The sequence below is a fragment of the Paroedura picta genome, chromosome 2 (assembly GCF_049243985.1).
Source record: "Paroedura picta isolate Pp20150507F chromosome 2, Ppicta_v3.0, whole genome shotgun sequence".
Classification (NCBI taxonomy): Eukaryota; Metazoa; Chordata; class Lepidosauria; order Squamata; family Gekkonidae; genus Paroedura; species Paroedura picta.
The window spans coordinates 184,687,642-184,966,085 of NC_135370.1; the positions used below are offsets into that span (position 1 = coordinate 184,687,642).

A 278,444-nucleotide genomic window follows, 5' to 3' on the forward strand; every position below is an offset into this window, starting at 1 on the left:
GGCTTTTTTTGAGAGAGAGAGCCAGCTTAGCCTCATGGTTAAGAGCGGTGGACTCTAATCTGGTGAGCGGTGCTTGATTCCCCGCTCCCCCTCCACATGCACCTACCTGGAGGACCACCGGTCAGTCACAGTTCTCTTATAGTTGCTCTTGCAGAACAGTTCTCTCAGAGCCCACTCAGACTGACATACCTCACAGGATGCCCATTGGGGGAAGAGGAAAGGAAGGTGGTTGTAAACTGCTTTGAGACTCCTTCGGGTAGAGAATAATGGGGTAAAAAAAGCAACTCTGTGGTCCTCTGTGGTCTCTTCTAGTTCTGTGTCATTCTGATTCCTTCTTCTAATCTGGGGAGACAGGTTGGATGCCCCCCCTCCTCCTCCTCCACTTGCAGCCAGCTGAGTGACCCTGGGCTCATCACAGTCCTGTTGGAGCTGTTCTCACAGAGGGGTCCTGCCAGAACTCTCTCAGCCTCCCCTCCCTCACAGGGTGCCTGTTGTGGGGAGAGGAAAGGGAAGGCGATGGGAAACCGCTTTGAGACTCCTTTGGGTAGAGAAATTGGGGTAAAAACTCAGCTCTTTGTCTTTGGTACTGAGGCCAGAGAATGTCTTGACGATGTATGCCTGGAAAATAACAGCCCCCTCTTTTTGTGTGTGTAAAAATAGAAATACCCATTTCTTATTGCTACATCTCCATTCTTCCTTTCTTCCATGCAATCCAGGGGTCTTTTACACACGGTGTATGTGTTGCTGTGGGGAGGGTCAACAGATGGCCTGTATGGCCCCTTCCAACTCTATGATTCTATGACTTCTAAAGTGCATTATCCAATATGTGCAGAATGGGCCCCAGGAAGTGATAGTGCTGTCGGGAAGGGGGATGGGCGAGAGGATCCAACAGGGAATTCCCAATCCTCTCCCTGCAGCTCAGTATGTTGTGGAGACCTCTGGGAGAGCCACTGGTTGCCTAAGGAACCAGTGGTGGCCAGGATCCCGCCTAAGGCAACTCAGTCCATGCCAAGGCTGGATGAGCCAATTTTTTTGTCTGGTGACTGCAGACTAGACATTCCCAAAAGAAAATGCGGGTGAGAGATCAGTGCTCAGCAAATTGGGTTTATTTGTCCTGTCTCTATCGTCCGCCTTTCTTACCGATTAAATGGAAGTAAGTCAATAACAGCCCATCTAATCAACACAGTGACTCGAGGGAACCTCCATGTTCCAAGGCAGTCAGCCTCGCAATCCTTTGCTCTATCCAGCCATCGATCTAATTATCTTCTACCTGCAATCTGATGATCATAGAATCATAGAATCGTAGAGTTGGAAGGGGCCATACAGGCCATCTAGTCCAACCCCCTGCTCAACGCAGGATTAGCCCTAAGCATCCTAAAGCATCCAAGAAAAGTGTGCATCCAACCTTTGCTTGAAGACTGCCAGTGAGGGGGAGCTCACCACCTCCTTAGGCAGCCTATTCCACTGCTGAACTACTCTGACTGTGAAAAACTTTTTCATGATATCTAGCCTATATCGTTGTACTTGAAGTTTAAACCCATTACTGCGTGTCCTCTCCTCTGCAGCCAGCAGAAACAGCATCCTGCCCTCCTCCAAGTGACAACCTTTCAAATACTTCAAGAGGGCTATCATGTCCCCTCTCAGCCTCCTTTTCTCCAGGCTGAACATTCCCAAGTCCCTCAACCTATCTTCATAGGGCTTGGTCCCTTGGCCCCATGATGATGTTAGCCGTTCAGTTGAGTCTTGGCAATCCTGTGGCTCAGTTGCTGCCATAGTTTACGATTTCTACTTGGGTTGGGCCTTAGTGTCCTGCATAGGTAACATATTAAATTAAATTAAAAGAGCCAACTGCACAGTTAACATTTCTCTTCCTGCATTTTATGGATGCTGCTTTTTAAAATTTCTGCCTGACCACGTCTGGTCAGTGGAGGCTTCAACATGAATGCCCACTTGGATTTTAAGGAGGCTACATTTCTAAGCCTGGGGTTTTTAACTTGAATAAATATCACTGTTCAATTTTAGATTATGTTCCACCCTGCAGAGGCTTGAGCACATTTGCCTTATTTTTACCCTTTGTTTGGGAGGTTCCTTTCGTTGCTTTCTCCGTTGAGTTGGATCGCAGGATACGGCCAGAGTAAGTGAGCAGAAGGTTCAGAGCCATTCGACGTTTTATTTCCCTACTGCAATCAACACCCCGATCAATTAATTTTTGCAGTCACCCCCCTAGGAATAAAAAAGAGTCATTTAGGAAATGGAAGGAAGGCCTTATTGCCAAGGATGAGTATAAACTAATAACTAATAATTGTAGGGGGAGAAATGCTAAACATAACAAAAAAGGCTTCTTTAGTTATATTTCAAGTAAGAAGAAGAATAGGGACACCATTGGACCACTGCGAGGACAAGAAAGTGAAATTATAGCAGATGATGAAGAGAGGGCTGAACTGCTTAACTCCTAATTCTCCTCGGTCTTCTCTTGTGAGGAAAATAGTGATCCATGAGGCAAAATGTAACATAACACGGGGGACGGGAATGGTGGCCTAGGATCACTGTTGGAGTAGTCCACAAACACCTAGTTTCTTTAAATGAAACAAAGTCTTCTGGGCCAGATGAACTGCCTCCAAGGGTACTAAAAGAACTTGCAGATGTCATCTCTGAACCTCTGTCCATTATTGTTGACACTTCTTGGAGAAGAGGTGAGGTGCCAGACGATCGGAGGTGGGCAAATGTTGTCCCCATCTTCAAGAAAGGGAAAAAGGAGGATCCGGATAATTATCAACCCGTCAGCTTGACATCTGTAGCTGGCAAAATTTTGGAACAAATAATCAAACAGTCGGTCCTTGAGCAGCTGGAACTGAGAGCTGTGATTTCCGAGACTCAGCACGGGTTTTGCAAGAACAAGTCATGTCAGACAAACCTTACCTCTTTTTTTGAGAAAGTGACTACCTTGCTGGATCAGGGGAATGGCGTGGACATAGTTTATCTGGATTTCAGTAAAGCTTTTGATAAGGTTCCACATGATATTCTTGTTGACAAGTTGGTAAAATGCGTTATGGATCCTAATTCTGTCAGGTGGATCAATAACTGGTTGACAAATCGTACCCAGAGGGTACTTGTTAATGGTTCAGCATCTTCTTGGAAAAGAGTGACAAGTGGAGTTCCCAAGGATCTGTCCTGGGGCCTGTGTTATTCAACATATTTATAAATGATTTGGATGAGGGAGTAGAGGGGATACTTATTAAAATTGCAGATGATACTAAACTGGGAGGGGGTAGAAAACACAACTGAAGACAGCAACAGAATACAGGATGATCTTGATAGGCTCGAGAAGTAGGCTAAACTGAATAAAATGAAGTTCAATAGGAACAAATATAAAGTTCTGCATTTAGTTAGGAAAAACCAAATACACCAATATAGGATGGGGGAGACTTGTCTTGGCAGTAGCATGTGCGAAAAGGATCTAGGAGTCTTAGTAGACCATACATTGAACATGAGTCAGCAGTGTGACTCGGTGGCTAAAAAGGCAAATGGGATTTTGGGCTGTATCAAACAGATTATCGTGTCCAGATCACGGGAGGTGATGGTACCGCTTTACTCTGCTCTGGTTGGGCCTCATTTGGAGTATTGTGTTCAGTTTTGGTCACCCCAATTGAAGAGGGATGTTGACAAACATCCAGAGGAGGGCAACAAATTTCCATCTTTGGAAATTTTTAAACACAAGCTGGATAGTCATCTGACGGAGAGGCTGATTCTGTGAAGACTCAAGGGGGTGGCAGGTTACAGTGGATGAGCGAGAGGGTTGTGAGTGTCCTGCCTAGTGCAGGGGGTTGGACTAGATGACCCATGAGGTCCCTTCCCACTCTATGATTCTATGATTCTAATTTGTGATCCAAGAAAAAGGAATTCTTGAGTGCATTCGATTTCTTCACCATCAGTTTTTATTGTGACATATCTGGGTTAAGGGAATGCTGCGAATACCCTGGACAGCCAAAGTTAACAACAAGATCATTTTAGAGAGGAGCAAACCAACTATGTCATTAGAAGGGAAGATATTATGGCTAAAGCTCACTTACTTTGGACACATCAAGCGATCAAACTCGGAGAAATTATTAATGCTCGACATGGTCAGCAGCAAAAGGAAACGTGGTCACCAAAGGATCCGCTGGCTCCACACGATCAAAGCCGATCCAGGGATGACTATGAACCAACTAAAAGCAGCAGTCAGAGACAGGGGCACATGGCAAAGACTTTCCTACAGAATTGCCAAGGGTCGGACACGACTGAACAGATAACATCATCATCATCTGTTTTCGCCATTGAGTTTTCTCCTATAGAATCCTAGAATCATAGAGTTGGAAGGGGCCATACAGGCCATCTAGTCCAACCCCCTGCTCAACGCAGGATAAGCCCTAAGCATCCTAAAGCATCCAAGAGAAGTGTGTATCCAACCTTTGCTTGAAGACTTCCAGTGAGGGGGAGCTCACCACCTCCTTAGGCAGCCTATTCCACTGCTGAACTACTCTGACTGTGAAAAACTTTTTCCTGATATCTAGCCTATATCGTTGTACTTGAAGTTTAAACCCATTACTGCGTGTCCTCTCCTCTGCAGCCAGCAGAAACAGCATCCTGCCCTCCTCCAAGTGACAACCTTTCAAATACTTAAAGAGGGCTATCATGTCCCCTCTCAACCTCCTTTTCTCCAGGCTGAACATTCCCAAGTCCCTCAACCTATCTTCATAGGGCTTGGTCCCTTGGCCCCAGATCATCTTCGTCGCTCTCCTCTGTACCCTTTCAATTTTATCAACGTCCTTCTTGAAGTGAGGCCTCCAGAACTGCACACAATACTCCAGGTGTGGTCTGACCAGTGCCGTATACAATGGGACTATGACATCTTGTGATTTTGATGTGATGGCTCTGTTGATACAGCCCAAAATGGCATTTGCCTTTTTTACCGCTGCATCACACTGCCTGCTCATGTTCAGTTTACAATCCACAAGTACCCCAAGGTCTCGTTCACACACAGTGCTACCTAGAAGCGTATCCCCCATCCAGTAGGCATGCTTTTCATTTTTCTGACCCAGATGCAGAACTTTACACTTATCTTTATTAAATTGCATCTTGTTCTCATTTGCCCATTTTTCCATTGTGTTCAGATCCCGTTGAACTCTGTCTCTATCTTCCGGAGTATTTGCCAGTCCTCCTGAGCATGCCAGTCCCAAGCCCAGGTAAATGGGGAGGGTTCTGGGAACACCTGGCCACCTACCTTGCAAAGCTTTTGCCAAGAAAATTTATGGAACAGCTCTCAAACTCCCAACGTCTCATCTACCACCTACCGTGTACCTTCTGTCATCTTCCTTCTTCTGTCTTCTTCCTTCTACTTTCTACCATCTTCCTTCCGCCTTCGGTCTTCCTTCCAGCTTTCAATTAATAATTAAGAACAACACAGATTAAAGCTAAAAGGTATCAAAAACAAAATTGTCAAACAAGAAAACTGGGATCATACTGAATTTCGATGCTCTGCCAAGCAAACTTTAGTTCACAGATTGGCCTGTGCAATTTGCTTGGTCGTGTCACTTTATTCATAAACTCCAGGAAGATCACACAAACTATAGCCCCGATCTGGATCGCCCAGGCAAGCCGGATCCCATTAGATCTGGGAAGCTAAGCAGGGTCGGACCAGGCTAGTATTTGATGGGAGACCTCCAAGGATTTGGGTGGCAATCCCTCTGGAGGCAAGCAATGGCCCCTGCCTGACTGCCAGGCACTCCTAGGGTCTCCTGTCCACACTACACACACACCATACAATACACAAATAATAAATCATCAGTTTATAATAACACAATCGGCAATCGAACTTCCAGGGACACCTTAAAGACCAACGTGGCACTGTCATGTGCATGCACACTTGCAAAAAACACCCCCAGTAAACAATGCCCTAGGACTCAGGCTGCAAAAATTAAAACAATACAAAAAGTATGAAAGTATCAGACATGAGATATCCTAAACAAGGTAGAAAATTGAATTACAAAAGTAAAATACTTTTATTTGCAGACCAAGATGTATGAGGAGAGGTTGGGGGAGCTTGGTCTGTTTAGCCTGGAGAGGAGACGACTGAGAGGGGATCTGATAGCCAACTTCAAGTATTTAAAAGGTTGCCATATAAAGGATGGAGCAGAGTTTTTCTCTCTTGCCCCAGAGGGACAGACCAGAGCAAATGGGATGAAATTAATTCAAAAGAAATTCCGTCTAAACCTCTGGGAAAAGTTCCTGACAGTTAGAGCGGTTCCTCAGTGGAACAGGCTTCCTCGGGAGGTGGTGGGTTCTCCATCTTTGGAGGTTTTTAAACAGAGCCTGGAGAGCCATCTGACGGAGAGGCTGATTCTGCGACGGTTCAAGGGGGTGGCAGGTGACAGTGGATGAGCGATTGGGATGTGAGTGTCCTGCATAGTGCAGGGGGCTGGACTAGAGGACCCAGGAGGTCCCTTCCAACTCTGTGATTCTGATTCTAGACAATACAGTAAGAGCAGAACACAATGTGCCGTAAACATTGGAATAGACCACTATTTCTTTTATAAATAAGCCTCTTTGTGAATCCCGGTACTATAACGCAACCCTTTCCCCCTCTATACAAATGCCTTCCTGACCGATTCTGTCTGTCACAAACCGTAGGCTGACCAGAAGAGACCCCTTCGCAGAGAACTGCTCCCTACACATGTGGTGCAAGAAATGGAGTTAAGAGACGGAGGCAAAAGAAACGGGATGAAACGCAGTCCTTCTGTCCCTCTGCTAAACATACCCCATCTGTTGTTAAACACAGGGCAGGCACCTTTTCTTGAAGAGGTCCTCGTGGCATTATCAGCCCACCCTCAGCCACATGTCCAAGACGACTGCTTGCCTCTCCTCCAAGAGCGAGCTCCTTCCTTGATGGTCAGCAGGCGAAAGACCCCTTCCTCCTCTGGTCAGTGTCAGGATTGATAGAATCCTTGTCATAAATTAGCTTGAGTTCTTCCATGACAGTTTTATTGCTTGGTGCCTGGTAGTTTCAGGCCCTGTAATCAGGCTTACTGAAATATATGTTATTGTAACTCTTATCACCGGTTGAGGCCTCTCGGCTGGGCCCAGCTTTATTATCATCCAGCCAAGGTCATAAGAATGTATCACTGTTTTTAATTGCATGACTCTCTTCTCTCCTTCTCCCCTCCCTTGGGAACTTTCAAGTTTTGGGCGGGAGAATTGTATGGATAAGAAGAAGCAAATAAGAAGAAGCCAGTTTGGTGTAGTGGTTAGGAGTGCGGACTTCTAATCTGGCATGCCGGGTTCAATTCTGCGCTCCCCCACATGCAGCCAGCTGGGTGACCTTGGGCTCGCCACGGCACTGATGAAGCTGTTCTGACCGGGCAGTGATATCAGGGCTCTCTCAGCCTCACCCACCCCACAGGGTGTCTGTTGTGGGGAGAGGAAGGCGACTGTAAGCCGCTTTGAGCCTCCTTCGGGTAGGGAAAAGCGGCATATAAGAACCAACTCTTCTTCTTCTTCTTCTTCAAATCTGTACCCAGGTCAGATTTGACTTCGCCAGTCTTGAGTTTGTAGTACTTCTCAATAAAAGCTTTCTTTAATTAAGAAGCTAGTTGTGAGTTCTTTCAACGCTTGACAGTCAGCCTCCTTTCTGTCCCGTCCCCCTGGAAGCCCCTCTCCTAGGATTTCTGGGAAGAAGAAACTCTGCCCCTCCCCATTCCAGGTACCTTCTTCCTGGCCAGGCCAATGAACACTTGAAAGAGGAGGCAACCTGGCGATTCTCACAGCAGACTTTCACGCCTCCTATCCCCAAAAGCCTGTCTCAGGAAGGGGACGGAAGCAGATGAATATGATGTATATTTATGGGTAATTTTTCCAGTCAAGATTATTTACTAGCTCTGTGGGAGTTTGGATCTGTGCCTCGTTCACAAAAGGTAACCGATTACAGCAAACACTCTGTAAAAAAACTTTACAACTCTATTTTTCTGGAGGGAATTCGGGCCAAGTGAAGTCCAAAAATCCCAACCCTTGGGAATCCTCAATACTGTACGTGCTATTTTTGTGCTGGAGGGGGGCATGTCTTGGGCACCAAGCACTCCTCCGTGCCATGCCTTGGAGGAAAAGAAGAAAGCCAATTTCCTTGAGAGAGCCAGTTTGGTGTAGTGGTTCGGAGTGCGGACTTCTAATCTGGCATGCCGGGTTTGATTCTGCGCTCCCCCACATGCAGCCAGCTGGGTGACCTTGGGCTCGCCACGGCACTGATAAAACTGTTCTGACCGGGCAGTGATATCAGGGCTCTCTCAGCCTCACCCACCCCACAGGGTGTCTGTTGTGGGGAGAGGAAAGGGAAGGCGATTGGAAGCCACTTTGAGCCTCATTTGGGTAGGGAAAAGCGGCATCTAAGATCCAACTCTTCTTCTTCTTCAGTAATCTCAGGGCTCTCTCAGCCTCACCCACCCCACAGGGTGTCTGTTGTGGGGAGAGGAAAGGGAAGGGAACTGTAAGCCACTTTGAGCCTCCTTTGGGTAAAGAAAAGCGGCATATAAGAACCAGCTCTTCTTCTTCTTCAGTAATCTCAGGGCTCTCTCAGCCTCCCCTCCCTCACAGGGTGTCTGTTGTGGGGAGAGGAAAGGGAAAGCATCGGAAGCCGCTTTGAGCCTCCTTTGGGTAGGGAAAAGCGGCATATAAGAACCAACTCTTCTTCTTCTTCTTGACTGACAGAGATCACGCCAGTCATAGGAAGAAGATGTCAGAAGGCCACAGAGACCAGCGTGGGAGCAGGAGACAAAGCGAGCTAAGAGCAGGTGACAGACTTTGGACTTTGAGCATGGAAGAAACTCTGTCAGCTGTCAGCCTTCCCTGGAACTGCCTGCAATTTCCATTATGGTGTTTGCTCTGCAGGAAATCATCCATTCTTCAAATGAAGCTAGATGGACACCTCCTGATTTTGCTCTTTCCTTCCTTCCTTCCTTCCTTCCTCTCAGTTCGCCTCCTCTGTGAGTGGCCGGTGGCATCTCCTTGACAACTGGGTGACGGGCCAAAGGTCCCGACAGCTGAGCAGGGTGGGGGGGGCATCCTATAGCTCTGGCTCCTCCGTGGGAAAGGCCGACCTTGAGCCGCTCCTGGAGAAAAGGAATTAGCGTATGGAAGTAGCCGAGTGGAAAGCTGAAGCTCTCATTTTCTAAAGATGTTCAAGGTAAGATGCCCTGGGGACAATCTTTGCCAGCTTCCGAGGGTTGATTAACTGTCTCAATTTAACTGTGATTAATGGGTCTCGAGGCCCCCGGGGCCCACGTCTCTCCTGCACGCTGCAGTCTTGGAACGGCCTGAGTAGACTGGACTCCTTCTCTAGAAGCCGTGCAGGTGGGTGACGACGACTGAGTACCACAAAGACGTGCATTTGTGCCGTTGTCTTCCCCATAACAAGCTATGGGTGCGAAAGCTGGACCCTGAAGAAGGAGGACAGGAGGAGAATAGAGGCTTTCGAATTCTGGTGTTGGAGACGGATGCTGCATATACCACGGACAGCCAAAGTTACCAACAAGATAATTTTAGAGAGGAGCAAACCAACTCTGTCATTAGAATAGAATTAGAATGAGAGCCAGTTTGGTGTAGTGGTTAGGAGTGCAGACTTCTAATCTGGCATGCCGGGTTCGATTCTGCGCTCCCTCACATGCAACCAGCTGGGTGATCTTGGGCTCGCCACAGCACTGATAAAAGTGTTCTGACCGAGCAGGAATATCAGGGCTCTCTCAGCCTCACCCACCCCACAGGGTGTCTGTTGTGGGGAGAGGAATGGGAAGGTGACTGTAAGCCGCTTTGAGACTCCTTCGGGTAGGGAAAAGTGGCATATAAGAACCAACTCTTCTTCTTCTTCTTCTTCTTCTAGAAGGGAAGATATTATGCCTAAAGCTCACTTACTTTGGGTACATCATGCGATCAAACTCACTAGAAAAACCATTAATGCTTGGCATGCTTGGCCAATGGCAAAAGGAAAAGCCGATCCAGGGATGACCATGAACCAACTGAAAGAAGCAGTCAGAGACAGGGGCGCATGGAGAAGACTTTCCTGTAGAATCGCCAAGGGTTGGACACGACTGAATGGATAAAAACAACATCATCATTATCATGCAAGATGCTTCTCTGAGTGGGAACCCAAGGAGAGGGGGAGACCACAACCCCCCCCCACCCCCCACACCCCCCCCCACCACCACCACAGTGGAGACTCCCCAAGGCCCTCTGGATTTCTGGTGCCAGAGATGCGGAAATTACAACCTCAAGTCTTTGGAGGGAGCATTTAGGAGGCCTTAGGATATGGAGCATCTTGCATGATACTGGTCACTCTGGTCACTCTGACCGATGATCTCAGGGGGAAAACTGGATCCAGGGGGGTCAGCACTGCTGTTAGTGACAACAGTGTTGGGCTTTTGGCCCGCTGCCCAGCCGACATGGGGGTCCGAGGCACGGCCCTACAGTGACTGCAGTCTTTTCTCCATGGCAACACGAACCATCCTGTTTCGAATTTTAGATCTTCTTCAGTGCGAGTCCCAACAGGCATACAGGAGCCAGAAACATTTTTTAAATGGCCCCCAGACATCTCATCGCTCTGGCTCAGGGAACACGGAAAAGGATGCTGGGAGCTGTTTGCATGTTTCTGCTGCTGTGTAATACTCAGGAGAGTAAAGAATATCTACTTTTGGTTGGGGCGAGTGAAGTAGTAACGTCTCCCGGGCCTTCCCTGCTGAAAAGATGCCCCCAAACCAGACTCTGACTCTGCAAGAACACAAGACTGATGCTGTGGAAGGTGCTACTCTGCTCTGATATGGGTGCTATTTTTAAGTTTTCAAATAGTTTTTAAATGAACGTACCAAACCATTTGACCTATCAGTTCTGTTGAGCCGGATCGATGGATAGAGCAGGATATAAATCAAATAAAACAATAGAAGTGCACTACTTTGAAATCACCTTTAGGATGCTTAGGGCTGATCCTGTGTTGAGCAGGGGGTTGGACTAGATGGCCTGTATGGCCCCTTCCAACTCTATGATTCTATGATTCATCTTTATTGAACTTGACAAGAGCACAGCCTATTAGTTTCTCTATTAAGCCTGCTATTTCCTAGAATCATAGAGTTGGAAGGGACCTCCTGGGTCGTCTAGTCCAACCCCCTGCACTATGCAGGACACTCACAACCCTCTTGCTCACCCACTGTCACCTGCCACCCCCTTGAACCTTCACAGAATCAGCCGTCGTATGGCTCTCCAGCCTCTGTTTAAAAATTTCCAAAGATGGAGAACCCGCCACCTTCCGAGGAAGCCTGTTCCACTGAGAAACCACTCTGACTGTCAGGAACTTCTTCCGGAGGTTGAGATGGAATTTCTTTTGCATTAATTTCATCCCATTGGTTCTGGTCTGTCCCTCTGGGGCAAGAGAAAACAACTCTGCTCCATCCTCTGTATGAGAGCCAGTTTGGTTTAGAATCATAGAATCATAGAATCACAGAGTTGGAAGGGGCCATACAGGCCATCTAGTCCAACCCCCTGCTCAACGCAGGATTAGCCCTAAGCATCCTAAAGCATCCAAGAAAAGTGTGTATCCAACCTTTGCTTGAAGACTTCCAGTGAGGGGGCGCTCACCACCTCCTTAGGCAGCCTATTCCACTGCTGAACTACTCTGACTTTGAAAAACTTTTTCCTGATCTCTAGCCTATATCGTTGTACTTGAAGTTTAAACCCATTACTGCGTGTCCTCTCCTCTGCAGCCAGCAGAAACAGCATCCTGCCCTCCAAGTGACAACCTTTCAAATACTTAAAGAGGGCTATCATGTCCCCTCTCAACCTCCTTTTCTCCAGGCTGAACATTCCCAAGTCCCTCAACCTATCTTCCTAGGGCTTGGTCCCTTGGCCCCAGATCATCTTCGTCGCTCTCCTCTGTGCCCTTTCAATTTTATCTACGTCCTTCTTGAAGTGAGGCCTCCAGAACTGCACACAGTACTCCAGGTGTGGTTTGACCAGTGCCGTATACAATGGGACTATGACATCTTGTGGTTGTGGTTAGGAGTATAGACTTCTAATCTGGCATGCCGGGTTTGATTCTGTGCTCCCCCACATGCAGCCAGCTGGGTGACCTTGGGCTCGCCACGGCACTGATAAAGCCGTTCTGACTGTGCAGGAATATCAGGGCTCTCTCAGCCTCACCCACCTCACAGGGTGTCTGTTGTGGGGGGAGGAAAGGGAAGGCGACTGGAAGCCGCTTTGAGACTCCTTTGGGTAGAGAAAAGCGGCATCTAAGAACCAACTCTTCGGTACTTTTTGGATTCGGACAGAATCTATTTGGGCAAATCCAGAAAGTACTGTTGTTTTTCCTGAGCACCTGCCTACCCAGTCTTCCCACCCAAGGGAAAGTTGATTCTCTGTCTTTGCTGCCTGGGAAGATTGGGGGGGGGGGCTTTAAAGTGTCCACCAAGCAGCTGATCCAACAGATCAGCTGCTTGATGTTCTTCCCACCCCACCCCCCCAGCCGTTCTAGACTGCAGAGAGTGTCTGGGAAGGGTGCTGGACTGGCTGAATCATGGCCAGTTTAAAATACAGGGATTGACATTTGGGCTCAAATATGTCTGGAGAAATACCTGAATCAGTATTGGTGCTTTCCAGTCTATTCAAATGGAATTGTCCATCCCTATCACCCAAGACAGGCGTGTGATGGCTTCCTTCCAATCGGTCTAGTGGTTAGTTTTTTAATAGAATCCTAGAATCCTAGAGTTGGAAGGGACCTCCTGGGTCATCTAGTCCAACCTCCTGCACCATGCAGGACACTCACAACTAATCTTTCAGAGAGGGGAAAGGCAGGCTCTCTCCAGAAAAGTCTTGGAGTCAGGGCAGTTAAGGAGTGTCAGCCAGAATAAAATAAGCAATCTCCCTGGGTTGAGGGGGGAGGAAGGTTTTCTTAGCAAGCTTGAGGGTAGAACAGGCTCCCTATTATTCTTTCTCGGAGAGAGCTGTTACAATTGCTTACTCTGAGCATTTATGTGCAAAGCTCTATTATGGTTGTTTTGTGTTCAATAAATCTCTTCATCTGTTTATTTGTATTTATATTTGTTTTGTTTCTTTGCCTGGTCCTTATGCTGTTTTTCTAGTGCATAAATCAGGATAGTTGGGCTCTCCAGGTGTCTGTTCAGTGCTACAAGCCATCCCATAATCAGCTGGGCTGCTGGTTCCCAGGAGTTGTTTAGGCTCCCTCCGGGACAAGAAAGAGGCTCTTACTGGTGGCAGCATGAGGAAACGATTGGACAGGGGAAGCAGGAAGGATTGTTCCACTGTGGCAAGTGGTGATCTACACTCCCCCCCCCCTGGTCACCCTGGCCAGCAGCGTAATGATGTCACGGTTGATGTGCTGACCGCCCAAAACTGACACCAGGGCTTCCCCAGAGGGCATCAGGGGTGGTCTGGCATTGGGGCAAAACTCTTCTTGGAGGCCCACGGGAAGTGAATGGCAGCCGTGCGACAGGACGTTCTCTGGCAGGGGCTCATGGGAATTGTAGTCCATGGACATCTGGAGGGCCGCAGTTTGGCTACTACCGGTTTAGATGGTCCATTCTGTTGGGAACCGGGGAACTCGGGGCCAAGCACGGGCCTGGGTGGGGACTGTCGGGAACCAAGCAGTGGAGACCCAGCAGACTCATGCAACAGACCTCACTCTCGGGCTAAAGTCTAAAGAGCCGGTTTGGTGTAGTGGTTAGGAGTGCGGACTTCTAAGCTGGCATGCCCGGTTCGATTCTGTACTCCCCCACATGCAGCCAGCTGGGTGACCTTGGGCTCACCACGGCACTGATAAAACTGTTCTGACCGGGCAGTGATATCAGGGCTCTCTCAGCCTCACCCACCCCACAGGGTGTCTGTTGTGGGGAGAGGAATGGGAAGGCGACTGTAAGCCGCTTTGAGCCTCCTTTGGTTAGGGAAAAGCGGCATCTAAGAACCAACTCTTCTTCTTCTTCTTTATTTGGATAACAGGGATCAGCACATAGTGTAAAGCAGGGGTAGTCAAACTGCGGCCCTCCAGATGTCCATGGACTACAATTCCCAGGAGCCCCTGCCAGCATTCGCTGGCAGGGGCTTCTGGGAATTGTGGTCCATGGACATCTGGAGGGCCGCAGTTTGACTACCCCTGGTGTAAAGTCTTAGACAGGAGTCTTGACAGGGGAGGGATGCCGGGAAGGGGCTTGCCTAGAATAAATACCTTGGCTTGGGGAGGGGGGCCATGGATGTAGCTTTGAGCGGGAAGAGGGATTCCCACGGGAAGAGGCAATATTGCTCCCTGATCCGAAAGGTGCCAAAACAGCCCATCCGGACATCTGGTGTTTAGGCTGTGCTGCCGGGAGGCCAGCCTTGGGTGAGGAGATAAGGGAAGGACGGCAAGGAGGAAATGGGAGGTGGAGTGCCAGGGGGGTGCCACAGCTCAGCGGACGATCCGGGAGCACAAAGAAATAAGGCAACCTCAAAGAAAACGGAAATTGCGGGTCAGGAACTGGGGGTTCATGGCAGGAACTCTGAACTGCAACTGTAACACTGTTGCGTCATATTCTGTGTTGTGATCTTCATGAAGGGTTGATGTTTGACTACCAGTGACTCCACGCCCCTTGCTGACCCCACTATTCAGTCCTGGCAAGGGAGTGGGATGCTGAGCTAAGGAGGTGGTGAGCTCCCCCTCACTGGCAGTCTTCAAGCAAAGGTTGGATACACACTTTTCTTGTATGCTTTAGGATGCTCTGGGCTGATCCTGCGTTGAGCAGGGGGTTGGACTAGATGGCCTTTATGGCCCCTTACAACTCTATGGTTCCATGATTCTATGAATAGGCTGCCTAAGGAGGTGGTGAGCTCCCCCTCACTGGCAGTCTTCAAGCAAAGGTTGGATACACACTTTTCTTGGATGCTTCAGGATGCTTTGGGCTGATCCTGCGTTGAGCAGGGGGTTGGACTAGATGGCCTGTATGGTCCCTTCCAACTCTATGATTCTATGATTCTGTGTACAGCCCTGGCGAGCATCCACGTACGCAAGGCATTCCAACCTTCCATAATACCTCTTTCAGGGATACTGCTCAGCTCCCAGCTAATGTTGAAACAAACGGCAGGCAGCAAATCATAGGATCTCCCCATATTTTCTTCTCTTAATCCACTGTGAGGTACTTCTGTGTAACCCAGAACTTGGCATGACCACGTTGTGAATATTGATTGGTCTTTAGGGAAGTATTTATTTTGTAATGAATTTGAATTACATGTGTTGATCCATTCCCCCCCCCCCCCTTTCTGTCTACAATCTTTCAGATGCTCTGAATGAATACCAAGAAGGCAGTCCCTGAGCACAGACTCCATACAAACCGTTTCACGAAATCCTGCATCCCGGCCATTCATCACCCAGCGAAGGCTAAAACAGTAAAACCTCCCAGTTAAAGCTCTGGGTATTTGATGCAGCGCAGAGTCCGTGATGGATGAAAATCTCCCAGCGTTGATGCCCCAGTTAATAAAAGGTGAGAACGACACCTCTCTCCAAAGATTTGTAGGCAGAGCACCAACGCCCACACAAGAAGAAGAAGAAGAAGAGGAAGAGGAAGAGGAAGAGGAAGAAGAAGAAGAAGAAGAAGAAGAAGAAGAAGAAGAAGAAGAGGAAGAGGAAGAGGAAGAGGAAGAGGAAGAGGAAGAGGAAGAAGAAGAAGAAGAGGAAGAAGAAGAGGAAGAAGAAGAGGAAGAAGAAGAAGAAGAAGAAGAAGAAGAAGAAGAAGAGGAAGAGGAAGAGGAAGAGGAAGAAGAAGAAGAAGAAGAGGAAGAGGAAGAAGAAGAGGAAGAAGAAGAGGAAGAAGAAGAGGAAGAAGAAGAGGAAGAGGAAGAAGAAGAAGAAGAAGAAGAAGAAGAAGAAGAAGAGTTGGTTCTTAGATGCCGCTTTCCTCTATCCTAAGGAGGCTCAGAGCAGCTTACAGTCACCTTCCCTTTCCTCTCCCCACAACAGACACCCTGAGAGGGAGGGGAGGCTGAGAGAGCCCTGATATCACTGAAGAAGAAGAAGAAGAAGAAGAAGAAGAAGAAGAAGAAGAAGAAGAAGAAGAAGAAGAAGAAGAAGAAGAGTTGGTTCTTAGATGCCGCTTTCCTCTATCCTAAGGAGGCTCAGAGCAGCTTACAGTCACCTTCCCTTTCCTCTCCCCACAACAGACACCCTGTGGGGTGGGTGAGGCTGAGAGAGCCCTGAGATTCCTGCTCGGTCAGAACAGCTTTATCAGTGCCTTGGCAAGCCCAAGGACACCCAGCTGGTTGCATGTGGAGGAGTGCAGAATCGAACCTGGCTTGCCAGATTAGAAGTCACTGATGTAGTCCAACACCCAGAATCTCCAGCTTAAAGTATTCAGTGCCACAGAAATATAGAGCTGGAAGGGTTCTCAAGGGTCATCTAGTCCAACCCTCTGCACTATGCGGGAAATTCACAACTACTTCCACCCCCCCCCCATGCCCCAGTGCCCAGAGGAAGAGGAAAATCTCTGGGATTCCTGTACCATTGGCCCTACGAGGTCTGTGGACACCCCCCCCCCGAATAAACACCCCCAGGCAGACTTCCACCCTGGGAAAGACCTCCCAGCAGTGACTGACTTCTGGGCTGCAAGACGACTATCAATGCTGTTCATTAGATGCTGCTAATTGCTTAATCGGGTTTTGTTATTGTTTTATTTGTTGTGTTAATTGCTGTCATTGATAAAGTGTGTATGTACACCGCTCAGAGCTGGCCTTGGGAGGGTAGTCTAGACATTCAACAATTGATGATAATAATAATAATCAATACCTGAAGACTTGAGGAAAAGGCAGATCTGCCCAAGAGAAGCAGAACAGGGGAGTCGATGCTGGGCAGATGAGGGGGTCGGGGAGAGTCTGTGGCCGCCCTCTCTCAGGGCCTGGAGCCGAAGAGCGTCAAAGGAGAGAAGGAAGCAACATCCCGCCCCCTTCCCCCCCCCCCAATCCATCACTGCCACTCAAGGGACCACCAATCCTGGCTCACTGCAGGAGAAATGCCTCAGAAAGCCCCCTGCGTCCTGCATCCTGCCCTGGGATCATGAGCAGAACGTTTCCCTGTGTTGCATCCCCGGATTGAGCTCAATAAATCCATCGCTGAAAGCCAGCATGGCGCAGTGATTAAGAGCGGCAGGAACCTCCAATCTGGAGAACCGGGTTGGGTTTGCCACTTCTCCTCCTCCACATGCAGGCAGCTGGGTGACCTGGGGCTAGTCACAGAGCTGATAGAGCAGGTTCTCTCAGAGCTCCCTCAGACCCACCTGCATCACAGGGGGCGTGTTGTGGGGAGAGGAGGGAATGGTGGTTATCAGCCGCTTGGGATGCCTTCGGGTAGCTAAAAACAGGGTATTGAAAAAACAGTTCTTCTTCTTTTCCTCTGCTATGGGCACAATCAGTTCATCTTGAAGAAGAGTTGGTTCTTAGATGCCACTTTTCCCTACCCGAAGGAGTCTCAAAGCGGCTTCCAGTCGCCTTCCCTTCCTCTCCCCACAACAGACACCCTGTGAGGGAGGGGAGGCTGAGAGAACCCTGAGATTACTGAAGAAGAAGAAGAGTTGGTTCTTAGATGCCACTTTTCTCTACCCGAAGGAGTCTCAAAGCGGCTTCCAGTCGCCTTCCCTTCCTCTCCCCACAACAGACACCCTGTGAGGGAGGGGAGGCTGAGAGAGATTACTGAACAAAAAAAAGAGCTGGTTCTTATATGCCACTTTTCTCTACCCGAAGGAGTCTCAAAGTGGCTTCCAATCGCCTTCCCTTCCTCTCCCCACAACAGACACCCTGCGAGGGAGGGGAGGCTGAGAGAGATTACTGAACAAAAAAAAGAGCTGGTTCTTATATGCCACTTTTCTCTACCCGAAGGAGGCTCAAAGCGGCTTCCAATCGCCTTCCCTTCCTCTCCCCACAACAGACACCCTGCGAGGGAGGGGAGGCTGAGAGAGATTACTGAACAAAAAAAAGAGCTGGTTCTTATATGCCACTTTTCTCTACCCGAAGGAGGCTCAAAGCGGCTTCCATTCGCCTTCCCTTCCTCTCCCCACAACAGATATCCTGTGAGGTGTGTGGAAAGAGCTGAATGAACTCTGGGAGGGACCCAAGATCACTCTCTACACGTCTTAACCACTACACCAAGTTGGCTCCAAATACTTTGAAGGAGAGCTGTTTTTTTTTTGGGTACCCCGCTTTTTACTATCTGAAGGAGACCCCAAGCAGCTTACAACTGTCCTTCGTCTTCCCCAACTGTGAGGTGTGTGGGGCTGAGAGAGCTCTGAGAGAACAGGGACTGGCCCAGGGTCAGCCAGGAGGCTTTATGGGGAGGAGCCGTGGGGAATCAAGCCCAGGGCTCCAGGTTAGAGTCCACCCTCTTAACCACTAGGCCATGCTGATTCTGGAGGTATTCCCTTTCGCCAGGGAATTTTGGCAAGTTGTAGTTCAGAACTCCTGGAGAAAAGGAGTTCTGCTTTCACCCTCCCCAGACCAAGCCACAAAATCTCCAGGGATCTCCCAACCTAAAGGCGGCAACCCTAGTGAACTGATGATGGGGCATCACATACCTGATTTCTTTCTTTCGGAGCACAGCTGCATCTCTTGCCCCTTGGGGGCCAACCAGATTTCCGGGGTCTGTGCTTCCCAGAGCCCAGGGCCCAATACAGAATCCCTCAAGAACTGGGGAGATGCGCATCTCCAGTCCGGAGCAGAAGGAAGCAGAGAGGACATCAAGAGCCCATGGCCGCGTAGCCATGGCAACCCTTCCAAAGGTTACCTGTGGTTCCCTCCCGGCTTCTCCGCTCCTTCTCCGCTCAGCACACGGCCATCCTGCCGATGCCTCCTCTGCAGTCAGAGATGCTAATAAGGCCCGAGAATGAAAATAATTTCATCTCGTCCTACTAAAAGCCTAGAAATTAATTTGTTTTCATTACCCCCCAAAAAATCATTACATTTTACTGCTTGATATTGACTCTGGGCATCCGTCCAGAGGAGCGGGACTGCGAAGGGGGAGACGCAGCGTGCAAATCCCCCACCCCACCCTGAAGTTTCCCACCCCCTCTCCGCCTAATCTCCCTGACAGCATATAATGGGGAGGGGGCTGAGCCCCCGTGGAAAACACTCTGGAGGGTCCAAATAAATACCTCTTGTCCAGCATCCCTTAAGGCAACTGGCAATGACAGTGCAGGCTTAGCAAGAGAAATGTCTTGCCCCACGCCTGTGGCCTGAACCTTTTCCCTGCCAGGGCGGATCTGGGGGGGGGGGCTTTTTCCGCTGTGCCTTGGGACTTCCAGGGGCCGGTCCTTAGTGACGCTGAATCCCAGGGAGGTTCATGTTAGGATCTGCAAGGTCTCTACTGTGCTACATATAACAGCATAACAAAAATATCCTGCGGGGGAATTGGTGGAAATATGGAGTTACTGGATTCAGATTACGAACATCCTGGTGGTGGTCAGATATTCTCGTCTGGACTGGCTCAATTAGAGACTTCCTTGGAGCACCCTTCGGGCCTGCCTCCCCTCTGAAGGTAGTCAGTTAGATTGCTCGGACTCCCTTTTCTCTCTGACTTGCAAAGTTTGTTCTCCACAATAAAACTATATCACTCTTTTAAGCAGCTGGACCAGCATGCTCTTCATAGACTCCTAGAGAGCCAGTTTGGTGTCGTGGTTAGGAGTGCGGACTTCTAATCTGGCATGCCAGGTTTGATTCTGCGCTCCTCCACATGCAACCAGCTGGGTGACCTTGGGCTCGCCACGGCACTGATAAAACTGTTCTGACTGAGCAGGAATATCAGGGATCTCTCAGCCTCGCCCACCCCACAGGGTGTCTGTTGTGGGGAGAGGAAAGGGAAGGCGACTGTAAGCCGCTTTGAGACTCCTTCGGGTAGGGAAAAGCGGCATATAAGAACCAACTCTTCTTCTTCTTCTAGTGGGAAGGGGCCATGCAGGCCATCTAGTCCCACCCCCTCAGTGCAGGATCAGTGCACTCAGTGCAGGATCAGCCCCAAGCATCCAGGAGAAGGATCTGTCCAGCCCCTGCTTGAAGACCACCAGTGAGGCCAGTGAAGACAGCCCCACCTCCTCAAAGCAGCTTCCAGTTGCCTTCCCTTCCTCTCCCCAGAACAGACACCCTGTGGAGTGGGTGAGGCTGAGAGAGCCCTGATATTACTGAAGAAGAAGAGTTGGTTTTTATATGCCACTTTTCTCTAGTCGAATGAGGCTCAAAGGGGCTTACAGTTGCCTTCCCATTCCTCTCCCCACAACAGACACCCTGTGGGGTGGGTGAGGCTGAGAGAGCCCTGAGATTACTGAAGAAGAAGAAGAGTTGGTTCTTATATGCTGCTTTTCCCTACCCGAAGGAGGCTCAAAGCGGCTTACAGTCACCTTCCCTTTCCTCTCCCCACGACAGACACCCTGTGGGGTGGGTGAGGCTGAGAGAGCCCTGATATCACTGCTCGGTCAGAACAGTTTTATCAGTCCTGTGGCGAGCCCAAGGTCACCCAGCTGGTTGCCTATGGGGAAGGAACGGGGAATCAAACTGGCTCGCCAGATTTGAAGTCTGCACTACTAACCAGTGCCCTGGCTCTTGCATGCTTCACACAATGTTAAAAATCATGAGATGGTGCAACTGCAAGAAGACACTCTTAATTCTGTAAAAATAGTAAAGGCGTTTTTGTTCCAGTCTTGTGTGCGTGCTGGCTTCAGTATTCGTTGCTTTTATGCTGTTTCCTACACCAAGGTCTTATGGGGGGGGGGGGCAACCATCACTGTAGCCCACACTAGAGGGACCGGTGGATTCAAGGGGAGGCAGACTGGGAATACGTCCTACAGGCACAAGGCAATGGGGCATGCTTAGGAAGGTCCTGGAAAGGCCGGTGGGGTGGGGGGATGAGCAAGATGGGGGGCAGTATATAAATTAAAGAAATAGTAATCATAATAAATGATAGGTGGGCATCCAGATGAGAAGGAGCGTACTGCCCTCTAGTGGGCACGCTGGGCTCCTGCCTGTGCACAACCACACAACTCCTTGCAAAGGAAATGCGGTTCCCAGGTTGTCCATTAAAGGTGGGGAAACTGCTGGAGATTCTGGGGGTGGACCCTGGGGAGGGGAAGGTCTGCCACGGAGCATTTGTTGTTGTTGTTAGTGTCACAAAAACCCATCGCGACCCCATGGACAGTGATCCTCCAGGCCTTCCTGTCCTCTACCATTCCCCGGAGTCCATTTAAGTTTGCACCTACTGCTTCAGTGACTCCATCCAGCCACCTCATTCTCTGTCGTCCCCTTCTTCTTTTGCCCTCGATCGCTCCCAGCATTAGGCTCTTCTCCAGGGAGTCCTTCCTTCTCATGAGGTGGCCAAAGTATTTCAGTTTCAGCCGCTGAGCATAAAGCCGTAAAAGCCACCCTACAAAGCGGCTGAGGGAGCTGATCTCTGCACGGGTTAAATCCACGGCAGCCCCAGGCCTATCCGGGAGATTGCTGATGATGTCCTTGTTCCACTGGGAGAGCCCCAGGCCCCACCTGGAGACTGGCCACCCTAAGCAGGACACAAAACGTTGCGTTTGGTTCAGAAAAATAAACTGTACAAGGCCAAGGATGGCCCTGACCAAGATGCCTGCAATCAGGCCAGTCCCTGCAGAGCCCCCATCCACACCCCACCCCGGTCTGGGTCACTTGTGGGGCCCAATCCCCACGGAGAGGCAAATGGCAGGCGCTGCTTTCCCTTGTTCCTCGCGCAGGCAGGGGATGGCCCCAGCACGTGGTGGCTGAGAGAGGACTCCCCACTCCTCCTGCAGCCCGATGGGTGACCTTGAGCCAGTCGCAGTCCTGTTGGAGCCGTTCTCCCTGAGCCCCACCTCCTCCCTCCCAGGTGTGTGCTTCGGTGCCTTGTGGCTGGAGGGCTGCGTGGGTCGGCTGCCTTCCTCCTGGGAGTGCTGGGGGGAGCCTGCCCGGGGGGGGGCTCTAAGGATGATGGCACGGGATGGGTGCCAACCTCCAGGCGGGGGCTGGAGAAACCTCCCTCCATTTCTGGGTTCTTGGATTGCGGAGACCGGGGAGGGAGGGGCGACTCTACAGCGCGGGGGGGGGCTCTGCAGGTCCTGTGGGAGCCCGGAGACTGCAATTCCCATGAGCTACCTGCGGCCTGTTTCGCTCCCGCTGCGCAGGCGCGCCGGTGTCGAGAAGAGGGCGGCGCCGCGCATGCGCCATCCTGCCCCGGCGGCTCTTGCCAGGTTTCAACATGGTGAGGTATGCGAGGGGGGAAAAGGAGGGGACGTATGCCCCGCCTCTTCCGGCCCTGTCGCTCCCGCCGGCCAATCAGCGGCGCCGCGCGGGAGGTTCGAACTCCGCGACCGTTGGTGAGGCGACTGAGGGGGCGCCGGGCGGCTGCCCTGCCAGGTAGGCCAGGCGGGGGGGTGGGTGGGGGAGACGCTGCCCCTCACACAACAGCCCTGCTGGGCCGGTCGGGTCCCCAAAAACCGCCATTGAACCCCCCCCCCCGCCGTGAGGGACTCTGAACAGGAGACTGCCTGGGGGGGGAGGGGCCATTATTAGTTATTTATTATTATCATTTTCATCATTATTATAATTATTAGGATTCCCCGCGGCTGGGGGCGGGCCTTGGTCGGGGCCCAGGAAGCCGCGGGCAGGCAGGCGAGTCTGGCCCCTCACAGGCCGGATAGAGCTGCGCCCAACGAGCAGATCTCTCCGAGCTCCCTCGGCCCCGCCTGCCTCCCGGGAGCCCAATCGTGGGGGAGGGGAGGGGGTGGGGGAGGCTCCCCGGGGCGCCCAAGAGGAGCGCATGCAGTCCCTGGCCTGGCCTCGGGGCCTTTCGGGGGGGGGGGTCGCGGGGGTCCCTGCAGGCTCGGGGGGGGGGCAGCCGTGCTGGTCTCAAGGAGTCCCCTCAGGCGCCTTTCAGGCCGACCAGGAGGCATTCAGGCTGCATGGGGGGGGGGGGCTGTGACAGACACGGGACTGGAGTCATTCTGAGGCTGACACTGGGTGCTTGCAGGGGACACGGCTCCCCCCCCCCCCCCCCGCAGCAGGAGCAAAGCCCTCCCTCATGCCACAAAACGCCCCCAGCAATGAAGGGCAACAATCTGCCCAGCCTCACTTGGTGGAGCCTAAATGGAGGGACTGGTCCAGAAGACACTCACTTGGCTGCAGTGTGCCAGCTAGACCTCAGGAAACACATGTTCACAGTCAGAGCATTTCAACAATGGGTTGGGCTGCCTCAGGAGGTGGGGAGCTCCCCCTCACTAGCCACCTGGATGGATCCTTCTCCTGGATGCTTTTCCTTATCATTATTATGGAGGCTGGAGGCTGACCCTGCACTGAGCAGGGGGTGGGACTAGATGGCCTGCATGGCCCCTTCCCACTCCTGGATTCTGTAAGTAGTTCAGCAGTGGAAGGGGCTGCCTATGGAGGTGGGGAGCTCCCCCTCACTGGCCGTCTTCAAGCAGCGGCTGGACAGATCCTTCTCCTGGATGCTTGAGGCTGATCCTGCACTGAGCAGGGGGTGGGACTAGATGGCCTGCATGGCCCCTTCCCACTCCTGGATTCTGTAAGTAGTTCAGCAGTGGAAGGGGCTGCCTATGGAGGTGGGGAGCTCCCCCTCACTGGCCGTCTTCAAGCAGCGGCTGGACAGATCCTTCTCCTGGATGCTTGAGGCTGATCCTGCACTGAGCAGGGGGTGGGACTAGATGGCCTGTATGGCCCCTTCCCACTCCAGGATTCTAGGAGTCTAGTTCAGCAGTGGAAGGGGCTGCCTAAGGAGGTGGGGAGCTCCCCCTTCCTGGCCATCTTCAAGCAGCGGGTGGACAGATCCTTCTCCTGGATGCTTGAGGCTGATCCTGCACTGAGCAGGGGGTGGGACTAGATGGCCTGTATGGCCCCTTCCCACTCCAGGATTCTAGGAGTCTAGTTCAGCAGTGGAAGGGGCTGCCTAAGGAGGTGGGGAGCTCCCCCTCACTGGCCGTCTTCAAGCAGTGGCTGGACAGATCCTTCTCCTGGATGCTGGAGGCTGATCCTGCACTGAGCAGGGGGTGGGACTAGATGGCCTGCATGGCCCCTTCCCACTCCAGGATTCTAGGAGTCTAGTTCAGCAGTGGAAGGGGCTGCCTAAGGAGGTGGGGAGCTCCCCCGCACTGGCTGTCTTCAAGCAGCGGCTGGACAGATCCTTCTCCTGGATGCTGGAGGCTGATCCTGCACTGAGCAGGGGGTGGGACTAGATGGCCTGCATGGCCCCTTCCCACTCCAGGATTCTAGGAGTCTAGTTCAGCAGTGGAAGGGGCTGCCTAAGGAGGTGGGGAGCTCCCCCGCACTGGCTGTCTTCAAGCAGCGGCTGGACAGATCCTTCTCCTGGATGCTGGAGGCTGATCCTGCACTGAGCAGGGGGTGGGACTAGATGGCCTGCATGGCCCCTTCCCACTCCAGGATTCTAGGAGTCTAGTTCAGCAGTGGAAGGGGCTGCCTAAGGAGGTGGGGAGCTCCCCCTTCCTGGCCATCTTCAAGCAGCGGCTGGACAGATCCTTCTCCTGGATGCTGGAGGCTGATCCTGCACTGAGCAGGGGGTGGGACTAGATGGCCTGCATGGCCCCTTCCCACGAATTTCTCTGCCGTGTCCATCTTCTGGGGCACAGCCGAGGTTTCCCGGCTCCAGGACAGGGCTCTAGTGAGACATTCTGGCCCTGGGGAATGCAGCTTCTCTGGGGCAGGGAGGGATCAGGACCACAGTGTTCTGGTTCCTCCCATTCTGTGGAGGAGGAAGTTCTCCTTTGTTTTCCAGATGCTTGCTGACACAAGCCCACAAATGCAAGTGAGGAATTTTCTTGTGTGTATCCATGTCGGAATGCTCCTTCTGTCCAGAGAACAGCTCTGGAGTGGGCATTCCGGAACCCCCTCCCAACAGTCCCTGGGCTCTAATTTGTTTTGGTGTTTCCCCACTTAGCTCCTGTGGAGATTCTTGATGGCCCACCTAGTCATTTATGTTGTGCACCCCTGTTTTGTACTGTCCATTACTAGGTACAATTTTAAAAGGAGTATTAAACCAGTCCCATCAATTGATCATATAAATGCTGGGCTTCCCATAAGCTTCGCTGGTGTAGAACTTGTCTTTTACGTTTTGGATATTAATCAACAGACCTTTTTGGAGAGTTATATAAATGAAAGGACAACGTGTTAGGGACCCTTGTAAAAACTGCTGGAATATGCAGAGTGTCTGTGGTGCGTATGATTCAAAGGCATAGGAGCAGTATCCTGCAGGGGGCATGGAGGGAGATAAGTATTTAGCATAGTTAGTTTAGGAACTTGCTGGTATTTTTCAAGTAGTCTCTGCCAGTGCTCTGATTGGCTCGTTTAGGGACTTCCTGTTCCTTTTTGCAACACTTCCTCCCTGCTTGCCTCCAGAACAGAATGAATGAATGAATGCAAAATAACCGGTCAACAGGACTCTCTCTCTTCTTTCTATAGAAAGGTGTTTTTCTTCACAATAGAAAACTATTTTATTCTTTTAAGGAGCCTGGTGCTCTGCTGTCTTCCATATTTCAGCTCTGCCAACAAAAAAAATTAGGCTTCTCATTGCTGCCTTTTAAAAGCTGGAATACAAAGAGACAAAACTGCCTTCCTCTACTTCCAATCTCTTTCTTTTTTAAATTAAAATGTTATTCCTCAAAAGAAGTTGTCCCGTATTTGTTGTTGCAGCCGATGAGTGTCAGTCACGATGATGGCCACGCCTCTCAAGGGGCCAGGGCTCTCGGACGACCTCCTTTCATCCCCGCGAGGAGAAGCGATGCCCCTGAAAGCAGTTTGCCTCAACAGGATCCCGGGGGGCACACCCCTCAAGCAGCTGGCCAAATTCCAAGCCGCTTCAGTCTCTACGGTCCGAGAAGCCGCTCGCTCTGCTCAGACGGGTTTGGGAAAAGAGTCGCAAAGAGGAAACATTTTCCAGTCCACTTTACTGCCTGCTCATGACTGTCATGAGGAGAGGTTCCTGGACATCAGTGAAATCAAGCCGGCTTCTGGAAGTGAGCGGGAGCAGCTCGCTCGTCACCCGAAAGAGGGGGCCACGGCAAAGAAGGCCCTGCTGAAACGTAAAGCGTGCGAGCCCCTGGCCCTCGAGTCCCCAGCAAAATCCTCCCCCAGGGCGGAGGCCAGGGCCAGTCAGCAGACCCAGCGGCTGGGGAGGGAACCGCTGGACACCCAGAGCACCACAGACTTCATCCTTACTCCCGTGAGGCGTCTGCACCTTTTGGAAAGACCGGACACAAGCATCACGGCCGGAGGCCCACAGAAAGAAGCGCTGTTCAAGAAGCCTCTTGGGGAGGCCAGAGGTTGGTTTACCGTTTCCTTGGTGAAAATGTGGCTCCCCTGAGAATCCCTGTGTGGGCTGGGAGCACAAGCTGGGCCCTGCCCCTCTCCTTCTAGGCATTGACGTGGAGCCTGCCATTCATTGATGTTTGGTTCTCAGGGCCTCTGCTGCTGTTGCCTTCTGTTCTTGCCTTTCCCCGTCCCCGTAACTCACCCTGTGCTCTGCCTGTCTTTATAGTCTGCTCGCCACCCCCCTCTCCCAAGCAGCTATGTCTTTTCTGATTTAATTTGGGGGCTTCTAACCTGTCCCTCCCCTCACTGCCTGCAGAGTGGCCAGGCCTGCCTGAGGAGTCAGCCTGCCCTGTGCTGAGCTGATCTTCTCTGCGACACGCAGCACACTTTTAAGCTTTGGCTGACACAGCAGTTGTGGCTGTTCCTCAAAAAAAGTAGTACAGTCTGGTATAATGATCCAGGCTCTTAGCACACTCAGAAGAGTACTTGGTTATGTTCTATGTGGGGCTGCCTGTGAACACTGTTGAGAAATTTCAGCTGGTCCAAAATGCAGCAGCTACGCTACTGTCAGGAGATGAACACAGGGACTATACCAATCCCCTGCTGAAAGACTTGCCAGTCCTTTCCCAGGCAGAGTTAGAAGCCTGGTTCACATTCAGGCCTTAAATGCATCCGGGGTGCTTGAAGAATTGCTTCCACATCCTGTCCAGGCCAACAGATAAGACCCCAGGACCCTCTTCACAAGCTCTCTTTGCCCCCTCCTGCAGAAATAAGGCAAGGGGGTCACTGAGGACCTCACCTATGGATTTGTCTGGCACTCGCCCAACTTGAACAAATGAGAGCTAATCACATGAAACTGCTGTATACTGAGTCAGACCACCTGGTCTCTCAAGGTCAGTCTTGTCTGCTCTGATTGGCAGCACCTCTCCAGGGTCTCAGGCAGAAAGGGGTCTTTCCCTTCCCCTGTTGTATTACAGCAACCTGATGTCTAGACTTTGACAGGTACCCTTGATCATTACATCCCATATACAAAGCTCTTCTCACACTTGTCCATTTTATGGCACTTTCTCCGTGCAATCTGAAAATACACGATGCCGTTAAAATTGCAGCTTGATGCAATAGTGGTAGATGATGTTAGCAGAGGTGAGCAAATAAATCAGTCCTAGGTGTGCAGAGCTGCATTCTGCAGAATTTACTGCAACAAGGTTGTAAAATGTATTACCTAACCGTAGGCCTTCCGAACGGAGAGAGCCCTTTGGGATGGATCACTTACAGGCTAAGTAGGAAGCACACGAGAAACATTCAAGGAGGCCTGAAGAGTGGCCAGCGGACCTGATAGCTGCCCCGAGAGCTGAAAGGGATTTTTCGTAGGAACTCTCCATCCTTGTGCCAGGTCTGATTTCTGCATTGCTAAACTGAGAGGAGGCCTGGTGATGTGAGAGCCATGTGCAGAAGGGGGGGGGGAAGGGGGGTTATAACTCTCATAGCATCGTGAACTGCTAGTTGCTACTAATTAGCTGACCCGGCCTGATGAATGTAAGGAGGTCAGTAAAGGTCAGAAACAGGGTGGTGAAGTCAAAAGCAAGAGATGAAATCTCTGCCTGTCAGAAGTCAAAGGTCATGTAAAATGCTGAAAAAAAAGCAGGCAGCGCTGGGGAAAATTCCAGTCGTGTCACTAGAGGCCTAAAATAATGTCCTCATTTGGGGTTGTGTGATAGTGTGCAAATTTAAATTAGGAATTTTGTGCATTGTAATGATTGCTGAGGTTTGCTTGTTTCTGGATCTGAGCATCTGAAGGAGCTGTCTGTTCAGTTTCACAGCCCGCCGGTTTAGCAACAAACAAAATGAGGAGTTTGGCAGCCAGAGACCCCCTGGTCTTGGAGTCCCCCCACAAGTTCTTCTCACGCATGAAGCAGGTGGCAGGACAGAAGCCCCGGCAACAAGGTACTTCTGGCCAAGTAGGCCATAAACTGGCTGGCTTTAGGTGTGTGTTTCTTCCCAGAATGGCTTCTTCTCGGTTTAAAGATGAAATAAAATGTCTGCTGTATCTTGAAGGGAGCAAACTTTCCCATGCTCCATTTTGCCCTCAGATTGAAGTCATGTTGGAATCTCACAAACGAACCCCCAGTGTGAAGGTGAAACGTTTTAGTGGAGAGATGCTCTGCTCCTCCCAGCCACAAACATCCATCCTCCCTCCTCCCACACATGATGCCAAATTGACAGTCGTTGTACAGTCTGGAATAAAAGCAGGATGCAGCCTTCACTCTGGATAATGCCATCTGGATAATGCCTTCAGCTTGGTGTTTAACATTCATGAAGGCATAAGAGAAGCTATGTTTGAACAGGCCAACGGCACATCCAGTCCCACTCTCTGTGTCATACAGTGACCAAAATCCAGGGGCCATCAGAAGGTCCCCCAGTGGGGTCAGGACTCCAGAAGCCCACCCACTGTGCCCCCCCCCAAGCACCAGGAATACAGAGCATCATTGACTCAGACATACGAATACAAGAGAAGCCCTGTTGGATCAGGCTGATGCCCATTCATTCCAACACTGTGTCACTTAGTGGCCAAAACCCAGGGGCCAGATCTCCAGCAAGTCCAGATCTCCAGAAGCCATCCTTCTGTCGCCCACCAAGCATACAGAGCTTCACCTCCCCAAAACAGAGTGTTCCATGTATAGCTTGTGCTTAAGAGTCTCTGACGGACCTCTGCTCCAGATGTTTATCCAGTCCCCTCTTGCTGCTGTCTCTGCTGGTAGCCACCGCCCCTTCCTGGGCCCGTGAATTCCACGTGTTGATGACTCTTTGGGTGAAGAAATAGTTTTATCTGTTCTAAGTCTGCTGCTCATTAATTTCATGGGGTGCCCAGGAGATCTTGTCCTGTGAGACAGTGGTCCCCAACCCGCGGGTCGCGGGCCGATCCCGGGCCGCGAAGGCCTTGGCACCAGGCCGCAGCTCCCTCTTCCCGCCCCCCCCTGAAGCGAGAAGCTCGCCAGGCCGCAAGCTTCTTGTTTCGGGGGGGGGGGGAAGCTTGCCGAGCCGCAAGCTAATCGGCCGCTTTGGCAGCCGATTTGCTGGCGGCCTGGAGGGGCCGGGAGAGGGAGCCGCGGCCGCCGGCATGGCAGCGGTGCAAACGCGCGTGCGCGGCAGTCCGTGCGTGCGCATTTGCGCTGGGGCTGCCGCGTGTGCGTGGGGCCCCGGGCCACCCTCCCGCCACTCCGGAGCAGCGGTCCGCGGCAACCGGAAGGTTGCGGACCACTGCTGTGAGAGAAAAGGACTTCTTTCTTTACCTTCCCTATCCCAGGCATACTTTGTACCCTTCTTTCATGTCACCCCTCAATCCTCGTTTCTCTAAGCTAAAGAGTCCCAACCTCTTTAGAGAAGGGGCTCCATCCCTTTTCTGCAACTTTTCCAATGCTATAATGTCCTTCTTGAGGTGTGGTGAACAGAGCTGCATGCAGTATTCCCAGTGAGGCTGCACAATAGGTTTCTGCAGGGACGTCATGAGAACCAGCCCCCTTCCTAACAATCCCCAGCGCAGCAGCTGCCTTTGTGGGTTATCTGCCGCAACTCCAAGAGCTCCCCTGTCAGTTGCCACCACTTTGGGCCCCATCAACGTGTACTGATAGTCGAGATCTTTGGCTTCAGTGTGCCCTACTCTGCGTGTACCTATATTGAACCTGACTTGCCACATTGTAGTTGTATTTATCATGTATGGCCATTGGCATCAACAAAGTACAACATTAGCAGCATCTAATAAGGGTAAAAGATGCAATATACAATACAAAATTCAAATTAGAACAAAGATACCAAAGAAATTCTTCTAAATTTCTTGTAATAAAACAGTGTAAGTGAAACCAACAAGAAACTCATGGTGTAATAAGACTGATGTACCTGCTATTTACTTATTTCTAAAACTTTTGCTAGCTTGGTTTGTAGCTTCCTAGCAGCCAGAGCAAAGAACGCTACTCTATTAGATATGGTGTTAACCTTTAAGGCCCTTTGTGGTTTCAGACCCACATATCTGTGGGACCACCTATTGCCTTATGCCCCCTGCAGGGCCTTGTTCCTGGCAGGTACTAATTTGTTGGTTCTTGACCTATGGGAGGTTCGCCTGGCCTCAACCAGGGCCAGGGCCTTTTCGGTCCTGGCCCCATCCTGGTGGACCAAAGTCCCAGAAGAACTGAGGCCCTGAAGGAACTTCGGCAGTTCTGCAGGGCCTGTAAGTTGGAGCTCTTCTGCCAGGTCTTTGGTTGAGGCCAGGACTTGGAAGATCGAGGGGGCCCTCCACACTTAAGAACTCTTGCCCTAAAATGGCTGGCACCCTGGGAGTTCTGCCCCTGAGGCGGTGGGGTGGGGAGAGGGAGGAGCTGAGGCTTGTATTATTATTTAACTTTTTGCCGCCAGAGTATGCTTGGGTTTTTAATACTTTGTCGTGATTTTGTCTTTGTAACCCACTGTGAGATGTTCCTCGAAAGTGGCAGGTAATAAATCTAAATGAATAATAAAGGGATCACCGTCATCACAAATGCTGTCCAACCTAGCCCTTGTGACCCTCACCGTGGTCACCTCCAGACTGGACTACTATAATGCACTCTATGTGGGGCTGCCCTTGAGACTGACCCAGAAACTCCCAGCTGGTCCAGAATGTGGCTGCGTGGGTCTTTATTATGAGGACTCCGTGGAGGGCCCACATGCAACCTCTGCTTGCTCAGCTTCACTGGCTCCAGGTTGGGGACTGAATCAGCTCCCAGGGTTTGGCTCTTGCCTTCAAGGCCCTGAACCGCCTGGGAGGCTTGCATCTCTGGGGCTGCCTTTTCCATTACACCCTCCCCCCCCCCCCAAAGGGCATTAAGGTTCAGCGACCAACATCTGGTTAGAATCCCTGGCCCCAAAGAGATCCAACTGGCCTCAACCAGAGCCTGGGCTTTTTTGGCCCTGGCTCTACCAAAGGAGGCCAGAGCCCTGCAGGAACTATGACAGTCCTGCAGGGCCTGGGGATGCTGCACCTTCCAGTCCTTAGGAATTCATACTGGAGGCATCTTAAACTGCTTAGCATGACCTCTTTTAAAATACAGGATTCCTCATCCCCCATGCCAGAGTGGTGGATCCATCCAACAGAGGCTTAGTTGTCCAAGGTGGGCTTCCGTCTTCTCAAATGGGCCGCACAACTGTCTACTGACTGAGTTCTTCGTGTCCTCCGCAGCACAGTCTCCCTCTCGCCAAGCCAAGCAAAATGGCCCTGCTTCGGTGGCCGGGAAGCAGCTTGCAGTACCATCTGCTTCAGCCGTCAAAGAGCTAAACAGCTGCAACGAAGCGGATCCGAACAACACCTGCAGTCAGGACGATGCTTTTCTCCTGGAAGCCACGGAGCTGGGAAACGACACGATCAATGCTGCTGGTGCCGCAGACTTGACCCACGGTCCAGATGCATGCGTGCCACCTGCTGGGCATGGTCGAGAGGGAAGGGCTTGGCAGGAAGGCAAGCAGAAGCCGGGCCAGAGAGGGGGGCAAGCGTCGGAGGCCGAACCTCAGGGGCCCTCACAGGACTTGCATGATATACTTGCTACTCCGAAGGTCCATATTCCAAGGAAGCCAAAGCTGGCCGGAGCACCTTCCAAGATGCCCTTGGGTGTCCCTCACATGGATACAACTTACAACCATACACCTGAGGAGGTAGGATGGTCTGTCATCGTCTTTACCAGTTTGACTAATACCTGGAAGCCTGGAAGGCCTAGGCAACCTTGTGTCTTATTCAGATTTCAAGCAAGAGGCACATCTCTGGTTGCATCTTGTGGGCTGCGTAAGCACAGACAAGGGCTCTGGCAAAGAGACACCCCCCCCCCCCCAGACCCCTGTTGCCCTCGTGGAGCTGTTGCCCAGGGTCTTGGGGACCCCGTGAACAAACCATCATGGGGCGATTGTGAGGGGGTTCTTTTTAAGAGAGGGGAGGGGAAGATATTGCTCCTCCTTGCCATTCTGCCAGCAGAGATTAGAGAGATACATTTCTGGAAATTTTGAAACTACAGGGGAATAAAAATCAGTGTTGGGGGGGGGCATAGAGGTTTTGGGGGCAATTTAAATACGTGCAATATTTACTTATCAAACCTAAACTTCTTTTACCAATTTAGTAATATAAAGCCCATCATGTATAACAGAGTAAACATTAAATTGTACTATTTGGCATATTTAAGGAAGTTAAATGTTTTCTACAAGGACTAATAAACCCTAGTGCTTGGGAAAGTACTGCTGCCCCTTATTTTAGCATAGTTTGGCATTTATGTGGGAATCTTGGTTGGGTTGTCGAGATCTTATGGCTTGTCCTACGTTTCTGAATGCCAATAATGGTGATGGGCTGTCCTGTTCAACTTTAGCATAGGACCATTGTCTTAATATTTGCCATCAGAGGTAGGTAAAAATAAAAGTAAAAAGAAAGTATTATTTGGACAAGAACTCACATACAATAGGTATGTCTGGAAAAAAGCATCCAGGAGGACCATAAAGACTAACAAAATTTGTGTGTGTGTTTTGGGGGGGGGGGGTAATCAGTCCTGAAGGGGCTCCTGGACTCTGCCTCTTTCCTCCTGCTGCAGGCAGATTCCCAGGGCCTCCCATCTGGATCTCCCTGCAAATGCTGGCAGGGACCCATGGGCATTGTAGTCCATGAACATCTGGAAGACCACAGGTTGACTACCCCTGCTTTAAATATCTCCCCTCGCCTTCTCAGGCAGCAGAGATTGGGGGTAGGGGGTAACGTGCAGGGGGTAACATTCAGACTGCTTCAGATGCGGCTGAATCTGACCCACTGAAGGGCAATTGGGGGGGTTTCAGATTAGGCCCAAATTGATTCCTGCTGTCTCTGAAATGGCCGCATTTTTCTCCCTATGCACTTGTCTAATTCTGTTCAGCCATGCGCACTGCAGATCTTGCAAATTCCAACAGAGAAGAGCCACGAAATGACATGTCAAATATCCACAGCTGACTTCTGAGCCACAGTGCCACTGCTCTAATATGTCAGTGCTTATAAATGCCTCCTGACTCCCCTGCCCATTATGACGCCTGAATATCTGCATCGGATACCTCAGGTGCTCCACATATGAACTCCAAATGTCAGTCCTTAGGAGCTGGGCATGTGATTGCACTCTTCCCCCCCCCCCCCCCCTTCTCTGTGTCCTCTCAGCCAAGTTAGGAATGATGGCCGTTCACCCCTGTCTTGCTTTGCTCACAAAGGTGCCGCAGCGAATCCTTCTCAGTGACTGGAGAATCAAGGTGCTGAACGATACTGCTGTCTTCCTGGAAGGAAAACGAAAGTACGTGTCTGGGCTGAGCACTCACCTTACTGCACCTGTATTTTGCACTCAGGGAACTTCCGGGATGGGTTTGAGTGCTGGAGAGCTTCCCGTCACCCTCCTGGAGACAGACCGTAGCCAGCTCTCCTTGGCCTGGTCCTGACTCCTTCGCTCTTTTTCCTGCCTGCTGAGACGATACTGATGGACCAGGAGCCTCGTTCAGGATGAGTCAACACGAGGCTTTCATTCTCTCTAAAGCACCTTTTTGTCTGCCATCTCCTTCCTTTTAGGGACATGGACAACATCTCCTGGCACAGCAATGCAGTTGTGGAGCGCATAGCACACAACCAAGTGAAGACCTCATCCGGCAACATCTATGTCTTAGAAGGCCGAATAGATGCAGCTGCCATGAAGAGAGAAGGTAGGAGGACGTGGCCATTCGGCCCCAGTGAAGTTGGGTGTTCCTTGGGGAGTAGCGCTTCCCTTTCCCCCTCCGGCAACACTGAGCGGTCTTGACCCCCCGGACTGGACCATCTCCTGTCTCTGCAGCCAGCCAGCTTGGGCAAGGTAGGTATTCAGCAGCATCCAGAAGAGGGCAGCGTTTTGCTTGTGAGGAAGGGCCCCCAGTCTGCATATAGGCAGAAAGAGGCAGTAGCAAGGACAATACCACTCCCAAGGACGTGCAATGGATCGTATTTTAAAGCATGCCCTTGATTTTAAAGAGAAGCTCTCAGCAAATAGAAAACTGGCACAGGAAGAAAAAGATTGGTCCGGAATCCTTTCTGCTGTGCCAGGCTCTTGCTGAGATGGTGGGAACCTTTGGAATACTGAGATGGAGCAGGGGGTGCAGGAGGGAGAGCCAGGCACGACAGGCCTGCTGCAGCTGACCTTCTGTCCCGCAGTGAAGATCCTTGGCAGCTGCTGCCAAAGCAATGTTTTGCAAACAAAGAACAAAGGAAACAACATAAAGAGGAAAAATAAAAACGATTTTCTAACTAACTCTTCTAATGTTTATTTGTGTGCATCTTCCCAAAATTAAATAATGCCAAAAATAGCCATCTCATCCAGTGTTTCTTTATATTTCTATATACGTACATTATCTAAAAATTAAATACTTCCAAAAGGGAGCCGTAATGGGGTCTGGATAAAAAAATTGCCCGTTTTCCTCAGTGGCTATTCCCTAAAATGCAATATGAACAAACACAAGTATACATTTCTTAACTGTCTATAAATAAAACATACACAAATATTTTTGTCTATCCCACCTCTCAGTCCTCTTGATATCAGTCACCTGTTAAACAAATGACAAACCGATGTGCATCCAACTATATTGTTAATCCAGATACACACCTAGTGACTGGCACAATGTCAGAATCTCTTACATTCCACTTTTCCTAAAATCATAGTCTCCTTATAGCTATTGTTGTTATTGTTTTTGTGTTAGTGTTATTGTTGTTACCACCTTACTGTTGCCAGGATGATGTTACCTGTACCATTTGGTTGTTCCAGGATGATGTTACCTGTACCATTTGGTTGTTCCATATAAACCGCCCTGAGCCTTCGGGGAGGGCATTATTATATAAATAAATGCATAAATAAATACTGCACATTGGAGGATCCAAAGCATATAATTAACATTGTCTCCAACCAATTCAGTGGGGATTGGCAGATCCCCACCGCTAATGAGCAGGTGCCCTTGCTGTTGCCTCTTAAAAGGACATTTCATAGGAAACAAGTCGAGTCCCGAGTTGTATTAAGCCCCTTTGGACCTAAAGCGTCCGTCACATGGATGTAGCAGCTCTCCCCCTAACAAGAATTTATTCACAGTCAAAGGCTGATGGGCTCCGTAAATCTGGACCGCAAATCCTCTGGTTGAGGTCCCTCCGACATAAAATGGCCCGTGAGGGGGGTCTCTTTACTCTCCTGCCCCAGGCAGGCTCAGTGTTCCTGGATCCTCCTCACCTTGATGGGACTCAGAGAGATTCCAACGTAAATAAATGGGCATGGACATGTAATCACACACACAACGTTTTTGCTGAACAATTAATGAAAGATTTGACATGAATTTTTTAGCCATGACTAGAGCATAGACCTTCATTAACATTTAGCATCAACTTACAAACTCTTACTCCTTTTGCTCCTTGTTCAAAGTCTTCTCCTTGCTTCCTGTCAGAAGGTGTTAGCAGTTCTTTGATGTTACGTCCCCTTTGCCAAGCTATGACTGGTCTGTTCTCACAACCTCTTATATCCTTTATGAGATGCCAATGTTTATGAATTACACTTCTAATCCTCTTGGCATGATTAGAAAATTCAAACAAGCATGGAATTGCATGCGGGGGGGGGGGGGGCTCTGCTTGTGCTGAAGTTGCTCTTGCAACTTCTGCTGGTGCCCTGTTAATAACCACTTCAGGGTAAGCTCTCTGCTTCAGTGCACTACTTAACTGGCCACCCGCAGAATAAGAATCAGGAACGTGAGCATTGAGACGTTTGAGGTGAAGCAACTGTCCCACGGGTAACTTGTTTCCAAGTGAAGAGGGTGAAAACTCAAAGGGTGTAAAAGAGGATTCCTGTCAGTGTCTTCCCTGCATGGAGAAACCCCCAGCCGGCCGTTATCTGTCAGAGTCATCCATCATGTCCAAAAACGCTGTTTTGTTTTTGCTTTTATGAAGTGTGAATTTAATAGTCGCATGTTGACTATTAATCCATTTCTCAAACTCTCAAACTATCCTGGTCTGAATAAATAAGAAAAATATCCTCTAGGAAACGAGCATAGAAATCCACATATACATGAGACAGGCTCTTTTGAGCAGAGGTAGGCAAACTGTGGCCCTCCAGATGTCCATGGACTACAATTCCCAGGAGCGAATGCTGGCAGGGGCTCCTGGGAATTGTAGTCCATGGACATCTGGAGGGCCGCAGTTTGACTACCCTGCTTTTGAGGGTTGCAAAGCCAAGCTTTTTCCAGATCCCTCATAAACAGGGTTGCAAGCGAGGGGACGATGGCACGGCCCGTGGCAATTCCATGGGTTTGTAAAAATAATTCATCCCATATTCAAAACCGTTGTTCTGCCGCATAATATCCAGTAGACTTAAAAGCTGAGGGTGGGTGTTGAATACTGCGCGAGTCCCAAAGGTTTTTGACCGGTAGCCTAGCTTCATCCTGGGCTATGTTGGTGTGCAGAGCTTGGGCATCCATAGTAATTTAAAAGGATGCCTTTGACACCGTCAAGGATTCAGTCAAATTAATGAAGTGGTAGGTATCCTTGAGAGCATCGGATTTCGGGATATATTTCTGGCAAATGAAAGTCCAAGAATTTTGAAAGAGGTTCAAGGAAAGAACCTTGTTGGGCAATAACTTGGCATCCTTGGGGTGGATAACTCTCCTTATGCATTTTCAGTCGGATGTACCTCTGGCCCCTTTGGGTATTTGTTTTCCAAATATTGGGCTTCAGAATTTTTAAGATAATTCAGTCCCACTCCGTTGTGTGTAACTACATGGATGACTCTCATCATGTCCGCCATCTTTTTATGTGGGACCAGTTTGTTGTTACATAATCAGTTTTATCCAGGGCCACCACAGGGCCACCCTTACCAGCTCGACGGATGACATTGTGGTCCTTCCTTTGTCAGTTAATAAGCTTAATGAGATTTAGGGGGTCCTTCTAGAAGAGCCTCCTGTCTCCTTAATATCCTTCAGCAACATCTTTTCAAAAGTAGTGATTTCCAGCTCCTTGTGAGTAGAGAAACACAATGATTTCACTCTAAAGGAGGTAGACATTTCCAATTCAGGAAATTTGGAGAAAAAGCTTTAAATGCGTAGATAACATAAACAAATCAGTTCGGATTCTAAACATATTACTTCTATGTGCTGGCAAAAACCCCATTCCTAAATTTAAAACTCTTTCTTCAACTTCAGTGAGATTTCTTATGGAAAGATTAAAAGCTGCCTCAGTCTTGTCTGGCGGTTGCCCCTGCGAAAATCTGCTTGGTAGTGGTCAGGTCTTTTTTGTTGTCATGCTGGTCCTGGGGGGGGGGGGTGTAAGGGTTCCTCACCTGTAGAACTAAAAGAATCAGACTCAGAAGCAGAAAGTGTTCAGATTCAACATGACCCTCTTCCTCTTGAATCTGGGGTTCTCCGAGGACAGCCGTGGAGAGACATTATCCCTTTGATAATTGCAGGGGTCGTAATTGAACTTCTAGTTCTTAACCTCTTTGAAGCTTTCCGCAAGCGTTTTTATCTCTTTCTCCATTTCCAATTTTTTTCTCATAATTTTCATTGGAGGAGTCATTAATTTCCTCAGATTTTTTAAATGTCATTAGACAACTGCTTGATAATTAAGAGCATTAGATCAACTGGACCCTCTGTGAGTACTGCTACCCCGCTTCCCTTCCTCTTGAATGCTTCGTTTGCAGCAACAGGGCTTGGGAATTCCCGTGTCTCCCTCTCGCGAGGAATCCTGCCACTTTGAGTGTCCCCATTTAAGTGGGCAGCAGGGAAGGGCATTTTAAGCTTGCCTTTAAAAAGTGGTTGATCCCAGTCAGATCACGAGGGGGGAAATCCTCAAGTGTCCTTCCTGTCTTTACATTGGATAAGACAGCTGTTTTTTTTTGTTTTTTTTTTGGCATTATTTAATTTTTGGAAGATGCACACGAAGAAACATTAGAAGAGTTAATTAGAAATAAATTTTATTTTTGGGGAAGCGGCTTGCTTCTTGTTTCGCCAAAACAATGTTTGTCCAAAACCTGTAGGGCGTTCTTAAGAATCAGAAGGACGCAGGGCAAAAGCCTCCCCCGACTGCAGCTTCTAGCTGAACACGGGTCAGGGGGCAGCAGGCTGGCCATGTCTGTGCTGGACTTTCCTAGCAGTGGATCTTGCGTATTCCAGCGGGAGGAGCGGCTGAAGGCGAGGCCTGCTTCTTTGGATTCTGCCCACTTGCCACGGCCTCATCCGGCTCCCTCGTTCTTCTGCCTGGCAGGGGGACGGGGCTTCAGTCTCTGGCAACGCACTGTCCCTTTTGGGGTGCCGTAGTGCCCCCCCTGGGTTCAGCCTGCTTGGGCACTCTGGGGGTATACTGTGTGTGTGTGTGGAGGGGGGCGATCTCTTCAGGCTCCCCTCCTCGCTTGGCTGAGATCCTCCAGCATCACTTTTCCTCCAGGGTGGAGACGGAGCCCTGTTGCCAGGCAGTTGGAGCAGAAGGTAGAATGCAGAAGTGCACAGAGACGGATGGCTCCGCAGAGTGTGCCTCAGATCCCAAGCGAGTTGGCAGCTGCCAGGTGGGGCCTGCAGATCTGGAATTACAGCTCATCTCCAGCTGATAGGGGTCATTTCCCCTGCTGCTTTGGGGGAAATGGGGGGATGGACTCTGTTCCATTGTTCTCTCTGCAGGAGTTTCACATCCTGGAGCTGCCAACCCCCACTACCCAGAGGGCCAGCCAGCCTCAGCAAAGCCATGCCCTTCTCAGCTGTTTCACGTCCATGCACTTAGAAGGGTGAATTTCTGCTTAGAAGAAGACAAATTGGTTTTTAGACCCTGCTTTTTACTGCCTGGAGGAGTTGCAAAGCGGCTTCCAGTCGCCTTCCCTTTCCTCTCCCCACAACAGACACCCTGTGAGGTGGGTGAGGCTGAGAGAGCCCTGAGATTACTGAAGAAGAAGAAGAGTTGGTTCTTATATGCCGCTTTTTCCCTACCCGAAGGAGGCTCAAAGCGGCTTCCAGTCGCCTTCCCTTTCCTCTCCCCACAACAGACACCCTGTGAGGGAGGGGAGGCTGAGAGAGCCCTGAGATTACTGAAGAAGAAGAAGAGTTGGTTCTTAGATGCCGCTTTTCTCTGCCCAAAGGAGTCTCAAAGCGGCTTCCAGTCGCCTTCCCTTTCCTCTCCCCACAACAGACACCCTGTGAGGGAGGGGAGGCTGAGAGAGCCCTGAGATTACTGAAGGAGAAGAAGAGTTGGTTCTTATATGCCGCTTTTCCCTACCCGAAGGAGGCTCAAAGCGGCTTCCAGTCGCCTTCCCTTTCCTCTCCCCACAACAGACACCCTGTGAGGGAGGGGAGGCTGAGAGAGCCCTGAGATTACTGAAGAAGAGTTGGTTCTTATATGCCGCTTTTCTCTGCCCAAAGGAGTCTCAAAGCGGCTTCCAGTCGCCTTCCCTTTCCTCTCCCCACAACAGACACCCTGTGAGGGAGGGGAGGCTGAGAGAGCCCTGAGATTACTGAAGGAGAAGAAGAGTTGGTTCTTATATGCCGCTTTTCCCTACCCGAAGGAGGCTCAAAGCGGCTTCCAGTCGCCTTCCCTTTCCTCTCCCCACAACAGACACCCTGTGAGGGAGCTGAGGCTGAGAGAGCCCTGAGATTACTGAAGGAGAAGAAGAGTTGGTTCTTATATGCCGCTTTTCCCTACCCGAAGGAGGCTCAAAGCGGCTTCCAGTCGCCTTCCCTTTCCTCTCCCCACAACAGACACCCTGTGAGGGAGGGGAGGCTGAGAGAGCCCTGAGATTACTGAAGAAGAAGAGTTGGTTCTTATATGCCGCTTTTCTCTGCCCAAAGGAGTCTCAAAGCGGCTTCCATTCGCCTTCCCTTTCCTCTCCCCACAACAGACACCCTGTGAGGGAGGGGAGGCTGAGAGAGCCCTGAGATTACTGAAGGAGAAGAAGAAGAGTTGGTTCTTATAGGCCGCTTTTCCCTACCCGAAGGAGGCTCAAAGCGGCTTCCAGTCGCCTTCCCTTTCCTCTCCCCACAACAGACACCCTGTGAGGGAGGGGAGGCTGTGACAGAACTGCTCTGAGAAGAGCTTCTAACAGGACTGTGACTGCCCTAAGGTCCCCCAGCTGGCTGGCTGCGGAGGAGGAGCGGGGAATCAAACCTGGCTCACCAGATTAGAAGCTGCTGCTCTTAACCGCGACACCCGGCTGGCTTAGGACAGCAGTGTAAGAATGCCAATTGCAGTCCCCAAAACGGCCCAGTTGTTCAGTTGCAGCACAATGGGAGCGGGGTTTGCTGCCAATTTCTCAGGCTCTGCCCAGATGAGCGTGCTCTGTCCATGTGATGTGATTTTGTAGAAAACGTAGATTCACCCCGCATTTTGTCCGTTCAAAACGAGGCTGGAAAGTGGGAGTGCACATGCATCACAAAGTGGGAGTGCACATGCATCACATGCTCTTGTACCTCGTTTCCTACAGGAATGCCAGCAAGATTCATCACCAGGTTTGCGTGTGGAATACCAAAGAACTGGGAAGCCTACGTCCACGACCTGCTCCATTCTCTGAAGAGGTAACCGCGGCCATTCCCGGCTCGGGGATCCCAGCAAGAAAGCAGAGATTGGGGAATCACCATTTCTCTCGGGGAGGGGGGCCGGATTTGGTTTCGGGTGTGGCTGCTGAGGGCATCTGTCCCTCAATCCCTGCTGGCGTCAGACCCCCTCCCCTCCCCCATCTTCACCACCTCTCCCAGCGTTGCACTCCGTTCCAGCAGAAGCTGCAATGGAGATCCTGCTGTGGCACCACACAGTCCGGCGTCTCCCTCAACCTCCACGTCCAGCTCCTCCCAAACCACCTCCATCTGCCTCTTTCTGCCCAAATTCTGGCCACTCAGGTGGTGGATCCTAATTCTGTCCAATTCTTTGCTGCCACTGACCTGGGTTCCCCTGCACACTGAATTGGCTCCTCTCCTGCTCAGGCACCCAGCCTGCCTGTAGCCTCCTGGATGCCTGAAGCTGAACAGGGGGTGGACTAGATGGCCTGGATGGCCCCTTCCCACTCTGGGATTCTAGGAGTCTAGTTCAGCAGTGGAAGGGGCTGCCTCAGGAGGTGGTGAGCTCCCCCTCACTGGCAGTCTTCAAGGAGCGGCTGGACAGATCCTTCTCCTGGATGCTTGAGGCTGATCCTGCACTGAGCAGGGGGTGGGACTAGATGGCCTGGATGGCCCCTTCCCACTCTAGGATTCTATGAGTCTAGTTCAGCAGTGGAAGGGGCTGCCTAAGGAGGTGGGGAGCTCCCCCTCACTGGCCGTCTTCAAGCAGTTGCTGGACAGATCCTTCTCCTGGATGCTGGAGGCTGATCCTGCACTGAGCAGGGGGTGGACTAGATGGCCTGCATGGCCCCTTCCCCCTCTAGGATTCTATGAGTCTAGTTCAGCAGGGGAAGGGGCTGCCTCAGGAGGTGGGGAGCTCCCCCTCACTGGCCGTCTTCAAGCAGCGGCTGGACAGATCCTTCTCCTGGATGCTTGAGGCTGATCCTGCACTGAGCAGGAGGTGGGACTAGATGGCCTGCATGGCCCCTTCCCACTCTAGGATTCTAGGAGTCTAGTTCAGCAGTGGAAGGGGCTACCAAAGGAGGTGGGGAGCTCCCCCTCACTGGCCGTCTTCAAGCAGCGGCTGGACAGATCCTTCTCCTGGATGCTGGAGGCTGATCCTGCACTGAGCAGGGGGTGGGACTAGATGGCCTGCATCGCCCCTTCCGTCTCTAGGATCCTATGAGTCTAGTTCAGCAGTGGAAGGGGCTGCCTAAGGAGGTGGGGAGCTCCCCCTCACTGGCCGTCTTCAAGCAGCGGCTGGACAGATCCTTCTCCTGGATGCTTGAGGCTGATCCTGCACTGAGCAGGGGGTGGGACTAGATGGCCTGCATGGCCCCTTCCCACTCTAGGATTCTAGGAGTGTAGTTCAGCAGTGGAAGGGGCTGCCTAAGGAGGTGGGGAGCTCCCCCTCACTGGCCGTCTGCAAGCAGATCCTTCTAACGTGGTTTCCCCAAATTTTCCAGGAAGGCACAGAGTTCTCGGAAAGTGAACAGAACCCGTGAGTCGTATGAAGATCACCGTGAAACGGAAGGGCTGGTCCGGAGAGCAGCAAGAGCGGTCGGGGAGGAGCCCCCTCCAAATCTGAAGCAGAAGCACAGAACCAGAAACAGCACTTATGAAGTTTTGCCGCTCAGCAATGGAAATCCAAGTAGGTCCATTTGTTGTTCCCTCAGCCAGTCCTGGAGGGCCCCATGTGGAGGAATCTCTTGTCTCATACAAGGGCTCTCTGACAGCCAAGGGGAGGGCCTTTGCTTTGTGGCTTGGACTGGAGCCTCGCCTCTGGCTTGCGTGGGGCTCAGGAGGGTCCTGGTTGGGGAGGACCTCTCCCCCCCCCCCCCCCCCCCCGGCCTTTCTCCCGCTACTTGGCTCCTGTCTAAGCTCCCCAAATGCTATTGTTGCAAACCTTTGGCATAGAACTCGGACCCAGCAAGGCCGTGTCAGTCCCCGTGACCCCTGCTGTGCTCACCTCTTGATTCCGTGTCGGGTTTGAGCGCTGAGGAGTGGATTCTGTCCCTTCTTTGGCGTAAGAGGCCGACACCTCTTTTGCTTTTTACCCCTTCCAAGCCGAGATATTTCACTGACCTCCAGTCTCCCTGGACTCCCTCTCCCTGGTTTGCCCGCAATACAAAGGTTGTGGCCCCTGCTTTTAGGCCAACATCCTTTTAAGATAATCAAATGCTTGGCTAGGATTTGAACAAGCAGCTCCCCATGACATGCGCAGGAGGAAGAAACCTTTCTGCTAAAGTCCTGAAGTGTGTTATCTTTCCTGTAGTCGAACTGAGCCCAGCCAGCTTTGGGCCTTTTCCCACTTCCCAGCCCAAAATTGGTCCCTAAGTAGTTCCTGTCTGTTTAAAACCCATCCTGAGATCCGCTTGGTGAGGGGGGGCCCCGGCTGCTGCCGCTCCTCCCTCAGCTCCCACAGGCTTTGTGCTGCGGTTTGTCGCTGGTGTCACTGCTCAGAGGAGGAGGAGGAGGAGGAGGTGGCGAGCGTTGCCTTCTGCTGCAGGGAGCCTTTCGTTTTGCTCTTGAGCAGGTGTGCCGCGGGCGGTGCCCCCTTTGCAGCATGACTCCAACGCCAGTTTCACTCGCAGCGGCCGCCGGGTGAAGCCCCTCCTGCAGTTCTGGTGCGGCGAGAGGATCGTTGTCGACCAGGGGCTCAACGTGACGGTCACCAAAGGCGGCACCAACTACTTGACTCCTGTAAGTGGAGGCGGGGGCCGCTGAGGACTGCCAGATTCCCACCGGGGAAGGCACGGGGGAGCTCTCCTGCCGTGCTGCCGCCTGCTGCAGAGGTTGAGCCTGGAGTCCCTTTTCTGCCGCTTGGAATGCTGGGCAGCCACGGTGAGGGGTGGCCAAGCAGGGAAAACGCTTGGCCGGTCTTCCTGTCCCTGCCTTTGTGTTCCTTTGGACTCGGGTCCTCTTCCGGATCAGCCCTCCCTGCCGGGCCTGGATTTAGTTTCTGCCTGGATGGCAAAATGCCTCCCTTGCTGTTTCAAAAGGACAGTTTTTCCCCTCTGGGCTGGGGAGAGGGGCGTGGTGGGCGATGACCCAGGGAGGGGTGTGTCCCTCATAGCGCTCAGGTGCTTAGACCACAGAGGCAAGGCCTCACAGGTGTGGAAGGGGCAGCTCGGGGTCCTGGCTCTCCCAGCTGCAACCCTGTACTTTCGCCAGGTGGTGGCGGGGGTTGTCCAGAGAGTTCCTCCACCTGGAGTTGGCTCCCAGCCAGAACAGGGGTGGGTGGGCAAGGGCAGGCAAGGCAGAAGCGGGCTGGTTCCGTCACAGCCTGGGCTGTCTGTGCTCCCAGCTGGGTTCCCAGCTCCCGAGTGGGAAACTCCAGAAGATTTGAGGCAGGAGTCTGGGGGGGAGGGACCTCCGAAAGACAGGAGAGCCTGGGATCTGGGAAATCCAGACTGGAATCCCCTCTTGTGCTGTGAGAGCTTGGTGGGTGTCCTTGGGCCTGGCCTGCCTCACAGGGTTGTTGTGAGGATAAAACAGGAAAGAGAATGATGGCAGCTGCTTTGGGGTGAATTGCAGGGCAGGAATAAATAAATATTCCCCCTCAAGGTGGAGAACTGACCTGTGTCCCCTGGAGATCAGCTGTAATTCCTGGAGCAGGAGGCTGGCATCCCTGCTGTGCCCCAAGGCAGTCTCTTGGGGGGGGTCCACCTTTCCTGCAGATGAAGACTGTGGCCATTTTGATTGGGGGGGGGTGTGACGTGCAAGCTGTCTCTGGGTTTCAGGGCAGCACGTCTTCTTTCCAAGCAGTTGGTGGGGTGCTTGGGAGCTGCGTGGCTGCAGTTGGCTTACATTCGTTGCTCTTTCTCCCAAGACAGTGAGCAGCACAAGACCTCAGCACCGGAGAAATGTCCACTGCCCAGAGGAGGATGGAGAGGTCAGCGTGAACACCACTAAGAAAGTGCCTCCACCTCGTCAAGCGAAAGGTACAGAGTCTGCCTTGACGTTATTCCTTCGTGTCTGAGGAAGCCTTTGAGCTCTGGGCTGGAGCCCGACAGAGCAGCCTTGGGGGAGAGAGACGGGGGCTGTCAGGGTCCTGGGGAAGGGCTTCCCTCAGCAGAGGGGGACACTGAGACCCAAGTCCAGCAGCACCTTCTGGACAAAACGGGAGGAGGGGAGCCTGGAACTTGCCCTCTTGGGCAATTCTTAAGAGGAGTTGCTTGTTTGTGGTCTGGGCCAGGGCAGGAGATGCCTGCTTTGTTGCGTGTCGCTTTGTGTGGTCTAATTGCCAATTTGTGAGAGGGGACTGCGGTACGACTGACCTTGGGTCACTCTTGCAGGGTGATGTCATGTGCGCCTGGGCCCAGGACTCTCTTGCGTGGTTTCCCCGGGGAACAGGGGACGTCCCATCTTTTCCTAATTGGGGCGTTCTCCCCTGTGCCTGGGGGTGGGACATTATGGTCTATCGATCAACGATATTGGGACATTGTGGTCTATCTATATTACAACGATATAGGCTAGATATCAGGAAGAAATATTTCACAGTCAGAGTAGTTCAGCAGTGGAATAGGCTGCCTAAGGAGGTGGTGAGCTCCCCCTCACTGGCAGTCTTCAAGCAAAGGTTGGATACACACTTTTCTTGGATGCTTTAGGATGCTTAGGGCTGATCCTGCGTTGAGCAGGGGGCTGGACTAGATGGCCTGCATGGCCCCTTCCAACTCTGTGATTTCTGTGATCAGTGCTGCCTGTCAGTTTAGTTTCCACAAGAACAATCCTGAGCTTCACAGCACTGCCTCAGTTATTTGTTTTTGCTGTTCTTGCCAAATGTGTTCGTTGAGGCAGTTGGGGGGCTCTGACCGCCCAGGGGGATTGTGCAGCTCTCCTCGTGGACCCCTGTGGGAGATGCTGCATCGGGAGACAGCAGCCTCTGCTTGTCTGCAGGCCTCGAACGTGATTCAGGATCTCCCTGCTCTTGTCCTGCTCTCAGGTTGCAGCCTGGCAGTGCAGGCCTAAGCAGAGCCGCATCCTTGAGCTTAGAAGGGAGTCACTGTGCGGCAGGCTGCACTCTGCTTCTTCCAAGGGGCTTTTGGGCACAGTCCGTGGTCTTCCTGTCCTCCGCTTTATCCTCATCACGAGCCCCGATGCCCCGCTACCAGCCACAAGCTTCCTGGCGGGGTGGGACTGGGAGTCCAGGCAGGCCGCAAGCAGATGCCCCCTGACAAGTCAAGCTCACTCTGCGGAACAGAAGCTCAGCTGAACGGGAGGGGGGTCAGCTTCGTTCCACCTTTCTTGCGGTCCCAGTCTGAGATCCTGTCAGTTGATGGACACTCTCTTCTGTTTCTAGGAGGAGCTAGCAAAACCCCCAAAGGCATCCAAAACGAAGCTGGGCTTGGAGGCAAGGAAAAGCCGCGGCGTTCTGTCTCGGACTCTGAGGGAAGCAGCCCGGCGCTTTCCCCAGAGGACATCTGCAGGAAGCAGGTGGTTGTGACCTTGACCCCCCTGGACTGTAAGAAGCTGTCTGCCAAGAGCTGCTGGCCCCAGAGGAGGCGCGCGGAGCCCTCTGTGCCGGAGGAGGGGAGGGACACAAACGAGTGCGGATCAAGCCTGGGCAGGGAGCCGGCCCGTGTCAAGTACGCGCTCCGGTCGCAGGAACAGCCTCGCCAGAACAAGGGCAGCACGGGGCTCTCCTCTGCGCAGGCCAGTGACTCCGGCGAGGACAGCCCCCGGATCACGAGGAAAGCACAGCCCTCTTTCAGGAGGGAGGGGCCCAGCTCCAAGTCGGTGCCCAGCCAAAAGCAGCAAAGGGACGCCGGCCTCTCCTCGCAAAGCAGACCCCCGAGGGCTGGGCCCTCTCACCGGAATGGCGAGCCAGAGAGCCCCTCTCCGCCCGGTCCGGCTCACGGGTCGCCCGGGATCCAGAGGTGGAACAGACCGAGGCTGCGCCAAAAGCGACCCAAGTACATCTTGGAGTCGGAGTCGGAAAGTGAATCTAGCCCGGGAGATGCTGCCCAGAGAGGGGCAAAGTTGGGGACTCCTGGCACGAGGGTCCGCGGAGCGGATCCCGGCAGCACCAGAGCCGTGGCTGCGGCAGGGAGGGCGTCTGCGAAGAGACAGGAGCGGAGGGCGGACAGCAGTGAGGCCTGGGCTGACGGGGAGCTGCAGGCGCTGCACAGGCAAGCAGGGGAGCCCGCTTGGGAGGGCTGTGCCTTGAGGGCCGCAGCAGTGGCTGTGCCTCCCCCCCTCCCCCAAAGCCAGAGCCCCAAATCACCACAAGACGCAGCCCAAGACGTCCCCTCCCACCATCCCGCTTGGCAGAAACTGCCCCCGCCGCTCCTGGCACCTCGCAGCATGCCCTGCGTGTCCTGAGCCACTGCAGAGTTCCGTCCAGGGCCTCGGACAGTGTCAGCGGGATGGCGGGAGAGTCCGACGGCAGCCTTGGAAGCCTCACGCCGCTTTTGTGTCTTGCAGGGCCGTGGCGGCTTTCCCGAAACACACGGGCGGGTTCTGGCTGCGTGTCGCTGAGGCCGTGGGGTCACGCTCTGCCGAGGAATGCCAGCAAAAGTACCTGGCAGAGCAGGAGGGCAGGAGGCCGGGCCCGAAGAAGACCGCCAAGGCGGGGAAGAAGGAAGACAAAGGTAGCGGGCGGGCTCTCTCCTCGTGAGCAGGCGGATCTTGAGCCCTCGGGAGGCCTTTTGGCTTCCTTCATGGGGGGGGGGCAGGGGAGGTGGATTTTGGCTGGGGAATCAGCTTCGACCTTCAGCCTGACACTGGAGAAAGGCGAAGGGTGATAAGAATCATAGCAATAAATTTTAATCCTTCTCCTGCCATGTCACTCGGGATGCTTAATATCAATATTAGCAACAGACAAAGTTGAAATTAAACATTTACAATGTTACTAATACTCTGGCTAAAGTTTCCGAGAGGGGTCTTTGGTGAAGGAAACAGGCTACGGCCATCTCTAGATGTGCCTAAGCACTTTGACCTGTGGGAAAAAACCAATGTAAAATAGGCACTAAGCCTTTCTGCTTTCTCTGCATCTTTCGTTAGAGTTTGTCCATCCGCACCCAACAGCGGGCCTATTGCCTCCTTTACTTTACGTTTGCTCCTCACATAACTGAAAAATCTTTTCTTGTTACAATGGGCTTCCCTGGCCAATTTTAGCTCACTTTCAGCCTTTCTGATGATTGATCTACAGTGCCTAGTAACCTGTAGGTACTCTTCTTTAGAGCTCTGTCCTTCCCTCCATTTCCTGAACATTTTCCTTTTCTTTCTTAGTTCCTCTTGAAGTTCTCTGTTCATCCAAATAGGCTTCTTAGATCTCCTGCAGTGTTTTCGTCTTTCTGGAATAGTCATTGATTGAGCATGCAATAGCTCTTGTTTGAGTAGCGCCCACCCTTCACATGCTCCCTTCCCTTCCAGCATTCTCGTCCATGGTATGACACTCATCATGTCTCTGAGTTTATTAAAGTTTGCCCTACGAAAATCCAACATCCGCGTCTGGCTACAAGCTTCCTTGGCTCCCCATCTCAAAAGGAATTCTATGAGGACATGGTCACTTCCCCCTAGGGTCCCCACCTCCTTCACCTCATCCACCAACTCTTGCCTGTTGGTCAGTATAAAGTCCAGTATGGCTGAACCTCTTGTGGGTTCATCTACCATTTGATAAATGAAATTGTCAGCCAGGCAGGTCAGAAAGTTGCATGACTTTCCCTGCCCTCCTCCAAGTGACCCCCTTTCCCATCCTCCAAGAGAGCCCTCCTGTCCCCTCTCCGCCTCCTCTTCTCCAGGCTGAACATTACCAGGTCCCGCAGCCTTTCCTCCTAGGGCTTGGTCCCCAGGGCAGAGATGTCTGTCTGTCTGTTTTCATGTTGCTGGTTCAGCCAGTGCTAAAAGAGAAGAAGAAATCTTTAAAGAAGGGTTTGGGAGCCTTGGCTGGTGCTGGGCTCCCCGTGCCTTTGGGCCGTGAGTGATGGGGGTGCGCGGGGGGCTCCGCTGACAGCTGTGTCTCTGTCCCGCTTCTTGGCAGAGGGGGCGAGGCAGCTGCTGGCGATCGATGCCAGAGTGGGGACGCTGAAAAGGAAGCAGCAGATGCGGGACTTCCTGGAGCAGATGCCCAAGGACAACCACGAGGACGTCTTCACGGCCAGCCCGTTTCAGAACAGAAACACAAAAGTAAATTCGGAAGCCCACCTTTGCGTGGCCTTGGCTGTCCTTTCTGGCCTGGCACGGAGCTCCCGAGCGGCTCAGAATCTTTGTGTGGGGTTGAAAGCCGACTCCTGAATCTCCGGGGCCAGGTTGTGGTGACCACATCATACAAAAGGGGTGGCGGTGGGGGAGCGCCACGATCTGGTGCCATGACTTTTCTAGCTCTCCCTGGGAACGCCTGAGCACCCGCCAGGATCCGAGCCACCGTTCTCGGGTGGCAGCTCCTGGTGGGCTTGCAGATGTCACGTGGAGGGACGGGCTGGTTGGGCGTGAGGAGCTGAAAAGTGAGGGCCAGGCCAGCCGCTGTGGGCGCTTCTTCCTTGTGGGCTCTCCTGTGCTGGGGCCGTCTTGGGCCCTCAAGGCTTTCTCCAACCGATGCCCTCAACTGCAGCTCCTCCTCTCCTGCCATCGGCCCATTCCCCTGCCTCCCCAGCCCTTCCAGCTGTGTCCCTCCCCACGAGCGGGCTTCCAGTCCTCGGCCTGCTCACGTGGCTCTCTCTTTCCACGGGACAGCCCGTGCTTCTCTCAGCGGCCCAAAGGCAGAACGTGCCAGTGCTCGAAGCCTTCCCCGGTTGGGCGGACGGTTTCGGTGCCCTTCGGGGAGGGAGGAAAGAGCAGGGTCCTGCCAGGACTGAGCAGAGGGTGCTCTGTAGTTGCCGCAGTTCCTGACCATCCAGGAGGAAGACGTCTTCCAGCTGAAGGACACCCACCCGATCACTCCCTCCTCGGCCATCTTCCCTCTGGCGAAGACCCCACAGTGTGAGCACGTCAGCCCTGGCATGCTGCTCTCCCTGGACAGGTGGGCGTGGTCCCCGAGGCCGTTCTGCCCTGAGCGTTCCCTTCTAGTGGCAGGCCCGTGGCCTGCCCTCTCTGAGTGCCCGGCAGCCAAGGGCCCTGCGTGCTTGCAGGGGCCGCACCGAGAGCGCTCTGGCCTTTGGAGTGGGGAGGCTGAGGGGGGGGGGCCTGGCAGCAGTGTGCCTGGGGCAAGAGGGTGGAAGTGGGAAGGAGTGGTGCTCCTGGCACTGGCCTCCCCCAGGCCCTCTCAGCCCCTGCTGGCGGTGCAAGGGGGCGGTGGGGGTGGGCACACAGGTTCCAGCAAGGAGAGGAGGCCCGGCCGGCCCCCTGCCTGCCTCCTTGGGCCAGGAAGCCAGCTGGTTGGCCCTTGCTTCTCTCGGTTCCTGAGCAGGACCTTCTCCCTCCGTGGGGGAGGCAGGCGCCCCCTTCCCCCAGCCAGGCAAGGCCTGAGGCTGTTTTGCCTTCCCAGGAAGGACCAAGACAAGCAAGTGTTCCACCTGCAGAAGAACCTCCGGGGCAAGGAGCACACCTGGAAGAACGTCAAGAGGAAGTCGGTGAGGCCTCCCTTTGGCCATGAAGGGCACCTAGCTGAGGAGAGGCTCCCCCCCCCCCCCCGCGCTGGTCTGGGTCACCAGTGGCCTTCTGGGTGCTGCTGGGAGGTCTGCCAAGTGTGGCTACAGTGCTTTCCCCACATCCCCCTGCTTGGCTTTGGGGTCACTGAAGCCCCCCCCCCCCAATTATCTCAGCATCCTTCCTCCTTGGGGGGATTTCAGCCCCTCCCTGAGAAGCTCCTGGGCGGGAGATTAACTTGTTTTTTCCCCCTGCAGCCTGTGCACAAGTTTAGTACGCCGACCTCGCGAAGAATGACCATCTTTTCCTACGACGAAGGTAAACTCTCACTCCGCATCCTACAGGCCTGGAGCTGGATCGGTGGCTCTCTTGTGCCAAACTGAAGCCACTCGGTGCATCCCCTGCAGCCCCCCTTTCGGCTTGGCCTCCTCCTCCCTGCGGAAGGGACACAAGCTCCTCCCAGGCCCCAAACGTCGCTAGTCTTTTAGAGGCTCCTGGTTTCTGCCTCTTATCAGCTCCTTCCATTCCCAGTGATCAACGAACCCCACCGAGCTCTTCCTGTGCCCTTGTCTGCCAGGGTCCTGCCCACCTTCATTTTTATCCTCTGCCCTGGAACGTCACCTCCAGCCACACTCTGTTGCCTGACCTTGTCTGCAGTGTTCAGTCTACTCTCATTCCCTCCCTGCTTTTGGGGATGAACCCCAGCTGTGGGGGGAAGGGGTAGCCCTCAAAGAGGCCTGAGAACCTGCTCAAAACCCTGCCACGCCCCTGCTGGGAAGGAAAAAAGGCTTGGGGGGGGGTCATTCCCTTCCTCCCCCACCCCACCTCTTCAACATATCAGAATCATAGTTGAAAGGGTCCTCCAGGGTCATCTAGTCCAACCCCTTGCAGAATGCAGGAAATCACAACTCCCTGCCCACCCACAGGGACCCCAATTCCATGCCCAGGTGATCCCCCCCCCCCACCAAAATTCTCCAGAATCCATCCTGGCCTGGAGGAAATTCGCGTGCCATCCCACAGCGGCATTAGCAATTTCCTGGGTATGCAGGAAGGGCCACAAGAGACAAGCCCTGACACACCCCTTCCTGCCCACCCACTCACCACCTGCCTAAGTTTAAAAATCAGCCTCTGCCTACAAATCTCCAAAGGGGGAGAACCCACCACCTCCCGAGGAAGCCTGTTCCACTGAGGAACCGCTCTGTCAGGAACTTCTTCCGGAGGTTTAGACAGAATTTAGAATCATAAAATTGGAAGGGACCTCCTGAGTCATCTAGTCCAGTGGTCCCCAACCTTTTTATCACTGGGGATCAGTTAATGCTTGAAAATTTTACTGAGGCCCGAGGGGTGAGGTAGTCTTTTGCCGAGGGACGTCGCAGCTGCTGCCTGAGCCCCTGATCCACTTGCTTTCCTGCCGGCGCCCCTGACTTTCCACCGTCCACTGGGGGTTGCTGCCAGCAGCAGCTGCGCAGTGCCTCACCGAGGGGGAGCCCCAGCCATGGCGGCTGCTGGAGAGCCCCAAAGGTGAGCCGGCGGCAGAGTGGCAGGGCAGCCCCCAAGACAGCAGCCGGGGAGGAGGACGAGGAGGAGCTGTGGCTCGGTACCCACTGATCTACGGACCGGTACCGGGCCCCGGACCAATCGCTCATTCACTGTCACCTGCTACCCCCTTGAGCCTTCACAGGCTCAGCCTCTCCGTCAGATGGATCTCCAGCCTCTGTTTAAAAATCTCCAGAGATGTTATCAGATCCCCTCTCAGTCTTCTCCTCTCCAGGCTAAACAGACCAAGCTCCCCCAACCTTTCTTCATACATCTCGGTCTCCAAACCCCTCACCATCTTTGTTGCCCTCCTCTGGACACGCTCCATTGCTAACATCCTGGGTTGTATCCCCCACCCCCATGACTGTTGTTCCACCCTGACCAAAGGCCTGCCCGCCTCTCTGGCTCCCCGGCCCTTCGGTTGCAGTCCCCCGGCTTTGTCTCCCTTCTGACTCTCCCTAGAAGCTGCCTGCCACTGGACTCTTGCGGGGGGGGGGGGGCTTCCACGTGGAAGCAGAACCCCTCCCTGGAACCAGCTGCTGCCCCTCCTGGGTATAGGCTAGATATCAGGGGAAAAAATGTTCACAGTCGGTGGAGTTCAGCAGTGGAATAGGCTGCCTAAGGAGGTGGTGAGCTCCCCCTCACTGGCAGTCTTCAAGCAAAGGCTGGATACACACTTTTCTTGGATGCTTTAGGATGCTTAGGGCTAATCCTGCGTTGAGCAGGGGGTGGGACTAGATGGCCTGCATGGCCCCTTCCCACTCTATGATTCTATGATTCTATGACTTGGGAATGTTCAGCCTGGAGAAAAGGAGGTTGAGAGGGGACATGATAGCCCTCTTTAAGTATTTGAAAGGTTGTCACTTGGAGGAGGGCAGGATGCTGTTCCCATTGGCTGCAGAGGAGAGGACACGCAGTAATGGGTTTAAACTTCAAGTACAACGATATAGGCTAGAGATCAGGAAAAAGTTTTTCTCAGTCAGAGTAGTTCAGCAGTGGAATAGGCTGCCTAAGGAGGTGGTGAGCTCCCCCTCACTGGCAGTCTTCAAGCAAAGGTTGGATACACACTTTTCTTGGATGCTTTAGGATGCTTAGGGCTGATCCTGCGTTGAGCAGGGGGTGGGACTAGATGGCCTGCATGGACCCTTCCCACTCTAGGATTCTATGATTCTGTCGTAGGTGCTGCACCCCAGCTGGACGCAAGGCCTCTTTTCCGAGCGGAGAGGAGAGGGCAGTCTGACGAAGAGGACGACGAGGGCCGCGACTTGTATTTTTCCTCATCGCCGTCCTTCAGTACCTGAGGCCCCTGCCCCACGCATCTCCAATCCCCTCCAGGCATCTCTGGGTGTCCCTCCTGCCTGGAATGATCCCGTCGGGAGGGGCCTTTGGCTGCAGCCCCGTTCGGGCTCTTGGGTAAACGGGTATAGTGTACAGTTTTGTCTGTGTATGTCTCTCTCTCTTTGTGTCCCTCCCCTGCCCCATTTATTGTCTCCATTGACCCCCCTGCCCCTCTCCTTGTGGGAGGGTGAGAGAAGCAGCAGGTGGGACGGGCCATGGTTTTTTTAAAGCAAAATAACATTTTTTTTTAAAGCCTACTGTACAATAAACCTCCTGGAGCAGTTTGTAATAGCAAAGGATTTTTTAAAAGAAATCAAGAATGGCTGTATGTTTTTATATTAAATCTGGATTTGCAGCTGTAGTGGCTGGTGTTTGAGAGGGAAGCTGAAGGCCCACCTGTTGCACAGGTCGGAATGTCAGTCTAATCGTGGGGAGACCTGGGTTCGAATCCCCACTCTGCCCAGAGGCCAGCCACACACTCTCTGCCGAAGCCTCCCTAACAGGAGAAGGGCATCAAGCACTCTGAGCCTCCCCTGGGCGGGCAGGTTGCCCTGTCACTTAGTTGTCTTTTTCGTTTATATCCCCAGCTCAGGCGGTGTGCAGCACTGAACCATGACCATGACATGGCTTAAAAGAGTTAATACCATTTCACATCCATGGACAAGCGGCCCCTGGAACCAGCAGGAGCAGCCATTTGATGGTCACGTCCAGCAGAATCCCATCCCTTGGGTCTCTCCAGATGGAGATGATGCTTTCTATAGGGGGCCCCTTGACATTAGATCTCTGGCCCCAACCAGTCCTAAGCCTCCCTGGGCTGAGTGCTTCGGGGGCCCAGCTGCTTTGGTGTCCCTCACCAGTCCCTGAGGCCCACCCCCACCCTGCGCCCTGGGCTGGGCAGGCTCTGTGGAGGGCAACCCGACTGTGCCCAAGGAGCCCCCGAGGAGGTGCTGATCGGACTTCCAAGGTCAAGCGGTGCCTCAGTGGACTGCAGCGCTTGCTGGGAGCTAGAGCCCCGGACTGCCCGGATGGTGGGAACCCTGAACAGTCCCCTCTGCCTCCTGCCTAGAGAAGACAAGCAGCAAGGAGGGCGGCACCCTTTGGGGCCCTGCATGGCATGCACAAGAAAGATCCTGCCTGGCCCTTCTCCCAGTGGGGGGGGGGGGGGGGGAGGCATAGCCAGTGGCTCTTGGCACCTCCCCTCCAATTGTGACTAATGTGGGAGGCAGCTTAGGCTGGGGGCTTCCGGTCCCTCTGCATGCTCCCCTGGCCTGGGCTTCCAAGATTCTGTGCTGACCAGGGACGTTGTGAGCCCCTCCATCTTGGCTTTGTAACAGTGGGATTGTCAAGAGCGCCAGTGTGGTGGTGTGGTGAAGATTCCCCCTCCTCCACCACATGTTGGAGGACGTTGGGGCTCCCCCAGAGCTCTCAGCCCCACCTGCCTCCCAGGGTGTCTGTTGTGGGGAGAGGGAGGGGAGGCAAAAGTGGGGTCTAAAGCCCGACTCTGCTGCCTGCTGCTTTCTTCCCCTGGGCCTCCAGTCCCGTTTTCTCCTCGAAGCAGGCGGGGCTGAGGAGGTGCCTGGCTAAGCCCCCGCCTCTGGCAGCCCAGGGAGTGGGTGGGGGGCTCTGCCTGCCCTGCCTGGGGCGTCTGGCCTCTTTAGGTTTCCGCTGCAGGTACCATAGCGAGGTCCCACTTCTCCCCCAGTCCCCCTGAAAGTGGAGGCCCTGGTTGAAGTCAAGCGGGCTTCTTGGGGCCAGGGATCACTCGCCCGTTGGAGGTGCTGGAGCCCAGAGCTCTTTGAGGGGCACAGACAGAGAGGCGGTCCCTCGGGGACACGGGGCCAGGCCATGTAGGGCCTTGAAGGTGGTCAGTCTGAACCAGTATCCAACCCGGAACCGCTGCAGTTGTTGGATGGGCCAGGCGTCTGCATAGAGCGAGTTGCAGAAGTCCAGTCTGGAAGAGACCGTCGTGTGGATCCCTGTGGCCAGGTGTTCCAGGGCCAAGTAGGGTGCTAGTCACTCGGCTTGGCGGAGGTGGCAGAATGCCAGCTGTGCTACTGATGTGATCTAGACCTCCACTGAAAGGGAGGCATTAAGTTCCTCGTGGAGTGGGCCACTGATAGCCGTAGGCACGCCTCTTCGCTTGGGCCTTTCCTGCCCAGCCACAGAACCTCTGCCTTTGAAGGGATGAGCGTCAAACGTCTCTGCTTGAGCCATTTTGTGACTGCTTCCAGCCAGCTGGCTAATACTTCTGGGGGAGAGTCAGGGCGGCCGTCCATCAGGAGGAAGAGGTGGGTGTCATCTGCATATTGGTGACAGCCCTGCCTGAACTTCTGCACCAGGTGGGCAAGAGGATCCACAAAGGTGTTAACTAGGATTGGAGAGAGGACCCCTCCTTGTGGGACTCCGCAAGTGAGTTGCTGGTGGCTTGATGATCTCTCTTCTATTGCCACTCTCTGTCCGCAACGACGGAGGAAGGAGATATGCCAATGAAGAGTTGTCCCCCCGTATTCCAGCATCGGTGGGGCAGTGAGCTAGGAGCTCATGGACGGCTGTGTTGAACAATGCTGAGATCTAATAGTACCAGCAGCCCGACCCACGTTGGTCCAGCTGGTGATGGAGGTTGTCCGTCAGGGCCATTAGTGGTGTCTCTGCCCCACGGCCAGGCCAGAAACCTGACTGAGATGGGTCTAGGACTGCAGCTACTTCCAGGAATGCCGAAATTTGACCTGTAATAGCCCAGATGCTACCTGTTTCAGTTCCTCAGAAGAGCAAGAGAAGAAATGGGATGATTTCGAAGTGTCCAAGAGGGCGAGCAGCACCCCACAAGGTGGCAGCAGATCCCCTCCCAGCCTCCAGAAAGAGCAGCTTGGCCATACGGAGGGGCAGCAACGCTGACTCAATGGCCAGGGCAGAACTTCCAGCCTGGCCAGCCTTCCCCCTTGGGCTCCTGTGACTCGGCCTCTGCTCTTTGTGACCCAAGTAGCCCAATCTGCCCAGGTTTCGGAGGCTAAGCAGGGTCGCCTGGAAGAGTGGCCTCGCAGGAAGAGCAGGGCTGTGATCCGGGGCCCAGTAATGAATGGCCACGACCTCTGAACGTCTCTTGCCAATCTTGGGATCGGGAGGCTGCAGAACACACGCCAAACGGTCCATCCACAAATCCCCTTTCGCACCATCCTTGCTCGTCTTCTGGACGGTGCCCCTGCAGGACGAGGCAGGCTGCCCGTGGAGGGGGAATGGCTGAGCTTCCGGTCACCCAAGTGGGCCTCCCCTTCTACTCAGAGGCCTGTGCCTGCAGAGAGCCTGCAATGAGTCAGGAAATACGCATTTTGCCCCATCAAATGACAAGGTGGTGGGGGGGCAGGCCATATGGCTCCCCTGAGCATCTGTCTCCCGGGCCCCAAGGCCCTTCTGTCTCAGCCGCTAGGAAGAACAGAGGAGCCCTGCTGGAGCAGACCAGGGAGGGTCTCTGGAGGGTCAACAGCAGGGCAGAGGCGGAGGCCTTCACCTGATAAGCAGGGGAGAAGGGCCCTGCTGGAGCAGACCAGGGAGGGTCCGTCTAGTCCAGCTTCATTCTCAGGAAGTTTGGGGGAAGGGCCCTGGCTCAGCAGCAGAGCCTCTGCTTAGCATGGTGGTGAGTAGCTGACTCTAATACGAGAGTAAGTTTTGACTCCCCGCTCCTCCACGGGCAGCCAGTTGTGTGACCTTGGGCTAGTCACAGTTATGGCAGTTCCTGGAGAAATGCTCTTAGAGCTCCCTCAGCCCCAACTACCTCGCAGGGTGTCTGGCGTGAGAGGAAGGGAAAGGAAAACACCCCTTTGGGACTCCTTCGGGTAGTGAAAGCCCAGCTCTTCTTCAAAACACAGAAGAATAGAATTGGGAAGGGCCATGCTGGCTTCTAGCCCCGCCCCGCTCAATGGAAGATCAGCCTCAGACACGAAGACGGCCAGTGAGGGGGAGCCGCCCACCTCCTCAGGCAGCCCCTCCCACGGCTGAACTGCTCTGACTGAAATGTGCTCAACATGTAGTTTAAAGCCATCACTGCGGGTCCTCTCTCTCCTTTGCTGCCAACAGGAGACCTTCTCTGCCCTCTTCTACTTCCAGAGACTAATCCTGTCTGCTCTCAACCTCCTTTTCTCCAGGCTGAGCATTCCCCAAGTCCTTCCGCCTTACCTCACAGGGCTTGGTCCCCAGGCCCTGGATCATTCTCATCACTCTCCTCTGCCCCCTCTCCATTTTGTCCACGTCCTTTCTGAATGGGGCCTCCAGGACTGACCAATGAAGTCCACAGCATAGGGACTATGGCCTCTTGCGATTTCGATGTTGATGCAGCCCAAGACTGCATTCTCCTTCTTTTCCGCCGCATCACACTGTCTGCTCCTATTGAGCTTCCAGTCCACGAGTCCCCCAAGATCTCCTCCACACACAGGCTACCCAGAAGGGCCCCTCCCCTCCAGTATGCAGATTTCACATTTGTTTAGCCCAGATGTAGAACTCTGCACTTCTCTTTATTGAACTGCATCTTGTTCTCACGTGCCCCCTTTTCCAGATCTCACTTAGATCTTGCTGAACTTTATCTTCTGGCGAGTTCACCACTTCCCCCCAATTTGGGAGAAGACAGTCCTCTTCACACATTGGCCCACCAGTACCTCTGGAGGGCCAACAACTGGAGAACAAGTTCTACCCCAGGCGTAACTTAAAAACCTTTATTATGCATGATCTGATGAACCTCTCTCTTATTTGTCTCTTTTCTAAACCGAAAAGTCCCCGACTCTTCCTGAGGTTTTCCTCGTGGGGAAGGGGCTCCACCACCACCACACCCTGACCCTCTTGGCTGTCCTCCTTTTCCAAGGGAACCAAAGGCAAAGGCTTTCCCCACCCGTGCTGAGGGAACGGCCAGCAGATGACCCTGCGGAGGAGAGCAGGGGCCTGCACAAGGGAGGCATTCCCCACCCCCACCCCCAGAACTTTCTGTCCACGTCTTGCAATAGAGGCAATGCAATCGCCATTAAGTGCCTTTGTTTGGTGCAGCTGCTGGCTGAGACTGGCAGCAGGTCACGTGACCCTCTCAGGCAGCATCTGCTTGTCAAAGCCGTAGTGGATGTAGTGGTAGACCTCCTCAGCCTTCTGCTGGCTCACCCGGGTCCGGGCCGCCAGCTCGTGCGGGGAGCTAGGAAAGGGGGAAGAGAAGCAGCGGTGAGGCTCTGCAACGACATACACAGTCAGAGTCCAAATCACATCCCCCCCCCCTCCAGTCACTGGAGAGAGCCACAGTGAGACCACACTTGTGGTGGGGGAAGAGCTTGTGGGAGGAGTCCTGGCTCACTTCTTCAGGGGCAGCTAGACTGGGAGTGCCCCCGTCCTTCTCCCCGGCAGAAGGGAGGGATTTCAGATGCAGGCAAATGGCAAGAGCAGGTGAGAAAGCACTGGGTGCGAGATGCAGAAGGACATGGAGGCTTCCTTTACAGCAGCCAGTCCAAAAGGACGACCCGTCTGCTCTCCTTGCGTGTCTCTCACCAAGGGGACAACCAAGGCCAGCCTGCGGGGGGGGGGGGGGGAGGCCTGGAATTGGATCCCTGCTCTCACACACTCCCTTCCATGAAAGTCACGGAGCAGGGCAGCCCCCTCCATGCCCTTGCCCCAACGCAAACTCTGCCCCTCTTCTTCTCCACTTGCCCCAGTCGGGAAAGCAGGCAGGGGTTTCTGGGCCTTTCCCCACGAGAGGCTTTCTCCACTGAGGGCCAGGAGAAAGGGGGGGGGGTGATCATTCCAGGGGCCTGCTGGCAGACCTTCCCCGAGCCCCCTCCCCACTGCCTTCTCGGAGGGAAACAAAACTAGTTTGGAACACCCAGAATGCATCAGTGGCAATTGCCACCCACGGAGGTCAGGAGGGTGAGACAATCCCTTAAGAGACATTCAAGACCAGACCACTGGGCTAAGGGGGGGGGGGGTCTGCAGCCTTCCCTCTCTGGCTACAGCCATGGAGGCTTCCGGTTTCCCCCTCCTGCCCAGAGGCCCCTCATATGACCAGGCCTGTAGAAAAGAGCCAGAGTCCAGGAGCACCTTCAAGACTCACAAAAGGTGTGGAAGGGGAGTCACTGCTCACTTCTGCAGCAAACCAAGGATTCGCAAAATCTGGCCGGCCGTTCAGGGGCTGCTGGACCCTGGCTCCTTGCTACGGCTGCAGACAGACTCCCAGGGCCACCCACCTGGATCTACCAGGGACCGTACCTGTTTGCCACTTCCTTCACGGAGCGGAAGCAGTGGCACAAGGCCAGGGCCATCACGTAGCTGACGCAGGGCATGCTCAGGTAGAACTGGAGGGCCTCCTGCCTGGGCCCCTGCACCTCTGTGGGCCCCAGGATGGCCGCCTTCTTGCGCTGCTCCACCAGAGCCAGCTCTCTCAGCAGCTCGGCCGTTTCTTCCTGGCAGGAGCTGAAGAGCACCCGGATCCCCGCCCGGAGGAGTGCTGACAACACGCCGTCGTAGGGCTTGGATCTGTGGAAGCCCTTCGGGGCCTCTCCTGAAAGGGTGATGGGCAAGAATTAGATATTTCCAGGGAGTTGGGGGGGGGGGAGCTCCGAAAATCCAGTGTTCTTGTGTTCACACACCAGCTGCAACACTCTGCTTTGGATTCTGGCCTTGCATGACCTTGCTATGCAGCCCAGCTAGTATCACTTGCTGGTTAGAGATTCAAATGGGTTGGTCTGAAGGAGCACAACAAAATTTGAGTCCAATCAGGCACCTTTAAGACCAACAAAGATTTATTCAACTCATTTTTGTGTACAGGCACTCTTCCTCAGTCAATGGAACAGGGACCATAAGAGTAGTAGAGTTGGTTCTTAGATGTTGCTTTTCTCTACCTGAAGGAGTCTCCAAGCAGCTTCCAATCACCTTCCCTTTCCTCTCCCCACAACAGACACCCTGTGAGGTGGGTGAGGCTGAGAGAGCCCTGAGATTACTGAAGAAGAAGAAGAAGAGTTGGTTCTTAGATGCCGCTTTTCTCTACCCGAAGGAGGCTCAAAGCGGCTTACATTTGCCTTCCCTTTCCTCTCCCCACAACAGACACCCTGTGAGGGAGGGGAGGTTGAGAGAGCCCTAATATTACTGCTTGGTTGGAACAGCTTTATTGTTGTGGTGGGCCTAAGGTCACCCAGCTGGCTGCAAGTAGGGGAGGAGTGGGGAATCAAACCAAGCTCGAGAAGTTTTGTGCACGCGTGGCACAAAAGAGATTGAAAAGGAGGAGCAGGCCGCAGCTGAGAAAGCTGTGACACAGGAGGAATTCCTAGGCGAATGTACTGCTCCTCCACAGCCTGAGGTGGCCGAGGGAGTCCCGGTGCCCCCTGTGCCAATACAGCCACTCCCAGCTGGCTCAGAGGCTGCCGATCCCTGCGGCGTGAGAGCTGCCCCTGCCGAAGATGGGATCGCACAGCCAGCCACTGAGGATTGGTCTGCAGCTCCTCCTGCTCAGGCAACACAGAGTGGTCATAATACGTTCAGCAGCAAGAGTTCTTGAATACAGTGGGGGGGGGGGGGAACCAACAGAAATAAAAGCTCTTTATGGTTAAAAAACAATAAAAAACAAAAACAAAACAAAAAACCCCAAGCTCGCCAGATTAGAAGTCTACATCCTTACCACAGCAAATTAGTAGCAAAGTAGTTAATAGCATCACAACATCCTAAATATGCAGTATGGTAAATCCTTGCTAGAAAAGCAAGTCATTTGGGCCCAATTGTCATTCACAAAAACATTGGGGCAATAAGAATGTAAAGTTAGTGATTAATGGCAGTTTTCCAGTTGTGAAAAGATGTCATTAAAAGTGACTAATTGCCCCAATGCTTTTGTGAATGACAATTAGACCCAATGACTTGCTTTTCTAGCAAGGATTTACCATACTACATATTTAGGATGTTGTGATGCCATTAACCAATTTACTACTAATTTACTTTCTCCTTCTGTCTGTACTCTTAGGATTCCCGTTCCATTGTCTGAGGAAATATGCCTGCACAGGAAAGCTCACACTTTGAATAAACCTTTGTCGGTCTTAAAGATGCTTGCTGGGACTCAAATTCTGCTTGTTAGAGAGGCTCCCACCACTCCAGGCGGTTCTCCCTGTGTTAAGCTCTAGGTGTGAATGGTCATGCTCCCTGCCTCATTGATTCTTCACTGGGTCCTACCCCTCCTATTTTAGTTTTGCCATCGACCTGGGAAGCATTTCTGGGTCCTTGAAGCCAGGATCCCTCGTGCATTCACAACTGTCTTGCCCGCCCAAACCGTATCATGCTGGGTGGGGTTGGTCACTGTGGGCTGGTAAGGGGACCAGTCGTCCTTCTTTTCCCAAATGGAGTCTGGTTATTGGAAGCGACTGGAGATCCTCACACCACCCGTGCTTTCCCCCCTCTACGAGAAGCCTTGAGGGCAAATGAGAGGCTGCCGGGCTGTCGATGCCCCACTCTATAGATCAGGGGTACCCCTGCTATAGATCCTTACCGACCTCTCCTCAGCAGCTGACTGCCTGGCTGCTGTAGCTAACTGGCTGCGGGTGAAGGAACTGAACGTGAAGCCTGCAAGTGCTGTGGCTGGGGAGGCCTGAAGCCCTGCTGGACAGGGGGCTCGAGCTGCACGGACTTATCCCGTGCCATCTTCCTGGAAGCTCCGTGAGCAAGGCAGATGACGATTAATGTAAAGAAGCAGGCCAGCACGCTCCCTTTCCGGGGTCTGCTACACGACAGCAGGCCGAGGCACCCACCTGCCCTGGCTCTCTCCCTCTCGACGATCACGCAGATGCGGTCAAACTTGCTCTTGAGCTGCTGTACCCGCTGGGCCACTCGACTCCGGTGCGCCCCGTTCAGCAGCTCTGCTTGGCTCTGCCTCTCCACCGCCAGCCGGTTGCTAACGACGTAATCGCAGCTGCCCAGAGAGCACACCTGGACCTTGATGCCATGGACGGCCTTCAGGGAGGAAATGACGTCGGGCCCGGAGGAGATCTCTCGACTGTCCGCCAGAATGCAGAGGGGAGCTTGTTCCCCCAGGGCCAGCCGTGAAGAAGACGACAAAGAGGGACAGAGGGCATCCTGGGGCTCTGAAGACCCTCCTGGCTGGAAACATCACGGGAGAGCATCACTCACTATGCTCAGAGCAGGCAGTGCCTACAGCAGGGGTCTCCAACAAGGAACCATGGGGACCACGGCACCCAGCAGGCAGGCAGGGCTGGAAGGGGCTTTTGCCAAACAGGCTTCTGGTTAGCTATGGACATTGAAGGGCATCATGCTAAACAGAGCTTCTGCCAGAGAAGGTGAAGAGTGACTGTGAGAGTTATAGGCACCCTGCCTCCCTGACAGTCTCTAGCAGGACAGATGGGAGCGCAAAGTGAACGTGGCCTTCCAGGGTGCTGCCCCCCACTCCCCGCTTGCTTTTGAGATCCAGCATGGTGAAGCGATTAAAGAATAGCAGACTTTAATCTCAAGGTCTGGATCTGATTCCCCACTCTGCCGCCACTGTGCCAGCAGCTGGCCTGGAGATCTTCAGGAATAACAACAGACACCTGGAGAAAGCAGCCGGAAAGAAGGAAAGGAGAGAGGGAGGAACAAAGGAAGGAAAGAGGAACAAAAGAGTGAAAGGAAGGAAAGAAGGAAGGAAGGGAGAAAGAAAGTGAAGGGGAGGGGGGGAGGGAGGGGGGAAGGAGACTCTTTTGCACCACCCTCGGGAGAGTTGTGGGGTTGCCCCCTCCCAAGATCTCAGGCAGGAGGGGGTAGAGGCTGCACTGTGCGCCTTGGTGCTGGCCCGTGGCCCAAGCCTCTCCCTCCCTCCCAGCCACCCCACTCTAAGGCCTGGCTTCCCTTTGCAGAGTGGGCCAGCAGAGCAGGTGGGCTCTTCATCCTTCTGCAAGGAGAAGGAAGTGGGCAGGGGTGGGGCAGACCCGCCAGAGGCTCTCCATGGCCGCTCCCTACTGGGGGCCTAGACCCAGACGCCCAATCAAGCAGGGCATGAGTCATCCCTCACTCAATTGGAACTTTATCTTGATTTAAGATGCTTTCTAAATGATTTTAAATATGCTTTTCTTTGTGAACTATTTCAACCAGGTCTCTGCAGGGACAGCATATACATTTAGTAAACCAGCAAAGCATCTTGGGAACTCCTTCTCTGAAACATCCCAGGAGGACCCTGATCAGCCTGCTCCGAGGGGGGTTGTGTGGCTAGGGTGGGTTCCACCCTGCTTCGAGACAGAAGGGGGAAGGGTTCCCGCTTTCTTGGTCTCCAGCTCTGCTATTCTGACCTCATCACGGGCACTCAAGAGAGAGGGAAAGGACATACCTTCAGCAGACTTCTCCGGGGTTCAGATCTGCCAGCCCCTTTGCCCTGAGGTTGGAAGTCCAGTTCTTCTGCCAAGGAAGCTTTCAGGTCTAGCAGTACCTGAGCTCTGCTCTCTTGCGGTAACTGAGTCAGACTCTTTGGGCTGGAAATTCTGCGGTGCAGGAAACTCTCTGAAGCCCTTGGCAAGACTAAGCGAGAGCCCGCCTCAGCTGGTAGGTCCAGTGGCAACTCCACCAGGGGCTCGGAACTGGCCCTTCCTTCGTCTTCACTGGAATCGTCCAAAATCTGAATTCGGGAGGGCTTCTTTCGCAGCGTGCCCCGTGGCTTTTCTGCACAAGCCTCTTTCAGTTTTCTCCTGCGCCGGGTACAATATTGCTTTCTCCCGTCTGCAAAACTCTCCTCTTCTAACAGCTCAAAGTTGAGACAAATCTCCTCCCCTTCACTAGAGCTGCTTTTAGGGGGGCTCTCCTCCTCTTCCTCACATTCCCGGACACAGAAACTGTCCGCTATGTAGCTCTCATCCTGCTCTGGAACCTGGAAACAGAGTCAGGCCCAAGCAGTTACTTGCACTCCTCTTAAAATGACAAGCAGGACAATGTAGATCTGCAGGCCGCCCCCCCTGGCTATCCCAAGGGCCCGGGGCCATAGACTTCACTGGCTCTCCTGAACCAGCAGTTCATTACAGCTTTGTTTTATCGCCCCCTCCCAGCATGGGGCCACACTGGAAAAGACACTGCTGTTTTGTTCTTGGGTTCACAGCATCTCATTGGAATTTGGGAAGCTAATGCCTCTCATGCTATTAAGCAAAAGTCTGGTTTAACCTGGAGTTCTGGAACTTAAAAGAAAAAAATGAACAATGTGCATCACAGAAAGCCATCCAGAACTTTACAATGGACGCTTTTGCATTCTCTGGAATAGGAGGTCTATCTGGGGCTCCAAGCAGTGAGCTCCTGGTCTGCTGTGACGAGTCCTAAAGTCGCATCTAAATTGTCCGCTTGTCCTCTGAGAGAAGCACGGAAAGTAAAAACCGCACCTTGGGCCCCGCCAGGCCAATTCTGTGAGAGAAACCTGCCAGCCTTTAAATGGAGCCTCCAAGGAGATGCTGTGGATCAATTTCAACACCCTCTTCCCAGCCGGGTTCAGAAGGGGGATGGAACCCAGCAAATCCAGTGTCCCTCCCTCCTCATTCGGTGCCCTACCTGTGAGAAGATGGTTGCTGGGTCACATTGCTTGGGCACAGCCCTCTTGCTAACGGCTGGGCTGCGCACGGATTTTAGGTAAACGGCCTGCATCTCAGACTCTGGACAGAGAGGAAGAAAACCAGTCAGGTGGAGGGAGTCAGCATGTGCTGGCAGGGGCTCATGGGAATTATAGTTCACAGACATCTGGTGAGCCACAGTTTGGTGACCCCTGCTGCATGGTTTTCAAGGCAAGAGATAAGCAGAGGCCACTGGCTGCTTCTGCGTCCCAATCCGGGGCCCCCTTGGTGGCCTTCCCACCTGAGGCTGGCCCAGCTGAGCTCCTAAGAGCTGACCAAACGGGCCTCTGGTTAGACACCCTGCCCCCCACTGCTGGCTCCCACCCCAGTGCTAACCAGGGACCACCTCGCTGCTGAGGCCTGGCGAAACGGGGCTAGCCTGGGCCTTCCAGGGGATCCGCCAATGACCGGCTCCGGGTTGCACGTTTGGGCCCCCTCGGTGGTCTCCTACTAAGACATTAAGCAGGGCCAACTCGGCTTTCTTACAAAGGAGACTGGGTTTGTCTGGGCCACCCACATCACGCGGCCCTTGACAACACCCAAGTAAAGCCCTGAGAGTTCCTCCGCACCAACCGTTTAAGTCTTGCACAATCTGTGTCTCGTCATTCAGAAACTGATGGATGGAGGAGCTCAGCTCTTCCTGCTCCGAGTCCGTCTCGTCAGAAGAAACCTCCACGGCTCCCTCGTCAGAGAGTTCTGCCTCTTCATCAATGAACTGCTTGACGGCATTCTGCAGAAAGGCAACAAAGTTCCAGCCAGCTCCCGCTGCACTCTAGCAGAACAAGAGGCCTCCCAAGACACCTGCAGAAGTGAGCGGCGGCCCAAACAAGCTCCTCCCCGCCTAAATGATGTGAGTCTTGAAGGGGCTCCTGGACTCTGGCTCTTTCCTCCTGCTGCACCAGTGATCAGCGACTCACAAGAGCCCCTCCCCTGCCACAAATGCCTTTGGGTGCTGCTGGACTCTGGCTCTTTCCTCCTGCTGCACCAGTGATCAGCGACTCACAAGAGCCCCTCCCCTGCCACAAATGCCTTTGGGTGCTGCTGGACTCTGGCTCTTTCCTCCTGCTGCACCAGTGATCAGCGACTCACAAGAGCCCCTCCCCTGCCACAAATGCCTTTGGGTGCTGCTGGACTCTGGCTCTTTCCTCCTGCTGCACCAGTGATCAGCGACTCACAAGAGCCCCTCCCCTGCCACAAATGCCTTTGGGTGCTGCTGGACTCTGGCTCTTTTCTCTTGCTGCAGAAAGACTGCAAAAGTGAGCAGGGACTCACAGACTCTCTCTAGCCCTTTCCTACTGCTTGTCATGAACCCCTGGTTTCCATATTCTCCCCCCCCCCCAATGCTTCCCGGGCTCCCACCTGATTCTGGCATCACCACGGGGCTTGGAGCGCCACTCCTCCCCTTGGCCTCAGTTTGCATTTCAAAGGCTTCCCCTGGCTTCCCCAGCGCCTCGCTATCTCCCTTCTCCGGAGCCCAGAACAACGGATGGGGAAATTGCCTTAACACCATTCCACATCAAAGAACGCTGTGGTCCTACTTTCCTGTGTGAATGCCCAAATCCCCACCTAGGTTGCTTGATTGCCTTGCCCCTTTCCCTTGGCCCAGGTATCTATGTCCTGCCACCCCCTACTACGGCGTCCCTGTCAAAACCTGCTGTCTGTGAGCAGACATAATGTGTGGACTTTACTTCGCTGACTTTCCAAATGAAGACTTTTCACGTAAAGCCCGACAGTGATGTCTATGGAGTGAGTTTGCTGGGTCTCAACTGCTCGGTTCCTGACACTGCTGCAGACAGAAGGGCTGCCAGTCACCGTGGCCTGTGCCTTCCACGGAGCCAGGTGGGGAGGTTTCCTCCAGCAGAAAGGCCACTGAAGTGGCAGAAGGCACCTCAGCCCACAGGAAGGCTGCTGCCTTGGTCAGGGCCTCCTCCAAGGCTCAGGGCCAGTCCCTAAACCAGGGGTAGTCAAACTGCAGCCCTCCAGGTGTCCATGGACTACAATTCCCAGAAGCCCCTGCCAGCGAGTGCTGGCAGGGGCTTCTGGGAATTGTAGTCCATGGACATCTGGAGCACCGCAGTTTGACTACCCCTGCCCTAAACGCTTCCAGACACCCTGTGCGGGGAGGTCTGCCCTCCACTTCCCCATCTGGTGACTCACAGGCTGCTCTCCATTCTCCAGAATCAAACAAGCAGTGGGACATTCTCAGCCAAGGCTCACCTTGATTGTTCTGCTGCCAAAGGGCTTCTGCCTCTTCACACCTCTGCCCGGCTTCCTGCTCTCTGCAACACCAATTCCGTTTCCTTTTGTGGAATGGTCGGGGCTCTCGTCGCTGGACCAGTCCAGCTGGAGGAAAGCACAACGCTGGCATGAGGAAGCCGGCCCAGCAACTCCAAGCATTTAGCTGATGCTGTCTGGAGGGCTGGAAAGAAAGCGCCCTCCTTGGCCCTGGAGCCCCTCGCCGCCATGTTCCCTGCTACAGTCACCTCTAAACTGGATACCTGTAATCACTCTATGTGGGCCCACCACACTCATCCGTGCTCCGGAAACCGCAACTGGTCCAGAATGCAGTGACCAGGGCCTTCACAGGAACACTAGTATAGAGGGTCCCTATGCAGCCTGTGCTCCAGCAGCTGCACTGGCTCCCAGCGGAATTCCAGATACCAGTAAGGCCATATGTGGTCTGGGCCCAGTGTACCTAACTGCCTAGGCCCCCCGAAGAGTGTTACCCTCAGCCAGTTCCAACCAGCTGGCTATTCCTGGCCCCAAGGAATTACGTCTGGCCTCTACCAAGGCCAGGACATTTTCTGTCCTGGCCCTCACTTGGTGGAATGAGAGATCTGGTCCCTGTCAAAGCTAGCACAGTTCCGCAGGGCTTGTAAAACGGCGCTCTTCCACCATGCTTTGGGTTGGAGCCAGTGATCTGGTAACATCTATTGCCCCCCCCCAACCCCCTGATCAGAAATGGCCAATGGGAACATCTGGAATGAGCTGGTGTTAAGGACGGGACAACTGTTAGTTATGGTTTAAATGTTTTCATGATTAGTATAATCTTGAAAGGTTAATGTGATTCATTTTTAGGATAAATTAGATTTTGTATTGTTTATTTAATTATGATGTACAGTGCCCTGAGCTGCCTGGGACTGACATATCTACAGGGCTGACTTTTCCACTCCGGCCCCCAAAGAACAACAAGGTCATCTGACCCAAACCTGCTTAGTTTCTCTGGCCCCAAAGACATGAGGCTGGCTTCGACCAGGGCTAGGGCTTTTTGGCCTGGGCCCAGCTGGTGGAACGCTGTGCTGGAAGAGATCGGGGCCCTGAGGGACTTCAGCCTGTTCCACAGGGCCTGTAAGGCAGAGATGCTCCACCAGGCCTACGGTCGGGGCCCAGAGAGACCAACAAGAAGTGCCGGACTCAATGTTGAAATAGAGGGAAGATAAGCCTCTTCAAAGTTCAAAGGAAATGGGGGATGAGGTATGGATAAAAATGTTTTAATGCTGATAATCCATTGGCCACTGTGTGAGGCAGGAGGCTGGACTGGATGGGTCCTCCCTGGTCCCATCCAGCAGGGCTCTTCTGAGGTTCTTATCAGGGGAGGGCCTCAGCCTCCATGCCTGTTGTTGAGCCTTAAGAGTAAACAGTTGGCCCCTGTCTGAGACAGGACGCTTGACTGGATGGGGTCCTCCCTGGTCTCATTCTGAGGTTCTTATGCTTAAATATAAGCAAAAGCAGGAAACCTTTGTAGGAGGCAGTTGGGTTACTGGATGACCAAGGAATGAAGGGATTGCTCAAGGGAGACGGAAAGAGGAATGTGTGAAGCTGCAGAGAAACTTCATGGACTCTTCTGGAGCACTTTCAGAAGATGAATGAGCATTTGGAGAAGGGTGATCCCAGCAGACATTATATACTTGGGCTTTTGACAAAGGACCTGTCCCAGGACTTCTGCGTAAGCGAACCAGTACAAAAGAAAGAGCATGACCAGATGATAGAAAAATGGCCACATTAGGGAGCCAAACAAGTCTTTTTGCAGATTAAATTATTTCCAAAGGGTAAGGGAAAGTACCTAACCTTTTGGCTAAGCTAAGCAAAACATTTGACAGCAATTCTTTCTTCCCCAGCTACCAAAGCTACTTACTGCACTGAGTGGACGCCTCCGTTTTCTGACAATGTGAACTGGAGATTCAACCTCGGAGCTGGTATTAATCTTAGAGAAAGAAAAAAATAAATAAAAATGTTTATTAAATTCCAGAGATAAGTTTTGTTGAAGGCTTGGTTGCATTTAAATGGGAAGTCAATAACTCACATTTGGCGATATCAAAACATTTCTTTTCCTTTTACTTTTCCCGAGAAAAATCACATCATCTTCACTTCCGCTGCTGGCTCCGCCTGTGGAGGGAAAAACAGGGACATCAGCTGAAAGACATCCAGTTGGACATTTAACAAAGCAGCTCCTTATTGGCATACGAGGCCAGCAAAGCCAACGAAACAGTGAATTGTGTGGCCAAGATATGCATCTATATCTTTAGGATCATGATGAAGAAAGGGTAAGTACGAAGTCTCTTTATTATGTTAACAAATCTTCATCCTGAACAAAATGAATCCGGAGGAGCTAGTCCATGGACAAGAACGCCTCCATTCAGAGGACAGCTGCATGAGCAGGCCGTGGTCCCTCAGGCCGATCACTTAAGCAAGGAAAGCTAAGGCAGCCACTTTGAGCTGGCCTCCTTCTGAGAGCTCCTTTCTACGCTGCTGAGGAAATCTCTGGGAAACAAGGATTGACCGGAACCTGGCTCAGCTTTCAGCAATGTTTAAAGGAGGCATATTTGACCGGACTTCCCGTCAACAGCATCGAATACCCCCTCGGAGCTCTAAAAGTCCCTCCCCTGCTGGCCTCCGCCTGCAGGCAGCAGTGGCGGTTCAGTCCACACTATGCCTCATCCCTAACCCACCAACACGTTACCTGCGGCAGAAATCAGGATGGTGCCCTTTTGGTGTTTGTGCTCCCTGTTTTCTCTCCCTCGTGAAGCCAAACCGTCGATGCTGCAGGCTGAATTTGCCGGGGGGTTTCTAACCATGTTGGCTCTGGCTTGGCTTGGAACTGCTGCCTGGGGGCTTCCCAGCCTGTTCCCAAAGAAGCAACTCAGCTTGGCTCTTCTAGATACTCGGGAGTTCACCGTTTGTCGGCTGTTGGGTGTAGAAAATTCCCCTCTTCCAGAGCCTGGTGACCTGCAAAGTTTGTCTCCTGCAGGCGTCAAAGGAGAAGCCCCTGGAAGGACGTCTGCAGTCATCACTAGACCAGAGTCTCGGTTCGTCGTGGGTCCTTGCGTGGTGACCTTGGCCCTTCCCCAACAGCTTGGACTCCAGGCCAATGGGGAGCCCCTTGCTGATTTGCTCTCTGACAGAGGACCTTCAGTGACGCGACTCCCCTTATCTGACTTTGGGCCTTCTGGCTCCAAATCCTCCCCTTCAGACTCTTGGAAAGAAAATCCAAGATCAAAGTTAACGGAGAACAAATCCTGAGAGACGTCATACAGCAATTCCGGAGGCAGATCTGCTTCCGCTGCAGCGTCAACTGCTTCCAAAGCTTTGTCTTGACGCATCAAGAATGAATTAACAGGATCTCCCAGACCTTCTTTGATACACTCATTGGAAAGCTGCTGCTGCTGCTGCGGAAGGGTTTCCAGATCATCAGCTGGAGCCCCGGCGAGGCTGAACAAGCTCCGTGGCCCAGAGCATTCCCTCTCATCCCCAACCGAAAGACCGCTCCTCTCAGAAGCGAGCTCCCTTCCAAACAGGAGCTCAGTCCCGCCTTCTTCTTCTTCTTCTTTTTCAGGGCTCTTACTGCTGCCTGGCTGTTCACGGGAGGCCTCCCTCCCTCCCCCTGCACCCCTCCGCAAAGAGCTCTCCGACAGATCCCGTTTTGCCTCTGGCGACTTCCATCTTTGACTCCCAAGCTGCACGTCCTCATCAGGATCAAACACGTCATCCCAGATCAGGTCCTCGTTGTTACTCTCAACAGAGTCCTCAAGAACACAGCTACTGAAGGAAGAGGGTTCTGGGGAGCCAGGGAGCTCAGGGGTGCTCTGAGATGTCACGGGTGGCTTTTGGAATCCCGAGGAGGAGGAGGCCACTTTTGCCAGAGAACAGTTGTCCACACGCTCACTGGAAATGCATCCTTGCTTGGAGCCAGGCAGCTGGGCTTCACCTGCTATCTCGAAATCAAGGAGTGTGTTCAAAGATGGAGGGGACTGCGCCAGAAGCCGGGCTGCACTCAGCAGGACATCTCTTCTGCAAGAAGGGTCCTCCCCTGCAGAGGCCACAGGATGCTCAAGTGAATCCTTCTCCAACCCAGGGAGGTAAAACATTGAAGACAAAAGCAGCAAGTTACTGTCTTCTGAGAAGCAGCCAGAGTCAGAGTCTACACTGAGGCCATCCCCTGCCCTGCAGCCTTTCACGGTCCCTCCACAGTCCCTCACAGCAGCACTTTGGCCAAGAGTGCTTGTCCCGCCAGGGCCCTGGCTTCCCTCCGGCCAAACTTGAGGACCTTGAGGGTCTTCATCCAACAGAAGCACAAGATCAGAGCAGCTGCTGCTCTCTTTGCGGTCACCCTCAACACTTGGTGCTTGAGGTGCTTTCGTAGAATTGACTTTGCCGGCGGCTTTGAAAAGAGACAGGCCTTCTGCATCCAGATCCTGCGAGGAGGATGAGGAGGAGGAGAAGCACTCTGCTTTGGATGCTGCTGCCAGGGCTTTTCGGGACACGGAAGCCTTTTTAGCCGCTACGGAATCCAGAATGCTTTTATTCCTCTTCAGGACTGAGGCATCAACATCTTCCCCGTGAAAATAAGGCTGGATTCTCAGTTCATAGCTACAATCCCCCTAGTTCCAAATGGAAAGAAAAACATCAGTTTGTTGACATGGTGGCATTTAAAGGTATTGGCCATCGTGCCCCTCCCAACTGCAGTCGCCGGGCAGTTCTGTTCCTGCTTCACGGCAGGCAGACAAAAGACATAACTTGTCTAGAAACATTCCCTCAGCCCCAGTCCTCTGCGACCCAGAGAAGAACTCCCCAAGCCCGACTCTCATGCATTCTGCAATGAAAACCAAAAGCTGAACCAAGACTTGACAGACAACTGGGGTCCCATCCAACGCTAAGCGCTGTACATCTGACACGGAAGATCCGAGGCCAATGGAATGAGACCAGTTATGAGGTTGGAACAGCTGATTGGAATAGAGACAGTTTTTGCTGTCATTGGTAGGACTGTGGTTATTTGAATGTGAATTGCATGGGATATGTGGGTTTTAACATCGCATGGGGTTTTATGGGGTATATTGCTTATGGGTTTTTGTAAGCTGCCTCAAGTTGACCTTGTCAGGAGAGCCGGGATATGTATCAAATTATAAATAAATAAATAACCAGTTGTGAGGCAAAGCACCCTGATTTCCCCCCAGGGCAGGAGTGGCCAAACTGTAGCTTGTCAGATGTCCTTGGACTGCAGTTACCATGAGCCCCTTCTGGTAGTCCTGCTGGCCCAGGTTCAAAACTGTATCAGGAAAACTCACTGGGTAACCCTTGGTTGGGCCAGTCACACATTTTCAAACTAACCTACCTCACAGGGTTGTTATGAGGATAAGCTGCTTTGGAGGAACAGGCATAATACAAATTAAGTATGCTGGGGGGGCGGAATTCAGTCACTTTTTGTCTGCCAAGTTGGCAGATTGTCTTTTTTTCATGCCTTGACTGGAAAGAATCCACAGTTCTATGTGTTTTTTTATCCAAATTTGAATGAGCAGCGCTTTCCAAAAAGATAAAAATGGGAAGTCTTCTCAGAATAGTAAAAAGATCTAAGAGGCATTTTCCTTCATTGTCTCATTAGACAACTTTGAAGGACCTTTAGGATGCTTTAGGATGCTTTGAAGGACCTTTAGGATGCTTAGGGCTGATCCTGCGTTGAGCAGGGGGTTAGACTAGATCAGTGGTCCCCAACCTTTTTATCACCGGGGACCGGTCAACGCTTGACAATTTTACTGAGGCCCGGGGAAGGATAGTCTTTTGCCGAGGGACATCGCCACCACCAGCTGAGCCCCTGCTCCACTTGCTTTCCTGACAGTGCCCCTGACTTCCCATCTCCCGCTGGGGGGCGCTGCCAGCAGCAGCTGCGCAGTGCCATGCCAAGGGGGAGCCCCAGCCATGGCAGCCGCTGGAAAGCACCAAAGGTGAAACAGTGGCAGAGTGGCAGGGCAGCCCCTGAAGCAGCAGCCAGGGAGGAGGATGAGAAGGAGCCGCGGCCCAGTACCGACTGATCTACGGACCACTACCGGTCTCCGGACCGGGGGTTGGGGACCACTGGACTAGATGGCCTGAATGGCCCCTTCCAACTCTATGATTCTATGACCTCGTCTGTCTGAAAATCTCCCTCCATAAAAGCCCCCTCAAAATTTGCTCAAGAGAAAACCCAGTACATTTCTTCCAGCTGACTTCCCCGAGGTAGGGGCTGCCCTACTTCAGGCTTACCTGGAAGGAAAAGCCTCTTTTCTTCTCAGATTAATGCTGTAAGCTTAAGTAAGTACTGCAAGCCGCATTAACACTTGAGAGTCTGACTGGAGGCTCTCAGGCAACCGGCAGTCATTTTGGCAGTATTAACATTTGAGAGACTCACTGCGTGCTCTCAAGGGCCAGCATTTTGAGAGAGGGAGCATAAAGTTCAGTCTCCCCACACTTTCCAGCCCATGAATAATTCCATCCCACCCACAATCATCTCCTCTAAACTGAAGACTCCTCATCACAGTTGCTTCTCTGCACTTTTTTCCTGCTCTGCGATGCCCTTTTGGAGATGCGGGGACCAGAGCTTGCCAGATTAGGAGCCACGACACCAAGCTGGCTCAACGACCGTCTAGTGATTCCTACTGAAAGGCATGGATACCGGCTGGCTCCAAAGGCCCCGGAAGCAGCTGTTCCCCCAGAGGCCTTCCTTCCCAACCCGCTCTCCCTCCCGAGTGTTCTGGCTCCCTGAGGAGGCTGACCTACCTCTTCATATCTCATCTGCTCTATCATTTCCATAATGCTAACGAAGTTGCAGCAGCGATCCGAGTGATCCACCAAGTGAGTCGGGAAAGGGCGGTTCTGCCAAAGTCTCCATTCTGCCAGAGAGAGCTCATAGGTGCCCGTAGCTGGCAAGTCCTGGCACGCCAAACACAGAGCGACAATCAGTTCTGAGCTGGCAAGAGACAAACAACCTCAAGTTTCAGGTGAGTGGAAAGAAAAAGCCATGCTAAACGTTTCTGAGATGTTTCTGTTTCCACGTGGCAGCACCGGACCGCCAGAGAAAAGGGCTCGGGCATTTTAACTCCCTGCCAGGCAGACAACGGTGGTCTGGGATGCCCACCAGCATTTATCGTGGGGGTCTCAAAGGGTCGGGAATTCTCAGAGCAGTCTTCCCTGTAAGACTACAAAGGTTCAAAATCAACAAGAGCCATTCATTTTTCTGGATCATTTTTGCTGCTGCTCATTTTCAAACTCCTGTTTAAGATGCATTCAGCCATTAACCAGGCTCAGAGGCGTCCCAGGAAGCACTTGGGACTGACACACAGAAAGGAAGGCCATTTCACCCACCACTTGCTCTCGACGGTAGCCCCATAATCTAAACCTCTCCTCCCTGGTCGCGGGACAGACCGGCTTCCTCAAGTCACAATGATTCACCCAAGTTCCACTCACCGCTTTCTCCTGCCCACCTTCTAGTGTTTCAAAGCTGTGTTGAGGCATGACGGGCTGTTTGATTCCATCCTCTGCTCTCACTCGATAGGACTTCTCCCACACGGAAAGCTCTTCCGCTGTGAGATACCAACTTTCGGAGGCTGCAGTTTGCTTTGCACCTGTGAGACGGGGGAAGAAGAGAAGTGAAAATTGGTTTTGGAACATTTTTGTTTTGGATAAAGCATCTGTGTTGCAGTAATAGGGCTCTGAAGAGAAGCCAGCCAGAGGGAAGAGCAATCCCTGCTTCTGGAATGACTGACCCCTGAGCACCTCCATCTTCTGAATCCCAGAGTGAGCATGCCACATCCTCCATGCTGTGGCAGAACTCGAAAGGCTCCCACGTGCCTCCTTTTGTATAGCTTGAGGGAGCCGTTCCCAAAGGGATGCTCCCTACTGGTGACGTCTCCTCAGAGCTTTGGGAGCCTCTCCTACTGTGGGGAAGAGGAGGAGAATCGGGACCAGCTCTTTGCTTTGAAGAACAAAGGCTGTGGCGAGGAAGCAAAGAGGCAGCCAGAAACACTTCAGCAGGCTCCAGACTGGGGATCAGACTGGGCCTTAGAGGAACCAAGCCTGAGGCGTGAATAAAAAAGCAGCACCCAAGAAAATTCACTTTACAGTAGCAAGGATTTGGAACATCCAGGATCCTTAAGGGAGCGGCAGCAGGAGGGGGGCCTGCTGGGTGTGAATACGGATCCCACCAGCTCAGCCTCCTCTTGGTCACCAGGGCCACCAGGGGAAGCTCACAAGCAATGCATGGCATTGACCCCTGGAAACAGCTATCCAGGGGGACCCTGCCTTCAACCCCAAACTGCCTCCAACCCACACCTGAATCCCACTAATCAAGTATCTTTTGTGTTCATAAAAACACTACCTTTTTCTGCCACAAATATACTGCCAGCCAATGTCAATGAGTAAGTTTCCTGGGGAGTGGGGGGCAAAGCACCTTGGTGTCGACACCAAATGTTTGGAATTTAAAAGTTACATAAAGTTTATTTACATTTCTGCTATTTGTATGCATGTTCTATGTTGTAGCTGATGCCCTCTGCCCTGAGCATTTAGGGAAGGATGAGACAGACAGACAGACAGCCACGACCCCCACGGCATCGTACCAGCGCCAGAGTAACCGGGAAGCCACTTGGGCAGGGGGACATCAGCTCTTTCTCCGGCGGGGCTGGGTGGGGAAGCATCTTGCTCGCTCTCTGGCGCTGTGATGAGCATCCTATGCATCTTGGGATGTATGCCTTCCGGGATCATCCGTGGGCTGTGCTGGTACAAGCGGAGCACTTTGTTTTCAGAAATGGCTCTGAGGAGGCTCCTTTTATTGGACTGGCTTTGGTTGTAGGTCTGAAACAGAAAGGCATCTGGGAGTCGCTCAACTGGTCCCGCGCCCACAGTCCTCGTGGATAGAATTAAGGGGGCATCTCACACAGACAAGCAATGGCAGGGTTTTTTGAGAACGACCACGGAGTTTTAATAACTTACTTACCTCCTGGCTCCCTTCACAACAAAAGTGCTTTCTGAGTCAACCCAGCGACTATCTTAATCTTGTCTTCACTGGGCAGGCTCACAGGTGACTGTGCCGAATAAGATTCAGGTGAGTGGCCATGTTGGTCTGAAGCAGCGGCACCTTGAAGACCAACCCAGTTTTATTCTGGGCAGACCCTCCTGTGTAGGTGCCCTTGGACTCAAGCTTTGTCCTGTCCAATAAAGCCCTTGCAGCTCTCATGCACCTTTAGGGCAGGCGGAGCAAACTCGCCAATGTTAATGTTGTCAGAACCAGCCAAGTGCTTTATGTGTTGCATTTCCCTCCCCTGCTTCTCCCGCTGAGATCAGGATTGCCTTCCCTTCCCCCGTGTTATGAGCCCAATGAGGCTCAGAGAGACAGACTGGACTGCAGCCCTCAGCAAGCCCACTCAGCTGCCTTTTGACATCTCAGCTCAGGATTGCCTTCCTCAAGAACGCTAAGTGCGAGACAGGTCAATAGTTATCAGGCTCCTGTGGGTCCAGTGATGGTTTTCTGCCTCCCATTGAGAAGAGATCCCAATGATGAAATAATGGTCTATGTTGTCTTTATTTAAGCTGACCCACTGCTCTGCCAGTCACGGAGCACATCCAAACCTACAGAAACATTATTGGTCTTTGGATGCCTCTTTCAGTTTCTCAGCTCCCCCTCTCCCCCCTAAAAGAACAAGATTTAGGATTTGGAGAATGTGACTGTGAAAGAGGGAAGGATCACATTTACATCCATTCCCATGTCGGCCTCGCTGCTGGGTGTGCTAAATGAGGGGAGAAACCTTGTCTGCTTCCTTGGCTTACTCGTTCTTCCCGTCCTTCCGAAAGGATGACCACGATTCGGCCTTGCCGCTTGCGTCCAGTTCGGCCCATTCGCTGGACAAGGCGGATTGGACTTTTCTGGGCATCAAAGCAGACAATGAGGTCCACTTCTCCAATGTCCAGCCCTTCTTCCCCGATGCAGGTGGAGACCAATGTGTTGTAGCCGCCCACACGGAACTGTTTCACTACCTAAAAGAAAAGAAAAAAGAAAAGGATTGAACCATCTGTCATTTACAGGAATCTCTTGCACTTTGTGTTTGTTCTGTCCATGTGCACCTATTTCCCTGCCTGGGTAGTACCAGCAGGTGCCCACTGACACCTGTCCCAGAGCCCATCAAGTTTTTTAGGAGGTGGAGATTTTTAAAGAGCTGCTTCAGCAGTCACTGCCACCTCAGCGTCATTCTAGAAGATTTGATATTTATTCTTAAATTTAAATGCTGCCGCTCCCAGATCAGCCTGCCTGTGGTGGCTCACATGATATCGCTAAGAACATAAAAACCAATACATAAAGCCCACCTCCCCAACCACCATGCCAGCTTTACCAGCTGCAAAATTGGTGTTGTAGATATGTACATCAGTGGTCCGCAACCTTTTAAGACTGCGGACCGGTGGGGGGAGGGCGATCCGGCAGCCGCGCATACGACGCATGTGCAGCATGTCTGCACATGCGCGTTTACACCATGCGTGGCCGCAAACATGCATGCGCGGCAATTGCACGCAATTGCGGCAGGTCTGCCTGTCTGAACTGTCCCAAGCCTGTCTGCAGAGAGGAGCACTCCATAAATTCAATACATAGTCGTTCTAATAGTAGCGCTGCCATGAAATGGTTGCTGTGTGGCAAGACAGGATGTGAAGGACAAACGCAAAAGGCAGGCATTTTAAACAACGCTTTTAAAGAATTCTAGCCAAGCATCCTCCTATGCTGGAGGCAGCTGTGTACACGGGGATGCTTCCTACACAGAGACAGGTATCTTCCAAGCTCTTCTGAAGCAGACAGTAGCCAAGACCAAAACCCAGCTCAGTATGACGGTTAAGAGCAGCTGATTCTAATCTGTAGGTCCAAGTTTGATTCCCCCACTCCTCCTCCAGTCAGCCTGCTGGGTGGCCTTGGGCCAGTCACAGTTCTCTCTAAGCTCTCTCAGCCCCACAAGCTGCCTGTTGTGGGGAGAGGCAGGGAAAGAGATGGAAAGCTGCTGCTTTGAGACTCCTCGGGGCAGAGAAAAGCTGGGTACAAAAACCAACTCTGTTTTCTTCTTCTTCCATTTGGAGAAGAGAGGCTTTAGGGCAGAAGCACATGGGTGCCAGGAAATCAACTGGCAGGCACCAAGATACCCAGAGGACGCCCACACCCAAACCCACCAATGTGCGTATTAATTTCTGTGGATTTACAGTGCATGTTGGTCTTTATGTATATCAGGAGAGACTAATTTTGACATTTTAGTAATTCAGAAATATTACAGGTCTAAACAGCAGCGGCAGTTTTCGGCCACCAGGGATGATGTGGATAACTGTGTTCAGGGTCAAAATTCAGGTTTCTTTAAACAGACTCGGCCTCATGCACCTGCTAACCCATCCTCATTCGAAATGAGTGACACAGCCTGACAAGCAGCACTCCCTTGGCACTCGGACGCCTTGGAAGGAGAGCTCTCAGCCCTGCCAGGCAGCCTGTCTCCTTACCTCCAGCTGCTCCTTATGCGAAAAGCCTTTTGAGCTCTTCCCTGTGGAGTGACCCACAAAGGTCATGACCCGCACGGCTGGGTGGTGCCGACTCAGCATCTCCGCAATCTCGTGAACGCTGTCCCGGAAAGAGGAGAAGACCATGACTCGGGTATCGGCAGGCTTGCTTTCAGCGGGCCTCTGGTCTATTTAATAGAGGGGGGAAATAAAACAAACGACCGCATGACAAGAGATTCTGAGCACCAGCTGCAAAGCTGCAAAGCCCAATCGCTTCTCTGTAAAAGGCTGCAGGCCTTGTGGTCCACGGGCCACTCACATTATTAGGCCCATTATGGGAATTTTATTAATTGAATTTGTTTCCCACTTCTCCCAGACTAGCTGGCTGGTGGCCGGTTGCAGAATGAAACCCCACAATAAAAGCCACCCTTTCCTGGTCATGCAGGAGGCCTCAGGATGGACAAGAGTTCTGGGGATGGCTGTACACCCCCCCCCCCAAAAAAAAGGAGCCTGGCTCTTAGCTTGAGAGTGCTGCTGGACATACACCTCCGAATGGACAAGCAGACGGCCGCTGTGGCAAGGACCATCTTTTACCAGCTTTGGCTGCTGAGCCCGCTAGAGCCTTTCCTGGGCCAAAAAGTTCTTGTTGCTATGGTGCAGGCCCTGGCAGCATCTAGATTACCCAACTTCAATGTACTTCACATGAGGGTGCCGTTGGTGCAGAACCCTGCAGCCAGAATATCAACCGTATGATTCCATTCTTGTTCCTGATTAATTTGCAGGTCCAATTCAAAATTCTGATATTGTCATTGAAACCCCTCTATGGCTTGGAACCAACATACCATAAGGACTGTTTGCTCCCATATGAACCCCTCCCCCGGTCCTTCAGTCACTTTTAGGGGTCCTGCTTCAGGTGCCCCCATCATTTCAAGGCAGATGGATGACTACACAAGGAAGGTCTTTCAAATCTCAGTCCTTTTAACTGCCTGGGACCTTTAGCATACAAAATAAGCCCATTATTTTAACCCCTACCTTACACAGACCCGCAACTTATACCACCCTGAGCCGGTTTGCTGGATAGGGAGGGAGGGGAGAGTGAGAGTGAGAGTGAGAGTGAGAGTGAGAGTGAGAGTGAGAGAAAGAAAGAAAGAAAGAAAGAAAGAAAGAAAGAAAGAAAGAAAGAAAGAAAGAAAGAAAGAAAGAAAGAAAGAAAGAAAGAAAGAAAGAAAGAAAGAAGAAAGAAAGAAGAAAGAAAGAAAGAAAGAAAGAAAGAAGGAAGGAAGGAAGGAAGGAAGGAAGGAAGGAAGGAAGGAAGGAAGGAAGGAAGGAAGGAAGGAAGGAAAGAAAGAAAGAAAGAAAGAAAGAAAGAAAGAAAGAAAGAAAGAAAGAAAGAAAGAAAGAAAGAAAGAAAGAAAGAAAGAAACCACCACCCCCACCAAATGTACATCTCCAACTAAGCAGGTGAGAAGGGAATCTGAACAGGAAAGTGTGAAAAGGAAGAAGGAAGGAGAATGCAGGACACGTAAACAATTTCCACCACCTTGTGGGTTGGAGAATGTAAAACACTACAAATTAACAATTTCAGACCAAATAATTTTATTCCCATCCAAGGCCTACCTCCATGTTCCTTCCAGGATCTGAAGTGCTCTACAACAACCTCTTCTAATTTTTTTAACTTTGGGTGACTATAGATGAACGGTTTCAATTCTTCCTTTCCTGCAACCCCAAAAGTTCATTAAAAAAAAATCACATTTCTAAGCAAATGCAACGTTAAATATTTTCATTCAGTTCACAATAAGAATATTTAACATCTCAGTCAGAAAACTCAGAAACGATAAAATGGTCCGATATATTTGAGGATTCTTTTTTTTTTAAGAAAAAGAACGTTAAAGGGACACATTTGTTTCAAACTAAATGGTAAATGTGGCACTAAAGACCTGAATGGCCACACACACACACACACACACCTTGTATCTCGTGTTTCGCTCCTCTGGGATGCCCCAGGTTAGCTTGATCTTGCCAGATCTGAGCAGCTAAGCAAGGTCGGAGGGGAGACCCCCACGGAAATCCAGGGCCAGGCAATGGCAACCCCCCTCTGTTCCTCTCTTGCCTGGAAAACCCTGCAGAGCTGTCATAAATTGGCTGTGACTTGATGGCACTTAACCCCACCCCCACCGCCCATGCACAGACAGGGGAAACAAAGGAGACTCCTTAGGAGGTCCCTCTTCAACCTTAGTGTTGTGCAGAGCCAGGTCTATGAGAAGCAACAACTGCATAGTAACTGGCCTGTTGTGCACATGGATCTGCTGGCTGTTCCTTTGGCACACACAACTGGCACCAGGTGAGGATGAAGCCATTCAGCAATCTCAAGTGAGAGGCAAGGATTTCCTGTGAATCTCTATTAGTGGAGGCCCGGAGAAGACAGAGGCTACCTGGTGGGGGTGGGAGGAGAATTGGCTTCTGTACTCCACTTTTCTCTACCCGAAGGAGTCTCAAAGTGGCTTACCCTCCCTAGGTGACATTGAGAGAGCTCTGAGAGAACTGAGACTGGCCGAAGGTCACCCAGCAGGCCTCATGTGGACGAAGAGTAGGGAATCAAATCCAGTTCTCCAGATGAGAATCTGCCGCTCTGAAATACTACATCTTGCTGGCTCTTCTTCTCCTTAAGAGTGACAACTCTTATCTGGAGAGCAGGGTTTGATTTCCACTCCTCCTTCACATGGATCCTGCTGGGTGGCCTTAGGCCAGTCAGGGTCGTCTCAGAACGCTCTCAGATGTACCTACCGCACAGATAGGCAATTGTGAGCTCCTTAGTGGCACACAAGCCTGCTTTCTACTCTTCCTTTATGTCCCTTCAGCTTTATTTAAATATTTATTAGTCCCCTTCTTTACTTATTCCCCAAGGCAGCTTATGGTATTCATAACAAGGTACATAGATTACATAAAAACATGAAAGCAAACTTTGAAAATAACCATTTGGGAATGCTTTAACCAAATGTAGTGCGAATGAAACTATTTTCAGCTACCTCCTGAAGACGGATAGTGGGGGGGGGGGGGGAGGGGGCAGGCACACATCCTTGGGGAGTTTCTCCCCTATCTGGGGCTGCCACTAAAAAGGCCCAAACCAACAAGCTGCTTTGATTGTTGGGACAGTCAGGAAGGCCTTTTCCCGTGATCTTAATTCCCAGGCAGTAATACAGGGGAGAAGACTCCTCTGGAAACCCCAGTGTCAAACCAGGTAGGGTTTTAAAGGTCAAAACCAACATCTTGAATTGGGCTCAGGAGGGGACCTTTTATTTGCGAGAGCTGTAAGGGGGTGCAAATTGCAGAGATCTCTTGGGGAGTAATCCAGACTATTATTTTGTCTTTGTTAGTCTGTTAATTATGATTTGTGGGCTGCCTTGAAGCATGAGGAAGGTAAACCTAGTACATAAAGGACAAGCCACCTTCCCCACTATCTCAGCGGCACCAGGGGCCCAGGCCTCAGACAACCCTCATGCAATTTCAGCTCATGTTTGAAATGTCCTTCCTCCTTCAAAAGACAGCCGCAGAGGGCAGCTGTGTTGCTCTGCAGTCCAACAGCCAGGTTTAGGCCCATGAGCACTTTAGAGACCTGCGAGATTTCCAGGGAATGAGCTCCTTCTGGGAGCTTTTGAAAGTTCCCACCTTGATTGTCTTGTTGGGTTCTAAGGTGCTCCTGGACTCAAAACTAGCTGTCCTCCCCCATAGTCAGCTATCATCACAAACTGCATGATCGTGTGCCGAATACAAAAAAGGAAAGATGCCAACCTGCTTTCTTGTTGCTGTTCGCCAAAGATTCAGCTGTCTCTGCAAACATGCCTTCAAGCTGACTGTATAACATCATGAATTCCTCACTGCGCCTGAGCTCGTTTCTGGCACGAGTCATACCTTTGGGAGAGACGGGAGTTTAAAGACGGCATTTTACCCCCACCTTATGCAGGGCATCAATAAGAGGCAAGCAAAGCCACGGATCAGCCCTCATGTGACCTTATTTCACAGGTTTGGTGCTGTTTAAGAACACGCGGGTCTGAACAAGCTTGTCTTTGCCAGGGGGTGATAGGAGCAAAAATAAACCACTTTGTAATCAGCAGACACAAGCAATCAATTTCCGCCAAATTCAGCTAATATCCGCTCAGCTTTGTACCGGATTCCCTTGGGGCCCATCCCACACACCAACAGTTGCCAACCTCCAGGTGGGACCTGAAGATCTCCAGGAGCCACTGCTATTTCCAGCTGACTAGAGAAGGCTGCTTTGGCAGGTGGCTCTGGGCTGTGGCCAGATTTTAGAACAAATCATCAAACAGTCGGTCCTTGAGCAGCTAGAGCGGATGGCTGTAACTACTAAGATTCAGCTTGGCTTTCTCAAGAACAAGTCATGTCAGACTAACCTTATATCTTTTTTTGATAAAGTCACTACCTTGCTAGGTCAGGAGAATGCAATGGACACTGTTTACCTTGATTTCAGAAAGGCTTTTGATAAGGTTCTGCATGATATTCTTATTGGCAAGTTGGTAAAATGCAGTATGGATCCTATTACTGTTAGGTGGATCCTCAGAGCCTACCCTCCAGTTCCACCCCAAATCTCTCCAGGAACTTCTGAGTCCAGAGATGACAACCCAACATCCTCCCAGTCATGGGTTTTCTCATCTTTGGTAACTTTCTAGAATGTTCTTCTGCCGCTGCTCATCTCAACCTGATCTTGGCTCTCTTACATCATGCCCTCAAGATGTCAGCATTCTCCACAGAATTATTTAAGCAAAGCAACCCTAACCGTACACCCGATGGCCCAGTTTTCAACAATTGACAGCAACACGGATTGGTTCTTCTTCCAGTTTGAATACAAGGCAAGGCAAGTGACAGCTTTTCTTTTTATTCCTGATGAGGTCACCCTTACCTTTTGATCCATCCATGATTCCAGATAAGAAGATATACAATGACCGCATCCCCATCTGCTGCAGCAGCTCATAGCCATGGTAGAGACTAATACAGAGAGCAAAATCTCCTTCGATGATCCCTTTCTGGGCTGCCTAGGAGGCAACAAATCCAACAGTACAAGTTTTATCTACACCTCAAGCAACTGTGGCTCTTCTCTATGACACACTGGGGAGGGGGACCCTGATAGAAACAGATGAGTGTCTTCTGCTGGTGGCTCATCTTTGGAAGCAGATGAAACAGCTGTTCTGGTTTCAGGAGAATTGGCTTCAACACATTTGGGGCATATCACATATGAAGCTGGCTTCTGGGGCCCATCCAGCCCTCAATTATGTGCTTCAATTGGCAACAACTCATACGTTTCAAGCAAAAAGGTCTTTCAGTTCTGCTACCCCTCCCTGAGCTCCCTCCAAAAGCTGTCAAACCATCATGCCTCAGCCCCCATCCCATTAACAACAAAGATGGACTCTGAGACAATGCAAGAAGTACATTTCAACACCAAACACCACTATATAAATGGTTAAATACAACAGAAAAACGTCCATAATAAGATGACGATGCCGAACGATATTTACCGTGTAGCAGGAGGCAGGATTTTTCCTGAACTGATCTCTAGCTAGAATGATCTGATACTTCGTGAGAGCAGAAATATCTCGTTGGGATAAAACCCGAAATCGAATCAGCTGGCCAGCAAAAGCTTCCAGGACCTGTATGCCAAGAAAAGAACGTGTACGAAGTCTGAGGAATGCTTCATGTAAGCCTTTATCTATCATCCCTCCCCCTCAAAGTATCAAGAATATGGAGCATCAGTGCCCCAGACATAAAAACGTAAGCCAAGCCATGCGGGATCAGGCCAATGGCCCAACAAGTCCAAAATTCTCGTGGCACCCAGTGGCTAACACCGAGGTGTCACCAGGAGGCCCTCCCATGGTTGCCAACCAATCAGCAAGAAGACAGAGCAATGCTCTGAGAGCATCACTGCCCTAGACAGAGTGTTCCATCTATGCCTTGTGGCCAATAGCCACGGGTGGACCTCTGTGCCATCTGTTTATCCAGTCCTCTCTTGAAGCTTCTAATGCATACAGCCACCGCCTCTTCCTGCAGCAGGGAATACCATGTGTTCATTATGTGCAATTATAAAGGGGACAGCTTTAATACATTTGTGTGCTGAGAAGGAGCGGAAAAAACTAGACAGCACATAGCTGGCTTAAAATTTGTATGCCAGTTAAGGAAGACGGATTCTATCTACAGGAAGTCTCAGTGCACATCTCTAAAGAAATCGCCAGCACACGGGGAGAAGAATACATGGCTGGTTAAATGACACACAACTTTACTGATGAATGGCTGGACTTGTTAAAACGTGACAGACCCAAGTTCAAATTCTGACTCTGAAGTTAACTGGATGACCTTGGGCCAGGTGAACACTCTTAGCTAAGCCTACCTCATAGGGTTGTTGTGACAAAAAATGGAGATGGGGGCATGATGTAAGGCACCTTGGGTCTCCATGGAAAAGAGAAGAGCTTTTTTTACACTCCACTTTTTACTACTTGAAGGAGTTTCAAAGCAGAATACAAACACCTTTCCACCTAACCACTATGCCAGCTTAGTGTAGTGGTTAGGAGTGGAAATTTCTGATGTGTCGAGCCAGGTTTGATTCCCCGCTCCCCCACATGCAGCCAGCTGGGCGACCTTAGGCTCACCAGGGCACTGATAAAGGTGTTCCAACAAGTAGTAATATCAGGGCTCTCTCAGCCTTCCCTCCCTCACAGGGTGTCTGTTGTGGACAGAGGAAAGGGAAGGCGAATGTAAGCTGCTTTGAGACTCTTTTGGGTAGAGAAAAGCGGCATCTAACTCTTCTTTTCTCTCAGCCTCCCCTCCCCTCCAGGGTGTCTGCTGAGGGGAGAGGAAAGTGAAGGTGACTAGAAGCCACTTTGAGACTCCTTTGGGTAGAGACAAGTGGAATATAAGAACCAACTCTTCTTTTTCCTTTCTCTCACCACAACAGACTCCCTGTGAGGTAGGTGGGGCTGAGAGAGCTCTGAGAGAAATTCTGGCTACTTCCAGCATGCCTTGTATTTAGGCGTGTGGAGGCCTTGCCGTCTCTGCTGCAGGACTCCTGGTGGAGTAGTCCAGGTCCAGAATCCACAGAGTGTCTCACACACAGCTCAGATCTCTGGGAGGTCAAGACAGGCTGGAGAGGGCCCTGTCCTGCAACGCAGTCTCCTGAAGTCAGAGTGAGCTCTATGAGACTCTGTTAGGCATGGAAAGAGCTGGTCCTGTTGGGTTGGGGAGAGAGAACTGCCCTCGTCAAGGGAAGCCCATCACCTGGCAGAAAAAGGGCAGATTTGTACGCCACTTTTCACTACCCAAAGGAGTCCCAAAGTGGCTTACAGTTGCCTTCCCTTTCCTCAGTAGATGGGGCTGAGAGGGCTCTAAGAGAACTGCCACTGTCACCCGGCTAGCTGCATGTGGAAGAGGAGGAGGAGTGGGGACCCGAGCCCAGTTCTCCAGATTAGAGCCCGCTGCTCTTTAACCACTATACTTCTCTACACTCGGGGGGAAAGGCAAGATATAAATGAAGCAATGCTAAGCAGTGCCAAAATACGTCCCATTCAACTGACTTTGACGCAGGCAGCTCTTGTAGTCCAAAGCTATAGGGCTACTTCCTCACCAAGGGACTTGTCTAAATCTTGTTTTTGTGTTCTTTCCTTGTAAACTTGGGGTTGCCAGAGGTTACATTGTGCATATTTAAAAAACAGATTTATCCCACTTTCAAACCCACCAGTGAGACCTTCAGGAAGGCCAACTAATCAATGTTTAAAAATAACCACCAATAAATCATGGGACACAAAGGAATTCACAGCAACAGAGAAAAGGCTATAGGCCGGGCATTTATTCAAGCACATATATAGGAGCAAGCAGTGCAGAGCTGGACAGGAGCATTATGACTTGGCATTGAACAAGTAACTTATGAAACACAGCCTGCATATCCAACAGCTGCTGCTGATTAATGGAGCCAGAGGACTATGGAAACAAATAGAAAAGCGTTTGAGTCCAGTGGAACCTTGAAGGCCCATGAAGTTTTGTTCAAGCCAACAGCCTCAGTGTGCATGCACGCTTCCTCAGAAGAATCCTAGAGTTGGAAAGGGACCCTACAGGATCGTTGTGCATGCACCCGGGCACTTATACCCTGAACAAAACTGTTGTTGTTCTTAAAGATGCCACTGCTGCTTCAGACCAACACAACCGGCCACCTGAACCTATGGAAACAAATATTTCCATTTCCAGTGATAATAATATTCAGTTTCTATACCACACCTTTGCCTATGGATTCAGGGCAGTTTGCAACTACTGTTTATTTAATTCATTCCCAATGGGAACCAAAGTGGCCCATTCCTTCTCCTCTCCTCCATTTTATCCTCACAACAACCCTTTGAGGTGGGTTAGGCTGACCGAGTGCGACCGGCCCAGGGCCACCCAGCACGAGTGGGATTCAGTTCTGGGTCTCCCGGATCCTAGGCCGATACTCTCAATGACTACACCACCCTCCTCCTCACTCTAATAGCTCCCCAACGTGGAAGGGCCGCACCTCTCTGCAATACAGATCAGTTCCTCAAAATAGACATTTCCCAGATCCCTCCAGGGGTCTCTCCCCCCCCACACACACACACACATACACACACCCCAAGCCACATCTGACTTCCTGCAATTCCTGGTGGGGTTCTGAAGGCAAGAGGCGGTTTGGCCATTGCTTGCCTCTGCAGAGTGACCCAGCTTCCGAGACCAGGTCAGGCTTGGCTATTCAGGTCACTGAGATAAGATTGAAGCATGTTAATACACTCTAAGGCAATCCTTTGTTTAAATAAGAGTGTCCATGTCACACATCTACGGAGGGGGGGGTAGGGGGGTTAAGAGGAAGAGACGGTTCCTAATGTGAAATATAGGTCTCAATTTCCTCATTTCTCTTGTTCTATCTTCTGACCTAGTTTTCAAAATTAAGATAATTGCATGGCCAGAATACACCTTGCTTGTAGCTCTGCCTAATCCCATCATCTACCGCAAAATAAACCAAGAAGGATTATTAAGACACATAACCTAATTAGAAGTGACATCCTGGCTTTTTTTATTTCTCCAGAAGTCTCCTGCTTATTTCTAAAGTAAAAATAGATAACAATCTTTAATTAAACTTTGTGGGGTTTAAGGGACAAAAAAATAGTTATGACATTAGACATGAAAGCAATCAGCTAAAAATATATGTAGGTCAGAAAGTTGAGGGTTTGGACTTTAAACAAACTGAATTCAGACTTGAGGGGAATAGAATCATAGAATCATAGAGTTGGAAGGGGCCATACAGGCCATCTAGTCCAACCCGCTGCTCAACGCAGGATTAGCCCTAAGCATCCTAAAGCAGTGGTCCCCAACCTGCGGGCCGCGGCCAGGCGCCGGGCCGCAAAGGCCATGGCGCCGGGCCGCGGCTCCCTCTCCCCGCCCCCCCCGCAGTAAAAAACTTCCCAGGCCGCAAGCTTGCGGCCCGGGAAGCTACTTACTGCGGGAGGGCGGGGAGAGGGAATCAGGGCCGGGCCGCGCCCGTGCAGGCCGCGCCCGCTCGGCCCGATCCGCGGGCGCGGCCCGATCCGTGGGTGCGGCCCGCGGGCGCGGCTCGCGGGCGCGGCCCGATCCGCGGGTGCGGCCCGCGGGTGCGGCCGGGTGCAGCTCGCGGGCGTGGCCCGCGCGGGCGCGGTCCCTGCGGGCGCGACCCAATGCCCTGCCGGTCCCCAGCCTAATAAAGGTTGGGGACCACTGTCCTAAAGCATTCAAGAAAAGTGTGTATCCAACCTTTGCTTGAAGACTGCCAGTGAGGGGGAGCTCACCACCTCCTTAGGCAGCCTATTCCACTGCTGAACTACTCTGACTGTGAAAAACTTTTTCCTGATATCTAGCCTATATCGTTGTACTTGAAGTTTAAACCCATTACTGCGTGTCCTCTCCTCTGCAACCAGCAGAAACAGCATCCTGCCCTCCTCCAAGTGACAACCTTTCAAATACTTAAAGAGGGCTATCATGTCCCCTCTCAACATCCTTTTCTCCAGGCTGAACATTCCCAAGTCCCTCAACCTATCTTCATAGGGCTTGGTCCCTTGGCCCCAGATCATCTTCGTCGCTCTCCTCTGTACCCTTTCAATTTTATCGACGTCCTTCTTGAAGTGAGGCCTCCAGAACTGCACACAGTACTCCAGGTGTGGTCTGACCAGTGCCGTATACAACGGGACTATGACATCTTGTGATTTTGATGTGATGCCTCTGTTGATACAGCCCAAAATGGCATTTGCCTTTTTTACCGCTGCATCACACTGCCTGCTCATGTTTAGTTTACAATCCACAAGTACCCCAAGGTCTCGTTCACACACAGTGCTACCTAGAAGCGTATCCCCCATCCAGTAGGCATGCTTTTCATTTTTCTGACCCAGATGCAGAACTTTACACTTATCTTTATTAAATTGCATCTTGTTCTCATTTGCCCATTTTTCCATTGTGTTCAGATCTCTTTGAACTCTGTCTCTATCTTCCGGAGTATTTGCCAGTCCTCCCAATTTGGTGTCATCTGCAAACTTGATGAGTAGTTCCTCCACCCCCTCATCTAGATCATTAATAAATATGTTAAAAAGTACCGGGCCGAGCACCGAGCCCTGAGGTACCCCGCTACTCACCTCTCTCCAGTCTGATGAAACACCATTGACAACAACTCTTTGAGTGCGGTTCTCTAACCAATTCCCTATCCACCTAACGATCTGAAAATCCAGATTGCAGTCCTTCAACTTATCCATCAGAACATCATGGGGAACTTTGTCAAAAGCTTTACTAAAATCCAAGTAAATGACATCAACCGAATTTCCCCGATCCAGCAAACCTGTTACTTGGTCAAAAAAGGAAACTAGGTTGGTCTGGCAGGACCTGTTGGAGACAAATCCATGCTGACTTCCTTGGATCACCAAATTGTCCTCCAGATGTTTGCAAATCGCTCCCTTTAATATCTGCTCCATTATCTTCCCCACAACAGAGGTCAGACTCACTGATCTGTAGTTTCCTGGGTCATCCTTCCTCCCTTTTTTGAAGATCGGAATAACGTTTGCTCTTTTCCAGTCCTCCGGGACATCTCCAGTCCTTAAAGAGCTTCCGAAGATGATGGACAAGGGCTGTGCAAGTTCTCTGGAAAGTTCTTTGAGTACTCTCGGGTGCATTTCATCTGGACCAGGGGATTTGAACTCATCCAGTGCAGCTAAATGCCTCTCGACAACCTCTCTATCCATGTTAACCTGCCACCCAGACACTATCCTTTGGCTACAGCCATCTCTAGATGTGCCTAAACACTTTGACCTGTGGGAAAAAAACAGATGTAAAATAGGCACTAAGCCTTTCTGCTTTCTCTGCATCTTTCGTTAGAGTTTGTCCATCTGCACCCAACAGTGGGCCTATTGCCTCCTTGACTTTACGTTTGCTCCTCACATAACTGAAAATTCTTTTCTTGTTACAATGGGCTTCCCTGGCCAATCTTAGCTCACTCTCAGCTTTGGCCTTTCTGGTGATTGATCTACAGTGCCTAGTAACCTGTAGGTACTCTTCTTTAGAGCTCTGTCCTTCCCTCCATTTCCTGAACATTTTCCTTTTCTTTCTTAGTTCCTCTTGAAGTTCTCTGTTCATCCAAATAGGCTTCTTAGAGCTCCTGCAGTGTTTTCGTATTTCTGGAATAGTCATTGATTGAGCATGCAATAGCTCTTGTTTGAGTAGCACCCACCCTTCACATGCTCCCTTCCCTTCCAGCATTCTCGTCCATGGTATGACACTCATCATGTCTCTGAGTTTATTAAAGTTTGCCCTACGAAAATCCAACATCCGCGTCTGGCTACAAGCTTCCTTGGCTCCCCATCTCAAAAGGAATTCTATGAGGACATGGTCACTTCCCCCTAGGGTCCCCACCTCCTTCACCTCATCCACCAACTCTTGCCTGTTGGTCAGTATTAAGTCCAGTATTAAGTCTACCATTTGAAAAATGAAATTGTCAGCCAGGCAGGTCAGAAACTTGCATGACTGAGGACGCTTCGCAGAGTTAGTTTCCCAGCACACATCTGGGAAATTGAAGTCACCCATGATGACAAGGTCCTGCCGTTTGGATATTTTCTCAAGCTGCTCACAAAGTGCAGCATCCACATCCTCTCGTTGGTCAGGTGGTCGGTAGCAGACACCAACCACCACACTGTTTGTTTTCCCCTCGCTTATTTTCACCCAGATGCTTTCCACTGTAGATATGCTCTCCTTCACTAGAATTTCCTGACAGGTAAGCCCTTTCCTCACATACAGTGCCACTCCTCCACCTCTTCGATCTATTCTGTTTTTTTCTGAACAGTTCATATCCATCCACCATCACATTTCAGTCATGAGAATCATTCCACCAAGTTTCTGTGATGCCTACTAGATCATACCTTTCCATCAGCATGAGAAGTTCCAGCTCTTCCTTTTTATTGCCCATGCTTCGGGCGTTAGTATAAAGAAAACTGAATCCTTTTACTTTTGGTTCCCTATGAGCTGGCCTTGCCGGTTGGGCTGCCTCCGATAGTTTTCCTTCCATACACTCCCTATGTTGATCGTCTCCTTCCCCTAGTGGCTTTAGTTTAAAGCTCTCCTGATGAATCTCCCCAGGTTCCCGCCAAACACATTCTTCCCCAGTTTCGATAAGTGCAGTCCATCAGGTGCTACTAGGCCTTCCTCAAGAAAGCCTATCCCATGGTCCCAGAAACCAAATCTCTCCTGCCGGCACCAACTACGCAGCCAGTGATTCACCTCCATTTTCTTCCTCTTCCGATGCATTCCTCTTCCCTTGACAGGCAAGATTGAAGAGAATACCACTTGTGCCCCCATTTGCCCCCATGAATGAAATAAATGACTGTTTGTCCAACTCACCCATTACCCAAGCTACACAACCCTACAAAATACTGACAGAGTAGCATTGCATATGCAGAGGGCTTGCTACAGCCTGAAGTCAGTCTTGGGTGCTGCAGAGGAAGGCTTTGCACTTGCCTCCAACGTCCCCCGCTGGGGCCAGCATTAGTGAGCTTCCACTGGATGGCCCTTCATACAAACAACAAGGCTTATGGATATGAAGAAGAAGAAGAAGAAGAAGAGTTGGTTCTTATATGCCGCTTTTCCCTACCCGAAGGAGTCTCAAAGCGGCTCACAGTCACCTTTCCATTCCTCTCCCCACAACAGACACCCTGTGGGGTGGGTGAGGCTGAGAGAGCACTGAGAGAGCATATGTTGAAATATACCTCTTTAAAGAATAAATAATGTCAAACGATTAGTCGCCTTGTCCTTGACCTGCATAGCTCACGTTAGGCAGTTCGCCTGAGATCTGGGGAGCTAAGCAGGGTGAGTGCTGGCTAGTGCTTGGATGGGAGACCATTAAGGAACACCAGTCACTCTACAGAGGCGGGCAAGGGCCAAACCACTCCGGAAGGTGTCTTGCCTTGAAAACCTCACCAGAGACTACCACAATTCAGCTGCGACGCCATAGCACGTCCACCGTCATTATTTTCCTTCTACTAAAACAAGGAATATATATTTTTGTCATGGATTAAAGGTAAAGGTGCACGTGCCGAGTAATGCCCGACCCTTGGGGTGACGCCCTCTAGCGTTTTCATGGCAGACTCAGTACGGGGTGGATTAGCCATTTCCTTCCCCAGTCATTATCGTTTTACCCCCCAGCAAGCTGGGTACTCATCTTACCAACCTCGAAAGGGTCATGGATTAGCAGTCCCCTTTTCTGGGGCCAAATGTGAACACAAGCCTTTCAGCGCTTTAGGCTGATTCTACACTGAGCAGGGGGTTGGACTAGATGGCCTTTATGATTCCTTCTAACTCTATTTCAACTACGCTTGTATGCAGAACAGGACACAGGAATCTCTGTTCCCACAGGACATCTACCCAAGGGTACGACTGTTGATGCTGCCGCTACCACCAGGGGATGTTGTGCTGGTCACAGGAATAAAGAGTTTGGAAGGGGGATTAGAGGCATTGTGGAAAAGAAGTCTTTCAGTCTCTATGAAAGGTTGTCACTTGGAGGAGGGCAGGATGCTGTTTCCGTTGGCTGCAGAGGAGAGGACAAGCAGTGATGGGTTTAAACTTCAAGTACAACGATATAGGCTAGATATCAGGAAAAAAAATTTCACAGTCAGAGTAGTTCAGCAGTGGAATAGGCTGCCTAAGGAGGTGGTGAGCTCCCCCTCACTGGCCGTCTTCAAGCAAGGGTTGGATACACACTTTTCTTGGATGCTATAGGATGCTTAGGGCTGATCCTGCGTTGAGCAGGGGGTTGGACTAGATGGCCTGTATGGCCCCTTCCAACTCTATGATTCTATGATTCTAGTGACAACGGGCCACAGTGACGGAGAACCTCCAAGTTCAGAGGCACTGAGCCTCTGAATCCCAGAGCCGATCAGGAGGAAGGTCTGGGCCTCCATGTCCTATTGGCTGGCCACTGTGTGGGCTAGATGGACTCTCTCTGGTTTGACCCAGCAGGACTCTTCAGATGCTTACATCAAGTATGGCAGCCATGTTGCATGTGCACTCCCTTCTGAAGGAAGGAGTGTGGTCACAGGAATCACCGTCTGCAGCTCCCTCCCTTGGGATGAATGACAGATTTCAAGTCCCTGGATACCATTTTGCTTTCTTTTCAAAACTTGTTTGCAAGTTGTGATCTTGGACTGGCTTTATTGTTCAGCTGCTGCAATAATTGAACAGCTTCAAAACCAATTTGAAGAAGAAGAAGAAGAAGAAGAGTTGGTTCTTATATGCCGCTTTTCCCTACCCGAAGGAGGCTCAAAGTGGCTTACAGTCGCCTTCCCATTCCTCTCCGTACAACAGACACCCTGTGAGGTGAGTGAGGCTCAGAGAGCCCTGATATCACTGCTCTGTCACTGCTCGGCCGTGGCGAGCCCAAGGTCACCCAGCTGGTTGCATGTGGGGGAGTGCAGAATCGAACCTGGCATGCCAGGTTAGAAGTCCACACTCCTAGCCACTACACCAAATGCAGAAGACACCCAAATCAAGTCCTTGTAAAGCCAGTCCTCAAGACCACAGGGTTTGTGAAATCCAAAAGGAACCTTTATTCAAAAGACTAATACAAAAGCATCTACAGGCAAAGTTCGGTGAACAAACTTCTTGGCAGAGACAAAGGATCAATAGCCCCCCCCCCCAAGAGGTACTTATACAGAAGACTAAATAAGGGAGGGGTGAAGAGGGGTGCAAAGGCAGGAAAATTACACTGGTTTTCAGCAGGGCCATCTGGTCCCTACTTTGATCTAAAATGCTACTAGTGTTGAGACTTCCCAGCTTCTAGCAAGGTCACTGAGAGCAGGATGAGATAAGGCGTTCTGGCGTTTAGACACTTTGGTGTGCAAAGGGAGGACAGGAACCAACAGGCGATTTATAGCTTTATGACAACCACCCGGGAGTCTCCGGGAGAAAGGTGAAACTTGGGTCAGGAACTGGGGTTCATGACACTTCATTGCTGTCCTGAAGTGTTCCACTATATAAGCTTTAAACTCCTGCTAATACTTTTTAAAAACATTATGTGAAAAGGGATAGCTTTCCCAACATGTTATGTGAGGTCCTTCAACTGGAGATGGATCTAAGAACTGCTTGTGTTTTGCCATGCTTCTGGGCTGCTCACCAGATTGACGTGCTGCCCTTTATCCAAGAAGTTCCTGGACATATGTGAATCAAGACGGTCCAGCAGACATGATCTCCTTGGGTTTCCAAAAGGCTTTTGAAAATATACCTCTCCAGGACTCTGGGAGTAAGCTTAGCAGCCAAGGGATAAGGGTCCTCTTATGGAATGAAAACTGGATAAAGACAGGGCTTTTCTTGTGACTGAACTCACTGGGAAGGGTACTGATACTGAGTCTGAAAGAGGTCTGGGGTCATAGCAGAAAACTTGATGGGAATGTCAGGGTGCTGCAGGGGTGAAAAGGGCAAACTCTGTGTTAGGGTGGTCATTGTAGCGTCCCTGTCTCCATCGACCACGGGGCCTCATTTGGACTCCTGCACCTGTCTCAAATGGACACTGCGGGGCTAGGAAAAGTGGGGCCCAGATGATGAGGGGCTTGGAACCGCTTCCCAAGGAGGAGAGGCAGAAGAACCTGCTGGGACTTTGCAGTTGAGAGAGAGAGAGAGATGCAGGGAGGATATGCGTGGGGAGGGAAAAGTGGGGGAGGGGGGGCGGATGACCGCTTGGGGAAGGAAAAGTGGATAAGAATGAATGCGTGGGGAAGGAAAAGCGGAGAACACTTTTTTTGGGGGGGGGACATCCAGGGGCTGCAGTGCAAACTGTACTGTCCCTAAAGGTGGGGGGGCCACCAGGGACCTTTGGGGGCTTCCTTCCTTGGCCATGACCTCCTGGGTGGCAGGGCCCTGGGACATTTCAGCTGCTGGATTGCCCCTTAGCAGAGAGGAGTCACCTCCCCCCCCCCGTAGCAGCTGCCAGAGGGCAAAGTGCCAGAGGCCCCGCCCCGAGCGAGAGGCATAAAGGGGTAGCGGCGGCGGCTGCAGGAGCCGCAAAGGCGCGGGCGATGGCGAGCGGGTGCGGGCTGAGCGGGGCGGGCACCGAGGGGCCGCGGGGCGCGATCACGCTGGAGGAACTGGAGCGCCTGGGCGCGGCGGAGGAGGAAGACAAGGCGGAGGGGGCCAAAGGGGAGGGCACGGAGGGCGCGCCGGGGATGGAGGGAGAGCGGCTGCTCGCCTTCTGGCAGGCCGTAGGCAGGGGCCACTGCGTGGACGTGCCGCCCGGTGAGTGGCGGGAAAGGAGACGCCGCCCGGCTGGCCGCCCTGGTCCTCCCGCCTGCTCCGGAGCCGGTTGGAAAGCAAAGCCCCAGAGAAGGTGGTGGGGGGCTGGGCCAGCCTGAGACGGAGGGGCTCGCTCAAGAAGGCCCAGCGCCAGGCTGGGAATGAGCCCACTGGGGGCACTTGGCCACACGCAGGGCTCGCCCAGGCAACTCCTTGGGCTGCAAGCCCGTTTCTGAAGGCATGGGGGGGGGAGGTCCCACATCCAATCACCCTCTGCCCCACGCTTCAGATGCCCCACTGAACAGCAAAAGAAGCCGACTTCAGCACGCATGAAGGGGAGGCGGGGGCTGGGGGTGGCTTGGAGTGTCCTGCATTCTGCAAGGGGTCGCTGGAGGTCCCTCCTGACGTCACGATTCTGAACACCACGAGGGCCAGCACAGTCTTGGCGATCCCACGCAGTTTCTCCTCATGGAGCTTCCGGGTTCAGCAATGGCCAGGGTTGGGGGGGGGGGGGCGGGATATAGGAGTCCATGCAACTTGAGACCAGGCTGCTCTCTTGTTTAAAAGAATCAGCAGAAACCTACTGCTTCAGGGGCAACTGCATCTGGCAAAGGGGGCTGGGGGGGGGGGAAGTGCCATCGAGCCACAGCCCACTTGGCAGGACCCCTTGCAGCAGGGACCCCATTTCTTAGAATCACAGAGTTGAAAGGGGCCTCCTGGGTCATCTAGTCCAACCCCCCCCCCCCACACACACACACACAATGCAGGACACCCGCAACCCTGCCAGGTTGGCATCTTGGCCAAGTGTTTTTAGGAGGAGAGTGGGGCAAGGTGCAGCTGTTGCCCAGCCAGGTTTCTTGTAGGCCACTAAAGATCCAGGTGACCACATAGGAAGGGGCCATACAGGCCATCTAGTCCAACCCCCTGCTCAACACAGGATCAGCCCAAAGCATCCTAGGTTAAAATGTTGTTGCCATGGGTGTTTGTTTGATTCTTCCCTCCTGCAATGAGGCAATTACCCGTTAGTCCATCAGACAGAGGATCCCCTCCAACACTGAGATCTCCAACATCGAGATTGTTATATTTAGATCTACTGGATTGGCCCACCCTCTTCTGAATGTGATTTCCCACCATGCTGATCATAGGGGAAATTGGGAAGCTGGAGGGCCACAGTTTGACTACCCCTGTTCTATTCTATTGTGCAGGGGGTTGGACCAGATGACCCTGGAGGTCCCTTCCAACTTTTTGAGTCTTTGATTCAAGCTATGTGTAATGGCACAGAGTGAAACCAAAAAGCCTTCCTCGGCCATCCACACTGATCACTTATACGGCTCTCTCAGTTTCCGACGGAGCGGCCTCACTTAAGGCTCCCTGATTGGGGTCAACCTCATTTATCGCTTGTGCAAACCAGGTGCATTTAGCCATGCAATATTTTAACCCTTTCATAGTCCCGTTACAGATATGGCACAACCAATCCAGCAGCTGACGAGAAAGAACCATTCTCAGGACAGAGAGGGGGTGCCGTTTACTGTGATAAGCCGGAAAGAAAAGGTAATTTCTTCCTCAGAAACGCACTTCAAGACACAGATTTTCAAACAAACTAAATCAGTAGCAGAGAACAAGGAGAGTTTCTAAAGGGTGCCCCTGACAGAATTTGCTTCTGCCCTAAACAATGTTTTTAGCAGGGTTCTGTGATCGGTTTAACTGAAACGTCTAACTTCATTGAATCCTACTTTGGAATAAATAGAGAAATGCAGTTACATTTCCTCTCCGGTGCGAAGGAGAAAGTTACTTCAAGAGTGCTGAATCCGTTATCCTTGGACCCCTTTGAAGCCAAAAGAAAAGGCTCCAATAGGGTTTTCCTTCTCACAGACGGAGCTCAGCTTTTCAGACCTTGCAGCATGCTCAATTGCCCAACTCGTCCTACGTGGAATTGTATGACAGCTGTCTGAATGGTATTGAGTGCAGCATAGCCAGACTAATTTTAAGGCTTTCTGTTTGTTTTGAAAAACACAGTTTGGCAAAGTGCTCTATGAGAAACGGCATTACGAAAAGGGCAAGTGGGCTTGCGTCAAAGTGCACAAAGAGCAGTATGAACAGAGCGTGTGCCTCGGGTTCATGAAGATCATGCGATACATTTGTGAGCAGAATTCTTCAGGTAACCTTCCCCCCCTGTAATTATCAGTTATGGGACATTTGTTACTGCCACTGAAAGAGACATATGCCCATCAGTTCTAAAAGTACCTTTATCTAAAATAATAATGGAAGTAACCTTTAGCCCCAGTACACCTGCTTTACTTTGGTGCCTCATTCTACAGAGATCTCAGAAAAGCAAGGGTCAGATTTTGTTCCCCATGCCACTAGGGAACTGTTTCAAAATGTTTTTTTTTACTCAATGATTGCTGTCCATTTGGGATTAATGGTAACAACTCAGTTTAGCAAGCCTACGAAATCCCATTAAAAGTTGGTTAGGACCGGCAGCTTCTCATCTGGCAAGCCAGGTTTGATTACCTGCTTCTTCTCCACATGCAACCAGTTGGGTGACCTCGGCCTCATCACAGCCCTGAAAGTTCTCTCAGCCTCACCTACCTCCCATGGAGTCTGTTGTGGGGAGAGGAAAGGAAGGCGACTGTAAGCCACTTTGAGATCCCTTCTGGTAGAGAAATGCAGGGTATAAAAACCAACTCTTCTTCTACAACATCAGGAAATCACTAATGACAGCATGTTTTTCTTAGGGCTGTACTTAGGAATGACTGTTCCCATTGTGACCATCATTCATACTGGTGAATCTGCATCAGATATCCCCAGCTTTGTGACCGTGGCCTACTACCTCCCTGGTGGATTGCAAGATGAGCCACCAGAGCCCTATGACCCTGACCTAATCATTGAAGAATGGCCTCCAGTCATGGTTTATGCCAGGTAAGGCCACCCACAGAGCAGGCTACCCACCAACTGGACCACGAGAGCTGGTGGTTTGGAAGCAGGACCACTGCAGCCCAGTAAATCAGGGGTCCTGCCAGCACCTTTCCTGGCCCCAGTCAACTGTTTGTAGAAAGTGGATGGGATGAGGTGAGGCTTTTGCACACATGGTTTCAGATAGGTCATGGGAAGTCGGATTGGCTTTGCCAGCACAGCACAAAGATCTTCACTGTGTGACGGAAGGGAAGCAAGGGCAGCCATTTTGTGGCCTGGCAGAAGTCCAACGGAAATACTGGAATACTTTCCTCTGACATTTGCACAGTGCTGGGGAATTCTAAGCACAACCTTCCATCTAAATATCTCATTTGCCATATTCACTTGTGCTGGGCGTCCAAGCATTTAACAAAATGAAGAATTAAAGATTTTTAAAAAAATGCTTTCTCATATGGCTTCAGACTTGAAATGTGGCCAGTGAAACCTCAATTGTTACTGCAGAGATCTCAGACTATTTCCACTGGCTGGACGTAGCACGGTTTCTAGCAAGAAAGCTCTTCATGTACTCAGCTACAAAAAAATACACTCTATGGAAATAGAGAAATACTATTGGAGTGTATTTCACTAAAAGACTGCCCCTTAAATGAGGAAGCCAACCATGACCACCATGTACTAACTATCACATCCATTTTTGCCACCAAAGTTTGAGCGCAGTGGCCCCTTTAAGCCCAGCGTTTCCCCTGGATATAAGCTTTCGGGCTCTAAGCTTTTGTGTGCAAGCACGTCTTCAGGCCCTTCTTCATTCACACAAAAGCTTATACTCAGAATTAAACTTCTGCCACCTGACTCAAACTTGGTTCTGCTGCTTTAGACCAACATGGCCACTCACCAGAATCTAGTTCTGCCACCAGTTAGACTGGGCTAAAAAGCATGCGATACAGCTTGGCCCTGCAGGGATTTAGCAAGATTAGTTAGCAAGAAAGCTCTTCGTGTACTTGGCTACAAAAAAATCTGCGTATACCTTAAATGAGATAGCTAACTACTAGTATCATTTACTATCACATTCATTTTTGCCACAAAAATTTGAGTGCAGTGGCACCTTTAAGACCAACAAAGTTTTTTTTTTCTGGGTATAAACTTCCCGAGTATAAGCTTTCATGTGAATGCACACTTCTTCAGATCCTCCTTAACGCGCACAAAAGCTTAGAATTAAACTTTGTTGGTCTTAAAGGTGCCACTGGAGTAAAACTTTGTTCTGCTACTTCAGACCAACATGGCTACCCACCTGAATCTGGTTTTGCTACCAGTTAGACTGGGCTTGTTGTCAATTGCCCCGAGCCATCTATGCCAGGAGGGGCAGTGAATAAATCTCATAAACAAACAAATAAATAAAATGCATACAATGCAGCTTGGCCCTGCAGAGATCTAGCAAGATTAGTTTCTCCCCCTACTGTAAAATAGGAGATGCCTGAGCAGACTTATGACATGCTGAGTCCATTGAAGGCCACCGAATAGACAAGGAAGTAGCTCTGCACAGGATTGCACCATTCTTGCAATTACTAAAGTAACGCTATTTGTCATAACACTAACTCTCTGGACACATTTAGAATCTAAAGCAAGATATGTTGGCAGGGCTTTTGGAGGAGTCGCCAATGAAGACTCAATTGCAAGAGAAACAAACCTGCTGGCAGAACTTCTGGAAAGGCCAGAGCTGTGCTTGCAAGACACTTTCATTGTTGCAGGATACACCAATCCAGCAGCCGCTACCCGAGAGAATGAAATATGGTTTCTTGAGAGATCGTAGCTAGCCGCTTATGAGCCATGAAGGAGCTGATCTGACTGCTGACACACGTAAGATGTGCAAATGAAATCATAACAGTACTGCTGAAATGATCAAGTTTTATGCGGCCACTGACCTGAAAAGCAAGTGGCCAAAGAACATCTGCATGGGTCTAATGCTCTGCAATGCCCAGCCAGCCCATAGAAGGGAAACCTGAGATGTTTAGCACCAGCTAACAGAAGTTGCTGCTGAAATTCTGTACAGCTGCTTCAAGATTTCTAGCATTTTTCTCCATGATGCACCAGAATGAGGAAGGAGCCCAGTGATGAAGCACCTGCCATGCATGAAGACAGTCCTAGGCTCAGTGCCTGGCACCTCCACCCCAAGGATCTCTTGGAGCCTGAGTTTGAATGAACAAAAGCCTTTAACTTTTTAGCTCCAAGTAAGGGCCTGTTTCTCCCAGCTTTAGGCCAGGGGGCTCCAACCAACTGGGTGTGTACCCCAATACACTGAGACATCTTTCCTGCTGTTTGCCAAGTGTACACAGAAAGTACGTGATGCCAGATGGGTCTTATGCCCAGCAGGACTTCAGTTGAGCTAGTGGAGATCTGACTGCCTGTACAGATTTTCAAAAATGTTGCTTTGGTAGCAGCACAAGGATCTACACTGTGTGACGGAAGATGTACACAAATGTCTACATGCAAGAAATTTAAAAATATGTACTCATTTTCAAAGGCATCCTGTAAAACAGAGGTTCTGCCTCAAGTGTTGAACAGCTACTATTAGAGTTATGCATAACCTTACTCCCTGTCGCTTTGCAGCTGTCCCCGCCTCCTTTGGCAGCCATCTTGTGGTTGTGCCCACCACTCTGGGTCAGAATTCCAAAGGTGCCCTGAGGCTGGCACCTCTGCTTTAGATGGTGATTGTTTCCCGATCTCTGATGTGAACAGGATCTTAAACTGCTCTATCTGTTCCTGCCTGTATATTTCGCCATTGATGACTTTTAAATATCAATGTTTTAGCTGTTTAATGTCATATGCTTCTCTGCTCTTCTGATTATAGTTCTATTTTAGTGTTCTCATTTTACTGTATTTTGATGGTTAGCCGTTTACTGCAAACCATCCAGGGAACTAGTTTTCTGTTTGAGGAGCAAGATGTAAACATTTAAAATAAAATATTTTTCCAAATGACAGTTCTGCTTGGATATGAATACCATATACTAGTCTACCACCTTCAGTATTACATACTAACTGCAAATTTCTACTCTGAACAAAATGATTTAAAGAATCGAGCCCTTTGCTACCTGAATTCTTTCACAGCACAGTTCTTCGAATCATTTCAAGAGGCTTCTTGTCTGCCACAATTAGGAAGGAATGTGCTAAAGGGTTAGAAGGTATCGGCAAACTCCATGGAGTTGTGTGACTGTCACTCTCTGTAGAAGTAAAAGAGAGCAAGAGGCCAGAAGTACCTTCAAAACTAACAATCTTTGTGGCAACATAGCTTTTAGTCACTGCTCACTTCTCACTACAGCTAGAATGTGAGCATGTTAGAATCATAGAGCTGGAAAGGACCTCCGGGGTCATCTAGTCCAACCTGCTGCACAATGCAAAAACTCACAACTACCTGCCCACCAACTGTGACTATTTTAGGTCTAAGTTATCCCGCCACCAAAAAGCTCCAAAGTGCAGCCTGGCCTGGAGTAAATTCACCTACCCACAGCAGTAATTAAAAATTCCCTGGGTATGCAAGGAAGGGCCATAAGAGACAATCACTGGCACTTCCCTTCCTGCACACCCACTCACACTCTGCCTAAGTTCACAGAATCAGCAGTTCTTTGAGTGTCCTGCCTAGTGCAGGGGGTTGGACTAGATGACCCATGAGGTCCCTTCCAACTCTATGATTCTGATTCTAAGAATCAAGTGTGAAATAGCAGACCCCGTAGTTGCCCGTTCCACTTTTGGAAAATGAAGTTGTCAACAGATATCTGGGTAATTGAAATCTCTCATGACCACTAAGTCCTGTCTCTCTGAGAACTTTGTAAACTGGTCTAGAAGCGTCTCATCCAAGTCCTCATCCAAGTCCTCTGCCTGGCCTGGTGGTCTATAGCAGACCCCCACCATAATACCACTATTATTTCCTACTCCATTTATTTTTACTCCAAGATTCTCAGCTGAACTCTCATGCTCAGACACATGTATTTCCTCATAAGTATATATATTCTTAACATATAGTAATACTCCCCCCCTTTTTAATGGTACCTTTTAAATCAGTTCTACCTTCAATCCTATTATTCCAGTTGTGAGAGTTATCCCACCAGGTTTCTGTAATGCCTGTTAGATCATAGTCCCCTTCCTTTATTAGGACTTCCAGTTCTTCCTGCTTGTTTCCCATAATCTGTATCTTGAAGAGTTGGAATGATTTCTGATGCTGAATGGCAACAGCAGGTGTTAATGGATTAGATGTGATATGCAGAGGGGGCAGAGGGAGTGCAGAAATCAGCGCTGGTGATGAGATAGGAAGCCTAGGTCTCAATTCAGTATGATTCAAAACTTAGATTCCTGTCTCATTACCACTAGAGACTCAATCAGTTTGCTTCTTATTACCTATGCTGATTTCTCCCTGTCTATAACCCCTCTGCATCTCTCTTCTAATCCAATCCCAGCTCTTGTCATCTGAAATCACTGCATTCTCCAAGATATAAGGGAAGATGGACTCACCTTCTAGCTGTATAATAATAATTATTATTATTATTAAATTTCTTACCCGTCACTCCTGGCAACTGGCTCATGGAAGGTTACAGCATAACAACCCCAGAACAATAAAATCCCATTAAAACAATACAAAGTGTTAGAAAAGACAACATGGTGGAAAAACCCAATCCGTCCCCATAAGGTAGGGTGGCAGAGAGGTATGTCAACCAGGCCTCACCCATGATGTTCTAACAGGTGACATAACTTCCTAAGAGGGGGGGGGAACCAGATCTCCCGTCTGCATCAGCCTCAACCATAAACTTGGTAGAAGAGCTCCATCTTACAGGCCCTAAGGAAAGCAGACAGCTCCCGCAGCTCTTCCAGGAACTTGTTCCACCAGGTAGGGCCCAGGACCAAAAAGGCTGTGACCCTGGTCAAGGCCAGGCAAACTTCTCCAGGCCTGGGAACGACCAACAAGTTGGTACCCATAGAGCACAAAGCTCTGCAGGGGCACAGGGCAACAGGCGGTCCCTCAGATATGTGGGCCCCAGACCACAAAGGGTCTTAAAGGTTAAAACCAAAACCTTGAACCGGATATAGGCCGCAACTGGCAAACAACGTAGCTGCCTCAGCATAGGCTGGATATGGGACCTCCAAGGTATTCCTGTGAGGACCCTAGCAGCTGTGTTTTGCACAAGCTGCAATTCCTGGGTCAGGGACAAGGACAGGCCTGCTTAGAGTGCATTACAGAAGTCAATTCTGGAGGTGACCATTGCATAGATAACCATAGTTAGGTGCTCAGAGGACAGATAGGGCGCTAGTAGCCTCACCTGACAAAGGTGGAAAAACGCCTGGTGGGCTACTTTCCTGACCTATGCCTCCATAGTCAGTGAGGCATCCAAGGTCACTCCCAAGTTCCTGGCCTGGGGTGTGGCAGTCAGTTGCATCCCGGCCAGTACGGGCAAGTGCGCTTCCTGTTCTGGCCCCCTCCTTCCCGGCCATAGAACCTCTGCCTTGGAGGGGTTCAGTTTCAGGTGACTCTGCTCAAGCCATCCAGCCATGGCTTCCAAATACCTGGCAAACGGCTCCAGGAGAGAGTCCAGGCAGCCGTCCATGAGAAACAAAGCTGGGTATCACTGGCATATTGATGACAGCCCAGCCCACAACTCTGGACCAGCTGGCCCAGAGCACACATAAAGATGTTGAAAAGAGAGGGGGAGAGCACCGCGCCCTGTGGAACTCCACAAGGGAGACTACAGGAGCATCACAGCTCATTCCCCTCTAGGACCAGTTCTGGAGAAAGGAGCATAACCAGCCAAGGGCTGTACCCTGTATTCCCGTCCCGGCGAAGCTGGGGACCATTAACTCATTGTTGACCATGTCAAAAGCAGCCGATAGATCCAACATAACGAGTATGGCCAACCCACCCCAATCCAACTGGCGCTGGAGATCATCCATCAGGGTGACCAACACCATCTCCACCCTATGGCTAGGACGGAAGAGCCAAAGTTTCTTCCAAGAATGCCAGGAGTTGGTCCATAGTGGCCCTTTCAACTACCTTACCCAGAAACGCAAGATGCGAGACTGGGCAGTATCTGAAGAAGTGAGCTGTGACCCCTGCCACAAATTTTGCTAGTCTTAAGGTGCTGCTGGACCTTTGCTCTTTTCCATGAGGGTACGCTGTCAGTTTGATCCAAGTTGTTCTGCAGCCTGAAGGGAGACTATTTAAATAACTAGTGAAGCCACATTATAGTACACAGCACGTCTGTGATCTTTAATTAAACCCTTTGGTTAAAGAGGACTATTATTACATAGTAGCGGGGGGGGTCTTCATATTAAATGTTGCCCCACATTCCTGTTGCTCACATGCCTCTTCCAAGGCAAAGCTCAAAAAACCTTGCCAGGGCACAGAACTTCATGCCCTGCAGCATGCCGGACAGGAACACAAGAGAGCCCTGCTGACGCATTCACACACAGGACTGTAGTTAAAAAGCAGTGGATTTTCAAGGGGGAGGGAAAGTATAAAATAAATTATGCAACACACACACACAAACATGACACAGAATTCTAGCTGCTTAGGAACAATGCATCGTCCACGTATACATCCAAGGACCCCACAAGAGCTGCCGCATCAAGGACAAGTGTTAAAGGGCTTGAGCTGAACCACGAAGGAAAGGATATCAACAGCTCTAGCTGCCTTCCCCCTTCTGCAAACAGCAGCTCCCCATTAGGACATTCAGCACCCAGTTGTTAGCCTATAGGACTGGTTACATGGAAAGCCAACGTTTCCCTGCCGGATCAGACCAATAGTCCATCTAGCCCAGCGTCCTGTCTTGCACAGAAGCCATCCAGTTCCTCTGGAGAGTCCACAACAGGGCAGAGGCCAAGTCCTTCATAATAAATAAAAAGAAACCTGCTGGAGCAGACCAGGGGCTCATCTAGTCCAGCGTCCCATCTCACACAGGGGCCAACCAGTGACTCTGGAGAGCCAATGACAGGGCAGAGGCCAAGTCCTTCATAAGAACGTCAGAGGAGCCCTGCTGGGTCAGACCAGGGGTCCATCTAGTTCTCACATAGCAGTCAGCCAGTTCCTCTGGAGAGCCAATGACAGGGCATGGAGGCTCTGGGATATCTCTGGTTGTAGAGACTCCCCCCAGTCACCATGGCTAGTAGCCACTGATGGGACTATCCTCCATGAATCTGTTTATTCCTGTGGCCGTCACTACATCCTCTGCCAGTGAATTCCCCATGTTAATCACTCTCTGTGCAACATACTCAAATGGCAGCTAGCCTCTATCCAGGGTCAGAAGTCCTGAACTCCTCTGCACAACCATTCACACAGCTGCCATGAGGCTTTCCACATAAGAAAAAGGGAAGACTTCACAGGCCTATTGATCAAAGCACAAACGTGGATTCTCAGCAGCAGGAACCTGGGGACAGAGAACCCGTTCAAAGTACCTGATGAGCCACCCACTGGGACACAGCTCATGCTTCAGTCAGTCCTTCAGACTTTAAGGGACTAACTTTTGCTTTTCTGTGGATTTCAAAACACAGAACTTTGTTTCACTCCAAATGTTCCTTCTCAAAAGATTCAAAACAAGCCGCAAAACAAAGTCGCAAGTCACGAAAGTAAGCTTTTTTGAACTTTCATTTCAGATGCTGGATAAGGACAGCTTCTCCAACATGATCATGAATATCGGGGTTAACGCAAGAGGTCTCACTCTTGGTTTGACTTTTCTGGTTGTTACGCTAACCACCCCACCCCCACCACCAGCCACTTGGCCAACTCACCTGGATGTAAGCAGCCCGCATTTCAGACAGCTCTCCCCCAAGTGGCACCACACATTTTTCAACCAGTCGTTCATAGGAATAAGGCTGAATTTCAGGGGAGTCTTCCGAATAGAGTTCAATGTGTGAAATCAACAGATTGGAAATCACCTGCTGCACAGCCTGTGAAGACACAAGTTTTTTTTTTTTAAAAAAAGTTGATCTCATCACCCGAAAATCTAGACCCCTTTGAGGCCACAAGGATGCTCAGCTTTTGCACAGCATTTCAAGCACTGCTCTGCTGTTTGCATTGGACCCCCATGAGTCCAGTCTGCCAAGGGAGCCCTATGCAGGGGGAAGGGGCTGCCCACCAGAGGTAGTCAAGGCAAGAGACATTCTGAGGCAGCAGCCCTGGACCTCCTTAGCGGCCTTCCAGCCAAGTCCTAAGCAGGCCCAAACCGGTTTAGCTTAATCAGGGCCACCCAGTCAAGGCAAGCAGTTTTAAGGCATCACATTAACAATAACGCTGCCGCTTTTTATCCATTTCTTTTACTTATGAAAACACTGTATCCTCCCTTTCCTCATGGTTCTAGGCAGATGACAATAACAAAAACGCTTTCAGTTTTAAAACCTAAGATAGAATAGCAAACCGCAAAAGGTGCCTGCCATTCAAACCCCATTCAGATTCAAAGAACAGCACACTTCTAGTTGCCCCTGCTGCATTCTGCAGTGGAGGATTCGGTGGCAGTGCAGATGAGGAGGCAAAAGTAGGACTTGCTGAAATACCTCCTTGTTGGCTTTAGGGAGCTCATTGAGGAAAACCAAATGAAACAGAAACAAGATAGGGGGGGGAGACAACTACAAAAAACCCCAGAAGAAGTCCCTTCCACTAACAGAGCCCAGCTTACCTTTGTGTCACTTCCAGGGGTGGCACTTAGAGCCAGAATACGGAACTGCTGGGTATACTTGCATAATTCTCTCACAACCTAAAGGGGCAAGGGAACATTCACGTTTCACCACCAAGTGTAGTTGTATTGTCCCCTCCAAAGTAAACCAGCAAGGCAATCAACACACCAAGATACAAGCACCAGAGATCTTGCTCTATCATATCACTACTAGTAAAGCCCATTGAGTTCTGTAATGCAACGCGTGCTAGCTCATGGTTTGGTATGGCTTTAGTGCCTCACTTGGAAGCTGGCAACCCCAAGAGGAGGGCCCTCTGTGCACTGCAGTCTTGACCCTAGTTAGGTTTATGCACACCTAGGTAGTGTTGAATTCCAGAAGACGAACCTACACCAATCTGGTAACCTTACCTCCTCTCTGCAATGTTTTCTTGACCTGAAATAGGTCAGGGGGTGCTAGGTGGCTGCGGGGGCATTACACACTTTTGAGGCCCCACTTCCAGGCCAAGGAATATGTTCAGACCAGGGACAGCCAACTTACAGGAGGGGCCTGTAGATCTCCTGGAATAGCTGCTCATCTCCAGGTTGTAAAGATCAGCTCCCCAGGTATAAATGGCTGCTTTGGAGAGGTGACTCTCTACTATTGTATCCCACTGAGGTTTAGGGATGCCAGCCTCCAGGTGGGGTTTGAGGATCCCCTGGAAGTACAGCTCATCTCCAGGCAGTTAGGCTGAAGGGAAAGTTCTCCTCCCCCCTCACATGCTTCCCTTCAAAAGGAATGCATGTGGCCACAGAAACCCCTGGCTAGCACAGTCTGTTGCTTGGCTGGTGATGTCTGCCCTTCTGACACCTGCGGCCTACTGCTGGCAACTGCAGTCCCTGTTGTTGTCAGCAGGGCCAAGACATTGCCTCATAAAAGTGGATCACCTAGTTCCCCCCAAATTCTCATTGTCTACTTTCCTGTAAAGCTAACTCCACTTGACATTCTGGCCCACTTATGCCTTTGATTTCATAGGACCTTCCTGCCAAATACTGATTTTTATTTACCAGGCCAGACTTCAGCAAAGTCACTTCAGTTCCTTTGTCTCTCCAGCCATTCGCTTGATCACCATTTACAGTTTCAGGCTGTCCATATTCTTTATTTAGATCTTCCTGCACTTTTCAGAATGGCAAAACCCAAGCTGGTTGTTGCCCCAAAACATAAACAGTGGCTGGTAATGGCTGTCCAAAGCCCATAGCCCAGGCAGGACACTCTCACACTATAAAGATCAGCTCCCCAGGCAGAAACGGCTGCTTTGGAGGTTGTTGTGCAGAAGAAACTTTTAAGGCCTCCCACACAGGTTGTTCTGCAGATGAAACAGGAGGCAAAGGAACCTACGCAACAGAGTTGTGCAGTCATGAGACTCACAAAGCCATCTAGTGGTGCACAGCAAAAATCTAGAATGTTTCTCTTGCTGTATTTTCCTTAATTTAGAAATGTGGTTATTGGGCTGAAGTCATATGAAATGAGGAAGGGCTTCAAATTCAGTGTTTTTTCGGTGTAATTATAATTGTAGCCCACTGAATAGATTCCAAATAGACTCAAATCTGTCAGGTTTTATAAGTATAAAAGAGGATAATACATGACTTTCATGTAAACAGCTGAAAAGCAAGTTAAGGTCCTGTTGGTGATGCTCGAGCACTTTGCCAGGGAAGGGTAGGGTGGGGGTGGATGCTCCACATTAGCATATGCTCCACTGAAAGACTGAGCAGGATGAAATCAATACATTTCAAAATATGGCCAAAAGCCTACTGGACATTTTGCTTCAAACATGTCATTAAGCCAGCATGGTATAGTGATTAAGAGCGGCAACCTCTAATCTGGAACACTGGGTTTGATTCCCCACTCCTCCTCCATGTGTAGCGAGTTGGATGAGCTGAGGCCAGTCCCAGTTCTCTCAGAACTCTCTCAGTCCTACCTATCTCACAAGACGTGGGGAGAAGGGAAGGTTTTTGTTAGGCTAGTTTTTTTATACCCTGAATTTTACTACCCAAAGGAGTCTCAAAGGAGCTTACCCTTCTGCTCCCCACAACAGATAGCCGGAGAGGTAAGTGAGGCTGAGAGAGCTCTAAGAGAACTGAGAATGGCCCAAGGTCACCCAGCTGGTTGCAATTTTTCAGTTCTATGTAAACCGCCCTGAGCCTTCGGAGAGGGAGGTATATAAATGTGAATAAATAAATAAATGTGGAGTGGGGAACTGCACCCTGCTTTCCAGGTTAGAGGCCCCTGTTCTTAACCAAGACACCAAGTTATAAGCCGCCTTGAGACTCCTTCAGGCTTAAAAAAATGGGGCATAAAAACCAACTCTTCTGTTTCTTTTAAAAACCTTGATTTAAAGAAACCAAGGCCTTGAGAGAAAAGGGACCACTTCACCCAGACAGCGCCATAGCATTCAGTTCTGCACAGGCCATCGTACCTGACAATAGGCATGATTCCCAAGCGCCTTGTGGGCCTCATCGATAACCAGGCACTTGATCTCTGCTGCAGGGCACATCCCACGGGTAAGGTCATTGACCATGATTTGAGGAGTCAGGAAGAAGACTCGCTTGCTCTGCCACATCTCTTTCCGATCCGCAACCTGGGTACCTCCTGGAACACAAACCACCGCCAGTGTAACCCTTTAGATAAAATTGCTGCTTTAAACACTCAGCCATCCGTCAGCGTCTAGCCAAATCTCATTTCCTAGTGACAGGTGGCAAAACATGACCAGTTTTGCAGTTACAACCTTCATTATCCATTTAAGGGTAGAAAGGCACAGAGATACTGGAGGCACAGAAAGCACTCATATTGAGTAAAGACCCAGTTCTGGCTCCCTCTGCTGCCCGGGCAGTGTCAGGCAGTTGTGCTGCACATGCTCCCCAGCTTTGGAATGTCCTTTTTCAGGAGGCTCCTCTGGCCCTTCTCTGATTTTTATAACCCTTCTACAAGCTTTGGGCTCGATGGGAATACAGCTGATTTCTTCCATCCATTGCTTGTTTCTTTAAAAAAGAAATAGCCTACTCGGTTTTGAGTTTTACTTGCTGGCTGCTTTGGGCAACTTCTGGAGAAGGAAAGGCAGGAAAAAAAGGAATCAAGTCAGGCCTCTCAAATGCAGGTTCAATATATCTCTGGAGCTGGTCAAATTGCATTCCAATATGAAGCTCCTAAATAAAAACAACCTGAATAGTTCAGATGACAGAGAGCTGGACAGAGCCTGGAAGCTAAGCAGGGTTGGCCATAGTCAGTTCTTAGATAGGAGGCCGCTAAGGAAAACCGGGGTGGAAGAAAGCAGTGGCAAACCACCTCCCGTCATCTCTCGCCTGGAAAACCAGAGTGGCTGCCAGAAGTCAGTTGCAACTTCACAACACTTAGTTACAGGCAATAACCAGGGAAACTGCCTGACTGAGAGGGAGGCAACGGCCCTGCTTGCTGACACTTGATTTAAACATGAAGCTGGCTGTGTCCAAGGCCCGCGCTCACTGGCACTCATGACAGCAGACCGCTGGAGCTGAGCTGTGATCTGACCTTGGCTGTGTGAACCAAAGATCCTTCTGCTTCATTGGAAGCATGCCTGAAGACAGGCTCAGTCCCGGACACGTGCCCAGAAACAAGGCGGTAGAGACCCACAGCAATCAAGGGGGCTGCAGCCCTTTCAGACAGCAAGGGCAGGATCCCTTGTTGTACACAATGCTGAGATAGCTGTGCCAAGAGGGGTGGTTCTACAAATTTAATCAATCAAATAAAGTAGAAAAACTAGACCAGCAAGCAAAGAGGGCAGAAGCCAACCCCCACCCCTACTCCCACTTATGCTAGGCACACAGGAAGCACCCAGAGCAGTGGCCCATCAAGCCCAACATCCCGTGTCATGCAGGAGCCAGTCAGGTGATACTGACAGACAGCAGTGGCATTCAGAATTCTGTCTGCTGCCTCTGAGCTCAGAGATCCAGTCAGCCATGGCCACCAACCACTGATGGACCTCTCTTCCAGGCATCTGGATAACCACTTTCAAAGCTATATACTGCAGCATCCCTGCCTCCTCCTGGCAGAGAATCCCAGTGTTTAACTAGCATGTGTTCTGGGGCCAAATTAGCCTGATCTGGCTAGACTGCATAAAGCAGGTTGGTCCTGGTTAGCACTGGATGGGAGACGACCGAGGAAGCACAAAGACCTGGGCTTTGTAGACCATATTTGTCAACCCTGGTGTGGATGGCCCAGAATAGCCAGATTTCATCAGGTCTCAGAAGCTAAGCAGGCTCAGGGAGACCACTAAGGAAATCCAAGGTTAAGACAGGCTGGCAATGGAAAACCACATCTGAAAATCTCTTGCCCTGAAAAGCCTACAGTAGCGAAGTACTCAGAAGTTGAAGCCTGCCTGGCTTCTAAAGGGGATTGGATAGAATCATAGAATCATAGAGTTGGAAGGGGCCATACAGGCCATCTAGTCCAACCCCCTGCTCAACGCAGGATTAGCCCTAAGCTAATAATAAGCAGATAAGCAGAGGTCAAACAGTGGTTATTAGCCACAAGGTACAGAGGGAACCTCTGTCTAGGGACGGAATCTCCCTCCCGTCCAGATGACCGAGATCCCTTGGCCTGCAGGAAATGGGAGTTTTCTTGTAGTTGAGGGCTGTTCATAGATAGAACATGCTGCCTCCAAGGCACTGTTTTTATTCACTGGAGGTTTTTAGGACGAGACTGAAAGAACACCTATCAGGATTGTGTGTTTTTGTTCCTGGGATGGGGAGATAGACCGAATGGTCCGCTCTGGTTTCTTCTAGCTCTGTGTTTTTGTGGTTAGGGGGCAAGAGTGGGATGACTTCTCAGGTTCTGGCCCTGGTGGTGGACCTCCTGATAGCACCTAGGTTTTGGCCACTGTGAAACACAGTGTTGGATTGGATGGCCCATTGGCCTGATCCAACATGGTTTGCTTTCCTTATGTCTGGGGCTCAGCCTCACCACACTCCTAGGATATCTGTTGTGGGGAGAGGAAAGGGAAAGCTTTAGGATGCTTAGGGCTAATCCTGCGTTAAGCAGGGAGTTGGACTAGATGGCCTGTATGGCCCCTTCCAACTCTATGATTCTGTGATTCTATGAGCAGTGGAATAGGCTGCCTAAGGAGGTGGTGAGCTCCCCCTCACTGGCAGTCTTCAAGCAAAGGTTGGATACACACTTTTCTTGGATGATTTAGGATGCTCAGGGCTGATCCTGCATTGAGCAGGGGGTTGGACTAGGTGGCCTGTATGGCCCCTTCCAACTCTATGATTCTGTGATTCTATGATTCTAAAGGAAGGTAAGCTGCTTTGAGACTCCTTCTGGCCGACAAAAGCAGAGTCTTCTACTTGTGGTCCCACTGCTGGACTTTCCGAGGGTTTGGGCCGCTGCAAGACACGGGGTGCAGGCGCAGAAGGGCCGCTTCCATTGCAACCCCCCACCCTCCCCCTCCCCCTCCCCCTGCCCCTCCCCGGGGGTGGGGGTCGCACCGGTCATGTGGGCGGTGTGGCGGGCGGGGATGGCGAGGAGTCGTGCGCAGGCGCGGCGCTGCTGGGCGACGAGGGGCTTGGTGGGCGCGAGGAAGACGGCGCGGCCGGCGGGGAACCAGCGGTAGAAGTTGTGCAGCACCGCGGCGGCCACCAGCGTCTTGCCCAGCCCGGTCGGCAGGCACAGCAGCGTGTTGCTCTCCAGCGCCGCACGCGCCGCCCGCGCCTGGTAGCCCCGCGCCTCCAGCCCGGCCCCGCACGGGAACAGCCACACCGCGCCCGCCGGCCCGCCCACGAACCCCGAGCCCGGCCCGGGACCAGGACCAGGCCCGGCCTCGCACCCCGGCCCGGCCCACGCCTCAGGCAGCGTCGCCTGGCGGGGCCCCGACGACGCCCGCATCCCGCTCCCCTCACGGGCGCCCGACCAACCGCCGCAACCGCCGCGCGCCGCGCCCTGATTGGCCCGCGGGACGCACGCCGCGCACGCGCCCCCCCCCCCACCGCTCCCACGGCGGCTGCGCGTTCCTTCGATCCGCGCCCGAAACTCAGGTCTCACCGCGGCGCATTACCCGGCATGCACGGCGTCGGGCGGGCGGGCAGGACTACGCTACCCGGCGTGCCCCGCGGAGCCCCGGCGGAGGCGGCGTAGGGAGGGGAGCGCGCGCGGGCCGCTGGGGGCTGTAGGGCGGCGCGCGTGAGGGAGATGCCATGGCGGCTCCCGCGCAGCCCTGGAGCGCGGAGGAGCTGCGCAGCGAAGCGCTGCCCAAGAGGGAGATCGTCCGCTTCCTGCAGGAGCAGGCGGCCCACGGGGTGGGCGCATGGAGGGAGGAAGGCGGGTGCCAGGCCCCAGGCGCGGTCGGGAGGTCTCCCGGAATCTCCCTCCCGTCCAGATGACCGAGAGCCCTTGGCCTGCAGGAAATGGGAGCTTTGGGGGGGGGGCAAACTCTGTGCTGCGGAGGAGGGGGGGCAAAGGCAGGCAATGCAGATGGCCCATGGACTACAATGACCATGAGCCCCTGCCAGCTGGGTCATGGTTATTGTAGTCCATGGGCATCTGCAGAGCGACCCTTCGGCTGCCATGGGATCTCAATGGAAATCCCTGCCCTGATTTCCTCCTCCTCCACAAACAGAACCTCCGAATCTCCAGGAGTTTCTGCAGACCAGAGTTGGCAACCGTGCAGACTTCTCTTCCCCCATTTCCCCTGCATGCTCCCATCGGCATGGCTTCTGCACGCCCTCCCTGGCCTCCGCCTTCTTCACCCTCCTGCACATCTTAGGTGGAGAGAGCAGTTCCAAGCTTCCTTGGTGGGGGGAGGTTTCGAATCTGGTTCCCATTTTTAGGCACCTCTGGGCAGAATGGCCCACGTGACTCTCCACCTGAATTGAGACCCAAGTGTATGGCCAGGGTTTGTGCTGAGAAAGCCAGTTCTGGCTAGCCCAGGTGCCCGTGCACCACGAAGGCAGTGGGCTTGTTTCTTGGGGCAGGCGGTTGACCTAACTCTCTTGGCTTCATTTGCAGTTCCTTGCACAGCACAAATTACTCGGGCAGATAAAGAATGTGGCCAAGACTGCCAGTAAGGACCAGCTGATTACAGCTTATAACCAGCTCTTTGAAACGCAGGTAGGTCTGCTTTGCTACACCACTCACGTGTTTACTGAATCATATTGGGAGTGTGCCCCCTGTGGTGTCTAAGGGCGTTGTGGTGTCCATGGGCCTGGGGAGCAGTTCTTGCCGAGCGGTTGGTTCAGGGTTCTATGGACCAGCACGCCATCCCGGCAAAGCTGCGGCACTCAGTTGAATCTGGTAACTGATGAAAAACCAGTGGAGCACCTGCAGAATGGGAGTGACGTGTGTACTTTGCCAGCGGTTGAAAGTGGGCGAGAACATAAGGAAGCCATGTTGTGTCGGGACGGTGACCCCTCCAGTCTATAACTCCGTGTCACACGGGGACCCTCAGGAGGTCCACCAGCAGGCCTGTGGCATTCTGGAGTTTTGGAGTTGGCTGTCTCACAGGTTGATGTTTTCTTTGCAGAGCTTTAAGGGCACCGAGAGTGCGGAACATGTGACAGAGCAAGTGAAAAATGTCAAGATTGATGAAGACAAGCCCAAAGAGACCAAGCCTGAGGAAACAGTTAATGAGGTACACTGCTGTCTTGTCAAGCTTTGAGATCTTTGGCCAGTAGGATCTGAAAATGCAGCTGGGGGAAGAGGCGGTAAACAGTGGTAGCTACATCCAAATCTCCCCCACAGCAGAATGTCTGTGGAAGTCCCAGTTCCCACAGCACATCCTCTGTGCCGCTGTGTTCCTGAGTATGTGACGTGGGGAAAGTTCTGAATGTCTGAATTCAGACTAGCATCGTTTGTTGAGATAATGTATCTGTTGTCTCTCCAGAGACATCCTTGAGGCAGTTGCAGCCCCATAGATCTAAATGATTTTTAACGGGTTCTATGGATTTCCTGTTCATATGCTGGTGCTCCTGTCCGTGCCCTGCTGGACCTGTGGGCTGAGGAAAGGCCTGGGCAGTAGACAAGATTGCTTCTAGGCACCTTCCTCTTCGGGTATATTGAGGCCCTGTGGGCTTTGAAAAGGCGAGGGAGATCCCTGGGGCGACAGTGGAGGAAGTGGTGGGGTCGTGGAGGAGGGGATGTTTTCGGTTTTGATTGGTTTCATCTTATTGTAATTTTATGCTGTTGTAAACTGCTGCGGGCCAGCTGTGCTGGGAGCGGTGGGATAAAAATAGAACAAATTAAATAAACAAACAAATTGCTCTGATAAAGCATTCTAAAACTTCCTCCACAACAGCGAAGAAACAGTATTGTTCTTCAGGCACTGCATCTACGCAGTGCTGGCATCTGGGGCCTCTTTGGATCTGGCCTGCAGGGGGAACTGCAGATAAAATCTCCTGCATCTGTACTGACTTGGGGCAATGGGGCCAGTGGTGCTGGGATTGTGTGGGAGGCAATTTCTGGAGCTTCCCTGTGTCACACTGCCCGCATCCACCCCAGAGCTGTTCCCAGGGACCCACTGAGTCCTGAAAATATTATTGTGGGGGGACCGGAGGTATTGCACACTGCAGAGGACAAGAGACATTTGGACATGCTCTTCTGTGAGCAAGACTGCGCCAGCATCACTTAGGGGAGTCTGTTTTCATATTGTGAGAGAAGGAGGATGACTGTTGTGCTTCTTCTCTCGTTGTAACACAGGGCCCCCCCAAATATACAAAGTCGATTCTGAAGAAGGGGGACAAGGTCAACTTTCCCAAAAAGGGTGATGTCGTCCACTGCTGGTACACAGGGAAGCTGCAAGATGGCACGGTCTTCGATTCGAATATTCAGACAAGTGAGTGTTTGGCGCATTCCCTGTGTTGCTGCTGTGGGAGACACGAAGGCCGTGGGGAGGGGAGAGGCTCAAGCAGACTCACATCAAGGCTTGTCGCACCCTAAGTGCCTCCTGCTCACGCTGCCGCGGGATTCACGGAGTCACCCCAGGCTCCATGTCTACCATTGCGTGACTTGTGCTTATTCTAGTGGAGGCGACTGGCTTTTGTGCCCTTGAGAATCCACTCAGCCCAGCTGTCTTCTTCAGCACTGAGGTGATGTCCGGGGATGGTCCCTGTGGAACTGCTTCCCATTTTGCAGATTACAAAAACTGAGCCTGCAAAACAACAGACGGGCCTAAGTGAACAATGAGTACGGCTGGTCTGGGATTTGAACCCAGAGCTCTGAAGCCTGAACTGCTAACAGCATGATGATTCACAGGGAACCTCATCTCCAGTCCTTGTTAGGTTATGAAAGTCAGGGACGGCTTTGTCGTCTCTCATCATTAAAAGTGTCCAACAAGGTTTTAGTAAGGATGTGCCACTATAGACATTCCTGTGGCCTTGAGGCAAAACCATGACACATTTTCTTATAGGAACCAAACATGCTTGTCAACCTTCAGGAGTTTGCATTTTGATTAGCATTTTTCCTGACATCTCACTGAGACTGTTCTGCATGTAGTTTGAAACCATTCCTGGCGGTTGGTCTCCTCTGCTGCCCACAGCAGGAACCTCCCTGCCCCCCTCCAAGTGACAACTTCTCAGCTACTTAAAGAGAGCCATCCTGTCCCTTTTCAATCGGTTCTTGTTTATGGGAGAGGAGAGGGTGCTGACTCTCTGAAGAAGAAATGCTGGAAAGGCCCCTGCTGTTTTTTCAGGAGGAGATCTTTGACAGGATGAGATGCCTGGTCACATGCCCCCTGCATCATGCTCAGTGCCTGTTTGGCTGTCCTGGAGGCAGGCTCAAGGGCACCTCTGCTTGCCTGTGTGTTCCCCCGGCATGGGGCTGCTTGCTCTGGCCTGAGCCGTTGCCAGCCTTGGCCCTCACCACCTAGTGACTTCCCAGCAGGCCTTTGAGTGGGCGGAGGGAGGTGTTTCTGGGCCCTCGTTCAGACGCCCTCAAGAGCAAACTCTCCTTTTCAGGTTCTAAGAAAAAGAAAGCGTCGAAGCCGCTGAGCTTCAAAGTCGGTGTTGGGAAAGTGATCCGGGGTGTGAGTATGCTGTGGGACAGGTGTGGCTGGAGCCTGCCTGTCAGTCTCCCGGCTTGTTCCGTGGTTGGCAGTGTCTTTTCCCAGGCAGCTGGGAATGCCTGGGCCTTCCCTTCCCCACCCCCTCGGCCATCGGTGGTCACACCCACACCACCGACTGGCCTGCATTTCACTTCCCTGCCTGCTGCAGACTCAGAGGGACTGGGCTGCCATGGGCGGGACCTGGTGCCTGCCTAGAAAAAGCCCAGGAGCGGCAGATGTCTCCTTGCGTTTGCTGCAGACAAGGAACAGGGAGCTGCTCTGGGGAGGAAGTGGGTGGGGGATTAATCCTGACCAAAACCGAGGTCTCGGCCTGCTTGGGGCAGGTCATCGGGGCAGGCAGAACGCTTCCTTCCCCGTGTAGCAGCAAGGAGACCCGGCCCCCTTGTGTTTACAAGGCCCGGCCCTCAAGCTCCTCTTGTGGATTTCCCTCCATCTTCCTAGTGGGATGAAGCTCTGCTGACCATGAGCAAAGGGGAGAAGGCGCACCTGGAAATCGAAGCTGAATGGGCTTACGGGAAGAAAGGGCAGCCAGACGCCAAGTATCCTTACAAAGTTCGTTGCTGAGCTATGGGCAAACCTTAAATGCTCACCGTCCGGCTGGGAGGAGGGAGGGGAAAGCTGGAGCCAGCCTCCCTTGGCCTTGATTGGAGGCACATCTGGCTGGCACTGGGACCCGGGGAGGCATGCACTCAATCACGTTGCCTGTGGGGCAGGAGCAGCCAGGCCCCCAAGAAGGGATGCTAGAAAGAGCAGCAGAGCCCTGCCGCAATCAGCCAACAGAGGGTCCGTCCAGCGTCACACAGGGGCCAGCAAGCTCCCCTGGAGAGCCAGTGACAGGCCTTCCCCCGAGGCTGCCTGCCTCTGGAAGGGGAGCTTCCCCTTAGCCACTGAGGCTAGTGGCCATTGAGCTTCCATAAATCCACCGGATCCTCTTTCATCCCAGGGAAGCCTGTTCCACTGAGGAACCACTATAACCATCAGAAAAATCTTCCGGAGGTTTAGATGGAATTTAGAATCACAGAGTTGGAAGGGACCTCCTGGGTCATCTAGTCCAACCCCCTGCACTATGCAGGACACTCACAACCCTCTCGCTCCTCCACTGTCACCTGCCACCCCCTTGAGCCTTCCCAGAATCAGCCTCTCCGTCAGATGGCTCTCCAGCCTCTGTTTAAAAATCCCCAAAGATGGAGAACCCACCACCTCCCGAGGAAGCCTGTTCCACTGAGAAACCACTCTGACTGTCAGGAACTTCTTCCGGAGGTTGAGACGGAATTTAGAATCATAGAATAACAGAGTTGGAAGGGATCTCCTGGGTCATGTAGTCCAACCCCCTGCACTGTGCAGGACACTCACAACCCTCTTGCTCATCCACTGTCACCTGCCTCCCCCTTGAACCTTCACAGAATCAGCCTCTCCGTCAGATGGCTCTCCAGCCTCTGTTTAAAAATCCCCAAAGATGGAGAACCCACCACCTCCCGAGGAAGCCTGTTCCACTGAGGAACCACTCTGACTGTCAGGAACTTCTTCCGGAGGTTGAGACGGAATTTAGAATCATAGAATAACAGAGTTGGAAGGGACCTCACGGGTCATCTAGTCCAACCCCCTGCACTGTGCAGGACACTCACAACCCTCTTGCTCATCCACTGTCACCTGCCTCCCCCTTGAACCTTCACAGAATCAGCCTCTCCGTCAGATGGCTCTCCAGCCTCTGTTTAAAAATCTCCCAAGATGGAGAACCCACCCCCTCCCGAGGAAGCCTTGGCGGCCTGATTGCCCAGAAGGCAGGTTCTTGGCTTTGCATGAGATCTTGGCTGCCCGGGGGAGACGGCTGATGGCCGCTGTGCAGATGGAATATTCCTTAACTTGCACCCCTCCCAGGATTCCGCCCAACGCAAAACTTTTTTTCGAAGTTGAACTGGTGGATATTGAATGATGGGCCTTTTTCTCCTTTCGAGACTGGACAGCGGTGACGGTTTGCGTCCAGGGAATACTGATGTGGCCTTGTCCCCACCACCCCACCACCACCGTCCGGTTGCCATAGAGCCGATCTGAAGACTTGGGGGGGGGGAATTCTGCCTTTTGTTGCTGCTGCTCCATGAAGTGTCATAAAGGTCTCCCATGCAGGTGGTGCCACTGCCAGGTGTGATGCTGTTCCTGAGCTCTGCTCGAGGGGGGAGAGGGGGCCTTGCTTCTTAAGCACAACCAATGGTGTTTCAGAGGAAAAGGGAAGCATTGTGCAGAATGCCTGTGGGCGCCTTTGGAATTTAGAGAGGCTGAGCCAGACACAGAATCTCCCTCCTAAAACAGAAAACATCCATGGAGAAAGAAGGGAATAAAAGGGACGCAGTGCGGGGGCAGCGGAACCACAAACCTGGGGGCCTCAGGGACCCGATTCTCCCGCACCAAAGGCAACTGTAATGGAGGAAGCCCAGCCACGCTCCCCTCCCTGTTGTGCCTGCACACCTACCACCGCCTCCATGGTCTGCCCTGAGGCCCCCCAGCGGGGAATGCTGATGCCAAAAGGCCCAGAAGACTCGTGCTGCGCTTTGGAAGTTGCAGGCAGCCACCCCTACTGTCGGAGGCGTTTGGGCATGATTCCAGGCTTGGTGGGCAAGAGCGCAGAGGCATTATTATTTAGTGGATTTATATGCAGCCACTCCCGTGACGCTCGTGGTGGGTCACAATCAGTAAAAAACCTCCTTGAAACTCCTAGTACAATAAAGCCCATCTAAAACCCAACACCCCCCGACCAGCCCAAGCGGCACAACCCCAAAATATCTCGAGGAGGAATAAACAAATCAGCGTCAGGTAGCCCTAGAGGGGGGGTCCAATCTACCATCGAGGCGCCGCATTCAGTAGGGGTGCCAGCCGTCCCCTTTGGGGAGGTCTTTACTTTCATCATTTGGAGTCATGTGGGTTCTTCTCCCCTCCCTCTGCCCTAGTGGGGGCCAGTTTCAAGAAGGCCCCACCCCTACTGAAGCTTTGGTGGCAGCCGGACTTTCCCCCCTCAAAAAGCCCCCGGAGAAGTGATGGGGGTGAGGCGGTGAAGGAGAAAGAGCAGGAGGGGCCGCTCTGCAGGCAGCCTCCCCTCCTATGATGATATCCCAGAGAGGCTGAAGCTTCCTTTGTCCCCTTAGGAAGAAGAACCGCAGCAGCAGCAGCAGCTTACACAGGATGGTTTTATTTAAAAAAGACACTTTAATCAAACCAATGTCTAAACTTGTACAATGAAAATCCAATACAAAATCCACCCCTAACATGGCATGGTTCCACCCACTCACTTCATTTCAGTTTAGTCCGAAGGGATCCCTGCCAGCATTCCACGGCCCCACCCTTTCCATGCCGCCTTTAACAAAAATAACAACTCACAGCTTTCCGTTGCGGCTCCTGTAAACTGAAGGAGCCAACCGAGCACGGGGGAGGAAGTGTGTGCAGACTTACAAGGAGAGCCTCCTTCCCTCCCCATCCACAGGGGGGTAAATGTTGGCCAGGGCTTTATGGGGAAAATGCCACGGACTAGCTGCTGAAAATTCCCCACAGGACACTAACTGAGCATATTTCTCTGGATAAATTTCTTGGTAACTTTGTGGGGGGGGGGGGGTAGGGAATGGTTGAGGTTCTGGTAAACGAAGTGTACAGCAAGATACCAATTAACACACAGTTTTGCCACGTGTACCCTGTGAACATCAGCTCATTGCACATGCAAGGGAGACGGAAGGATCACGAGAAAGTTTTGTTCACATCCCTTATTTTTTGTTTTTGTGTTTTTTTTTAAAAAAATTACTTCCATGGCCCATTTCCTCCGACACTCCGTTCTTCTTCTCAGGTTGAAGAGGACTGATAATATTGTCCATAATTCCATGCATTTGGGTAGTTGTACTAGACAGAGGGGGGAGAAAGAAAATATTAGCAAAGGGTTCGCCACAACATTGGTGTGCCAAAGCTGGAAGCTGCTCTTCCAGAAGGCACAGATGCTCCCCCCCCCCCATGCAATCCTTAATACCCCCTTCCCCCCCCCCCATGCTCTGGCAGAGGGACTTGTCTGCGTGGGTCAGCTGGCTCCCCACCACCAGGCCACGATGCTCAGACCGACCCATCAGGGAGCAGCTGGCCAAGGTGCCCACTCACCTGGTACCAAGCGTTATAATTGTAGGCTGCCTGGCTGGCTTGCAGGTCTCCGTCCGTCATCTGCCCTGCAGCCAGGGCTGCCTCATCAATGTGGCTTCTCTTCTCATCCAGCTCCTCACACCTGCAAAATTAAATGTGCAGGGCTGGGATCAGAGCCCGCTTGCTGCACAGCATGCCCAAGAGGCTGGCTCTCAAAGCCCTGCAGGCCCTTGGGGAGATGGAAACATCCATAGCATTCAGTCGGGGTTCTCTCTGGCATTACTGCAGGGTGGACTTTTCTCAGGAGAGCCTTTCTGCTCAGCTGAGCCCAATCCTTCGCAGGTCCAAGCACCCGTGTAGCCTGGGAGTCTGTGGGGGGGGGGGGGGGGCTCGGGGTGCAAGCCACCCTCGGGTCTTCTCAAGCAGCCGCTTCCCAGGGGCTGCAATGGGCATACATACAGCAACACAAAGCAGACTATCTGAGCCTGGCCCCCTTGGAAACAGCAGGGAGACAGTCCGTGGCGGGCTCTTTTGGGAGGGGAGCCAGGCCCACCCCCTGACAGCCACTGTGACAGCGTGGAAGCAAAGACGAGGACAGGAGGGGAACGTGTAACCACAAAAAGCTTCAGAGAACATTTCAGCTTGGCATTTATAGAGCTGCTGTTTCTCAGCAAGAGGCTCTCAAGCACTTAGCTGGATTCTCAAAGAACTTAGAAAGATCATTTGGGGGGGGGGGCGGGGAGAGAGAGAAAGAAAGGCTCTTTCCAGTTCCAAGCCGGAATGGACCCATCAGACTGCAGGAAGAAGGCTCACCTCAGCCCGCCCACCCCTCTATTTTATTTATGTACTTCACAGCCTCCCTTCCCAATGGGCACCCAGAGGGGTTCTCTGCTGTTCTTTCCAGGCAACAAAATCTCTGATATGAAGAGCTGCTTTTTTATGCCCCACTTTTCACTACCCAAAGTAGCTTACAATCTCCTTCCCTTCCTCTCCCAGCAGCAGACACCCTGAGAGGCAGGTGGGGGAGGAGGAGTGGCGAATCAAGCCCCCTTCTCTGGATTATACACCACTGCTCCTGGCCCTGACACCGTGCTAGCTGCACCCTGTCCCAGTGAGGCAGGCTGGCTCCAAGCAGAGAACACAGGTATGCTCCTGGTCCTGGCTGCAGGGAGTCCTTCCCATGCAGTCTGAAGTGATGCAGCCCAACCGCCCGTTCATACCCGTTTTCAGCTTTCCTTTTCAAAGTCTCCTGTTCCTTCAGAAGGGACTGATGCTCTTCGTAGGCACCCAAAAGCCTGTCCAAAGTGGGGGGAAACAGAAAGCATAATGCCCAGATTAGACCTTAGGGGGCTTCTGTCACAGGCCTCTCTTGCTGGCTCCCCCCCCCCCCACACTGCCAGAAGTCCCCTGGGATTGCACAGCAGGCATTCCTGGCCAACGCTGGGAGGATAAATAATCACCCCAGTAGAGGAGCCACCTACTGAAGCGAACAAACCAAATCTGATTCGCTTCCCCCAATGAAGCAGCGTTCTCCTCCTCCAGGCCCCCCAAACGGTCTCTGTGACCTCCCTTTCCATCTAATTATGCCACCACTGCCAGGATAAGCTCAGGAAGAAGCCTCACTTGTTCACATCCAGGCCGAAATCTTCCAGGAACTCCACTTTCCGTTGAGAAAACAAGATCCTCATCTTGATGGGCAGAGTCCCGCTGATGGCTTTGTCAAAGCAGGCGATGATGTGCTCTTCGTTTTGCTTGAGGTCTCCGTTGTACTCCATTTCCAACAAGTTCAGATACAATTTGGGGTTGTCCTGAGCCCAGAGAGAGAGAGAGAGAGAGAGAGATTTGGACTGCGCGGGGCTCTCGAGAACAAGGCACCACTAGCCCAGAAGGCCCTGCTCACACGAGCAGCAGACTGGCTGGCAAAGCAGCCCTGCAGGATCTGAGCCTGCTCCAAACACGGCCCATGCTGCAGGATACCACACAATCCGGAAGGGCAGCCTGGAACTGGCCACCTTCCCGGCGGCTACCACAGGCATCTCTTCCGTCCCGTGCAAAGAACTGGCCGGCAAGGTTGACTCCCTCCCCACACCATTAAAGTAAAACCAAGAAACCAAAATCACCCGGCTCCTCTGGGTGCCCACCAACCACTGCCTCCAGAAAGAGAAGCACGAGGGCAGCAAGGAATTGGGGTGGGGGTGGGGGAGAATCGGTCTTCCCTGGGACTGCCCCATGCCCACCCACCCAGTTAGCACTGCTTGGATCAGGGCTGAATTAGCACCCGCACCCCGACTGCAAAACCTGCCGGAAGCAAGATGAGAAGGCACACACGCACTCAGGACTAGCAATGCCTTCCCCAAGAGAAGAGCAGGAGAGTCCAGATGCGTGAGACACCCCTTGAGAGTGAGGAAAAAGCACCCAGCAAGTTGGTATCATGACAAATCCCCCCCCACCACCACCAATGCCCTCGTTTTCATCAGAATATATCTACAGCTCTGGACTTGAGAAGCCATTCCAGTAGGTGGACACTTTTTTTTGTTTGGGGGGGGCACCATTATGGCATAATAATTCTCCATAATTACAAAGGCCATATCACTTTGTCCTCAAGATTTTTCTCTCCCTAAAACTTCAAACTGCTCTCCAAACAAATAACAAAAACAACCGAAACGGTTTGAAGAGGCTTCCTTATGGAAGCTGCTGCAAGAGAACAGGCGCTGGTGTTTTCCGCATGTTCGGCATCCTGGACAATGTTCAGCATGGACCATGTTGGGAGCATTTCAGACTCCCCGGAGACTGGTCAGCCATTTGGCTATTCTGAGGGCGCAATTAAGGCCAGAGGCGGCTGCGTGAGACCAGGACCAGGTCCCCTCTCCCTTGCAAAGACGGTCGCCGTGCAAAGAGGGTTCTGCCTCAGGGGGGTGGGGGCCACATCCAGGGCTACCTTGGGAATGCAAGCCAGGCAGGCAACATCAGTTTAGAGGGACTGGCGTCTCCACGTCACAACTAGGTGCATTGCAGAGGCAAGGAAAGGTCATCACGGTTGCCTGCCAGCCCCAAAGATGCCGTGGGGGGCGTCCGGCCAATCTGCCGGAAGGTACGTACCCTGTCTCTGTCGATGGCCTCCAGGAGCACTTTACGGGCCTTCAGGAGGGACTTCTGGACTTTGAACAGGTGCCGAGCGAGCTTCACCGCGAAGAAGGACGCCTCGTAGCTCGACTTAGAGTTCCTCACCGCCTCCTGCAGGAGGTGCTCTGCCTCTTCCAGGTTCCCGTGTCGGCGCTCCAAGCTCACTCTGCGCAAGCGGATCATGGCCAGGCCAGAAACGTTCTCCTCAAAAATCTTCAGGATTCTTCTGGCTTCGTTGATATTCCCTGGAAGCACGACAGAGAGCAAATGGTCAGTTTTCTGGCAGCAACACAGAAGTGGCTGGAGTTCAGAGTGGGGCTTCCACAGGCCAAGCTTAGCGGTGGGGGCTAAACCACAGGCCACATCTTTAATATCTTAAAACCGCTGAATGCAACGCTTTGTGGGTGGGTGTCCTCACTAGATATGGTGCCCCTCCCTCCCTCCCTGCCCTCTCTGAACAGGTCTCCAGAATGAGTGCTCTCGGTCTGAAGGAGGGAAGCTTGGCAAAGGCCTTCTTTGGTGCACAAACATTTTCAAGGCATTTTTCTGTCCGATCAGAGTCCAGAAGCAGGAAAACATAACAACCACTGAAACACATCTGAGCAACTAAACATACAGTTAAAAAGTTATAAAATAATTAAATTACAAATACATAAACAACACTAGGAGGGCCAATCACAGTGTGTGTCTGTGGGGGGGGGGGGAGTATGAGACACGAAACAAAGAGGTTGTCATCTTCTGGGAAAGGGCATGCTATTTATGTCTGAGTTGACAATGAATTCTTATACTTTTAAATATTTTGACATTCACTGCCCCGTGCACCCCGATTCGGTGGAAAAAATACATATACCGTATATACTCGCATATAAGCCGAGGCACCCAATCACACCACAAAATGCTGGAAAAACTTAATGACTCACATATAAGCCGAGGGTGGTGTTTGGATAGTGGCTTTTTCTCCTTTCCTCCCCTCCCCCGTTTTGGGCAGGATTTCCCCCCTTTTCTTCCCACACCCTCCTTCTCCCTCCTCTTTTCCTCTGATCCCTCTTGCCTTTATTCCTTCCTCCTTCTGCTCTCTGCTCTCCCTCTGAGACAGAGGCTTCAGAGCTTCCTGCAAGATGTGCTAGCCTCATTAAGGCGGGGGAGGTGGAGACTGCTCTTTCCCTCCCAGGCTTGCTGCCTCTCTGTTGTTCCTGCCTCTGCTTCTTCAGGCAAGAATAAACCAAGGGGGACTTTTTCAGCTTAAAAAAAGGGCTGAAAAACTCATCTTATATGCGAGTATATACGGTAATTCTGGGAGCAGAGGCTAAGAAATAGAATTAAAACATAATCAATCAGGTGCTTCTATTCTTGAACCTGACTCTTGGGGGCTGACAGCTGCCCTTAATCTTATTTATTTATTGGATTAATTACCCACCACTCTTGATAAACGTCCTACGGCCAGTTATAATAACAATAAAACCCCCAATACAGAACCATTAAAAATCCAATGATCCATATTAAACAACACCCCGGCGTAGAGCAAAAGAAAAGCAACAACTGCCCCCCACCCCACCCCTGGTGCTTTGGGGGGGGGAAGAAACTCTCTAGGGGTAGTCAGTCAAGGAATAAATCTAATGATAATAATAATAATGATAATAATAATAATGATAATTATAATCTTTCTCTAAATCTCCTATTCGGCATAGAATCTTGAGTCGTAGAGGGGTCCCTCGATCCTCAACCAAAGACCCGGCAGAAGGGCTCTGTTTTACAGGCCCTGCGGAAATACAAAGGCTCTTAACAATAAACGCCTCGCCCATCTCGCCATGGTGTCCCTTTAGAACATAGCTGTGTTCAGTATTTGGGATTTAACAGCCAGTTCCCCCCTCTGCCTGGGCACTGAAGACTCCATGGCCTCCAATGCTCTCACGACAATCATACCGCCTCACTGAACAGTGCCGTTCTTTTGGCCCCAGGCTCCCCCCCCTCCGCCCCCTGCTCACCTTGCTGCTCTTCGAAAGCCGCCCAGAGCAAGTGCACCATGGGCTTCTTGGACAGGTGTATCGTGCAAGCCCGGCTGTAGACGTGCCGCACCCCTTCGATGCTGTGGTTCTCCATGTACTTGGCATACTGCATTTGAAGACAGAGCACAGACTGAATAATTCACAGCTTCCTCCGGGCTGCTGAATACTTGAGAGAACTATAAAATTCTTGTGTTTAAACCCACTCAGCACCTTTATTGAACCATTAGACTAGTTTCTGTAAGGAAGGACGAAGAGAGGCAACGAAGTTGGCATATGCAGCTGTCAAATCTGGTTGCAAGCAGACCATCTCCTAATGCAACAGATATAGTTGTTACACATGAACAACATTCAAACAAGAGTACAGAAGGTTAGTCGCTGGTCAGCCATGTCGGCCAAAGGGAAAGCGGCGCTCGGGAGCCTCGAGGCCTCGCACCTTGATCCAGAACTCCTCGTAGAGGGCGCAGGAGATCACGCATCGCTCAAAAAGGACCACCACGCGCTCGTGAGTCCCGTTCTCGATCTCAAAGTCCAGGTACTCCTTCCAGTTCTTGAGCTGCGTTTTCTCCAGGGGCTTCACGTGGAAATAGGGCCGCTTGATCTGGAAGGGACGCACGCAGTCAGAACTCGAGCGCGGCAGTGTAACAACACACCGTAACACAACACAGATCTACGCAAGGGTGTTACAGAACTGGCAACTGCATCTCCAGGCCTAGGCTAGTTGCTTGTGATTGTCACATTTCTTTGCCGCCCCCTCTCCGGAGAGGCTCACAATCCCCAAAAGGTCTCCCTACCTCAGGGGCACTTGGAAAATGAGAGGATTCGGAACCGAGGCCTAGCCCTCCGCTCTGCACTTGACGGCCCAGGCTGGCCCAGTCTTGTCGGTCCCGGTCAGTATCTGAGTGGAAAACTGCGCTTCTGATCATTAATGCCGCTCACCCAAACAAATACATGACATTCACTGCGTAGACAGCTGAGAGGGGCCTGGAGAAACATCTGGAGCAGAGCTTCATTCATGCATGGCTATTAGGCAGAAGGAATAGATGGAGCACTCTGTCTGGGGCAGGGGCTCCCTGTTTTCTTGGTGCTGGAGGGGGAGGGGGGGCTTCTAGAATTCTGATCCTGGTGGACCTCCTGATTGTTTATGGCAGGACCCCTGCCTCTCAGAATGGCATTCTGTCTTCCACTCACAGTGGCACCCCTTAGTAAGGCTATGCTTGGGCCAGAGCCAGGCCAGACTCCATTTCTTAGCCCCAGGTTCAGAAGGGCAGCCTCTGCCTGACACAGGCATTGCTCTCCTCCCCCTTCTCCCCCACCCCATTGCATTGCTGATTCAGTGGCTTGGCTCCATCCTGTTTGCCCAAAGGCAAACATCTTGGTCTTGCAAACAGGACTCGCCTTGGCCCCTCTGCCAGGGGAAGTCTCTTCCCCAGCCTCAGCAGCTAGACCCATTGAGACAGGAGGGCTCCTTTCCTTAGACCCATTCACTCCTTTGTCTAGGCCCATCAGCACCCTTCTCCGGACTGGGCCAGGCCTTGCCCAACATCCTGCCCCATGGAAAATTCCATCCTGTGCTCCCCTCGGCCACATCACGTAGCCCCCTCCCAAAAAACATATATAAGCAGTGGCTGTACACAGCCACTCCGAGTGACTCCTCCCGTCACGCTGGCTCATGTCGCTGATCTCTGACTCTCCACTCTACAGGAACACTAACTGTACTCTTCCCACTCTATCCTTCCCTATACGACTGCTTGCTAGCGTGCTAGATATATTTTTATTATTTTCCTTCTAATGAAGACTGCTATTATTTTTACTAAACTCCTGTTGTCTGCCTTGAGTTCTTAAAACCCTGGCAAACAATCCGTTTCGCTACGTTACCAACCTCTCACTAGGCTCACTCCCCACTGCTGAGTATCCACGTGTCACGGGACACGATGAGCCCTGGGATTTTGACAAAAGAGCATTGGGCTGGATTGGCCTGATCCTGCATGGCTTCTTTTATGCCCTTATGGCTTCTTATGTCAAAAAAATACGAGTCAGTATTACCCATACCACGTCCACTCAATGTTAGGCCAAAGCTCTTTTTTTCCTTTCAGGGAAACCAAACTCTCTGCCTTTCCTTAAATGCCTGATACACGGCCCTGAACACCTTAAAGGAAAAGAGAGGAACGGCAGGGTGAGATGAAACACACCAACACTTCATGGCGTCCTTATAGCTCCGGCAGCTTCACACCTAGTGGACCACCTCTTCTGACACGTTCTCCCCCAAAATGTGTGTTCTTCAATCCATAACCTGCTCGCAGTGCCTGGCCCCAAAATGTTCACCCGGCCTCAACCAGGACAAGGGTCTTCTTTGTGGTGGCCCCATGGAATCAGCTGTCAGATGGTCTATGGGCCCGGTGGGACTGTTCTGAGTTCTGCAGGGCCTGCAAACCAGAGCTCTTCCGTTGACTTTGCACTATGTGGCCTGCCTTTCATTTTGATCGCAACCAGGGCCAGATCTCTTCTGTCTCAACCCTACAGGGTGGAATGAGCTCCCAAAAGAGCAGAGGGCCCTGTTGAAACTAGGGTTGAGCGCCAGCAGGCGTACAGACGCAGGCACAGAGCTCAATTCCACAGGGCCTGCAAGACAGAGCTCTTCCGCCAGGCGTTTGATTGGGGCCGATCAAGATACAACATCTACATACTCTGAATATGGGAAGTGATTCCCGGGCAGGATACTAGAACGCAAGAACAGACGTTATGGGTTGGCTATTATGATGACAGATATTCTGAATTTCTGTGATTTTAAATGCTGTAAACTGCTCTGAGCCAGCTATGCCGGGAGGGGCAGGCACAGAAATCTTCCAAATAATAACTATTTGTGTTCCATCTGGTAATATTTTAGCTGCTGCCTTGAGACAGCTTGCAGCAAAACAAATAATTATACTGATAATGGGAGAAGTGGGTTTCTGGCAACTGGATGCCAGGCGACTCCCTCACACCACACAAGGGGAGGTTTAAGTCTCTTGGCAGTGCCCCTTCAGCAACCAGCCCAAGCACTACCAATACCCAGCAGAACAGCATTAATTAAAATAATCAGACTACGGCAGACAACAAGAGTACAAAAGGGTCTGGATACACACCCGAGTGACTCAGCGCTGTCCTCCATCTCTGCCGACTTCACTCAGTTCAGCATCCACCTGCAGCTGGCCTTGCTCAGCTGCAAAGCGGCCTCTAAGGCCAGACAGCCAGAGCCAAGCCCCACCACCAGGAGGCGCTGTGCGAAACAGGACTGGAATTTCCAGTCTGCATGACCTGAACGGCCACAGGATATATTCACGAGACTCAAGAAGATGGGAACCAGCAAGGCACGACACTGCTGCTGGAGACCACTAGAGGGGCCGCATGCTCTGGACACGGTACCCCTCACAGGGAGCAAGGCAGCCTGTGACACGCCTGCTGCTGCTAATGCTGCTTTCAGAGACAGACCAGCCACAGGATCAACACTCACTGAAGGAGCACCACTGACCTAGCCCCGCCTGCTGTCAAGAGCTGACCCCTGGCCACACACTGGAAGGGGCGAATTGGCCCTGAGGTGTTATTCTGCATCTGCCTGTGTGAGATTTCTGCCAGTTTCTCCATCCCACAGCAGACCTTCTGCAGCCCCCCACCCCACCACAGGGCAGGACTCTGAGGAGGCCAGAAGGGAGGCAGAGGAAACAGCAAGGGAGTGCCACTCTGTGAGCTCGGTTCGCAGGGTCCGATCTGGCAATGAGACTCTGGGAAGAATATTTCCATTCTCCATGTATGCAAGTTGCACTACATTTGAGCTCAAAAAGGAGAAAGGAACAGACAGGGTTGCTTCTGATTGGCCTCAGGCAGACTAAGGGCATGGCTTTCAGGGATGCTTCTGTCCCTTGGCAAACTGGATGTGCTTTATGCTGCCATAAAGGTGTGTGTGTGTCAGACATGCCAATCTCTTACCTTCACCCACCCAACCTCTGTCCCTTCCACTGCTGAACTAGACTCACAGAATCCTAGAGTGGGAAGGGGCCATGCAGGCCATCTAGTCCCACCCCCTGCTCAGGGCAGGATCAGCCTCCAGCATCCAGGAGAAGGATCTGTCCAGCCGCTGCTTGAAGGCGGCCAGTGAGGGGGAGCCCCCCACCTCCTTAGGCAGCCCCTTCCACTGCTGAACTAGACTCATAGAATCCTAGAGTGGGAAGGGGCCATGCAGGCCATCTAGTCCCACCCCCTGCTCAGGGCAGGATCAGCCTCCAGCATCCAGGAGAAGGATCTGTCCAGCCGCTGCTTGAAGGCGGCCAGTGAGGGGGAGCCCCCCACCTCCCTAGGCAGCCCCTTCCACTGCTGAACTAGACTCCTAGAATCCTAGAATGGGAAGGGGCCATGCAGGCCATCCAGTCCACCCCCTGCTCAATGCAGGATCAGCCTCAAGCATCCAGGAGAAAGATCTGTCCAGCCGCTGCTTGAAGACGGCCAGTGAGGGGGAGCTCCCCACCTCCTTAGGCAGCCCCTTCCACTGCTGAACTAGACTCAGAGAATCCTAGAGTGGGAAGGGGCCATGCAGGCCATCTAGTCCCACCCCCTGCTCAGTGCAGGATCAGCCTCCAGCATCCAGGAGAAGGATCTGTCCAGCCGCTGCTTGAAGACGGCCAGTGAGGGGGAGCTCCCCACCTCCTTAGGCAGCCCCTTCCACTGCTGAACTAGACTCCTAGAATCCTAGAGTGGGAAGGGGCCATGCAGGCCATCTAGTCCCACCCCCTGCTCAGTGCAGGATCAGCCTCCAGCATCCAGGAGAAGGATCTGTCCAGCCGCTGCTTGAACACGGCCAGTGAGGGGGAGCTCCCCACCTCCTTAGGAAGCCCCTTCCACGGCTGAATTATAATCCTAGAGTGGGAAGGGGCCATGCAGGCCATCTAGTCCCCTCCCCTGCTCAGTGCAGGATCAGCCTCAAGCATCCAGGGGATCTGTCCAGCCGCTGCTTTGAGACGGCCAGTGAGGGGGAGCTCCCCACCTCCTGAGGCAGCCCCTTCCACTGCTGAACTAGACTCCTAGAGTGGGAAGGGGCCATGCAGGCCATCTAGTCCTACCCTCTGCTCAGTGCAGGATCAGCCTCCAGCATCCAGGAGAAGGATCTGTCCAGCCGCTGCTTGAAGACGGCCAGTGAGGGGGAGCTCCCCACCTCCTTAGGCAGCCCCTTCCACTGCTGAACTAGACTCATCAAATCAAAGAATAAAAAGAGGTGGAAGGGACCTCCTGGGTCATCTAAGTCCCACCCCCCACACAATGAGGGGCACTCACACCCGTATTGATCATCCACTGCAACCTGCCACCCCCTTGAACGTTATGTAGCATAATGATACTTGAGTCTATAAACTTCTTATCATCTTCATATCATCATCATCATCCCAACTGTATGGAACAGACGCTTATTTTATGCATACGTAAGATCACCAGTCCATTGCAATCAGCAATGCCACAGCTACATGAGTTCCATGTTCATGATATGAGGCACTAGTTGAGGACCCAGATCTGAGGCACCTTCCATGCGGCAGGGGCAGATTCTAGCGGAAGCACCAGGTGGTGCCCAGCCGGTTCCCGTAAGCAAAGCCAGAAGCTCAGGCCAATGATGAGAACTGCTTGCAGCCACCTTCCGCTGCCTTTGGAAAGGAGACTTAAGGGCACTCACCCCTTCTTCGAAGGTCCACCGCTTGCTCACTTCATGCTCGTTGTGATTGAACATTTCCTGGTGAATCTCAATGATTCTGTGGCGCATGTTTTCTATTTCAGTGATTAACTGCCAGGACACAAAAGGGAAAACCAGTCATTAGATCCCGATGGAGATGAAGCCTCCGTCAGGCACCACAACTCTGACTGCGCCCTCCGATACCGGCAGCCTCTGTGCAAAAGCCGCTGGCGTATCGCCTCCAGGTGAGGTCCCCGGAGAGCAGCTGCCAGTAGACTGCCAACCCTAAAGGAAGAAACCTTTGAAAAGTTCTGAAGACGGAGTAGAAACAGCACTGGGGCGGGGGAGACTGCAAACTTGGGGGGACTCTGAAATAAACACATATTTTCCTCTGAAACTCCTTTTACTGATTGTGTGTAACATGCATAATTTATACGTTAGTGGGCATCCAAAACAGTACTTTTTAGCTTACTTGGGGGATTTAAAAGTATTACTGTCCTTGGTCCCTATAGGAAAAATTGTAGGGGTGCCCAGGACGTGAGGCAGAGTTGAAAGCTGCTAGACTCTCCGCTACCCCAACACACAGATCTTAATTGTTTGCCCTTTGAGAGGTAGGAAGAAATTAGACTGAGGCGGAACGCAAAGTCTGTAATAAACAAAACAAAGTGTATCATTCAGACTCCTGCATGGTCACAACGTGCAAGAGGGGGTATCTGGATATCAAGTTCATCTTTATCACACTGGAGTGTTTTAACAATGGATTATCATTAAATACAAAGCACATCAGTTGTTGCCCAAATAATTTACCTTTAAGGGGAAGAAGAAGTTGTGAGAATGTTCTACGCATCTACTGACGCTCTGCAGGGTCAGCCTGAAGCATCCATGATACAGATGCTTTTTAATTGCTGGAAAACATTTCACAGGCCTTTCTCCCCCAATGCTCTCCCAAATTTTCGAGGGAAAAACTGAAAAAAGCTCCTCAGGAACACCTCATGTGTTTCTTCTCTATTTTTCCCATGCCTTCCCATCACGAGACAAGATAGGGTCCAAGCCACTAGCCCACCAGTGGCCCTTGACAAGCAGTGAGACTTCACTTAACACTGGCCAATCTCCCCCCATGGTTCCCTGCCCCTCCCACTCATCTGGACCTAAATCTCCACATTTTATCAAGAGATCTCCCAAAGATCAGGTGCACACCTGCTTCTATGGCATCTTCTGACCCTGATCCAAATCCTCGGTAAATTTTTACAGTGGATTGTGGTCATCAAATGTAATTTCAGTGACACCCATTAAAATTACAGGGAAGTCAAGAGAGGGTGACTCTGAGGGACAAAGCAGTGAGCGGTTTTACACTCAGACTGCAAGAAGCAGCTGTTGGCAAACCCTGAAACACAAGAGCCAGGGCAGAAACATTGACATTTCTAGATAACACCAGTCTCCTGAACATTTTAATGTACGGGGGTTTTATTGTTGTTACTCGCCTCGAGACTTCGGGGAGAGGCAAGTAACAAATTTAATCATCATCACCATCATCTCAATGAGCCCCGGTCACAGAAAACGTCCTTTCTGCAGGTGGCTCAATCCACGCCATCGCCACCGTGTTCTGAGAGCCGGAGAGGACAGGTGTTCAAGCGTACCTTAGCGGGGTCTGTGATATCTTCCGTCCCAGAAGGGAGGTCATCTCCAGGGGGCGGATCCTCCCCGCTGTGGCTGTTGGCAGAAGACGCCAGTTCCCGACGCAGCTGAACAAACTGCTCAGTGGTCAGGATGTCCCGGGGCAGGTTGTTCTGGACGTGTTCTTTGAACCTGCAATGCCGCGAGAGGGAAGGGGAGAGAGGAAACCGCCACACTGGCAGTAAGTCCTTGCCGGAATACATCATGGCAAACAAACCACATTAGCCAGACATCTCTGGAGGAGTCCAAGAATCGCCACCTGCAGCACTCTGAATGCGGTTCAGTGAACGGAAGACATACTTGATGAACTCGCCTCAGAAGCTGCTGTTTTCAGAGCAGCACGGATGTTCCACTTCAGCAAGCTCACAACCCAGCTCAGCTGCATATCATGGACACAACGGCCCCCTTTCAACAGCCATTTCCCTCCTGTTTCACATGGATTCTCGTGATTCTTACGGGAATTCAACAGCCCTTCTCATCTTGACTTTTATTATAATATTTATTCAACTTCTAAGCTGCCCTTCTGGGACCAGCTGAGGGCAGTGTGCATGCATAATTTATCAATACAAACAATTAACAGGAAAACACTGAACATTAACAATAGTATTACAACAGATTTTAAAACCTATTAATGCATAAACAGCATCACAGCAATGTCATTTTTTGTCATCGCCAGCCAGAAACTAGACACTGCCAATAACTCTTCCCAGGCTGGGTGGCTCCAGGGGGTGTCTTTTATTTGGGGGGGGGGGGCAGGATGTTATAGGATCACTGGCTCCAACCAAAGGCTTGGTGGAAGAGCTTCTCTGGGAGCCTATTAACCGAGTAGAGGCCGGGACTGGAATGCCATGGCCCTGGTTGAGGCCAAACGTCAGAGATAAGGCCAATAAGCAACAACAAAAATGTGACAATGACAGTCTTTTGACCTGGAACTGAAGACCCCTAAGACCTATTTGCAAGTTCCATTTTCAAAATTTAGCTTGGACTGGGATCCACCTCAGCCACTCAGTTGGGAAATCAGCCAGCATTCCCCAGATCTAAACCCCGGGTGAACTGAAAGCCTCCTTACACACAGCATCAAGGTAATGAACACAATGGCCTTCCGTGCCCTGAGAGCACCTGAATTTAAACGCTTACGTCAAGGCTGAACGTGAACAGCAACGATTGTGCTGACGAGTTTGTACAAATATATCTCAAACCTGGCAAAAACCATAAATTTACTGTTCTTACCCAGCAAAAATTACTCCAGAGCGGTCTTATGACAGAATAAGCCACTCAAGGGAAGCTGTAGGAGCAGGGCCCTCAGAGGAGTTCCAAAGAGGTGGTGAAAGGGAACTTCCCGGGATGCTCACGGCGCAGGATTGGGGAGAGGCTCTTTCTATTGTCATGCCACTTTCCTATCCAGACAAGCCTGGAAATGCAGTCACAGCACACAAGGGCCGTCACTGGCAAGGGCTCATCACCATATTTTATTAACGAATCACTGAATACAACTGAGGGCTGTGTCCAAAGTCAGGTGTGGAGGGAGGGAGGGAGGGAGGGAGGAAGCAAGAAAGGAAGGAGGGAGGGAGGGAGGAAGGAAGGGGGAGGGGGGGAGGGAGGGAAGGAAGGAAGGAGGGAGGGAGGGAGGAAGGAAGGGGGAGGGGGGGAGGGAGGGAAGGAAGGAAGGAAGGAAGGAAGGAAGGAAGGAAGGAAGGAAGGAAGGAAGGAAGGAAGGAAGGAAGGAAGGAAGGAGGGAGGGAGGGAGGGAGGGAGGGCCTGGTCAGAGTCTTTACTAGAAAACTGCAGCTCACTGCTGTGGCCCTCAACAACAAAACTGGCAGACTGCTGGTGGTCCTCTTACCTTTGGAAATGATGACTGTAAAGCTGAGTTGGAATCCCTAGAATGCGTTCAAAGACGGCTGTCACAGCCTTCAGGTTCCCCTGCTCATTTTCCCAGTTGACATACATCTCCCAGAGTTTATCAGAGCGGAAATCTGTTCCTGAGGCTAAGACGGCATGCTCATAGGTCCTGGGACATAAATAACGGAGGTGATCACGGAAACGGTTTCTCAGTTCAGGACCCCGCCCAGAAGCTCCTCCTGGGCGCCTTCTCCCTCAAAGCAAGGCACAGCCAAGTCGCACCACCCATCAAGGCACACCACAGCAGCTTAAGCAGGACTCCTTTTTACTGGGACTCATTAGATTCAGACCAGCCAACGCTTTGGAGACCAACAAGATGTTGAGGGTGCAAGTGAGCTGTGACTCTCCAAAACTTACATCCCCCTCCCCCCAAGTCTCTTTTGTCTCTGAGGTGCCAGTGGGCTCCAGTCTACCTGTTCTACTGAAGACAGGCACCGCTACCTTCTGGGACTATCCTTAAGGCTGATCACATCGGAAAGAACACATGAAGCCGCCTTCTACTGAATCAGACGATCACAGTCGGTATTGTCTACCCAGGCAAGCGGCAGGTCTCCCGGGTCTCAGGCAGAGGGCTTTCACACCACCTGCTAAACGGATCCTTTCATCTGGAGATGCCGGGGATCGAGCCAGGGATCCTCTGCATACCAAGCAGACACTCGAACACTCAGCCACGGCCCCTCCCCTAAGAAGCTGCAGGCTGCGGCCGGCCGGCTCCTGGCATTTTTGGAGGACACTCTGGCCCTAGATCCATACCAGTTTGGCTTTCGTCCTGGCCACGAGGTGGACACTGCGCTGGTCGCCCGAATGGATATCCGGTGCCAGCTAGACTGAGGCAGTTTGGCCATCCTCGTACTTTATGATCTGTCGGTCGCATCTGATGTGGTCGACCACAAGTTGTTGGCCCACCGCCTCACCAGGGCCAGGATTAATGGGACTGCACTGAAACGGCTGATCTCCTTTCTCTGGAACCAGACTCAGAGGGTTGCAGTGGGGGGGAGTGGTCTAAACCCTTTGTGTTCCCATGTGGAGTACCCCAGAGGGCGATACCCTCCCGCACGCTTTTTATGCGCCCTCTAGCCCAGCTGGTCTGAGGCTTTGGGCTGTAACCCGCTCTATGCAGGCCTACCTTCGTCTTTGACCCGGAAATTGTAACTGGTACAAAATGCAGCTATACAAGTCCTCACTCAGTCATCTTGGAGGCCCATGTCCAGCCGGTGCTGTGGCAGCTGCAATGATTACTGGTTTGCTTCTGGATCAAGTTCAAGGTTTGGTTTTTGACCTTCAAGGCTATATGTGGCCTGGGTCCTGCCTATCTGAGGGACCGCTTATCTCAGGGGTAGTCAAACTGCGGCCCTCCAGATGTCCATGGACTACAATTCCCATGAGCCCCTGCCAGCATTCGATTATCTGTTTATGCCCCCCACAGGGCTCTTCGCTCTGTGGGTATTAATTTGCTGGTTGTCCCGGGCCCATGGGATATTCGCCTGGCCCTGGCCCCAACCTGGTGGAATGAGCCCCCAGAAGAGCTGAGGGCCCTGATGGAGCTATCCGGTTCCACAGGGCCTGTAATTTGGAGCTCTTCCGCCAGGTGTTTTGTTGAAGTGGTGGTGGGGGGGTGACCGGAGTTATTACCTGTGGGTCCCGCCCTACTATATGCATTACGATCAGATTCCCTGGTTTTATATCATCTAGGACCACCTGTGTAAGTCCTAGGGCTGGAACAGCAGAACTGAGATTGGGAGAATTAAGAGAAGTTATGCCGCCATCTTATTGTAATTGTGTGTTATGGGGTTTTATGGGTTGTACTATGATTTTATTGATTTTATATTTTGTGAACTGCCACGAGACGGCTGTTGTCATCAAGAGTAAATAAACGTCACAAAATTACACAATGCTAAATTATTGGGGGGGGGGGAGATAGGAACATTGCAAGATGAGAACATCTGCCTTCACTTCACCAGGACAACTCCGCTGCTGCTGGAGTCATCCTCAAGGGATGTCAGAAATCAGAATGTCCGACAGTATGGACGGGTTTTGAAATTTTGAAGCCATTTTGGTTTTCATTTAATACTGGAATAGGTTATCTATTTAGTACATTTATTGATCACCTTTCAACCATAATTGGTCCCTTAGTACCTCTAAGAGGTGTCACTTTTCAAGCAATTTTCTATGTTTCGGATTTCCAGATGAGTGAAAAAGTATCAGATGTCCCCTCACAATGAATGGAAATACTTAATTTAAGCATTCCTCTCTCATGACGGAGGGGACGCTCAATGCTGCCTTTGTAGCTGAGTACAATATAATTGATTGGACTCAGGCGATGAATCGATTAAGCAATTTTTTTACAGTTGGGCAGCCTACATGCAACTAGTGAAGAGCTTACCTACTAAACACCTTGGGAGGGGAGGTACGAATGGCTGTCCTACTTGGACACCTCTTTGTTGAGAGGACAGACAGGCCATAAAAGATCTCCTCTGTGGAGCCTGGAACTTTCCACTGTTAATTACTATGTATAGCATGTTAAAACGTATTTGATACAAACCACATTTATATATTCTTCTGCCTGATAACAAGTTTCAGTGTTTCCCAAAACAGGAAGAGAATTCACGAGGGAATTAGCCGAGACCACTGCCAGTGAGCGTAAAGAACTGACTGAGATGCGAATCCAGGTCATGCAGACTCTACCAGTCTGTTCAACTAGAACTGCTTCTTCATGAGACTGTGCTGAGCCCACAACACAACAACGGATGCACACGCCCTGCCAGGACTTAATGAGGACAAGGGACTTCTCCCATTTCACATGCCCCTAAACTATTTACATTTTGGATTGTCCCTTAGTGTCCCAACTCCATTATCTGCTCCTTCTCGCCATTCAGACTGGGATAAAAGGACCCAGGGACATCCATTCCTACTTGTATCTGACGAAGGGAGCTTTGGCATTCCCTCCCCCCAAATCTTGCGGATCTCAGAAATGCTCCTGAACTGGAATCCAGCTCCCTCCAACTGAGCTCGCAGCAACGACTGACTTACCCCCGAATGTTCCCAACGGTTTCAGCATCACTGGCATCCAGAGTATCCTTGAGGAAGTTTATGTAATGGATCCAGAGGTCAACGCTGAGAGGGATCGCCTGGAGCCCTCTCCGGTACACCTACAAAGAGAACACCCGCCAGCTGACTTTGGGGTCGTCACGGAGGTCCCAAGAGAGTGGCAACATTCCGTTATCCGGTGAACCTTAAGAAATACTAAGGTACTGGAATTTTGTTTAAATAATCTACCATTACCATTTGGGTGGAGGTTGGCTAGAACATGGCAATGTTCTGATCTCCACGGGCGGAGTCTTGATCTTCAAAGCGCAGCGGGGTCCCTGCGTCTGACCAGGCTGTGTGGGCGGGCTTTGGGGTACAGACCATAGGGCACAGACCCTTTAGAGCACCAATGACAGCGTCTGACCAAAAATGCAATAAGATGTAGCAATGGTGACCAGCAAACCAACCACAGTGCTTGAATTTTGAGAAATAATAAATGTATATATAACGGGACAGAAAAGCCCTGCCCTACTTGTTAAGCTGCAGGGTAATGCAGGCGCTTGTGCTACAGAGCCTGACAAACTGTAGCAGAGGGTTAACGCACCTGCCAACAAAGAGAGAAGACATTAGCTCCGGAGGCCGACAGAAAGCCCTGCGTGGGTGGCCAAAAGCTGGCAGGAATGGTCAGGAGCGGGCTGCCTGTCGGTCGCCTCGTTGGACCAAGAGGAAACAGCTGCTGCTACTTACCTCATCCGACTGCTTCATGTTGGCGTGCCGCTTTTCAAGGTCCGCATATTTTTTCCAGTAGCCGTAGCAATACGGGTAGTGCGAGAAAAAACTGTCAAAGGCTTTCCTGGCAGCCAGCAGGTGGTTCTGGGAGGGAGAGACGGCCCAATGTCACCAAGCTTGGACTTTGCCAAGGGCTCTCAAAAGAAAAGCTAGCGGATACTTTGGCTTACCTTGGAACCAGTCTACAGGAGACCCGCTGCAAGAGGGGCACTGACTGATGATTAAGTCTGCACGGGCTGCACCACCAGTCCACAACAACAAAAAACAACTCAAAGGAAAGAGCACAAGGCCTCTTTTCCTGCACTGGATGAGGGCTAGGCAATGCATACCAACACAACGTTTTTTACCTAAGGTTTTGTCCACAGGATTTTGTGTGTTTGCATGTGTGTGTATTTATTTGTAAAGATCTACACCCCCCAAAGAAATTTGCAGTCAAGCACACAAAACCTGCTCCAGATCCCCAGAGAAATCAAAATGGCCTCAGCCAGTCAGAGCTTTTTCAGCCCAGACGCCACCCCAGTGCAACACTTTCCTCAGAGAGATGAAGGCCCTGAGAGACTTCAAACTGTTCTATGGGGCCTGCAAAACAAATCTGTTCCACCAGGCCTAGCTGGTGTCTCTACATAAACAGCAAACACCTGTACACGCACAAAGTCTAACAACATCAAAGCATTTTACCTACCAGAGAGAGAGAGAGAGAGAGAGAGAGAGAGAGAGAGAGAGAGAGAGAGAGAGAGAGAGAGAGAGAGCAGTGTAAACCTGGTTATTTTTAAATGTTTTATCACTTATCTACCATAAGCTGCCCCGAGGGAAGGGTGGCATATAAATTTGAAAATAAATAGAGGCAAAAGAGCAGGTCACGGCTCAGCACCATCCCTCCATGGACAGCGGGAGGAGCTAATGCGGGAGGGCTCTGCATGCAGCTCAAGAGGTGAGCAACGGGGCTGGAGTTACCAGCCTGCAGGTCCCAAACAAGTTTCAGAGCAAGCTGGACTCACTGGGATGCGTTTCTCTGCCTAGGACAGGCGGGCTTCCGCCCGTTCTACAGACCTCACAGGCAAACATCCGCTAAAAATACAGCTGAAGACGTGGACTCTGCACCCACTCCCCAATTAACCAATTATTTAGAAGACATTCCTACTCTTGCTTTTCTCCCAATGAGAATGCAAAACAGCATATGGCCCCTGCTCACCCCTCCTCCAATTTATCCTCTCAATGACCACAAAGGGAACGTTGGGCTGAAAGGAAGTGACCGGCCAAGGTACTTCATTAATACCCGGCCTTTCTCCCCAAAGCAGCTCACATCCCTCTCCTCTCCTCAATTTTATCTTCACAACAACCCTGTGAGTTAAGATAGGCTGAGAAAGAGTGACTGGCCAAAGGTCACCTCAACGGCTTATGTGGCAAAGTGGCGATTTGAACTTAGATCTAACACTTTAACCTCTACAAAAACAGCAACAGAAACCATGTAATGAATGTTTTAGAAGAAAAGCACAGGCAATCAGGGTATTCTATATGTCATTGGTGCTAATGATGAAAAAAGAATGAAAAATTGACATTTTGAAACACTAGAGAAATACAAAACATTTCATTCATTCATTCAATATCACATTACACCGTTAAATGTAAATCCCATTGCCTTAAACGCTCTGTGATGACACAGGCAGCTACTGGAACTCACCAAGCAGGAGAAAGAAGACAAAAAATTCCTGCCAGAGAAATTGTGCACTTGATGTGCCTCCTAGACCTACTGGCCTACCCCAGGGAAGTCAGGAGTACCAGAGAGCAATGCTTCATTAATGTTGTGTGGACCTCACCTCCATCAATAGCTTTTCAGGTTCCATGACCCATCACAGTGGCAGCCAGTGTTTCCTCTCAGCTGTGTGTGAGCGGCCACAAATGAACACAGGAAGCCCCGCTCAGCAGCAGACACGTTGTCACTGCCTGCTTTAAGCATAAAATCCGGTCCCTACAGCTGACATCTCCCTTTCCATCCTCTTCCTATAGTCTAAACCTGGGGGAGTCAACCTGCAGCCCTCCAGATGTCCATGGACTACTATTCCCATGAGCCTCTGCCAGCATCTGGAGGGCCGCAGTTTGACTACTCCTGGTATAGACTTCTAGATACAGGTGAATAGATGGAGAGGGAAAACAGGACGGGAAGAGCTGTGGGGGCTTCATCCTCACCAGCCGTGGGCAAACCTTGAATCAGCAGCCATGCAGGACTGGCAGCCTGCAGAGAGCGGCCTTTTCACTGCACTTTGGACATGACACTTTGCCACAACAGCAAGGACCCCCCAGGATGAGAGGCCTCTCCAGTGCGAACTTCCGAAGACTATGCTTCTTCCCTTCATGGTCCAGCACCCCCCACCCCAAATTAAATCACCTTCCAAAAAGCGTTTAATGGCGGTTAGTTTAACCAAACTTAAATGGACAATTAAATTGCAAACTTAAATGGACTCCGGGGAATGGTAGAGGACAGGAAGGCCTGGAGGATCATTGTCCATGGGGTCGCGATGGGTCGGACACGACTTCGCACATAACAACAACAACAGTTTAACCAAAATTTAACATTCTGTATTTTAAGTCCAGGGGAGGGTGGGGGAGGAGACTTCTTAAAAAGAAACTGCTGGTTGTCTTCCCTGTGATTTTTGTGGTTCGAAAGGGAGAGAATGACAAAGGTCGGGATAAAAATAGCCAAGCAGCAGGCAACAGAGCTCAGCACAAGAGGGAGGACTCCAGAGCCACTCACCTCTTGTTCTACGTATTGCAGGAGGTAGACCCAGCCTGTGAAGTCCTGTGGGTTTGTCTCAACGACCTTCCAGAACTTCTCGAACTCAGCAGGGAACGAGGTCTCCAGCTCCGGCTCCGGCGTCTTGGCAGCCTCCACGTCGGCCATTTCACTCTCCTGGGGTTTCTCCTCCTGGGCAGGGGCCCCCGGGGAGTTGTCAGGGGACTGCTCCATCTCCGTGACGCTCATGATTTCTGTGCTGAAGTCAGCCAGCTGCTCACTGTTGACGTCCGTGGTCTTGCCCATGCTGTCGCTTTTCCCGTGGCTCTCGTCCTCCGGATGATCCTCACTCTGCATAGCGACGGAAGGGGCTCTCGTGCAGTTAGAAAATAGCCTGTGGAAGTAGAGGAGCATTAACAACGGCCAGGAGGGAATGCCGAACACAAGACCTCCGGACTCAGGTGGACAAGGAGCTTGGGGAAACAAAAAAATGAATAAAAGGGACTTGCCCCAAGCCACCCTGCACATCACTGTGCGTATGGAGGGTCAGGTATATAAGCTTGGATACCAAACATCTAAAGCCATCTACCTGTCCTGCATCCAGGGATCTCATTTGTACAACTTGAATCATAAATCTTACTCAAACAATGTGAAGGTAGCTGACAGCTTTTTTCCCTCTTCGCCATCTACTAGGGCCCTACCTGTCCTCAGAACACTTGGCCATAGTGATCCATGCGCTGGTCGCTTCCAGACTAGACTTCTGTAATTCACTTGTCTGACCCAGAAACTGCAATGGATGCAAAATGCGACTGCAAGTCCTCACTGGGACATCTTGGAGGGCCCATATCCAGCGGGTGCTTCGTCATCTGCACTGGTTACCAGTCTGTTTCTGGCTCAAGTTCAAGGTTTTGGTATTGACCTTTAAGGCCATACGCTACTTACCTGAGGGACCGCTTGGTTGATTATGCCCCCCCGCAGATCCCTTTGCTCTGCAGTTATGAATTTACTGGTTGTCCCAGGCCCCTGGGATGTTCGCCTGGCCTCGACCAGGGCCAGGGCCCTTTTGGTCCTGGCCCCAACCTGGTGGAAGGAGCTCCTGGAACAGCTGAGGGTCCTGCCAGACTCAAGTGTTTGGAGAGCACACTCCCCCTTTTCAACCTCTCCCAGGCTTCAGTGTCTCCACCCATCCCTCCCCTGCTGGGGCATGTAGCATATTTGACTCTATACCCCCTTTGACATGTAGGGCAGCCCCTCCGCGGCAGGCTCCCAGAGCTTCTCCCCAAAGAGGACCCGATCCTGTTGATTTTCATATCCAACCGTGTTTCTGAAACCCTCGGCCAGCTTGGCACAGGCCTTAAGGGCTGCGGCTCCTAATCCGGAGAGCCCCGTTTGATTCTCGGCTCCTCTTCCGCATGCAGCCCGCTCGGTGACTGTGGGCCAGACACAGTCCTGCTAGAGCGGTTCTCACTGAGTAGTCAGTTCTGCCCGAGCTCCCTCCGCCTCCCTCTCAGGAGGGGGGGGGGTCTGTTGTGGTGCGCATGCGCCCCTCGTGCTCCTCCGGGGCCTCCCGGACGCCGCTCTTTCTCCTGCCGCGGCCGAGACGGACCCAGCCGCCCCCCCCCACGGGCCAATGAGGGGGCGGAGCCAGGACGGGGCGGGGCCAAGGGGGCTCCCCTCCCCCTCCCCCTGCGCAGGCCCAGGGCAAGGGCGGGGCGGGCGCGCGGCCTGGGGGTCTCCTGAGGGGGCTCTTCCCTCCCGCCCCACCCCGCCCCCTTCCCGAGGGGGGTCCCCTCACTCTCGCCCCCGCCCCTCACCTGCCCCCCCCCTCACCAGCCGCCCTCACCTGAGGCGCCCGCTCGGCCATGGGCCCTCCGCCACAGACGACGCAGCTCCCGCTCGCCCTAAGACCCACTGCGCAGGCGCGCCAGGCACAGGCCCGCCCTCGGCCCTCACCTGACCTGCGCAGACGGAGGCCGCGCAGGCGCACGAGCCGCTCCGCTACCCGCGGCCGGAGGGGACCTGGGAAGGCGCATGCGCCCTGTCGGCGCGGCCCGCGCGCCCCTCTCCTGCCCACGTGGGTTGGGCCGAGGGCGGGGCGGATGCCAGCCTCCCGGGGGGGCCTGGAGAGGGGCGGGGCTTCCTGGCCTCGCGGGAGTCGGGTGTAGTGCCTCGGGCTGGGGAGGCTCTGCTCGAGCGGAGCAGCAGAAGGGCCGGCAGGAGCCCCCAAGGGAACCGCCCTTGTTTTAATTATTATTTGATTGATGATGGATTGCCTGCCCCTCCCAGATCAGCCGGCTCGCGGCGGGTTACTATAAAAGGGGTAGTTGTGAGTTGCTGGATTGTGCGCGGGGTTGGACTAGATGACCCCGCTGACCCCTTCCAGCTCTAGGGTTCTATTCAGGTATTTGCATCCCGCCCTTCCAATGCTCAGGGCGGGTAACAACATAAAAACAAATAGGAAAATAATAACAGTTGTATTCAGGGCGTAAGCATTTGTGCAGGCACTTCATCAGACAATGAAATGTACCTTACAAGGCAAGCTGAGTAGAGACTGGGTTATGGATTAGTACTCCATGTCCTGGAGATCTTTACTAGGTACAGGATTAACAAGCTAAGTTTATCAGGTAGTCGTTCGCTTGAGTTCAACTCTAGGTGGGGAAACAGTCAAGGGAATAATGTCAGGATTCAAGGTTAAAGGGCAGAGGCATTCTCAACTGGGGAAGCTGAGAGTAATTAAGTGGGAAGCTGTCCCTAGGCTTCATTCTTCTCCACCCAAGCAGGACTGTGTTGCTTTGCTGATCTGAAGCAGCAGGACTAGCCATGGGGCTCTCTTAATTACTTGTTCCCCACCGGGAAAACGTCTGCCGGTAATCACTAACCTTAACATTTTTATTCCCCTTATATGTTTTTGTGAATGGCAACAGAAACCAAAGGACAGTGCTGCATATATGTTGGATATCTTCATGATGCTGTTTACTAGTTTCCTGCTTACTCACTCCTTATATCTGCACTCTGATGATCCCTGTTCTGTTGTCTAAGGCAGCTTGCATGCACATGAAAGCTCGCACCTAGAATAAACCTTTGTTGGTCTTAAAAATGCCTTATTGGACTCAAATTTGGTTCAGCTTCTAGGAAAGTGTTCAGGCTGGATTTGGAGAAGACTTATCTTTGTGTCCATCTGTGGCATCAGTAAATCTCTCCTCTAACCCTGCAGTTCAAAGGAATGTGGGTCCACAAAAGCTTAATATGTTGGTCTTCAAGGCCCCACCGGACACAAACTTTGCTCAACCTTCTCCCTGTTTAGTTCATTACTGGAATGTAAAAGATCCTGTGTCCTCACATCACTGTGATTATTGAGCATGAGACAGATGGATGATGTTCCTAGACCCATCGATCTGAAAGGCTCCTACAGGCCATCTAGTCCACCCCCTTCTCCATGCAGGTTCAGCCTGTGTTGCTCTTCATTTTAACATCCCTGAACTTCAGGCAGCTGCTTTCATGGGCACAACGTAGGTGAGTTGCCAGCAGCACATCCTGACGCCCAAGCAGCTTCTCTCCCTCCCTCCTCTCTGGCTGCCCTTCTCAGCTGCCTCCTGATTTTTCTGCAAAAAGGAAGTAGACAGTCCCAGTAACGCAAACAAGAGAAAAAAGAATCTGTCCAATGGCTTAATCAAATAATATTCGAAATACAAGAGTCTCTGTTGTCTCTTTATTATAATTTCCACCCGGACTTAGCCCAAACGGTGTCTAGATGGTTTTTCCGTTTTCATTTCAATATCTCTGATCAGTGGCAGAAATGAGCCCTCCACAGAGTAGTCTTACTAAATTCAAAGCGATCCCAATGTATTCTGTCCTTTTGCTTATCTTTCTTGAAGTATAATTAGGGTTAGGGAAGTATAATGTGGTTAATGATACTTTTAAGAAAGATAAACAATAGAATACACTGAGATCGCTTTCACTGAAGAAAGATATTGAATTAAAAAACGGAAAAACCATCTAGATACCATTTTGGCTGAGTCCAGGTAGAAATTATAATAAAAGAGATAACAGACTCTTGTAGTTCTAATATTATTTGATTGAGCCATTGGGCAGATTCTTTTTTCCCCTCCTGATTTTTCGGCTGCCGTCTCCCTTGGCATCGAGTTTGCAAGGCCTCTCCGGCTAGCCTTAGGAGGGCCAGTGTGGTGTGGGGGTTAAAGCGTTGGGCTAGGGCCTGAGTAACCCCAGGTTCCATCTCCGTTCTGCCATGGCAGCTTCCTGGGCCAGTCAAGCACTCTCCGTTCTAACCTACCTCGCAGGGCTGTCGTGAGGATAAGCCAAAGGAGAACAATGTAAGCTGTTTTGGGGCCCCCGCTGGGGAGAAAGGTAGATATAAATAAGTGGGAATAAATTGCATAATTCCCCAGTAGCCAGTACTTTTGATGTTCTGCTGTAATCCTGCTCTGCCCCTTTTGGCTTTAGCCTTCCACAGGAGTCGCTTTCTGCCGGACATGTGTCCTCTGTCTGCACATCTCGAGCTGTGAACAGACGCAGGAGGGGAGCCGTGCTGGTCTCTGCCTCTGGAGAACCTGCCCCAGAATCTGACGAGGCCTCCAGGCAGACGTGTGTGGGGAGGGTGTTTGGCATTCCGCCCCATGCCTTTATCTCCTGCACCTGGCAAGTGTCTGTGCTTATGACTCGTCCGGAGAAGGTTTCCCCGCGGGCTGTGGGGCTAGGCTCTGGTAGCTGTGCTTGCCAGGACACTTGCTGGGCGGTCACTCACCCTCAAAGCCTAGTGGACATCATCAGGCTGCTGCGAGGGGGAAGGGGGCGGCCGGAGAGCTCCTGGGGAAGGGTAAAAATGCCCAGCCTCCCTCTAGGAGTCAGAAGAAGTCTCTTGGATCTAAGGGAAGCTTTCCACCCAAGAGAGGCCTTAGCAGTGAGGGTGCTTCCTCCCTCCTGGAGCCCTTCGCTCCTTGGGGCTCTTGTTAAAATCCGAGGAGGACTGGGCCCGGCCTTCCCAGGAAGGCAAGAGGCTGCTGGGCACGGCTTTCCCAACCAGGCATTCGGTCTCTTTCCATCCGGGTGGGCAGGGACAGAACACAGAGCCTTCTTGATGCTTCAGTGCTGCCAAGGGAAGCCAACAGGCATCTGGAGAACAGGAGGGGCCACAGGGCATGCAGGGAAGCGCTTGGCACTTCTCGAGATCTGGGGCTGGAATGCTAGGAAATGCCGGCAGAGCTTCTTCAAAGAAATTCAGGGCAAAGCTGGGCGATTTAAGGCAGGGGTGGTGGTGGTGGGGTGGCCGAGCCAGTTTGGTGTAGTGGTTAGGAGTGTGGACTTCTAATCTGTTGAGCTGGGTTCGATTCTGCACTCCCCCACCTGCAGCCAGCTGGGTGACCTTGGGCTCGCCACAGCACTGATAAAGCTGTTCTGACCGAGCAGTGATATCAGGGCTCTCTCAGTCCCACCCACCCCACAGGGGGTCTGTTGTGGGGAGAGGAAAGGGAAGGCGACTGGAAGCCTCTTTGAGCTTTCTTCGGGTAGGGAAAAGCGGCATATAAGAACCAACTCTTCTTCTTCTTCTCCTGTGGCTCTTCTCTGGCAAAGGCTAAAATTTGGCCTAGCTGAAGAAGCGTGTCTTTGAAAATGTGGAATGCAGAAGAAAGCAAATACATTTAATTACACTCCCCCCCCCCCATTGCAAACCCACATTAAACAAAAACCCTAAATTTGGCCCATGATTCCCCAAGGGATCAGGAATGGGACCCAGGAAACCTTGAGGTTCTGGAACTGAAGATTGTTTGGGGCAGGGGGAGTCAACCTGTGGTCCTCCAGATGTCCATGGACTACAATTCCCATGTGCCCCTGCCACTGCAGTCCATGGACATCTGGAGGACCACAGGTTGACTACCCCTGGTTTGGGGCACTTTTAGGCAACTACCTGATGGTGGTTTGAAAAGCCAGGCTCCACCCAAAGAATCCTGTGAATCCCGCAGAATTCTTCTCGCTCGCTTCCTTGTCTGAAAACCTGTTCAAGTGAAGGAGAGTCTCCTGCGTACAGAAATAAACCCATTTATTGTTAGAACATTCTTTGTTTCAAATGAATACAGTACTCGAGGAGGAGGAGGGCAAGAGAAGAACTGGCACTATATCGCTGAGGATTGCACAGCGGGGCAGAAAAGTTAACACCTTTACAAATTCTGGACAGAGATAAAATTCAGTCTTGTTTTTCCACACTAAAAATACGAAAGTGACATTTCAACACATGACGCGGCTTTGACGACGTGTGTTCGGGATCTGTAAAAATCATTTGTTTCCTATAAACTTTGGTCACTGTGCTTCATTAGAGCTGGCAAGGAGTTGTACGAGAGTGTGCAGAGGAGCATCAGGCCCGAGGGTCGAGGGGGAGGAGGGGAAGCGAACACTGCACAGTCATGGGTGGGACGGATTACGAAAAGACAATCTTTTGTTCACAAACGTCACGCAGAACCCTGTTGGTCAGATGTGTGTGTGTGCGTGTGTGTGTCTCACAAGGACTTTGTGTTTCCACTTAAGGCGACAAGAGAAGGTGTGTCATAACATGATTTCATGATTAGAACTACTGCTACGTTGAATGCTGCCTTCTCTGTTGGGGGGGGGGGGGGTGTGCAGGGCACGGTGCCTCAGAGTCTGCAGGAGAGGGCAAACCAGCTTGGCCTTCCGAGACAACAACTCCCAACTTTGCGGGGTGTCGGAACAGCACCCAGGAAGAGACGGAGTTGCAGGTGCCCTGCTGACGGCGGTGGAGGTGCAGGACTTTGGTAGGCCCAGCCGAGCCCTCCCCAGCTGGTCGTCAGGACAGCCGCTCCGAGTCCGCTTCAGTGTGAGCGACACACGCACTGTACTTGCCGTGCCACGGGGACCGCTCCGCTCAAACCCAGTCCGGCCACTTGCAACAGGCCCGGTCTCTGAACAGGCCCCTACCGTGTCCGCCTCAGGTTGCCTGGTCGAGGAATTCCTCCAAAGTCCTTTTGATGTGCGGGGGCTGGGAGGCAGCCTGGGCAAGCAGGTTCTGACCCATCTGTGCAAAAAGTGCTTTTGACAACTTTGCGGTGGCCGCCCGGATGTTCCCACCGGCTCCGGGCAAGGAGCCGCTGTTGGTCATGCTGCCCAAGAGGTGCCACAAAACCGCCAGGACCTTCTGCTCCACCGCATGAGGCTTCCGGGGATACAAGTCGACGACAAGCTCTGGAATCAGGAAAGGGGGGAGGGGGGAGAGGAGGTGACTGGAGAGGAAGCCCGCTTGGGGGTTGCAAAGCGCCAGACTAAGCATCTGGGAAGCAAATCCTCACTTGGCTGTGAATGCACAATTGAGCGTTATATTTATTTTTTGATTTGTACCCCAGCCCTCCTGGCATGCCAGGCATGTTCGGAGTCTAGCCTATCGCACAGGGCTGTTGTTGAGGAGGGGGAAACCGTTGTAGAATGGAGAGAGACAGACATTTGCCACCCTGAGCTCCATGGAAGAAAAGCAGGATAAAAAAGCATCTATAAATAAAAACACACCAACATGCTGTTGTGCTGAAGCCGAACGGAAGCCTTATCCTTATGCCATGTGGCCGTGTGGCCCATTCCAGGAGCTGGAGCAGGGACAGAATGAGGAGCCCCCTGCTTACGTAGATGCCGCTCGCTTGGAAGGGCACAGATTTTGGGATTTTTGCAAATAACGGGTGTGAACGCAAGAGGGCTGCCGGCCTTTCCTCCTACAACTTGGAGGGGCGACTGGCTCTTGTCCCCCTGAGGGACCAAGGAGGAGTTTCCAGCTGTCTTCAAAACAAGAAGCCCAAAACAGGAAGTCTTCCTCCCACCCAAGCCCCACCCAGTGCTTCGGAGACGAAGCAGCCCCTCCCTCTTGACCAGCCCCAAAACCCTGGTCGGGATTTCTCAGAAATAATGGCTCATGTAGACAAAAAGGATTCTGTTGCCTTAATGGTTCTGTTAATGAAGACCCAGAATCCCATTGGTATTTTCAACCAACGCACTTCCCTCCTCCTCAATATCGGCCGGCAGAAGACCGATTCTGAAAATCTTGATTAATCACTGCTGCCGACTGACTCCCCCCCAAAAAAACTCCCCCTTTCCTTCTCTGCCGATGTCCCCCAGACCCACAGACCTATCCTTTCTCTCCTCCTGATGGTGGCAGGCTCTACAAGCCCCCTCTGCCCCAAGACTGGGGGAAAGGACTTGCTTCTGGTTGCTTCTCGTTCAAGTTCCAAGCCCGACAACCAGAGCTAGAATCTCTCCCCCAAGTTTACTACAAGTTTACTCTCCCCCAAGTTTACTTGATAATAGCGAATTCTTTGAAAATGTTTTTTTTTAAATTTAGGGGCCCCAAATGTTGAGGATGGTGGCAACAGGTATCCAGAACGGCCGGGCTGCAGCAGGGACTGGGCCCCTACTGCCAGAACCTGAAGCACGCCCACCTGCACCACTGCGTGGAAAGGACGGAGGAAGACCCGCAGGGCCCGTCTCAGGCTTACCGGCTAGTATTTCGGTGACGTCTTGTTTGGCTTTCCCACTCAGGAACTGGGCTTTCGTGCAGAATGGCTGGAGAAGCAGGTAATGGTCTAGAGGAAGACGGGACAGAGACCCCCACTCAATGGCAGCTCTTCCGGAAGGGGCAGATGGCTGGTGCATCTGCGGCCCCGGAAGCCACAAGAGTCCAATAGGCCACGGCTGACCCCCCCCCTCCCCCATTAGCCATCTTCCCTAATCGCTGAATACAACTTTCTTTTTTCTGCCTGGCTTCTCTTTTCCTCCCACTGTGGTTACTGCAACATTTTGGGTTTTAATGCCAGTAAGTCATGAAGCCACCCCGGGGTTTCAAGGCAAGAGAGATTCAGCCGGGGCGTTCCTTGGAGGCCTCCCATCCAGATGATACTAGCCCTGCTCAGCTCCCAGACCTGGTTCCTTCCTTCTCTGGGGTTTTGTCTGGCTGATGCCAAGAGCCCCTTACCTAAGTGCTGGCAGAGAGCCTGGATGACGCCCGTGGCGGCAGCGTAGATGCCCGGGTTCTTGGAGTTCAGGTTGTTGTCCACCAAGGCCGGAATGAGCATGTTGATGACCGGGGACAGCTTCTCCTTCAGCAGGGGGATCAGCTGGCGCATGGTCTCCAGGGCCACCTGGTTCACTTTACTGTTGGAGTCGTGCAGGCGGGGCTTGAAAGCGTCGAAGATCTGCGCAAGGGCACACGACCACAAGAGTGGGAGCCCTGTTTTGTCACGGGAAGGATTGGCTTCAACCCTCCCTGTTTCTACAGGATTATAAGAGTCTGCGGCTTGTGCGCCAAGGCAGGGCTCATGAGGGCCACGGACACCTTTTCCGGCGCCCGCCAAGCGTCTGGGGGAAGTGGGAGGGGCCGGGCAGGGCTTCTGGCCTCCAAGGCCACTGCCTGAGCAGTGGAAGGATCTTCAAATACAGATCGTAAAATACGTTACTTGGGTAGCTGCTTGCCACCACCGCTCCTCTCCTGATCCTCCGGAACACAGGATGCTCCCTCCTACTGCAGCCGGTCAAGGATTGCCTACTCAGACCGGCTGTGGCTCTCCTGGCTCTCAGGCCGAGGCCTTCCCTGCCGCCACCCCCCCACTCAGTCCGCCCCACTAGAGATGCCAGGGATGAAACGGGACCCCAGCAAGGGGCTTTCCAGGCAGGAGAGAAGCCGGCGTGGTTGGCCATCGCCTTTCCCTGCAGAGTCCTCCTGGGTGGCTTCTGAGCCCGGATTAGCTTCCGAGAGCCGAGAAGATCTAACTGTACTCATACCGACCGACCTCCCTCCCTCTGCGTTTCCTGCCCTTTCTAATGAGTTTATTGCTGCTCACTGTGGAAGGCTCCCCCACACTCCGGGCTTTCCACAAACTGTGCAAAACAGAATTATTCTGTGCAGGCAATAGACGGGTGCTGTGCTAAATGGCACACAAACTTGCCTGGACCAATGATTAGGGGCAGAGAGCTGTATATCAGGGTCACCTCTAGGCTGGATTTCTACAGCTCCCGCTTCTTGGGCCTGCCCTTATCCCTGCTCCAGAAGCTACACCTGGTTCAGAATGCAGCAGCCAGGGTTCTCACGGGAACTCCCTGGAAGACCCACATCTGGCCCATGCACCAACAGCTGCACTGGTTACCAGCAGAATTCTGGGTCAAGCTTCAGGCCTGGTAATTACCTTTAAGGCAGTCTGGGCCCAGCGTACCTGAGGGGCTGCCTCTCTACCCCTCAAAGAGCATTATGCTGGTGATCCCTGGCCCCAAGCAAGCACGTCTGGCCTCGACCATGGCCAGGTCACTCTGTCTTGGCCCTTGCTTGGTGCAATGAGCTCCCAGTGGAGATCTGGGCCTTGCTGGAGTTAGCACAGCTCCGCAGGACCTGCAAAATGGACCTCCTCCGTCAGGCATTTGGTTGAGGCCGCTGGAAACCAGCAACAATTATTGGGCCCTCCAGAACCCCTCTCCTGATCCGACCAATCTGCAGGTTTATGGTTGAAATGCTAATTCGAATACTAAATGTTCCATGTTCTTGATGCTACTGTTGTCGTTGATTGCCGCAATTACTAAATTATGTTTTATACTAGTAATCAAGCCCATTGCAGTTCTAAATGCAATGGGCGCTAGCAGTGAGTGTGGGTTGGGGGGTGCTGGCAGGGGCCCATGGAAGCGGACGTGCAGCCATAAATGACTAAACTAATTATCGAAGTTGGGCCGACTGGTCAAGGGGGCGAACTGAGATCGGGTGGCGGCGCCGCGCCGGCAGCCAGAAGGCCGGCGGCCCCCGCCCCCCAGGCTCTCTGAAGCCCTGCCCGGCCGCCCCCCCACCCCACCCGATGCTCTCCGAAGCCCTCTCCTGGCTGCTGGAGCGGCTGCGCAGCGTCTCCGACGCTGCGAAGCCGCTCCAGCAGCCAGGAGAGGGCCGGCCGCCCCCCCACCCCACCCGACGCTCTCCGAAGCCCTCTCCTGGCTGCTGGAGCGGCTGCGCAGCGTCTCCGACGCTGCGAAGCCGCTCCAGCAGCCAGGAGAGGGCCGGCCGCCCCCCCACCCCACCCGACGCTCTCCGAAGCCCTCTCCTGGCTGCTGGAGCGGCTGCGCAGCGTCTCCGACGCTGCGAAGCCGCTCCAGCAGCCAGGAGAGGGCCGGCCGCCCCCCCACCCCACCCGACGCTCTCCGAAGCCCTCTCCTGGCTGCTGGAGCGGCTGCGCAGCGTCTCCGACGCTGCGAAGCCGCTCCAGCAGCCAGGAGAGGGCCGGCCGCCCCCCCCACCCCACCCGACGCTCTCCGAAGCCCTCTCCTGGCTGCTGGAGCGGCTGCGCAGCGTCTCCGACGCTGCGAAGCCGCTCCAGCAGCCAGGAGAGGGCCGGCCGCCCCCCCACCCCACCCGACGCTCTCCGAAGCCCTCTCCTGGCTGCTGGAGCGGCTGCGCAGCGTCTCCGACGCTGCGAAGCCGCTCCAGCAGCCAGGAGAGGGCCGGCCGCCCCCCCACCCCACCCGACGCTCTCCGAAGCCCTCTCCTGGCTGCTGGAGCGGCTGCGCAGCGTCTCCGACGCTGCGAAGCCGCTCCAGCAGCCAGGAGAGGGCCGGCCGCCCCCCCACCCCACCCGACGCTCTCCGAAGCCCTCTCCTGGCTGCTGGAGCGGCTGCGCAGCGTCTCCGACGCTGCGAAGCCGCTCCAGCAGCCAGGAGAGGGCCGGCCGCCCCCCCACCCCACCCGACGCTCTCCGAAGCCCTCTCCTGGCTGCTGGAGCGGCTGCGCAGCGTCTCCGACGCTGCGAAGCCGCTCCAGCAGCCAGGAGAGGGCCGGCCGCCCCCCCACCCCACCCGACGCTCTCCGAAGCCCTCTCCTGGCTGCTGGAGCGGCTGCGCAGCGTCTCCGACGCTGCGAAGCCGCTCCAGCAGCCAGGAGAGGGCCGGCCGCCCCCCCACCCCACCCGACGCTCTCCGAAGCCCTCTCCTGGCTGCTGGAGCGGCTGCGCAGCGTCTCCGACGCTGCGAAGCCGCTCCAGCAGCCAGGAGAGGGCCGGCCGCCCCCCCACCCCACCCGACGCTCTCCGAAGCCCTCTCCTGGCTGCTGGAGCGGCTGCGCAGCGTCTCCGACGCTGCGAAGCCGCTCCAGCAGCCAGGAGAGGGCCGGCCGCCCCCCCACCCCACCCGAGGCTCTCTGGAGCCTTCCCCTGGCCTGACGCAGCTTCAGGCCAGCGGCAAAGGAGCAACTGCGAGCCGCGCTGCGCGCGGCTCGCAGTTGCTGGCGGCGGGAATCAGAGGGACCAATCGGCAGGCGCTTCGCGCCTGCCAATTGGTCCCTCTGATTGTCTGTCATGAGGAAGGGTCCAATCTGGACCCTTCCTCATCCCGGACACATCCCGCCCCAGAACCCCTTACTGTGTTATTTAGTCCGTGGCGCCCGCGGCGCCACGGGCGGTTTACAGATGTCTTATTGGTTTCACCCTGGGCTCAAGGGCGGGCGGCATAAAAACATAAGAAGTAAACAAATGCCATGCTACACCATTTGCTGTAAAATGGATCCTACGATGTAATCTTGTCTCATTGAATGGGTCCAGTCAAGACTTATGCCGCGCTGCAGTGCTATTTCTTTGGCTTCTGGCTGGTCAGACGGCCCAACTCCCACTGCACTGTCCGTTCAATGCCCCCTCCTCCTGTTCTGTGTCATCCGGCCCGCTCTGTGTCATCCGCCTCGGGTCCCCGTGAGAAAGGGGGACTCAAAATCATGCAACTAAAAATACCTTAATGATGTTTGTGGCCACAAGATCTTGGTTGCTTTCCGTGTCTTCTAACAGCTGCCTGATTCCGCTGATCCGCTCCCGGAAGTCCTTGGCGTTCAGAGAAGTCGTGATGACCTTCACGTATTCCGCACTTTCTAGGGTGTTGCGGGGCCCCAGTTTCCTGGGCATTTCACCCCCTTCTCTGGCCTCTCTGTGGAGAGAGCAGCACAGGAGGAGAAGGAGGGTCAGGCCGAGAGAGTTCCCGCTCCTGCCCAGAGCTAAAGGCAGAGGAGCACAAGAAGAGCCAACAGCCCATCCTGTCCAGCCTCCTGTTCACGCAGTGGCCGAGCAGCGACGCGGGAGGGCCAGAATAAATACCTGTCACTGGCACTGAGTGTGTCCCGTGACACGGAGGCCGATCTGGAACTGTCCGTGGTGCTGGTTTGCGAGCGCCTGCCTTTGGCCGAGGGCGTGACAATGGGCATCTCTCCCAGTCCCTGTGAGGGCGTCAAGAGAGGTTCATCAGCTCCTTCTAGGCTCCCACGTGACTCAGTCGCTGGGCCTGCCCTGCAAGGTCTTCAGGGAGGGTTGCTCCCATAAGCTGGTTTTTACACCCCGCTTTTCTCTACCCACAGGAGTCTCAAAGCAGCTTAGAACCACCTCCCCTTCCTCTTCCCACAACAGACACCTTGTGAGGGAGGTGGGGCCGAGAGAGCTTTGTGAGAGCAGTACTATCAGGACTGTGACCGGCCAAAGGTCACCCAGCTGGCGTGAGGAATCAGTGTGAAGGCATGAGGAATCAAACCCGGCTCTCCAGAATAGAAGCTGCCGCTCTTAAGCTCTACACTACAGTAACGGGTGTTCAGAGGGAGGCCTGCCTCTGAATGTGAACGTTCTGTTTACCCACAAAGAGCTCATAGCTGTGATGTTTATATAGCAGAAGAACCTAGCAGGCCCTCCAGCCCTGGACCGAGGAGCTGGTCCACATGGGGGTGAGCAGGAGACCACCATGAATCCTTAACAGCCAATGCCCCAGAGACGATGGTCCAGGTCATCTCCCAGCCCCAGAGCCTTGGGCGAGCAGGCCCCTGGGCTCCTGGGATCACTTGCACGGCCACTGGAGAGGACGGGCCCACAAGTAGGCAGCCCTGGATGGGAGAAGGGGCTGCTCTGCCACCTGTGCTCCTCTGTCACTGAGGCCAGCTCCTGCTCCCACAGCTGCAGGTCCTGACAGGATGAGGGCCCCAGTAAGTCCTCGCAGGATGAAACCCCAGGGACAACACACCAAGCAGGCAGGATTGCTGCCCTTTTGGACTCCACTGACGGCTGATCACAGACAGTCTTGCCTGCTCAGGTCGGCAGCCGCTCTTCAGAGTCTTTCCCGTCCCCTCCTGCTTGGTCCCCTTCAACTGGAGAAGCTGGGGATTGAACCCGGGACCTTCCCGCCTGCCAAGCAGCGTCTCTGCCACTGAGCCACAGCCCCTCGGTGGAAGACCCTTCCCAATGGTCAGGAGCACCCCCCAACCCCGATATACGTTTATGTTTCAGGTGTGACATTCCAGGAGCGCTTCGTGGTGTACCTTCTGCCTCAGACTGCTGACTGTCTCTTTGACATACGGCAAGTCCTTTGGTGGCACGTACTTGTCAAGCGTTCTCTCAAAGTCTGCGTGCGTCATCAGGGTGAAGAGCATCTTCCGGCCGTAGTACCTACAAGAAGAAGAAGAAGAAGAGTTGGTTCTTCTATGCTACTTTTCTCTACCCGAAGGAGTCTCAAAGTGGCTTCCAGTCACCTTCCCTTTCCTCTCCCCACAACACACACCCTGTGAGGGAGGGGAGGCTGAGAGAGCCCTGAGATTACTGAAGAAGGAGAGTTGTCTCTTAGATGCCACTTTTCTCTACCCGAAGGAGTCTCAAATTGGCTTACAATCGCCTTCCCTTTCCTCTCCCCACAACACACACCCTGTGAGGGAGGGGAGGCTGAGAGAGCCCTGAGATTACTGAAGAAGAAGGAGAGTTGTCTCTTAGATGCCACTTTTCTCTACCCGAAGGAGTCTCAAAGTGGCTTACAATCGCCTTCCCTTTCCTCTCCCCACAACAGACACCCTGTGAGGGAGGGGAGGCTGAGAGAGCCCTGAGATTACTGAAGAAGAAGGAGAGTTGTCTCTTAGATGCCACTTTTCTCTACCCGAAGGAGTCTCAAAGTGGCTTACAATCGCCTTCCCTTTCCTCTCCCCACAACAGACACCCTGTGAGGGAGGGGAGGCTGAGAGAGCCCTGAGATTACTGCTTGGTCAGAATAGATCTATCAGGGCAGTGACTAGCCCAAGGTCACCCAGCTGGTTGCATGTGGGGGAGCGCAGAATCGAACCCGGCATGCCAGATTAGAAGTCCGCACTCCTAACCACGACACCAAACCGGCTCTCTCACCAAACAACCGCCACAAACGAACACACCGGTGAAGACGGCTCGACAGCACAGGCACAAGGCCAGATGCTTACAAGCCCCCACTGGGGTAGAGCAGAGCTTTCTGAATGTAGGAATGTAGAAGACCTCAGTCCAAGCTGACAGGTGGCCAGAGCCAGGGAGTTTCTTTCTGGGAATGACCTTCCAAGGGTCCTTGTTCCCCTCATCAGCCACCAGGGAGCCTGAATGTTCAAACCCTTTCCAACCTCACTGGTCTGCAGGAGGCTTCTGGACGTCACTCCGGGGCAGCCAAACTGAGCATCACTAGCTGTCCATAGGCTACCATTCCCATGTGCCCCTGCCAGCGTGGTGCTGGCAGGGACTCATGGTCATGGTAGTCCATCTGGAGAGCCATAGTTTGGTGGCACGGACTCCAGCTGTTCTCCTGCAGACCCACACGGCTGCCCTGGGAAATGACGGCTGACGTTCTCAGGATGCCAACCGGCCCTCCGCCCCCTTAGAAAGCAAGATGCCACCCCCCCCCCTTGCTCTGCATTGGCTGACCTGGTTTCCGGTGAGCCGTCTTGGACAAATTTGGCTACAGCCGTCAGAAGTTTGTCTGTGACGTCCTTAATGCCGGACAAGACACGCCCTGGTCCCATGTGCTCCACAACATCCGACAGGTGCTGGGCCGCGCATCTCCTCACTGCTGTGTTCAAGTGGCTGGAAAGGGAGAGGAGAGATGCTCAGGAAGAGAGGGCGCAATGAATCATAGAACCATAGAATTGAAGACTGCCAGTGAGGGGGAGCTCACCACCTCCTTAGGCAGCCTATTCCACTGCTGAACTAATAGAATGATAGAATCATAGAGTTGGAAGGGGCCACACAGGCCATCTAGTCCAACCCCCTGCTCAAAGCAGGCTCAGCCCAGAGCATCCTAAAGCATCCAAGAAAAGTGTGTATCCAACCTTTGCTTGAAGACTGCCAGACTGCTGTAGCCACCAATGCTGTGACCCTAAGCCCCAGGGTAAAAATGCAGAGCAGATAAGTGCTTCAACCCCCCTTGTCCAAAACCCCCATAGAAGGGGACTGAGAAGACAGGTTTAACTTACCCCCACTTAAAGAATCAGGGGAGGTGCATGTAGCAGTCTCACTACTGTTACGGTTGAAGACCCTTTTCAAATGAGCTCTGACTATTCTGCTGTGAGCCTATTTTCCTTCTGACGTATTCACAGCCTACCTACAAATGGCCCCCTCTCTGGCAGTCTTCAAGCAAAGGTTGGATACACACTTTTTCTTGGATGCTTTAGGATGCTTTGGGCTGATCCTGCGTTGAGCAGGGGGTTGGACTAGATGGCCTGTGTGGCCCCTTCCAACTCTAGGATTCTATGATAAGAGGTTTGCCTCCCTCCAGGCACCACATGAGAGCCTTCCCAGTGCAACTGGAGAGCAACTGGTTCTCCCGTCCGTCCATGCGGCTTTTTCTCTGGGCCTTGCTCCGAGCCTCCCCCAGGAGTGAGAACACCTAATAAAAACGGTGGGATTTGCAGAAACATAGTCATTAAGTTCAAATGATCTTCGGTCTGCCGATGACACGACCCTCCTGTCAGGAACTCAGGAAGGCCGAGGGCAGCCGATCACAAAGGCCAATGAAATAAGCAAGAAATTCGGCCTTTTCCTAACGCTAAAGAGACAAAAACAACGACCACTGCAAAAAACAGACATGTCGCAAGAACAACTGACAAGTGAGGATATCGAATGCGTTCAAGAATTCATTGTTCTTGGTTCACAAATTGAGTGGCGATTGCAGCATGGAAATAAAACATCAAATTGCTCTGGGTCGCTCAGCAATGATGCACTTGAACCGAACATGGAAGGACAGAAGCCTGACTCCCAAACGGACATTAGTTCAGCCTATCATATTTCCAGTAGCCACTTCTGGCTGTGAAAGCTGAAGAAATCGGGCAGGGGAAGAATTGATGCATTTGACCTCTGGCGTTGGAGGAGGCTTTTGTGGGTTCCAGGGGCAGCAAAGGTCACCAACAAGGAAATACTACAGCACGTAAAGCCTGATCCTATCACTGGGAGGCATAATCACGAAACTCCAGCTCACTTACTTGGGCCACATCATGCGATCGAACTCAGTGGAGAACTCAATTATGTTAGGACTGGTGAGTGGGAAAAGGAAAACAGTCCGACAAAGAACAAGTTGGTTAGACACGATCAAAAGGGACACCGGCCAGAACACTGCATGGCTGAAGGGGGAGCTGAAGGAGTGGGGATTTTGTCAACAGCTGTGCCATGGGATCACCAAGAGTTGGATTGGAATGGCAACAACTTCTTTGATTAGAGAAAAGACAATAAACTAATTTGCTGCTAGTGGGGAGCCCCTTGTGGACTTCTTTCAGGAAAGTAAAAAGCATGAGTCGACTTGGGAGGACTGACGCTAATAAAGACTGACGTTAATAGTAAGATGGTTAGAGATGTCAAAAGAAAGCGGAAAGTTTTATAAATTTGTAATAGTTTGCAATAATTTGGAAGTCAGCAAGCAATTTTATATTGTGATCTGTCCTGAGTCTGCTGAGATGGGGAGCAAGAAAAGCTGCAAAATAAATAAATTTTCATGTAGAATTCTATTTTGAAACAAGTGCTAAAGTCTCTGGCTTCTGCCGCTGAGTAAGGGAAGACTTAACTGACTCCCTTCTCTTTTACCCTTCATCTTGCATATTTACCTCAAACTCTTCCACCCGCCTTTCTCCTTTGAACTCTCACTTCAAGGTTTGTAAGATTTCGATAGAATATTTCTATTCTCAAATAGCAGGGGAAGGGGCTTCGGCTACCCTCTGCTCCAAGGCCTGCTTGCCGAGTCCAACCGCCCCGCGGAAGGGCTGCTCTCCCCAGGGCCTCGGCCGGGTTACCTCTGGCCGCCGTGGATCAGCGAAGCGAGAGCACGGGCGGGCGTGACGTTGTTCACCATGGCCTTCAAGGCTCTGTCGACATCTTCCCGGATGAAGGTGTTCGACTCCCCGGCCTTGCGCAGGAGGACTTTCACTGTGCTGTCGAGGTCCTGATCCGTGCTCTTTTTCAGGTGGCTGAAGAGGTCGCCCAAGCAGACGACTGCCGCTCGCGACACCACGGAGCGCAGATTCTTCACCTGCACGCGGGGAAAAGCTCCCGTCAGCAAGAGGCGACTTCTCCCTCGGAGCGTTTCGACCGCTTGCTGCGTCGGCCTGCTGGGGAACAGGCAGATGCCAGGCAGGAGGCGAGGGGAGGATGGTGGAGCATCAGACCCCTCCCTCAAGGCCCGGCAGCCAGCACTTGGGGCCAGAGATTCTGGGAGAAGCAGTCACCTCCTGCACAACGGCCAGGCTGGTCTCGTGGAGTCTCGCGATGAGCGTGTCGGGGTGATAGGCACACAGGCACCGGATGGCGTTCAGGCCGTCCATCTTCTTCTCCCTGCAAAGAGACACACAGAACGAGCCACGCGGGTGAGGGCAGGGCAGGCCACCCCCACGCCCTGGGCACTGAAATCCACATCTAAATGGAAACAGAACCCCCAAAGCATCTCAAAGGGTGCCTGCTAACGTTAAGGGCAAAGGCAGTTCCAGAGGGTTCCGTGTGGGTCCGCAGTAGAACTGACAGCGGGGAGTCCCGGAGCACATCAGAAATCAACACAACTGTGAAGGTCTGAGCCCTCAGGAGACAAAGATCCCTTCACTGGATACTGCCAGAGATTCCCTTCAGCAGGCAGGGCTCTGAAAAAGGGGATGACGACTCTGAAAACCTTCTTGGTCTCCCTCGGCTGCCTCAGGTGGCCTCCCCGGAGGATGAGGAGAGGGGACTTTAGGATGCTCAGGGCTGATCCTGCGTTGAGCAGGGGGTTGGACCAGATGGCCTTTATGGCCCCTTCCCACTCTAGGATTCTAGGAGTCTATGACTTGGCCCCGTGCACGTACCAGTCGTCATCGGCCACAAACTGCAGCGCTTCGGAAAGAGCCGCTTCCGGCTTGGAGAAAGGCCTCAGCTCGGCGGGCCCCAGGATCTCTGTGCTGCGCGTGATCAGCACAGTCCCGTCTCTGAACGGCATCCGCAGACCTGGAAACATTTCCCCGGTGAGGTCACAAGGGTGGCTCAGCCCCCCCCCCCAACCCCCAACAATCTAGATGGACTCACATCCGAGCTGCATTGGGAGAAGGCAGCAGGGGGCCACACAAGCGCCTTCCCTGCCCCAAACAGCTCTTCTCTCTTACTGAGCCTGTCATTCCAAATTGCCCCCCGGCTCCAAAACAGAGGGGAGCCCTTCTCTAGGGGCCCTCCTCCTCGGCGATGGCCCCGACACCCCTTGGCTGCTTCCTAAAGATTTACCTGATTCTCCAGGGACTGCAGCCTGCGAGCGCTTGACGCTGGAGGTTCTCTTCAGCAGAGGATTGAAGGGTGCATTTCCTGGAGGCAAAAAGAAAACAAACCACCACCCCATGTTGCTGACCGTCACTTCCCCATCATGACCTACAGGCTGCCTGGTGTTTGCTTTCCTCTCCAGAAGTCAGAGGCAAATAATAATAGATCAAGACATCAACAACAAAGAACAGCACCATAAGGAGGAACTTTTGGCTACAGGGAAAGGGGGTCCGATGGTTCCTATGGCACTTAATGACTTTGAAGAAAGGTTTCAGATCTAGGAAACCGAGACGTGGACGTTCTTGAACAAACCATCTGGCCACCCAGGGTACGGTTTTGAATTTCAAATATTTCATTTAGCTAGCACCTATCATGTATGTTTTATAAATTGATGTTGGGAGATGCCCCAAGCCAGCATGCTGGGAGGAGTGGGCTATAAATGGAAAAATAAATTTTAAAAAAGGAATCCAAATTAATCCTTTGAGAAGGCAGCACAGAGAATCAAAGCTAGCCCCCCACCCCAAAAGAAGGAGCCTTTCTGGAACCTAGCCCTGTGCCTCCTAAGCTCAGGAAGCCACGCGGAAGGCTCTCTTAAAGGATTCAGAAAACATGGATTACTAGTTTCCGGTGCGATCTTTTCAGAGTCGTTTTGCTTAAGGAGGTCCCAGGGGCTCGGCTCCCTTCTTTCTGGATGACCACCTTCCTGGTGCTCTTTTTCTTCTTTCTTCCTCTGTCTCATTTTTTCCCGAGCAGACTTGGAAAGGGCCACTTTCACCTGCGCAGAAGAGAGATGTGAATATTTACACCGGGAGAAAGAAGAGGCATGGAATCCCCCCTCCCTCCCAGGCACGATTCCACCAGCCTCCTCACAGGCAGGCCCCTCTTCTCGAAAGCTTCAGGACATCGGATTAATGGCTCCTTCCAAAGCTGTCTAAAGAAACAGCCGCCCCATGTGCTTCCTTCCACTTTGTCAACCTCCAATGCTCTCTGAATGGGACCACTGATACACCTGGGCAATACCCAACTGAACAAGCAATGGGTGCAGAGGAGCTCAACAGCAATTGCTGGACAGGCACACTCAAAATTTAGCAGGGGGTGGGACTAGATGGCCTCCATGGCCCCTTCCCACTCTGGGATTCTAGGAGTCTAGTTCAGCCGTGGAAGGGATGCCTAAGGAGGCGGGGAGCTCCCCCTCACTGGCTGTCTTCAAGCAGCGGCTGGACAGATCCTTCTCCTGGATGCTGGAGGCTGATCCTGCACTGAGCAGGGGGTGGACTAGATGACCTCCATGGCCCCTTCCCACTCTGGGATTCTAGGAGTCTAGTTCAGCCGTGGAAGGGATGCCTCAGGAGGTGGGGAGCTCCCCCTCACTGGCCGTCTTCAAGCAGTGGCTGGACAGATCCTTCTCCTGGATGCTGGAGGCTGATCCTGCACTGAGCAGGGGGTGGACTAGATGGCCTCCATGGCCCCTTCCCACTCTGGGATTCTAGGAGTCTAGTTCAGCCGTGGAAGGGATGCCTAAGGAGGCGGGGAGCTCCCCCTCATTGGCTGTCTTCAAGCAGCGGCTGGACAGATCCTTCTCCTGGATGCTGGAGGCTGATCCTGCACTGAGCAGGGGGTGGACTAGATGGCCTCCATGGCCCCTTCCCACTCTGGGATTCTAGGAGTCTAGTTCAGCCGTGGAAGGGATGCCTCAGGAGGTGGGGAGCTCCCCCTCACTGGCCGTCTTCAAGCAGTGGCTGGACAGATCCTTCTCCTGGATGCTGGAGGCTGATCCTGCACTGAGCAGGGGGTGGACTAGATGGCCTCCATGGCCCCTTCCCACTCTGGGATTCTAGGAGTCTAGTTCAGCCGTGGAAGGGATGCCTAAGGAGGCGGGGAGCTCCCCCTCACTGGCTGTCTTCAAGCAGCGGCTGGTCAGATCCTTCTCCTGGATGCTGGAGGCTGATCCTGCACTGAGCAGGGGGTGGGACTAGATGGCCTGCATGGCCCCTTCCCACTCTGGGATTCTAGGAGTCTAGTTCAGCCGTGGAAGGGATGCCTAAGGAGGCGGGGAGCTCCCCCTCACTGGCTGTCTTCAAGCAGCGGCTGGTCAGATCCTTCTCCTGGATGCTGGAGGCTGATCCTGCACTGAGCAGGGGGTGGACTAGATGGCCTCCATGGCCCCTTCCCACTCTGGGATTCTAGGAGTCTAGTTCAGCCGTGGAAGGGATGCCTAAGGAGGCGGGGAGCTCCCCCTCACTGGCTGTCTTCAAGCAGCGGCTGGTCAGATCCTTCTCCTGGATGCTGGAGGCTGATCCTGCACTGAGCGGGGGGTGGACTAGATGGCCTGCATGGCCCCTTCCCACTCTAGGATTCTAGGAGTCTGGTTCAGCAGTGGAAGGGGCTGCCTAAGGAGGTGGGGAGCTCCCCCTCACTGGCCGTCTTCAAGCAGCGGCTAGACAGATCCTTCTCCTGGATGCCTGAGGCTGATCCTGCACTGAGCAGGGGGTGAGACTAGATGGCCTGCATGGCCCCTTCCCACTCTAGGATTCTAGGAGTCTAGTTCAGCAGTGGAAGGGGCTGCCTAAGAAGGCGGGGAGCTCCCCCTCACTGGCCGTCTTCAAGCAGCGGCTGGACAGATCCTTCTCCTGGATGCTGGAGGCTGATCCTGCACTGAGCAGGGGGTGGACTAGATGGCCTCCATGGCCCCTTCCCACTCTGGGATTCTAGGAGTCTAGTTCAGCCGTGGAAGGGATGCCTAAGGAGGCGGGGAGCTCCCCCTCACTGGCCGTCTTCAAGCAGCGGCTGGACAGATCCTTCTCCTGGATGCTTCAGGCTGATCCTGCATTGAGCAGGGGGTTGGACTAGATGGCCTCCATGGCCCCTTCCCACTCTGGGATTCTAGGAGTCTAGTTCAGCCGTGGAAGGGATGCCTAAGGAGGCGGGGAGCTCCCCCTCACTGGCCGTCTTCAAGCAGCGGCTGGTCAGATCCTTCTCCTGGATGCTGGAGGCTGATCCTGCACTGAGCAGGGGGTGGGACTAGATGGCCTGCATGGCCCCTTCCCACTCTAGGAGTCTAATTCAGCCGTGGAAGGGCTGCCTAAGGAGGTGGGGAGCTCCCCCTCACTGGCCGTCTTCAAGCAGCGGCTGGACAGATCCTTCTCCTGTATGCTGGAGGCTGATCCTGCACTGAGCAGGGATTGGGACTAGATGGCCTGCATGACCCCTTCCCAGTCTAGGATTCTAGGAGTCTAGTTCAGCAGTGGAAGGGGCTGCCTAAGGAGGTGGGGAGCTCCCCCTCCCTGGCCGTCTCCAAGCAGCGGCTGGACAGACCCTTCTCCTGGATGCTTGAGGCTGATCCTGCACTGAGCAGGGGGTGGGACTAGATGGCCTTCATGGCCCCTTCCCACTCTGGGATTCTAGGAGTCTAGTTCAGCCGTGGAAGGGGCTGCCTAAGGAGGTGGGGAGCTCCCCCTCACTGGCTGTCTTCAAGCAGCGGCTGGACAGATCCTTCTCCTGGATGCTGGAGGCTGATCCTGCACTGAGCAGGGGGTGGGACTAGATGGCCTGCATGACCCCTTCCCAGTCTAGGATTCTAGGAGTCTAGTTCAGCAGTGGAAGGGGCTGCCTAAGGAGGTGGGGAGCTCCCCCTCCCTGGCCGTCTCCAAGCAGCGGCTGGACAGACCCTTCTCCTGGATGCTTGAGGCTGATCCTGCACTGAGCAGGGGGTGGGACTAGATGGCCTTCATGGCCCCTTCCCACTCTGGGATTCTAGGAGTCTAGTTCAGCCGTGGAAGGGGCTGCCTAAGGAGGTGGGGAGCTCCCCCTCACTGGCTGTCTTCAAGCAGCGGCTGGACAGATCCTTCTCCTGGATGCTGGAGGCTGATCCTGCACTGAGCAGGGGGTGGGACTAGATGGCCTGCATGACCCCTTCCCAGTCTAGGATTCTAGGAGTCTAGTTCAGCAGTGGAAGGGGCTGCCTAAGGAGGTGGGGAGCTCCCCCTCCCTGGCCGTCTCCAAGCAGCGGCTGGACAGACCCTTCTCCTGGATGCTTGAGGCTGATCCTGCACTGAGCAGGGGGTGGGACTAGATGGCCTCCATGGCCCCTTCCCACTCTGGGATTCTAGGAGTCTAGTTCAGCCGTGGAAGGGATGCCTAAGGAGGCGGGGAGCTCCCCCTCACTGGCCGTCTTCAAGCAGCGGCTGGACAGATCCTTCTCCTGGATGCTTCAGGCTGATCCTGCATTGATCAGGGGGTTGGACTAGATGGCCTCCATGGCCCCTTCCCACTCTGGGATTCTAGGAGTCTAGTTCAGCCGTGGAAGGGATGCCTAAGGAGGCGGGGAGCTCCCCCTCACTGGCCGTCTTCAAGCAGCGGCTGGTCAGATCCTTCTCCTGGATGCTGGAGGCTGATCCTGCACTGAGCAGGGGGTGGGACTAGATGGCCTGCATGGCCCCTTCCCACTCTAGGAGTCTAATTCAGCCGTGGAAGGGCTGCCTAAGGAGGTGGGGAGCTCCCCCTCACTGGCCGTCTTCAAGCAGCGGCTGGACAGATCCTTCTCCTGTATGCTGGAGGCTGATCCTGCACTGAGCAGGGATTGGGACTAGATGGCCTGCATGACCCCTTCCCAGTCTAGGATTCTAGGAGTCTAGTTCAGCAGTGGAAGGGGCTGCCTAAGGAGGTGGGGAGCTCCCCCTCCCTGGCCGTCTCCAAGCAGCGGCTGGACAGACCCTTCTCCTGGATGCTTGAGGCTGATCCTGCACTGAGCAGGGGGTGGGACTAGATGGCCTTCATGGCCCCTTCCCACTCTAGGATTCTAGGAGTCTAGTTCAGCCGTGGAAGGGGCTGCCTAAGGAGGTGGGGAGCTCCCCCTCACTGGCCATCTTCAAGCAGCGGCTGGACAGATCCTTCTCCTGGATGCTGGAGGCTGATCCTGCACTGAGCAGGGGGTGGGACTAGATGGCCTGCATGACCCCTTCCCAGTCTAGGATTCTAGGAGTCTAGTTCAGCAGTGGAAGGGGCTGCCTAAGGAGGTGGGCAGCACCAGAGTCATCTTGTTCAACCCCCTGCAGAATGCAGAGAATTCACAACTACCTTCCCACCACAGTGGCCCCCATTCCATCCCCAGACGATGCCTCCCTCCCAAAAACAACCCAGAATCCCTGGCCAGTCTGGCCTGCAAGAAATTCGCCTTCAGACCCCAAAGTCGCAATTGGCACTCCCCTGGGCATGCAAGAAAGGGCCACAGGAGCCAAGCACCAACACAATCCCGTCTGCCCAGCCACTCAGAGTCTGCCTAGATCCCCAGAAACAGCAATCCATGCCGGCTTTGGGCCAAGTCCCAGATTCACTGATCTGCTGCAGATCACATCACATCAACCACCGTGAGAGGCCAAATCCCACCATGCTGCTGGGCAGACCAGCCGCAGCCTCCCTGGCCTCTCCCCTGCAAGCCCCAAGCCTCCCTTACCTCTCTCTCCGTCTCCATGTCCAGGGAAGGTGCTGGGTTCAGCTGCGGCACGGCTCTCCCGTAGATCCCCGAAAGAGGCTCCACGCTTGCTTTGAGGAAAGGGGCGTCTCCATTCTCCGCGGGGAACATCAGCGACTGGCCGCAGGTGAGTGAAGCCGCAGGTGGGCTTTCAAACATCCCTGAAACAGACGGCCGATTGGGTTGCTGCAAACGCGCCAAGGGGATATTCTCGCACACAAGGAGTTGCTTTTTTAAAGAAAACCACAGGACAACCGACCACGAAAGAGAAGCGGGGTTGTTGTTATTTTTAATGAAAGGGATTCAAACAAGACAAGGCAGCAGCACCGAAGCGTCCCTGCTCCTTCCCTGGGCCACGCGTGGCCAGCTGTGGACCTCAAAGGGAGAGCCCACCTTTGCAAGGTGGCTAAATTGCTCCCAAGCCAAGGGAACAGGGGCCCCGCTTTGTTTCAGCTGCCCTTCCACAAGAAGCAAAGGTGAGTGGGGGGAAGGAGCACAAGGTGTACCTTTTCCGACAATGACCACGGAGTCGTCTGCCAAGGCACTTGGGGAAAGGAAGTCTAGGCTATCCAGCTGGTGCAGACTCGAGGAAGGCCCCAGAAATCCTAACAAGACAGGCCACGTAGTTACTGCGTGTACTTCTAGACCAGCCTTATTCAGCCTTCTGACCACGGAGGAGCCCCTGACATGCTCTTCCAGGCTTCCAGGAGCCCCGGAAGTGATGTCAGCTGCCACACCCCCCAGAAGAGACGTCACCAGAATGGAATTGGCCAGCTCCTTAGCCTGTGGCCGAGTCCATTAAGGCCGGAGGGGAGCCACAGGCTTCCTCAGACACACGTCAGGAAAGGAGGGAGGAGCGAGAGACAGCCCTCCTTCATGGCATGCAAAGCACTTCCCAAGATCTTGTTTAGCGCACGGCACATCACGACCTCCCAGAACTTCTGGGTTGGAGCCCAAGCTCGTCTCCGCGACCCCTGACCCCATCCCAATACGGGGACTCAAGATCCAATGCCAGGTCAGAACATTTACCAGCAGCCCCAGAGAAGCCATCCAGGTGTATCACACAGTGGCCATAACCCAGATGCTGTCAGGAGGTCCATCAGTGGGGCCAGACCTTCAGAAGCCCTCCCACCATGGCCCTATCGAAATTACAGAGCATTGCTGCCTCAGAGAGAATGTTCCTTCTGTACCTAATCGCCACTGAGGGGCCCCACCTCCAGGTGTTTCTCCGGTCCCCTCCGGGAGCTCTCTGTGCTTGCAGCCATCACCACGTCCTGTAGGAGTGGGATGGATCGGTCTGCCAGTGGCTAAAGGGAGCCTCGACATTCAGAGGCAGCCAATCTCTGGATCCCAGTGCCTGGAAGGTCTCAGCCTCTCTGCCCTGCTGTTGGCCTTCCAGAGGGACTCTTTGGCCCCTGTGTGAGACAGGAGGCTGGACTGGATGGACCCCTGGTCTGACCCAGCAGGGCTCTCCTGATGTCCTTAGGAAGGCCTCGGCCTCTCTGCCCTGTTGCTGGCCCTCCAGAGGAACTGGCTGGCCCCTGTGTGAGACAGGAGGCTGGACTGGATGGGCCCCTGGTCTGACCCAACAGGTCTCCCCTGAGCTCAGACAACTGAGAGCACGTGGAGAGAGCTACTGGGGAGAGTTGCTGCTGACCAGGTGAGGCTATTGTTCTGCCTGGGTGAGGTGATTGCTGGGTAATTGTTGGGAGGCTTAAAAAGGGCTACTCCTCACCAGAGGCAGAGCTCAGACAACTGAGAGCACGTGGAGAGAGCTACTGGGGAGAGTTGCTGCTGACCAGGTGAGGCTATTGTTCTGCCTGGGTGAGGTGATTGCTGGGTAATTGTTGGGAGGCTTAAAAAGGGCTACTCCTCACCAGAGGCAGAGCTCAGACAACTGAGAGCACGTGGAGAGAGCTACTGGGGAGAGTTGCTGCTGACCAGTAGTTGCACTGCCTACAAGTTACAATGGACCTCCAGGACACTCATCCCATCATCTGCAGTGAGTATGACATGATTGCCTTCCTCCCAGAAGACAAGATGGACTACAGCTGCCCCAAGTGTAAGCTGGTAAGTCTTTTGGAGGAAAAGATTAGGGGATTAGAAAACAAAATTATTACTCTGACCCAAAGTAAGAAAGGGGAGGAGTTCGTAGTCCAGAGCTCTGCAACATGGAATAAAGAGAATAAAGAGAATACAACCAGTCCTGAAGAGGACAAGGAGATTGACCACAATAGGGAGCCTCTGCAGGCAGTTCGGAAAAAGACTGAACGGCGAAGAGCGAGACAGTTCTCGGGGCCTTTGGAGCTCCAGAATAGATTTCAGGCCCTTGCAGAGGAGGTGCAAGGGTCAACAAGGGAAGAGGTCCCAAAACAAACTCTAAGACAAAGGGAAGAGGCCACGGGGACAGAAGGAAATGGAGTTGAGAAGAAAAAAAAAGGAGAGTACTGGTAATTGGAGACTCCCTGCTAAGAGGAATGGATCGCCATGTGGCTGGGCCCGACCCCCTAACCCGAGAGGTGTGTTGCTTGCCAGGGGCGAAAATTAAAGATGTTTCAGAAAGGCTGCCCAAACTCCTCAAATCTACGGATCGCTACCCATTTGTGACGGTCCATGTGGGAACGAATGACATGTCCCTGAATACCATCGCTCCTATTAAAAAAGACTATCAAGATCTGGGGAGGAAGCTCAAGCAAATGGGGGCACAAGTGGTATTCTCTTCAATCTTGCCTGTCAAGGGAAGAGGAATGCGTCGGGAGAGGAAGATAATGGAGGTGAATCACTGGCTGCGTAGTTGGTGCCGGCAGGAGAGATTTGGTTTCTGGGACCATGGGATAGGCTTTCTTGAGGAAGGCCTACTAGCACCTGATGGACTGCACTTATCGAAACTGGGGAAGAATGTGTTTGGCAGGAACCTGGGGAGATTCATCAGGAGAGCTTTAAACTAAAGCCACTAGGGGAAGGAGACAATCAACATAGGGAGTGTATGGAAGGAAAACTATCGGAGGCAGCCCAACCGGCAAGGCCAGCTCATAGGGAACCAAAAGTAAAAGGATTCAGATGTCTTTATACTAACGCCCGAAGCATGGGCAATAAAAAGGAAGAGCTGGAACTTCTCATGCTGATGGAAAGGTATGATCTAGTAGGCATCACAGAAACTTGGTGGAATGATTCTCATGACTGGAATGTAATGGTGGATGGATATGAACTGTTCAGAAAAAACAGAATAGATCGAAGAGGTGGAGGAGTGGCACTGTATGTGAGGAAAGGGCTTACCTGTCAGGAAATTCTAGTGAAGGAGAGTATATCTACAGTGGAAAGCATCTGGGTGAAAATAAGCGAGGGGAAAACAAACAGTGTGGTGGTTGGTGTCTGCTACCGACCGCCTGACCAACGAGAGGATGTGGATGCTGCACTTTGTGAGCAGCTTGAGAAAATATCCAAACGGCAGGACCTTGTCATCATGGGTGACTTCAATTTCCCAGATGTGTGCTGGGAAACAAACTCTGCGAAGCGTCCTCAGTCATGCAAGTTTCTGACCTGCCTGGCTGACAATTTCATTTATCAAATGGTAGATGAACCCACAAGAGGTTCAGCCATACTGGACTTAATACTGACCAACAGCCAAGAGTTGGTGGATGAGGTGAAGGAGGTGGGGACCCTAGGGGGAAGTGACCATGTCCTCATAGAATTCCTTTTGAGATTGGGAGCCAAGGAAGCTTGTAGCCAGACGCGGATGTTGGATTCTCGTAGGGCAAACTTTAATAAACTCAGAGACATGATGAGTGTCATACCATGGACGAGAATGCTGGAAGGGAAGGGAGCATGTGAAGGGTGGGCGCTACTCAAACAAGAGCTATTGCATGCTCAATCAATGACTATTCCAGAAATACGAAAACACTGCAGGAGCTCTAAGAAGCCTATTTGGATGAACAGAGAACTTCAAGAGGAACTAAGAAAGAAAAGGAAAATGTTCAGGAAATGGAGGGAAGGACAGAGCTCTAAAGAAGAGTACCTACAGGTTACTAGGCACTGTAGATCAATCATCAGAAAGGCCAAAGCTGAGAGTGAGCTAAGATTGGCCAAGGAAGCCCACTGTAACAAGAAAAGATTTTTCAGTTACGTGAGGAGCAAACGTAAAGTAAAGGAGGCAATAGGCCCGCTGTTGGGTGCGGATGGACAAACTCTAACGAAAGATGCAGAGAAAGCAGAAAGGCTTAGTGCCTATTTTACATCTGTTTTTTCCCACAGGTCAAAGTGTTTAGGCACATCTAGAGATGGCTGTAGCCAAAGGATAGTGTCTGGGTGGCAGGTTAACATGGATAGAGAGGTGGTCGAGAGGCATTTAGCTGCACTGGATGAGTTCAAATCCCCTGGTCCGGATGAAATGCACCCGAGAGTACTCAAAGAACTTTCCAGAGAACTTGCACAGCCCTTGTCCATCATCTTCGGAACCTCTTTAAGGACTGGAGATGTCCCGGAGGACTGGAAAAGAGCAAACGTTATTCCGATCTTCAAAAAAGGGAGGAAGGATGACCCGGGAAACTACAGACCAGTGAGTCTGACCTCTGTTGTGGGGAAGATAATGGAGCAGATATTAAAGGGAGCGATCTGCAAACATCTGGAGGACAATTTGGTGATCCAAGGAAGTCAGCATGGATTTGTCTCCAACAGGTCCTGCCAGACCAACCTAGTTTCCTTTTTTGACCAAGTAACAGGTTTGCTGGATCGGGGAAATTTGGTTTATGTCATTTACTTGGATTTTAGTAAAGCTTTTGACAAGGTTCCCCATGATGTTCTGATGGATAAGTTGAAGGACTGCAATCTGGATTTTCAGATCGTTAGGTGGATAGGGAATTGGTTAGAGAACCGCACTCAAAGAGTTGTTGTCAATGGTGTTTCATCAGACTGGAGAGAGGTGAGTAGCGGGGTACCTCAGGGTTCGGTGCTCGGCCCGGTACTTTTTAACATATTTATTAATGATCTAGATGAGGGGGTGGAGGGACTACTCATCAAGTTTGCAGATGACACCAAATTGGGAGGACTGGCAAATACTCCGGAAGATAGAGACAGAGTTCAACGAGATCTGAACACAATGGAAAAATGGGCAAATGAGAACAAGATGCAATTTAATAAAGATAAGTGTAAAGTTCTGCATCTGGGTCAGAAAAATGAAAAGCATGCCTACTGGATGGGGGATACGCTTCTAGGTAGCACTGTGTGTGAACGAGACCTTGGGGTACTTGTGGATTGTAAACTAAACATGAGCAGGCAGTGTGATGCAGCGGTAAAAAAGGCAAATGCCATTTTGGGCTGTATCAACAGAGCCATCACATCAAAATCACAAGATGTCATAGTCCCATTGTATACGGCACTGGTCAGACCACACCTGGAGTACTGTGTGCAGTTCTGGAGGCCTCACTTCAAGAAGGACATCGATAAAATTGAAAGGGTACAGAGGAGAGCGACGAAGATGATCTGGGGCCAAGGGACCAAGCCCTATGAAGATAGGTTGAGGGACTTGGGAATGTTCAGCCTGGAGAAAAGGAGGTTGAGAGGGGACATGATAGCCCTCTTTAAGTATTTGAAAGGTTGTCACTTGGAGGAGGGCAGGATGCTGTTTCTGCTGGCTGCAGAGGAAAGGACACGCAGTAATGGGTTTAAACTTCAAGTACAACGATATAGGCTAGATATCAGGAAAAAGTTTTTCTCAGTCAGAGTAGTTCAGCAGTGGAATAGGCTGCCTAAGGAGGTGGTGAGCTCCCCCTCACTGGCAGTCTTCAAGCAAAGGTTGGATACACACTTTTCTTGGATGCTTTAGGATGCTTAGGGCTAATCCTGCGTTGAGCAGGGGGTTGGACTAGATGGCCTGTATGGCCCCTTCCAACTCTATGATTCTATGATTCTATGTCCTTAGGAAGGCCTCGGCCTCTCTGCCCTGTTGCTGGCCCTCCAGAGGAACTGGCTGGCCCCTGTGTGAGACAGGAGGCTGGACTGGATGGACGCCTGGTCTGACCCAGCAGGTCTCCCCTGATGTCCTTAGGAAGGCCTCGGCCTCTCTGCCCTGTGGCTAGCCCTCCAGAGGAACTGGCTGGCCCCTGTGTGAGACAGGAGGCTGGACTGGATGGACCCCTGGTCTCACCCAGCAGGGCTCTCCTGATGTCCTTAGGAAGGCCTCGGCCTCTCTGCCCTGTTGCTGGCCCTGCGGAGGAACTGGTTGGTCACTGTGTGAGACAGGAGGCTGGACTGGAGGGACCCTCCCTAGTCTGACCCAGCAGGGCTCTGTTCCGAAAGAAAGAGGAGCTGTGCTGGATAGACCTGCCCGCTGCCAAAAGACCGGCAAAAGCCAGCTGGAGCACAGTTTATGGTGGAAAAGAGGCCCCAACCCAGATAATGTGCAGAAGTCCACTCCCTACGCCCGGCTCCCTTCTGCCCTCCACAAGTGACTCACCCCGGGTGGATTTACTGTGCCTTTGGTGCTCTTTGCTCTGCCCTTTCACGGCGACAGGCGTCAGCACTTTTGGCCTGGGGTCCTCGTAATCTCCCGCTCCGTTGCTGTAGCTCAGACACTGACCGCTCGCTCTCACGCTGGACGCTGCCCTGTCACGAAACGTGGTCCCTGGAGGACAAAGGCCACAGCAAAGACTCCTGTGAGGAACCACAAGGAACCCTAGAAGGTGCCTGCGAGCGCCATGGTCCTGAATGCTGCACATACAAACCACTCACAGGGCATGTTGCGTTCTGCAGTGACCTGCCAGCCAATCAACAACAACAACAACCCTTAAAAAGGTAAAGGTATCCCCTGTGCAAGCACTGAGTCATGTCTGACCCTTGGGGTGACGCCCTCTAGCGTTTTCATGGCAGACTCAATACGGGGTGGTTTGCCAGTGCCTTCCCCAGTCATTACCGTTTACCCCCCAGCAAGCAAGCTGGGTACTCATTTGACTGACCTCGGAAGGATGGAAGGCTGAGTCAACCTTGAGCCGGCTGCTGGGATTGAACTCCCAGCCTCATGGGCAAAGCTTTCAGACGGCTGCCTTACCACTCTGCGCCACAAGAGGCTCTACAACAACCTTAACTGGCATAAAAATAAGACAGATCAGAATACAGTCAATTAGTATTCTATGATTCTAGTTGTTAAGTTCACGCAGCTTAATTGCCATTTGTAGGAATTTAGCCACTTTACCAATTGTATCTGGATCCTGATTGGAGATAAGGAACTGTACCTTGCGTTTATCTGAGTGGCCAGTACATTTAACTAGGAGTGAGTCTAGAGCTTTAGTCCGAATGGGGCAGTAAAAAGAAACGTGCTGTATGGTTTTTATAGAACCCTGTTTCCATGGGCAGTGTCTCTGCATGTAAGGGATCTTCTGACATCTCCCCACCAATAACTGCTGATGGGAGGATGTTAAACCTGGCAAGAATAAAAGCCCTGCGTTGTTGGGGAATAACAAGATGAGAGAAATAGAATGCCAACCAATCATGCCCCCCCCCCCCCCAATTTCCCTAAAGGTACCAGGCATCAGGCCTGCTCCAAATGGACAACGGTGAGTAGATCTTGTAAGGAACAAAACCCTGTGCAAAGAAGCTGAACTAAGAGGGACTCCATGAGGAGGAATTCCTTTGCCATCGAAGGCCCCTTACGTCAGCCCCGGAAGAAAACGGAGACCACTCGGCTTCCAGATTCATAGAATCATAGAACTGGAAGAAACCTCCAGGGTCATCTAGTCCAACCCCTTGCTCAATGTGGGGAACTCACAGCTAACTGCCTACCACAGTGACCCCAATTTCATTTACAGTTCACTACCCCCCCCCCCCGAAAAAACAACAACACCAGAATCCCTGGCCAGTCAGGAGTGTCCTCCCTTGTGCAGGGGGTTAGACTAGATGACCCTGGAGTTCCCTTCCAACTCTAGGATTCCGATTCCATGATTCCTTTGCCAACCGATCCGGTACCTGAGCCAAGACTCTGTTCCACGAGGACGGGACCTTGATGCCGCGTTGGGGAGAGTTTCGTGGGCCAGGTGTTGCCTCCTAGAGGGAAAATATCTGACCTGTCAACACAGAAGAGACGTCCATAAATATTCCTCCCTCGCAGAAGGGGAGTTGAGAGGAACGCCAAATGTGCTTCCCCAGCATTGAGCGGAACTGATTTCTCAAGAGAGCTAGCGTTTGAGGAGCTGAGAGGGCCAGACCTGAATTCTAATTCTGCCCTCGCAGCTTGCTGGGAGACACGCCCCAGTCCTATATTGTCAGTCCAGCCAACCACACGGAGTGGGTTCAAAGATAAAATAGGGAAGAATGTTGTGAGCTATGGACTATGTCTATGGTCCCAGTCTATGGACTGTGCTGCTTTATCCTATGCAGTCAGCCTTGAGTCCCTGTGAGAAAGGAGGGCTACAAACAACAAAAATAAAGACTTGGGCTTTATATCCTGCTTTTCACTGCCCGAAGGAGTCTCCAAATGGCTTCCAATCGCCTTCCCTTCCTCTCCCCACAACAGAGTCCCTGTGGGGTAGGTGGGGCTGAGAGAGCTCTGACAGAACTGCTCTGCGAGAACAGGTCTAAGAGGACTGTGACTAGCCCAAGGTCACCCAGCTGGCTGCATGTGGAAGGGGAAAAGCGGAGAATCAAACCCAGCCCACCAGATTAGAAGCCGCTGCTCTTAAACAGACGAGGCCATAAAAGTAGGTGGCACCTACAATTATCACTCCAGTTCTAATTTCTTTTCTAACCTTTAACACTTCGGTTTTGCCCAGTCTGTGAAATGAGGAGGAGGGGAAGGGCTTCCTGACCTCCTCAGGCAGGCCGATACCATAAGAATGCCCACGAACTGGCGCACCATGTCAGGCGGTGAAATATCTGTGCTGCCCACCCTCGACCGGAGCAAAACTCACATGGTCCTCAGTGCTTGAGGCTCTGCAGAGAGGGGGGACGTCACCGATTCTTGGCTATAGACCCCGCTTTCGCTATAGGAACTGGTGCTGGGGGAAGACAAGCAAGAAGGGGACTCGGAGGTCAGGTCTAGCTTCAGGACAGAGTCCGGGCTCCCGAGGTCAGAAGTGCTGCCCCTTAGCTTTGCCCTCTTCTTAGCGGCACTGTTACGCAGAGAGCGGAGAGAGCTCTGCATCTAAAGGGAAGCGGAGAGACACACACTGTAGACTGCGGGAGAGAAAAGGAAGGCGGAGCTCACCCCACAGACATCTGCAACCTTCCCCAGAGGACCCGGCCTCAACTGGAAGCGTGCATCTTTTTTGGAAGGAAACGCCCTGGTTGGTGTGATGCTGTAATGACTGTTTTCTGCCAGCAGGTGTCCCTGCAGTGCCACTGGGCTCAGCATTCACCACAAGGGGACATTCAGCGCCGAAGCAGCAGGCAGTGAGAGAAAACAGGCACAAAAGTAAACATGTCCTTTGGGGAGGTTTTCAGAAAACAATACCAAAAACTGTAGTAGGAGATGCTTCTGTTCACACACTTCTCAATCCAAGTGGCCAATCCTCCAGATGAAACAGAATTTCAACTAATCCAAAGGAGCACAGAATCATGGAGTTGGAAGGGACCTCCAGAGAAGAGAGGAATAAGAAGAGCCCTGCTGGAAGAAACCAGGGAGGGCCCATCCAGTCCAGCCTCTTGTCTCACACAGGGGCCAGCCAGTTCCTCTGGAGGGCCAGCAACAGGGCAGAGAGGCCGAGGCCTTCCTAAGGACATCAGGAGAGCCCTGCTGGGTCAGACCAGGGGTCCCTCCAGTCCAGCCTCCTGTCTCACACAGGGGCCAGCCAGTTCCTCTGCAGGGCCAGCAACAGGGCAGAGAGGCCGAGGCCTTCCTAAGGACATCAGGAGAGCCCTGCTGGGTCAGACCAGGGGTCCCTCCAGTCCAGCCTCCTGTCTCACACAGGGGCCAGCCAGTTCCTCTGGAGGGCCAACAACAGGGCAGAGAGGCCAAGGCCTTCTTAAGGACATCAGGAGAGCCCTGCTGGGTCAGACCAGGGGTCCATCCAGTCCAGCCCCCTGTCTCACACAGGGGCCAGCCAGTTTCTCTGGAGGGCCAGCAACAGGGCAGAGAGGCCGAGGCCTTCCTACGGACATCAGGAGAGCCCTGCTGGGTCTGACCAGGGGTCCCTCCAGTCCAGCCTCCTGTCTCACACAGGGGCCAGCCAGTTCCTCTGGAGGGCCAGCAACAGGGCAGAGAGGCCGAGGCCTTCCTAAGGACATCAGGAGAGCCCTGCTGGGTCAGACCAGGGGTCCATCCAGTCCAGCCTCCTGTCTCACACAGGGGCCAGCCAGTTCCTCTGGAGGGCCAGCAACAGGGCAGAGAGGCCGAGGCCTTCCTAAGGACATCAGGAGAGCCCTGCTGGGTCGGACCAGGGGTCCATCCAGTCCAGCCTCCTGCCTCACACAGGGGCCAGCCAGTTCCTCTGGAGGGCCAGCAACAGGGCAGAGAGGCCGAGGCCTTCCTAAGAGCATCAGGAGAGCCCTGCTGGGTCGGACCAGGGGTCCATCCAGTCCAGCCTCCTGTCTCACACAGGGGCCAGCCAGTTCCTCTGGAGGGCCAGCAACAGGGCAGGGAGGCCAAGGCCTTCCTAAGGACATCAGGAGAGCCCTGCTGGGTCGGACCAGGGGTCCATCCAGTCCAGCCTCCTGTCTCACACAGGGGCCAGCCAGTTCCTCTGGAGGGCCAGCAACAGGGCAGAGAGGCCGAGGCCTTCCTAAGAGCATCAGGAGAGCCCTGCTGGGTCAGACCAGGGGTCCATCCAGTCCAGCCTCCTGTCTCACACAGGGGCCAGCCAGTTCCTCTGGAGGGCCAGCAACAGGGCAGAGAGGCCGAGGCCTTCCTAAGAGCATCAGGAGAGCCCTGCTGGGTCAGACCAGGGGTCCATCCAGTCCAGCCTCCTGTCTCACACAGGGTCCAGCCAGTTCCTCTGGAGGGCCAGCAACAGGGCAGAGAGGCCGAGGCCTTCCTAAGGACATCAGAAGAGCCCTGCTGGGTCAGACCAGGGGTCCATCCAGTCCAGCCTCCTGTCTCACACAGGGGCCAGCCAGTTCCTCTGGAGGGCCAGCAACAGGGCAGAGAGGCCGAGGCCTTCCTAAGGACATCAGAAGAGCCCTGCTGGGTCAGACCAGGGGTCCATCCAGTCCAGCCTCCTGTCTCACACAGGGGCCAGCCAGTTCCTCTGGAGGGCCAGCAACAGGGCAGAGAGGCTGAGGCCTTCCTAAGGACATCAGGAGAGCCCTGCTGGGTCAGACCAGGGGTCCATCCAGTCCAGCCTCCTGTCTCACACAGGGGAGAGCCCAGGGGTCCATCCAGTCCAGCCTCCTGTCTCACACAGGGGCCAGCCAGTTCCTCTGGAGGGCCAGCAACAGGGCAGAGAGGCCGAGGCCTTCATAAGGACATCAGGAGAGCCCTGCTGGGTCAGACCAGTGGCCCATCCAGTCCAGCCTCCTGTCTCACACAGGGGCCAGCCAGTTCCTCTGGAGGGCCAGCAACAGGGCAGAGAGGCCGAGGCCTTCCTAAGGACATCAGAAGAGCCCTGCTGGATCAGACCAGGGGTCCCTCCAGTCCATCCTCCTGTATCACACAGGGGCCAGCCAGTTCCTCTGGAGGGCCAGCAACAGGGCAGAGAGGCCGAGGCCTTCCTAAGTACATCAGGAGAGCCCTGCTGGGTCAGACCAGGGGTCCATCCAGTCCAGCCTCCTGTCTCACACAGAGGGCAGCCAGTTCCTCTGGAGGGCCAGCAACAGGGCAGAGAGGCCGAGGCCTTCCTAAGGACATCAGAAGAGCCCTGCTGGGTCAGACCAGGGGTCCATCCAGTCCAGCCTCCTGTCTCACACAGGGGCTAGCCAGTTCCTCTGGAGGGCCAGCAACAGGGCAGTGAGGCCGAGGCCTTCCTAAGGACATCAGGAGAGCCCTGTTGGGTCAGACCAGGGGTCCATCCAGCCCAGCCTCCTGTCTCACACAGGGGCCAGCCAGATCCTCTGGAGGGCCAGCAACAGGGCAGGGAGGCCGAGGCCTTCCTAAGAACCTCAGAAGACCTGCTGGGTCAGATCAGACCAGAGGTCCCTCCAGTCCAGCCTCCTGTCTCACACGGGGGCCAGCCAGTTCCTCTGGAGGGCCAACAACAGGGCAGAGAAGCTGAGGCCTTCCTAAGAACCTCAGAAGAGCCCTGCTGGGTCAGACCAGGGGTCTACCTAAAATCCAACATCCTGCCTCATGCAGTGGCCAGCCAGTTCCTCTGGAGAGCCAGCAACAGGGCAGAGTTGCCAAGGCCTTCCTAAGGACACCAGGAGAGCCCTGCTGGGTCAGACCAGGGTCCATCCAGTCCAGCCTCCTGTCTCACTCAGGGGCCAGCCAGTTCCTCTGGAGGGCCAGCAACAGGGCAGAGAGGCCGAGGCCTTCCTAAGGACATCAGGAGAGCCCTGCTGGGTCAGACCAGGGGTCCCTCCAGTCCAGCCTCCTGTCTCACACAGGGGCCAGCCAGTTCCTCTGAAGGGCCAGCAACAGGGCAGAGAGGCCGAGGCCTTCCTAAGGACACCAGAAGAGCCCTGCTGGGTCAGACCAGGGGTCCATCCAGTCCAGCCTCCTGTCTCACACAGGGGCCAGCCAGTTCCTCTGGAGGGCCAGCAACAGGGCTGGGAGGCCGAGGCCTTCCTAAGGACACCAGAAGAGCCCTGCTGGGTCAGACCAGGGGTCCCTCCAGTCCAGCCTCCTGTCTCACACATGGGCCAGCCGGTTCCTCTGAAGGGCCAGCAACAGGGCAGAGAGGCCGAGGCCTTCCTAAGGACACCAGAAGAGCCCTGCTGGGTCAGACCAGGGGTCCATCCAGTCCAGCCTCCTGTCTCACACAGGGGCCAGCCAGTTCCTCTGGAGGGCCAGCAACAGGGCTGGGAGGCCGAGGCCTTCCTAAGGACACCAGAAGAGCCCTGCTGGGTCAGACCAGGGGTCCCTCCAGTCCAGCCTCCTGTCTCACACATGGGCCAGCCAGTTCCTCTGGAGGGCCAGCAACAGGGCAGGGAGGCCGAGGCCTTCCTAAGGACACCAGAAGAGCCCTGCTGGGTCAGACCAGGGGTCCCTCCAGTCCAGCCTCCTGTCTCACACAGGGGCCAGCCAGTTCCTCTGGAGGGCCAGCAACAGGGCAGAGAGGCCAAGGCCTTCCTAAGAACATCAGGAGAGCCCTGCTGGGTCACACCAGGGGTCCATCCAGTCCAGCCTCCTGCCTCACACAGGGGCCAGCCAGTTCCTCTGGAGGGCCAGCAACAGGGCAGAGAGGCCGAGGCCTTCCTAAGGACATCAGGAGAGCCCTGCTGGGTCAGACCAGGGGTCCATCCAGTCCAGCCTCCTGTCTCTCAAAGAGGCCAACCAGTTCTTCTGTCAGTCCACAACAGGGCACAGAGGCCGAGGCCTTCCTCCAATGTCGCCTCCTGGCACTGAGGTTCAGAGAACTAGTGCCTCTGAATGTGGAGGTTCCCCTCAGTCACCACAGTAGACAATTCATAACACAGAACTAAAAAGTTTGATGGAGCCGAAAGACTGTCCATCTCAAACCTACTTCACCCTGCAGGGTGACCTAAAGCATCCCCGGCAAATAATCAGTCAAATCTCTGCTTAAGCTCCTCCAAGGATAAGGCAAACTACAGCATCCTTGGACAATTGATTCCATCCCTGAACAGCCCTTACTGTTAAAATGTTTTCCCCGATAAAAAATTCCCTTTAAATCCATTATTACGGGTCCCCCTGCCCATTGAAACAGCTCCCTACCCCCTCTGAATGACCTAAACCCAGTAATCCTTCCACCCCCCCCCCTTGATCTTCCCGCACAATTGGCGGCATAAACTCCCTGCAAGTGAAGCACAAGTTTGTCATCTGCCGATTCTTAGCAATAAAGACGCCAAGCCCTTGGCTCCCACCTCCTCCTCTTCCTCCTCCAGCTCCTTCTCGTGGATGTCCAGCTGGGAGAGGTCGATGGCCAGTCTCCCGCCCCTGTTGTCCAGCCAGGTGTCTTCTGCTGGCTCTGCAGGTTTGTGCTCCATGGCGTAGGGGTCTGTCCTCTCGGGCAAGGGGCTGACCACCCTGGGGATGGGAGGCACCGGCTTGGTTCCGTTCAGGCCTTTCCGTGAAGCCGGAGACCTGACAAAGGCGGGTTTGAGCTGGATCGGGGGAGTGTCCTGGGGCTTGGCCTCTGTGGGAGGAGGGAAAGGCACGGGAGCAGTTAATTTATTTATTTGATTTCTATACCGCCCTTCCAAAGGCAGTTTACATACAACATGGGGGATACATGGAACAAATGAATATATAACATAAACAAATACAGCAACAACAATAATCTAAATAACACAGAGATCTTCTTAAACAATATTACAGGAACGGAACTTAGCTAAGGCCCCTTAGCAAAGCCTTGTGGGAGTGGCGGGCTATAAGTCGAAGAAAGAAAGAAAGAAAGAAAGAAAGAAAGAAAGAAAGAAAGAAAGAAAGAAAGAAAGAAAGAAAGAAAGAAGGAAAGAAGGAAAGAAGGAAAGAAGGAAAGAAGGAAAGAAGGAAAGAAGGAAAGAAGGAAAGAAGGAAAGAAGGAAAGAAGGAAAGAAGGAAAGAAGGAAAGAAGGAAAGAAGGAAAGAAGGAAAGAAGGAAAGAAGGAAAGAAGGAAAGAAGGAAAGAAGGAAAGAAGGAAAGAAGGAAAGAAGGAAAGAAGGAAAGAAGGAAAGAAGGAAAGAAGGAAAGAAGGAAAGAAGGAAAGAAGGAAAGAAGGAAAGAAGGAAAGAAGGAAAGAAGGAAAGAAGGAAAGAAGGAAAGAAGGAAAGAAGGAAGGAAGGAAAGAAGGAAGGAAGGAAGGAAGGAAGGAAGGAAGGAAAGAAGGAAAGAAGGAAAGAAGGAAAGAAGGAAGGAAAGAAAGAAGGAAAGAAAGAAGGAAAGAAAGAAGGAAAGAAAGAAGGAAAGAAAGAAGGAAAGAAAGAAGGAAAGAAAGAAGGAAAGAAAGAAGGAAAGAAAGAAGGAAAGAAAGAAGGAAAGAAAGAAAGAAAGAAAGAAGGAAAGAAGGAAAGAAAGAAAGAAAGAAAGAAGGAAAGAAGGAAAGAAAGAAAGAACCAACCAACCAACCAACCAACCAACGAGGACAGACTGGTTCAGGCCATGGAGAGGATGTCTGAGTGGGGACCTGTTGTCGGTCTCAGGCAAATGCCTGCAGGAGGCTAGGTGCTCTGGTGCCAAGTAGGGCGCTAGTAGCTTGGCTTGGCTTAAGACGATGTTTAGGCCACATCCTAAGTTTCCATCCCGCTCTACAAGTGTGAATGTTGCTCACGGATTTCCACCAATGCCCTCCGGCTGCCGCAGACCCTGGACTCTGCCCTAGGCTGCATGCCACCTTTACCGAGCCCCACCCCCATGAGATGCCTTCTAGGCGACAGCAGGAAAGAGGAGAGTGAGAAATTTCGTTCTGCCAGAGCGCCTCTGCTCAAAGGACTCGGGAGCCAAATTCTTGTGGCCAGAAAATGCATTCCCTGAGAAACAGGAGGAGTCGGTCACGTGGCTGACTGCCAGCCTCACGGACACGGACTGTGCTGGGGCCGCAGGCCAGAGGAGAGGAGGCGTTTTCTGCTCTCGCCAGGCCACGCCCTACCCCACTCCACCAAGGCCCAAAGTACAGCTTCTATGAAACCTAGAGAGGATTAGGGCAGGGGTCTCCAACATGGTGCCTGTGGGCGCCAGGGCACATGCCAACCCTTTCCTGGTGCCATTTGCAAAAGGGACAGGCCAAAAAACGTCCTGATTGGCTATGCCAATGTCAAAATATACATTTTACTAGGGGCCAAGCCCGTTGTATTCAGGAATACAATGGGTGCTACATTGGGGGGGTGGGGGGGTGGAAGAACTCTGTAGATGGCCTCCCCCTCTTCCCAGAGCCTGGAAAGGCTGCAGGATGGAGGACTCCGGAAAGGGAACTCACCGGCAGGGGCAGCTCTCATGCAGCAGGGATCTGCAGCCTCTGAGCCTCAGGAGGAGGAGGAAGTAGTCAGGGAAGTGGGAAGGAAGGTGATTGGCTGGCCGCTGGACAAACAGGCAAGCTGGTTGGAGGAGGAGGCCCTCAGGGGCGGGACAGCAGCCCTAAGTGGGTGTTAAGCGCTGAGTGGCACTTAAGCCATGAGACAGGCTCCTCCTCCAAGCCCTTCCCAGAAATATATTATGTGGAACAGATCTGGCAGCAACTGTAGAGTTGCCATCCTCCAGGTGCTGTCTAGGGATCTCCCTATACGAAAGAGATCAGTTCCCCTGGAGAAATGGACCCTGTGGAAGGAGACCCCACTGTGCCGCCTCCTCTCCTTCTCCGTCTTCCTCTCCAGTAATTTCCCAACCCAGAGACGGCAACGCTAAGCAGCTGCCGGGCGGATCTCACAAGGATCTCCAGGGCGTAACTGCAAGCAAGCTGCAGCAGTCCTTCGGGGGCCAGCCGTTCTGCGGCTGGGTCCAGCCTGGCAGGGCAGAACCCCAAAGACCAGGGGGGGGCATGTCTCAGGGGCTGGGCTGGTCTCAGGGGCTTCAGGGGGCTGCTCTGGCCTCGTGGTGGGCTCCGCTCTCCCCAGGGCCAATCAGAGGGAGCGGCACGGCTATTCTTCCGCAGCCCCCCTCCTTCTCGGCTTCCCTGCAGCACCGGAAGGGGAGCAACCCCACTGAGCCGTTCTGGTTCCATGAATGCAGCCCGACCTGGCCTCAGGGGAGGGCTCCACCTTCCTTCTCCACCCCCCCCCTGGCACACTGGAGCCCGCACAAGGCTGCTCTCACCTGGGCCCCCTCCTGCCCCCGGGCCGGAGAACCTCTTCTGGGCGGTCGGTTTCGGAAGGCCCTCGAAGCTCTTCAGGGGCCAGGAGTTGGAGAAGCTGACCCCGTGCGCGGGGGACTTCTTCAGCGGATCCGCCGGCGCGGAGGCGTGCTTCGGGCTGTGGCTGGGCGAGGAGAAGGGGTAGGACGGAAGGATGAACGCCCCCGGGGTGGTGTGGGAGCCCAGGGGAGGCCGAGTGGGCTCAGGGGGGCTGCAGAAGGTCCGCAGGGGCTTGCTGGGGAAACTGAGGCTGGCGCGGATGGCGTCTGAGGGAGGAAGGCAGAGCAGACAGTAAATTCAACGGGGGCAACCAAGCCAGGCAAGAAGCTCCCGACCCCTGGGCCAGCGAGGCTGCCGGACGGGGCCACCCAACCTGCCTGAGCCCACAGGCTCTTTCCCATTTCTTCTCTGAAACAAGGTAAGGAACCAAAGAAAGCCACAGGGGAAGCAGGCGGCTCTGGGTTTCCAATTGGCCTTTAAAAACACAGGGAGCTAGAATCCCTGGGACAGCCCGACAGGGAAGGGGCGCTGCTCAGCAGCAGAGCCCCTGGCTCCAGTTCCATCCAGCACAGGATGGGAAAGGCCGTTCTCTGCCTGAGGCCCTGCAGACAGCCAAGCGGGCTGAGAGGCAAGGGCTCCAGTTCTGGCTACAGGAAGGTATCGAGGCGCTTCCTATGTCTTCAGCCACAGCCAGAGGGAAGCCAGCAAATGGTCCCTGATCCCGGGATCTGTCCCTGCTGCACCACTGGGGGGTGACAGAGCTCCCTCACCTGCAAGCGCCTCTCCAAGGGAGGGAGGGAGGGAGGGAGGGAGGAGGTGAGCACCTGCACATGCTCTTGAAGAGGACAGGGAGGGGAGCCCATCAATGTCTGGAAATGAAGGCTTGACCTTGGGTCCGTTTCCCTGCGCAGCACTCTGCCTTTAGGAACCACAGTTCCTGTTCTTCTCTATAATTGCACTTTGCAGAAGCCCCATCTAGGGAGGCTCTGACTGCAGAACAGGGAAGCATTCTGCAGGAGAACTTCCAAAGCCACCAGCGCTGGTCAGAGCCCCCCCCCCCCCCTTTCAGGCTGGCCCCACCCTGGTCAGCTCCTTCCAGCTTCCTCTGCCAGCAGAGCCCCCCCCCACACACACACACACACAAAGTGTGCCACGCCTCCTGGCAGAGGCCCCGCGGGTGCAGAGATCCCGCAGGCAGCAGTTCTCCAGGTACCTGTCTCATGCCGGGGGTGACTCAGCCCGAGAAACTGCAAGTCGGAGTCCACGCTCCCGCTCTTCCCGCGCAGGCTGAGCAGCCCGGGTTTGCCCGACAGCGGAGGCTGCTGAGAGGCCATCGCCCCTGTCAAGGACAAAGGAAGGGCCCGTCAAGCAAGCGGCCGGGCGCTGCTGGCAGCCACAGATTCCTGACGGGTCCATTAAGGGACGAAGAAGAGGCACCCAGCTCTGCCCAAGGGATTCTGCACGGGAGCTGCCCAGAAAGGCCTCCTGGTCTAATCAAACGGATGACAACAGAGGAAGATACAGATTGAAGCAGAAGGTTTCAGAAACATGCAGAACTCAAGGGAACCAGAGACTCTTTCACTACAAAGGGCACCACAGACCGTCTGCCGAACGAGGCAGGCCACTAAGCGAGTCGGAGGCTGTGCCAACAGAAGGAAAGGCAGCATGCCCAGGCTTGCCCCGGCCTTCCCACGAGCCTTTTCATGAGCCACGGGGGGGGGGGGGGCAGGAAGGATTAAGGCTGGTTATTCATTACAGCAAGAGAAAGGTTTTCTTTTAGAAGCCACTGAGTTTCAGAGCCCTTTCCAAAATGTGCTGATGGGTCTAAATTCTGCACGAATGACTTTATCAGCCTCCTGTGCACCACCAGTAACATGCACTCCCCACATGACCCACCACATCCCCTCACATTGGCATCAAATACCATGTAGGATTAACCAAGGATAGAGAGGCCTGTGGCTCATGGATGCTGGAAGCTGATCCTGCACTGAGCAGGGGGTGGACTAGGATTCTAGGAGTCTAGTTCAGCAGTGGAAGGGGCTGCCTAAGGAGGTGGGGAGCTCCCCCTCACTGGCCGTCTTCAAGCAGCGGCTGGACAGATCCTTCTCCTGGATGCTGGAGGCTGATCCTATGAAAGTGTATGCAGAAACACCCCACCCCAATTCTTGACATCTTCATATGAACAAAGTCAGACATCGGGTATAGCAAGGCCAGTATTGTGTACTGCAGGGGGTGGGGGGGCATTGCCTTGCCTGTGGAATTTGGAGAACTGCGAGTGAGCACAACCACCCAGCGGCTGTCTGTGGAGCACAGCCAACCCCACAATGCTGGGAGGTTTCAAACCAAGCGCCTTCATACAATCTACCGCCAACATTATCAACTGCCAAGGACTGAAGCTGGGACCTTTTGCCTGGAAAAGAGATGCTCCACCACTGAACCACGATCCGTTCCCTAAAGGATCTCAAGGGGCAGATCGTTTTCGGGGGAGCCATGCTGGTCTGCCTTACCCAACATCTGCAACCACACCTCCCAAGGAGAGCCCACCCCCTCTCGCCCAGGACTTTAAAACTGGGCTCCACCTTCTTCCGAGCGGAAGGAGGGAAGTGAGGAGGACCGGAGGCAGCCCCATTCCCCACTGGAGAGAACAGACCTCACAAAGCTTTATTACGGAAGTGACTCTAAATGGGGCAGGGGGTTGGACTAGATGGCCTGTATGGCCCCTTCCAACTCTATGACTCTAGGAGTCTATGATTCTATGTTCTCTGGATGGAATGCAGGAACCTGCAATGCAGGAACCGGCTCAGTCTCTAAGCCAGGGGTAGTCAAACTGCGGCCCTCCAGATGTCCATGGACTACAATTCCCAGGAGCCCCCTGCCAGCATTCGCTGCCAGGGGGCTCTTGGGAATTGTAGTCCATGGACATCTGGAGGGCCGCAGTTTGACTACCCCTGCTCTAAGCCAGGGGTCCCCAGCGTGGTGCCCACGAGTGCCTGCCAGCACCTTTCCTGGTGCCCACTAAGTCTTGTTAGAAGGGGGGAAGAGCCAGGTGCAGCTCTGGAGATCTGACTGGTTGAAAATGCTGGCTGGACGGCAGCTGCCCTCACAGCATGAGAATCTTAGGGTGACCCGTGGTGGCCATTTGGGGGGGCTACCTCGGCCTCTGCCAGCCACAGCATGTGCGAATTCCAAGGGTTCCTCAGTGGGAGCGGCTTCCTCAGGAGGTGGCGGTCTCCCCTGCTTTGTGGCCTGGGTAGCCATGGGACAGGAATGACGATTCTGCGAATGGGGAGTGGGTGGGCTGAGGGGATGTTGTGGGTGCCTGGCTCTGTGGCACGCCCAGGGAAATGCCAATCACCCCTTTGAGGTCAGGGAGTGAATTTCTTCGAGGCCAGGCTGGTTTTTGGGGGAGGGGGCATCATCTGGGCATGGAATTGGGGCCACTTGTGGGTGAGCAGGTAGTTGTGAATTTCCTGACAGCTGCAGGGGGTTGGACTAGATGAACACGGAGGTCCCTCCCGCCTGTATGATTCTAGGAGTCCACAGGCTCAAAAAGGCCCCTGCTCTAAGCCTCTCAACCCCCTTCCAACTGCATTTGTCTCTCTTACTCATCATCCTGTGACAGTTATAGAAAGCACAGAGCAGCAAGCACTCAAATTAAAACAGGAAAGCTACCAGCAAAGACATCTAGTTGAAGAAGAAGAGTTGGTTTTTATACTCCGGTTTTCACTGCCCATAAGAGTCTCAAAGAGGCTAGACAATCCCCTTCCCTTACCCTCCACATAACAGACGCCCTGTGAGGGAGGTGAGGCTGAGAGAGCTCTGAGAGAACTGCCCTAGATTAGATTTTTTGGGGGGGGGAAGCAAAGCATCTGTATTGGTACTACTCCCCTTTGCTTGGGTCATCAAGAATCCAACACTTTTCCAGAAAGGGCCCCCTTGCCTGGTTTCTATGACAACCACAGCGCGGATTCCTGCACAGAGGAGCCCCATTAAAGCAGCCAGCTCTGCCCCCTTCCCCCCTTCTCCGTCATTTGGCAGCTCCATCTCATTTCTGAGGAGCATGCAAAGACTCCCGACGGTTTTGTGCGGAAGGATTAAAAAGTTTGGCCCATTTCCCTGGCCAGGCCTGCTGCATTCTTGCGTGTGGTGGGGTCTGTGCAGCAACCCCAGCTGGCTCCTCTTGGAAGCAGGACGAACGGGTGAGTGTTTGCTCCGGGAGAAACGCCTAGAAAAGGCAGCTGAGGATCCATGCAGGCCAGACCCCACACAGGCTGCAGCCCTTCTCGGTTCATGGGCAGCTGAACTTCCTCCCCCTAAACTGGGCAGCCCAGGCGACCGGAGCCAGGCCATAGCGGTCAGGAGCTGAGTCCACCTTTGAGTGGAGGAGCATCCAGAGCAGCCTCCGCGAGGGAGGTGAGGGCGATGGATCTGAGCTGCCCGATGCCCTTCACGATGCCCTTCACGGCATGAGAGGCGAGATCCCCAGGGACAGAGCACAGAGACGCTTGTGACATTCCAGGCCAGTGAAGAAAATGTGCATTCCCACTGAGCGTTCTCTCAGTCAACAACCAAGGAGGCTAAACAGGAAGGCCAATTCCGGGCCCAGATTTTAAAATTAAGCCCCTAGAAAAACACCTGCCTTTTAACCCACACTAGCACAAGTCTGAGGAAGCGAACCAGGGCCAAACCTGGCTAGTAACCGGACAGGAGACCAGCAAGGGAACCCAGGCTCATGGCAAACTGAAAGCCTCTTCCCTTCAAAATCCCACAAGGAGTCACCATTAGCCACTGCCGACTTGAGAGTAATCAATTATTGTTCTTTTATTATGCTGCAGTTGCTACTGGAACATTAAGAGGTTTTGTTCTTTTTTCCTCCCAGGTGACACGAACGAGAAAGACAAAAGTGTCAGGGAGACAAAAAAAAACCCAAACGTCACTCTGGACTCAGAAACTCTCCTGCAGAAGCTTTCTGAGCCTGTGGTCATTCTTGGAATGTTCAGAAAGGGAAACGACCACTTTAAGAAATGTCCTCTCGGGCAGGGCAAGGGGGGGGGGGGCGCGGTTTGGGGTTCAGTTGCCAAGACTGGGGAGCCCTTTGCCACCTGCACAGCCAGAGGTCCACAGAAATGACACTGTTGCCCCGCTTGAACTTAGTACCTCACTAGCCTGTTAGCAGGCCGAGGGGGACCCCAAGCCCCCCCAGATTTCTGTTCCATTCAAGCCCCTTTGGACCGACTCCTACAGAAGGAAGCAGGCAGCAGGAAACAGACTGACTGAGGCTGGACCCCGGGGCAGCAGGCAGGAGAAAGGCGAGGTGTGGACTAGACCAGGGGCAGTCAACCTGTGGTCCTCCAGATGTCCATGGACTACAATTCCCATGAGCCCCTGCCAGCATTTGCTGGCAGAGGCTCATGGGAATTGTAGTCCATGGACATCTGGAGGACCACAGGTTGACTACCCCTGGAATAGACGGTCCTGGTGCTCGCTCTCCTTCCTCTTGGCACCTGGTGGGGCACACCCCCTTTCCTCACCCACTCTGCTTGCCACACAGCAGCAGGAAGCAGCCTGAGCCAAGGACAGCATGAGCCATTCCTGTGGGACTCCGTGAAATTGCCAAGAGTCCTGCAGGCAGAGGCCGCAAGGGAAAGGCTGTGCTCCGGAGACAGTGTGAGAGCAAGCCCCTGTCCCCGTGAGAGGCGGCCTTGGAGAGGACAGTCCCGTCTCCTCCGCGTTGCATCCCACTCTGTCCCCAAAGCATGACCCGGGGCACCCAAGGACCTCACACACATTCTGCACTTTGCGCCCCACCGGCTTACCCTGAGAAGGCCTCAGTCTTGGAGAATGGAAGAAATCTTTCGATGGCGAGAACTGCAAGAGGAGCACAAAAGAGGAAACGCTGAAACGTGGCCACCATCCACACCCACCCTTGGCCTTCGGGTGGGCGGTTAAAGTTGCCAGGCGACAATTTTGACCCCTTTGAGATTCTCCTGTGCATGCAGGCACCACCTGCAGGCCTCAAGGTGGTTCTCTGGAGAAAGAGCACCTACGCGTTCTAAGTAAGTATATAAAAGGGGAACTGTCTACTTTCTACCCTCCAGCTCCACCTCTGTGTGCCAATTACCTCTGGAAGGGGAGGTCTGCCCTGGATCAGACAAAGAAGGTCTCCCAAGTGCTCCCTCCCAACCCCCCCCCCCCGCATCACCCTCATTCTGCCAACAACATGCTGAGAAATACCTTTTCCCACCGAGTGTTAATCTGTAACAAACTCAACTCAGTGGAATGCACCAAAAATTAATCATTACACCTGTTTCCTCTGTGGCTCCAGAAAAATTTCAGACCCGGAGAGAACCATCCAGCCTTACGACTTCCTTTGCATTACATCAAGCTAATCCATAAATCCAAGGGAACAGCTAAGATTTATTCTTCGTGGGCGGGGAGGGCTTGTTGGACAGCAGAAACCTGGAAAGTCAGGGAAATGGGTGTGTTGGGGGGAAAGGGGGGGAGCGAGTGTGTCTCAGTTTCCCCAACTGAGTAACTGGGATGGATAGGGGACAGTTCTACCTGCGGTGACTTTAAGAGAATATTTCTGTCCAAACAGCACTCTTTTGTTTGCTACAGAAGATCTTTCCACCCTCACATTTAAATTTTTTATGCCTCTACGCAAAACTTTACAGTGGCCCAAACAGTGGCTCCCCAATGTCCAGGGATTACAGTCCCATGCCAGCATTTGCCCACCCTGAAAGAAGATGCCTGTGGCATGCGTGCAGGAAGGGTCAGCAGGCTGCAACTCATTCTCAAGCATGGTCAGGGGATTTGTAAAAGCCGCTTCGTTTCCCCACTGGGAGAAAGGCAGACGGGGAATGAAAGAGAAAGAAGCAAGCCACAGGACATCTCATGGCCAGCAGCAAGCAAGCGGAAAAGGCTTTTCCATCTTCCCAAAGATGAAGACTTTGGGGGAAAGGCTGCCAACTCTGGGTTAAGAAATTCCTGGGGATTTGGGGTCAAGCCTAGGAAGGACAATGTCTGAGGAGGGGAGGGAGCTCAGCAGCAAAATGATCCCCTCCAGCCCACCTTCAGAAAGCTAAGCAGGGTTGGGCCTGGTCAGCACTGGGATGGGAGACCTCCAAGGAAGTCCTGGGTCGCTACTACTCAGAGGCCGGTAAGGGCAAGCCGCCTGGCAACGTCTCCCGCTAGGAAAACAGCCACAGCAGGAAGTGACTGCTGCCTCCCTGCTGCCCCAAAATTCCTCACTGCCCCCCTGGATCTAGGGGGACCTTACAACCCCTAAACTACAACATGCTGAGGATGATGCACAACAAAATAAAATAATTTTTTAAAAACCTCGCTATCATAATGAGAATCACAGATTCGTAGAGTGGTAAGGGACTTCCAGGGTCATCTAGTCCAACCCCCTGCAGAATGCAGGAAATGGCCACAAAGCCAAGCGCCAACCTAATCCCTTCTGCCCTCCCACCCACAATCTGCCGAAATTCACAGGATTAGGATGTCTGCCAAATGGCTCTCCGGCCTCTGTTTAAAAACTTCCAAAGAAGGAGAACCCACCACCTCCCGAGGAAGCCTGTTCCACTGAGGTCAGTAACTTCTTCCAGATGTTTAACCAAAAATCTCCTGAATTAATTTCAACCCATTGGTTCTGGCCTAACACTCTGGAGCAACAAAAAACAACTCTGCTCCATCTTCTATATCAGGGGTAGTCAACCTGTGGTCCTCCAGATGTCCATGGACTACAATTCCCATGAACCCCTGCCAGCAAATGCTGGCAGGGTCTCATGGGAATTGTAGTCCATGAACAACTGGAGGCCCACAGCTTGACTACCCCTGTTCTATATGACAGCCTGTCAAGTATTTGCAGATGGTTACCATATCACCTCTTAGTCGTGCCCTCTCCAGGCTAAACAGACCAAGCTCCCCCAACCTTTCTTCATACGACTTGGTCTCCAAACCCCTCGCCATCTTTGTTGCCCTCCTCTGGACACGCTCCAGTTTCTCTACATCTTCAGTTGTGGTGCCCAAACCTGAACACAGGACTCCAAGTGAGGTCTAACCAGAGCGGAGTAAAGCGGTAACATCACCTCCCGTGATCTGGACAGTATACTTCTTTCAATATGGGCCAACATCCCATTTGCCTTTTTAGCCACTGAATCACACTGCGGACTGTGTCTCGCCCACACTGTGTCTCGCCCACTAAGACCCCCAGATCCTTTTCACGCGTACGACTGCCAAGACAAGTCTCCCCCATCCTATAGTGATGCATGCGATTTTCCCTACCTAAATGCAGAACTTTACATTTGTCACTACTGAAATTCATTTTAGGCCAGTTTTCTAGCCTGTCAAGATACAATACAAATTCTGGTAAAATACAACAAAAGGCAGTTTTTCAAGAGTGCTGCTGCCTTTCTTTCTACAGCATTTCTTCCTTACACACCCTTGAAACACACTCCAGCAACAAAAGGAGGTAAGAGGAATATACGCTACAATAGTGTCACACCCAAAGTGTCAAACTGCGTAAATGGGATTCTGAAGCAAACACAAAAAGCCACCTTATACTGGATCAGGCCCTTGGTCCATCAAAGTTGCTATGAGAGGTGCATTTCCTCCAGGCCAGGCTGGATTCTGGGGATTTTGGGTGGGGGAGGGGATCATTTGGGCATGAAATTGGGCTCACCGTGGATAGACAGGTAGTTGTGAGGAGGGGTATGTGCTTTGGCTCAGTTCAGCCGCCTCTGTGATCACCAAAGCCCGAGGCCGCCAGCTCTGCAGAGAGGAGGAGGAGTAGTGAAGTGGCAGCCAGCGGCCGCACACAAGCACAGAGTTCTGACCCTGCGTGTGGCCGCCGGCTGGCACACCACCGCTACCCCTCCTCTCCGCGCCACTGGCCTCCTAGGTGCCGCTTCGGGCTTCAGTGATCACCAAGGCGGCCGAATCAAGCCACAGTGTACAACCCTAGTTGTGGGTGTCCTGCATTGTGCAGGGGGTTGGACTAGATTGCCCTGGGGATCCCTCCCATATCTTTCATATCAACACCCAGCCAGACCTTTCTAACTGGGGGTGCCAGGGACTAATTCCTGCACATGAAAGCAACATGGAGGATGGCCTCCAGGGACAGGGGGCATTTGCCTCTTTGTGCCAGCCCCTGGGGATTACCGATTGGAGGATGCTATTGGGTCTTCCTGCTTGTGGGCTTTCTAGGAGCTGAGCCTTCGGGGAAGGGCAGGCTAAACATGCGATCATAACTAAAATGAGAAGATAAAGCTGCTGGTCGGCCACTCTGGGAACATGACACTGGAGGGAGATATGACAAGAGTTTTATAAAGCTATGCATTAAATGCAAAGACAAATTTTTTTCTCCCTCGTCCAGAACTTGAGGACATCTGATGAAGCTTTTGTCAGGAGAGACAAAAGAAGATACTTTTTTTTACAAGGAGGTATTAAAATGTGACGTTCTCTCCCAGAGGATGTAGTGATGGCCGCAGGAATAAGAACCTCTCAAAGGGGATTACGCAGATTTGTGTAGAATAAGTCTATCAAGGTCCACCAGTCATAGGGACTGAATGGGACCTTCATGATCAGAGGCAATCAACCCTCAGAATCCCAAGAGGCAACATCAGGCTTGGCTTCTATGCCCTGTTGTTGGCCCCTGTGTGAGACAGGAGGCTGGGATAGATGGTCCCTCACTGGTCTGATCCAGCAGGGCTCTTCTGGTATTCTCATGAAGGCCTTGGCTTCTGTGACCTGTTGTTGTCTGTCCAGAAGAACTGGTTGGCAACTGTATGAGACAGGGCAAAGAAACCAGATGGACTGATGGAGACTGTCTTTTAATGTCACCCAGTCCAGAAGCTCCAGGATGGCTGAAAAAGACCAGGGAGTCTCTGAGGGGCAGGAGCTTGAGACCAGGGAGCAGGAGAGACGGTCTGCTGCCTTCATACCCCTGGAGAATTCTGCACTAGATGGAGCTTTGCTCTGTTCCAGCAGGGGTGTTTTGAGCGACATCAGAGCTACAAGAACACGGCAGTTTTTGTTGTGACCAAGGCAAGCTGTGAGAGGAGGATGGGCACGGCCTTCAGTAGAGCCCCACAACCAGCCTACCCCCACTCTTTTTTCAGCTACTAACACCCACACACAAACAGAGGTCCGCACAGGGGGGAAATCTTCAGATTTGGCCAAATCACATTAATTCAGTAATCAATTATTCAGGTTGGGTCAAATCCATTCGGCACCATTATAACCTCTGTAGCCATTAAAGTCAGTGGGAAATGTTGCCTTGTTGTCTGTTCCGTGGTCTGAGAGAGTGAGGATTGGAGGTAGGGGCACCAAAAGTGCAGTGTTGCTGCTGGAGCCCCTTCTCAAAAGAAAGTTCCAAAAATGATTGGACCAGGGGAACCAATTCTCTGGGCACCCAAAGAGGATGCCCCCGCCCAACCCCACTGTTTCCTATGGTGAGAAAAACGGACATGACCAGAGAATCACCCCAACGTAACAGACATGAACAAACAGCTCTAAACTTGAGCCTTCTGTGCCCAGTTCGTGCAAAATCGTTTTGTGCCAGGAAGCTTTGCTCGGGCAGTGGCAACAAGTCAACAAAGCGGCTTCAACATCACCAGAACATAACAAGAGGTGAAATCCTGGGCCGAAGGGAATGCACCTGAGACTTACTGAAATGAACACATCAAATACCACCACCCTCAATGCTAATGCACCCGGTTGCAGTCCCTGAGTGCCACGGCAGGCCACCACAAGAACAAAAATGCAAGCACTGGGAAATAAACATATTTGCCTTCCCTCCACTCCCGTGTCTTCTCTCCAGGGCTAAGTCAGGCTTTCTCAACCAGGGTTCTGTGACGGCCCTGGAAGGGTTTCCCAAGTGGGTGGGAGTTAATTTATATATATTTAACGTCTGTTCAATATTGACTGGGTGATATGACCATGTATGACCATGTCACCCCACCCACCCCTCCCCAAATGGCCAATGATGAGCCTGGAGGGGGCGGGGAGGGGAGGGTCCCCAGGTGGAACAGCTCTGCTTCCCAACCATATTCTGCATGATCACACTTCTTCTGGGGCTTCTGGATGCCTGAAGAATGGGCCAGGGGGTTCTCAACAGTAGTTGAGAAAGGTTGACCTAAGGAACTGGTAGATCCACAAGGGTATCGGTAAGCTAACCTAAACTTTTATCTGTACAAATGTGAATAAGTAAGCCTGCACACAAAAATTATATCTTGAATAAAACCTCGGCTGGTCGTAAGGTGCCCCTGGCCTCAAATTTCGTTCTAAAACTTAGACACGCACACGTTTCCTAATTAGTTTAAGCATGTCTGAGGTGCAGCCTGCCTTCAGATTCCCTGGCGGGCCCAACAGCGTTATCTTATCTTGCACTTCTAACTTGCTAAACGGTTTGCTTGGCTGTGTGCCAACTGGAGGCATGTAAATATATCCTTTGCAGGCACACGATACTTGCAGACTGCAGTCTACAGAGTTGCGTTAATGGAAACATTTATTTACAGAGCGAGGGATAAAAATGTGGAATCCCTGCCAGAAGATGTAGCGTTGGCACAGCGTTAAAAGGGGTTTAGACCGAACGTAGGGAAAATCCACGTTCAGCGGCAGTCAAGCTCTGAATCCAAGAGCTGGGAGAACACCTCGGCCCCGACACTCTTGGTTGGCCCTTCAGGAGACCTAATTAGCGGCTGATTGGATCTCTTCTGACAGTCTTATCAGAGGAAGTCCTCGGTCCCTATGCTGTTGGCCGCTGTGTGAGGCAGGTGGCTGGAAAAGGAAGCCCCTCAGTGGCCTAATCCGTCAAGGCTCTTTTTAAGAGAGCCTGGACCTGTGTGCCCTGTTGTCACTCCCTAGGGCCTGGCTGGCCAGTGTGTGGGGCAGGTGGCTGGACTCGGCGGCCCTCCCTGGTCCAACCCAGCAGGGCTCCTGAGAAGCTCTTGAGCTGGCTGGGCCGGGCTGGGCCTCTGCGCCCTGTGGCTGTAGCTCCCCAGGGCCTGGAGGCTGTTCTCAGGGTCTCTCCCAGCAGGGCTCTTGTGCTGCTCCTGGCTGGGCCTCGTTGCCCCGTGGCTGTGGCTGCCGAGAACCCCGCTGTCCCGAGTGTCCCTCCCTGGTCCCCGCTGGGCCTGCTTGCCTTGTAGCTGTGGCTGCCCCCTGCCTCCCTCCCTGGTCCCCCATGAAGGGCTCTTGAGATGCTGGGCCTGCTCGCCCGGTGGCTGTGGCCTGCCTCCCTCCCTCCCCGGTGCCCCCCCCCCCCGTCCGCCAACACAGGGGACTCACCGTGGCGGGGGTGTCCCAGGGCAGCTTGCCCTTGCCGGCGCTGAGGACGCGTCGTGGCGCGGGGCCGGGCGCGGGGCCGGGCGGCGGCGGGGCGTGGTGTTGGGGGCCGTCGGGCGGCCCTCCGTGGAGGAGCCAGTCGGTGTCGGGGCCGGGCGGCAGGGGCGCGGCGGGCGGGCCGGGCAGGGCGTAGAGGAGGCGGCCGTGCTCGGAGAGGCGCGGGGGCGCGCGGCGGGCGAGGCGTGCGCGGAGGGCGGCGCGGGCGGCGGGGCCGGGCGCGAGGCGGAGGAGGCGCGGGGCGTGGGGGGCGTGGGGGGCGGCGGCGTGGGCGAGGGCGGCGAGGGCCTCGAGGGCGGCGTGGCGGACGCGGCGGGCGGGGTCGGCGAGGGCGGGCGCGAGGGCGGCGGCGAGGCGCGGCAGGGGCAGGGCGGCGGGCGGGAAGGCGAGCAGGGCGGCGGCGGCCAGGGCCAGGGCGGCCTCTCGGGCGCGGGGCTGCGGGTGGGCGAGGCGCTCGGGCCGCAGCAGGCGCTCCAGGACGGGCCGGGGCCCGGCGGCGCGCATGAGCGCCAGGAAGAGCGGCTGGGCGGCGCGGCGCAGGGCGGGCTTGGGGTCGGCCAGGGCGGGCGCGGCGGCGGCCACGAGCGCGTCGAGGCGGGCGGGGGGCGCGGCGGGGGCGGCCAGGCGGGCGGCGAGCACGCGCAGCGCCTCCAGGGCGCCCAGGGCCACGCGCAGGCTCGCGTCGTCCAGCAGCGCCCGCAGCAGCCCCAGCAGCCCCCGCAGCGCCGCCCCGCCCAGCCCCGACAGCGCGCCCGGGGGGGCCTCGCCCAGCACGCGCACCAGCTGCGCCACCGCCCCCGCGCGCCCACGGTGGTCGCGCGCGTCCAGCAGCCGCCCCGGCAGCTCCCGCGGAAGCAGCCCGAAGCGCAGCCCCGACGACGACGACGACGGCGCCGGCAGCGGGGGGGAGGGCGGGGGGGCCGCGGGAGAGCGCGCCCCGCCCGCGCCCTCCGACGACGACGACGACGGCGGCGAAGGAGACGCCATGGCGCCGTCTCCAGGGAAACGCCGCGCCGCACGCACCGCGCCTGCGCCGCGCACATCCGGGGACCCCCCCGCCGCCGCCGCCGCGCCGGAAGGGGACGGGCCTCCGCCCAGCGCGCTTCCGGTGTGGCGCCTGAGAGGAGCCTGCGGAGGTCCCGCGGCCGCTGAACGCCCCCCCCCTCCTCCCGCGCGCCTCCTCCCTCGGGCCCCGCGCCCGCGACCCCGGTGAGCATGCGCGCCTGGAGGGGAGGGGAGGGGGACGCCCCGTGCGTGTGCGTGTGCGTGTGGGGGGGGGGGTCGCCGCGGTTCTCCGGGCAGGCCCCTTTCGCTCTCCCTGCCAGGCAGTTGGGACGGGCTTCCTCGGGAGGCGGCGGGTCCCCAGTGGGTGAGCGAGGGGCTCAGATCCACAGAGGGGGAAGGCACCGCCGGGGTCATCTAGTCCAGCCCCCTGCACTGGGCAGGACACCCGCAACCCGAGAGGGTTGGACTAGATGACCCAGGGGGACCCTTCCCACGCTGTGATTCCGATTCTAAGGCTCTAATAGACTTGCCTTTGTATGTGGGTAAACTTGCTTGTAGTTATATAACTTACCTCTTAAAGCCTACCATGTAATGTCTCTTTGGCATCTCTCTCATATAATTTGGTGTTTTCCAAATTTAATTAATTTACTGTTTGCCGGCCCCAAGGCAGCAGGGCCCAAGAAGGATGCTATAGATGTCTCTTAATAAGTAAATAAACATATGTCACCTGCCCTGGTATGTGTGTGTGTTTTTGTACCCCACCTGCCTTTGTGTTTCCATCTCTGGGATGCCAAAAGGCAGGCGTGCCCAAACTGTGGCTCGCCAGGTTTCTGTGGGCTACAGTGACCGTAGGTGCATGCCTAGTCTTCAGAAGTCTCCATAGGTCCATGTCTAGTCTTCAGAAGGTCCTAGGTTCGGTCTCTGGCATCTCCTGTTAAAAGGACCAGGTAATGGGCCTGAGGTGTGAATGTGAAGGGCCTGAGATGCGGGAGAGCGATGCTGACCGTGAGGGACCAAGGGTTGGATTCAGTTAGATGCTAACTTGGTGAGGCACTGAAAAATGGCCAAACGACTTAGAGAGAATGTTAAGGGGATCGTTGTGCCAAAGCTTGGAAGGTAAAATCCTGATCCTCGCTGCTCCATCCTGCAGCTTATACATCAGACAAAGACTGAGGAACCCAGTAAATGGAAAACACCAGAAAAAAGGGGCTGTATAGAAGTGGGGCTAAAACTACAGTAAATGCTGCCTCCAAAAGTGCAAAAATAATCATTTACAAAGCATCATAATCTTCAGTAATAACTACAATACTGCAGCTTTGTGTACAATAATACAACAAAAAATAGCTCAGACGGAAGTTCAACAGGTTTGTTCCAACTGAAATTCTAACAAAGATCCGGTAGTCTCCCGTTTCACAGGGTGGCCTCTACAGTGGAGCTAAATGATTATTATTATTTCAATATATTACCCACCACTCCCAAACGGCTCCAGGCTGGTTACATTTGTCTGAATAAATTCCAGTAAAATCCCCATTAAAACTCCTAGATATAAAACCATAACACAGACCCAACCAATGCTAAATGGCAAAGGAAAAAGTCCTAAATTCAGTCCTAAAGTCCAGAATACAATGCCTTTAGAACCTTTAAAATTAGTGACACTCATTAGATTGCGAGGATTGTTTGGCAAGTCTTCCATTTCCACAAGAAATGTATTCAGACCCAAATCTAAATATACTCCTGTTCCGATTATAAAAGGTTTTCCTAAATCTGCGAGACAAATTTATCTTCAAAAATAGAGCCAAAGTAATATTGTGTACACAGATTTGCAGCATTGTGTGGCTATTACTGATTACTGTCTTTACGGTACTTTATAAATGACTATTTCTTTTCACTGGAAACACCCCAGATTGAGCCTAGGACCTTCTGCATGCAAAACGGTTGCACTACCACTGATACCCTCCCCACAGGCGGTACGTTGGAGCGGCAAGCCCCACAGAACGCTTTTAAAATTGTGTTTCCCTTTGCCTTAGATGGACCAGCCGTCTCCAACCTATATGATTGCCAACTTAGCCCCCTTGCATTCAGAACAGCTCCTGCAGGGCCTCAACCTCCTCCGGCAGCACCATGAGCTCTGCGACATCATCCTGCGCGTCGGAGACGTCAAGATCCATGCCCACAAGGTGGTGCTCGCCAGCATCAGCCCCTACTTCAAGGCCATGTTCAGCGGCAACCTGTCCGAAAAGGAGAACTCTGAAGTGGAGTTCCAGTGCATTGCAGAGGCCGCCCTGCAGGCCATCGTGGAGTACGCTTACACGGGGACGGTGTTCATCTCGCAGGACACGGTGGAGTCTCTCTTGCCGGCCGCCAACCTTCTCCAGATCAAGCTGGTCCTGAAGGAATGCTGCACCTTCCTGGAAAGCCAGCTGGATCCCGGGAACTGCATTGGGATCTCTCGCTTTGCAGAGACGTACGGCTGCCACGACCTCTACTTGGCCGCCAACAAATACATTTGCCAGAACTTTGAAGATGTTTGCCAGACAGAGGAGTTTTTTGAGCTGACGCATTCTGAGTTGGACGAAATTGTCTCCAACGACTGCTTGAACGTGGTCACAGAAGAGACCGTCTTCTACGCACTGGAGTCCTGGATCAAGTACGATGTGCAGGAGCGCCAGAAGTACCTGGCGCAGCTCCTGCACTGCGTGCGCCTGCCTCTGCTGAGCGTGAAGTTCCTCACCCGGCTCTACGAAGCCAACCACCTTATTCGCGATGACCACACCTGTAAGCACCTGCTGAACGAAGCCCTGAAGTACCATTTCATGCCTGAGCACAGGCTCTCTTACCAGACGGTGCTAACCACACGCCCTCGCTGCCCACCTAAATTGCTCTGTGCTGTGGGAGGAAAAGCCGGACTCTTTGCTTGTTTGGAAAGGTGAGGAATGGTGATGGTCAGGTAGGCTGGTCTTGCTAACTCGCTGCATCCCCCGCTGTCGTGCCCAGTGGCCTGAGGTGGAGTGGAAGCCTGACAGGCAGCCTCCAGTGGCATCCGCAAACTGGGGTATGGTAGGCCACAAAAGGCGTGAGGCAGGGTAAGGATGATCGTGTGAAAGAAATTACGGACTCCTTGGGTGTGGATCAAAAAGTCTGTACAGTGGGGACAAGGGGAAGTGCATCTGCACAACAGACAACAACCATGTTTGTGCAAAAACATGAAATTTCCCCTTAAAAAGGAATTAAAACTGATGTCTGCAGAGACGTTGCAAAAAAAAAAAAAAGTTCAGTTGGAATTTGGGGTTTCTGTAGGTATCCAGAATGGTGCGCAATCTTAACAGGTAGCGCTGAACAAGAGCAACAGGAGGGGCAGATTATGGAGCCAGTTGGCAGCAGGGGATTGGGGGGGGGGAGGTGCAGTGAGAAACACGGGGAAATGGAAGCAGCAGGGAAGGAGAGGCCGCTGGTGAGTGGGGATGAGTTTGCCTTCCTCTACAGGTCCTCGTGGGTCCCCCCACTTGCAGAGGGTTTTTTTAAAACTATTCCTATTGGTGCTTTCTGTCAGCAAGTTTGTAAGATGTCAAGGGGTTTAAGAAGCCCGTTTGGCCAGTGAGAACTTGAGGGTTTGCTAGACAGCTGCAGCGTGCCCAGAGATCTGTGGAAGAGACCATTTGAACGGAACTCCAAGTTCAGCTTCCTCTCACTCATGCTTTGTTTTAATGGGATGTTGGTGAGCAATGATCATGACATTTTGCACAGGCTCAGAATGCCATTCAGAGAGTGCCGCAGTTTGTGCAAAGTAGCTACATTCTTAACTCATGGGAATTGTAGTCCATGGACATCTGGAGGGCCGCAGTTGGACTACCCCCGCCCTAGGGTTTCTTGATTGCCCTGGAAGGGTTCCCCAAATGGGTGGGAGTTAATTTCTATATGTATTTTTAAAAAATTTAAACATGCATTGGGTGATATGAGCATATATGCTTATGTTGTCCTGTTCCACCCTCCCCAAATGACCAGTGATGGGCCTGGAGGGGGTGGGAAAAGGAGGGGCCTGGGTGAGCGTGTCCACAGCTCTGCTTCCCAACCATATTCTGTATGATCACTGCACTGCTGGGGTTTCTCAGTAGTAAAAAGGTTAAGAAAGGCTGCTCCAGAGGAACTGGCTGGCCAGTGAGTGAGAGAGGAGGCTGGACTAGATGGGCCCTCCCTGGTCTGACCCAGCAGGACTCCTCTGATGTCCTTAGGAAGGCCTCGGCCTCTCTGCCCTGTTGCTGGCCCTCCAGAGGAACTGGCTGGCCCCTGTGTGAGACAGGAGGCTGGACTGGATGGACCCTGGTCTGACCCAGCAGGGCTCTTCTGGGGTCCTTAGGAAGGCCTCGGCCTCTCTGCCCTGTTGCTGGCCCTCCAGAGGAACTGGCTGGCCCCTGTGTGAGACAGGAGGCTGGACTGGATGGACCCTGGTCTGACCCAGCAGGGCTCTTCTGGGGTCCTTAGGAAGGCCTCGGCCTCTCTGCCCTGTTGCTGGCCCTCCAGAGGAACTGGCTGGCCCCTGTGTGAGACTGGAGGCTGGACTGGATGGACCCCTGGTCTGACCCAGCAGGGCTCTCCTGATGTCCTTAGGAAGGCCTCGGCCTCTCTGCCCTGTTGCTGGCCCTCCAGAGGAACTGGCTGGCCCCTGTGTGAGACAGGAGGCTGGACTAGATGGACCCCTGGTCTGACCCAGCAGGGCTCTCCTGATGTCCTTAGGAAGGCCTTGGCCTCTCTGCCCTGTTTCTGGCCCTCCAGAGGAATTGGCTGGCCCCTGGGTGAGACAGGAGGCTGGACTGGAGGGACCCCTGGTCTGACCCAGCAGGGCTCTCCTGATGTCCTTAGGAAGGCCTCGGCCTCTCTGCCCTGTTGCTGGCCCTCCAGAGGAACTGGCTGGCCCCTGTGTGAGACAGGAGGCTAGGCTGGATGGAGCCCTGGGCTCTTTTATTTTATTTATTTATTTTATTTATTTATCATACTTATATACCGCCCTCCCCGGAGGCTCAGGGCGGTTTACATCATAACAGAGAACAATACATAAAACAGTCTGTAACATGTATAACTGATAACTAATAATTGTAACCAAAATAACAGCAGAATATAACGGTATAACAATATAGTACTACAAACAGGTCCAAGGCTTATTGATGGGATTCTGAGGGGGGTGGTTTATTTATTGAATTCTGAGGGGGGATGGGGGGGGAGCAGGGGCCCTTGGTCGCTGTTGATTACGTCTGGTCTCAGCCAAATGCCTGGTGGAGGAGCTCCTTTTTGCAGGCCCTGCGGAACTGTTTAAGCTCCGTCAGGGCCCTGATCTCTTCTGGGAGCTCGTTCCACCAGGTAGGGGCCAGAACAGAGAATGCTCTGGCCCTGGTCGAGACCAGACGGACTTCTTTAGGGCCAGGGATCCTTAGCTGGTTGGTGGTAGTAGAGCGCAGAGCTCTTTTGGGGGCATAGGCGGGGAGGCGGTCCCTCAGGTACACTGGGCCCTGACCGCGTATGGCCTTGAAGGTAATAACCAGAACCTTTAGTCTGATCCGGAATTCAACTGGTAACCATTGCAGCTGGTGGAGAATAGGCCGGATATGATACCTCCACGGTGTTGCTGTGAGGATCCTGGCTGCTGCATTTTGAACCAGTTGTAGTTTCCGGGTCAGGGCTGAGGGCAGGCCTGCGTAGAGCGAGTTACAAAAGTCCAGTCTAGAGGTGACCGTCGCATGGATCACTGTGGCTAGATGTTCCGGGGCCAGGTAGGGCGCTAGTAGTTTGGCTTGGCGGAGATGGTAAAATGCCAGCCGTGCTACCTTTGTGATCTGGGCCTCCATTGTGAGGGAGGCGTCCAGAATCACGCCTAGGTTCCTGGCGGAGTGAGCCGTAGAGAGCTGCACGCCATCCAGGGTAGGCAGGCGCACTTCCTCACATGGGCCCTTCCTACCCAGCCACAGGACCTCCGTCTTTGAAGGATTGAGCTTCAGACGACTCTGCTTGAGCCATCTCGTCACTGCTTCCAGGCAGCTGGCTAATGCTTCTGGGGGAGAGTCAGGGCGGTCATCCATCAGGAGGAAGAGCTGGGTGTCATCTGCATATTGGTGGCAACCCAGCCCAAACTTCCGTACCAGTTGTGCGAGAGGGCGCATGAAGATGTTAAATAGGATAGGAGAGAGGACCGCTCCTTGTGGGACTCCACAAGTAAGTTGCCGGCGGTCTGATATATTCTCTCCTATTGCAACCCTCTGTCCACGATCCTGGAGGAAGGAGATCAGCCATTGAAGGGCTGTCCCTTGTATTCCAGCATCGATGAGGTGGCGAGCTAGAAGCTCGTGATCGACTGTGTCGAACGCTGCTGAGAGGTCTAATAATATCAGCAGTGCCGACCCGCCTCGATCCAACTGGCGACGGAGGTCGTCCGTCAGGGCGACTAGCGTTGTCTCTACCCCATGGCCAGGCCGGAAGCCAGACTGGGATGGGTCTAGGACCGAAGCTTCTTCCAGGTACTCCGTCAGTTGGTTTGCGACTGCCCTTTCTATCGTCTTGCCCAGAAATGCTAGGTGCGAGACGGGCCTGTAGTTGTTAGGCTCTTGTGGATTTAGAGATGTTTTTTTCAACAGTGGACGTACCACGGCCTCTTTCAAACCCTCCGGGAATTCTCCTGTTGTGAGAGATAGGTTGATTATCTCCCGGAGGGGGCCCTTTATTCTTATGCCGGCTGTTTTTAAGAGCCAGGATGGGCAAGGGTCTAGTGGGCATGTAGTTGGTCTTGTTGTCGCTAGTATCCTGTCCACTTCGGCCAGCGTGAGTCGTCTGAAGTTACTCATAGTTTTCTCCAAAGACGGCCAAGGGGCCTCTAGTTCACTTTTTGTATCTAAGGTTGGAGGGAGGTCGTGGCGGAGTGTCGAGATTTTGTCTGCAAAATGACTCGCAAATGCCTCACAGCTGATGTCCAATTGGCTACTGTTTTGTTGCCCTTCAATCAGGGCAGTGAGGGATCGAACTACCTTAAACAATTGAGCTGGGCGTGAGTCTGCAGATGCGATGGTAGCCGAGTAAAAATTGCGTTTTACTGACTTCACCGCCATCTCATAGGCTTTCATCTGCATTCTATAAGATGTTCTCGAGGCTTCGTCACGAGTCTTCCTCCAAACTCACTCTAGCCGTCTCAGTTCCCGTTTCTTGTCGCGAAGCTCCTCGGTGTACCAGGGGGCCCGCTTGAGACGGGGCCGGAGAGGGCGTCGGGGAGATATCTCATCAATGGCAGTCAGCAGTCTGTCATGCCAGTCACTGACCAGGCCATTGAGAGAAGTGCCGGGAGGCATTGGTTCCCGCAGAGCGTTCAGGAATCCTATTGGATCCATAAGTCTCCGCGGGCGAGCTAAAATTTGCTCGGCGCCCAACTGAGGAGGTGGTGGAAGCCTTAGCCGAGCCTTTAGAGCATAGTGGTCTGACCATGGCACGGCTGTTGTTGTGACCAGATCCACATCCAAACCTACGCCGAAAATAAGGTCCAGGGTGTGGCCTGCTTGATGGGTGGGGCCAACAACAAATTGCGAGAGCCCCAGTGTTGCCATGGTTGACACTAGGTCCTGTCCAGTTCTAGAGGACAGTAGCTCAGCATGGACGTTAAAGTCCCCCAGGACTAGTAGACTGGAGAACTATAGCGTCCAGGCCGCCACCGCCTCTAGCAGGGCAGGCAGGGCATCTGGTGGTGCATTGGGTGCGCGGTACACTAGCCAGATGGCCACGCTCTCGGTTGATCCCCATCCGAGGCCAACACATTCAATGCCTGGTATTGACGGCGCAGGAAGGGCCCTGAAGGAGAAAGCCTCTCGGGTTAGGATTGCCACCCCTCCTCCCCGCCCCGCTGTCCGGGACTGGTGGAGGACAGAGAACCCAGCAGGGGCTAGGTCTTTGAGGGCAACTGTCTCCCCCTCCCTGGTCCAGGTTTCTGTCACGCATGCCAGGTCCACTCTTTGCTCTGCAAAGTAGTTTTGCAGCGTAGAGGTTTTGTTGTTTATTGACCTGGCGTTGCACAGCACCAGTGTCAGAGGCGGGTTGTTTACCTTTGCCTCCACCCTAGTGTCACGAGGGATGGGGCGGAGTCTGGAGGGGGCCTGAGTATGTTTGGTTTTCGGCCCCCTTGGTTTGATGTACCTCCGCCATCCGTTGTCCCTGCCTTTGCCCCTTATTATTGGGATCCCTGACCCTATCAAGGCCCCTGCTTTTCCTCCTTCTTCAGATTTGTTAGGCATTGTGAGCTCTATGGGCACTGTTGGTTCAATTCTTGGTTCAGTGGTTTGGCTGGGGTTGATTGTTAAACCCCGGTTCTGTCTTTGTGTGTGTGAGTTTGTGTATCTGTGGGAGGTTGGCCCTGATCGCTAATTACAGCCTCTCAGGGCTTCCCAGTTCCACTTGTGTAGTTATGTGTTGGGTGTAGGATGTGTTGTGGGAGCCTGGGGGGGGTAGTCCCGATCGCCTATTGTGGCACCTCAGGGTTGCCCAATCCAGGGGTGTGTGGTGTATGAGTGATTTTTTGCTTTGGAAACCAGCAGCACCTGCCACCTCCTGTCCGTTTGACCTGTTTGATTTTTTTTGAAAGCCAAGAGATCCAGTTCAGAAATTTTAAGTGATCCCTTGTTCCCCCGCCCTTGGAGCAAGGGTGCATCTCAAGAAAAAAATGCTAGCCTTGGTCACAGTGCAGACAAGGGCAGCAGAAAGGACCCCTTCCCTACGAAGGAAGGTCAAGGGGGTTGAGCTCCTTAGCTTGGAGAAAGGACAACTGAGGGGTGGCGCAAAAGAGGTTTACGGAATGATGATGCATAGGAGAAACAAGTCCTTTCCGCCTTTTCTCCCTTGTGGGCACTCAGTGAAATTAATGAGCAGTAGGCTTAGAACAGGTAAACGAAATTACTTCTTCACCAAAACAGTAATTAACCCATGGTGCAGGAAGGGATGGCAGCTACAAGTATAATTAGAGGAAGAAGAGTTGGATCTTATATGCCACCTTTCTTTCCCCAAAGGAGTCTCAAAGCGGCTTCCAATCGCCTTCCCTTTCCTCTCCCCACAATAGACACCCTGTGAGGGAGGGGAGGCTGAGAGAGCCCTGATATCACTTCCTGGTCAGAACAGAAGATGAAGAGTTGGTTCTCAAAGAGGTTCCCCATCCTTGTAAATGGTTCAGCATCTTCTTGGAGAAGAGTGACAAGTGGAGTCCCTCAAGGATCTGTCCTGGGGCCTGTGTTGTTCAACATATTTATAAATTATTTGGATGAGGGATTAGAGGGGATACTTATTAAATTTGCAGATGATACTAAACTGGGAGGGGTAGCAAACACAACTGAAGACAGCAACGGAATACAGGATGATCTTGATAGGATTGAGAAGTGGGTTAAACTGAATAAAATGTTCAGTAGGGACAAATGTAAAGTTCTGTATTTAGGTAGGAAAAACCAAATACACCAATATAAGATGGGGGAGACTTATCTTGGCAGTAGCATGTGCAAAAAGGGTCTGGGAGTCTTAGTAGACCATACATTGAATATGAGTCAGCAGTGTGACTCAGTGGCTAAGAAGGCAAATGGGATTTGGGGTTGTATCAAATGGAGTATCGTGTCCAGATCATGGGAGGTGAGGGTAACGCTTTACTCTGCTCTGGTTAGGCCTCACTTGGGGTACTGTGTTCTGTTTTGGGCACCCCAATTGAAGAAGGATGTTGACAAACTGGAGCATGTCCAGAGGAGGGCAACAAAGATGGTGAGGGGTTTGGAGACCAAGACATATGAAGAAAGGTTGGGGGAGCTTGGTCTGTTTAGCCTGGAGAGGAAATGGGTCTTTGAGTATTTAAAAGGTGGCCATATAGAGGATGGAACAGAGTTGTTCTTGTCCCAGTGGGACGGACCAGAACCAATGGGATCAAATTAATGCAAAAGAAATCCCATCTAAACCTCCGGAAGAAGTTCCTGACAGTCAGAGCAGTTTCTCATTGGAATAGGCTTCCTTGGGAGGTCATGGGTTAATAGCCATCTGACGGAGAGGCTGATTCTGTGAAGGCTCAAGGGGGTGGCAGGTGACAGTGGGTGAGCGAGAGGGTTGGGAGTGTCCTGCATAGTGCAGGGGGTTGGACTAGATGACTCAGGAGGTCCCTTCCAACTCTATCCTTAACACGCCCGCGGCGCCACGGGCGCCGTGGACTAAATAATTCGTTAAGCCCTTGCGTGTTTGCGCCCCCTGCTGGCGAAAAAGCACACGTGCGGCTGTTCTGCGCATGCGCGTTAGCGCCACCTAGTGGCGAAAACGCATGTGCGTGGCAACTGCGCGTGCACGTTTACGTGCAGCTGCTGTGGCCGGGCCGCCGGCTGTCTCCCACCCTCTGAGGCGGTCCCTGACTACAAGAAGGTTGGGGACCGCTGGACTAGATGACCCAGGAGATCCCTTCCAACTATTATTCTATGATTCTATGCCGCTTTTCTCCACCAGAAGAAATCTCAAAGTGGCTTCAAATCCCCTTCCCTTTCCTCTCCCCACAAAAGATACCCTGTGAGGGAGGTGAGACTGATAGAGCCCTTGTATTCCTGCTTGGTCAGAGCAGCTTTCTCAGTGCTGTGTCGAGCCTAAGGTCACTCAGCATGGGGAGGAGGAGCATGGAATCAAACCCAGTTCGCGACATCAGAAGTGGGTGCTTCTAACCATGATACCAAGCTGGCTCTCTGCTTCAAGAGGGAGTTGGATAAATGGATGGAGCAGAGGTGCCACAAGGTAGGGAGGAGGGAATATTCTGTCTGGGGCAGGGATGCTCTGTATTGTTGGTGCTTGGGGGGCAACAGTGGGAGGGCCTCTGGAGTTCTGGTCCTGTTGTTGGTTCCTCCTGATGGCCCCTGGGACTTGGCCCTTGTGTGTTGGGCTGGAGGGGGCACTGGCCTGATCCAACACAGCTTCTCTTACGTTCTTACATTCTCTGCTTTTGCTGTGTCTGAGTGGGCCAAAGGGCAATTCCAGAAGTGGGATCCTTATTTCAGCCGTCTTGCTTCCCCCTTAGCAAACGAGCAAGCGATATAGCAAAGTTAGCTGGGAGACTCTGTGTGCTGCTCAGGGCGTGGATCATGGTACCAGAAGTGTTCAGAGTAGGGACGATCTTTGTGTCAGGAGTCGAAGAGAGGCCCCCGTCCAGCCTCCTTGTGCTGCTGGTCTTGCGCGTGTTGTGAAAAGGACCGTCAGCTGATGCCCTTTTTGGTTGTCCTTCTCCTCCCCTTCTCTAGCGTGGAGATGTACTTCCCTCAGAACGACTCCTGGATAGGCCTGGCACCTCTGCGCGTCCCTCGCTACGAATTTGGAATCTGCGTCCTCGACCAGAAGATCTACGTGATGGGGGGGATTGCCGCCCCCACGTGTCAAGGTGCCGACCACAACAAACACGAGCGGACTGTGGAATGCTGGGATCCCGACACAAACACCTGGGCCTCGCTGGAAAGCATGAACGAGGGCAGGAGCACCCTGGGCGTAGCAGTTCTGGCCCGGGAAATCTATGCCTTGGGGGGTTACGACGGGCAGTCCTACCTGCGCTCCGTGGAGAAGTACATCCCGCGGGTGAAGGAGTGGCAGCCCATCGCACCCATGACCAAAACCAGGAGTTGCTTCTCGGCAGCCGTGTTGGACGGCATGATCTACGCCATCGGGGGCTATGGCCCTGCACATATGAACAGGTGAGAGTGCGCACGGGGGGCTTGCAGAGGAAGGCTGCTCCGTCCCACACGTGCGTCAGGGCTCAGGCTTGGCAAGTCTTCCGCCACACAGTTGGTCCTTACTCCCAGGGAGCCTTGTTAGCTCTCGCTCTGGAGAATTTGCACCAGGAGTTCTCGGTGGCCCTCAGGTGAAACCTGCCGCACAACTCCGCCTGTTTTCCTTCAGTGCGAACCTCGAGGGAGAAAGCGCTGCATGTTAATGACGCCCTGAATCAGCTTGGGGTTGCCCAGTGGAGGCCCAGTCAGAGGAGTGCCTGTGCTTGTTGGCGGTGGCCTTTGTCATGAGGCGAAGAGCTTTGATTGGCCTTAGCGTTGGCTGGGAGGAATGGCTCCGGGTAGGGCTGAGGGGCTTCCCAGCATTCAGGCCGCAGGGGAACCGGAAGGGTCTTCACTGAAGTGCTTGTGCCCCAACCATAAAGGTTTGATCTATTATGACCCCCCTTTGGCTGCTATAGTTCTGCCTGGCCCCTTCTGGAAGGTTTGCCACAAATGGCGACGCTTAGCCAACAACCCATGGAAACCAGGAAATAAGACCCCTTTTAAATTCTGGATTGTTGCTGGGGGTGGGGATGCTTTCAAAGGCAGTGCCCTGGAACCTCCACATAAGTGATCGCCCCACTGGGCCTTGGGAAGTTTTCTCTCCTGCTGCTGCTGCCACCTCCCAGAAACCTTGGTGCAGTAGTAGTAGTTGGTTGCCCCCTCCTTCTCCACATGCAGCCAGCTGGCTGACCTTGGGCTAGTCGCAATCCTGTGTGAGCTGTTCTTACCACTGTTCTTAGCCTCACCAGCTTCCCAGAGTGTCTGTTGTGGGGAGAGGAAGGGAAGGTGATTCGAAGCTGATTGGAGACTCATTCGGGTAGTGAACAGTGGGGTATAAAAGCCAACTTCCTTAGTGTGACAAAGCAGTCAGGTGTGCAAGAGGGGAGGGTGCCAAGAGAGTAAAAATGATCCCAATCAGGGCCTGGCCCAGTGGAACTCTGCCCAGTGAAATAAGGACCCTGAGGGATCTTATTTTTGTAAGTTTTATTATTTATAAAGCGTTTACAGAAAGGTAAGAAAAGAAAAGCCTTTGACTGTCCAGTGACACAGGGAACACAGTCTGTGAAGTGGTCTAATTTTTCAGCTGTCTACACACAGCGTAGGACACATCCCATTCCTTCTTCAGTCTCAAGAGCCTTTTACGCGAATGAAGTTTCAGGGTTGGCTCCCTTGCATGCCCAGCAAGACCTCCACTTCACAAGGCTGGTTGACCCTTTTGGTCAGGGGGAGTCAAACTGCGGCCCTCCAGAGGTCCGTGGACTACAATTCCCATGAACCCCTGCCAGCATTTGCTGTCAGGAGCTCATGGGAATTGTAGTCCATGGACGTCTGGAGGGCCGCAGTTTGACTACCCCTGCTTTTTGTTATAGGAAGAGCTTTCCTGCAGTGTCAAAATATCTCATAGACCAGGGGTAGTCAAACTGCGGCCCTCCAGACTGAGGGCCGCAGTTTGACTACCCCTGTCATAGACAGTATTAAGGCCTCAGGGAGAGGCCCTTCTGACTTGTCTCATCAAAGTTTGTCCTTTTTGGTGGCAGCCCCAAAATTAGGGAACGACCTCATCAGGAGGCCCCTCTGGCCCCCTCCCTCTCTGTTTCTAGGAGGCAGCAGAAGACTCTTTCATTTAGGACTGCATTTGACTAATTTTGCTTATTCATTAGCCACCCTGCCTGTGATTTTAATTTGCAGTCTTCAGTGCATTTTTCATACTGGCTGCTCATGCATTTTTTGGCCATTGTTGCTTATGCTTTTTTAAAAGAGCGCTTGCTTTGCTTGCGTTCTAAGCTGCCTTGAGTTCTGCATGGGAGAAAGATGGCGAGCGCCCGCTTCAACGACTCCGAACCTCCCCCCCTCCCCCCCAGAGCACTGCTGTTCGGCAGCGTCCTTGAGAGACCTTAATGGGCGCTATTAAATCTGCCGCTTGGTCCCGTCCACAGCATGGAGCGATACGATCCCGGCAAGGACTTGTGGGAGATGGTCGCCCCGATGGCAGACAAGCGAATCAACTTTGGCGTTGGCGTCATGCTGGGCTTCCTTTTTGTCGTCGGTGGGCACAACGGCGTCTCTCACCTCTCCAGCATTGAGAGATACGACCCTCATCAGAACCAGTGGACTGTGTGCTGCCCCATGAAGGAACCCAGGACAGGTAGGGTCTCTCCCAAGGGGTGCGGTGGATGGGGCTGCCCTCGTTTCTCCATGACTGTTGTGCAGAGGGAGGTTCAGGAGGATCGCCATAGAATCATAGAGCTGGAAGGGACCTCCTGGGTCATCTAGTCCAACCCCCTCCACTATGCAGGACGCTCACACAACCCTATTGTTCATCCCCTGTCACCTGCCACCCCTTTGCCGTGTTGGACTGGAGCACCAGGATAAAGTTGGAGTGCATGCACAGGAAAGCTTATGTCTGCAGCTACACTTGGTTGGTCTTCAAGGTGCCCCTGGGGGCAAACTTTGCTCTGTAGTTGGCAGGGGGGGGGGTGTTGGGAGGAATCAGGGAGGCGCCACAGACCTTAAAGCTGTAATCCTCATTGAGGACTACTCTGCTGACACATTCTCTTCTCCTGTGCGGTTCGCCTTCTCTTTTACAGAAAAGCCTCTGCCCAGGGAAACCGACTCATAATCAAGGGACTCCGAGATTCGTGCAGCTGCCCCTCTGGAAACAGAGTGTTTCACTGGGGCCAAACAGCCCTGGCTCCGGTTGAGGCCAATCTGGACAAGCCCTGTTGTGTTCAACACAAATGTGGGGGAATAAACATTGTCCTCCGTTGTGTGTTCCATTACACCCCCCAAAGAGAGCCAGTTTGGTGTAGTGGCTAGGAGTGCGGACTTCTAATCCGGTATGCCGGGTTTGATTCTGCGCTCCCCCACATGCAGCCAGCTGGGTCACCTTGGGCTCCCCACGGCACTGATAAAGCTGTTCTGACCGAGCAGTGATATCAGGGCTCTCTCAGCCTCCCCTCCCTCACAGGGTGTCTGTTGTGGGGAGAGGAAAGGGAAGGTGATTGGAAGCCGCTTTGAGCCTCCTTCGGGTAGAGAAAAGCGGCATATAAGAACCAACTCTTCTTCTTCTTCAGTAATCTCAGGGCTCTCTCAGCCTCACCCACCCCACAGGGTGTCTGTTGTGGGGAGAGGAAAGGGAAGATGAATGTAAGCCACTTTGAGCCTCCTTCGGGTAGGGAAAAGCGGCATCTAAGAACCAACTCTTCTTCTTCTCTTCTTCAAAGGACATTGCAGTCTAGCTCCCAACAGGCAGCCCTCCAGCCCACACTCTCCCACGGGCCAAAAAGCCATTGTGAGGCTGTGGCAGGGCTTTTCAGTCTAGGAGGGTGTGTGGACAGGAAGTCCATGCTTCCTGCCCCACCAGCCTCAGGCCCCGGCAGCAGGCAGGGGCATACTGGGGGCAATAGCACCAGAGTGCCCCTGGCTGGGTTGGTGGGGGCTGGCGCTACCGGTCTGTGGGCCAGTTGGGACGCGCTCTACACATCCCTATTGGGCCAGGACTGGAATTGAAGTCCGGACAGGGCCCACCTAGGAGGGCTCTGCTCAGTTATTTAAAACGGCGAAAGCTGTTTCAAATCTACTTAGAAATTTTAATTCAAGTAAGATGTTACATAATATTTTAGTATTCTCTGCAATTTCAGCTATGTTGGGATTCCCTCTGAAGCAGCCAAGGCCGGGTGGAAAGGAGGCCTAATAAATCAGTAAACGTGTGTACGGCTGCAGGATCGCTTTTCTCATCCTCTGTGCAGATGTGTTTTCCTCTTTCAGACTGTGCCTTTTGCGTCTCCTCTTCCTCCCCCCCCCCTCCCCAGGCGTGGGCGCTGCCGTCATTGACACCTACCTGTACGTTGTCGGCGGCCACTCGGGCTCCTCCTACCTGAACACCGTCCAGAAGTACAACCCCATCTCAGACAGCTGGCTGGACACAGCCGGCATGACGAACTGCCGATGCAATTTTGGCTTGACCGCGCTGTGAAGAGGCCTCGCTGGCGGACACGGCTGGCAGGAAGCCGCCTCCCTGGGTGTGAGGAGGAAGGCCGAGCGGCTCCCTCCAAATGCAGGCCGTGGAATCCCGGCACAGTGCAAGTGGCTCTGGTGGTTATTGGCGGCAAAAAAGTACCGGGGGGAGGGGGGGAATAAGAGGGGGGAGGGTTTCCGAGGGGAGCCGGGTCACTTGTGGTCACGGATACGAGAAGCTCTGGCTTTGCCTGACCGAGCCGTAGACCCTCCCTCTCTCGGAGACTCAGGGCCTCCTCCGAGGTGACTGACTCTGTTCCCCTTGCAGAAGACAAGGGGGGGTCCTTGGAGTCCCTCCTGCAAGCAGACTGCCCTCTTGACAGGGGTCTGGCTGCCTCTTTGCATTGAGAGACCCTCATCGCTTCATGGGTTTTTTTTACAAACACTTAACTAAAGGGCTGCCTTTCTTCTTCGACTCAAGGTTTGTAAATAATCAGCGCCATGGTCCCATTTGCCTGCACTTCCTTTCTGCCTGCTTCCCGCCCCTTCTCTTCTTTTTCTTTTCCGATAACTCTGCTCAGTAGGTCAGGGGGCGGCTTACAATGAAGAGTGGCGGGGGGTGGGTGTGGGGGGGAGTTCCCCCCCTCAAAAAAAACCCCAACCTATTCAGCATGGCAAGCTTTTCCTGCCTTTTCCGCTTGGATTCTTCGGGCTTCCTGCCAAGTTCCCCCATCATTTTTGTAACTGGTCCTTGTCTCGCTAGGAAGGCCTCTCACGTCCGGGCCTGGCCCAGAGATCGAGCTCTGCACGGCAGAACTTGCTGCGTCTCTTGCGTCTCTTTTTGAAATGATAGAGAAGATTCCCAGACCGGGGTCTGCAGACATCATCACAGGGCCTGGTCGTGCCTAACGGCAGCATCTTCCTCCAGCCGTCCCCAAGAGGCCAGCTCGCCAAAGGAAGCCACCTTGCGCCAGAGGGAGGCACCGCTGGTAGCTGAGCAGAGGGGATGGATCTGGCCCAGAAGTGCCCCCTGTCCCGTCCCGTCCCCCCCCCCCAGCTCTGCACCTGCAGACTCACAGACAGCCATGAAAAAAGGGAGAGTGATTTCTGGGCATCCCATTCTTAACATGGTGCTAAAGGGCGTGAGTAATCTGAGGCTGGTGCTGGCATCTGCCCTGCAGCCCTGGCTTGGCACGTGCCCCCTCCCCCCCCCCCCAGCTTTGCAAGCCCTGCTAGCCAGAGAGGCAGCTGAGGTGCACGATTCTTCCCAGCTGGTGGCTTTCTGTACCTGCTAGTTGGAATTGGCTCATGCGACGCATCCTGTCTTCAAGGAGCCAGGCGTTTGCTTCCTGTAAATGAGAGATCTGGACTCAAGCAGAGTCTTGAAAGCGTGAAAGGAGGGGCCACTCTGTGTGTCCGCCCTTCCCTCTGGATGGATACAGGAGTCTTGTGGCCGCCTCCAGACCGATGCCCTTTCTTGCAGGCTGCACTGCTTGGGGGTGGGCCCTGCCGAGGCGCTGCCCTTTGGCCACTCCTGGCGTCCGTGGGGCTTCCCTGTGCTGGAGGGGGGGCCTCCTTGAACGGTCGGGCTCAAGGCCTCTCCCAGCATGCACAGGTTGGTTGCCTTCGGCTGTGCCGCAGAAGCCCAGTTCAAATTTGGTAGGAGCGACTCAACGCCCCGCTGGCTCCTCCTGGTGCGTTTGTGACTTCGACACCATCCCTACAGCTTCACTCCATGTGCGTTTGTTTCGTACGTCTCCCGTGTGCGCCGGCCCTTCTTGATTTATTGTTTGTATTCACAAACATGCAATAACAACAGGAGGGGCTCAGAGAAGCCCTTTTCTTCAGAATATATAAAAAGGAAGTTATTGTGAGTCCCAGGAGTGTGACCAGGAGCCTGCAAAGCTGGCCTTTGTGGACTGGTTTTCTCAGGACCTCACTAGGTGGGAGGGAGAGAACACGCTGTCTTTTGGGACCCCCAGGAGGGGAGGGGGGCGCTTGCATGTCTGCGATCTTGCGTACACGGAGCAGATTCCTGAGCCCGCACTGCAGACGCTCACGGAAAAGGTTTCAAGGGAGCGATTAAGCAGCCCAGCCCGCTGTGCTCGGCAGCTTCCGAGCGGCTCATTGAATCTGGTCCTGCAGCAATAATAGCCACAAGCTTAGTGGGAGGGGAGGGGAGGGGAGGGGAGGGGAGGAGGGAGCCAACGACTCCTGGGAGCCTTTCTGTGCAGGGAGTGCTTCCCAGCGGTCGTGGGGAGCAGCCAATTTTGTTCCAGCCTGCTGTGCGGAGGAAGGGCTGCTGCAGTTCAGCTTGAAGACCTGCTCAGGTAAATCATAGCAGCAGTCTGGCCGAGCCCCCAAGAAGGCTTTGAACGCAGACAAGGGAGGTGTCTGCCGTCTGAGAGAGGGGCCGAGGACCCCATCGCCCTGGAGGGGAAAGGTGGGTGGAAGGATATCCTTGAGAGTAGGACTGGGTGGAGGGGTTACCTGCAGGGGGCCCTGCAAAACCTCAGTCGCTGTTGGAGGCAGCCCCAAATGTTCCTTAGCATACTTGAACACGCCTGAGCCAAGGCATTGGTTCAACAGCCCTGAACCTGGCTACAGCCAGACTAGGTGCTCCAAGACCAGGCCCCCTTCCCACCAGTGAACATTCAAGTTGCCACGAATGTCACAACGCCCACCCCCCAGGACCTCTGGCTCCAGGGGAGAGAGGGGGCATCGTGCTTGCTAAACCCCTGCCGAAAGCTGTTTACGGACTGAAGTCTCCCTGCCTTGGGGGGGGTTCGTTTTATTTATTTATTTATTCTACTTGTTTGCCGCCCTCCCCCAAGGCTCAGGGCGGTTTGTGTTTTGTAGGTGTTTTAAGGGACGCAGAAAGTTCTGCTTTGCTGTTAGGTAATGTATTGGGACTTCTTGCCGATGACTTGATCGGTGTGGCAGATCCTGGCTGCTCACCAGGAACTGCTATATTCTGCTGAAGACGCCGTCCTCGTGTCTCTGTTTGGGAAGCCCTCCTTCCTTCCTTCACTCAAGTGCTCAGGTGCAGGCAAATGGGACGGCTGTTTTCAGTACCTGCCGGCTGCAATAAGCTAACCGTTGCCCAACGCTCTTACCTTGCGGAGAATGCCTTTTTACATGTGAGACGTCACGCTCCCTCCAGTCCTAGGAAATCATTTCAAAGAGTGTTTAGATATTTAAGGGAAAGCACTTTAAAAATGCTCTGGCTTCCTGTCACAAGGCTGTCCTCATGCTGGGAGAATTAACTGCGGAGGTGGATAAAAGTGGGTGTGGCTGTGGGTGGGGGGCAGCCCAGCACTCCTAGAGCTGGACATTTTTCCGTCACCACCTCACCCCACGCAGTGCTCTTTGATCCTTCAGGAACAAGGCAGATTGCATCCCCTCATCCGGGCAGTCGGGTTTCTCCCTGGCATTCTTTTCTTTCCTTCCCACCCACCAGGAGTTATATGTCGTTGTTTTGGGGTTTTTTTGCAATGGCCACCATTGAGCAAAATGGCGAGAACCTTCCATGTTTGCCTTAAATTTATTTTGTTTCGTTGGAGGAGCTGGGTGGCGATTCCTCTCTGCCTTACAAGCTGCGCTGTAACCTCTGAGGTCCGAGGCGAAGTTAGTTTTTGGAAGGCTCCTGGCCCTCCGTGCCCTACCATGCTGCTGCTCTGTGGTGCATGTGGAGGGGCAGGGGGTCTCCCATGGATTTATCAGACCACTAGTGCAGTTTTTGTGGGATTTGGCGGTGGGGGTGTTTGCAATATACCTTCCCTGTGTTCCTTTTTTATTTTGTTTTGTTTACAAATGTAGTTTTTTTAGTTGAGCAGGGAACGGCTCAAAAAGAGGACTTTATTTTCTTTGCTGAATGTGATAATGCTCTGTTTTCATTGTGACAGTATTTCATTTGTTCGATGTTTACTAAATAAATCTGTGAAAGTGTGTGGGGTCTTCCGTCTGTCTCTAAAGGTCTCTAAAGGTGTACCAAGGGTGACACTGCCCAGTTCTCTCAGAGCTCTCTCAGCCTCACTTACCTCACAGGGTGTCTGTTGTGGGGAGAGGAAGGGAAGTATTTTTATGCCACTTGGGACTCCTTTGCATAGTATTTTAAAAAAATCTTTTCTTATCTTTGATCGTGTGGGAATGCTGTGAGGTTGCTCAAGGCGTTGGAGTAGAGGACAGTTCTGCACAGTGACACTTGTGGATCCTTTGCCCTAAGACACTTGCAAGTGGGAGGCTAGGAGATTAATTCTGCCAGAGAGAACAGCCGTCTTGGGTGAGGACCAGTTGGGAGACCACAGTGTCATAAGCTCTGGGACATTATTGGGCTCAGTGCTGAGCAAACTGGGGAAAAGGCCAAGAGTAAAAGGCGAGAATCCTAGAATCATAGAGTAGGAAGGTACCTCCTGGGTCATCTAGTCCAACCCCCACACTATGCAGGACACTCACAACCCTCTCGCTCTCCTACTGTCACCTGCCGCCCCATAAGCCTTCACATAATCAGCCTCTGAGTGCAATGGTGCGGTAGTTTGAACATTCTTTGGCATTGCCCTTCTTTGGGATTGGAATGTAAACTTGCCTTTTCCAATCCTGTGGCCATTGTTGAGTTTTCCAAATGTGCCACTTGTGGGGTTTCTCAAAGCCTAGAGACTGTTTCGGGGTTCTCAGCAGTAAAGGAAACAGAAAGGCTGGCAGAAGGGCTAACGGGGCTGCCTCATAAAGTGTGTGAAAGCGACTGTCATTGGTGTTGGGACACCAGCATCTGCAGAGGACTGGATTTTATCTGTTTATTTTTACATTGGAAGCCTTTGGGTGTGTTTCATTTAAATTGTATTATTAATAAACACTGGTGTTTTAATAATTATGTTTTAGGAACTTCATGATGCAATCCCATTGGGCCTTAGACATTTCTCTTGCAAATATTTAATTTTTATTTATTTATTTAGATTATTAAACTGCCCTTCCCTACGGCTCTGGGTGGTTTACAGAAAACATTTCGGAACATTTAGATGGAACAGTATCAGTATCAATATAACAACAACAAAATAAGCAAGGTATAAGCTTCCATGTGCAAGCATACTTCATCAGATATAAGCCTCCACACCTACGGCCCTTTATGTATCTGAAGAAGGATGCGAGCACACACGAGCGTATAGCTTGAATAAAAGTCTGTTGGTCTTAAAGGGGCCACTTCAGACCAGCACACCTGGCCACCTGCATCTCTCTGAAGAAGGACATGAAAGCTGCTCCCTTGAATGTCTGTGTGTCTTAAAGGTGCTCCCAGATTTGAACTTTGTAGGCCGGGGGGCTGTCTTAGAGCAGGGGGGGGTGAGGATGTTGGGGCGCAATCTCATTGGTGGAGACCTACATCTGGACATGCCACATCAACCACCTCATCTAGAGAGTTACTTGGGAGGCTTTGGGTCTCGCAGAGCATTCGAGAATAATTCTGCGTCCGTAAGTCTCTGTGGGCGGGCAAAGACCTGCCCTCTGCTTCTAGGGGGAGGGTGGGAAATCCGGAGTCAGACGTTTAAGACATAGTGGTCTGATCGTGGCAATGCACTAGCTGCTGTTTGCTATCCCAGGGGTCAAATACGGGGGGTGGTCTGCTTGATGGGTGGGACCAGCAGCAAACAGGAGGCTCTGCTTACTAGATGATTCCTTCATCTGATTCAGCAGGGCTCTTCTAAACATATAGGCCTTGGCTTCTCTGACTTGTTCTTGGGCCTGCAGAAGAACTGGTTAGTCCCTGGTCTGACCCAGCAGGGCTCTCCTGATGTCCTTAGGAAGGCCTCGGCCTCTCTGCCCTGTTGCTGGCCCTCCAGAGGAACTGGCTGCCCTCTGTGTGAGACAGGAGGCTGGACTGGAGGGACCCCTGGTCTGACCCAGCAGGGCTCTCCTGATGTCCTTAGGAAGGCCTCGGCCTCTCTGCCCTGTTGCTGGCCCTCCAGAGGAACTGGCTGGCCCCTGTGTGAGAGAGGATGCTGGACTAGATGAAGCAAATGGTTTCATCTTCAAAGGCTCTTCTTAAATACTCCTCTTGAGAGCCATACTTGAGAGCCAGTTTGGTGTCGTGGTTAGGAGTGAGGACTTCTATTCTGGCAAGCCAGGTTCGATTCTGCGCTCCCCCACATGCAGCCAGCTGGGTGACCTTGGGCTCGCCATGGCACTGAGAAAGCTGTTCTGACCGAGCAGGAATCTCAGGGCTCTCTCAGCCTCACCCACCCCACAGGGTGTCTGTTGTGGGGAGAGGAAAGGGAAGGTGAATGGGAGCCGCTCTGAGACTCCTTCGGGTAGAGAAAAGCAGCATATACGAACTAACTCTTCTTCTTCAGTAATCTCAGGGCTCTCTCAGCCTCCCCTCCCTCACAGGGTGTCTGTTGTGGGGAGAGGAATGGGAAGGTGACTGTAAGCCACTTTGAGCCTCCTTTGGGTAGGGAAAAGCGGCATATAAGAACCAACTCTTCTTCTTCTTCTTCTCCTATATTGAGCCCCTTTTCCACCCCAGACTCTGTAGTCCCCAGACCCTATTCCCAAATCTCCAGGAACCCATCAAGCTGATGGCAACTCTTATTCAACAAAGTCATTAAGTTACAAATTCAGTAGGACATTTTAGCAAAGACCAGTGATGTTCAATATGAGCCTCGCGTCAGTTTGCCCTCCTCTTTCCCTCCCTATGAAGCTGATTACAAACCAGCAAAAAAAAAAAAAAACCCCAAGCAGAAGGGAAAGAGCCTTGGGGACTTAATGAAAGGAGAAAGCAAATATTCAATTTCTCATTTAAGGAGAAAAGTAAACATCATGGCAGATTTTTACATATACATCCAGGCAGCTGTTAAAGTTGATGGTTGTTTGCCAAAGCTCTTCTCTGACCCCAGAATCCAGATAATTAAACCTCTATCAAGTAAATGTCAACTTAATCACTCAAATGTCAAGGCTCATCTTCATAGGAGCTGAGAACACTTGACGGTTCCACAATTGATAAACTGATGAAGCAATTTAATTTGATTGATTGTTTTAGCTCCCTGTTGCAGGTGGGGCAAGGAAAGCGCAGTGCAGGGAACATGAACCCTTTATATTCGGTGCCGACAGAGTTGAGGCATTAATCATATACGTTGTTCAGAGAGAGAGAGGGAGAGAGAGGGGCTGCATCAGTGATCAGCCTCGAAAGTGAGGGAGGGCCCTGAACTCAATGCCTGGGCCGTGATTCGCATGCAGGAGGCAGCCTCGTTCCCTCTCCAGGGTTGTGGAAGCTTCTCTATTCAACATGGCCACACAAAGCTAGCAGGTCTCTCAGACGAGCACATGTCCCTCTGCCACAGGAAACTGCCGTGCAGGGGAAGAGAGAGCAGAGGGGCAGAGGATCTTCTTCCGTCTTTCCCAGCCCTTTCATGGTAGCCAAGAATCATAGAATCATAGAGTGGGAAGGGGCCATACAGGCCATCTAGTCCAACCCCCTGCTCAACACAGGATTAGCCCTAAGAGTCAGGATTAGCCCTAAGAGTCACGTGCCCGCCCTCCTCGAAGCCAAGTGGCAGGAAAATAAAGAGTGTTCTGGCCTCTGCAGACTGGCGCTAGTCTGAAGGTGAATCTGGGGGTGGGGGTGGGGGTGGGGGTGGGTGGGTGCATCTTTCCCAGGCCATTCAAGCCCTGGAAAGGTCTTCCTCAGCCTGTTCCCAAATGCAAGTCTTTCAGGGTGCAAGATCAGCAGAATATATAGAGTCTCCTGCAGGGAGAGTCAGAGATGGGTAGTTAGCCTGTTCAGATTAGGAACTTCCCTTTCAAATCTGCCCCTTCAGTGTCCTGATTGGCTCAATAGGTGGCTTCCTGCTCCATGGAGCACACTTCCTCCCTGCTTGCCTCCAGAACAGCTGTTGAACAGACAGAATGAGACTGGATATTCTTTAGTCAGCCCCACAAGGCACCCCATAGCCACCACAAGCCCCAACTTGCAGGTGGGGACTGAAGCTCTCCTGGAATGACATCTGGTTCCCAGGATGCAGAGATCAATTCTCCTGGAGAAAACGGCATTATGACCCCGCAGAAGTCCTTTGTTGTTGTTGTTATGTGCGAAGTCGCGTCCGACCCATCGCGACCCCATGGACAATGATCCTCCAGGCCTTCCTGTCCTCTACCATTCCCCGGAGTCCATTTACGTTTGCACCTACTGCTTCGGTGACTCCATCCAGCCACCTCATTCTCTGTCGTCCCCTTCTTCTTTTGCCCTCGATCGATCCAAGCATTAGGCTCTTCTCCAGGGAGTCCTTCCTTCTCATGAGGTGGCCAAAGTATTTGAGTTTCATCTTCAGGATCTGGCCTTCTAAAGAGCAGTCAGGGCTGATCTCCTCTAGGACTGACCGGTTTGTTCGCCTTGCAGTCCAAGGGACTCGCAAGAGTCTTCTATAGCACCAGAGTTCAAAAGCCTCAATTCTTTGACGCTCGGCCTTCCTTATGGTCCAACTTTCGCAGCCATACATTGCAACTGGGAATACCATAGCCTTGACTAAACGCACTTTTGTTGACAGGGTGATGTCTCTGCTTTTTAGGATGCTGTCTAGATTTGCCATAGCTTTCCTCCCAAGCAGCAAGCGTCTTTTAATTTCTTTGCTGCAGAAGTCCTGCCCCTTCCCAAATCTCCAAAAATTTCTGGACCCAGAATTAACACTATATCCCCCGCCAGGGAGGGGGGCAGGCCTGTGGAAACACGTCCTGGGGTACCATAGTTGCAGGCCCTGATGTGGAGCAGCCTGCAGGTAGTGCATATGGGCCCTGCAGGGGGGCAGCCCCAGTCCTCTCCTGTGCCGCTGGAAGGTTCTTTCTTATTGTTTTGAAGACACAAAGGCCATCTTCTCGCGTGCTAAACAGAGCAGAACGTTTGCTGTTGGTCTCGCCCCACTGGGCAGATCTGGGCCTGAGTCCAAAGATGTTAAAATGCCACCCTGCTACGGACCTTGGCAACATCTCAGATCCAATTAGAGTTCTCTTTGACTGTGCACTTCTTTCCCTCGATTAGAAATGCTTTGGCTCACGTGTGGGTCTTGGTGTTCTGGCCGCCTGGAGGAAGCCGTTGTAGAGGGGGGCCTCCTTTCAGGGGCATGGTACAGCTTTCCTGTTTTTAGAAGAAGCTGAGTTGGCTTTTTATGCCCTGCTCTTCACTACCTGAAGAAGCCTCCAAGCGGCTTATCATTGCCTCCCCTTCCTCTCAACAGAAGCACTGTGAGGCAGGCGGGGCCGAGAGCTCTGCCAGGACTGCTCTATGAAAACAGCTCTAACAGGACTGTGACTAGTCCCAGGTCACGCAGCTGGGGTGCAGATGAAGGATTACAGGCCGCCTGTCTCAAGCCATGCCCCAAGCTGGCTCCGTTAGGCATGCGAGGTGGATTCCTTTGGAGGACTGGTCACTGTTATCTGGAAAAGAGCTGAGAAAAGAACAAGCGACGCGGCGCCTTCCCGGTGGAACTTCTGCCTGGGAGCCCCGCGCCGGCCCCCTCGCTCTGCGCAGGCGCAAGGCTGCCGGGGCGCTCCAGCGGAAGAGAAGGAGCGATTGGCCGTCGCGCGCGAGCCGCCCTCCAATCAGCGGTCGCGTCCAGCCGCTTTCTCCCGGCATGCTCCGCGCCGCCTTTTCCCGGGCATGCGCGGTGGGCGCGGGGAAGGCGGAAGCGGGCCAAGATGGCGGCCGCCGGGGGACGCGGGGCGCCGCTGCTGCTGCTGCTGCTGGTGCTGCTGGTGGCGGCCGGGCGGGCTCTGGGCGGGCGCAGCCAAGTGCGGCCGCTGAGCGACGGGACGTGGCGGGAGCTGCTGGCGGGGGAATGGATGGTGGAGTTGTGAGTCGCGCGCCGCTCAGGCTCGGGGGGGGGGGAGGGGCGGGAGAGCGCTTCCTCCCCACCTCCAGGCGGGGCCGGGAGATCTCCCGGAATCAGTTTTCCCCGAGGAAGAGGCAGCTTTGGGGGTGGACTCTGCTGGGCCCCAGGGAGTGCCCCCTAGAAGGCTTTTATACCCCGCTTTCAGTGTCTCAGTGGCTTCCAGTCGCCTTTCCTTCCTCTCCCCGTGGGTAGAGAGTGCTGAGAGAGCTCTGACAGACCTGCTCTGTGAGAACAGCTCTAACAGGACAGGGATGGGGCCAAGGTCATCCATTTGGCTGCACATGGAGGAAGAGGAGGAAATAAAATCTGACGCTCCAGATTAGAGGCTGCTAGTCATGGCCAGCCCTGTCTGCTCAAACTGGCAGTGGCTCTCCAGGGGCTCAGGATGAGGTCTGGCACATAATGTCATGCTGGGGATTGAATGTGGGAGCTTCTGCATGCAAAGCAGACGCTGTTCCACTCATTTCTTGCTCTGGAGTTGGCAGCCCTCGTTGGCCTCCAAGGTGCCATATCTTGTGGCTGCCTTGTCTAGCCTGGCTAATTGAAACATGTCGGATTTGGTAGAAGCAAAACAGCTTTTCTGTGTCCCTTTCCGCCCCCCCCCCCCGACCCTTTCAGAGTTGATGTTGCCCCCCCCCCATCTTGTCCCATCTTGATAATCCTCTGTAATAAGGAGGGCAGAGAAAGAACATTGTGCTTTTGAAGGGGAGGTAGCTTGTTTGGGGTTGTTCTCACCAGTGTCTAAAACTTCTTGCTGATGATGCAGTCAAAGCTTGTGGAGGGAGAAATGTTCTGCGGGTACTCTGTTCTTCTTCGGGTGCTGTTTGTATTGAAGCCAAGGTCTGCTTTCTGTAGCTATGCCCCTTGGTGTCCTGCTTGCCAGAACTTACAGCCTGAATGGGAAAGCTTTGCTGAATGGGGAGAAGACCTTGAAATTAACGTCGCCAAAGTGGATGTGACAGCACAACCAGGTAGGTCGTGGTGGTGTGTCTAATGGAGACAAGTCTGCTGAGTTTTTAACATGCTATGTAAGACTTGGGGAATCTCTGTCCTGTGGCCTGGAGTGCTGAAATTTGCTCTGGGCAAGGAGACCCCCACTTTCAAGATATGGCCTGCTGCTTCTGAAGCATTTCAGGGCATCCTTAAGAATAGATGGGTAGTGGACTGATAGCTCCTCTGGTGGAGAGCTCGTTTGCCGTTGCTGCCCTTCGAAGCCGCAGGGTAGGGACTAGGAATGCTGTTAGTTCCCAGTAGCTACAGTGACAGGTGAGGAGTTCACCACCAGTTCACACAATCCTCTGCATTGTGCAGGAGTTCCATAGACAAAAACTCAGGGTCAGAAGAGGTGGCTGTGTGTAAGCTGCAAACTCAGGAGATCCAGGTTCATCTCTTACCTCTGCTTTGAATTTACTGGCCAATGTCCTTGAGATAGTATAAATGACAGGGAATAATGCGAGGCACCATGCCAGCTTCCTCTAATTAAGCATAGCTGATAATTGTCTGTGTGTCATGGGTACAGCAGTGTGAGAAGGCAAATGACTTAGTTGGATATTTCGCGAACCTTAAGCTTGTGGTAGAAGTGATTATTGTTTTTCTTCTTCTCTGTTTGAAATGTCTCATTTCCTGTTTTCGCACGTGTCTATAGTGACAAAGATATTGTGTCATGGATGAAACAGGTCATTGCCCAGTGGATGGCTTAGTGCTACCAGAAAGGAAATTCAGATGTCTAAAAATTGAACAAAGTTGATTGATTGATATCCCGCTCTTCCTGGTATTGCTGGTTTGGGCCCGTTTACAATGTGCTCATAAAAGCATATACAATAAATTTCTAAACAGTTATAAAAGTTAAAATAATCTAAAATGTCAATTCGTTGTATGAGCAGACTAAAACAAGGAGCGTCTTGATTTTTGTTTTTTCAAGGGGGGATATATAGGAAGCCCAACAATGTTTAGTTAAGTTGGTTAGATGTTCATTGGCCCCAACCAAATACCTGGCGGAAGAGCTCCGTTCTACAGGCCGTGTGGAACTGGACTAGTCCTGTGGGGGCCCTCAGCTCTTCCAGCAGCTGATTCCACCAGGTCCAGTGGCACCTTTAAGACCAACAAAGTTTAATTTTGGGTACAAGATGTATTTGGATGAAGTGTGTGTGCACACAAAAGCCTGTACCTGGAATTAAACTTTGTTGACGTTTGGACTCAGAACTTTGTTTCTTCAGACTAAGATGGCTACCCTACTGAATGTGTATAAATATACTTGCATAACAAATAGGTAGCATTTGGAGCTACAGAGCTGCTCCTAATCTTAGTCTTATACTGTTGTTCACGTAGAATAGGATTTTGCAATCCACATCGAATCTCAGAGAGAAATGTGAGCTATAAGGTAAAGGTATCCCCTGTGCAAGCACCGAGTCATGTCTGACCCTTGGGGTAGCGCCCTCCAGCGTTTTCATGGCAGACTCAATACGGGGTGGTTTGCCAGTGCCTTCCCCAGTCATTACCGTTTACCCCCCAGCAAGCTGGGTACTCGTTTTACCGACCTCAGAAGGATAGAAGGCTGAGTCAACCTTGAGCCGGCTGCTGGGATCGAACTCCCAGCCTCATGGGCAGAGCTTTCACACTGCATGTCTGTTGCCTTACCACTCTGCGCCACAAGAGGCTCTTAAAGAGCTATAAGTGTAGTGAAATCAGTCAGTAGTTTGCTGTTTTGAGCATTGTGGAGGCGGAGAGGCTTTTGGACAGGGGCCTGTGCTGGGGGGGGGGGACTGTGGGGGGTGGGAGGCAGCATAAATCCGAAACTCCCACCTGTGGTCTTGGGAGATGATCCAGGGGCACATCTGCTTTTTCAAATGGATCTTGCTTCTCTGTCTTTGTTCAGGGCTGAGCGGGCGGTTTATCATAACAGCTCTCCCCACCATCTACCAGTAAGTATATCAGACTATGAATGTGTGTGGGGGGGAGTAAAGAGTGTTCTTATGGTCGGGATTGGGGAAATCCCTGGCACCTGGTTGCTTGGGTGGAATATCTGTTGGTTAGCACCAAGGCATAGTCATTACAATTTATTTATTTTATGATAGTATTCCATCCCTGCTGACTCTGGTGCCCCAAAACGTACAGTGGGCTTCTCAGAAAGTTGTGCGTCCGTGTATGAAGGTGATTGGAATGGGGAAACTGAATCCAGTTCTTTCTGCTGTAGTTGGGGGAAAGAGGACCTTGGGCGATGGAAAGTAACAACTGTGGAGTCAGGAGAGAGTGTGTTTAATTGTCCTTTCTGCTTGCTGCACCGTGCAAACGGAGTAGCTGGGGAGCTTTAAATAGTTGAGATTGACGCGTAGTCTGCCTACCTGTGCTCGAAAATGACTGACTGATGGGCCTTCTTTTGGGCAGCTGCAAAGATGGAGAGTTTCGGCGGTACCAGGGTGCACGGACTAAAACAGACTTCATCAACTTCATCAGTGACCAAGAATGGAAGTCCATTGAGCCTGTTTCGCCTTGGCTTGGCCCATCTTCATTCCTGTAAGTGCCAGCGGGGTCCTGCAGTGTTCACCGATAGGCTTGTTTAACGGTCATGTGATATCCCAAAGCTGGAATCCTGGTGGTGAATCCCCTCGTTTTATAGGGTGAAGGAACCTACGTTCTTAATCCCCCATCTTCTACCTCTCAAGGGGTCCGTTTGGTAAGGATCTGTCGCAATGTATATTAGAAAGATGGGTGACAAAAGCAGCTGCTCTGTTTTGAAAACCGTAATAGTCGGTGCTGTCCTCAGTGGCCTGACCCAGCATGGGCAGTGAAAGCTGAGGCTGCTGTTTGGAGCGTGAATGTCTGTATCCTGTGGAAGGAGGAGGGTCCTGTAGGGGCAGGTGGGAAGGAGTGAAACCCCTCCTGCAAGAGACACCTCATGTGGAACTGCAGGTCATGCACCTCAGCTGTAGAGCCCCGAGACTGTCCTGGTACACAGATCCAAATGAAACTTACAAGGGAATGCGGGGGGAGGGACGCTGCATCCTGGCAAGGCCTCAGCCGGAGCTGCGCAGGGCAGTGGGAGCACTGGCGGGAACTGCTTTGCCTTCTCCCCTGCCCCACAGCACCACCGAGGCCTGGCAAGGTTGCAGCTGGGGCTGCTCAGGGTGGGAGTGAGCACTGGTGGGGGGCTCTGTCCCTCCTTCCCCCACGTGGCTCGCAGTCCCAGGTCCAGCACCCTCCCTCCAGCTCTCACTCACCAGCTGGCACTTCTTCCAGGGGGGAGAAGCTGGAGGGGGTTGCGGCCATGGGCGGGACATCCTTAATTGGATGGACGTCCAATCAGGGATGGGACAGCATACCTGACTGGTTGGCTGTGCACGCCAACTCCTCCCAGCACCCTCTTACAGGTTTATTTCTACGTGCTGATGATGATGCTGATTATACGTCATGTGTAGTCTATGCCCAGGAGACCTGAGACTTGGCTGGCCAACAACAGATGTCCAGGGGGTGGTCCACCATTGCTTGCCTCCGTGTCATGTTTTTGGGGGGGGGCTGGGGGAGGGGGTTTATGCTGGCTTCAGGGTTTCCTGCTATGGTTTCCTCTCCTCTGTTGCAGGATGAGCAGCATGTCGGCGCTCTTCCAGCTGTCCATGTGGATCAGGGTATGTGCTGCGCATGGCTCTTGTCATCCTCCAAACTGACTCCTCCACCCTACTTGGCAGGAGCCGTGGCTGAGTGGCAGAGCCTCTGCTGGGCACACAGAGGGCCCCTGCTTCAGTCCCGGCAGCATCTCCGCTTATGGCTGACGGGGAGCAGGTGACGTGAATGGCCTCCTTCTGGAGAGCCACTACCAGGCAGAGGCAGGGCCCGAGGGCCTGGTTCCGTAGCAGGCACCTTCAGGGGTTCATGCCCTTTCCTCTCCTGCAGGACGGCCACAACTACTTCACGGAAAGCCTCGGCCTGCCGCCCTGGGGGTCATACGCCATCTTTGCCTCGGCCACCTTGTTCTCGGGCCTGGTGCTGGGTCTGGTGAGTAGCCCCTTCTGTGGGCAGTGGGAGGGAAGGCTCATGTCTCCGGAGGGAAGCGCACCATGCGTTCGTGCTCTGTGGTGAGGGAGGTCTGCTCTGCTCTCTCTCCTCAGCTGATGGTGTTTCTGGCTGACTGTCTCTGCCCCTCCAAAAGGACCAGGCCGCCTCCGTACCCGCATCACAGTAAGCGCCTCTGTCCCTAGGAAAGGGGGGTGGGGGTGGGGAGTCAAATCAAAGGAAGCCTCCGAACTTGGCAGGCAAAAACGCTGCCGAGGATTGATGTTGGACTTTTCTTTGGGGGGGATCATTCGGGCATGGAATCGGGGTCACCGTGGGGGAGCAGGTTGTTGTGAGTTCTTGAATTGTGCAGAGGGTTGGACTGGAGGTCCCTTCCGAGATTCTGTGACTGTATGACCCTCAATGGTCTGATCCAGCAGGGCTCTTCTTAAGAAGGCCTTGGCCTCTGCTCCTGACCCTCCAGACTGCCCTGCATGAGACAGGAGGCTGGACATCCTCCCTGGTCTCACCCAGCAAGGCTCTCCTGGTGTTCTTAGGAAGGCCTCGGCCTCTCTGCCCCGTTGCTGGCCCTCCAGAGGAACTGGCTGGCCCCTGTGTGAGACAGGAGGCTGGACTGGATGGACCCCTGGTCTGACCCAGCAGGGCTCTCCTGGTGTCCTTAGGAAGGCCTTGGCCTCGCTGCCCTGTGGCTGGCCCTCCAGAGGAACTGGCTGGCCCCTGTGTGAGAGAGGAGGCTGGACTGGAGGGACCCCTGGTCTGACCCAGCAGGGCTCTTCTGGTGTCCTTAGGAAGGCCTCGGCCTCTCTGCCCTGTTGCTGGCCCTCCAGAGGAACTGGCTGGCCCCTGTGTGAGAGAGGAGGCTGGACTGGATGGACCCCTGGTCTCACCCAGCAAGGCTCTCCTGGTGTTCTTAGGAAGGCCTCGGCCTCTCTGCCCCGTTGCTGGCCCTCCAGAGGAACTGGCTGGCCCCTGTGTGAGACAGGAGGCTGGACTGGATGGACCCCTGGTCTGACCCAGCAGGGCTCTCCTGGTGTCCTTAGGAAGGCCTTGGCCTCGCTGCCCTGTTGCTGGCCCTGCAGAGGAACTGGCTGGCCCCTGTGTGAGAGAGGAGGCTGGACTGGAGGGACCCCTGGTCTGACCCAGCAGGGCTCTTCTGGTGTCCTTAGGAAGGCCTCGGCCTCTCTGCCCTGTTGCTGGCCCTCCAGAGGAACTGGCTGGCCCCTGTGTGAGAGAGGAGGCTGGACTGGAGGGACCCCTGGTCTGACCCAGCAGGGCTCTCCTGGTGTCCTTAGGAAGGCCTCGGCCTCGCTGCCCTGTGGCTGGCCCTCCAGAGGAACTGGCTGGCCCCTGTGTGAGAGAGGAGGCTGGACTGGAGGGACCCCTGGTCTGACCCAGCAGGGCTCTCCTGGTGTTCTTAGGAAGGCCTTGGCCTCTCTGCCCCGTTGCTGGCCCTCCAGAGGAACTGGCTGGCCCCTGTGTGAGACAGGAGGCTGGACTGGATGGACCCCTGGTCTGACCCAGCAGGGCTCTCCTGGTGTCCTTAGGAAGGCCTTGGCCTCGCTGCCCTGTGGCTGGCCCTCCAGAGGAACTGGCTGGCCCCTGTGTGAGACGGGAGGCTGGACTGGATGGTCCCCTGGTCTGACCCAGCAGGGCTCTCCTGATGTCCTTAGGAAGGCCTCGGCCTCTCTGCCCTGTTGCTGGCCCTCCAGAGGAACTGGCCGGCCCCTGTGTGAGACAAGAGGCTGGGCTGGATGGACCCCTGGTCTGACCCAGCAGGGCTCTCCTGATGTCCTTAGGAAGGCCTCGGCCTCTCTGCCCTGTTGCTGGCCCTCCAGAGGAACTGGCTGGCCCCTGAGTGAGACAGGAGGCTGCACTGGATGGACCCCTGGTCTGACCCAGAAGGGATCTTCTGATGTCCTTAGGAAGGCCTCGGCCTCTCTGCCCTGTTGCTGGCCCTCCAGAGGAACTGGCTGGCCCCTGTGTGAGACAGGAGGCTGGACTGGATGGACCCTGGTCTGACCCAGCAGGGCTCTCCTGATGTCCTTAGGAAGGCCTCGGCCTCTCTGCCCTGTTGCTGGCCCTCCAGAGGAACTGGTTGGCCCCTGTGTGAGACAGAAGGCTGGACTGGATGGACCCCTGGTCTGACCCAGCAGGGCTCTCCTGATGTCCTTAGGAAGGCCTCGGCCTCTCTGCCCTGTTGCTGGCCCTCCAGAGGAACTGGCTGGCCCCTGTGTGAGACAGGAGGCTGGACTGGATGGACCCTGGTCTGACCCAGCAGGGCTCTTCCGATGTCCTTAGGAAGGCCGCGGCCTCTCTGCCCTGTTGCTGGCCCTCCAGAGGAACTGGCTGGCCCCTGTGTGAGACAGGAGGCTGGACTGGATGGACCCTGGTCTGACCCAGCAGGGCTCTTCCGATGTCCTTAGGAAGGCCTCGGCCTCTCTGCCCTGTTGCTGGCCTTCCAGAGGAACTGGCTGGCCCCTGAGTGAGACAGGAGGCTGGACTAGATGGACCCTGGTCAGATCCAGCTAGACAAGGATTAGTGTTCAGTTGAGGACTTTTGACTGCATCTTGATGGCAAAATGGCCCCACCCTTAACAAAAAGAGAGTGCCAGAACGAAGGACCTGGTTGTTTAGCCCCCTGCAGATTTGCAGAGAACAGGTTGGCACTGTTCTAGTAGATCCAGCTGTGTCCCAAACCCAAAATATCTGGTGCTTCCATCAAGTGGACCTAATGATAGTAAATGCTTTATTTCTTTTCCCTTTCCTTGAAGGAAAATTATCGGAATCTGCGGAGCCCTGGGAGCAGCCGGCGGAAGAGGCTGAGCCGAGAGAGGCTGGCGTCACCAAGGCTGAGCCCGAGTGCCAAGAGCCCCCCACCATGTTGCCAAACGCACTGCGGCAGCGAGCCGTGCCCCCTGCCGCGGGAGCTGTGAAGTCATAGCATCCTCCACTGGCTCTCCCGCGTGGCTGGCCAGGCATGCCAGGCTGGGGGGGGGGGGCATCCTCCCTCCCCAAGGAAGCTGAGAGACACAGCGGGTTGGGAGAAGAAGACCCTTCTGCGTGGAAAGCCTCCCAGGGCCATTTGAAACTGTTGTGTTGGATTCTCCTTGCTCAGTTAGGACGCGGGGCTTTGTTGATACGTTGTGTGGTGCCTCCGGTGAGTTGTTCACAAAGATCCCTGCCTTGGCAGGCCAGCCGGTGCCCAGAGCCTGTAGCCGCAGCCAGGACAGCTCGGTTTGAAAACCAAACAAAAACCCCTTCCCCTTGAAGCGGCCCCTGGGGAGAAAATCCTGCCCCCACCCTTCAGCCCCAATTCGCTGGTGTTGCCCGGATGCCTGTCGGAGGGGCTTGCCTGCAGGATTACAGAAGGCCTCGTCCCGATCAGCCTCTGAAATGAGCTCTGTTTGAGAGGCCAGCCCAGTAGGGAAGAGGGTCGTGGGCAAACCAGTTTTGAAACTAAAAAGGGTTTCAGTTTTTATTTTGGCTGGTGGCGACTCCAGTCTGGGGGAATAGGCCCTAAGATCACCCCCACTCCCACCCCCCTCCAGGCTTGGGTGAGACTTCCGGGGTGCCCAGAGCACCCCGTAAAGTTCGTTCCCGTGGCTTGTTTGTGCTGTCTGCCCTGAAGCCCCGGTCACTCCCTCCTTTATGTGTCAGTTCTGGCCCAGACCTCCCGATTTCAAACCCCATAAAGGGGTGGGGAGAAGGGGTGACCCAAACAGCGCTCGGCTTTTGCCTGCTTGTTTGTTTGTTTCTGTTTACAGTGTCTGGAAAATGAAGGATGGACCCCCCCAGTCTGCGCTGTGTGCCAATCACCACGGGGGCTTTGCTGGCCTCCCTTCCCGGGTGCCTTTCCCGGCCGGAGCCCTCGAAGGAAAGGCTGCCCCCGCTCTCTGTGCTTCGGAAGAGCTCGGCTTCTGTAGCAGCTCCCTCCCGCCAGGCCTCGAAGCCGGGCAGCAGAGAACTCCGGCGTGCCTTTCAGTATTCCCCAGCTTGGCCAAGCGGGCGGCTGCCGTCTCCCTGCTCTCCGGCACGGAGCTCCTGGCCTGGGTGTGAGCATCTCCCAGGGCTTGTGCTTGGGACCAACAGAGGGAGCCATTGGGGGGGGGGGGGGTGTCCTTTCAGTCTGTTTTCGTGCACTGAGTATTAGTGCCGAAGGGAAAGAAGCGGCCTGTGTGGGGCCAGGTGGTCCTACGGCTACTTTTTGGACTCCGCAGTGGAATTCGCCTGCCCAGGGAACTCTTGCTGGGGGCAGATGAGGCCTTCTTTGGAATAGGCGACAGGCTTGCAGCAGCCACGGGGAAGGCGGGTCCAGGTTGCCTGTGTTCCGGTGAGAAGCCCAAATCTCACAGAACATCCTCCTTGCATTGCTTTTTGGGACATTCCAGGGCAAGAGGGCACTCCTGTGCGAGTGGTCAGCCCTTTCTCTGACCTCTCTTTCTGTCTCGAGCCGGGCACCTTCTGCCCCGTCTGCCCCACAAGGCTCTTGCCATTCAGGCCTCCGAGTCAGGCAGGGGCCCCACAGGAGGCTGCCTCCAGCCCGTGGCTTTCTGATGCATTTGGCAGGTGTTGACCCCTCCCTGGGCTGCCTCAGCTTGTCATCCAGGCCTGGGTTTGCCCCTTCCTTCCCCTCTGGTCGTTTCTGAGCAGGGCTGCTGGGGACCGGTTGTGCATGCAGAGGTCAGGTTGTGTTGGCTGCTTCAGGCTGGGCTGCTGGCTCGAAGGCTCCATCCATGGCTTCTTTTTGACCTCCTTTGTCATAGCGGAGGGGGGCAGCTTGGCACTGGGTCCTGCTTGGCATAGGTTGGATGAAGAAGCGTCAGGGGGATTGGCCTTCCTGTAACCGAAATGTGAATAGCTCCGTTCTTGAGAGGGGCCGGCTGCCGTGTGCCCCAGGGCCAGATAGGCCTGGAAGTCTTGCTTTCCCCGAGCAGCGGATTCTTGGGTTTAGCTCTCCCCATTCTGCAGTCTTTGGGCCGGGACGTGGGTTCCTCTCCTGGAGCGGGCTGTGCCCTTTCAGGCTGCAGGAGAAAGCCATTTTGAACGCTCTTTGGGGAAAAGAAAGGGGACTTGCGTGTCAGGGAAAGAGGTCGCCCCTCTGCTCATCCCCTGGTAGGCTTGGCTTCGGCTTGCGGAGCATTCCATGTAGGAGAGAGCATTGTGTCCCCCTCCCAAACGCTGGGCTGACGTGGGACAGTCCTCTCCCCCTCCCCCGGCTGGCTCAGGAGGCGAGTCGACCCACGTTCCCCGGACACGTCTGGGGCGATGTTTCCCATGGAAAAGGGAGGAAGCTGCTTTGAGCCCAGAACGCTTTTGTCACACCAGAGGGGAGGTCGTGGGGCTCCTGTTGATCACGAGGTCCGGAAAGGCCGCACTCCAAGGGTAGGCTTGGTTTGTGTTGCTGAGGATGGGTCCCGGTCGCAGGCAGCTTCCAAAACCTCCCCCTGCATTGCAAGGGCTGGGCGATCGGCCCCTTAATCTGCAAAACAGTTCCCAGCAATAAAGCTCTCGGTGTGTGTCTGGAATCGTCTCTCCCTGTGTCTTTGCAGCGGGGCCTTCAAGAGGGTGTCTGAAACAGGGACGGCGAAAACTCCACTCCCCAGTTTGGTGCTGATGTTCTTTGCACACCTCCCTCCATTCCTCTGTGTGCTTTCCGACTAGAGGGGGGGAGCCAATCCTGTTGAGTCTTTAAAATAAAAGTGATTGACGTGCAGCGTCTGCAGTAAAGATCTCAAAAGATCTTGGGTGGGCGGGCGGGTGGGTGGGGTCTGTTTTTCCTTTCCAGCTGCATAGGATCCTAGTAGCACTGCAGAGAACAATTGAGATTTTCGGAGCAGGAGCGTTTGGGAGTCTGTGCTCCCTTCGTCAGAGAGGAGCCGGAATGAAGATTGCAGAGTCTTTATACCCCAGTCAGAAGGTGGGAGGAATTTTGCCAGGAGAGAACTTGGGGTGCTGTGACTCTCCAGATGTCCATGGGCCACAGGGACCACTGTCGGGGACTCATGGTCATTGTAGTCCATCTGGGGAGCCACAGTTTGCCCACCCCTGTCCCAGGGCTTCAGGGCTGGTCGTGGAACCATTGAGGCAGGTGAGAAGTTGGAGTGTTCAGGCCCTGGGTTCAAATCCTGGCTTTCCGTAACTTGGGGCTCTAACTCCAATCAGTCTGTCAGCAGCTGTGTTGAGGCTGAAGCTACTGCTGCTGGAGCAAAGCCTCTGCTCTCTCCGAGAGTCGTGGTGCAGCTCTTGGCACCTGTTTCCGCTCAAGATGACTCACCGCTGGCCCCTTTTGGGCACTTCAGGACTTCTGTTTGCACAAGCCGCCTCCACCAGCACCGCGGGGCTTCCTTGCTTGTGGGAGGCAGTGTGTCTTCTTGCACACCTGCCCAGGTGGGTGGCCTTGGCTACGGCAGCAGAGACCTCTGTAGGGTCACAGCCCGCGGTTGACCTTGAGCCTGTCCCCCTCGCCTGGCCGACCTTGCAGGGTCCACACCACAGAGTCCCGAAATGATGCCTCCCCATCCCCCTTGCCTAGCTGCCAGGCAGTCCTCACATCTGGGGTCATGGCAGAGAAATGAAGGGAGGATCCTCGACCCAACAGCTCCCAGCCAGAGGCATGCAGAAGTGGGAAAGGACGCAAAGGGTGTATCGGAAGGGCCTTGCCCAGCTGGGGGGTCTTGCAGGTGAGAAGCAAGGTGTGCCCTAGCTGTCTTGCCCTCCCCCCCTTTTGAGCCAGGAAGGAAAGTGCTGAAGCTGCTGCCTTTGGGCCTCCTGATGGCCCCTCTGTTTGGACCCCTGGCCTGACCCAGCCTGGCTTCTGTGAGGTTCTTTGTCATCTGATGCCGCTGTCCTTCCCACGTGTGTCTGTGTGTGTGTGTGGGGGGGGGGGGCTTGCTGGGGTGTAGTAGGCCTGGCCAGGCTGAGGCTGGCTCTCCAGGCAAGTCCTGAGTCTGGACCCTTGGAAAGAATGCTCCAGAAGAACAAACGGAGGAGGGGGCTGGGTTCAGACCCAGAGGGATGCCTCAGGATGGGGGGGGAGGGGCGCAGAGGCATGAACTGGACCAGCGAGAAACTCAAGGATTTCCTTCCGCAGACTCCTTTTCGCTCTCCGGAGCAAACCAGCAAAGAGTGCTCTGCCGCAGAGGGAGCAGGCAGGGATCCGAATAAATCAATATTTGTCTAAGCATTTATTTATGAGCACATAAGCCATCTTTCCAGAGGCCTGTGAGAGGCACCGAGAATGCTCCAGGGGAGACCCAGAGTGCCTCCGAGAAGGGAGGGGGCTGCAGCTGCTCAGTGGAGCCAGAGGCCGGGGGAATTGCACGTTTTGGCTGGAGCTCACCTCCAAAGAGGGGTCCCGTGGGAATGCCATTCTGGGACCCTCAGGTGTCAGGCTGAGGGCAAGAGCCTTGCTTGCTTTGCGTGCAGAAGGCCCCGGGAGGGCCGGTCTTTGGTCTGTGCGGCCGACTGCCGGTCTGCGTGGAGGACGGGCCTGGGTGGGCCCGGGTCAGATTCCACAGAAGGCAGGGTTAGGGGTTCACACGGTCCCTGGCCCAGCCCTGGGGGCATCTCCAGTGAAGGGGGGGGGGAAGCAGGAGGGGGTGGGGAGAGCCCCTGCAGGAGGCAGCTGGAGGACAGATTGACAAGACAGTGAGGTCTCAGCTCCCCCTCTCCTGTCGGGTGTCATTCCTGGCCTATCCCCAGATTGCTTCTCTCAGGGAGAATTTCCTCCTTGGAAGTGCTGCGCTCCATCTCTCTCTGCCTGGTGTCCTGGTTGAGAGCAGCGGCATATAATCCGGTGAGCCCCGGTTGATTCACTTCTCCCCCTCCTCCACGTGCAGCAGCTGGGGGATCTGGGACTCCTCAAGGCCCAGATAGTGCTGTTCTCCCAGCAGTTCTGTCAGGGCTCTCTCAGCCCCACCTACCTCGCAGGGACTCTGTTGTGGGGAGAGGAAGGGAAGGCAATTGGAAGCCACTTTGAGGCTCCTTCGGGTAGGGAAAAGCAGGGTATAAAAACCAGCTCTTCGTCTCTTATGTGCTAGAGATGTTGAGGGCCAAGGATCGGCAGGAGCTTCCTGGGAGTGTTTCTCTGCCCCCTGCGCTCACTTGCTCCTTGGGGAGCTGAACGGCCGTCCCATCTCAGGCTCTGCGGCAAAGGAAGGTCTAATCCGGAGGCAGGTTTAAGGCCCACAAAGTGGAATTCTGGGTCGAAACCTGTGTATGCAAACACCTCCCCAGATAGCTGCTCACAAAAGCTGCTACCCAGATTTAAACTTTGTGGGACTTAAGGGCACTGCTGGACTTGGACTTTGTCCTGCGGCTTCAGATCCACACGACAACACCCCCACCTCCTCCCTTCCCCCACCCCCTGCCCCAGATCTCCCCCTTCATCCCAGGAGTGCCTCTCCTGCGAGCCCCCTCCAGAGCCCCCTGTGTGGGGTGGGGCTGGGGACGAGAGTTCCTCTTGTGAGTTCTGCAGGGGCAGGGCCGGGAAAGCGTCCAAGGCAGGCACCCCAGTGGCATCCCGGCCCAGCTCTCCCTGTCTGGCATGCGCGTGGCTGGCCAGCAAGGGGCAGCAGAACTCCACTGCCAAACTCAGCCGGGCTTTCCTCAGCAGCCCCTCGCCCTCCTCAGCCGGCCCGTGGGGCTGGTGCAGTAGGTCTACACGCTTGGGCATGCATTCCCACCCTCGTGGGGCTGGGGCCCGGAAGAAGTGGGCACCCTGTTTTCGATGCAAGGAGTGAAGTTTTTGGAGGCGCTCCCAGAGTTCTCCTCTCTGACGCCCCGTTGGTGTTGCCCTGCCCCATGGCAGCAGAGCCCCCTGGCAGGACCTCGGAGAGCTCACAGGGCTCCTCAGACTCACAGGGCCCTTGGTCGAGGCCCCGGCAGCAGCTGGTCTTCAAGTGCAGGCCCACCCAGGCTTCTGCCAGAAATTACACCTGTTGGGCCCCAGGACTCAAACTTTCTTCTGTTCCTTCAGGCCAACCCAGCAACCCCCCTGAATCTAAAGTTGTTATTTATCTATTTATTTATTGATTCTTGCTTTTATATCCTGCCCTTCCCCAAACGCTCAGGGCAGGTTACATATAATTAAAACATGCAATATAAATATGCTAATTATACAGAAATATAAAGAAAGAAAATCAAAGTAAAAATCATTTAAAAACCAGCCGGGTGTGCTAGTTAAGAGCGGTGGCCCTTAATCTGGCAATCTGGGCTTCCCAGCTCTTCCACGCACAGCCAGCTGGGTAACCTTGGGCTAGTCACAGTCCTGCCAGAGCTGTTCTCAGAGAGCAGTTCTATCAGAGCGCTCTCATCCTTACCTACCTCACAGGCTGCCTGTTAGGGGAGAGGAAGGGAAGGCGATTATGAGCAGCCCAGCCCAGCCGGGCCAGGGGGTGCATGTAGATGCTGAATCATGTGGGAGAGGGAACCACCCCTTGTGGAGTTTGTAACTGCACAATTGCTCCTTTCTCACAGCAACCCTTCTGTCTATCATTCTGGAGAAAGGAGATCAGCCACTGCAAGGCCGCCCCCTCCATTCCGGCCCCAGCGAGGCAGGGGACTAATAACTCCTGGTCAAGAAATTCAAATGCTGCAGACAGAGCGCCACGAGGACCACCAACCTGCCTTCTAGCCAGCTGGCACCGGAGAGCATCCAAAAGGGCAGCCGGAAGTGTATCCACCCTGCGTCCAGGTCGAACGTTAGACTGGGATGGGCCAGACACCAAGGTCTCCTCCAAGAATGCCAGGAGCTGGTCCACAGCGGCCCTCTCAACCACCCTCCCCAGAAACGCAAGATACAAGACCGGGCCCTGCAGATCCAGGGATGGTTTCTTCAGCGGAGGGCGAACCACTGCCTCCTTCGGCCCCTCTGGAAACTCTACTGATGACAGGGAGAGGTTGATCATATCCGTGTGGGTGCCCACCATCCTCCAGCCACCCCCCTTGAAGAACCAGGAAGGACAGGGGTCAAGGGGGCCTGTGGTCATCCTCACTGCTGCACCCAGCAACTCATCCACTTTGGTTAGAGAGAGCCCCCTGAAGCCATCAAATTATTCCTGTGGAGGCAGCCAAGGGGTCTCCAGTTCCCTTGAGGTATCAATTGTGGAGGGAAGGTCATGGCGGAGTAACAAGACTTTGTCCGTGAAATGGCTCACTAATGCCTCACAGCCAAAGTCCAATTGGCTAAAATTTAGATGCCCTTCTTTGGGGGCAGTGAGTGACCAAAGTACCCTAAATAACTGGCTGGGCAAGAGCTTATGGACATGATGGAGGATGCATAAAACTCACCTTGGGCAACCTTCTCATGTGCCTTCATAAGCACGCATTAGGATGTTACCTCGTTGCAGGTTTTCCTCCACACTCGCTCTAGCCATCTCACCTTCCTCTTCCTCTCCCGAAGCGTCACTGTGTACCAAGGAGCCTTCTTGAGGTGAGGGCAGAAAGGCTGTTAGGGGGCCATCTGGCCAAAGACAGCAGAGAGGCAGGAATGCCAGTCCCCCACTAGAGACCCCAAGAAGGCACCAGGAGGCATCAGGCCCAGCAGAGCATTCAGGAATCATAGACTCATAGAGTTGGAAGGGACCTCCTGGGTCATCTAGTCCAACCCCCTGCACTATGCAGGACACTCACAACCCTCTCGCTCACCCACTGTCGCCTGCCACCCCCTTGAACGGGTCCCATAAGTCTCTGTGGTTGGGCTAAACAGGCTGGAGGGGGCACCCAGAGCTGGGCCTTCAGGGCGTAGCAGTCTGATGGGATTAATCACCATCAGAGCCACCTCTACCCCAGCCCCGAAGATCAAGTCGGGTGTGGCTGGCCTGATGGGTGGGTCCAGCAACAAACTGCGAGAACCCCAGTGTCACCATGGCCGACACCAGGTCCGAGTCGTGATCTGGGGATGTCGAGACTGCATGGATGTTGAAGCCCCCCAGGAGAGGGAACTGCAATGGCCAGATGGCTGCTTTCTCCAGCAGGCTCAACACAGCAGCTGGCGGATGATTGGGCGGGGGGTACACCAGCCAGATGGCCCCAAGTTCTCCACCCAATCCCATCCTAGGCCGACACATTCCACCCCCGGGCTCAACGGGGCCGGGAGAGCTCTAAAGGGATATGAACCCCTCACGAGGATAGCCGCATCCTCTACTCATGGTCTGTGAGGGATGGAGGACCGAATACCCAGGCGGTGCAAGATTTTTCAAGGCAGCAGTCTTGAAATATTACAGGAAGCACCCCAGTGATATTCAGTGTTATATGCTCCTGTTTTGTTCCAGAGCTCGTCGAGGGCATTTGAAAAACATTTAAATGGAACAGCAGAGCCGTTACTGAGACTCTGCAGGGCGAGGACCCCTTTCTGCTCATCCATTTTCTGCTGCTCCTGAGGATCAACTAAATCTGCTTCTTCCAGTAATGGCCTCAACAGCCTGGAGGAGTCGTTCGCCATCTCACCTGCAGGACACGGAGCTCAGTTCCCCTGGAACCCAGAGCTGGGAGCCAGGAGCCAGGCATCTGCTTCTAGATCCATTGAGGCAGGGCCTGGGCATTGCTGGCTCTCCCTGGCCAGGTGCTGGTATTCTCTCCCCGCTGTCCTTTTCAGCCTCGTGAAGCCTGGCTCCCAGTGGAAGAAGGCCCGGCCCTCCAGCCGAACTGGGGCTGGGGGGGAGAGATACTAGTAAGGATAAGTTCAGTTCACCGTCTATTTATTTATTGTTGTAAGGGGTGTTTTATGGGGTTTTAGTGTACTTACACAAGTATTTTTATCTTGTGTAAACCTCCGCGAGACCACTGGAAGTGTGGCAGTATAAAAATCAAAAAAAGAATGAATGAATGAATGAATGAATGAATGAATGAATGAATGAATGAATGAATGAATGAATGGTCGTCCCCTGACTTGGCCAGCCTGCAGTTGGGGTCAGATCTAGGATCACAGGCACAGGAGTTCTGCTGGAGGTCACGGGAGACTCAGGGTGGGGGGGGTGCCCATGGATGCCCCAGGGGTGTAGGGCAGAGGAAAGGGAAGATGATTTTGAGGCTCCTTTGAGTAGTGGGAAGTGGGGGACAAAAACCAACTCTCCTCCTACAAGGCAAGCAGGGGAGTGGGCCTCTCATTTCTCCCTCTCATCATCGCCCACGTCTCCATTTCATCCTCACAAGCCCAAGGTCACCCAGCAAGCTTCCCTAGCAGGGGGGCCCTGAGCACCCGGTTCTCCCTCGCCTGAATCCCGGTGGCCCAGCTCAGTTGCCCTGGAGGATATGCTGCTTTTTTTGGGGGGGGGGGTGGATTTGTGGCCTTGTATGTGCTGAGCTCCATCCCTACCTCCGTATTTCCCCAGTATTTTCCAAATGAGATAACCCCTTTTTCCCTAGGATCAAGGGACAGATCTGGCTGTGTGAATCCTGGATCCCCCCCCCCATTTTTCTTTTGCAACCTGGTTTCATGGAGCAGAGAATTTCCGCCCCTCCTGCTTCCCCCTCTTGTGCCTGTGAAGGAGGATCATCAGACGCAGAACCTGAAGTGCTTTTTGTTTGGAAACTAGGCCAACTAACCCTGTGCGTTTGCCTCCTCCCCTCCCCAAAGAGCTCCCAGGCACGAATTCTCTGCATTCCCCCATTTCCTCCTTTTGACTCCTGCCAATGAGAGGGAAGCCACATTTTGCTCTGGAAGAGGCAACCGGGCTCTGCTGGGCAGTGCAGACCTGTGGCACGAAGGGTGTCCAGGGGCGGGCAGGCGCTTTTGTCATCATCATCATCAGGGGGTGTGTGTGTGCGTGTTGTGTTGCCAGGAGATCCGAGGGTGGCTGGCAGGGAGGCAAAGGACCTTCGTAGGTGGCTTGCTGTCGCCTGGCTCTGCATCATGGTCCTCCTGGTGTTGCCTGGGGAGCTCCATGCGGATCCTCCGAGGCCTCCCATCCAAGCACTAGCCAGAGGCCGCCTGCTCAGCTTCTGAGGCTTGATAAGATGGGGCTACGCTAGGCCCTCCAAGCCCCAGGGGACAGAAAAATGAGGCAGCCCCATGGAAACAAGATGCCGGCCACCTGGGTGCACGTTGATGGACGGCATCCTGTCTAAACCAAAGCCCTTGCATTGGTGGGCATCTGGCTCTGAGAAGCGTGTGCCAAGCAAGCTGCCCTTTGTATGGGCACCACCTTCCTGCCAGTTTTGGAAGAGGCTCACCTGGCAAGGGGTGGGGCCTGGTCTGAGTGCCCACCTCCACGTGGCTGGTGCTGAATGGAGTGGCCCTCCCAGACCCCGTTGGGCCAGTGGAAAACTGTCCCGTGGGCAGCTTTAGATCGCCCTCAAATTACATCGAGCCCCTTTCTTAAAAACGAGGGAGTAAAAACTCCACCCAATTGGAACCTGCCCAGTGGTTTTGGAGCGAACGTTGAAATTGCCCGACGGAAGACCTGCAGTGTCTTCTGGGTACTTTGCACATTTCTCATCATTCTGTGTCAAATTGACGATGCTAATTAGCGGTGCTCATTTGAATCCTCGGCCCCTTGCTTCCCCGTCTCTCGATCCTCCCCTCCTTTGCTGGCGAGGACGAGACACGTCCCTCATCTGTAGCCGGAGCACACATCTCGATGGGGAGTGGGAACGTTTCCTGAGGCCGTCCTGGGCCCAGAGCATCGGCCTTGGGGGAAGCGATTCTGCGCCAGGGGGCTGTCCGGGGCCTTTGGAAATCTGCTGGCAGCCGGGGTTTTCCTCTGTAAAAAGGGCTGGAGGGGACGGGCTTCTGGGGCACCATGTAAAATACACGAAGTGGCCATTTTATGTCAAAATCAAATGCGGGAAGGATGAGTGTTTTTGGGCTGGGAACACGGCTCCTGTAGTTTCCATGGCAACCAGCCTAAATGAATACCTCGTTGCAAAATTGATGATCAAAATCAGAGAGATCCACATCTACGAACACAAAAGCCGGAGATTCAGAACGGAGCCCCCGACCCCACCCCTGACCGGGGCTTGTTTTCTGAAATACGGATCCTGGAGCTTCAAAGGGGAACGGCCGGATTCCCTTGGGGGGCAAACATTTCAAGGGTCTGCTGACGGTCCTGCACACCGGGAGCAAGCAAAACGCGGAAGGAACTGGCTGCCAGAGGGTGTTGGGAGGGTCTCGGGAATTGCCAGCTTGGACAGAGGAGGAGATGAATTGCTGGAGGACACTAGCTGAGGGGCCTTGGTGCGGCCAGAGCAGAATGGAGCCTCTTCAGGCTGCTCTCTTGGTTGTTGGAGAATTTCTGACCCTCCCCTGCAAAGCGCATTCAACAGGAAAGGCACCCGGATCAGCACTGCCCTTTTCAAACCTGCAGCCCTTTGTGAGAGCAGCCCCCTCCCCCCTTTCAGACCGACTTCTGCTGAGGAGCAAAACTTCCCTTGTGGGGCTGGCCTCTCGTTTGTGCCGGAGTCCTGGCCTGGGCAGAGACGCAGCACCAAACCACCCCTCGGCTTAGGACGCCTTTCCACCTCCCACCTCTGCCCTGGGTTACACCCTCAGTGGAGAAAAGACGGCGGGTCGCCCTCAGCAACCCTGCCCCAGCAAGCCCAGTTGGTAAAATCCTGGAGCTTTGGGAGGTGGATTTTAGGGAGGGAGGGAGGAAGTTGGGGGAGGGACCTCAGAGGGGTTTAATGCCCCCCCCCACAGGGCACTCTTCAGGGAATCTGGGCTCTAGTCTGGAGTGGATCTCCAGGCCCCACCTGGAGGTTGGGATCCCTGTCTGTGGAGGCAGGGGAAACTTCTCTGGGGAGCAGCTTTGATTCTCTGTGTTTTTGGCTGTTGTTTTTTTAGTGAAATGCTCCTTCGGGAGCCTCTGACCTTGTGGGGTCCGCATCAATAATTCCCTCTGCTTGCAAGCCCTTCCAGGCCACGTGGGTGACTCCTCCCAGCCAGCGGGGGTTGGAGCCATGGGACGGTGGCCTGGGAGAACCCGCAGGAGCCCATTCACCACAAAGCTCACTGGGGGGGCTGGAGGACGGGCACTTCGCAGGAGAGACTTCAACCAGAGAAGGAGACCTTGAGGCTCCTTTGGGGAACGTGCAGAGCGGGGAATCCCTAGGATGGAGACGTTTGGGGAAAGCAACTTTAACAAAAGTGGTCCAAATACATGGCAGCTGCTGGAGAGCACCCAAGGTGAGCCGGCGGCAGAGTGACAGGGCAACCCCCGAGGCAGCAGCTGGGGAGGAGGATGAGGAGAAGCCATGGCCCGGTACCAAATGATCTATGGACTGGTCCCAGTCCCCGGACCGGGGGTTGGGGCCTGCTAGTTTAAAGCCATTACTGTGGGCCCTCCTGCTGCCCACAGGAACCTTTCTCTGCCCTCCTCCAAGGGACTCCCTTTCCCATCCTCCAAGAGAACCATCTTGTCCCCCCTCAACTTCCTCTTCTCCAGGCTGACCCTTCCCAGGTCCCTCAGGCTGTCCTCATATTGTTTAACCTTCTCACCGTGTGGCCACATTTGCTTTCCTTCCAGGAGGTCGGGAGCTCTGGCTGCCTGGCAGTTCCCACGGGAGAGCCCTGAGTTCAAATCGGACCTGGCAGCTGATTCTTGAAAAGAGGGCGCTAAAAGGCCTTCCGACGTGGGACAGAGAAGGAAAGCGGATGAATTTGTTGGACTTCCTGGGGAGGAGGCCCTGGAGCCAGGGGGGCAGCCCTTTTCTCAGGGGCCTGGAATAGTCTGCTGAAGATGCTGGCCAGAGGAGGACCTGTTTTGCTGCAGCCCCCCCCTCCCCCAAGGGTATCTGGGCACTGCAGGGGGGGCATTTTGGCTTTTGGCTTCTCACCTGGCAGAACTGAAGCTGGGGCTCCTGGTGGTGCCAAACCTGCAGCGCTGCCCACCCCCCATGGGCAAGTTCCAGCTAAGTGTTTACTCACAGACAAGCCCCCCTCTCCAAGCAGCCCTGTTCTCCCCGCGTCCTTGGAGGGGTTTCCATTGATTTCTGCCTCCTAATTCCTCGCTTGGCTGAGCACAGCAATTCCTGAGTCCGTCTTTCAATACGGTTTCTGGAGGTTTTGGAGTTTTAAAATTTTCAATTATTAAAATGTCTGTTCCCCTGCTATTAGGAAACGGTAAACTACATTCTTAACAAGGCAGCGGCTTCACCGACCCCGGGGACCGAGGACTGATCATTAACCAGAAATGCCGCTGCAAGGACCGCGAGAAATATGTCAGGGAGGAACTGAGCGGGGGGGGGGGGGGGGGGGGGTTGGAAACCTCGGCTGCTGTTCGCCGGTTGTCCACCGGGGGCAGCCTTGCTCTGTGGCTGTGCTCCCCATTGGAAGCGACACGGAAGGCCGGCCCGCGTGTCTGTAGACCTGCCGAGGACAGAGCTGGAGGTCCGAGGCGGGAGCATCAGCCTGCCCTGCAATGCACCAGGAGATCCCCTCTGCAGGATCCAGTCAGGCTCAAGTGCAACCGACCAATAGCATGCACCGCCGGGAAGCTCCTCTTGCCTGGCGTGTATTTCGGTCGGGGTGTTCAGTGGGGAGGGGGCTGGCTCAGTCCGGTCCTTCTGGGAACGTGCCGGGGGGGGGGGTCCCCCTCTCAACCCCCGGCTGGTTGGCGGAGGAGGGAGGTGCAGCGTCTGAGCCGCCCCCCAAACAGCCAGGCTGGGCGCAGTGCTCAGCCGACCGTCCAAAAAGCCGGCCCCAGGCTCAGCGCACCATGCGCCTCCTGTCCCGCCTTCTGCCGCGCTCCGGTTCTGCCTTCCAGATTTCTTCCCGGCTCTGCCCTAAAGGGCCAGGCTAGCGGGTCCCCATCTCCTCCGCCCGGCCTGTCCCAGCTATGGAGGGAAAGCAGAACAGACGACTTCAGGGCAGGGAGCCCCATGACGAATCTCCTCCAGGCAGGACGTCCAGGGCTAGCTGCTCAGCAGAGGCAGCCAACGGCAACCCCTGTTAGGTGGCCAGGAGCCTCAAAAGCTGCAACATAGGGTTGCCAGCCTCCAGGGGATGCCTGGAGATGTCCCAGGATTACAGCTGAGCTCCTGGCTGCAGAGATCTGGTCCCCTGGAGAAAACCATGACTTGGGAAGGGGGGCTCTATGATATGACCACCAGGCCCCACCTGGAAGGTGGCATCCCGACATTGGCCTTGGGGGTCTTTGGTCTTCCTCGGTACAGACAGGCCTCAATCATGGCAGAAGGAAAGCCACTTTTTAGAATGGGACATTTCTGGATAAAACCCCCCAGGAGTGCCAGATGCCCCTGAAAGTTGAAAATTATACCCCACCCCTGATCCCCTTGGCTCTGCCAAGGCTTCCCTCTGGCTCAGGGTAGCCCCCCCCACCCAATCATGAGCACCTTGGAATTTAATCACCCACCAAAAACGCCCCTTTAGGACATAGAACTGTCTGCAGCACAGGATGCCTGGAGACGGCTAGAAGCAGCTTTAGGAAATAATTTATGGACGAAATGGGGAAGGGGAGGGGGAACCGACACACTTTGAGAAGTTGTTCTTGGTGTATGCTAAAATTAGCGGACAACAAACTGCACTAATTTTGGCCAGGAACGTATGGAAGTTTCTGTTGGCAGATTCTGCATTAATTTATTGAAAGCCTGACCTGGGGAAATGACAGTGTGTTGGCAGAGTTTAGATATGCAAAGAGGAAAAGAACACCAGTCTGCTTAAAGAATGAAATAGCTTTATTGTGAGGCAACAACTGTGTCTGGAAAGAGAAGGGAGGAAGAGAGAGAGAGCTAATTGTCTAACTGTTTCCCCCACCGCAGAACGAATGGGCTTGCCACTAGGAGACAGTGAACCCGCTGCCTGATGCTGAATCAGACCACCCATCTGTATGGTCTGCACCAGGGGTAGTCAAACTGCGGTCCTCCAGATGTCCATGGACTACAATTCCCAGGAGCCCCTGCCAGTGGTCACTGCCCATGGCCATGTGGAGGGCCGCAGTTGGGCTGCCCCTGGTCACTCTGCACGGACTGGCAGCAGCTTTCCAGGTCTCAGGGTGAGGCCTTTTCCATTGCCTGATCGTTCCCCCGGGAGGGGCCAGGACAGGAGTCGAACCAGGGACCTTCCGCAGGCCAAGCAGAGGCCCAGCCCACGAACCACGGCCCCTCTAACAAGAGATCGCAGCTTCCTCAGGCTTCTGACCCGCAGAGGGAATCTGACCCACACCAGATCATTCTCTCTGCGACCAAAACGTTGAGAATCCAGCTGTGGTCCCCAATGAACCTTTTGCACTCGGCCAGAGGTTGCAAAGCCACCCGGAAGCACTGGCAAACGTCTCCAAAGCACGAAAAAGAGGTGCAGTGCCCCGCCCCAATGCCTCAGGTCCCACGTCTGTGGCCCACCCAGAGAGAGAGAGAGACAGAGACAGAGAGCAGCACACGCTTTGCCTGGGACCCTCCAGGGATGGCTGAAGGAGGCACAGGAAGAAAAGAGGCATAAGACAAAAGGCTTCGCTTGTTCAGGCGTAAACAGGAATATCTCCCAGTCAGTAACTGGCCAGCCTTGCCAGTCAGGGCTCCACAAACCTAAGCAAGTAACGGGAGAAACAATCAAGCAGTTCTTCTGTGCTGCGGCCACAAAGTGGAGGCTGAGATGCTGACCGCCAGGCTCTGAGGCTCCTCTTTCTCCTGGGCAACGGGAAAGGGGCGCTCCCATTCGGAACAAAAGACTCAAGCAGTTCCTCTTCTGCCACCACCAGGTGTCTCTGCTGAGCACACGACCAGGGCCTTGCGGTTTACAACAACCAGCCCTACAAGGTAGGCCTGTCCCAAATAACTAAAAGGGCACAGCCAAAAGTTCACCTGCAGCCCTGCCCTGTGCAGCCCTTAGGCAGAGCACAGGGAAGACTGGTTAAGTTCCTTGTGTGTAAATATGGGCTGGGGGCTGAAGAGGCGTTGAATGCCGGGGGGGGGGGGGGCAACAGGCTGCTTTGATGCCTCAAGAAGGAGGGGGGCAGGCGGGCACCTGATCCATCCTCCCCCTCCCAGGAGCCATTTAGGAAGCAGGCCAGTCAGAATTCATACAGGGACGTCCATTCACAATGGCCTGGAGCCCAGCAGGGGCTGGCGCACCTCTGTCCGTTGCAGCGCTGGATCACAAAGCTGCTCAGCCTGATAACAGCCGGCCGTCTCCTTCGGCCTCTCGCAGGGGACAGGAGAGACCCCCCCCTTTGCTGGAAAGCTGGCCTCTGCTTTGCACTCCCTCCCCATCGGCAGCTGCTCATCGTCCCCAAAGGAGGTTCGGATGCTGACGGGGCCACAGAGGGTCTGCCAGAGAGAGAGAGAGAGAGAGAAAGGAGGGGAGGGGGATGTGCTTCTCAAAAGGAGGCCAATTTCTTGGTCCTGAAGAGGTCAGGCTGACGCTAGCTGCAGACACACCTTTGGGATCTGCACAGGTGTATCTGGTGTTCTTGACAGGTAATCCCTGCCTGAGGGACCACAGAGATGGACGGGACCACGAGGGCCACCGAGTTCACTGAGACTCCCCAAGTTCTAGTTTTCTGGGCGAGGGAGGGAAAGCTCTCTCTGTCCACTTCCTCTATGCTGGGCATCACTGACCTCTTTCATGCCCCCCTCCTTAGATGTGCCCCCCCAACTTAAATGCCCCCGGCTCTCTAGCCTTTCCTAAGGGGGAAGCCGCAATCCTCTCTCATGCCGTCCTCTGCCCGGTTCCCGGCTCCTTTTTGAGACACGCCTGCCCAGAACTCTCCACAGCGTTGCTGGTGAGGCACTACTTGGGCTGCTTTAATCTCAGTCCCTCCCTCCCCTAATAATATCCAGCACCAGGCTGGAGTCCCCCCTGGCCCACGGCCCTCCATCTTGCAAGGCAGGGTGAGTCCTGCCGGCCCCCTGCCGACCCCTCCTGGCTCTTCACTGACTCCTGTCTCTCTAGCGTGGTCCTGCCCACCCAGACGTGCTTCTTCAGTGCCCCAGTCCAGGATGGCAAATGTGCCCAGCCCCGCCTGCCGGGCAAGAGACTGCTAGGCCCGTGAGAAGCAGCCATTTCTCTTGTTTGGACCAGGAGCAGCCCTGCAAGCAAAGCGAGGAAATGTGGGGCTGCAACGGAAAGCCACGGCCCTTTCAGACCCGGCGCGATCTCCCTGAGGACGGTGAGCGATCGAAGGAGCCGCTGGTGGAGGGGGGAGAGCAGGCAAGCCAACAGGAAGCCCTCTTTGCCCTGGAGCTGAGTGGCGATTTCAGCCTTCCCTGTGCGGCTGTCCTGCTGGCTGCCGTGTCAAGATCCTAAGAGTGAAGAGCTCAAGGATGGATTGCCTCTCCTCCACGCCTGAAACCTCACCGTTTAACAAGTCCACTTCATCTTTGTTCCTTCCGTCAGTGCTAGGAAAGGGCACCTTTGCACAGATAGAAGACGGCAAAGGAGGGGCTGTGTCCCGATTCTGCACACCCATCGTCCCTGAAGGGCCAGTCTCTTCCAGGCCCCTCCTCCGTTTCGGGATCTGCCTCCGCCCACCCGCAGGAGGCAAGGAGCCCCCGGGGAAGGGGCCGGCCCCTTCATGCTCTGCTGCAGAGACAAAAGCGCTGTGAGAGGGTTGTGTGTGTGCCTTCGCTTTGCACACTCTACCAGCTCACATGTGGGAACCAACAAGGGGCAGAGAAACACACCCCAGAGGGAACGGGGGAGAACCCCAAGTTCAGTGGTTTCTCTTTCAAAACAAGGCCCAGGTAGCGTAGAAGTCCAAAGGCGAGAGAGGAATTTGGAGAAGGGGACTTTGGGAGGGAACCACGTCTCCCCAGTGGCGGGATGGCACTTAGGTGGAGAAGGTGGGCAGCAGCCTTGGTGCAGAGAGGAGTCGTGGGCCAGAGGGGTTGGCAGCCCTCCACGAAGAGCAATGGATGCAGCACAGGCCCTTCCTCCTGGGCTCTGCACAAGGCCCTTCCTCTTCCTCTTGGGCCTGGCTTCTTTTGACGTCCAGCCTGAGGGGAGAGTGATGGAGTGTGGAGAGCGTGCCCCCTGGGATGGATCCAGCCCCAGCACTTCCCCCTCTCCAACCCCAACGCCAGGAGCCAGTTCTTCCTGGGGCTGCCGTGGGGTGGGTCAGGGGGCTGCCGTGGGGTGGGTGATGGGGACCGAGTTCATCCCTCCAGCCTCTTCCACCAGCCCTGCCCACGGATCGTGGGTTATTTGAGATGGGGGCCGGAATGAACGATGCAAAGGGCTCCCACTGTCTTTCCATTTTCAGCGGTGGGGATGGGTCTCCGAAGGCCAGGGTTGTGGGAGTGGGCTTCCTGGGCGGGGGGCAGAGGAGGTTTTGGCACCAGAGCCTCCCGGCAGGGCAGGGCCAGCTCTTGCGGGGCTCTCCTTCCCGTTCTGCTGCTGCCTTCCTGACCTTGCAGCCCGTCTTCCTGCTCTTCGGGTTCTCTTATTCAAAAGCTACTCAATGTCCCTTTTGAGAGTGATATTTATCTAAAGCAGTGCGGAGGGAAGGAACCCCTCTCGTTTAATTTCAGAAAAGCTTCCTTTCCTTCTCCCTCACCAACTTTAGCATCCACTCGAGATAAGGAAACAATGAGCGCATTTCTTCTCATTCATTTCATGCGTCTCTGAGCATTGTCGGGCGAGCCGCTCGCCTCCCTCGCAGGCTTCTCATTCTGTGCAAATTCCCAGGTGCCGGGAGGGCCACGGAGCAGGTGAGGGAGGCTCCCTGAAGGACCTCGTGAAAGGCATCGAGGGCCAGAGAGTCCCGCAGGGGATGCAGCCCCACACTGGCGGCCCTGGGAGCTCCCACGGGGCAGGGCAGGGCAGGGGGGGCACCGGTTGGGAAGGCTGATTTAACACACGGGCAGGGTGTGTGTGTGTGAGGGGGGGGGGGTGAAATGTAAGCCACTTTGACACTCTGTCGAGTAGAGAAAAGCGGCACATAAGAACCAACTCTTCTTCTTCTGTAATCTCAGGGCTCTCTCAGCCTCCCCTCCCTCACAGGGTCTCTGTTGTGGGGAGAGGAAAGGGAAGGCGAATGGAAGCTGCTCTGAGACTCCTTCGGGCAGAGAAAAGTGGCATCTAAGAACCAACTCTTCTTCTTCTTCAGTAATCTCAGGGCTCTCTCGGCCTCCCCTCCCTCACAGGGTTTCTGTTGTGGGGAGAGGAAAGGGAAGGCGAATGGAAGCTGCTCTGAGACTCCTTTGGGTAGAGAAAAGTGGCATCTAAGAACTAACTCTTCTTCTTCTTCAGTAATCTCAGGGCTCTCTCGGCCTCCCCTCCCTCGCAGGGTTTCTGTTGTGGGGAGAGGAAAGGAAGGCGAATGGAAGCTGCTCTGAGACTCCTTCGGGTAGAGAAAAGTGGCATCTAAGAACTCTTCTTCTTCTTCTTCAGTAATCTCAGGGCTCTCTTAGCCTCCCCTCCCTCACAGGGTTTCTGTTGTGGGGAGAGGAAAGGGAAGGCGACTGGAAGCCGCTTTGAGCCTCCTTCAGGTAGAGAAAAGCAACCTATAAGAACCAGCTCTTCTTCTAGGCGGAAGGGGTGTGGCTGGCCAAGGTTCCACGGCAGAGCAGGGATTCGAACCCAGGTTCACAGATCCTACTTGTGAGGCCGTGGAGAGATCTGAGTCAGTGAGCCTGGTGCTCTTTTGCAGTCAGCTCCTCTCCCCGTCTGGTGGCAGCAAATCAGCTAAAGCGTCAGGCTTCCTTGGTGTCTCCTGCATTTATTGCTAATCACATTTATAGAGTGACCGGGAGGGTTATAATGGCCCTAATAAAAAATGATTTCTCTCAATTTTCAGCATGCAATACACACTCAATGTTAAGAACATTTTTACTGTCCCTCCTTGATAATCTTTTCTTTGGACTAAAATCCCCCGAGGCATTGGACTCCCCCCTCCCAGGTAGAAGGCACCCGGATGCTTGGCTCACCTTGGCCACCCTTGGCTGCCCCAGTCAGAAGCTGGCTGAGATGGGCAAGAGGGCAGGGGAGATTGGGGTGCAAAAGAAACGGGCAGCAAGAAGATAGGCAGGTAAGGATGCCAACCTGCAGGTGAGGCCTGGAGAGCTCCTGGAATCACTTCTGATCTCCAGACGACACCTCTCAGTCTACCTGGAGAGTTTCATGCACCTGCTTCATTAACCTTTCAATAAAGAGATTTCTTCAATCAAAAGTCTACTTATTGGGGAACGCCACTGGAATGTGCCAGAGAAGCCCTGTTGGATCAGGCCCCTACAGTCCAACGCTCTGTGTCTCACGGGGACCAAAGCCCAGGGGCCACCAGGAGGTCCATCAGTGGAGCCAGAAGTCCAGGAGCCCTCCCACTCTTCACCCAAAGCACCCTGAAAACAGAGCATCACTGCCCCAGACATAAGAGAAGCCATGTTGTTCAGTTCAGTCAGTTTTATTACGGTCCTAGACCAGCACAAGATGATGCAAACACATCCATTAAAACCAGGAATTATAACATCTTAAAACATAGCAATACAAAATAGAATAATAAGAAGGTGCATAAACACAGCTGTCCAGTTCACTCGAAACAGGCCATTCTGTTACGAATTTTGATCACTGCTGTGCAGAACTTTTGCAACTCTATAGGTTGTATCATTATCTATATCTGCAAGCAGCAGAGAAATGTAAAATTCTCCTGAGCGCCCTGGGAATCTGCCTAGCAGCGGAAGAATTAGACTAGTTCAAATGTCATTATAAAATCGACATTGAAGGAGATCATGTTCCATGGTTTCTATATGTCCAGAGCTCAGGTACATTTCCTTTCAAAGCCATGCTGGATCAGGTCAGTGGCCCCACCAGTCCAATGCTCTGTGTCTCACAGTGGCCGAAACTCAGGGCCTCCAGGAGATACTGTGTGCAGTTCTGGAGGCCTCACTTCAAGAAGGATGTCGATAAAATTGAAAGGGTACAGAGGAGAGTGACGAGGATGATCTGGGGCCAAGGGACCAAGCCCTATGAAGATAGGTTGAGGGACTTGGGAATGTTCAGCCTGGAGAAAAGGAGGTTGAGAGGGGACATGATAGCCCTCTTTAAGTATTTGAAAGGTTGTCACTTGGAGGAGGGCAGGATGCTGTTTCTGCTGGCTGCAGAGGAGAGGACACGCAGTAATGGGTTTAAACTTCAAGTACAATGATATAGGCTAGATATCAGGAAAAAGTTTTTCACAGTCAGAGTAGTTCAGCAGTGGAATAGGCTGCCTAAGGAGGTGGTGAGCTCCCCCTCACTGGCAGTCTTCAGGCAAAGGTTGGATACACACTTTTCTTGGATGCTTTAGGATGCTTAGGGCTGATCCTGCGTTGAGCAGGGGGTTGGACTAGATGGCCTGTATGGCCCCTTCCAACTCTATGATTCTGTGATTCTATCCACCAGCAGGGCCAACTGGAGAGGGGGATGGCCAGTGGTTGCAGGAACAGCCTGGGCACATCCACACCTGCTGACCAAAGCCCTGCAGTGGCTCTGGCCACTCCATGCAGCTTCAGCCCCTTTGCAGAATGGGCTGGAAGAGCCTTGTGGGGCGTCTGGGAGGGCAGCCGAGTTGTTTGGCCGTGGTAGGGAGAAGGTGGCAACGGCCAAGCCTGGGACAGTTGTTTGCCCGGACGTCTGGCAGTCCCGTGGACATCCGCCTGCTCTGCGGGCTCCTGGCTCTCCGTGGGCAGAGTCCCCCTGAGTTCCCGCGGCAGGGCCTAGGCCTGGGAGTCGTGCCAACTGCATGTAGAGTTATGGAGCAGGCTACCCGGTGCGCTTACGATGCGCAACAAGCTCCGTCTTAATCATTCCGCGGCTATTCTTCCTCTCCAGGGTGCGCACCACGCGTGGCTGCCGCTCCGGAAACATAATATCTATTGATTCATAACTGTAATTTATGCATATTTATCTATAGGAGCAGGACGGGCAGGGAGCATCTTTATATTATGGGGTGATTAATCCTTTCAGGAGGACTCTGGTCCTGGGAAGGGAGAGCTTTCTGTGGCTACTTTCCAAGGCTTCTTGTTGAAATGCTCTGTTGGGGGGGGGGAGCTCCAATGAGCCATTCCTCCCCTCTTTCAACCCCTCCCTCCTCGAAGAGGAAGAGCTGGTTTTTTGTAGCCTTCTTTCTACTACCCAAAGGAGTCCCAAAGAAGGTGGGAAACACCTTTCCCTTCCTCTCCCCACCGCAGCCACCCTGTGAGGTGGGCGGGGCTGAGAGAGCCCTGAGAGAACTGAAACTGGCCCAAGGTCACCCAGCTGGCTGCATTTGGAGGAAGAGGAGGCGTGAGGACTAAAACCCAGTTCTCCAGATTATGATTATGATTATGATTATGATTATGATTATAATAGTTCTCCAGATTAGAGGCCACAGCTCCTGGCCCCAACACCACACTGGTTCTCTGTAAGGGGACTGGGGCGACTGACAGACAAGCAGAAGTCCTGCATTTTACAGTGGCCGGAGGAACCCTGGTCAAGAGGGGGGCCCTGGCTGAGGTGGGATGACCCTTCAGGAAGGATCGGCTGCCACTTGCAAAGGAAGCTGAAGGAGACCTGCAGGCTCAGAGACAAAGTGCTATGGAGGGCATGGCTGTTTGCTGTGGGTGCTGCTGGTGGGCCCTGCTGGTGTGGAGAGACCACGGGGATGTTTGGCCCCAGCAATGCCCACATGGCTATGTCGTGGCCTCTTGCAACAGGCCCCCGGTTCTGTGCTTGGGCTCTTGAACACGCTGCCCAGAGAGCGTTTGCTGGTCAGAATGGTTGGGGCCAGGCAAACGGGATCCCTCTGCCTTTGGGCTTATTTTAGTTCTTTATTTATTATTTAAACGTATTACCTGCCACTCCTGAATCGGCTCGTGGTGGATCACAATCTGTCCATATAAACCCAGTAAAACCCCATCAAAACAAATGCGGACACACGTCTACATACAGTAAAAACAGACTCCTCAAAAAGACCATGGCGGTCTTCAACCCCACTACCCCCCCCCCCCCCCCCAAATCTGTACAGAGGAGAGGTGGGAAGAGGGAGTGTAGATGACGCAGCTAATGCTGACCCTCTTAGCATGGGGGGTTGGGGGGGGGATCAGATCTCCCTCACCATGCGGGCTTCAACCTCAGCCATAGACCTGGCTTCCTGTGAACTGCAGCTGGTGGCTGGAACTGTCCGTGGTCCTGCTCCGGCTCCCTTTCCTGCTCCAGCTGCGGCTCCAGAGGGGCCTTCTGAATGGCACCAGAGGTAGGACAAGGCTCAAGCCCAGGCGTGGCTCAAGCCCAGGGAAGCTTCTGCAGCCTGCACTTGTTTCAGGACCACGGGACTCTTCCCAAAGAGGGCGGGATCAAAGTAGATGGAGGACCACCTCCTCTCACATCCATGTGCCCACAGCATGATCAACTTGGGGGGGGGGGGAGCTTGTGGTGCAGAGGGTCCGATGTAACCGATAGTGTGGCTCAGGGGTTAACAGCGTAGCCTCCAGTCTGGGTTTGATTCCCCACGTCCCTTCCTTCACAGGCAGCCAGCTGAGTGACCTTGGACTAGTCACTGTTCTCTCTGAGCTCTCTCAGCCCCACCTCCCTCACAGGGTGAATATTGCAGGGAGAGGAAAGGAAGGCAATTGGAAGCCACTTTGAGACTGTTCACTTTGGGACATGATTGCTGCTTTTAGGTATCTGAGAGGTTGTCACTTGGAGGAGGGCAGGATGCTGTTCCCGTTGGCTGCAGAGGAGAGGACACGCAGTAATGGGTTTAAACTTCAAGTACAACAATATAGGCTAGATATCAGGAAAAAGTATCAGTGGGATGGGCTGCCTAAGGAGGTGGGGAGCTCCTGCTCACTGGCCATCTTCAAGCAGTAGCTGGACAGATCCTTCTTTGTCATTGGCAGTCTTCCAGCAAAGGTTCGATGCACACTTTTCTTGGATGCTTTAGGATGCTTTGGGCAGATCCTGCGTAGAGCAGGGGGTTGGACTAGATGGCCTGTATGGGCCCTTCCAACTCTATGATTCTATGATTCTCCTGGATGCTTGAGGCTGATCCTGCACTGAGCAGGGGGTGGGACTAGATGGCCTGCATGGCCCCTTCCCACTCTAGGATTCTAGGAGTCTAGTTCAGCAGTGGAAGGGCTGCCTAAGGAGGTGGGGAGCTCCCCCTCACTGGCTGTCTTCAAGCAGCGGCTGGACAGATTTTTCTCCTGGATGCTGGAGGCTGATCCTGCACTCAGCAGAGGGTGGGACTAGATGGCCTGCATGGCCCCTTCCCACTCTGGGATTCTAGGAGTCTAGTTCAGCAGAGGAAGGGGCTGCCTAAGGAGGTGGGGAGCTCCCCCTCACTGGCCGTCTTCAAGCAGCGGCTGGACAGATCCTTCTCCTGGATGCTGGAGGCTGATCCTGCACTGAGCAGGGGGTGGGACTAGATGGCCTGCATGGCCCCTTCCCACTCTAGGATTCTAGGAGTCTAGTTCAGCAGTGGAAGGGGCTGCCTAAGGAGGTGGGGAGCTCCCCCTCACTGGCTGTCTTCAAGCAGCGGCTGGACAGATTCTTCTCCTGGATGCTGGAGGCTGATCCTGCACTGAGCAGAGGGTGGGACTAGATGGCCTGCATGGCCCCTTCCCACTCTGGGATTCTAGGAGTCTAGTTCAGCAGAGGAAGGGGCTGCCTAAGGAGGTGGGGAGCTCCCCCTCACTGGCCGTCTTCAAGCAGCGGCTGGACAGATCCTTCTCCTGGATGCTGGAGGCTGATCCTGCACTGAGCAGAGGGTGGGACTAGATGGCCTGCATGGCCCCTTCCCACTCTGGGATTCTAGGAGTCTAGTTCAGCAGAGGAAGGGGCTGCCTAAGGAGGTGGGGAGCTCCCCCTCACTGGCCGTCTTCAAGCAGCGACTGGACAGATCCTTCTCCTGGATGCTTGAGGCTGATCCTGCACTGAGCAGGGGGTGGGACTAGATGGCCTGCATGGCCCCTTCCCACTCTAGGATTCTAGGAGTCTAGTTCAGCAGTGGAAGGGGCTGCCTAAGGAGGTGGGGAGCTCCCCCTCACTGGCCGTCTTCAAGCAGCGGATGGACAGATCCTTCTCCTGGATGCTTCAGGCTGATCCTGCATTGAGCAGGGGGTGGGACTAGATGGCCTGCATGGCCCCTTCCCACTCTGGGATTCTAGGAGTCTAGTTCAGCAGTGGAAGGGGCTGCCTAAGGAGGTGGGGAGCTCCCCCTCACTGGCCGTCTTCAAGCAGTGGCTGGACAGATCCTTCTCCTGGATGCTGGAGGCTGATCCTGCCCTGAGCAGGGGGTGGGACTAGATGGCCTGGATGGCCCCTTCCCACTCTAGGGTTCTAGGAGTATAGTTCAGCAGTGGAAGGGGCTGCCTAAGGAGGTGGGGAGCTCCCCCTCACTGGCCGTCTTCAAGCAGCGGCTGGACAGATCCTTCTCCTGGATGCTGGAGGCTGATCCTGCCCTGAGCAGGGGGTGGGACTAGATGGCCTGGATGGCCCCTTCCCACTCTAGGGTTCTAGGAGTATAGTTCAGCAGTGGAAGGGGCTGCCTAAGGAGGTGGGGAGCTCCCCCTCACTGGCCGTCTTCAAGCAGCGGCTGGACAGATCCTTCTCCTGGATGCTGGAGGCTGATCCTGCCCTGAGCAGGGGGTGGGACTAGATGGCCTGGATGGCCCCTTCCCACTCTAGTATTCTAGGAGTCTAGTTCAGCAGTGGAAGGGGCTGCCTAAGGGGGTGGGGAGCTCCCCCTCAATGGCCGTCTTCAAGCAGCGGCTGGACAGATCCTTCTCCTGGATGCTGGAGGCTGATCCTGCACTGAGCAGGGGGTGGGACTGGATGGCCTGCATGGCCCCTTCCCACTCTAGGATTCTAGGAGTCTAGTTCAGCAGTGGAAGGGGCTGCCTAAGGAGGTGGGGAGCTCCCCCTCACTGGCCGTCTTCAAGCAGCGGCTGGAGAGATCCTTCTCCTGGATGCTGGAGGCTGATCCTGCCTTGAGCAGGGGGTGGGACTGGATGGCCTGCATGGACCCTTCCCACTCTAGGATTCTAGGAGTCTAGTTCAGCAGTGGAAGGGGCTGCCTCAGGAGGTGGGGAGCTCCCCCTCACTGGCCATCTTCAAGCAGTGGCTGGACAGATCCTTCTCCTGGATGCTGGAGGCTGATCCTGCCCTGAGCAGGGGGTGGGACTAGATGGCCTGGATGGCCCCTTCCCACTCTAGGGTTCTAGGAGTATAGTTCAGCAGTGGAAGGGGCTGCCTAAGGAGGTGGGGAGCTCCCCCTCACTGGCCGTCTTCAAGCAGCGGCTGGACAGATCCTTCTCCTGGATGCTTGAGGCTGATCCTGCACTGAGCAGGGGGTGGGACTAGATGGCCTGTATGGCCTCTTCCCACTCTAGGATTCTAGGAGTCTAGTTCAGCAGTGGAATGGGCTGCCTAAGGAGGTGGGGAGCTCCCCCTCACTGGCCGTCTTCAAACAGCGGCTGGACAGATCCTTCTCCTGGATGCCTGAGGCTGATCCTGCATTGAGCAGGGGGTGGGACTGGATGGCCTGTGTGGCCCCTTCCCACTCTAGGATTCTAGGAGTCTAGTTCAGCAGTGGAAGGAGCTGCCTAAGGAGGTGGGGAGCTCCCCCTCACTGGCCGTCTTCAAGCAGCGGCTGGACAGATCCTTCTCCTGGATGCTTGAGGCTGATCCTGCACTGAGCAGCGGGTGGGACTAGATGGCCTGTATGGCCTCTTCCCCCTCTAGGATTTACAGAATCACAGGGGATGGGACTGGATGGCCGCTATGGTGCATTCCAACTCTCTTGTTCTATGAGACTACTTCAACTCATAAAAAGTGGGATATAAAACCCGGCTTTTGTCTTCTTTCTCTGCCTGGGTCCCCGGAGAGCCCCTGCCAGTCTGAGCAGCCAAGGGACTTGGGCAGATGCACTCTTGAGCCACTTCATGCATTCATCGCGAGAGGATGTGTTGTGTGAGTCCACAATTATGCAACAGCTAGTTCTGATTCTAGTCACACCTTAGAGGCCCACATGTTTTCGAGAATAAGCTTTTGAGAGACAAAGCAACATCGGAAGGGATCTTTGACTCTGAAAAACGTACGCCCCCAAAATCTGGGAGTTCCTGGGGGAGCATAGAAGGGCCTCTTTGCCCCCCCCCCCCCAATCCATTTGGCATCCTCACCAATTTCGACCAGATGAGGATTTTTCTGTCTCAGGAGGTGTTTTTAGAATGGAATTCTTGCCCTGATTGTAAACCCTGTTCATTTTGTCTATAGCTTGAAAACCCATTTTCAATGTTATTGTTCCATTTAGAGCTATTTCTTATTGGTGAGTCACCTTGAACATGTTCTAAAGTGAAATGGTTGCACACTTCCTCAAAAACAACGTCATGGAATGGAAATAACCAGTTCATCTTTACAGGCAGAGTGCGAGTTTACACACAGCATAATGAAACTACACAATAAAATCAGAGTTTAGTAGCAGCTTTAAAAACAACATTTATTCAAGGCGTGAGCTTTCGAGTGCAAGCACTGTTCCTCACACTAACTTGCACTCAAAAGCTCACACCCTGAATAAATCTTTGTTGGTGCTAAAGGTGCTCCTGGACTCCAATTTTGTTGCGCTACTTCAGACCAACACAGCGACCCATTTTAATCTACCATAAAGAAAATGGTTAACAGATTCCAGAGAGAAATAGGAAAAACAGCCATTTGGTTTGGTTTGTATTCACTTGAGATTGAATTGCATGGGGAACATTTGGCATACAATAAATATGTCCACCTTAAGAGAATAACGGGCAAATAGATAACCAACCACTGACAGTCGTTAGCTGAGGCCGTGCCCTCCTGCCCCTTTCCACTCCTCTCAATCATGAAAGCCTCCTAGGGCAGGGGTAGTCAACCTGTGGTCCTCCAGATGTTCATGGACTACAATTGCCATGAGCCCCTGCCAGCAAATGCTGGCAAATGCTGGCAGGGGCTCATGGGAATTGTAGTCCATGAACATCTGGAGGACCACAGGTTGACTACCCCTGTCCTAGGGCGTCTTCTCTGAAGGAGAGCATTTGGCTTTCTCTGTTCACAGACCTAAAAAAAAGCATATATTTACTATCCCAAAATACATTGCATGATATACTATGTATTACAACATATACTGTTTCAAATTGCATTACAATCTACTTGTTCAAATCGATTATTCCAATTGAGAGATAAATTAAAATGCAGAGGACATTTGGCCTTTCTGAGGAATTGTTGCGAATGTCGGTTAGCATATGTAGTGAGGTTAAGAAACCAGTACTTTTCTTAAGTTACAGTGCAATCTACTTGTTCAAAACAATTGTTCCAAAAAAGAAATAAATTAAAATTCGGTTTGAGGCCTTTCTGAGGGCTTGTTAAGAATGCAGGTGAGCAACTTCCCTGTTGAGTTCCGTTGTTCTGAGTGTTGTAATAACTTGCAATTCAGCAATTTCCCTTCCCCTTTTGTTCTTGAAGTTCCTTTGTAATAAAACGGCTATTTTGAGGGCATCTATTGAATGTCTTGGAAGGCTGAAGGGTTCCCCTACAGGTTGATCCGTCTTGTGATTCATGATGTGGTTCCTGAAAACAAACAATTCCAAATTGCTGCTTTTTTTCCTTTTTCTCTCTGGAATCTGTTAACCATTCTCCTTATGCTGTATGTTAATTTACTCTCAGTCTTCCTATCAGTTTGGACGGATGACTTCCATTCCATGACAATATCTCTGAGTTGGTGTGCTTGCACACGAAAGCTCATCCCCTGCATAAAACCTTGTAGGTCTTCGCGGCGCCTGACTGGACTCTAAATCTGCTCTGCTGCTTCAGACCAACATGGAGACCCACTCAAATCTGTTGTGGGGAGAGGAAAGGGAAGCCGCTTGGAGATCCCTTCAGCTAGAGGAAAGAGCCATGTAAGAACCAACTCTTCTTCTTCTTCAGTAATCTCAGGGCTCTCTCAGCCTCCCCTCCCTCACAGGGTGTCTGTTGTGGGGAGAGGAAGGGAAGGCAATTGGAAGCCGCTTGGAGATCCCTTCAGCTAGAGGAAAGAGGCATGTAAGAACCAACTCTTCTTCTTCTACCTATTGCAGGTTTTGTATAGCAGTCTGCTGTCCATATTCTCTTGTCTTTGAATGGTGTCTTGTCCAACTCTGAGGAGTTATTTATCCCAGCACAGACAAGAACATCCTTATCTTTGAGCAGAAACACAAACTTTGGCCATGCCGACCTGTCTTGATATTTTCTTTTCCGTTGTGACTAGAAGTGAAAGGGGAAAGGACAGGGGAGGGTGGCAGAAAGCAAGGGGGCACCAGATCCCTGGCAAAAGAGGCCTAACAACCAAACTCCCTGGGTGACCAAGTGCTAACTAGGGCTGACCCCCATGTAGGGTCGAGATGGGGCTAGGCTGAGTTGCCCAGGCCAGTGCAGGCAAATGTTCCTGAGAAACGAGTCCCAGATGCCCTTGATCCTTGACCCTTTGGCCTGACCAGCTGTCTATGGATTAGAGCAGGGGTAGTCAAACTGCAGCCCTCCAGATGTCCATGGACTACAATTCCCAGGAGACCCTGCCAGCGAATGCTGGCAGGGGCTCCTGGGAATTGTAGTCCATGGACATCTGGAGGGCCGCAGTTTGACTATCCCTGGATTAGAGTCTGACCTTTCTTCATCTTTCCCCTTCCTGAACCCTTCATGCTTCCAGGTCTGGGTGCCTCGTGATGTCCCAGGAGAACGTGCCTTTTACCCGCACCGTCATCCTCAAGTTTCTTAAAGGAAAAACAAGGCGCATTGTTTATGGGTTTAATTAAAATACAGCATATGAAAACTTGCTAATCTGATTTGTGCTGGGACTCTGCTAAAGTGCTAACATCAATATATCTGGCTTTAAATATTTTATAATTGCAGCCCTTAAAATATTAATGATGCAGCCAGCAGAATCAACGTGCGGCCCTCTGCTGCGGAGCTTTGCAGGCGATTAGCGGGGAGGAGGAGGAGGAGGAGGAGGAGAACGGGAGGAAGGAGCCCAGCGGCACTCAGATCAATCTGTCTCCCCGGCCAGCTGGTGGGACTTCATCTTCCCAAACAACCCCCCCCCCAGTCCCTTCCCACAAATTAAACGACAAGACTGACTAAGATGTTTGCTTTATTGCTGGTCCCTCCGGTGTGAGGTGTTCAAGGAGAGTTTCGCTCGCGGACGATTCCTCACGGAGGCAGGCAAGAGAGGATCCCCTCAAGTCCAGCGCTCTGGACACCGAGCAGAGATCTTTAAATGGTGTTTTGGGGACAGACCTGGTGGGGGAGCGGGTTAATTCACTCCCCACGATCCTGTTGAAATGTTACGGCAAGAGTAATGATGCCTCCTAGTTCTTTGTGGCCTCTCAGGGACACGTTATTTGCTCCTGATGGATAGCCCACTCTTAGAAGGAGGTTTACAAAATTTTCAGAGGGACCCAAGTGGATAAGCCGGGTCTTAGAACAGTCATTCTCAACTTTTTAACCATTGAGAACCCCCTGAAAGCCCCTTCAGCCTTTGCGAAATCACAGAAGGGGCGCCATTGTGCAGAAGATGGTTGGGAAGCAGAGCTGTGGACACGCCCACCTGGGGCCCCTCCCCTTCCTGCCCTTCCAGGCCCACCATTGGCTATTGCGGGGGGCTGGTCGACGTGACCATGTATGGAAATATCACCTGATAAATGTTTAGCAAATTAAAAATATCTATCTCTATCTCTATCTCTATCTCTATCTCTATCTCTATCTCTATCTCTATCTCTATCTCTATCTCTATCTCTATCTCTATCTCTATCTCTATCTCTATCTCTATCTATCTATCTATCTATCTATCTATCTATATATATATATATATATATATAAATTAACGCTCACCCATTCAGGGAAGACTTCCAGGTCTGTCAAGAAACCCTGGTTGGAAAAGCCTGTCTCAGGAGCTCAGCAGGGTTACCCCTGGTTTGTCCTTGGTGGAGGAGGAGGAGGAGGAGGTCAGCTATTCAGCCGTGTCTGACTCTCGGGGATCGCATGGCTCAACTGTCCCCTGGGGAAGCCATTTGGGATTTTAGAGTTTGTCTCCTCCTATCATGGAAGAAATTTTTTTGGGCGGCATTGACCACTCCCACTCCAAATTCCAAATATACCCATGAGCTATAAATAGTTGGAGACTCCTGGCCTCAGGTGTCAAAGAGCCCGTGGTCTTCTTGGCTGCCCTTCCATTCCTCCACTGTCCTGCTGGCCAGAGGTTGGCTTTTGGCTGCCCGACAAGCATGCATGGAGGGAGGCCTCTCTTCCCCTGAAGGGAGTGGGGATGGTGGGGTGGGTGGGTGAGGGTGTCATAGAATGATAGAGTTGCAAGGGACCTCCAGGGTCATCTAGAAGAAGAAGAGTTGAAGAAGAGTTGGTTCTTATATGCCGCTTTTCCCTACCCGAAGGAGGCTCAAAGCGGCTTACAGTTGCCTTCCCTTTCCTCTCCCCATGACAGACACCCTGTGGGGTGGGTGAGGCTGAGAGAGCCCTGATATCACTGCCCGGTCAGAACAGCTTTATCAGTGCTGTGACTAGCCCAAGGTCACCCAGCTGGATGCATGTGGGGGAGTGCAGAATCGAACCCGGCTTGCCAGATTAGAAGTCCGCACTCCTAACCACTACACCAAACTGGCTCATAGCTAGCTCCCTTGCATACCCCTCTGTTCTGGTCCTGCCCATAAGTAGACCTGCCCATGTGGGTGAGTTACTCTGGGCACCACTCTGGCAGGGGCTCATGGGAATTGTAGTCCATGGATACCTGGAGGGCCACAGTTTGACTACCCCTGCACATAGAATCAACCCACTGCACATAGAATCTATGATTCTATGATTCTATGACTAGTCTCCTGATGAGATTGGCCAAATGGCCGGGTGAATCTCTACCCCAATGAAAAGAGCAAATGAACGCACAAGTTCTCCAGCCTGGAGCTGGCAGCCACAGGGGGAGAGACCAGCAGTTAGAAATGGGGTGGGGTGGGGTGGGGGGTTAGCCCCGGGCAATGCAGAGGCAGCTCAGGGGATCAAGAGCAGGGGGACCGACTCCAGTGATGCCAGAGCCAGGCTGAGGCGGCAGGACCCCCCGGTCCATTTAGGGGTCCGGTCACTGGGCAGCACCCCTCTGCAGCAGAGCCATGAGCCCCTTGAGGCCCACATGCAGCACTCAGAAGAGGAGGTGGCTTTGTCTGTTCTTTGGGGCCTGGCAGCTCTTTGCAAAGCCCCAAGGGCAGGTCCTCCGGTCGGGGAGAACGGTCTGCTCTGCTGCAGCGGCCTGAAGCCGGTCCCGTGTGGGCCTCAGAGCCGCCGTCCTTCGCTTCCTCCTTGGCTCATTGATATGCCCCCGGGCTCCCTTTATGCTCGGCTTGGCATTGAACTAATAAACCTGACTCCATCTCCGCTAAGAAATTAGCTCTGCTGACTAGTGAAATCCATCAATCTCTGCGGGAGCGCTCCAGCCGCCTGCCTGCACAGGGCAATCCGTCAGAGTCCGGGGCTGGAGCGGTGGGGATTTGGACACTGCGGCTAAACCCCTCTGATCCGGGCAACAAAAAGCGGCACGCTTGGAAGGCCTTCTGCACATGGCATTAAGCTCGCTCAAGAACGGACAGCTCAATTCGAGGCCTCGGGGACCAGCCAGATTCCCAAGGGAGGGGCTTTCGGGAGCCACAGGGCGCTTCCTCACTTATGAGAATCCGGTGGGTCTTTAACGTGCTCTGGGACTAGAACTGAGCTGTCCAACCACAGACCGACGCGGCTTCCTGCCGTAACAATAATGCATCTGCTTGGCACATGTAACATTTGGATTTGGGATCCAGAAAACTGGGGTCCCTCTCCCTTCAGGGGTAGTCAAACTGTGGCCCTCCAGGTGTCCATGGACTACAATTCCCATCAGCCCCTGCCAGAGTGGTGCCCAGAGTAACTCACCCACATGGGCAGGTCTACTTATGGGCAGGACCAGAACAGAGGGGTATGCAAGGGAGCTAGCTAGCTAGAGAGGTAGGTAGGTAGATAATGGATGGATGGATGGATGGATGGATGGATGGATGGATGGTCTTAGAGAATCAAACAGTTGAGATGATATATGACAGGTGTTGAAACCTGTTTGCTTAACCATTACATGTTCTTAACCATCTATGGGTAGTTCTGCTTTCCATCACGTTTATCCCTGTTTATGTTTACCAGAGCTGGGGTTAGGGGTTAGGGTTCTAGAGTAGCGATCCCCAACCTGTGGGCCGTTGACTAACTTCTCCCCCCCCCCCCGGCCCTTTACTTCATCCACGATCCGGCAGGCGCACGTGGGACTATCTCGTTGCAGAGAAACAAGCTCAGGGTTCCCATTGATTATAAATGTTCCTTATGTCCATTGTTGTGGCGTGTCTGTATCTTATTTTGAAGGGATGTTTAAACATGACCATAGCGATCAGAGAGCGTTAGGGCAGTGGTTGAGAGTAGAGGAGTAAACTCCCCCCCCCCACCGGGCCTCAGTAAAATTGTCAAGCGTTGAGTGGTCCCCGGTGATAAAAAGGTTGGGGGCCACTGCTCTAGAGTGCCTGAGGGTGTGAATTATCGTGCTTGCCCTTTGCCCTGGGCTTTGTTCCCCATGCACGGCGGTCTTATCCCCCTTGTTCCTGGGGTGGTGGGCATTGCCTGTCTAAACCCGTACCGGGGGGGGGGCACTGGTTTCATGGTCATTTTTTTATTGTTGTTGTTGTTAGGTGCAAAGTTGTGTCCGACCCATTGCGGCCCCATCTTTTGATTAGTCTTAGCAAAAATGCTTGAAGGAGAGCCCCATTACTCTCCGATAAAGAGCCTTTCTTAATAAGCAGAGCTTTTACCAGTCCTGAGTGGAAGATACCCCAGATTCTTGCCTGCTCTGGGGGACGAAATGCCGCTGCTGATTTTTAACCTGTTTGTGTCAGTGATTTTCAAAATTCATTTGAAGCTCAATTTTTTACACCACCATGAGCCAGCTTGCTGGATAGGGCGCGATAGAACTCAAACAAACTCAACCAAGCAGGTAGCTACGCAGTCCAAGGAGGTGGGCTGGCCAAGGGAGAGCTCCTCTCCGGTTTACTGTTCTCTCTTTCTCTGGCGGCATCCACACAGGAAAACACATGAAGCCGCCTTTTGCCTGTCAAATCAGACCCTTGGCCCACCCAGGCGGGTATTGTCTAGCCAGGCTGGCAGCCCATCTCCAGGGCCCCAGGCAGAGATCTTCCAAATCACCTCCTGCCTGGTCCTATTATATTGAAGGCACTGCTGGAGTTTGAACCAGGGACCTTCTGCACGCCAAGCCAACGAGCACGTGAAATTGCCTTATACTGAATCAGGCCCTCCATCCCTCAAGGTATGAATAGTCTTCAGGCTCTAGAGCAAAGCTCTTTCCCATCCCCTCCTGCCTGGTCCTGTTTTAACTGGAGATGCTGCTGGGGATTGATCCTGGGACTTCCGGCATGCCAAGCAGAGGCTCTGCCACTCAGCTATGGCCGTACCACGCAGTGAACCTCTGTTAAATGAAGAGATTATTCTCCAGGCCTGTTGGCAACCCTACCACAAACTACATTCGCTGAGAAGGGCAGAGAGTTGTCCACTGGCGAGACACTGAAAAATCCTCCCTTCTGCACTTGTAAAAGCACGGGGGGGGGGGACACTGTCACCCTGTTCTTTGAAGGATGGACCCCTGGAATTCTAGTAATTGGGGAGGGGAGGGGAGGGGAGGAGGAGGAGGCGGAAGAATTATTTCCCCTCCGTCCCCATCAACCAGCCAGGCAGTCCAAGGTTACTGGGGGCAGGGAGGGGGGAGTGAGGCGTGAAACAGTTGCTGCCTCTGCAGAAATAGTGGAGTGACACCCCTCCCCCCATGGGGGGGTCTGAATGAGGCCAGCCTGAGACATCGAGCCCCGAAAGCTCAGCAATTCCCACAGCTGCCCACTTCCTGGAATCAATATTTGCTTCCGACGCAGGAGAATATGGGCGCTTGGCAGGTGCCAGTCCGCTGCGCATGAGACCGTGATAGCGATCGTTTTAATTTATTCAGGTGTCAGCCTGACTTCTAAGCTCTGTTCTCTCAAAAGCCACAAGCTAATGATGCCCAGGCTTACATTTCTCACACTCTGATTAGCGTGCCTGGCTTCCTGCCTGGTGTGTGCGTGTGTGTGTGTGTGTGTGGAGAATGCCCTGCATATCTGAGGGACCACTTATCTCCTTATGCCCCCTGCAGGGCCCTCTGCTCTGTGGGTTTGAATCTGCTGATGGTCCCGGGTCCCCGGGAAGCACGCCTGGCCTCAACTAGGACCAGGGCCTTTATGGTCCTGGCCCCGACATAGTGGACTGAATAGAGAGCCCTGACGGAGATCCCTGTGTCCCAGAGGGCCTGTAAGATGGAGCTTTTGTCCATCCTGCTGAATTCAGGTCAATCTGAACCTGGGTCTTCCACCTTGGTTTTTCCAGAATTGAAAAGCTCCATCTGGCACGGAAGGAGCACAAGGCTGCAGAGGGGTTTATTTCCTGCCATTCTGAAGAAGATAAGAAGAAGAGTTGGTACTTATATGCCGCTTTTCCCTACCCGAAGGAGGCTCAAAGCGGCTTACAGTCGCCTTCCCTTTCCTCTCCCCACAACAGACACCCTGTGGGGTGGGTGAGGCTGAGAGAGCCCGGTCAGAACAGTTTTATCAGTGCCGTGGCGAGCCCAAGGTCACCCAGCTGGCTGCATGTGGGGGAGCGCAGAATCGAACCCAGCATGCCAGACTAGAAGTCTGCACTCCTAACCATTATGCCAAACTGGCTCTCATTCTACAGCCAATGCCTGTGTGTGTGTGTGCACGCGCGTAATGCAGCAGGAGTCTGTTTACTTATTTTTCTTTTCCTGAATAAGTCGGGCTGGGGGGAGAACAATGGGGGAAAGACAATCCCAAAGGCAACTCTCAGCACATAGAAGTGTGGGCTTGGAGCACAGTCCAAGTTGGAAATGAGAGCAAAAATAAGTCTTGGGAGGGAATGGCAACCAGCAACCAGGCAGCCTTTGAACTTACCCCCTGACCAATCAGTGACATACGACTGTGTCATGTCAGTGTTGAAAGTGCATAGGAGAAGGAGTAAGTTAATCCGGCACAATGCATAGATCTACACTTAATACTGGGGCTTTCGGAGAAGTTATCTCAAATGTAGTGAGCTATATCCACTCCTGGATATTGCGGGGGAAAGGTAGTGTCACTGTGGAAGTGGGATCTCCAGGTCCCAGCTGGAGGCTAGCACCCTTGCCACTGGACAGAGATGAATTCCACTGGTGGACAGAGCTGTTTGGGACAGGAACGGGTGTTATTTTCCCTGCTGCAATTGCCTGTGGTGGTGATCCCCAAAGCATTCCTCTCCTAGAAACAGGCCATACAGGCCATCTAGTCCAACCCCCTGCTCAACGCAGGATCAGCCCTAAGCATCCTAAAGTAGCGATCTCCAAGCTGTGGGCCGTGGACCACATGTGGTCCTTCGACTAATTGGAGGTGGGCCCCGAAGGATGCCTTCCCCCCCCCCCAGCCCTTTACTTCACCCCCCCCCCGGCCCTTTACAACACACTTTGGGTGTCCTTGTCTCCCATCCCTCCCAGATGGGACTATCTCGTTGCAGAGAAACAAGCTCAGGGTTCCCATTGATTTGTCCTTGTCATGAGTTAAAATTTCCATGAAAATAAAACGTTCCTTATGTTCACTGTGGTGGCGTGTCTGTATCTTATTTTGAAGGAATGTTTAAACATTACCATAGCGATCAGAGGGCGTTAGGGCAGTGGTTGAGAGTAGAGGAGTAAACTATCCCCCCCCCGGGCCTCAGCAAAAGGCGTTGAGTGGTCCCCGGTGATAAAAAGGTAGGGGACCACTGTCCTAAAGCATCCAAGAAAAGCCTTTGCTTGAAGATTGCCAGTGATTGTAAATTGCAAACCTCACATGGCTTTCTTATAAGTAAACATTCCCAGTGCAGAGGCTTTTCCTGGCAGCCCTGGGTCCCAGAGGGCTGGTAGGGGACTGTTTCCAGGCCTTTTATAGCCCCCCCCTCCAGAATACATGCAAGAGCTGCACCAAGAGCCAGCTTGCTCCCCCCCCACCACCCTCTTTCCTGCTTTCCCCTGCTGCTTTACTCTCATCTGTTTGGAAGGACCAAGGTGCAAAACCATTCTGGCAGCCTCTGGGAGGACTGGTGCACATTCTCTTGTCAGGGTGAGCATGACTTCCCCACTATCATTTCCCTGGCCAATGTCATCCCCCCACCACCTTTCTCCTGACCCCTCATTGCAGGGCTCATATCACCCTTTTCAGTGGAGTGATATAAGAGGAAAGGGCAGGTAGTTTCGGCCCTGGTTGCCTGCAAACGGATGGAGAAGCCGGAAAGCTGCTCACAATGAGAGCAAACCACAAGCAGCAGGCACTGCTGACCCTTCAGCCCCTGGGGAAGGCCCATCTTACACCAGTCCTGCAGCAGCTACATTGGCTCCCAGTGGAGGTGTGGGCTTGCTTCAAAGTTTTGGTTCTAACCTTCAAAGCCAAGTGGGCCGGGTGCATCAGAGGGACGGCCTGTCTGAATACATCCCTTGGAGAGCGCTCCGTTCACTGTCTGCAAATCGTCTGTCCACCCCATCCCTAGAGCTCCCCCTCACTGGCAGTCTTCAAGCAAAGGCTGGAGACACACTTTCCTTGGATGCTTTAGGATGCTTAGGGCTGATCCTGCGTTGAGCAGGGGGTTGGACTAGATGGCCTGTATGGCCCCTTCCACTCTATGATTCTGTGATTCTATGAATAGGCTGCCTAAGGAGGTGGTGAGCTCCCCCTCACTGGCAGTCTTCAAGCAAAGGTTGGATACACACTTTCCTTGGATGCTTTAGGATGCTTAGGGCTGATCCTGCGTTGAGCAGGGGGTTGGACTAGATGGCCTCTATGGCCCCTTCCAACTCTATGATTCTATGATTCTAGTTCAGCAGTGGAATAGGCTGCCTAAGGAGGTGGTGAGCTCCCCCTCACTGGCAGTCTTCAAGCAAAGGTTGGATACACACTTTTCTTGGATGCTTTAGGATGCTTAGGGCTGATCCTGCGTTGAGCAGGGGGTTGGACTAGATGGCCTGTGTGGCCCCTTCCAACTCTATGATTCTAAGTCCCACTGGCCTCAACCTGGGCCAGGGCTTTTTCGGCCCCATCCTCAGCCTGGTGCAATGAGCTCCCCGAGAACATGAGGGTCTGAATGGAACTAGCAGAGTTCCGTAGGGGCTGCGAGATGGAGCTCTCCCAGCTCTCCCGCTGGGCCTAGGGTTGAGGCCAGCTTGGACAAGTGGACATACCAACCGAAGGGCCTCCCCTGGGGGCAAACTGGGCAGCTCCCCATCTGATTCCGAGCTGGAAATTGGGACGCTGAGGTCACCAGTGGTGGGGCTGTTTTAGCTGTCTTACATTTTTATAGCACGTCTGTACCACTGTTGTGAACTGACCTGAGACAGCAGGGCCGGATTATAAATTTAACAATCAATCAGTCAGTCAATCAAGTGGGTCCCAGGGCTCGAAGAGAACAGACCTCTCCGCCCTCAGCCCCCGCCTCAGCTCTTCACTGACCTCTGGGAAGCCGCTGGAGAGGGGATTGAGAAATGACTCCGGGTTGAGGGGCTTTGGAGAGCGACCAAGTCCGCTTTGCAGCAGGCAGGCTGTGGACGGCCCGGGGGGGTTTCGGCATTCGCTGCCAGTCCCGGCACAGAGCGTGGCCTTCCTCGGGCTGCCCCTGAGAGTCAGGCTTCACTTCTTCTTGACAGCTCTTTGTCAAGCGGTGGCTCCCAGCTGTCACTTGACACGGCAGCTGTCGCCTGTCATATCTCTCCCCCCCCCCGGGTTCGTGCCGGCCCCAGATCCGGGGGTTGGTGGTGATGTTTGCCTGGAGAACCCCGGGAAGGGGACGGTCTCTCCCCTGTCCGCATGGCCCTCTGCTTTCTTGACAGCCAGGAAGAGACCCGGCGGTCAGCGGGCTCAGCTCTTCTGTGCCGGCCATGCAGACGCCTTCTGGGACGTGTCACGGAGATGCCGCCAGCCTCCCTCCCGCCATAAATCTCATCTGCATAGTTTTGTTGCGTATAATGAACATCATTTGCTTGTTATTTTCACAAGCCTGGCAGATGCCAAACAACAGCTGGCGGCTACGCGGCGCTTGTTCCGAGGACGGCGTTGGCATCGCCGGCTCCCAGGATCGCTGTGCGGATCGGCCAGCATTCCCGCAGAAGGAGGAGGAGGGCTGCTTTGGGGCCTCCTCCTCCCCCCACCCTGCCCTTCCAGATGTGCTTTTCTTCAGGCCCAGGCAGAGGACAGGGCTGGTATTCCAAGGCCAGGGCTGGGCAGGGGCAAAGAGCTGCAGCAAACACCCAAAAAGACAGGCCATCAGATTCCGTTAAAAAACAAACGAAGCTCCCAAGAGCCCTGCTGGATCAGGCCGGGGAGGGTCCATCTGGTCCAGCCTCCTGCCTCGCTCAGTGGCCAACCGGTCCCTCCGGAGGGCCAAGAACCGGGCCTAGGGGGCAAGCCCTTCCCCTGATGTTGCCTCCTGGCTTTGGGATTAGAGGCTGACTGCCTTTGGTCACAGCACTCATAGATTTCTCCAGCAAGGATCGATCGGATCTCCTTGAACAGCTGTTTGTTTTTGTTTTTGCTTTGCTAATCCTTTGCTCCCTGTTGATGTGGGTGAAGGAGGAGAGTGCAAAAGTTGGCTTGAAACTCAACATCAAGAAAACAAAGATCATGGCATCCGACCCTCTCAATTCCTGGCAAATAGATGGGGAAGAAATGGAGATAGTGACAGATTTTATTTTCCTGGGCTCCAAGATCACTGCAGATGGGGACTGCAGCAAAGAAATTAAAAGACGCTTGCTCCTGGGGAGGAAAGCTATGGCAAATCTAGACAGCATCCTAAAAAGCAGAGACATCACCCTGACAACAAAAGTGCATTTAGTCAAGGCTATGGTCTTCCCAGTTGCAATGTATGGCTGTGAAAGTTGGGCCATAAGGAAGGCCGAGCGTCAAAGAATTGAGGCTTTTGAACTCTGGTGCTGGAGAAGACTCTTGCGAGTCCCTTGGACTGCAAGGCGAACAAACCGGTCAGTCCTAGAGGAGATCAGCCCTGACTGCTCTTTAGAAGGCCAGATCCTGAAGATGAAACTCAAATATTTTGGCCACCTCATGAGAAGGAAGGACTCCCTGGAGAAGAGCCTAATGCTGGGAGCGATCGAGGGCAAAAGAAGAAGGGGACGACAGAGAATGAGGTGGCTGGATGGAGTCCCTGAAGCAGTAGGTGCAAACTTAAATGGACTCTGGGGAATGGTAGAGGACAGGAAGGCCTGGAGGATCATTGTCCATGGGGTCGCGATGGGTCGGACACGACTTCGCACATAACAACAACAACAGCAATCCTTTGCTCCTGGGGGCTGGAAATCAGTCGTACTTCTGGGAGATCTCCACCCCCTGCCTGGAACTTGGCAACCCTATTCCCAAGCTATGTTCAAGGTGAGCTGGTGGGTCCCTTAGCACCAAGGTCTAAGGCCCATTTGGGATCCAGCAGAGCAGGAGAGGCGTGAATCCACACGGAGCAGGGGGCTCATTCACGGGTGCCTTCTTGGCCAGCCTTTCAGCCTGGAGGTCCAAGAGGGATTTCCGCAGTCACCACGCACAACATCCCTGCCCTGCTGTCCCTCCTCCCAAATGCCCATGAAGGGCCCTGCAGGGGCCCCGTGCTTGAAGGAATCCTGCCTGCCCATCCTCCGTCACTGAGCAGTCATGACTGGCAATGCACCTTTGATGGAATCAGACCCCTCCGGGCCCCTTGAGCTCAGTGCTGCCTGCCCAGGGTCTCAGCCTCACCTTTGTGTTTGTCCTCCATCTGCCCCCAAAGGAGGGTGACCCAAAAGGGTTTTTCGGGGCAGGAGACGGTCAGAGGTGGTGGGTCCCTGCTGGCCTCTGCAGCGACTTCTTTGACGGCCCCAGCGCTGCTGAGGAGATCGAGCGAGTGAGCCTGGGCTGTCCGGATCAGGGCCACACCTGCAGCTCCCCGGCCCTTTGACTGGATGGATCCTGAGGCCTTCGGCATGCCAAGCAGAGGCTCTCTCCCCCCCCCCCCGCCGCCCCCTTCTCTGTGTTGCTGCCAGAGGAAAGACAGAAGGAAGGAGAGAAAGCTCCCAGCACACAGCGGCTTCCTTGCTGCTGACGTGAATGTCTAAGCACAGAATCGGCTTCCGTATTCAGGGGCTCCTCGCTGCACAATTACTGCATTATTAAAAAAAGAAAAACCTGACCAAAGCAAACGGAAATAAAATACCTCCCCCCCACCCCCACCCACAAAGCTCCATACAAAACGCTGCACAGAGGCCCACTGCAGGGAGATCTTCCCCCCGCCTCCCTCCGCTGCCTTTCTGCAGATCTTTTATTCAAAAGACTCTGTCTCCAGTTACCCCGACAGGGTTTACTTTTGTGGGTCCCCCCTGCCCTGTTTTCTCTCCCTTTTTTCTCGGAGATCAAAAACCGAGGAGATGAAGACTTTGCGTTTCCTCCCATCCCGCCGTTTAATCACGATTTATTATTCTGACAGCCTTTTTGTGCTCCAGTCAGCCACGGGCGAGGGCTGTGATCCGCCGCCATCCACACTGTGATGCGCATAATCAGCGCTCCCTCCTGCCCCTGCTCCGTGGCCCCGTGGCCATACTAACAGCCACCGCCTGACGGGGCCTCCTCGGGCGTAGCCCCATGGGCAGCAGCAGCAGCAGCAGCGGGGCAGGAATGGGACGGAGTCTGGAAATCAGGCCCTGTCTTTCCCTTCCCCCCCCCCCAGTTCTGGTCCGGATGGCAGAAGAATCAGGGAGGAATTAAATAACGGCCCCTGAAAGATGGGTTGCCCGCTCCGGGAAGGGCGGTATATAAATGTAAATAAAATAAATAAATATCTGGAGATTGGGAGGGGGGGGAGCCTGAGGACAGTGGGGTCTGGGGAGGGGAGAGACTTCCATGGGGCAGAAGAAGAGTTGGCGTTTATACCCTTCTTTTGAGTGCCAAAAGGAGCCTCAAGGGGGCTTCCAATCACCTCCCTTTCCTCTCCCCACAACAGACACCCTGTGAGGGAGGGGAGGCTGAGAGAGCCCTGAGATTACTGAAGAAGAAGAGTTGGTTCTTTTATGCCGCTTTTTTTCTACCCGAAGGAGGCTCAAAGTGGCTTACAGTCGCCTTCCCTTTCCTCTCCCCACAACGGACACCCTGTGAGGGAGGTGGGGCTGAGAGAACTCTGACAGAACTGCTCTGAGAGAGGAGCTGTTCCTTCAAACACATGAACACCTCTTCTCCAAGGGTTACCATCTTGGGCTTCGGAAATTTCTGGAGATTTGAGGATGGCAGAGTTTGGCGAGGGAATGTATATTGCCATCAAATCCACCCTCCAAAGAAGCCATTTTCTTCAGGGACATTGACTGATATAGTCTGGTGATCAGCTGTGATTCTGGGATGGCATCTCCTTTATGTTCTTCTCAAGGGAAGGCCTCGGCCTCTCCGCCCTGTTGTTGACTGTTCAGAGGAACTGGGTGGCCCCTGTGGGAGACAGGAGGCTGGACTGGATGGACCCCTGGTCTGACCCAGCAGGGCTCTCCTGATGTTCTATTCTATGTCCTCTTCTTGCCCTTTCAGAGGAACTGGCTGGCCACTATGTGAGGCAGGAGGCTGGGCTAGATGGGCCTGAACATGAGTCAGCAGTATGACTTAGTAGCTAAAGAGGCAAATGGGATTTTGGGCTGTCTTTAAAAAATAACCTGTAGTTTCCAGATCACATGTGATAATGTTACCACTTTGCTCTGCTCTGCTTCAGCCTCACTTGGAGTCCTGTGTTCAGTTCTGGGCAGCACAACTGAAGAAAGATGCAGAGAAACTGGAACGTGTCCAGAGGAGGGCAACAAAGATGGTGAGGGGTGTGGAGACCAAGACAGATGAGAAAGGTTGGGGGAAATTGGTCTGTTTAGACTGGAGAGGAGACGACCGAGAGGGGATCTGATAACCATCTTCAAATACTTGAAGGGTGTCATAGAGAAGATGGAGCAGAGTTGTTTTCTGTTGCCCCAGAGGGTCAGACCAGCACCAACAGGTTTAAATTAATTCAGAAGAGTTCTTAGCTAAACATCCGGAAGAAGTTCCTTTCAATTTGAGCAGTTCCTGAGTGGAACAGGCTTCCTTTGGAGGTGGTGAGTTCTCCTTCTTTGGAAGTTTTTAAGCAGAGGCTAGGTAACCATCAGACAGAAATGCTGATTTTATGAACTGAGGCAGATGGTGAGTGGGTGGGCAGGAAGGGATGTGCCAGGGCTTGTCTCTCGTGTTCCTTCCTTGCACATGCAGGGAATTGCTCATCACCATTGTAGGCTTGTAGGTGAATTCCCTCCAGGTCAGGCTATTCTGGATATTTTTGGTGGGGAGGCATTATCTGGGTATGGAACTGGAGTCACTGTGGGTGGGCAGGTAGCTGTGAGTTCCTGCATTGAGCAGGGGGTTGGGCTAGATGACCCTTGAGGTCCCTTCCAACTCTATGATTCTTCTATGACCTTCTCTGGCCTGTTCCAGCAGGGCTCTTCTGATGTCCTCCTGAGGTCTCCCCATCTTGCTTCTGAAGGAAGGGCCCTAAGAGAAGAATCTCACCCGGAGCGTGTAACCACTCGCCAGCAGACAGAATCTGGCTTCAAATATATCTTTCAAAAGATTTAAATCAAGCCTCTGCTCTGCTCCAGGTAGCTGACTTCCAGCCGTTTAAAATATCACCCCCACTACTATTTCAAACCATAAATATAAAAAGACACACACATAAAAGGTGTCCTCAAAACCACAAAGTTCTGTGACAAATAACTGTCTGTGAGCGTTTCTGGGGAAAGCGAAGAGGACTAACCCGATGAACACCGAAATATTGAAACTTAGAGCTGGAAGGGCCCAATTCTGTGTACAGTGGAGAAAATTCTCCACTGCCTCCTCCTCCCTCCCCCAGTGACTCCCAATCTATGCCCAGGGGAAGGGAGAACAACCTCCAGGATCCCTCAGCCAGTCTGACCTGGAGGGAAAATCCTTCTTGACCCCAAGGTGGTGATGGGCATTCGCCTGGGCATGGACTAAGGGGCCCTCGCAGCCCCAAACTTGGTGCGCTCATCATGTACGTGGTTCTCATTCTTCCCAAGCTCAAGGCACACGTTAACTTCCAGACACAACTTGGCATTCTTAAGCACAAGGATCAGTCCCACGAGGTCAAGATGACAGGCCCTTGCAAGAGAGCGGTGAGAAGCCAGTGCTTAACTAGACACCGGTTAAAGACAGGTCAAAGGTAATGGCTTAGTCCAAGCATAGAACAGGTTAAGCAGAGCCCAGCAGATGAAACAGATCAAAGGTCTTATGTGGCAAGTTCATAGCACAGGATCTGGAGCTGGGTTGCTGCTTAGAGCAGGGGTAGTCAAACTGCGGCCCTCCAGATGTCCATGGACTACAATTCCCAGGAGTCCCTGCCAGCTGGCAGGGGCTCCTGGGAATTGTAGTCCATGGACATCTGGAGGGCCACAGTTTGACTACCCCTGGCTTAGAGGCTCCAGCTGGCTGTACTCTTACAAGCAAGGGCAAGGGTGATTTAACACAACTTCAGTGATTTAACACAACTTCACAACTTCGTGCTCCTGGGATGATGAGCTCACCAGAACTCATCCCCATTCTCTATATAGGACTGCCTCTCCTACTACATCCCACCACGTTAATAAATAAGTAAAAACAATACACAAGCCCCCAAGCATTTCTGGCTGAGCAGGGGATCAAAGAAAAGGTGAAAACAGGCAGGCCCCGCCTCCTACCTTCAGAACCCATCCACAGCTATGGTTAATCCGTAAAATCAGAGCACAAGAGCACCTTTAAGACCAACAAACATTTACTCAAGGCGTGAGCTTTCGAGTGCTCAGACTAAGGAAGAGTGCTTGCACTCTAAAGCTCACGCCCTGAATAAATCTTTGTTGGTCTTAAAGGTGTTCCTGGACTCTGATTTCATTGTGCTACTTCAGAGCAACACGGCTGCCTATTTGAATCTATCCCATGTTTAATCAGGGCAGGCTGGCTATTCTTGGCGTTCCAGTGGTTTAAAGTTCAGCATGGCCTCCATTCTCCTGGTTGGAAGTTCTCCCCATAGTCCCTTGCCGCAGGGACAAGATGAACTCCCTCGGTAGACGTTAGCCCATTATGGCTGGTGGCCATTTCACAGAAGATGTAGGAGAGAGACCCCGCTCCTTCCTTGGACCTGCCTGGCCAGCTGCCCTTGGCCTCTCCCCTCCCAGAGTCCATCAGGGCCCAGCCGTCTCACAGCAGAAGAGGGAGAGAGACTCTGGGGCCTCCTTGAGCCCACTGGGCTATCTGTCCTTGACCTCTCCCCTGTTGGACTCCATCATGGTCTGGCCCTTTCACAGGCCAGGGAGAGAGATCCAAACGACACCAGCAGCAGCCAGGACAGCACTGCTTTGCGGCTGCTATCTTGCTAGATCTTCAAGGAATAATTTTGTTGTTGTTTTAATTTGCCTTATGAGGTTTTAAAGCTGGAATGAGGGACATAAATAACTTAAATAAATAAAGCATCCCAGCTAATAGCCTGGCCGCCTCCTCCTGAACGATCGTGCGCACTCTTCGGAGGCAGCTCCAAGTGGGACAAAGGGCAGCCGTCCAGCCTTCCCCAGCCTAGATTGTTCTGGCCGGATCATTTCTTTCCAGACGGGGGTGCAGATGGCAGAACGACCCAGGCTGGGGAGAGGCGCTGTGCACAAGAGACGCCCTTGGGCACTCATAACTGAAGCCAGATCTGGACGGGAATTCCCCCAGCAGCTTCATAGTAATTAGCGGGGAGGGACTGGGAAATGCACAGAACAATTGGTGCAGTGCAGACCACAGGAGGAACGCTGCAGGATCAGGACTATGGTCACATGGTACGTCGCACCATTGGATCAAAACCCACCTGAAGGTATCACAGAACCAGCAGAGACACCCTCTTCTGACTCATTTCAGTCCTCATTGCTGGTCTGTGCCTTGTAACTTTTTCCTGGCTTTCCCTGTGGACTTGAAGCTGTGACAGAACCTTGGGACTGCATTTGGGATGCCGGACCCTGGATTTGCATTACAAACTCTGATTTCTAGAAACGTCCTCTAGAATGTGCTGAAAGACGCTGGCAAGTAGTGGCTGTTAGCATAGCAAAGTTATTTCATTGATATGCAGACGCTGTTTAGCTTAGAAAGGAAAGTTTTATTTAAGGAAGGACATTCCGGATAGGAAAGGTGAGGCAGAGGATAGAGCTCCTACATCTAGCTGGCTCAAGAGAAGAAGGCAGACTGGAAGCATCCGGGAAGAAAGAGGAAATTGCCCTAAGAGTAACAATCTAGGGACAGACAAAAGGCACACTTAAAAGATAGAAAGGTCCTGAACTCTCTGATCTATCTAACAGCCTTCTTGCTGCCCCCATCAGGGTCTTCCTCTTCCTGGTTAACTTTGTACACCAGACATTGCATACTCCAACACCCCTTCTCAAAGTCTAGTGTACAAAGTCCACAAGGTTCATCTTCTTGCGTAGACTTTGAAACTTCTCTCTGGCGAGTGGCTTGGTGAGCACATCTGCAATCATTTCATTCGTAGGACAGTAGTCCAGCTCAACAAGCCCCTCTTCTTTCATGTTTCTCACGAGGTGATGCTTCACATCAATGTGCTTTGTTCTGGAGTTGATTTTCTCTGATAGTGCAAGCTTGATGCAGCTTTGGTTGTCTTCATAGAGTTGCACTGGCTTGGGTTCTTCTACCCCAAAGTCTTGCATCAGTTGCAGTATCCATTTCAGTTGTTTGCATGCTTCCGCTGCAGATATATATTCAGCTTCTGTTGTGGAGACAGCTACACTTTCTTGCTTCCTGCTGCTCCAGCTGATTATACCGCCGCCATAGTAGAACAGGTGTCCACTTGTTGACTTTCTGTCAGTAGTGTCTCCTGCCCAATCGGCATCCATGTATCCCACCAGTCTGGGATTGTCACAACCCACAAGAGGTTCAGCCATACTGGACTTAATACTGACCAACAGGCAAGAGTTGGTGGATGAGGTGAAGGAGGTGGGGACCCTAGGGGGAAGTGACCATGTCCTCATAGAATTCCTTTTGAGATGGGGAGCCAAGGAAGCTTGTAGCCAGACGCGGATGTTGGATTTTCGTAGGGCAAACTTTAATAAACTCAGAGACATGATGAGTGTCATACCATGGACGAGAATGCTGGAAGGGAAGGGAGCATGTGAAGGGTGGGCGCTACTCAAACAAGAGCTATTGCATGCTCAATCAATGACTATTCCAGAAAGACTAAAACATTGCAGGAGCTCTAAGAAGCCTATTTGGATGAACAGAGAACTTCAAGAGGAACTAAGAAAGAAAAGGAAAATGTTCAGGAAATGGAGGGAAGGACAGAGCTCTAAAGAAGAGTACCTACAGGTTACTAGGCACTGTAGATCAATCATCAGAAAGGCCAAAGCTGAGAGTGAGCTAAGATTGGCCAGGGAAGCCCATTGTAACAAGAAAAGATTTTTCAGTTATGTGAGGAGCAAACGTAAAGTAAAGGAGGCAATAGGCCCGCTGTTGGGTGCGGATGGACAAACTCTAACGGAA

General features: G+C 53.2%; 8 protein-coding genes and 1 non-coding gene across 13 annotated transcripts; 5 read left to right on the forward strand and 4 right to left on the reverse strand.

Annotated features, from left to right (window-relative positions):
- Positions 1-22,335: 22,335 nt before the first annotated feature.
- On the forward strand, positions 22,336-53,686 carry MIS18BP1 (MIS18 binding protein 1). The gene is made up of 17 exons (XM_077324142.1): positions 22,336-22,434; positions 25,738-26,366; positions 28,168-28,299; positions 31,562-32,031; positions 33,586-33,665; positions 33,935-34,065; positions 40,821-40,911; positions 42,396-42,580; positions 43,466-43,632; positions 44,762-44,873; positions 46,232-47,060; positions 47,356-47,522; positions 48,914-49,059; positions 49,746-49,891; positions 50,357-50,441; positions 50,715-50,775; positions 53,173-53,686. Exons 2-17 carry the CDS (start codon positions 25,757-25,759, stop codon positions 53,292-53,294), a joined length of 3,534 nt encoding a protein of 1,177 aa, XP_077180257.1. The 5' UTR covers positions 22,336-22,434; positions 25,738-25,756; the 3' UTR covers positions 53,295-53,686.
- A 4,334-nt stretch (positions 53,687-58,020) lies between these two features.
- FANCM (FA complementation group M) lies at positions 58,021-113,008 on the reverse strand. 3 transcript variants are annotated; one of them, XM_077324143.1, is made up of 24 exons: positions 112,502-113,006; positions 109,459-109,631; positions 107,009-107,086; positions 106,125-106,283; positions 97,962-98,051; positions 84,191-84,322; positions 83,578-83,710; positions 82,452-82,571; positions 80,280-80,378; positions 78,666-78,850; positions 76,971-77,177; positions 75,764-75,998; positions 74,616-74,773; positions 73,929-74,081; positions 69,862-71,779; positions 69,205-69,287; positions 69,037-69,105; positions 67,119-67,244; positions 65,475-65,631; positions 64,843-64,943; positions 63,644-64,177; positions 62,079-62,427; positions 59,560-59,851; positions 58,021-58,498 (listed from the first exon to the last, which is right to left on the reverse strand). In XM_077324143.1, exons 1-24 carry the CDS (start codon positions 112,896-112,898, stop codon positions 58,384-58,386), a joined length of 6,063 nt encoding a protein of 2,020 aa, XP_077180258.1. In that variant the 5' UTR covers positions 112,899-113,006; the 3' UTR covers positions 58,021-58,383. The 3 variants fall into 3 exon arrangements, with proteins under 3 accessions (XP_077180258.1, XP_077180260.1, XP_077180259.1); XM_077324145.1 differs by lacking the exon at positions 73,929-74,081 and having other exon boundaries at positions 112,502-113,008; XM_077324144.1 differs by lacking the exon at positions 97,962-98,051 and having other exon boundaries at positions 112,502-113,004.
- LOC143830947 (heme-binding protein 1-like) lies at positions 95,334-102,175 on the forward strand. 2 transcript variants are annotated; one of them, XM_077324149.1, is made up of 5 exons: positions 95,334-95,453; positions 96,910-97,001; positions 97,467-97,608; positions 98,186-98,369; positions 99,996-101,385. In XM_077324149.1, the coding sequence occupies exons 1-5, from the start codon at positions 95,384-95,386 to the stop codon at positions 100,165-100,167; spliced, it is 660 nt and encodes a 219-aa protein (XP_077180264.1). In that variant the 5' UTR covers positions 95,334-95,383; the 3' UTR covers positions 100,168-101,385. The 2 variants fall into 2 exon arrangements, with proteins under 2 accessions (XP_077180264.1, XP_077180265.1); XM_077324150.1 differs by lacking the exon at positions 95,334-95,453 and having other exon boundaries at positions 96,029-97,001; positions 100,965-102,175.
- A 66-nt stretch (positions 113,009-113,074) lies between the features above and the next one.
- On the forward strand, positions 113,075-119,189 carry FKBP3 (FKBP prolyl isomerase 3). Its single transcript, XM_077324147.1, has 7 exons — positions 113,075-113,308; positions 114,018-114,119; positions 114,532-114,639; positions 115,704-115,839; positions 116,960-117,027; positions 117,508-117,605; positions 118,945-119,189. The coding sequence occupies exons 1-7, from the start codon at positions 113,207-113,209 to the stop codon at positions 118,997-118,999; spliced, it is 669 nt and encodes a 222-aa protein (XP_077180262.1). The 5' UTR covers positions 113,075-113,206; the 3' UTR covers positions 119,000-119,189.
- Positions 119,190-120,649: 1,460 nt separating this feature from the next.
- PRPF39 (pre-mRNA processing factor 39) lies at positions 120,650-144,088 on the reverse strand. Its single transcript, XM_077324146.1, has 14 exons — positions 143,955-144,088; positions 142,133-142,505; positions 139,339-139,464; positions 138,595-138,713; positions 135,506-135,673; positions 133,626-133,794; positions 131,992-132,099; positions 126,736-126,900; positions 126,282-126,408; positions 124,273-124,541; positions 122,797-122,981; positions 122,394-122,468; positions 121,195-121,315; positions 120,650-120,945 (listed from the first exon to the last, which is right to left on the reverse strand). Exons 2-14 carry the CDS (start codon positions 142,466-142,468, stop codon positions 120,889-120,891), a joined length of 2,025 nt encoding a protein of 674 aa, XP_077180261.1. The 5' UTR covers positions 142,469-142,505; positions 143,955-144,088; the 3' UTR covers positions 120,650-120,888.
- LOC143831059 (small nucleolar RNA SNORD127) lies at positions 124,132-124,216 on the reverse strand. Its single transcript, XR_013228693.1, has one exon. It is a non-coding gene; the product is annotated as a small nucleolar RNA SNORD127 (small nucleolar RNA).
- Positions 144,089-148,149: 4,061 nt separating the features above from the next.
- Positions 148,150-197,278, reverse strand: TOGARAM1 (TOG array regulator of axonemal microtubules 1). Of its 2 annotated transcripts, XM_077324151.1 has the most exons (22): positions 196,208-197,278; positions 189,730-189,781; positions 185,127-185,252; positions 183,877-184,179; positions 181,013-181,284; positions 176,008-176,240; positions 175,067-175,164; positions 173,562-173,729; positions 167,617-167,715; positions 167,093-167,271; positions 162,259-162,415; positions 161,608-161,685; positions 161,199-161,337; positions 160,593-160,698; positions 160,161-160,396; positions 157,807-157,965; positions 156,420-156,546; positions 155,218-155,336; positions 154,861-155,050; positions 151,089-151,308; positions 150,613-150,699; positions 148,150-149,320 (listed from the first exon to the last, which is right to left on the reverse strand). In XM_077324151.1, the coding sequence occupies exons 1-22, from the start codon at positions 197,246-197,248 to the stop codon at positions 149,067-149,069; spliced, it is 4,443 nt and encodes a 1,480-aa protein (XP_077180266.1). In that variant the 5' UTR covers positions 197,249-197,278; the 3' UTR covers positions 148,150-149,066. The 2 variants fall into 2 exon arrangements, 1 of the variants encoding a protein (XP_077180266.1); XR_013228626.1 differs by lacking the exons at positions 148,150-149,320; positions 150,613-150,699 and having other exon boundaries at positions 151,140-151,308; positions 156,481-156,546.
- Positions 197,279-197,328: 50 nt separating this feature from the next.
- KLHL28 (kelch like family member 28) lies at positions 197,329-216,954 on the forward strand. The gene is made up of 5 exons (XM_077324152.1): positions 197,329-197,470; positions 199,294-200,192; positions 208,528-208,971; positions 210,987-211,195; positions 212,862-216,954. The coding sequence occupies exons 2-5, from the start codon at positions 199,294-199,296 to the stop codon at positions 213,023-213,025; spliced, it is 1,716 nt and encodes a 571-aa protein (XP_077180267.1). The 5' UTR covers positions 197,329-197,470; the 3' UTR covers positions 213,026-216,954.
- A 5,691-nt stretch (positions 216,955-222,645) lies between these two features.
- TMX1 (thioredoxin related transmembrane protein 1) lies at positions 222,646-233,407 on the forward strand. The gene is made up of 8 exons (XM_077324153.1): positions 222,646-222,836; positions 223,731-223,846; positions 225,751-225,796; positions 226,260-226,388; positions 227,452-227,497; positions 227,763-227,864; positions 227,978-228,047; positions 230,654-233,407. Exons 1-8 carry the CDS (start codon positions 222,682-222,684, stop codon positions 230,821-230,823), a joined length of 834 nt encoding a protein of 277 aa, XP_077180268.1. The 5' UTR covers positions 222,646-222,681; the 3' UTR covers positions 230,824-233,407.
- The last annotated feature ends 45,037 nt before the right edge of the window (positions 233,408-278,444 follow it).

Bases quoted from the DNA above. Each gene is read 5' to 3' on its own strand.
- MIS18BP1 (XM_077324142.1), top strand. From the start codon at position 25,757: ATGATGGCCACGCCTCTCAAGGGGCCAGGGCTCTCGGACGACCTCCTT. The intron at 32,032-33,585 runs GTAGGATGGTCT...TTGCTCACAAAG, and splicing joins ACAACCATACACCTGAGGAG to GTGCCGCAGCGAATCCTTCT. The intron at 44,874-46,231 runs GTACAGAGTCTG...TTCTGTTTCTAG, and splicing joins TCCACCTCGTCAAGCGAAAG to GAGGAGCTAGCAAAACCCCC.
- LOC143830947 (XM_077324149.1), top strand. From the start codon at position 95,384: ATGGAGGGAGAGCGGCTGCTCGCCTTCTGGCAGGCCGTAGGCAGGGGC. The intron at 97,002-97,466 runs GTAATTTCTTCC...TGAAAAACACAG, and splicing joins TGATAAGCCGGAAAGAAAAG to TTTGGCAAAGTGCTCTATGA. The intron at 97,609-98,185 runs GTAACCTTCCCC...TGTTTTTCTTAG, and splicing joins TTGTGAGCAGAATTCTTCAG to GGCTGTACTTAGGAATGACT.
- FANCM (XM_077324143.1), bottom strand. From the start codon at position 112,898: ATGCGGGCGTCGTCGGGGCCCCGCCAGGCGACGCTGCCTGAGGCGTGG. The intron at 106,284-107,008 runs GTAAGCTGGGCT...GTGTCTTCACAG, and splicing joins CCCCTGGAAGTGACACAAAG to GCTGTGCAGCAGGTGATTTC. The intron at 64,178-64,842 runs GTAGGGCACCGA...CTCTGTTTCCAG, and splicing joins CAGCAACCATCTTCTCACAG to GTTCCAGAGCAGGATGAGAG.
- FKBP3 (XM_077324147.1), top strand. From the start codon at position 113,207: ATGGCGGCTCCCGCGCAGCCCTGGAGCGCGGAGGAGCTGCGCAGCGAA. The intron at 114,120-114,531 runs GTAGGTCTGCTT...TTTTCTTTGCAG, and splicing joins ACCAGCTCTTTGAAACGCAG to AGCTTTAAGGGCACCGAGAG. The intron at 117,028-117,507 runs GTGAGTATGCTG...CCATCTTCCTAG, and splicing joins TTGGGAAAGTGATCCGGGGT to TGGGATGAAGCTCTGCTGAC.
- PRPF39 (XM_077324146.1), bottom strand. From the start codon at position 142,468: ATGCAGAGTGAGGATCATCCGGAGGACGAGAGCCACGGGAAAAGCGAC. The intron at 138,714-139,338 runs GTAAGTAGCAGC...TTCTCTTTGTAG, and splicing joins ACATGAAGCAGTCGGATGAG to GTGTACCGGAGAGGGCTCCA. The intron at 126,409-126,735 runs GTGCGAGGCCTC...CTTCAAATGCAG, and splicing joins ACGAGGAGTTCTGGATCAAG to TATGCCAAGTACATGGAGAA.
- TOGARAM1 (XM_077324151.1), bottom strand. From the start codon at position 197,248: ATGGCGTCTCCTTCGCCGCCGTCGTCGTCGTCGTCGGAGGGCGCGGGC. The intron at 181,285-183,876 runs GTGAGAGCAGCC...CTCCTCCCACAG, and splicing joins GGGGGCAGGAGGGGGCCCAG to AGGCCAAGCCCCAGGACACT. The intron at 162,416-167,092 runs GTAAGGGAGGCT...TCTTCTGCGCAG, and splicing joins ACATGGAGACGGAGAGAGAG to GTGAAAGTGGCCCTTTCCAA.
- KLHL28 (XM_077324152.1), top strand. From the start codon at position 199,294: ATGGACCAGCCGTCTCCAACCTATATGATTGCCAACTTAGCCCCCTTG. The intron at 208,972-210,986 runs GTGAGAGTGCGC...TCCCGTCCACAG, and splicing joins GGCCCTGCACATATGAACAG to CATGGAGCGATACGATCCCG. The intron at 211,196-212,861 runs GTAGGGTCTCTC...CCCCCTCCCCAG, and splicing joins CATGAAGGAACCCAGGACAG to GCGTGGGCGCTGCCGTCATT.
- TMX1 (XM_077324153.1), top strand. From the start codon at position 222,682: ATGGCGGCCGCCGGGGGACGCGGGGCGCCGCTGCTGCTGCTGCTGCTG. The intron at 225,797-226,259 runs GTAAGTATATCA...TCTTTTGGGCAG, and splicing joins GCTCTCCCCACCATCTACCA to CTGCAAAGATGGAGAGTTTC. The intron at 227,865-227,977 runs GTGAGTAGCCCC...CTCTCTCCTCAG, and splicing joins CGGGCCTGGTGCTGGGTCTG to CTGATGGTGTTTCTGGCTGA.